General features: G+C 44.5%; 4 protein-coding genes across 8 annotated transcripts; 2 read left to right on the top strand and 2 right to left on the bottom strand.

Moving 5' to 3' along the window:
• Nucleotides 1-3,884: 3,884 nt before the first annotated feature.
• Nucleotides 3,885-66,456, bottom strand: FZD3 (frizzled class receptor 3). Of its 3 annotated transcripts, none has more exons than XM_074895432.1 (7): nucleotides 66,363-66,456; nucleotides 60,896-61,416; nucleotides 35,363-35,559; nucleotides 32,786-33,803; nucleotides 9,867-10,036; nucleotides 7,869-8,102; nucleotides 3,885-6,266 (listed from the first exon to the last, which is right to left on the bottom strand). In XM_074895432.1, exons 2-7 carry the CDS (start codon nucleotides 61,082-61,084, stop codon nucleotides 6,053-6,055), a joined length of 2,022 nt encoding a protein of 673 aa, XP_074751533.1. In that variant the 5' UTR covers nucleotides 61,085-61,416; nucleotides 66,363-66,456; the 3' UTR covers nucleotides 3,885-6,052. The 3 variants fall into 3 exon arrangements, with proteins under 3 accessions (XP_074751533.1, XP_074751534.1, XP_074751535.1); XM_074895433.1 differs by having other exon boundaries at nucleotides 9,882-10,036; XM_074895434.1 differs by having other exon boundaries at nucleotides 9,888-10,036.
• Nucleotides 66,457-66,661: 205 nt separating this feature from the next.
• Nucleotides 66,662-103,971, top strand: FBXO16 (F-box protein 16). Its single transcript, XM_074921273.1, has 9 exons — nucleotides 66,662-66,736; nucleotides 73,421-73,557; nucleotides 79,232-79,267; nucleotides 87,106-87,312; nucleotides 89,154-89,318; nucleotides 90,213-90,418; nucleotides 96,949-97,054; nucleotides 101,448-101,667; nucleotides 103,875-103,971. The coding sequence occupies exons 2-9, from the start codon at nucleotides 73,462-73,464 to the stop codon at nucleotides 103,937-103,939; spliced, it is 1,101 nt and encodes a 366-aa protein (XP_074777374.1). The 5' UTR covers nucleotides 66,662-66,736; nucleotides 73,421-73,461; the 3' UTR covers nucleotides 103,940-103,971.
• An 11,737-nt stretch (nucleotides 103,972-115,708) lies between these two features.
• ELP3 (elongator acetyltransferase complex subunit 3) lies at nucleotides 115,709-211,535 on the top strand. 3 transcript variants are annotated; one of them, XM_074895429.1, is made up of 15 exons: nucleotides 115,709-115,786; nucleotides 118,316-118,415; nucleotides 119,329-119,467; nucleotides 121,448-121,518; nucleotides 126,915-126,978; nucleotides 128,836-128,904; nucleotides 130,713-130,867; nucleotides 151,966-152,127; nucleotides 155,473-155,599; nucleotides 170,929-171,122; nucleotides 176,303-176,393; nucleotides 179,705-179,770; nucleotides 185,682-185,909; nucleotides 188,955-189,036; nucleotides 210,054-211,535. In XM_074895429.1, the coding sequence occupies exons 1-15, from the start codon at nucleotides 115,768-115,770 to the stop codon at nucleotides 210,128-210,130; spliced, it is 1,644 nt and encodes a 547-aa protein (XP_074751530.1). In that variant the 5' UTR covers nucleotides 115,709-115,767; the 3' UTR covers nucleotides 210,131-211,535. The 3 variants fall into 3 exon arrangements, with proteins under 3 accessions (XP_074751530.1, XP_074751531.1, XP_074751532.1); XM_074895430.1 differs by having other exon boundaries at nucleotides 115,768-115,786; nucleotides 118,319-118,415; XM_074895431.1 differs by lacking the exon at nucleotides 115,709-115,786 and adding an exon at nucleotides 115,791-115,873.
• A 15,169-nt stretch (nucleotides 211,536-226,704) lies between these two features.
• On the bottom strand, nucleotides 226,705-230,744 carry LOC141967450 (serine/threonine-protein kinase PDIK1L-like). The gene is made up of 3 exons (XM_074921260.1): nucleotides 230,151-230,744; nucleotides 228,912-229,128; nucleotides 226,705-226,940 (listed from the first exon to the last, which is right to left on the bottom strand). The coding sequence occupies exons 1-3, from the start codon at nucleotides 230,694-230,696 to the stop codon at nucleotides 226,705-226,707; spliced, it is 999 nt and encodes a 332-aa protein (XP_074777361.1). The 5' UTR covers nucleotides 230,697-230,744.
• Nucleotides 230,745-239,488: the final 8,744 nt, after the last annotated feature.

The raw sequence follows: 239,488 nt of genomic DNA, 5'->3' as shown, positions 1-239,488 counted from the left end.
GTGGGATAGAGTGGGAGCAGGAGATGCCGGCGGGACGTGGGTGTTGGGAACGAACGCGCGCAGGCACCGAAACTGGAGACGGAATATCAATCAAACGTGCTTGGAGTTATTATCATAAAAACCAGTTGGACCGGTAGCAAAGCACGTTGGAAACGCGGCGCCCAGCACACGGTCACGCCGAAGGGTCCGTGGCTTTGTCCTGCTGCACAGGGGCATCAAGAAAATGAATGTGGGTGATAGATCCTTCTAGCTCCACCTATGTTGTTTCCGTCTGTTTTCAAGGATTTCTGGGAGATTTTAATTTTAGGATTTGTGCACGGCCAGAGGCTCTTCTGTAGTCAAACTGGTGAAGAAATGGCAAGGAGGGCAGGAGTCAGCAGGGCTGAGGGGCGGTGCTGGCCTCAGCACACAAAGGGGGCATTAAGCTGCCTCAGGAGGGCAACAGCGACTGAAATTCGCTGCCCTTAAGCTCAGCCTGGGGCAGAACAGGGCTCTGGGCTGGCACTGCCTCCAGCCCTGGCCGCATCCCCTTGCCCAGCTGTCACTCTTATGTCGTCCTCGTCCCGTCTTTCCTCGCCTGCAGGTCCTTAAACCATCGTTAACTGTCGCTTTCTGCACATCCCGAGGGCCACGCGCGCTCCCGGCACCTCCTCTCCCCTCCCCAATCCCTCGTCCCCTGCGTGAACCCCTCTGGGACCTGCTCGTGCAGCGCCAAGGCGGGGAGATAAATGACGTGAGCTCCGATTCCTCACCCCCGGTGGTTTCAGCTGCAGGGAGAAATGACCCCCCTGGCTGCCCCAAGAGGCCGAGGAGGATCGTTTCTTCAGCTGCTCGACTTCACAAACCAGAAGAGTGGCGGTTTAAATTCCAGGAAGACGGTGGAGAAGCGACAGCGTGCCTCCTGCCCTCCCTGCTGTGGACAGGCAGCTGCCTGTTAAGTGTCCCCACGCAGCTCGGTGGGTCCCAGCCCCACTGTGGTTTTTTTTTTTCCCCAGGAAGAGATTTCCCCTCCGAGGGGACGGAGCCGCTCTGCCGAGGGGTGTGTGCGCACACGGGTGCTCTCTCACATCCCGGCGGCCCTGTAGCACCCACCTCTTCACCAGCAGCTCCTAAAGTTTCATCCCTGAACCGAGTGATTTCCCTTAACGAGACCCAAAACAGTGCCGTGTGCTAGAACGGCACCATCTGTGACCATTCAAAGTTGTTATTTTATCACCAGCCACACGGGACTCGGGGCGTTCGGCCTCCCAAACTCAACCAACCACGTACCCGCCCGAAAGCCAGGCAGCTACTTCAAAAAAATCCCTCCTCCCGTTCTCTGGTTTGACTGGGCAATAAAAAACTCAACAAAAAAGGCCCCAACTCCCCTAGAACTGCTGCGCCCAAACCTGGCCAGCGGCCGTTCCCTCGCTCGTCTCTTTGCTCGGTGAAATTCCGGCCGTTTGAAGGGGCTGTTGCTCGTAAAAGGCTGGAACAAACCAGGGCCCAGAGTCTGCGGGGAGCTTTGCGCTGGCGAGGTGGGTGCCCAGAGTCCACGAGGGCAGATGTTGGGGAAAGATTAAGTCCAGAAAGTCTTTCTTTGGATTCAGAGCGCTGCTAGCCAGAGTAAAATTGATTTAATAATTTATTTTTTATTTAATAGTGATTTAAAATTTATCTATTAATTAATTTAAATGTATTACATTATTATTTAATACATAATTTATTATTTTTATTTTACCTTATTAAAATAAAAATAATAATTTTTAAAAAATTAAAACAAATGTAATAAGGGAAATAAAATAAATTAAAAATAAATAAATTGAAAATTGAAAAGAAATTTAATAAAAAATATTCAATAACAATTTATTTAACAATATATATGATTTCTATACTTAAATCTTGGCTGCCTCTGAACTGGGTTTTTAAAGGGGGGGTGCAGTTTCTCATGTCAGAGAAAGCCCGTTGACGAAGAGACGGATTTTTATTTTTTTTTCCATCCTTTTATTAAAAACTTTTAAAGGTCTAAAATGAAAATGTACACCTACTACAACATAATCAGTTTGTACACTCACGGTTAAAGTGCTAAAAATTAAACGTTACAAAACCGACACTGGACCTACTGTAAACAAGCCAAACCCAGAGCCGAGCGCAAGTGCAATCAGCGGCCGCGGGCACCGGCAGCTTCTCCCTTCCCCTCTGTCCCGCTCGGACACGGGTGAAATGACACCGCGACCGCGGCGGGGGAGCAGCGGCAGCGCCGTTACCCGCCCCGCGTGCTCCGAGGCGCCGCGCCGGGAGCCCTTCGCCGCGGGCAGAAACCGCGTCAAACGTCTTCTCGGGCGAGAAGGAATCCCGATGCGGCTGGGAACGAGGCGCTCCCCGCCCTCACCTGCTTCTGGGGGTGCGCAGCCCCCCCTGAGCCCGGCTGGCCCCAACTCGTGGGCTCTTCGCGTGGGCTCCGGGCCCTTCCCCAGGATTTTCCCTCCGCTCCTCGCCGGGACTCAGCAGCCGCCTTGGGTTTGGCTGCGGCTGGATTTGAGCCCGAGGGTGCTCCCCGCCAGACCCCAGGTTCAGCTCATCTCTAAACTCTCCGTCACAAAATTTAGGTCTAAGCACTAAGAAAAGGGACAGCACTTGAGAATGGACCGAGAAATTTACACCTAAATGCAGGGGTTTGGATTATTTATTTTTTTACGCTTGGAAAAGATGAGCGTCCCGATCCCCCGGGAGGGGGCTGCGCGGGGTCCTGAGGGCCTTGCCCGGGCCAGGCGCCCGCGGCCCTGACTGAAATCTCTGATTTCAAGGACCGACAAGAGCTACGAGGGCATTAAGAGCGAAGGAACCTCACAGGCTCGAGGGAATCTGCTGTCAGTGGCCACGGGGCCAACGTCCGTGTTGACCAGCGCTCGCTTGCCCCCGGCCATCCCCTGCCCTGCCTGGATGGGACAGCAAAGCTCTCACAGACAAAAAAACCACACCGAGGCGTTGGCGAGGGGACAAAACTGGGAGATTCACTTCCCCGGGAATACCGGGAGTAAGAAGCTGTGGATTTTATAGGAAGCTTTGAGGTCACGATCTTGCAAAGCGGAAGTTTAGGGCTTCGGTCATCGGCTGCACAGGACGGAGACACGTTAACCTGCTGTTGGGACGAGCTGGAGAAACGGGGCTCCCTACAACCTCTCTGCCTGCTCCAGGAGAAAAAGGGTCAGGCTTTTTGTCACCTGCCGTGGAGGGACAAAGCGCTGCCTAAATCACCCACAGGGACCTTAGGTCAGGCCAAGCCCAAAACAACTGGAGCCTTTCAGCTGCCACACAACTGCTGGCCTGGGCGGGGGTTTAAGCTCCGGGAGAGTTTAAAGATTGGCTCCAGTTCCAAAAACCAGGCGCCCGGGCTGGAGCTCTGGGGGTGAGAAGGGGGTGTCAGAGAGGAAAGCACCCCAAAACCAGGCCTGGGCAAGCCCTGCATTCAGCCTGGGACACGCTTCTGAGCCCCCAGGCGTGAGGATCGGGGAGCTGAGGCCCTGCGAGTGCCCCGGCCAGGGACTAATCTTACACGTGAAACCTGAAACCGCCGTACAGGGCTGTGAGCCCAGGGCGGGGGGAATGCTCTGCTGAAACCGTGTGGGATCGCAGGCGTAGCGGGGGCACAAAACCCAGCCAGAACTCAGGTTTGACATTTTAATCACCTCTCTGGGGTGACAGGAGTCCGTCCCATGCATACAGGCGCAAGGAACATCTTAGATATTCCCATGTGGAAACAACACGGGGACTAAACCTCACAAATTAACAACATTTCAAGCAGGATGTGTTTCAAACCTCCATCGTGGTTCCCCTCCCTGACTCTAAACAAGTCAAAGCATCGCTACAATTTAAAAAAAAAAAAAAAAGAAAAGACTGGAAATTGAGCCAAGAAGATCAACATAAACACTTGAGCTCATTTAGTTCAGTTACAGTGTTTAGGAAAACTCAGCTACCCGGCTCCTTCTGCAGATCCAGATTCCAAAAACGATCATCCCTTTGATGTGAGTTGGTTAGTAGGAGCTGAATGTGAAAATAAAGAAGGGTTCCACTTTTGTGACTTGCAGGGAGTTGTAGTTCCGCCGGATTAAGTCATTCAAAAGATTTTTCATCCAAAAAGGTGATGTAGAGTATCTGGACAGTTCTCCCCGCGGCTGTTTGCTGAGCAAAGGGCAAAGCAGAGTCTGCTCTGCCCCGGGGCGCTCCCTGCCGCAACCTCCCTCCCTGGATTTACAATAAAGAGAGCGCAGAGTCGTTGCTAAGCTTTGTTATTCCATGCTGGGTTTGCTTTGAGCTTCTCCTTTGGAGCAAAAGCCCGATGGAAGCAAGAAAGAGAATTTACAGTAAATATATTTCTAAGACACGGTGACTCCCGGGGCAACCTTTGATTTCAAAGAGCGCACGGTTCCGCGCTTCACTGTTGTGTCATCAGCTACAATTAAAATGAGTAATTGTAGCGCAGCTCCGTTTCTGCTGCTGGCGGAAACCTCTGAAGGACGCGCCCCGGGCCGGTGCCCTACTCCTGCCCTTGAGGTTGTGCCATCGGAGCGTGTACGAAGGGTTTTCAACACGCCTCAAACAGGTCAAAAAGGGAATTATGTAAGGATGATGAAAAAAAAAAAAAAAAAAAAGTATTCATTTCCCAGCAAGGATCTGTAGTAATTACTGAGGTAGGTTTAAACGCAATCAGTGTTTCCTCATGCTGAATCTTACAGTAGATGCTTCAGAAGATTGACTGCACCATCCAAGACACGCCTTGGCTTTCGCCTGCGGTGTCGACAAAGACTCGCCGTACCCCAACAGATTATTTACACACAAAAAACGCCCAAACTGAGAATTCTCTACCGTGAATCTGTAGCAGGGAATGAAGAAAATAACAGTTGAGGTGGCTCAGTAATGCAAGGTCCCCAGTTGGGAAGGAGCCTCCGTTTCCTCCCGCCCATTTCTAAATTCTTGCTCCGTGGAAAGAGAATCCTCCCCCCCCAAAAAACAGCCGCAAGGAGGCTGGGTCATCCCTGATTAAAGCCCTCCTGACCTCAGCCTCCCGCGCCCTGGCTCTGGGGTTTGTAAACGGGCTTTGTTCTGTTTGCAAGGAAAAGGCTGTACATTCCAGTTTGGGCGAGAAATTCTGCTTTTCTATTATTATTTTTTAAATAGATCAGGAACAGGCAATCTCAGCTTTTGTACATTAATCTAAAAAATAAGTGGCTGGATATTATCTAGATAACTGGTTTTAAAATGGATCTCTTCCTACGTAAATTGTAAACAAGTAGAAAATTTAAATAGCCTTTTGTAAAAAAGCAAGGACAATACAAGTTATACAAAAATCACTCTTCCCTGCCTCTCTCTTCCCCCCGCCCTCCCTCCCCATCCCAACAACTGAGCCTGAACAGCTCTGCCAAGAGCTGGTGACCATCAGCGGAGTTTCCTTTCCTTCCCTTCTCCAAAACGCTCGTTCCTGTGTCGCCTTCCCAGCGTCCCCATCACCACTGCCCGCCGGTGCGCAGGGACGTCCTCTCCAGGCTCCTAACGCGTGTCCCCGCCCCTCCCCGCGCCTGACGAGGAGGAGGAGGATGGCTTTGGGGGGTTGTTATCTAACCAGAGAGGCACGCGGAGGAATTCCGTCAGTAGTCAAGAGTTCCCTTATGCTTTGTCAGAAAAAACTTCTCAGCGTGAGCCCGCCAGCGAGGTTTTCAAGGGTAACACCTACTGACATGCAGAGCCACTGGAGGGAGGGGGAGATGTTTTTCAACAAAGAAATTCAGCGATGGTGTCTGATGAGGAGCAGTTGTCGAATAAATAATTACCTACAGCTAGGTTCAAATGAGGCAACCAGCTTTTTTACTCAAGAATTCAAGATGGCTGAACACTCTAGCTCTGAGGCAAGTACAAGATCACTGGCTTCAACAGGAAGAAGCCAATTTCGGCTTCCTGATGAGCAAAATCAGCACCCGACGAGAGGCACGATAATACTGAGCGTCACCGCGCGGCGGCGGGAGGGACCGCGGGGCCACGCCACCCCCAGCAACTTCTCCTGCCCGCCAGCAGCGGCTCAGGCGCTGGTGCCGTCCTCCTCGATGACGCGGTTCATGCTGGTGCCGTGCGTGATGTGCGTCAGGGGGTTGCTGCTCAGATCCCTGATGCTGCTCTGCCGCGACTGGTCGTTCAGCCGGTGGGAACTGCTGTGCCTGGAGTGATCCGTCAGTCGCGACATGCTGCCGTGAGGTAGTCGGTCTTCTACGCCTCTGTAGCTGCAGGGAGTGTACCTGGTTTATAAAAAGAGAGGATGCTCGTTACTAATACAGTCACAGAATCCTTCAGGCTGGAAAAGCCCCTCGGGATCACTGAGTCCAACCCTCAGCCCGACTCTACAAAGTTCTCCCCTACCCCACATCCCCCACAGCTCATCCCAACGGCCCTGAAACCCCCCCAGGGATGGGGACTCCCCCCTCCCTGGGCAGCCTGTGCCACTCTCGGACCACTCTTGCTGGGAAACATTTTCTCCTCCTGCCCAGCCTGAGCCTCCCCTGGGGCAGTTTCCAGCCGTTCCCTCTTGTCCTGTCCCTGATCCCCTGGGAGCAGAGCCCAGCCCCAGCCTCTCTGCAATGTCCTGTCAGGAGCTGCAGAGAGGGATGAGGGCTCCCCTCAGCCTCCTCCTCCTCACACTGAACACTCCCAGCTCCTGCCCTGCCTCCTCACAGGATTGATTCTCCAGCCCTTCCCCAGCCTCGTTGCCCTCCTCTGCCCTCGCTCCAGCCCCTCCAGATCTCTCTGGGATTGAGGTGCCGTATTGTTACTGCCACCGTAGTGAAAAAATGTAAATCAATCTTGGCACACGCACACAAACCCTCTGCTTTTGTGGAAAAAGTCCTTCTCTGTTTAGCTCAGTAATTTAGCTCACATGGCCCCAGGCAAATTGTTTCAACTCCTTATGCGGCTCCATTCTTACAGCAGGGCTGTGTATAATATCGATAACTGGGTGAGTAAAATGCCTGATGATAAATTATGTTATAAACCTTAACTACACCTCAAGTTAGAGTGGGTAACTTTTATTACTGTTTACTTCAGCAGGGCTAGGACTATTTCCAGAAACAAACCAAATTTACACACAACAAAAGCAGCCACAAAAACACTAAGCTGATTTCAGGACAGATGTGTTTTCCCCTGCACTTTGATGATGTAACACAGATCACCGCCTCTGCAGGAAAACCAGCACTGAACGCAGTCACGCCGTGTAAGGCACAGACTCTGAAAGTATTTGTACTCGAGGGGCTGAAGCGGGGGCAGAGGAGGGCAACGAGGCTGGGGAAGGGCTGGAGAATCAATCCTGTGAGGAGGCAGGGCAGGAGCTGGGAGTGTTCAGTGTGAGGAGGAGGAGGCTGAGGGGAGCCCTCATCCCTCTCTGCAGCTCCTGACAGGACATTGCAGAGAGGCTGGGGCTGGGCTCTGCTCCCAGGGGATCAGGGACAGGACAAGAGGGAACGGCTGGAAACTGCCCCAGGGGAGGCTCAGGCTGGGCAGGAGGAGAAAATGTTTCCCAGCAAGAGTGGTCCGAGAGTGGCACAGGCTGCCCAGGGAGGGGGCAGTCCCCATCCCTGGGGGGGTTTCAGGGCCGTTGGGATGAGCTGTGGGGGATGTGGGGTAGGGGAGAACTTTGTAGAGTCGGGCTGAGGGTTGGACTCGATGATCCCGAGGGGCTTTTCCAACCTGAATGATTCTGGGATTCTGTAATCTCATGCTCTTTTTTAATCTTTCCAATCCAGACACTAACAGGGAGAGGAGATGCGATCAGAGAAAGCAAATATTAGGAGAACATCCAGAATTTCCAGACGCTCATCGCGACAAGATTTTAAAGCGAAGGAACGTACCGGCCGTCGCGCGAGCGGTGCAGGCTGCCGTGGTAGCTGCTGACTTTGCTGTGGACGCTGCCTGCCTTGCTCCTCTGGTCGTCCATCACTGCCAGCTGGGTGGAGGAGGCGTGAGTCGAGGTGCCCTGGGTAGAGGTGCCTCTCGACTTCCGGATGATGGGGGTGTTGGGGTCTCTCAGAAGAGACTGAGCAAAGTCTGGTTCTTGCAGCACTTGGCGACTCTCGTTTACAACTCTGCACAAGACAGGCAATTTGAATAATTAACGTTACTGGCTGCTGTGTAAGAGGGATCACAGTAACCACACTGTAACTACTTTACAAACAGAGCAGACAAATATCACAGCTTGGCTAATAAGACTATCTACCGACATTATAACGTCCCTATTTGCCTGATTTGGAAGCACCTCTACACCTTGGATATTTCAGCAAAGTTCACGTTCTCAAATCCTTCCCACTCCTTGTATCCGATCCTCCAGCCTAGACTCGTGGAATTCTGGCAGTGCATTCGCTTACGGCCTTAGTTGGAGAATATTGTCACAAGAGAAACCCTTGGGACAGAGCTGCGACCCGCCCAGCTCATGTCACCCAGGGAACTGCCACCCAGGGAACACGGGAAGCTGCTTCCTCGCGCAAACGAGCATTTAAAATCTGGGTTAAAACTGGCAGCAGGAGGAGAACGTCAAGTACAACATCTATAATAACAATGCATAAGCAACTGGCCAATTCACGGCCTCACAGTTTGCTGCAATCCCTTGCCGGGAAGGGCTGGCGGAGCAGCACACGCTTGGCCACTCCACCACAGCATGATAAAAGGAGGTGCTATCACACCCTCTACATCCCTTTTTTTCTTTTAATCTCTTTTTTTGTGGGGAGGTCTTTTCCTCCCCTCCCATTCTCTATATTATTGTTTCATGTTCCGTTCCCTCCACCTGGCTAGCTCCTCCTCTTCCTTTTCTTCCTCGCTGAGGATCACAGGTGACCTGAGGAGGGAGCGTTGTGTGGGCTCTGAGAGAGGGGCTGGAATCTGGCTGCGGGCACGCGTGGGAGCTGCTCTGGTGCCTTGTGCACCAGGAGAGCAGGTGGCACCATCTCCCCGAGAGAGCCAGAGCTGTGAGACAGCTTCCTCTGCCTGCGTTAACTCTGCCCCTGGCCTCTGCCCACCAAGCTAGTGTGGCACCTCTACAGAAATCCTACCTACGTGTACGTACACATATTAAAATCATATTAAGTTGTCGTTAAACCTGTGCGTATCTTAGCAGGTTATCTTTCGAATGAAGAAAAATTAACTCCAACCTCACAGAAGGTAATTCAACCTGAGCAGAAAGTCAGTTCTGCTAAGGATGGACAAATCAAGTCATGGAGCAGTCACTGAAAGCTTTGCTGCATGTGGATCCACAAACATCTACTTAAAAGACAATATTTACGACTACGAAAGCAGCTGTTCAAAGCTATTATGAAATCATATAGTCTCTAAGTTGATGCCACACCTTAGTCTAAATTAATTTCAACCTTACAGATTCTAAAAGACATTCTTACTGTCAAGCTGTGCTTCGGCACTAATGCATAAAGATTAAATGCAGAGACAACTGCTCTTAACTGCAATCGTGGTGAAAAGAGCTAATGTTTAATTTCAATTTAAAGGTCTGATTCAGTTGATAAGCACGCTAATAAATAAAAAGTTTCAATTCCACCTCTCAGTAAATGACAGAGAAGTTGTAGCGTTCAACTGAAACCTAATTCTTGTTAAAAAATAGTTTGGAAACAGATGGAGCGATGTAGATTGGATTCCAGGACCAAAGAGTAATTATGGAAAAACAAGTGACAATTCTCAGGGGGTTTTGAGCTGTTGCTTGTCTTGTCCTTCCTTGCTCCATTTTGGATAGTGAGAGATTTCCCAGAAAACTGCCCCTACCTACTCCTGTCTTTGTCTCCATGAAAATCTAACCAGAACACTCTTCCAGGACTGCAAGGGAAGAGGAGATTATTCAACCAGTTTACCTATCAGATACCGACACGCACTCTTTTTTCCTGCGTCCGTGGAAGAAGCTAGCCCACTCAAAACAGGTCTTTTTGCTTCCAACCCAGAAGACAGAGGGTATCCCAACGACCAAAGCCATGAGATATTTCATGAGGAAGAGAATCAAATCTGGACGACTCATCTGAGTGACCTAGAGAGACAAAAAGAGAAAAAAAGATTACACAACCCATCATAGTTCACTACTCTGTTTATTAACTCATTTAAAATGTCTGTCTCTGCCTTGAGCCAAAGTAAACACCAACGGGGTTCCTTTGTTTCATGGCTCTAGGGAGTGTGACCGAGTGTGTTGTACAGCCCACTGTTGAGTAAAACAAAAGCTTCAACTGCTGTGAGGTCTTGGCCTTTATTTCTATTTCTGGTCTTTTGTCTCTGCCCTGAATAATTGTGAAATATTTTCTAGTCTACAAAATATAAAGACTCGTTTATTTGATGGACTTAACACATATAAGCACAGGTGCTATGTTTGCTGTTGGGAAAAACCCCAGTGAAATGCTTCATGGGATGTTCCACGCTGATCCTTTATTCCTTAGCCTTCAGTGGAGGGTTATGCCCATAGTTTCACCCCCTCAGGAATTTGAGGCATCAGCAAGGTACGACTGCCTGATTCTTACCGACCTGGCAAAACCTCCACCTCTCCTCATTTCCTCATTATTGAATCTGAAAAAGCTCACGAGGTCTATTTTTGTAACCATTTTGACATACAAAGGGTTTGTTTGGAAAAGAGGGCAGAGAAAATGCAAAGATCCTATTTCCAGGAACTTCTGTAAGGTAGTTCTAAAACAAATAGCTGTCTTGAATTGATAACCCAGCTCAAAACCTGAACCTTCAAGGACAGAGAACTTCAAGCGCAAGCCTGAAAGATGCCACTGTCGTCTTGTAAGAAGGCTGTAGAGGAAAGGAACAAACTAACTCTGGTGTAATTAAGTGCTCTGTAAGCATTTGCATGCCACCATCACTTGCACCGTGGCCACAGAAGGTACCTGAGATCTCAAACACCCACTGGCCATGAAATGACTCGGGGTACAGGAAGAGACTCCCCGCTTCGCATCACAGCTGGGGGGGAGCTGATCAGAAAACCTGAATAAGGAAACAGTCAAAAGACTCAGAATCACAGAATCCTAGAATCATCTCAGTTGGAAAAGCCCTTGAAGATGATCCAGCCCAACCATGACCCTCCCCCTGACCGTTCCCAACTCCCCCAGATCCCTCAGCGCTGGCTCAGCCCGACTCTTCAACCCCTCCAGGGATCCCGGGGACTCCCCCCTGCCCTGGGCAGCCCATTCCAACGCCCAACAGCCCCTTCTGCACAGAAATCCTTCCTCAGAGCCAGCCTGACCCTGCCCTGGGCAGCTTGAGGCCATTCCCTCGGGGCCTGGCGCTGGGGCCTTGGCTCCAGAGACTCATCCCCCCTCTCTGCCCCCTCCTGGCAGGGAGCTGCAGAGGGCCAGGAGGTCTCCCCTCAGCCTCCTCTGCTCCAGACTGAACCCCCCCAGTTCCCCCAGCCGCTCCCCAGCAGACCTGTGCTCCAGACCCTGCCCCAGCTCCGTTGCCCTTCTCTGGCCACGCTCGAGTCATTCAATGGCCTTTTTGGGGTGAGGGGCCCAAAACTGAACCCAGGAATCGAGGGGCAGCCTCCCCAGTGCCGAGCCCAGGGCTCAGATCCCTTCCCTGTCCCTGCTGGCCACGCCAGTGCTGACACAAGCCAGGATGCCATTGCCCTCCTTGGCCCCCTGGGCACACTCTGGCTCCTGTTCAGCTGGCTATCAATCAGCCCCCCCAGGTCCCTCTCTGACTGGCAGCTTTCCAGACTCAACACCGTCAGCAACCAAGGAAGTGAGTAAGACTGGGCACAGCAAAGCTGAGGCTGAAGGAATGGGGCTGCAAAACGCCTTGAAAACTTTTATTATAAGAGGGGATGAGGACTATGAATGGTGACGGCACAATGAAGGAGAAGAGGGGGCAGTCCTGTAAGCAGAGAAAGAAAGTGAAGGCAGCCAGGGACCAAGAGAGAATGTAAATGATACACAGGTGACGTGAAAGGACGGGAGAGGTGACAGCAAGAGCAGAAGGTGGATGAGACAGGAGGGAAGGAGATCCTGTAGTTGGTGACTCCTTGGTAAGGACTGAGAGGCCTTTAACCAGAGCAGATCCAGAGCAGAAGGGTCTTCTGCCCGAGAGCAGCACGGCTAAAAGCAGCGGACGTGAGGCAGAAAAGGCACTTGACAGGCAAAGGGAAGACATCAGTGACTGTCTCATATTGTGACATGTTGACAGTATAAGGTGTTCACTAGAATGTGCAACGCTAAGGCTGGGAAAGATGTTTAAACAATTGGAAATTCAATTGGTCTTCCGTTAAATTCTCCTGATCCCAACAGAAATACAGTAGGTCCATAATAGGATAACAAAGATCCACAGATGGCTCAAGGATTAGTATGACTGAAAGGTTTGGGGCTGCTTAATCGAGGGGAGGTGCTCATGAAATTAGGTCTCTTTCCAACAAGGAGTACCTGCAGCAGCAGCTTTGAGACTGACTGTGACACAGCTGGTAAAAACCGTCACACTTAAAACCATCTGAATATCTACTGGCCTGTTTAAAACAGAAAAAAATATCAAATAAGCTGTTCTGAGCCTTGAGAACATTGCTCTTTAAGGTTAGAGTGAGCCTGGAATGCTTTGTACAGTTCTGGGAATTCAGTCTGAATTTGTCTTCCTGGAAAGCAGAGGGACACAGAGAAGGGCTAAGAGGATGACAGGGAGCAGACAGCCCATCTTGCAAGAAGCTTCTCCCACCTATAAAGACTCAAAGGTGTAGAAAAGATATTTTCCATATAACATGGAATATCTAAACACTGAAATGTGGGAAAAAGACACCTAGGAGTGTTTAAGCTAAGCAATAGGAAAGAATCTGGGCTTCATCAGCCATGAAGAAATGTTGTCCTTACAGGAGCAAGACTTTGGAAGAGCTTCCAAACAGGAATTGTGGGGATGGGCATCTTTTGAAGTTGAGTGTTATCAGTTTACAAAATATATTGCTAGTGACAGATCTTCCCTCTGATCCTGCAAGACTATATTAATGCAGAACTGCATATACAATCTCCTAAAACAACAGCAAGTACCTTTTTTTTTTTTTTTTATTTCTTTCTCCAAACTGAAAATCCGAATTCAGTCTAGTCACTGTCTTAAGATGATTCCCCAGAAGTAGGCTCATGGCTGTGATTTTCCAACCATATAATGCTGAGGGGCAGCACAGCTTCTATACGGAGCAGTGAAAATACAGTAATCGCTGTTTTAATACTTTGTGTTATTACACATTTTTTAATAATACCACCATTGTAGACAGAAAAGGAGAATTGAAGTGTCTTGCCCAAAATCACACAGCGCACTGTGGCAGGCTAGAGCATAGCAAGAATTCAGGACCATCGATATTGGTCTTTGGTAATTACATGCCCATCTTTCAATTAAGTGTAGAAACATAATGAGCATTATTATAAGATATTTCTTAGAGGTTATCTTTGTATGAAGGGGGATATCAAGGCTCTCCCCGTGTCAGCTCTGTCCTCAGCAGTTCTTTCCATTTTCTGCCCCAGGAAAAACCCTGAAGGGGTTGAAGGTCTTTGACAACACTATGGACCTTCCTGTGCTTGCAACCATTTAACCAAGCAAAATGAGTCTGAAGGCTAAGTGGTTTTGTAGTCAACTTCTGAGATTCCACTCAAGAAAAAAAAAAAAAAAATTAACAATTACCCAATAAAAAATTATCCAACAAAATTAAGCTCTCAAAAATTAACCTTATTATCTCATTTCATAATGTGCAAATGTGGCATGAGGTGAAATAAATGGTGAAATTCACCGTTTCTTAATGAAGGTAATATTCAGGTAAATTTTTATATTTACATACAGTGTTTGTCATCTGGGCCAAGTCTCCCCTGGCATAACTACCAGCCTGAAGGGAATTTAATTTTGATTCTTGCATTAAGAATAAAACAACAGTTCTAGCACTAAAGCTCTTGGTTGCTCACGGTACTGCAGGACATCTTTATTTTATTGACTGAGTCATACTGCTTTATGCCAGAGCCAACAGAAATCAGGTGCAGTGGTGTGTACTGTAGCCCACACTGAACATATGACAAATCCCTACTGCACTCGGGACATTATATTACTTCCACGAAGATATTATAGTCAATTACTTGATATCAAAGCTTCTGGCTCAACATATTCACGCTGGGTGCTAAAAATAATTGCAAGCAAAAAATGAAATAGATATATACAACAAATACTTTCAGCTGAAAGGAAGAACATCCTACTCTTTGGCAAAGCAAGTTATTAAACATCATTACATACATTTCTCAAAAATAAGCCTCTGCACAAAGCAAGCAATTCAAGTAGTAACACATATTAGACTCACTGATCATTAATACTCAAGTGACTGCACCTGTTTTAAACCAACATATATCTGTGGATTATGAGACATTTAGAATAATTAACACGGGAAAAATAAAACTTGAAATTACTATTCCAGGCTTACAAAACTGGAAATACCAGGTGTTTAAACCCAAAGCCGCCGAGCCCATTTCTCAGAAGCACAGGACCCGTGTTAACTCCAAGCCCGAAACGTGGCCATTTTCTTTCATTAGGACAGAGAATGGGTTGCAGAGTTTTTAAAAGCGGTAAAACTACACAAAAGCTCACTCGTGTTCACCCTCAAAACTTAAATCCAGGAGATTTTCACTTTTGCTATACTGCCCGGCTATTTAGGAAGAGTAAAACTTACACCAGCGAAGCACTGCAGACTTGAACGTGGTTAGATATATTCACATTACTTGAAGTTATAATTTGACCTGGAACATCCAAACTTCACACACCACTTGACTCAAATGCAAAACATTTTCCAAAAGCATCTGCTAACGTGATCTGCTGTGCCACGCAACCCCAGCACTGATAGTTCTAGAAATAAGGGTCCTTATTTATAGTAAATTCCCACTGACAGCAAGTATAATGTTGAAACTGTTTCAGTAGCACTTTTGCTATTTTAAAACTATTTTTGAGATGCTATTTTTGAGCTTGCCTATTACTATTTATGCCTCCTGCTGAGAAAATCCAGGTAACTAGGACTACTGAAGCAAGTCCGGATTGGCTGAAGCAACAATGGAGCAATTCCAGCACTACAAAATCACTTGCTCGTCCTTTCCTTGATGAATTAATCATGCAGGACCCAAACTCTTCCAGAAGCATCCAACTCCAACACATGAAACCTCAATAATTTTCTGGGAGAGTACTTAGACAAAAAGCTGTCCACACTTCTAAAATAACCAGCATCTTAATTTTCACAACTTGTCTCAGTTGAATGACTAAAAGAGGAGACATGATGCTTCACTAAATTCCAGACTATTTTAAAACCACATGACATGTGTAACCACCTTTGAAGACAACAGTGAAAACTGGACAAGATCCTCAGTTTCAATTTATCTTGGAGAGAGAAGATGATGCAGGGAATATATGTGGTCCTAGGTGCTGTAGAAGACCATCCTACCATGCCTGCAGAAATTATAATTTTCTCCTCTTCTCCAGCCCGTTGGCTCAGCTTTGTTTGATTCTTTGCAGAAAGCCTTTTGCAAATTTGAGGCAGAAGTCCCCCAAATTTTGGGTATAACAGGAATGATGAAAAATGGGCAGACTGATTAATCGACAAAGGACACACTCAGGTCTCTGGTGCCATCCATGCTTATGTAATAAGGTCACTTGAAGCACTTTCCATCTGTGTTTTTAAAAATTCAAAATATAAACAAATATGTTGGAGCTTAAACACATGCAAAGTTCTATAAGCCCTAAGTGGATCTTCATACCTCCTTAAAAGCGAGGATATTGGGAAACACCTAAAGGAACGGTAGGTATTTATTGTTCTTCCTAACAGAAATATTTCAACCACGGGTGAACAATGGTTGCAATTTTACAAGTACTAAAATTGAAGTGTGGTGGAATATCCAGTTTGGAAATTGTTAGATGACAAAAACATAAAGAGAAGTTTTTCTTTTAAAATTTTATTCTCAGAGAAAAATCTCTCTCTGGTAAGAAGTTTTGAATGAAAAAGTGGCAGTTCTGGTTAAACTTACACCACTGATACTGTTTGCTACAAATATTGAAGTTTATTTAAGGAACATCCCTGAAAGCTAAACTATTGACATAACTGAAAGGAGGAAGAGAAACTAAAATGCAGTTACTAAGAATTTAAAATGTATTTTCATCTCTTATTTTTCTACAAAACGCTTCAGAGCTGCTGACTTACGCTGAGCTCCATGTAACTACACGTTACAAATACTGTAATAACAAGGAGTAAAAATCACTGATGTGAACTCTCTACACAGAATTTCCTCTTCTTTTATAGAATTACAATGCAAGCAAAGCGCTGCTAATAGTTATGTTGTAATTTAGTCAAGAGATAGACTGTTAAATGTCATCAAAAGCATACTCTCAGTGGCACAAGAAAAAAAAGCCTAAGAAATAGAATCTGTTATTGTTTATGCTTTGATAAGGGGATGTTATGTAGCTTCTGAAGCTACAATTAAAGATTTAAGAGTATTTTAGCAAGGTTTGTTGAAGGCATTCGTTATATTTTGGGGTTACCATACACTATTGCTGTACTGCAGTAATTTTCCTGCAGTAACACGCTACATCCCCCTGCCCTTCCCGTGGAGACACGGGACATCCTCATGCCCTTTCCCAGTGGTTTACATGCTGAAGGAGTTTTAGATACTCAGCTTTCAAAGTGGGGATCTAAAGGGGTTCACCCTCTGCACCTGCAGCACCATCCAGCTCACCGTAGTTATCTATTTTAGGACTTCAGTGTTAACCGCAGATTATACATTACAGTAATTTCCCTTGAAATTAGTTCTGTATGAGCATGAACTTCAAATTTCAGTTTCGTTCTGCAAGTAAGCCAAGTTGTGAAACGCTGATAAAAAGTCCCAACATGCACCCAGAAGTAGAGGGCGAACGCTGTTTCAGCTATAAAGCAAGAGCTCTCAAATACTATTACTTTTTTGGTACAGATGGAGAAGCGTGAATCCCATTAGAAAAGCGATCCCTTCAGTATTAGAGATTGAGTTCCACTGCAGTCACAGGCAATGAAGAAAAAAAAAACCTCTTAAAACTAATACGACACTTTAGGCCTGCTACACTGGTGTTATCAGCTGAAATAATAACTGTGAACATCTAGTAAGTAATTTAATTCAGTCATTTCTTCTGTTTCCCACTTGGCACCGTTGCCAGGCCCTTCTTTACGTCTGCTAACCTCAGCGCTCCCCTCATTATCGTGTATCAAAGGCTTTCAAAATACCTTTTATACATTGGCAAGCCACTGAGTCAAATCTAGAGACACTGCAGATCTCCTCTGGGCCTTCAAAAACTGTGATAATAGCTTTCCTTTTAGATAAAAGCCTGTCTTGCAAGTACAGTGGTCTGCTCCGAACATCAGAGCTGCCTCTCCATGAGGGCAGACGGTGTCAAGGAAACAGAGAGCAGAAGGCAGCCAGTGGCCACGTCCTTCAAGATGAGAACTTCTCCTAGAGGAAAGGTAACACTGGTGGTGATTCTCCATTTTCTTTCATACCCGATCGCTTTCCCAGAGATGCGAGAGGGGCTCATGCACTCTAGCAACATGAGAACTTGGGGATTTAGCAAACCCGGAGCGAATCAGCGAGCGTCGTGCCTGAGCGACAGCCTGGTCCTTGCCTGCTGAGCAGCAAAGGCAGCCCCGGATGAGGATGTGATTGGAAAGCCTCCACAGGCTTCACGCAGACACCCGTGTAAACGCAAGATTGCACGGGTCTGAGTCCCCAAACTGGATTTGTGCAGCTCTAGGCCTTCAGAAGGATTCAGCTAGCAAGAGAAAACAGGCAATGAGATGTAGAGGCAGGGGGTTTGGGTTGTGTGCTCTACGCTCCGCTCTAGTCTGTTCAGACACGTCTCGCAAGCAGCGCGGGCACCGACGTTTCACCAAGCGAAGACCAACAAACAAGTTCTGTCAGATACAAAGATTGCATATGAGATAGCGAGATTTCTGTAACCCATTATTTTCCTCCCATCTACGGGGTTGGCGTAGCAGCTGGCTCGGTGCAGATCATCAAACAGAAATGTACTTTCCTTACGGAAACCAAAAAGACATTTGTTTGGGTGAATTGTTTCCCTACTGAAACATAGAGTGGCAGGTGTTCGGAAAGGAGGTTAAAAACATCAATTTCAGCATTTCTCCAGGGAAAAACAACGCCTCTTTGTAGGCACACTGTTAATTTAAGATGCTTATATAACTAATTTCTGAATATTTTCCCCTTCTGCCCCCAAACGATCAATCACGGTTGCTTTTCAGTGACAGAGACCAGTGGCCTCTTCCTACTAAAATGTATGAAATCACAAATTAATGAGCTTGCTGCATATGTGAAGTGAAAGCACAAACACAACACCTGTCCCCCTCCTTTGGGGCATGGTTCCACAATAATGCTGATCATTTGATATTTCCCTAAGGATAAAAAGCAATGAAATTCAAATTAACCCATCCTTTTGTTGAAAATGGGAGAAGTGGGGGAAAGACCAAAGGGAATCTGATCCAACAGTCTCACGTTCATAACCATTCCCATCACTGTCATCGCTTTGAGACTTAGAATATTACACTCACACTGCTCGTCTCCCAGTAAAATGTAGTAGCATTTGTCACTGGAAAATAAAATCATTTTTCCACGTTATTAAAATCTTGTAACTTGCTTGTTTTACTCTCATCCAACAAGCAAATCCACGCCACCATTCTGGCTACTAGGCTGAAGGATTGAGAAAGTAAAAGCAGCTGAAAAAAAGGTTAATTGCTAACCTGATTTAGCTCTCATTTAAGAGCTAATGACAAAGCCAATACATACTCCAGGAGTTTCAGCATGAAGTCTGTGCAGAACAGTCTCAACAGCACCAGGAGACTTCCCTGCATCCAAAAGAAACAAAAGAAAACTTTTCTGGCTCAAAATACCAAAAGCCACACGGCCCGTGAGCCACATCCAGGCTATTCCAAGCAGAATAAATACAATCGTTCAGAGCACAGGATTTCTGAAGGCACAGCTCTCTGCTATCACACAAGAACACGGATGCTCTTTGTTTCTTGCTCTCAGTTACACTCTCCTCTGCTGCAGGAGCATGAAAGCACTACGCATTAACTTTGCCCATTGGCTCACATTAAAACAATTAAATTGTTGTTAAAACAATTATGAAGAATCATTACTAACTATTCTCCAGACTTACTTAATAACTACTGAGTTGCTATATGCTCAGAGTGGAAATTAAAGCCAAGTGATCAGCCTGTGCAAGACTTGGGCTAGTAACAGACAGCTTCGAAACATAACCCCACCTAAAAATAAATAAATAAGACACTGCAATAAAAACTTATTAAATTACCATTACAATGGGATACAGGCCATTCTAGAGGAAACTTACTCACCACAGAAGTTAAGTGCTGGCACTACAGATCCATCTCACCATGCTGAACTCATCTGCAATGCGTTTTTTTTTCAAGAATTTAATCTATGTAAGTACCTGAAAAATACATCCTTATAAAAACTGCCTCTACAGAACATCTAAAATGAAATTAACTGTATTTTAGAAGAATTTCTCTTGAGTTTCTCTGGCATGTTATGGGGACGAAATATATGAGAAAGAAACCAGCGGTTCATAGAACTGCACTGGTTTTCACCAGAAGTCATCCCTGTCTGTCTTGTGTCAGGGGAACACACTGAAGCCTAACAGAAAAATGGCCGGAATAAAGAAAAACACAGCAGAGAGTGGCCTCTCACAAGGTGATGCTGCAGGGTTTTCCTCATCTATCTCCTTCTTGAAAAGGGATCCCAGAGGACAACTAAAAAGGTCGTGACTCACAACTAGAGCCTAATAACTCAACTCCAACGCTTTTGCCCTCCAGGCCCTGCCGTTAGTCACGGTGTCAGTAACCAGTGACCAGCAAGAAGTTTGATGTTAACTGCTCTCGCGTTCATGGGATAGGGATGCAGCTTGGGTGAGCATCCTACAGGTATCTCACAACAATCTTGGGGCAGGTTGATTCTGCAGCTTCAGGAGATTACTTCTGGGAGAACGCCCTGTTTCTCAAAGGAAAGCTGAATCTCAGTGAAGCTCTTGGGTTGTCTGGGACTTTGTGGCTTTATCTTGAAATGGAAGGCAGCATTCAATCACGGCAACTAATTTTTTAAGTGCTAGCCATGGTTTGCAACTTAGAGAGATTGCCCAAGCACCTGCCTTGTGTTTTAGCATTATGAGGAACTGGTATCACAAGTCTCTTACGCCAGGCTTTAAGCATGGGAAAAGCAAGGCTACTTGAGAGGACTACCCAAGAGAGACTTGGACCTGTCTTCCCTTTTCCTGAGGACAAGCTGAAGTGGAGTGTCCTCTGCAGAGAGAAAAAAGCAAACAAGTCCCCACCTGCCACATGGTTGTTTTCCCCAGCACAGCTTATCTTTCCTCTTGTCGCTGGAACAGAAGAATCATGTCACAATTCTTGAACATATTCCTCACTTTGGACCCTCTCCCAAGTACCCTCTTTTGGATGAGCTGTAGCTGTCTGGCATAACAGGTCCAAGGACCCATAAACTCCTTTTTCTCTTACAGACCTGGACGAAACAAACCTGACCTACAATGATTGCTCTTACTTACATTCCAATGCTCACCAAATATGTCCTTACCCCTGTCGTGGAACCAGATGGAGTCACTGGAGTATTCTGTCTTTGTGCAAATAGGGATTGTGGTTAGCATGGGCTAAAATGGGTCAGTAAACTTAGAGCTGAAACAAAGGTTTTATCAGCAAATGCTTCTTGACTGGCTCCGACAACCACTGCTTGATATACCTATCTTTCACAGAGATTAAGAGATGATAAAAGAGATGCCTACCTGAATTACTGGCAAATCTGTCAAATTAGGATACTGAGAGGTCGCTGCAGCAGGCTGCGTTTGGCAGATTCATCCCCTGGCCAGAGAGGTTGGCAGCTTCTTGTTGCCACTCAGAAAAAAATAAAGCTTTTTTTCTTCAGATATTAGCACTTCATTGGGAATCAAAATATGTCAGGAGAAAAACACACCTAATGCATCAGAAAATCTGATTTCTGTCAACCCCGATGCTAAAAATGTACGTGGACTAAAATATTTTCATCCTTAATATTTATTTTGTCAGTAGATGTCCTTTCTTGAATTTATTCAATTCTCACAAGACAAAATTTAGCAAGCTTACTATGACCCAGGCTTGGAATATATCCCCATTAACAAACTCCCTCTACTTGAAGGAAAACACTTTGCATTAAGAGCACAGAACAAAAGAAACATCCTTGGTTATCAAGTCAAGTCCTCCACTCCTGCAGCCAGCAATGGCACACAAGCCTATTCAGCTAGCCAGCTTTACCCTGAAATCCTGAGCCCCCCCCATCAATTCATCATGTAATTCTCTAATTTCCAACTTAAGTTTATTCGTGGCCACGTTACCATTCTGCCAGCACTGCCATTTGGCTTTAACAAGTCTTTTTTTAATGTCCTTTATGGATTTCTAAAACTGCAACTGCATCCCTTCTTACTCTTCTTTTGCAAGGCTACGTACACTCTTACACCCTCCTCCCCCAAAGACAAGCTCTAACAGAACCTTATTCCTGGCACCCTTTCATGACTTTTCATTTATTTTGTTTTCTTCTTACAGTCTTTTTTGATCCAACACAATGCAGTCAGTCACTTAATGCCATATAGAAAAAACCTAGTTGCACATGAGATTATATTTGTTCCAAAAAGGGTTTGGAATGAGTAATTACCACACTGCGAAACTGCTGGAGATGAAGTCATAAGAAACAGATTAGTATAATTTTGTAAAGATGCAAATAATAGCCAAACCATAGCTTAAAGCGAAAGTACAGAACTTAGGGGAGAAGAAACAAAGAAGTATTTTAGCAAACATGGTATTTATAAAATATTTCTCATTCTCCACAGACAGAAATACTATGTTCATTAGTCTAAAGGCCTTCTTTGCCAGGTTATAGAGTGAACGGAATAATATTAATGATCATTTACACTATTTGCCTTTAAAAAAATCAGTTCAATAGAATCGTTGAAAAATAATTTGGTGTCAGGGTTATTACATCAATTGAGTAAATTTTACCGTGTAATACTGAATATTACTGTAAGGAGAATTGAACAGTGGCACAAGTTGCCAAGAGAGGTTGTGGCGTCTCCGTCCATGGAGATATTCAAAATTGGGCTGGACGTGGCTGAGCCACCTGCTCTAGGTGACCCCAGGGGCTTGACTAGATGATCCCCACTGGTCCCTTCCACCCTCAGCTATTCTTAAATAAATACAAGAATAGGTTCAAATATAATAACAAGAGTTGTTAATGCCCTATTTGTACTTAAAACTCCTCTTAGCTCTCTCGGAAAGAACTGCTTCAGGACTAGAGATGTATTTTCACATATTAAAGTTGAGCTGTTAAACCTATTCAATAAAGTATTTTTAGAAAGACAAGTCCCAAACTTCAAACACGAGGAGTAACACAGTCTAGTCACAGCATTATAATTCTGCTCTGTGAACGTTTGACATCCTGGAAGATGGCACAGCTCATCTGTTTTGATATTGCTTATCAGTTTTGATAGTCATCAATTTACGTTAGCGCTAACCAGTTTTGTGTTCATACTTTGATGCTTTCATGGTGAAAATGAGAAAAAGGCACTGGTCTCAGTTTTTTTGAGCATAACAGATATTTAAACATAATTCAGCCTAAAGATTATATATAATGACTTCAGAAACACTATTAAAAAGGAAAAATTCATAAACAGAACACAAGTAAAAACATCTGTATTACTAAGAATATAAAGTGTTAATAGAAAACACGAGAAAAAAACAGGTTCTTTAGATATAGTCTTTTTTTTTGTATAAAAAGATTCGCAGTTATACAAAAAGAAAGAAGTATTTTTATGGTCCTCAGTTGAATTTTGAAGCTGCATCCCATTCTTGAGTGGGCCCAGCTCACTCAGAGAGACTGTACTCTTTCTGCATTTACTTTTCTAGGAAACAGAATAATTCTCTGTTCAGAAAAAGGAATTAATAGAAGCATGGTGCTGGGGAGCACTGTTTGTTCATATGAATAATGTAAGAGAAAAAATAAACTTGAAATGTGTAAGTATTTGTTAGATTTTCATGCTGTATACCCCAGCCATGTCGAAGCTAAGCAGATGTTTACCAAGATCAAGGCATGTACAGAATATGTGAATAGGTGAACTTACTTCATATATCTCATTACATTCCATCATTAGAATAGATCTGCTATTTTTAAGCATAATCTTAATAATACTGATTTCAGGTCTAATTATTTTAATGGAGAGACTAAAGATCTTTCTGTATTTGTGTATTTACAGACTGCATTCTGAACTGCTTTATGTTACACCACTAAGCAAACCTCCCAGAACACTCACAGGGGGAGTCGGTTGCTCATGTTATGCCCGGTGGCATTATAGATACGGTGACTGCAATCACAATTTCCTGAAAAGCCAAAGCTTTCAGAAGAAAAGCTATTGTCAGCAGTGTAACTGTCAGACCTGTTTAGTCTTGAGACTAGTGACATTGAAATCTAAGTACCCTTCTGGGACTTAAGTTTTAAAAATTTGTTGAAAATAATAACGATACTCTGGAATCACTAGGAATAAATGCACAGAAGTGCAGTATGTGTGGAATTCATTGTACCTTGTGTTTCTGTGCTGACAGGACAAGTCATTTGATAGCCAAGGAACGCTACAGAGAGCACACCAAAAACCATCTTACTGCAATTCACTCGGGTGCAGATCATTCCGACTTAGAAACATCGAGGTTCAGCATTGGCTGGGATTTTGGCAGAGATCTGCAGTTAACACCCCATTAAAGGTTTTCTCTTTGCAAGCTGGTCTACAGCTGTTTTGACATGCCTGTCCACCAGCTCTGAAACCCTCAGAAAGACTCTCAATCATTAATGAATGCATTGCTATTCATAATTTTCAAATGCAAATTATTGGCAATTTCCTTTAATTCATTAAAAATTCAATCTTTTTTAAGTAAGTGGTTTCCTAACACATGTACTGCAACATACAATTCTGAAAGTTAAGAGTGACTGGTGCTTCAGAACCAGAGAAATCAGACCTCCTAACTTGGTTTTTGTTGCCATTTTAACAGAAATTAAAAGAGTCAGTGAAAAAAGAGAGCTTCCTTAATGATCAGAATTAAAGGCTGTTGTCGATATAAAGCATGCTTCTTAAAAAGAGAATGGAATGAAACTGGGAACTCAAAACCAGCAAGATCTGACCTCCTTTGGTAAGTCACCCTCGGCAAAATATTGAATAAAAAGAAGGAAAAAAAAAAAAAGACAAAGATGATCTTCAGGAGTCATACTTGTGTACAAGTACAAATCAACCTGTCTGAAGATAATGGTTGAGAAATCAACATTTCCCTTTGTCTCTAGCTCAGTCAATCCAATTAAAAAAAAAACAGCCAGAAACGAGTCATGTGCAGGAGATGATTGCTTTCACTCAATATGTAAATTGACTGGAAATGGCATACATGCCAAGGTGAGATAAGAGAACATTGCATCCTATGTAGGATTTCAGATATTACTAATGCTGAAACGGAGAATTGTGAGAAATTAACTTGAGTATATTCTTTTCCTTGAATATATTATTTTTCCTAAGTATCTAAACCAGGAGAAATTAACTGAATCCCTGCTAGGAAACGGCATCATACTGTGATTAATGTTGTTGTTCTGAACTGACATTACTTTTGGTTTTGAAAGAAGCCTAACTCAGAATTGCTCAGTGTCTTCTGAGTAAATAGCAGTATGGAAAACACGTTTTTATCTCAACCTTTTTTTTTTTTTTTCTTTTTTTTTTTAGGACAGAATAATTACATTCAACAAGAAGCAATTCCTTAGGGCAGATTTAAGCAAATCCATTACCTCTTCTAAGAGGAATTCTAAACAATAACTAATGAAAAAGAGGGAGGAGGAGAAATCTAGATTTATAGACAACTCTAAGTATATTCTCTTTATGCCTGTGCCACGCTGAAACAGTGCTAAGACGTTTCTTAACAAAGCCTCTTTTCTGTATCCAGCTTAGTGCTTTCCCCCACATGCTTCTGAAGACCCACTGTAACACAGATGGTAAAACAGCTGAGACATTTTGTATTTAAAAAGATAATAGCAACACCCCTGATTAGTGGAGAAAATGGTAAAAACTGGAACATGTCATGTATTGCAGCTAATAAAATTGAAGAAACTCCATCCCAACTTAACCAGCACCCCAAAAACGCAGACTCTATGTTTCAACAGTTACTTCTTGCCACTGTTTTTGGCAAGGTCTTTGCAAGCCCCCTCTTTTCTTCTCTTTGGTCCACATGTGCAATTGTTCTAAAGCACTTGTGGATGAAAATAAAGCCTGTGTCAACCAGGGCTACACTTCACCCACAAGGCAGCCAGGGGAAAAGAGAGTCTGCTACACGGGCATTTCTGAGGCGCATGTGAGTCGACTTTGCCATCACAAAATTTAAAATCTCTACAGTCAACTCAAATGTCTATCAAGAATTGGGGGGAGGGCAGTACTGTAAAAACTGAATACAAATACAATTCATAAATTAAGGTGTTTTTCTTTGTTTTTCTTCTCTTTTTTTTTTTTTGGGGGGGGGGAGAAATGAAGAGATGTATCTGCAACACCTGAGCTAGAAGTTAGAGCAGCTTGTCTCAGTGTCTGCTTCTGCCTAATTTCATTTAAAAGCAGGCACTATGAGATATAATACTCAGCAGAGCAAATGACTAAACACTCCCATACTCTTGGCTCTCAGCCTACCATTACTTTACCACCGTAGTCGCTTTTCAGTTGGCACCTGTTCATAAGAAAGTTTCCTTGTGTTGAAGCAGTTCTGCAGGACGGCTACACGTAGTCTCTGCTTTCAGTAAAGTTCCTGTGGTGTTTGTTCAGGGCACCAGGCATAAAGGAAGGACAAAGCCATGCTGAGTGGGAACGAAACACACTTGACAATATTACCCCTGCCCCTGTTACGTGGGCAACCTTTAAAAAGGATGCAAAACAAACAGGGCAATTTAGAGTTGCTAGTGATGCAAACCAGTCTGAAAGGAAGAGATTTTTATCGCAACAGTGTTAATTTTGAGACGTCTAAAATGATCTTGAAAACTTACAGTAAAACAAATTAACTGTGATTAGATCAAGGAGTACATTTGTGAAAATGGGAAGCAAGAAAAGTGACAAATTTTTGAGCCAAAATTATCAGCAGGTGACAGAGATTAATCCTAATATTAAAATCCGTTTCGCCAATGTTAGTTATCAAATAATTCATTCAAATAATCTGTGATGTGGTATAATTTCAATATTAACAGAACTATATTAGCAAGCTTGTAGTTTGTTTTCCTTTGTGCCTGTACTAGATACATATAACTGCCACTGACAGCCAAGAGGTACTATCAACAAAACATTCTTTCCATTTATGCCGCTGGTATCTTAGGCGACCACAGTTAATCCTCTCTTCTCTATCCGACACCAGCAATGAACAGAAGTGAGTGGGTGAGGACTCCCATCTTCAGTAAAAACTCATTTGACATTATTACACAGCAAGACTGAGGCCTCGTCTTGGAGTGAAATAGGTAGAGAGGAGAGGAAAAACAATTGGCTGGATTGATTGTCTTTTTTTGTTGCCGACAGAAATGATATTCTGTATTACATCATCTTACAGCACCGCTCTTAAGAATTAACTCCTTAAAAATAACAAGGAAGTTGTAATTTTTTAAAAGCAAAGATCAGAAGGAAAAGAAAAAAGTTTTAAAGTGACAAGCATACTAACTGCTTCAAGAACTTGGTTAAAATTATATTTGCAAAACCAGTTGTGTTGTGCTCATTGTTCTTGCAGAAAAAGTCTTCTCCAGCAATAACTGAAGCATGTTTGTACGATGCTCAGCAAAACGAAATTATCTGTCCACGGGACTCCCAAACACAAGCCTATGTTCTTCCAGGCACTGCAGTCTTAGGTGCTTATTTATGTCCTTGCTTCAAAAATGAGCGAAAACCATGCTGCCAAGCTTTCTTTCTGAAATGGCTGCTACTCAACTCAAGATTTGTCAGGATTGAGAAAGTGCGTTTAAAAGGTGTTGAGGCATACTCTGAGGGTTTTTTTTAAGGGGACAGATTGAAAAAAGAAACACAACCCCAACCTCTCCTACCCGTTCCCAAAAAAATGTCCCCAGAATTTTGTAGCAAAAATACTAACAGAAAGATATCCAATAAGAGCAAATGAGACAAGGTTCAAACAGGTAATAAATTAAGTCAGGGTACGATTCATATGAATGTGCAATGAATCACTATAAAAATGCCCATTTCTCTCTGAAATTCCAATCATTTATATGAGGTCAAGCCCAAAGCTAAAAAACAGATGATATAGTGAAGAAGACAGTGCGCAGGCACAGTGCCATACGTTGGTTAAGTCAGCTGTGAACAGATTCCATAGCTGGATCTATACATTTCAATGACCACTATTTTTACTTCTGGTTTGGGGCTTAGGAATCTACCTGGAGTACATTACAACAACGACTGAGCAAGACAGGATGGATATTCAGCATCCAGCACAAAACCGAGTTCCTAAAGAAAAAGAAAATAAGAGTTTCCAATACAAAATCAGAGTTTGCAATTTGTTCTAAACTCACCTCTTCTCTGTTTTCCTTCTGATCTTTGCTTTAAAAACTCTAAACTCACCTCAGGTCTTCCCCACCAACAGTAAATCAAACGTGCTGTCCACATCTGCTTCCATTCCTCTAAATAACATCAAAAAGATAAGCGGGGAGCACGACCTTCACTTGTGGCAAGTCAGCACTAAGGTCTTTCAATCTGGTGTAGCCACATGAGTAGGGAAATCAAGAATATCAGATCACAAGCAAAGATAATTCATACAGCTTAGTTTCATTTCTCAAGGACTCCCACTAGGGTAGCAAATGTCTTTGAAATAGTTTATTTTTCTTTTTTTTTTTTTTTTTTCTCTTCAATATCTAAATTAGATGGCTTTCCCATCAGCACAGTGCCTAGCCTAGCCCTGAAACATCTGTGAAAACTGCAGAGAGTATTTACTCTTGGATTTAAGTGAAATGAATCTTAGCTCAGGACCTTCTTTACTTTGCAGAAAAACTGATTTTGTGGTTCAGCACAGTAAACCTCTCCAGGCCTAAACTACCTTACACAGTCCAATTATGGGACTGAAAAAGGAGGTAAAAGCTTTTAACACCATACTCTGCCATCCCAAGGAAGCAGACACGTTCCCTTATCCTGGGAAGATGACAGTTACCACTTTCTTCCCCCTTTGAATGTATCTGGCTTGATGCAACCCTTTCCTTTCTTTTCTCTGGGCTAGAAGAGCTGTACGGACCATTTGAACTACCCTTCATAAGAGAAAGGTACATCACAACCAGCTTGGGAGACAGACTTTGCTGAGTATCTATTTCACTTCGTAGACAAATTCATTCCAGTTTTGAGACATATTTTTATAGACTGGGGCAAGTCGCTGTGTTCCAGTTTGACTGTCTTTGTAATTTCCAAGAGGAACAAAACTCTGACACTCTCCTTGTAAAGAACAAAACACTGTGGTGCCTGGAGGACAAGAATATGTAACAGCAGCTAAACATACCTCAAACTTTATTTTTTTCCCTTTTTACCCTACTTTTTAGCTTACGTCAGCTATATTTGCAGTTAGATGTCTGATAGAAAGGAACTTATGGCTTTTATGACCACAGGAATCCAAAACCTGACTCAACATGGTCCTTGGATGACCCTGCTTGAGCAGGGGGGTTGGACTAGATGATTTCCACAAGTCCCTTCAACCTGAGAGATTCTGTGCTTCTGTAAAGTGACTGGCCAAAATTTTATCCCAGTTCACCACTTCATGGGAATTAGTTCCCATAGCATGATGTGCTCCATCAACATACAAGGTAGAAATTGCAAAGCAAGAGAGGAAGGTGCCATGTCCTGTTCCTCCCTCGTTTGAGTGGGATGTGAAAGCAAGGGACAAGCTTTGAAAGCTAACCACTGGGTCAGGACTGTTGGCTAAAAAGCCAAACCAGTACCAAGAACTTGTTAAGAATTGCAAAATTATTAGAGAGATGATGATGATGATGATGGCCATGCTGAACAGCAGTAGGGGCACGCAGAAGCTTATTTCCCCCAATATCCCTTCTTGAGCCCAACGTTAAAAAAATCCAACTCTGTTTCAAGGTGATTTATATTGGTAGAACCACCACTGTTACAGACAGAAGCAGGAGGAGGAGGAGCAGCAAAGCATGTATTTTCAGCCATAACAAAAGAGATGATGAGATGTGATTATTTTATGACTGGATTGTGTCACACTTCCCTGCTTTGTTCCTTTCATTTCTGCATTTTACCTTGATGTAAAATTGCACTATACTGTCATAGAAAAGATTCTATATGAGATAAAAGTCTGATCTGAAGAACACGTAACGCACCCAGCTCAGATAAAAAGCTACATCTATGATGGGGGTACCAGGTTCTAGAGCTAGTGAAAATTAATTTCATTTTCCGCTGCATGAACTCCTCTCGCTCAAAAACAATCCATCTTTTGAGGCCAAGCATGAATTCCTTTTTTAAAGCAATGAGCGAAAAGTGGGATAAACATAAAATTCAGCTCCTCATTTGAATATTCCAGTAAAAGTAGATTACAAAGGCACTGTCCCCCCCTCCAGAAAAAAAGAAAAATGTCCCAATCTCGCTAAAAATAGAGGTGGATAGGTTAAGACATTTTTAGGCCACTATGAATAGATATTTCAGAATACTGACTGGAAAGATTACAGCACTGCAATTACTGCAAATAGTCCTAGAATCAGAAACAATAAAAATAATTACTTGTGATAACAGCTTAGTCAATCTGCCATTATTCGTAATGAAAGAAGGATGCCCTAATAGAGCAACTTTGATATTTTTAAGTAAGAGATTTGTCCAGGTTGATACAAAACCCAACTCCCTGAGTGACCTGTTCACGTTGACATCCATAACAACATGTTTTCCCCTACAGAGGGGAAAGCGCAACTTAATTTCTTAATCAGATAAGCTGTATATACTCTAAATAAACCTCACCTCTCAACTTAGTAGTTGTTTTTTCCTTACTAAAGGACACTCAAGGAAACAATATTCACTCGACCCAACTTTTGACAGCTCATCTCAGAGCACACCCGAGCCCTCACAGCCATGGTACGAGAGGGTGACTGGTGCTTGTTTTAGCTGCGGTTGCTGCCCGGGCAACAGATTCAAGCTCCTGCCTGAACTGCAGCAGCCCATGATGCTACAGAAAACTGAGGATTGGGATGTGCTCACGGGGAGAGAGCTGTTGCCAGCTTGTACAAACCCTTCCCTTCTTTCCTAGTCTCTTCCAGAAACCGGGGACACCGAGGATGCTGAGGGCAAGGTAAGGTAACATGAACGCTTTTTGCTCTGCACCTACTCCTCAAAGAGAGGAATACTGGGATTATGATTTCCTGTCTTTGTGACAAAAAAGTTTTTATTTTACAGGGAAAGCAACAGACGCCTCCCAGATCTGACAAAAAGCCCATAATAATACATAGCCAGGTCAACCCAGGGAACATCCAGGTAGCCAGAATCAAGATTGAAGCATAAAGGTATCTTGTTGCTTTCTCCATTTTGGGAATATTTAGCCCTTCAGGCAGTCCAAGAAACATGATGTCTAATTTTCATTTGTTTAGCAGCAGCCAGGAGAATCTGCAGCAAAGTACCTCCCGCAGGAAGCAGTCACACAGGGGGGAGGCGTGCCTGGAGCAGCTGCATACTCCAGCTCCCCCATTAGCAATTTTCCAGAATGAGTTACTGTGCCATCATCTTCTGATGGCAAAGATGATGTAACGGTTGAACGGACTAATGAATTTTTAACCTCAGATTTGCTGGTGTTGGAAAAAGTGTGCCTATGCAAATTCCAACTGCCACAACCCTGTGTAAGTTTTGCACAGAAAACCTATGTCCACTGGGCAATCAACTGCAGCTCTCAATTTAGGACTGTCTAATCTCAGAAACTGATATTCAAATATTTGAAGTGAAGCTAAATGACATCAAGGCTTAGAAAAAATATGGTCTTGCTCTGAAAGTGAGTGATAGTCTCCCCAAAGCTTTAAATTTTCCCCTAATTTGATAATATATTTTGCTAGCATGATCTAAGGATAAAATTATTTTTCCCCACAGCTTTGGAAATCTGTTTCAATTATAAGTCTGGATATTTTAATTAGGGAAGCATGTTTAGTTTAAGAAAAAAACCTGGATGGGTTAGAAGAAAAACCCTTCTAATACTCTCTAGTGTCTGAGGGTCCTTCAACCCAATTTGATGTGAATGAAACCATTATTGTTCTTTTAAGCCCTGCTGAGCCATTATGCTAACGGTTTTCTAGAGATTTGAGTAGCATTTTACTACATGTTGTCGTTGTTCCACTAGCCAGGATTTTAGCCCTTAGACATCGGAAGTTTCAAGGTTTAAAATAGTTTTTGTTAAACATTCTGAGAAAGTACTATCCTTTAAATTTTATCAGTTCTTATACAAATTCTAGATTGGCATATGGTGGATATTTGAAATGCACCGAGAGAAAACTGCATGCCCCTCTTTTTCTCTGTTTCGAAGCATCATCAGTTTAACACATTAAAACCTGCAGCAACGAAGGCTCAATCAAGCAAATAAAACTGAACACACCCACTGACAGATATTTCCTGCCATAAAAATGCTCACACATTGGATGGGAGGGAAGAGTCACACCCTAATAAAATCTAACAGAGAAAACAATAAAAAGGGTTAAAAGGCAATAAAAGGATTAGTATCAAGCTATATAGACTAAGCCAAACCTTTAAGTGATATTTTATTGCATTAAAATGTGAGTTTTGATGATCCAGCTGGTGTTTTAACTGCTTTAGAGCCAAAATACTCATTTTCTTTTTATACCCCTGTGCATGCAGCTATATAATAGATGCTTGCTGTACAGCTTCTTGAGATAAAATTGCTTTCAAAGAAGTTGCAGGAAATAGCTATGTAATATTATTCCAAAAAGAACTTGCTACTTTGGCTCAAAAAGGAAAGTAGGCTTCAAGTAATTAATACTTAAATACTTCCTTTGCAACTGCACCAGCACAATACTGAAGTAAACAGCGGATAGTTTGATATCTAGTGCTCTCAGAGGCTTCTGTTCCTGAGATAACTCAGTTAAACAAATCGAGCAAGGAAGTGTCATTTTCTTGAAAAAAACAAAACTGATGAGCAGTGAGCTCTGGTTTTCTTCAGAAGACACTTCAAGTAAGTTTTTATATAGATGTTTCTGACACATGCATAGACCGCTCTAAAACGAGCACAAAACCTTTAGGCTAATCAAAGTGACAAAACTGTTAGAGATGAACAAAACAACCTAGAAAAAGCAGTCATCAGGCTGATGACAACTCAGTTTAAATGCCAAAATTCCTTCAGCACAAAACTCATAACACATCTCTAATGACCAAAAATAAACTCATTAAGTCCTGTTCTTGAAGCTGGTTTAAAATAGCATCTTGATACCCTGTTTGGGTCTCAACAGCCCAGAAACTCCATAAAAAAACCCACCAAGCAGCTGATGCAGCCTCCAATTTTCCAGTAATGCCTAATCTTCCAGAAGGCCTAATGCATTATGCAAATAATTTGAGTATGGCAAGAACCTGCCCTTGTAGGAATAGCAGCACTTTCACTTAGGGATGACAAGTAAGTCTTATCATATCCCCTCATGATCCATTTTCTGCACTCCTGAATATGTCATACTGGTTTCCTCACCTGATAGGGACACGGGATGTGATATTCTCTGCAGCGTTCTTGAATCCACGTCGTCTCCCACACACCTCGATAAGCCTGCTCATAGAAATAGCAGCCAATTACAACCAACAGTGGCACGAGGTACAGAACACTGAACACGCCAATCCGGATCATGAACTTCACTAGTTTGTCCTGGTTCTCTTTTTCTAACGGGATTTCAATGCGAACCCGATTGAGAGAGATAATGCCCGCTAGCAGAAGGGAAACTCCAACAACAACATACAGGCAGAGAGGTGCAAGTACAAAGTATCTCAATGCATCCACATCATAGAGGCCAACAAAACATACGCCGCTAATATTGTCACCTTCAATTTTATTCATTGCTAAGAGGATGATGGTTAGAGTTCCCGGAATGCCCCAGGCACTGGCGTGGAAGAGCAAGGCTTTCTTCTCGATTGCTTCACTGCCCCATTTTGGCACAGCCGCCAAGAACCACGTGATGGTAAGAATGACCCACCAAACACTGCCAGCCATGGTAAAGAAATAGAGCACCATGAAAAGCATGGTGCAAGCTTTGTTGTGAGAGCCCTGTGTCACTGTGGAAGCCTTGTACTGGGCAGGGCTGGATGCGTTACACGCTACTCGGTCTTCAAGCAGAAAGCCGATGAAGAAAATTAATGACACCATCATGTAACAGACAGCATAAAATATTATCGGTCTTTCTGGATAGCGAAATCTTGTGACATCGATCAGAAAAGTTAAAAAAGTAAACAAGGTAGCAGAAAGGCAGACGATGGAGATCACGCCGATGAAGTAGCGAGCAAAGGAGAGCTCTTCACGCCGAAAGTACATATTTGGGCAAGGAGGGGAACAGTCCCGTACCCTCAGGAAAGAGTAACCCAGATCAGGGTCTATTTTCAACTCCCGAGGACACCAAAAACCATAATCCCTCTGTACTGCCATTGGGGCCTCTTCTGTGGGCTCCCCAGCCAAATTGAGGTCAACGAGACGAGGATATGGCTCATCGCAATCTGGGAATCTAAAAAAGTAAGAAAAGAATTATTTACAAGAAATACATGCATACTTTGAAAAGACTAGTAACCTTATTTATATGTCCGACTTTAGACACAATAACTGGAGGGAAAACAAGGACAATTCAAATAATGGGTAATCTGTGAAATACTGCACTATGACTAACAACTCTAGAACTCATTGTCCCAGAATGCAGTGGATGTTGAAGCTATAAAATAGGTTTAAAAATAAAACAGAGAAATAAATGGACCCAATGGGGCTTTAAGCATAAAGGTGAGGATACAAAATCCGTCTCAGGAAGTCTATAAATTTAAACTATGTGCCCAAGGAAGCATGGTTTTATAGAACATTATAAAAGCTTTCCCTAAGCAACTGTGCTAGCTGCTATCAGATAGGACGGCGAGCTAGTTAGACCAAAAATCCAACCTAGTGCTGCTACTGGCATTAATAAATTGAAATGATAATGAAGATATTTCTGTAATTAAGTAAAGCTGTGACTGGAGGCTAAGGGCTGCTGGAGGTACAGTCTGACGTTTTGAAGGAGAGACCGGAGGGATTCCATGCAGAGCTGTCCCGTTCCTCCCTCTGCTAGATGTTATCGCCTCAGCAGCACAGCAGAAGCCAAGTACGCCTGTTCCTCTACCACAGTCCATGTTCTGGCACAATGGCACTAATACAGCACCAGCAAAGTTTCAGTAGTTTTAGCTCTGGTTTTGAAATTTCACTACCTGGGCCTTACTGAGGCGATAGAGGACCTAAAGGGCCCAGGCATCTGTTCACAGTATGGAGTTAGAGCCATCTTTGCTCCAGACTATCAGGACCTAGAAGCATTCCTCTGACTTACTCTTTTGCTAAAAGAAGTTTTAATTGGCTTTCATTCTCTCCAATCCAACTTTAAAAGACTATTTCTTGTTCTTTGTGCTCCCGTATTTTATTGGCTGCTGGAGTCACTTACAAAAAAAAATAAAGCATCAAGATACTGTTTTCAATTTCATGTATGTTCTGTTTCAAACAGATTGGAACGTCATCAAATACTTTTCTATAAAGTTACTGCTGTAATGTAAAGCTGAAAACATCTGTTTGCACACAAGCTCAACAAGAGGTAGATGCTCTGAAAGCAGAGCTTTGAGATTTTATATACTCATCAAAACCAGCCAGCTCCCCCTTCAGAAAAAGAGACTATTAATCTCTAGCGTATGTAATTTTCCCAAACTCTCAGAGAAATTTATAGCAGTATCACCTATTAAACCTTGGTATAGCAGACAAAACCAGGTCAGCATAAATGACAAGAAGAAAAATAGATGGGTATATCCATGCATTTAAGAACATGCATGTGCAGTTTACAATAATTGCCCACAGAAAATTTTCAACTATCTCTTGGGCAGATGATAGAAATAGGAACTCAAGTTTCCACCCCAGGAAGCAGGCTGTTACACAAATGGAAGGGAAAATAAGGGCACTTGTAATGGAACACATTCAAAACGTCTGCTTCAGATCACAAAACATCCTAGGTCATACTAAAATTTTATCCTGGGACTCTGAAAAAAAACCAACAGATTTGCTCACCTGGTGCATTCCATATCCTCAGGCCAAGCGACCCCAAACATCTCCATGAGTTTGGAGCACTCGCTGTACGCTCTTTGACAGAGTCTACGACAAGGGAGAGTGACACGGCCGTACTCCATGCACACGGGAGCATAGAGGGCACACAGAAATGGCCGAAAATCTCTGGAGCATTCCAAATTCACCATCGGATGAAACGGCTGGAAAAGAAAAAGGAGAATTCAATAGCTACAAACAGCAGTTTTGCAGAATGCTCCCGCATGAAGCTATCATTTGCCTCATGAGGTGTTAGGGCTTTCACAGCCATAACCACGAGCTTCTTTTGCTGAACTTTGGCTGTTGGAATAAATGATCATCACAACACAGCACTTATGTACTTTAGGAAGGCAGGCAGGCAATCAAGAAGCCTGAGGACAACGATTCACAAGGGACATTTATGTACTTGATTTGCATTAAAATCAGTGGGAATTAGAGAGCTGAACACCTCTGAGGATTCAGGGTTAGCTTCACACTCTCCAATAACAGTCATATAAACTTGATTCCTTTTAGTGCCTGTGTAACTGGCCGACACATGAATTGCTCACTGCTTATTTAGTAGGATAATGTGAAAACTTGCATTTGATTGATGAGATTACAATCAGAGGAATGGTAGATAATGTGAAACTCCTTGACTGTAGAGAAATATAGCATACTGTGATCTTTCAAATATTATTTACAGATCATGACATAATAATTGTAAATAATCTATTTCTTGAAATTCTTCAGCGGGGCAGTGTTCTTCCTATCTTCCTACAAAATGCAAACACAGGACATTTTCCATCACGTTCTTCTCACAGCATCTTCTCCAACTGAAGAGAACCCATCTGTCAAAATCTCTATTCTATCATCAGAGTCCATTTGTAGGCAGAAAACAGTCCCAATGTGCATGCTAGCATTGTTACATAAATTCTCGTACATAGAACTTTCTAGCTTCCAGATGAGGGCTGCAATCACAGTGAAGTCACATTAAGTATCTCATTTCTTGACTAACCATCAGAAAGCACTGTGAAATCAAAGCCTGAACAAAATTAGTGAGAAAAAATAACCGGTGTCTTGTGTTACTGTGCTGCTTTATAACAAGTTTAAGTAACGGTGATAGCAACGCTCCTTGGAAGCACTGAGAGAAAATCTATCACAGTTAGCCAATATATAGCTGTTCTTAAGTATTTCTGAGGATGAAAAGGAAGGAAAAAAAGTAGGACAGGGATTTATGTCTTAATAAAAACTGGTGCACACTGGTAATCCATGTTATCTTCTTACTATCCAGCATGGGTTCGTTTTGCTCTTGCTTGTTACGGTCTGTCTTTAAAACTCTCCAGGAGTTGATCGGTATCTTATTCTGAGTTTTTGTGGCAAATTCCACTACACAAAGCCTCACCATATCTTCAGATATTGATATAAGATCAATTATATTCTCTGAAGAGTGGAACTACAGAGTATTGAAATACATTAGCATTTACACTTCTAGAATAAAACAAAACAGCCTACAAATGTTGAATTCTCCAAACTAGAGAAACAGCAGTGACATTTCAGTAAGCCGCTTCTTTTCTTTGACTTATATTTCAAATCATAGCTTGAAGGGAAAAGGTGACAGTTGCTTGATCAATGGCAATGCTAACATGAGCTCCGCTCTAGACAGATTTTTATAAAAAGTCCATTATCTCAATACCAGAGTTTCCTCTTCTCCCCAGTCTGGCAGGATTATAGAGCAAGAAGTCTAATCTTCTGAATTTGTGGTGCAATAGCAGAAGCACAAATGAGCCTGCTCTCTCTATATATAAAACCCCTTAAATCTTATAGCTGAAGCTGAAGAGTAGGCTGTAGAAAGATTACATTTTCAAACAGCAATTTTCTGGGAAGTATTTTAAACCAATTCAACATTTTCTTTTTCCAAACTGTAAAAAAGAACAGACTCAACAACAAAAAATAGGTCGTCTTCTGTGGCAATATAAATGACGATCCCTAGAAAAATATGAGGAAAAGTTTCACATTTTAGTTCTTCCTTATCGCCTCCTTACTCTTCCAGTTCTTCCTATATCTCTTCTTTGCTCTGCAGAAGGTTAATTTTTGGAATACAAGACACAACCACGCTGTGATTTTACTAATTTTTTTTTTAAAAAAACCCACATTATTATTATTTACCAAGCTGATTAAATTTCCAGTGCTATGCATTTTTAAAAAGGTGGTCACATGACAGCAGAGCCATGCAACTTGGCAACAGCTCGCATGAAGAGCAGTATAAGCCTTCAGAGCGGTTGACAACGAAAAAGGAAGCAACAGTTGGAAAGTATTTGCGTTTACAAGCTCATTGTTACTCGGGGAATACTTTCTGTTTGGCTGGACATTTACTTCAGATGCATATATGGTTTTAAGTAGTTATTGCCTATCGTACAGTTAAAGCTATTGTTTGACAACGAGGATCCAAGAAATTGATTCTGGGTAGTTATGACACTTGACCTGACAGAAAAAGCTTAAGATAATAGTATTCCTTTATTTGATGGAAAAGGAAAATGCCACTTTTGTTTTGAGAAGTGTTTAAATTTCCTTCTTTTCAAACAAACTTGAAAGTAAGAAAATTAAGTCATATCTTTGTGAAAAAGAGCTATTGACTTAATGCCTCCCACTCCCCCAAGTCTTGCCTCCTGCCACTGCCATTTTGCATGTACCCCTACCTAAAGTTCAAGTTCTCCTGATAAATGCTCTGCTACTCTCCTCTGATACACCTTCCATTAAGAAAAGTTGTTTCAGAAATTTGTATTTTCCTGCTGCTTCACCTTCATTAAAAGATCTGTTTGGTTTTGGCAGATTTGCAGAAAGCTGTGCCGTTTAGGAAGACCCCAGACTATCTCAAGGTGTGCACAGAAAAAAATGGTGCAACCAGAGCTCTGGACCGTGGCTATTGCAAAGAAAAGGAAAAGTAGTAAAGCAAACTCAAGGGAACAGAAAGGTACCAGCATTTTTTTGTATTCTGTTGATCCTACTGCAGACAGGTGGCTGCTGTAACAGCTTTCAGCCAGCTCCAAAGGACACTGGGCAATGGTGTCCGAAGGGATATTGGAACCGAGACAGGAACCATCCAAAAATGGGGATGCAGATGGTGCTCCTTGGCAGTGGCTCCAGGGTCTGAAAGAGCACTCTCAGCAAGAGCAGCCGTGCCCTGGCTGTCCCCTTCAGCAGCCCGAGGGCTGAGTTACAGGGTGCTCAAACATGCAAGATGTGAGACAGCTGCCTGAACACCGGCTTCTCCTGCTATTTAAGACGCCACTTATTTTCCAAGACATCCACATGGGCCTGACAGATAGGACGCGGGGTCTGTGCAGAGACCCGCTCCCTTCTGGCACGGCAGCTGGAGGCTGGGTTGAAGACACTGAAACATCTGAAGTAACATCAGTGTAACTGAATCTTCCCTGACAAAGTCTGGCAGAGGGCACAGTCGCTGCACTTGGGGTTCTGCAGAGCTGCGGCACACACGTCTGGTTTTGGGCATACTCTTCAAAGCACGGTACAGATATGCTCAACCCCAACAATGCTGAAGAAATACACTTAAGTAGGAGTAATTTAATAGAACTGTTCCCTTAGTGCTGGCTGTTCTGTTTCCCAGCAACTCCAAGCCTCTCTCACACTGTTCTGTCTCTCAAAATAGCAACTGCAGGCAGACAAAAACTCTCTTATGAATTATATCAAAGCAATTAATTTTAAAATGAAGAGGCTAAGCTAGACAACAGAAGAAAAAAAAAACAGTACAGACACTCCTCGTAATGCAGAAAAAGAGACTGACTTGCTTTCAAGCAGTAACAGCAGCAGTTGTGCCTGTGAGCAGCTCAGTCTGTAAGCACCCTATCTCTAAAATTATCTTACCCCATGCAGCTCCTAAGAGGAAAAGTCACTTCCACTTACTGATTATGTTGTTTACTATTAAAAATAAAGCCAGGGAGATTAAAAGGCTTTTTTTTATCTTCTTGCCCAAGGACGCAGTGCAAGTTATGACATTTAGCCCTACTCCACTGGTGCCTAACAAAAGGCTCTCTGTGTAAGTGGGGCGCGCTTTTGAAGAAGGCCTGTGGAACAACTCAGCAGACCGAGGGAAAACGAAGAGGACGAGGGCAAGAGTAGACATGATAGCCGAACTGATTTCAATAATTCAAATTATTGAAATCCAAGAAAGGGAAGAGATAAATGTTTAAGAGATAAACACTTCTTCAGCCCTGAAGGTACTTAAGTATTTAAAATATGCCAGATCACATAACTGTATAATATATCTACAGTTGTCCACCCACTGGTATTTCCACCTCTGAGGACAATCTTTGTGACCATGCAAATTCCTTCAGTTCCAGTGAGAACAGCAGCATTAGGAACTTGACTTTTTTCAGGCTGAGTCAGAACACTCATCCCTCCTTTGCTTTGCCATGCAGGTGTTGTGTGGCAAATAACCTGCCACAATCCCCTATCACTGCTCTCCTCAGAGCAGTCCAACTTGCAATACAACCTTACCCATCTCTTCTTTCCCTCTTCCCCAGAATTTTCTTTGCTGGTAGCAAAGTTGCTTGAAGAAATTTCCTAATTCTCAGCAGTGTGGCTCCAGCTCCTTCCCTCCCTACAATTCCTACCTGCTGAAAATATTTCAATGGCCATGCTCTAACTGAGAGTAGAAATTTCCTGCTTGCCTTTGGTTTTCTTTTGGGGTTTTCTTGGGGTTTTGTGGGGGTTTTTTTGTTGGTTTGTTTTTTGTTTGGTTGTGGTTTCTTTTTCAGGAGGGGATGAAAGACAAAGGAGAGCCTGAATTATAAGTGCAGATTTTCCCCTCCAAATAATTTTTTTAACAAATACTCACTTTTGGTTACAAAGCAAGATCAATAACTATAAACACACGATGGAACTGTGTTACAGTTTCAGACTTCTCTTATCACTGAGAGATAAGGGACCAAATTCAACGTTTTATTTTACACAGTGGTAGTCCTTTAGCTGGCTGTTATTTGGGAGCTGACGTTCCTGAAAGATTTAAACGAAATTATTTTGGTGATCTTTCACTATTGTGTTTGTTTATATATTCCTTTCTTTTAACAGAAAACTAAACAGGAGGCATTCTCATAAACTCATAGGCAGCAGGAGGGAAGTTTTCTTCCCTCAGGCTCATGGGAAAAGAGTGATGCTATGACTATCAATTACTGTTGCAATTCTCTGGTGGAAGAACTGCCTCAGGGCGTATCCTGTCTCAGGCCAGCCACATGATCCTCTCTTTCTGTCCTGTGTTGCCCTATGTTTGAATTTAGCTTGTTATTCATTGGGAAAAAATCTTGAACTGTGTCTGAAAGTGCCTGGGCAATAATGCTTTCCAGGCTACCTCCCAAGGAGAATGGCAGAAGCAGCAGGTAGATTTAACTCTTCAGACAACTGCTAGTTAGACTGCACACGTTACTGCCTCCTGCTTTTGATAACTCCACGTCTTCTCTGATTGAACTGCTCTCTCAGCTCTGACAGTTGGTGTGAATGTTCTCTAGAGACTGTTACAGACAGAATTGCTTTTCTTGAGGCAGTAGAAATTTGTTCTCCAATGGCTCTGCCCTGCATGCTCTGAATCCTGCTAGGTTTGCTGGAGCCTGTAGCCCAACAGTCACACTGGTACACAAACATAACCCGAAAATATTTGTTGTAAGTTAATACCCTGAGCTGAACAACTGCTGTAGCACTTAAACGGCTTCAAACTGAGCAAATTGAGAGTCCTGCCTTAACAGAACTGGGGTTTCCTAAAGAAGATTAGGGAGTGCTCACGTGAGCACAGCAGAGCTGGGGATTTGCAAAGAGCAGTGATACGGGGCACTAAATTCTTCAAAAAAATATAGCTGGATCTAACAGAAAACTACCTTTCCTCCACTCAGTTTGGCCTTGAGCTAGACAGTGCCACATAAGTAATGGTTGCAGAAAGGGCCAGAAACACATGGTCAGGTGTGTAAGGGTAAGTCCATTTCTATTCTCACTTGCCCAACTTAACGTGACCATGGAAGTACAGCTTTATTGCACACACACTTTATTCTGTTTTCAAAAGGTTAATTTGCCCAAGCCTGCTTTTAATGCACAGTGCCAAGCCAAATTCAGGGTAGAATATTTAGCATAATGGATATTCAAAGCTTACCTCACCATCAACTTCCTTGTCCAGGGAAACTTAGGTATACTTTTTTTTTCTTTGCAATTATTTTTAACTTTGCACAGTGATACATGTATGAAAAGGCAAATGGGGTCACAATTCTGGCCGCCAATTAAGCTTTCCTCTTCAGCATGGGGAAAAACTATTCTCACATTATCTGCACGAACCCTTATAAACCACATAACCCACTGTTTTCTGGTATCCCCTGTCTCATAATTTGATGTTAGCTGGAAAAACTATAGTTTCAGTGAGGATTCGATTGGCACTGTACTACTTTAGGGACTGAAAAGTAAAAAATTTCAGATTCTTTTACCTTAGTATTAAAAATACACGTCCACATTTAAATAGCTATTAAGTCATTCCAACAACAACAAAAAAAAGTCAAGTAATTATATGGTTTTAAATGATATTTTTCTCAAGCTATAGGTTGAACCAAACAATCACCCCGTTATTCACTTTAAAACCAGACAATCACCCTGTTATTCACTTCAAAACCTAAGACCAATTATTTTACCTGCCTTCCCCATGAAAGGGCAGCAGTCATGCAAACCACCCTAAGCTTTCTGGTCTCTAAACAGACAGCTGAGGTTAATTTCTCCAGTGCAGGAAAAAAAAATAGGATAAAGATGAAAGTACTTAAAAGACAGCAAATGACATTAATCTCTGTCTATATGACTAAAAAGCAAAGCCATCTGCTCTTGTTCTTTAAAGAGGTCTCCGGCTTCAATTTAAATTCTCAAGTTCGTTTGGAAGACACTGAAAAGATGGCATCCATCTGTCAATTTGCACTTTTCCTAAATGTGATCTTTATGTTTTAGGAACCGATGAATGCAGATGGGTGGTCCTGGTAACAATTTCCATTTGCAAGAAGTGATAGTTTTTATAAGACAGGCTGCTTGGACTTCCTCCTTCCTCTCCATATGCCTGCTGTGATGGGCTTGGGAGAATTCCAAAGCATCACAGAGAAATAAATATATAGTCCCCTGGACTATATTTTAGATACTATTAAGTTAAGACACTATAAAGCTCACTTGCCTGGACAAGCAAGAGACTATTGGGCAGGAGCTGTAAGTCTAGACAAAATAATGTTTTTCATTTAAATGACACATTTCTATCTCCTGCAGTTGCAAGGACAACCTTCCAAGTACAAACTGAGAGTGATCACTGCTTTGATGCCTGCCTAAAAAATGCTCCAGTGCTGCTATCCCTGTGGGAGACAAAAAAACGTTACGAGAAGCGGAGTGTTAGTGATAACAACCTTTTCTTTCCCTCAACTCTGCCACTGCAGACTGATCTGTGTGTCATGGACTCAGGGACTATTCCTGCCAACTCAAGGGAGGTCTGTCTCCTTGAAGAATAACAGGAGTGAAGAGTATCAACAAATCACTGTTGGTGCAGTGCTCAAAAATGTATCTTGCTGAGTTGGAGGTGGAAAAGCAATCGGTATGAAGATTTGTTAGAAGATGTGACACTAACTTGAGAGCACACAGTGGAGTCGATAGCCACAGCAAATTCTTCAGAGCTCATAAAAAGGGAATTTCTAAAAACTGGAAACATGAGGGAAAATACAGGACATAGCCAAGACTAACCATCACCAATCAGATTCGCTTCACCTTTTCATTTTTACTGCCATCAACATATAGAATGAGTGTCTGCCACGTAATAAACAACATTAATGCCCTGCAGAATAAAATTAGACGTTGGATTTCTAAAATACAATGAAAGCAACGCTGAATACTTCTGTTGAAGAAAATTTACTTTGATTTCTCAAAGGCTTAATGACTTCTACTATTTCATGTGTGACTTCACCATGATTTTTCACACAGCTGATGTAGCAGGATATCTAAGAGAGCTTAATATTACAAGCCAGTGCAGATTACATGAAGCTCCACGTTTTCCACTGGGTTGAGGATGGAAGGCAGCTTCTGTTTTCTGAATTCTGACATTCAAGACAAAGTTGGCTCTTGACAGACTAACCAAGGGAATCTACAGTGTGCTGACCGCCTTGAAAATAAACATGAGCTATACAGTTGTCGTCATCATTCTCCTGCGTGGCTGTGAAATGTGGACAAATTACAGTTGTCATCTAATGCTTTTCAGGGTGCAGTTTCACAAAGGGCATAAGTTTATTAATTCTGCCCTCTCCCCTGTGACCAGCCTCCTTTGCATCAACTTGGGTTTAAGATTGTTTTAATCTGTCCATGAAACTAACCCCAGAGCCACACATGCTGTATTTGCCCATCAGTAGTGTAAAAAGTCAGGATAAGATCCTGGATGCTGACACCTTTAAGTGTTAGCATCTAAATATCTCTCCTGCACAATTACACCTAGGCTGATCAATTCATTTTTTTTTTCTAAGCTTAGTTTTTCTTCTGGCTTAGCTCCTCAACGACCTTACAATAGGTTTGGGCAAACTTGTGCCAGTGCTAGAGGTGAAAAGGGCCGTGTTGCTGGAGGATGAGGAATGGGGCACCACAAAGCTGACCTTACATTAGCTGACATCGAACCCTACGCCGTGCTGCTCAGGACATCTGGTGTGTTCATAACCATCTAAAATAGAGTTCAACTGCCCTGGACCCAGCCAGACCCAGCGAACATTACAAGGATATGTTTAAGGAAAACCCTTGAGTTTTACAGCATTAGCTCCACAGCACAGAAGACAAAAGACTTCTTGCTGTGGCAGAGAACAGACATTCATGCTGTTAAAACCCAGGAGCATAACCTTTCGCAGGCAGAAGGCTGCAAGAGGAAAAACACACTAAATTAATTCAGGAAGCTCTATTTGCTACTCCCTTGGCAGCCAGTCTGCTGTCAAAATTCTCTCACAAAATTCTTACTAGCCAAAACACCTGGTTTCATAGACGAGAATCCAATGGCAGATTCAGTCATTGCAATAAATAAACTTACTGCTTGAGCTATGACTGTCAGTGTTCCCAAAGAACAAATTACCATTCAAAATCTCTCATGTCTTACCTGGCTACATTAGGATGAACATCTCTCCTTGGGCACAGGTTAAATGATTTAATCTTGCTCCTATGAAAGCCCATAATGAATCTAACCTAAATACTTCAGGGAATGATCTTGCAATATCCACTAAGGCTGTTGGTTTGTAATGTACTATTACATAAAAAAACAAAACCACTTGTGCCAAATGATTTTACAGATATGTTTGGCTACATATTGAAACCCTTCTTGACTCTGCCCAGTATTTATTGTCCAAATTGAAAATCAAAAGGAATACTCAGGTAATACAATAATGCATCTCTAACAAATGGAAAAGTCAGGGGGTTTGGTATATACAGCTTGCAAAGATGCAGAGCATGACACTGATCCAATACAACTATGTACATAAATAATATGAAGCAAACTGAAGGAACATGATCTGTTGGATTCATGCTATAAAAATGATTCTGAATAGCAAACAAAACCTATCTGTAAAATGAATGCTAATATTTTAACAGCTGTGTCTCAATCTAACATTACAAACCATCTGTTACATCTACATACCAGCAAAAACACATATACACACACAGAGACACACACACACAGACATACACACAGATGTACACAGACACAGATGTACACACACAGACACATACACACACACAGACGTACACATACACTTGTCAACAGTTGGCTAGGAGGGAAGATTTGCATCTTCAGGCCTCAAAATTAAGGATATTTCCCAGGGCAATATTTAAAACATGTTGTCTACTGGCTTGACAACTATTTATTTTTCTTCCCCTCACGCTTCATTTCCAGGAAGGCTACACTATCAGCCTACTGTACTAAGCTGTCTTTTGGTATAGTTAATTCTAAAAATTAGCAGGTTGTTTCACATGCATTAAGTAATTTGGGATGATTTTCCTGGATGTGTGGTCTACCCTCTGCAAACCCCACAGCCCTGTTGTCCCCCGTATGCATTTAGACTAAGATCCAACCCAAATCAAGTGTCACTGTCTCCAAATCTCAGTTCAACAGCACCTTCCACTTCATTTTGCAGAGTTACTGTACTACAGCTGTTGCCACTTCTCTTTTCTCATATAGCAATTACAGTTTTCAGACTATTTTGATTGCAAGGATTCTCAGGGGATTATATCTGTTTTTGTGATTATTGTAGCCAATTTCTAACACGAGAAAAGTAAAGCTGCAGTACTTAGTACTCTTCATGTCATTAATTGGCAGGTGAGACATGGGCAGATGATGATAAAATCCAGATTTTATTCAGGAAAACTTGTAAATTTACATGGAAGTCTGAATAAAAAACCAACAGTGTATCTGTCAGCGTTACCAGGGCTTCACGCAGAATCATCCTGCACGGATGCCCTCACTGTCAGCAAGTACAATAAAGCCATTACAAAAATAAAACGTGACCCTGGCTAGTTGATACTTGGGATCAACTCTCTATATTCTGGTATTATGCATTAAATTCTTCCAATGTGCCATCTGTACAGCACGTACAGGTGGACACAAACAATGGGAAGATGAAGTGGCTTTTGGGGAAGTTTTCAGTCTTCGGAAAGAGATTTTTCTTTCATTATTATAATTCTACACTGAGTCCATACTGTCTGAACAAACACTGACTCTATTTATTGGGATGGCTTTTTTAACTTGTAAAAGAGATTGTCCATCCCAATATATATTTTTTTTTACCCAATTACAAAATTACAAGAGGGCCACTAAACAGGCCTCTCTACTTCCTCAGACAGTAATACAGAACAGAAAAGTTAAGACTGAGAAAATTTCCCTTCACTCCAACATATTAAATGAAAATTTCTGCTCAAAATACAAGTTTTAAGATAATTACTTGGTGACTTCAAATTTTAACCCTTTTAAAACCATTAATAATTTTTTTAAAACTTGGCCAAACACAGCAGCTGTAAATTAAAATTTAAGATTCATTAGGGGATACTATCCCTCCCATTTAGTGCCAAGTTAATGAGATCACAGATGAACTCTAAAGGGGAAGATAGGGTAAAAGAACTCAACTGCAATTATACAATATTTCTCCACTAGACAGGAAGCTGTTATCTGCCTCACAAACATGTGAATGACCAATTCTGAAACTCTCGTCAAAACTATCAAATTAAGAATAAAACCAAGCTCCCACAGTTTATTTTTCTTCCCTACAGTTAATAATTTACCAGATAAATATTTGACAGGAATTCCCACAGTGCCTCTGCTTATTTGTTTCTGCGGCACCCTAAAAGCATGCCTGCTTCTCTCAAAATAGATTAAATAATATTTTGCCCTCAAAGGTCCTGAAGTTTCTCCCTGTTTGAGGACAGAAGTTCGTGCTTAGCTCTCTTACTGCATCACTAACATAGTTTTGGGGAAAATTGCTCCCACAGTGTGTTCAGCATGTCTTTGAAACGCTCTAGACAAGTAGGACAAGACCTAACACAATAACAGGATTAATAAACAGTGGGAGGAGAGAGGAGACACGGGTGGAAGGAGACAAGGGAAGACAAAAAGATTATGCAAGTACTCTGTGGGGCCCCTACGTAGGAGATAGACCCAAATTCTTTTCCAGCTAAATAGAATAAAGAGAAGCAAGAATCTGTGGGTGTTGTGGAAGAAGTACCTCTTCAAACGTGTCTCAAACAGTTAAGTGACACTCACAAGCTCTGTCAACGTACTCCGTGTGGCAATTCTGTATGGAATACGCTGCAGGGGTGTTTGCAACGGGGGAACCGACACAGAATGGAATCAGTGGGCTGAAATTATAAAGAGCAGGTCAGATAAATAGGGAAAAACTACATTAAATTGCTCGATGTAAGCATTTGAGGGTGATGCAAGAGACAAGTGTGTTTTCCCATTGATTGCCTCTTGGAATAATTGCCCAACGCTGCAAAATCCCTTTTATATATATTTTTATATCCGTGTCTAAAAGGATGGAAAATGCAATTGAGCAAAGACCAGGTGTGTGGCTGTAAGGTAGGGAAGGCGAAGAGGGCTGGAAGCCTGCTGTGATAAGCCCCGTTTGGTTAGCCACAGCAGGGCTCAGCTGCCAGGCCCCAGCAGACCGCTCACGAGGGCGTTTCTGCTCCCAAGAAGTGTAGAAGTTCATAGAGCAGAGCTGGCTTTCCAGTTGCCTTTGTCTTTTCAACCTCAGAAGCAGCAGGATGGGGACAGGATGGTGGGTAGGAGGGTACATATGTGCATTTGTTAGTGTTTCATGAGTTCTGCTCAATAGCTCTCTGCTGATTTCACTCCTGCTTGGGTCCCACTGCCTCCCACCTCACAGATGAGGACTAACACCCAGAGATCAAAAATGTGTCCTTTAATCCATCACACTGGTTCCTCTCCGATGGGCACAACAGGTTATGTCAGAGGAATTGGCTACTGCTCTAAGAGAATCACTAGCCACAGATCTTTTACAGTCCTGGCTTCAGTTCAATGCCCCTTTCTTGAGTCCCCTACGTGACCCCGGCTACTAATGGCAACTAGTACAAAGTGAGAGGGGAACCAAAGCCTAAATTTTAAAAGCCTGCAAGCTTACTCTTTCCAGACAAAAGCAACTGCCTCCCATTGTGTCAGCAAAAAGTAACTGATGGATCTGAAGAATTATGTCGCCTTCTTGTGATGCCACTTAATTAAGGTTATTCTCAATAACGGGAATAATTTGCCTGTAGTTGCAAAGACTAAAGAAAATATCTGCTCTTCAGATTCTGAGATTTTTCAGCATTTTAGCCACAAGATTCTGTTAAAGTGCAGCTGGAGAACAAATTTTCAAATCAGGCCATTTAAATGGTATTTCTTCTACGTGAGGTAAAGATTATTTTTCTGTGAGAACTAGACAGACTATTTGTCATTCAAAAAGCTGAGAAGGAAATCTGAAGACAAAGTAACTGCGCTGTTCTTTAACAAATTTATATCAAACTTTAATTATTTAACACATTCATAAAATATGCAGATAATATGTCCCAGAAGGCACTATCACGTGACAGACATTTTTGTTTTCCTGATTTTTTTCCCTCTATTATTGACAGTTAGCATCAAAACTGAAACTCAAGGTCAAACTTTGTTACCATCTTCTTCTCTGCAGTTACATTTCCATATTGCACCTGCCCAGATCTGACCACAAAGCAAAAAAATAAGAAAGCAGAAGGAATACTGAGCAGGGATTCAACTGATGGGTCTGCTGATTCCTAAGGCATATATTCACCCACTCCTCCACAAAAAAGCATGTGCAGATGTTAGATAATTAACAGTATGATTGAATCATTATGAAGGGAAAAAATGTAATAGATGGAAGTTTTCAGAGAAAAATACTAAAAACGTGAAGGATGCTTTCGGAACTGTGAGGGGGAAAAAAGCTAAATGAATGGCTGACCAGAATTCTTTCACTGAATTTAAAAAGATGTTTCTCCTTGCTCAGTGCCACAAACATGACAACTTTTGTTCTATAAATCAAGAAACAGGGAATATAAACAAGTTTACAAATTGAAAGCAACTTTTAAAAGATAAATTTCGGGTTTCTACAACACACAAAAATGAACTACAAGGAGCCTTCCTTCCTTGTTCAAATTCAAATTAACCAGCCCTTTGTGCTTCTGTTCTCTCCTCTCCCCTTTTCAAATTTCCTTCCTCGTTTCCATGGGAACCCCCTCGCTGACAAGCCTCGGAGCAGAGCAGGAGGCCAAGCTTAGCAAGGGGTGTGAAAAGGGGAGAGAGTCAAAGGGCAGAATTTGGCTCGGGAGAATCAAGATGCCAACCTTTGTCACCCCACAAAGGAGGGGGTAACCATAGGAACTAACTCTGCGGGACAGAGGCAGGGAGGAGGAGGGGGTATCATGGCCAAATTCACAAGATGGGAAACAAAATGGGAAAGGCATCATTAAAAACACAACGCTAGAACCTACAGTGGAAAAAAAAAAAAAAAAGTCTTACAAATGAAAAAAAAACTTTAAAAAAAACTTTAAGGACCAAGTATCCAACTTCATGCTAGTTTTAAGTCCACATCAATTTAATTTAGATGAAACCACAGAGAAACTGAGCAACATCTGACTCTCAAATCTGACACAAGTATTTAATGTTCTCCTGAAAAGATGCTGAATCTTCCTGTTGACTTTGATGGGCTCTGAAAATGTTGTCTAAATGCCTCACAGATCATTGGAAGCCACACAGCTTTGGGGAGATTGCTCTTGAGCTATGGCTTCAAACATGCAGAGCCAGCTTACACTAACAGTTCTGCAGAATCTGGAAGACAGGCTAGTCGTTATTGTTACTGCAAGAGCAATCTGACAGAGCAGATTTACATATTAACATGGTATTGCATTCATAGATCACATAAAAATATAAATATGGCATACTTTTATTCTTGTACCTTGTAAAACAGACAACAGGAGGATGAGGCATGAAACACCTCTATAAAATCACAAATGATACATAAAGGAAAAACATGGTCCAATTGTTCACTGTATCTTCAGCACAAAAAGTAGGGAACATAAGAACAGCAGGTGGTGTGTTTAAAGTAGGGAAAAAAAACCCCAATGACAGCAAATTCTTCACATAACACCTTTAATTGCTGTAACTATTTGCCACCGATTTGTCTGGATGCTACAAGAATGTATGAGTTCAGGAAGAAAACTGATAAATTTGTAGAAAAATACATCAAAGGTTACTAACACAAGACATCGTTTCCAAGCCAGAAATTGCTGAATGAGGTAGAATGGCCTGGGTTGGTGTGTGTTACACACTTGGCCTGCTCCATCCAGCACCCACGGTGGGCCGCTGTCGGGTGACAGAGCACCTTGTCTGACCCGATCTCTGGTCTGACTTTGTATCACTGTATTTAGGTTTTTATGTTTATCCATCTCCTCCACGATTTAATTTCTACTGGCCTTTCTCTTACACCAAATATATTCTTTAAAAGCGTATTTATTAAAAAGTTGTTGTTCTGCAAGTCCAAAGTGTTGCAAGATTGAATAATGAATTCAGTTCAAGAACACAGGGTTCCTCAAGGCTTAGGGATCTTTTGCAGCCCACAGCTACTGACCTTCTGTACCAGTTTGGTGCTAGATGGAGGACAAACACTGGCTCAGTTTCCTGCCAAAAGTCACAAAACCCTCCTTAAACCATCTCTTAATGACCAGCATACAAAATGGGGAGTAAGGCAGCAGTGCACAAATGAAGCACATGTGAATCTAAGAAGATTGGTCCTTCGAATGTTAAAAACATGCATTGATGAATTATTCTCCTTCTCATACCACAGAACACAACAGCTTCACAGCCAAACAGGAACATCCCATTGATACTAACTTTCTCTAAAATCACCACAAATGTCTCCCAAAACAAAGAAAAATGCAGCCATACCAGCAAGACAAATGATAAAATGTATGACAGCTGCTCCTTGGTGCTTAAGTTGTTATTTCATGTTTATTCTTATCTTGTCAGTCTGTTGTGCCTTTCTTTTTGAATCTGACTATTCTATAATTGGAACCATCATCCCACACTAGAGAAAGCAAGGAATATCCATCACTTCCAGGTGACCAGCAGAATAAAAAGTACATCCTAGCCAAGCCACACAACTTTTAAGTAATCCACCGTTATTTACATCACTGCCAACTTTTTGCATAGAAGAACATGTTCTGAAAGAATGGCAAATAGACAGGACAGAAAACTAAAGAGCTTCCAACCTACTATGTCCATTCACATGTTATAGCTGAGATATCTATGTTTGTATCAGAAGAGTGTAAAGGGCGAAGAGAAAGGTCTTGCTAGCAATTGGGACTAAACAAAAGCGTTGGCTTGATTCTGAGCAGACCCACCAGATCTCTGCCTTACGAGGGACAGAATCTAAAGCATGTATGAACAGAATACGAGGTAGCTATGTCAGTACTAACAGAGCTGAACTACATCCTCCAAGGTGCACATACTATTAGATATAAGTAACAAATACTAAACTGTACTGCTACAGCATACAATATACAATATAAACATGCTTTTTGTCCCACAGCAACTGCATATAAGAGAATCAGATGACTGACTTTGATTAAGGTAGAGAAAAAGCATACAAAGATAGGCATGAATGTCTGTGTGCCTGTGGTAGGTCAGAGGAACAGTAAATGGTAAGACCAATATTCCCTTAATGCTCTGGCACAATGTTCTTTTGCTTTTGAGTTTACACTTGCAGGTATAAAGCTACAACTCACTATAAAGTACACTGTCATTTAACTATACAAAATAAATTCATGTGTGTTCCACCTTTCCTAATAATGCCTCTTTAAGCCTCCACCAGATGCTACAGAATTAGCCACAATGCAGAGCCATCTGCCTCCATGACCCTGAAAACGAGCCCACTGTGAATAGATGTTGATTAAGATGTAGATCATTTACTTTAAACTGAATCATTACATAGAACTAATGTTTTTTTCATATGCTTGCACTAAACTATTAAGGTAAACTTCGTTTCCATATTTCCAGTTGGATCATCATTCAGAATTAATCTTTTATTCAAGAAAATATGAACATGGTGACAGAGTTCATCTTCAATGTGCAAGCAGCAGTTTATTGGTTTAACAGAAAAAACCCAAACCATACTTCTCTTCATTTTGTCTCTCACTACTAGTTTGCATTTTGAAAATATTCACGTGGGCATCTTGTTCTCATTAACAAACATAAAAGACTAGAAAACAGTATTTCTGAAATTATTCTCTGGAGAACATCTGCTACCCAGGCAAAAGAAAGTCAGGGCTTCTAACACCTGCTGTCCAGCTCTACTATTTGAGCACTGATGATCTACATGCAGCAGTTTTAACCCTTGTGTTCTTTGCACTCCTTTTAGAAAGAAGCATCTCTTTAGTGCTCTATTCATGCTGCTCTGTACAGCACAGCACTAGAATACCTTTATCCACCTTCCTGAAATGCAGTGATATGGCCCCTGGAGGAACAAAAAAATCAGAGACTCACCATCGTAACTGCTCACATTAAGCAAGCATCCATTCCACCTTAAAATGCTTAAAGTTATAGTTTATATTCCTTTTGGTTGTTCTATTAGGACGGACCGCGTGCTCAAGGTCCACTAATCCCTTCGGTTTGCTGCTGTGGGTGTGGGTGCCTCTGCAATGACAAATACCTTCCTCAGTAACTCAGTATTTAGAATCCCAGAATCATTCAGGTTGGAAAAGCCCCTCGGGATCATCGAGTCCAACCCTCAGCCCGACTCTACAAAGTTCTCCCCTACCCCACATCCCCCACAGCTCATCCCAACAGCCCTGAAACCCCCCCAGGGATGGGGACTCCCCCCTCCCTGGGCAGCCTGTGCCACTCTCGGACCACTCTTGCTGGGAAACATTTTCTCCTCCTGCCCAGCCTGAGCCTCCCCTGGGGCAGTTTCCAGCCGTTCCCTCTTGTCCTGTCCCTGATCCCCTGGGAGCAGAGCCCAGCCCCAGCCTCTCTGCAATGTCCTGTCAGGAGCTGCAGAGAGGGATGAGGGCTCCCCTCAGCCTCCTCCTCCTCACACTGAACACTCCCAGCTCCTGCCCTGCCTCCTCACAGGATTGATTCTCCAGCCCTTCCCCAGCCTCGTTGCTCTTCTCTGCACTTGGTCCAGAACCTCAAGATCTCTCCCGTATTGAGGCGCCCAAAACTGGACACATTTGACAGTCTGGTTGTCAGAATTACAACACTGTGTCAAACAGAAAACACTGCATGCAACAGCAGCCTCAAAGTCCATCTTCTGCACATCTGTTCCTGGACACTACTCTGCCTGGGTTAACTGCTCCAAAAATTCTCCAGCCAAGGACAAAGCTCTTTCCCTTTCTTCCTTATTTAAGTCTCTACCAACTTCAAAGCAGGTACATACACACAGCTCTGTGCTTTATCTGAATGCAAATTATTATCTCACGTGCCTGCTTTTCCTGTCTGAAGAATTATTGAATAGTCAATATTCATTCAGATTATCTTGAAGTTCACTGGATCTATGTGTGAAAAGGATGGGATTGGGGGTCCAAATACGAGACCATATAAGGCTGTGTTCAAGAAACAGCTTCCTCAGAAGCCTCATTTTACAAAATTGTCAGATCACACTAATTTTTGTATGGCTAGTTCTTCCCAAATTGTTCTTGCCCACTCAGGATTTCTACCACCTTTGCACAACTCATGCCTTTACAGGTCAAGATGGAAACCACAAGCTGGTGCGTTTTAAACAGACAAGCCTCAGGTATTCCTAAAGCAAGAATTTCTAAGCATGACATTATCAGGCACTCCTTTGCTCTGCCTGTACTCCGCAGAACCATCTTTGCAATCCTAGCTTTGAGACATTCTGGTTTAACAATAAAACAATCTAAAATCTTTATGAGGCTATTTCTATGGTAAAAATTCAGAGTGGGAGTAAGAGAATTTAAAGTTAATGAAAGAGTAGGCTTTAATCAGCTGGTACACTGCTTGCGTTCTTATGATCTGCACAGTTCCATTGTTCTGTAGGCATCATAATCTTACACACTAAAGAGAAAATTAATCCTTACTGCAAATTAGTGTCTAAGATTAGGGTGCTTACAAAACACCAGCTGATTAAAACCTACTTTTCCATTAGCTTTATATTCTTATAGTTCTACAAGTTTTGGATGCAGAACTGAAGAATACAGAAAGCCAAGGAATAGTGCTGAGATTTAGGAGGGTATAGTGCACAGGCAAGGCGAAAGAAGATCAGGGGCGAAAAGGAATCAAGATGGAATTAAGGGGGTAAGAAGTTAAGGATCCTCTGTCCTACATTGTCCCCATCCTTGCTGATTCCTGGGAAAGAAAGATAGATGTTTCCCACTTGTACCCAAAAAACCCACTCAGAAACAGAAGAGGAAGGGGCAGTACTACCTCTCAGCTCCAAGAAAGGTAGGAATCACATTCACATAAACCAAGATCAGTGAATTCTGCACACTTCTCCCTGGCCCTTAAGCAAATCAAGAATTGAGATACAGTATTGCATGCTGAGTCCAAGCCCTGCTTATCTGAAATCAGCAGTAATATATGCCTGAGAGAAAAACTGTTTGAGAAACACCACTAAAAGGAGCCACTTAATACCTGACCTACCTACACTGGAAAAATGTCTAACTCTTATCCCAGATGCTAAGACTAGACTGGGAATATATATTTATTCCTAAATCTTCTGTTGATGCCATTTTTAAGTATACTCTGGTTCTTTTCCACTTAAAAAAAAAAAAAAAAAGACCAGAAAAAATGAACTAAGACTCAAAAGATCACTGCTGGGAAAAGGAAAAAAAAAATCTATTGCCACAGAAAAGAAACTGTGCTATACACAGAGAAACATAATTAGCAAGGGTATGCAAATCTTGCAGCACGCCCTCTGCACTGCAGCAGGTCAGTGGCATTATCCTCTGCAAGAATCAATACAAGAAACCACTAAATGTGAAAGAGTATGAAAAATCAGGTGTCTGCACATCTGTAGTTGCATATTCTGTGACAAAGTCCATTAACTATTCACTAGCTCTGCTTCTAAATATTCAAAACTCCATGACTGGGTAGTTTATTGATATTAATTAAATGATTCCCAGCTGGTGAACTCTGCCACGCTGATGGACTAGGAGCATTATCAGTCAACATTACTCCTCACACTGCAAAAACCAAATCAGCTGCGGGATAATATTATTTCTCTATTTCCCCCTTTGCATCCCCCAACTACACAGTAGCCAACTTAGCCACATCCCTAAATCCCTACTGCTGCTGGGTTTTGATATGCAAAATGGGAATGGAAGTTGGGAGAAAGAGCAAAGGAATAGCATGTTATCTCTTGTGCCCATATGGTGACTGTATCATCTCATTTCTGGAGCATTTGACCTCTGGTATAAACCCAAAAGACAATGCTCCTGCGTTCACCCAGAGGGACTCATTTAGCCCTCAACCATGTCTGGTTCCTGTCCTTTAAAGCCTCTTTGATCCCTCGCATCATTTGTGAGGTCCCATAAATATCAGGGTAAGAAAAAGGAAGTGCTGGCAGTATATTTAACTGCAAAAAGGCTGGCAATCATCATATTAAACCACTTCCCTTCATCAGTGACAAAAGCTTTAATAGCATGCTCCCAGGCTGCAACAGGCTACCGAGTTATTTGTTCTCTGATACAAATATTTGTCTACAAAAATTGTATTAAGGCAGATAAAAACCGCTGCTTGCTAGTCTTAGGCATAAGCAAATCCTTCAAGGCCAAAGGAATATTAAGTGAAAAAGGGACAGAAAATAATTCTTTGTAGCAACTAGAACCCAAGATATGGGTAAACAAGGTCAGATCCCTCAGGGGGATTGGGGTAGTTTAATTCCTCGATTGTCACTGCTTCATTCAGCTCACGATCTATGTAACACAGCAGAATCATGGCAGCAGCGCAGTGCAACATCACCTCAGCGTCACACTATCATCACAAACACATTTAGAGGGAAGTTTTGCCAGTGTAGCTGAGACAGGCTATGCTAGATGGCTATTGTAAGAAAACAACTTGTTAGGATATTATGGAAGAATTTAAAAATACCTTAGAATATGTTTGACATGACAGCAGATCAAAGGAATGACCCCAGTGAGACTGGAAGCGGGAGGCGACCGGCTGCGGCTGTGCAGTACTGGAGGGCAGGACGGCACCCCGCTCCTGCCCGGCCACCTCAGCCTTGGCCACAGCACAAATCCTGCCCGCCGCACCCATCGCCTCCCACCCCCATGTGCTATCACGACTCGTGTGTTAGTCCCTGTCAACTGGCACTGCTCCTTTTGGAAAGCAGCAGATGTCAAATTACTCTTGTTTTAGTCTCTGCTATAGCCAAGCGGATGTTGGCAGTGCTTGGACTGGTGCAACTGGTGTTTGTCCTCTGGGAAAAGGAGTGAGTCCCTTTGGAGATACTTGGGGATAAAATAATGCACCAGGCCCTTGCCTGCAGAGAGCCCTCGCTTCAGCCTTCTTGGGTTAAAGCCTTGCTGATGTAGCACAGCAGAAAGCTTAAGGCACTGTCTTTTCTAGGAGTAAAGCCAGGCCTAGGAACTGATTACAGTACGGACCAGCGTACACTAAGAGGGACTCCTGATGTAATATTTGATTTTGCTTTGTTAAATCAAGAGGTTAATAACAATATGGCTGCAACATAATGAGTCAACACTGATGATGTAACTTATTAGCCTTTATTACATTTATGAAGGAATCATTTCAGCATAAAGTCTCAAAAAGACAACTTGCTGATTTTGAGTTTCTGAATAAGTTTTTAATCAGTTCCTTCAAGGAAGCAATCAATGGTATGGGAAATGAGGTACACTGAATTTACTGATGGTAAGACAACAGCTGTAGTGGTTCTCTTTTTTGCTTCCCATTCGCTCTTTCTTGTACTCTTTCAGTACTAGCAAGCTGAATTATTCTTATGGGTTTTTTGAAGAACTCTTGTGAAAAAGTGCTACTGAAAAACTGTGAGAATTACAAGGCCTTCCCCCCCCCAATACACAAGATGAATCACACTGATTCTGCTGCTATATTATTTTATGCTGGCAGCAATTAGGGAGGGCTTGGGGATGAGAGATGTTTACCCGAGAATGTCACAAAGCAAGTTTTAATAGACTTCATTTCTGTTCTCCATCCATTTAACTGCAACATTAAATAACGTACAAAAAGCCAAATAATAACTTCCTTCTTGCTAAGTACAGATTTATGGGGCAATCCAGGCTAATACAAGGAGTGGAAATACGAAAACCTGTGGCTTTTCATTCTTTTTTTCCTGCTCAAGCCCCTAAAAAACTCTGCTAATGGGGGCAGAGGCTGCTGCATAGTGAATTTAAGCTTGATGATAGCCTTGTTTCCTTGCACAGCCTTCACCACTTTTCATTAGGCATTCAGACATAGCCCACAGTCCATCCCCAGACTAAAACCACTGGTCTATATGGTAATTATATAGGCAGAGGGGAGTCCTATACATACACCCGTAACACCAACGCACCCATGCTAAGTTTAAGAATAGATTTGGCATCAAGCTAGTATCTGAATTGCAGCACCACGGTGTTTCATGCAAGCTAATTTAGGCTATTAAGTTGAGCTTTGTACCACCAAGTGCAGAGAAGTAACATTTGTTTCTCAGCTGCTTCTCTCTCTGTAGCAGAAAGCTATTTTATGAAGATAAGAACAATTACACCAGTTATTCTGGCTCAGACTGAGGGTCCATATAATTACTGCTTCGCTTCCCACAGTGGCCTTAAACAGACTGTTAGCGAAAGTTAACATTTTTGACAGTTCTCTGAAATCATTGGTTTAAACATGCAACAAAAGCCAGAAGAATGAACATAATGTTGGCCATTCCTAGGAAGCCACGAGCAGGAAAAAGCGTAATTTTATTTATAAATAAATCCCTAGTGTGCCCACATCCAGAGTGGTGTGCCATTCTCATCGCCACACCTCAGCAAGGACAAGGCTAGAAAAACGAGACAGAGATCGGTGACTGAAATGATTACAGGTTTGTAGCAGCTGAATTGCAAGAAGAAAGCCCAAACAGCTGGAACACTTCAATTTGGAGAGGAAAAGCCTGAGGGATAAAACTGAGGTTTCCAAAATCACAAGTGCAACAGGATTTAACTGCAGCACAATATTGCACAATACTGGAAGAAAAGGGAATTAAATGAAACTAGCAGGAAACTGGTTTAAAAGAGGTTAGCAAATAAATGCTTCTTCACCTGGTGGCTAGTGCACTGGTTGACAGTATTGTATTCATAATTTAGAGAATTCATTGATAATAGATCCATTAATGATACTAAAGCGATAGGCAGGGATGTACCCTCTAACATCCATAATTCAGGGCCTGTGGATACTGGGGAAGCACCAGAGAAGGCCACAGACAGGGGGTTTGCATCCCCTCCCTAAATAGTACCTCCTCTTGCATTAGCAGGTACAGAACGCTCAGCAAAATGGACCATCAGCAGGATGTTTCTTACATTCCCCAAATGTTCTCCCAGCCTGTGACAATTTTCTGCTGAGGGGAAGAGCCTGAAGTGTTTTTTTTTTCTACCTAGTCACCCTTATTGGTATTATCTTCCACATTCTGGCCCAGTCTCTTCAAACGTTTTGCACCCACAGTACTGTCTAAGAGTTTCAACTCTGTCTTTGCTCTGACTTGGCTTCTAGCAACTTCATTCGATGGAGCCTAGTTTCTGCACTGGACAAGACAGTGTATAGTCAACCCCTACAACCCTCTGCATGCCATTTATGATGGTGGTTGTTGTTGGTTGGGTTTTTTTTGTTATAAAAATAGGCTAAAGCACGCTGCCATAGTCTAACACTCCCCATACGGCACACGTTCCATAAGCCTGTGGTCATTTTTCCTCTTCTTCTCTGGACCTCTTTCAGGTCTAACAAATTTTTGGAGATTGCTCACAGCTTCACACAACACTTCAGCCATTTGTGAGCCATGGGATTATATAACACCACTGTAACATCTGGTCTTTATTCTTTTCCTAATTATTCCATGTCTGATTTGCCTTTTGGCTTTCTTTCAACTCATATTTCAACAGAACAAACCATCAGAAGTTTGATGGAATAAGCTGACCACCACCACTGATGTGAAGAAAATTATTCCCCCCATACATATTTATCACTTTGAATTTCTTCAATAATTTTATGGCTCAATGTATCTCAAACATCATCAAAATCTTTACAATTCTTCATTCTGATTTGACCTTAGTTTTAAGTTAACCACAACAGTATCGATAGGCTTTGTCATCTTACTGCTTGTCTTCTCTTCTAGATCATTTAAGAAAATACTGAACTGCAGATCCCAAAAGCCTTCCACTGATAATCTACTTCCACCCCAGGAGGTGACCATCTACTTCTCCAACCAGCCTACAAAACCAAAACCCACCATCTCCACACCTCCGCAAGCCAAGTCTCAGAAGTCTTCAATCCAGCTGGTTTCATCATTTCCTTTAACATCCTGAACTCCACCTTTCAAAGTGGAACAGTTTGTACACACCAGGTTGTTCACACTGTTATTCTATTAAACTTGCTGACTTGCTTTGACTTCATTTTGACGCCTTGCAGTTAGATCTTCAAAGGTCCTCAGAACTTACCAGAACTGATTCTAAAATAAAATTCATTCCTGTTGCTAGCTATTTAGTGTAATTGGAATCCCAAGCCACATCCAAATGAGCCATTGCAATGCAAGTCCATAGTTCTTGCAAACAAAGCAAATTTAAGGGTAAAAATCTCTATTTTCTTCTTACGGTAAAAAGCCTGTCACATCTGGCTCACAACTCTCACATAGAAACACTACACAAGGGCTTGGCTTTATATTACTTAGCAAGAAGAATTAAATTAAGTTTCTATATTGTCAGAAAGAGCATTCAAAGATGAAAACACATGATTACTCTTTCTGTTCTCAGTGTACAGCAACACATATCTACCAGCAAGGATTCCCCAAGCATTTCAAAAATACAAATAAACCTAATTGGCACAAATCTCTCAGGAAAATTTGAACAGGCTGACAGCGAGACCTGCCTAATATTCTGAATTTCCATCAATGCTAGTCAGATCACAGAATACCAAGTAAGGAAACTCCTTAGGGAGGGTGGCCGGGTAAAGAACAGAGTGAAGTGAACTTAAAAGTCTTGTATAAACTAGACTATCGATAATATGAGACTAAACATGTGGTTAAAGCCCCATCAAGAAAGTTCTCCAAAGAAAGGTTAGACAAATATCAGTGGAAATATGGTGGGTTTTTTTAAAAAAAAGGAAAAAATAATTATGTGTAAGTCCAAGAAAGGTTTTTGGGAATAACGGTGACAGTAATAAGGTACCGTTACAACAAAGAAAGTGCAAGTCTAAAAGCTTGACTGCCTGGATATAGAACAGAAACAGGTTAACTAAATTGTCTGCAAGCCAACAGACTTTCTTGCAGCTAATAAATGAGCAATTTCCATTATCTTCATAGCATGTCTTACTATTCTCATTTTCTTCACACCAAATTTTAGGCGAGTAAGAAAAGGCCAAATATTACAAAGCCATCAAAGAACATAGTCTTCAGAACTAAAAAACATCTACTCATTGTTCAGTATGCTATTTTTCTGGCATTTAGTTAAGTGACAGACCATTCAAGATATGCATTCTTGATCTGTCCAAATATTTAAAGTAACAGACTAACATACAAACACATCCAGAGTATTTCACATTCAGTTATACTAAATTAGGCAAATTTTGTAGTCATAGAATATTTTTGTATATATTACAATACATCTTATGTAAGGGGTATCTGGTTTATATTTAAATCATTAATTATCTTGATTTTTTCATTTTTATTTCTCATATAAATGTCTTCCTGGATTCTGTTACCAATTATTTGTTAACAAAATGTCAAAACCGTAATACATTGCTGAAAAAATTAGTCTTACCTCCATTGCTAATGCTGCTGTTTGCTGGTCATAATGATTTAGAAGATTAGGCATAAAAGTGGTATTGTAAGGCAGATCCTGGCACATCCGCAAGATGATGGGCTCACAAGAAAACAAACTGTGCCCTCTTGTGTGCCCCACCAAGACATCCAAAAGCCAAAGGTAACAGAACATCCAGCTAACAGCCATCCTTCCACACGGGGAATGGGGCCAGTTATTGAGCCCAGTCAGAAAGCTCTTTCAACTCCTCGCGTACCCTCAGATTTCACTTCAACGGTGATATTTTCACTCTTCGTTCAAGGTTCTTCAAAACTGGAATACTCTTTGTGTACAACATTCTTAGCTCGGACCAGAAGATGATGTGTTTGAGACAGATGTGTGAGAAATCTTGCCTTCTCTTTTCTCAGTATTCTATAGCATGCATTAAGTTAAGGTATTAAAATGTTTAACCACATTCCCACACAATTGACCCCATCGTGACAGAACAGCAGTTGAGTTACGTTCTTCTTTTGTTAGGTAACCTGGAATAAAAAACACAACAAACAGAATACAGTAAAAAGCCTTGTAATTGATTAAAAAATTTTAGCTCTAAATAGCTTGGCAGGCAAATTGCTTCAAGTTCTCACATCTAAGACTAGAGGGTCCCTTGACAAGTTTAAATCCTGGTTTCAGACTATTTCTGGTAGAAAAAAAGCTGGTATGGTCTAAGACTCCACCCAAAAAGGATGGTGAAAATAGGGAATGTATTTACTATAAAGAAAATATTTCAGAAAACCCCACACTTTAAATTTAACCATGTGAGCATTACAATTGTTGACCACACTGAAACCAAGCTATTTATGACTCAGCATCTGCCCTGGTACATTCACATCGATAGCATCTCTTTAGTTGCATGGCCTTGTAACTTCTGCTGAGTAATTATAAAACAAAAACAAAACAGTCACCGCAACCAATACACAAGTCCCAACTTGCAGGAGTGAAGACGACTGTTCTGCCCAACAAGCTGCAGTCATGGTTTGGCTATCCGTGTTCAAATATGCAATTTCAGTCTACTTGTAAACAGCTTTTTTGTTGTCTCTAACCCATTTTACTTGCACACATATCTCATATCTTCCTCTCCAGAAACCATCGTAAGAGCTAAGGATTAGCCAGAAGACAGCATCCTTTGGCCACTCCTTTCCCCACACACTCGTGAAGATGGAAATTGCAAAGGTAGCTACGCTACGGTTGCTCTGCCAGTTCCACTCTACCTATAGAGCCAATTTAAACAGCAATCATTCCCCAGGGCTGGATCTGCATTTTCTCAGTGCTAAGGAGCCGGAGTGGAACAAGCAGAACAGGGACTCAGAATATCGTGCTCATTGACTGGAGAAACAAACTCTGAAATTGAGACTAAAGCATGGAAAAAGTTGACAGAGCCATAAGAGTACAGAGAGGCCCTTTGCTTAAAACAGTTTTGTCATACAGCAATGAAAGTTGCAAAATTCAGTCTCTAACCAACTGCTTTAAAAAAAAATTATGGTTCAAAAAAGGTAACAGAAATTTAGAAAATTAGTGTGAACCAGAAAACCCCAAGCACTCCATCAATATTCCCAAAATCAGGCAATCACAAATTTGAAAAGGCTTCCAATCTTGAGTCACTAATGTTTTTCTTTAGATATTCAGGAAGGAAAGTAATTTCTACATGTCGGAGAGGGAAAATTTTTTCCTTGGTCCCTAATGCAAACTTAGTGAGAGATAGGAAAGAGTTAATTACCAGACTTCTGCTGGTATCAGCCGATCAAAAAAGTGATGTATGCACACTTTTGTTTACATAGACCCATCTTATGGTCAGAAAAATTAAATAGCATGTATGTCTTTAAACCCTCAGATACTTTGTGGGTTGGACCAGATAATCTTGAGAGGTTCCTTCCAACCTAAACAATTCTGTGCTTCTCTTGAAAATCATGTGCAGCAATGGTTTTGGCTGTAGCTGTTCAAGACAGGCTGGTAAAAACAAACATGCAAATAGGAAAAAGACCAAGATGCTAAACATAACCATGTTAAATTAAGTTCATTGACAAGTTGCTTTCACAGGCTGCTTACTCTCTCACAGCTATTGACAGGGAACCCATGTTTGAAATACATCAAGAATATAAATAGCAAAACTGTTCCAAACCTAGGGAAAATAAAACATGCCCAAAAAAAAGCAGAAAAAAAACCCTATCTACACCTTAAGTTAGGTGGTAGAACTAACCAACACAGCTCAAATCACAGCGCCTTGCTTATATTCTGAAGCAAATGTTGCTGTGAAGAGCAGTCAACACAATGAATTGGAAAGACCAAAATCAACTACATTATTTAAGACATGCTACATCTAACTACATCTGATTTTAGTCCAATTTCAAGTTCATATCGCCCTGAGAAGTTGTGTCCTTCTGATCTAAGGAAGTAATTTCTCAGACTTATTTTTTAAGAATTTGGCACCTCTCAAAAAAACCCAAAGACCTGAATTTATCCCATCTTCCAGGCAGCACTACTTAACCCTGAAGATCTCTGCATATTCTCACATCCTGGCCAGAAGATTACAAGTTATAGACAGACAAACCCAATTCCTCCTTAGTTTTGTCCAAGGTGCCTAATCCCCTTTGAATCTAGGCCTTTGATCTGAACATGTTAGTAACAGTTCCCCAAATTCAGGAAAAGAAGCCTTTGCAGTTTCTCACCATCTCCAGAACCCTGGTTTCAATTAATTTTTCTCTTTGTCCCAAACACTTCGGCCATCAACTCCAAAAGACTTTATTCAACAACTTCAGTGAAGTCAACTTTTAGTGTGGATTAGCAACTGATTTTTTAGCATGTTCCCTGTAATTTAGGTGCTATCCCAGCAGTGATCAGTAGATAACGCTTCATAAGAGAGATTCAGAAGCAACATAAGATGAACTGTACTCACACTGGTTGTTCTGTTAAAGTTAGAAGCATAAACATTGGGCAAACCCAGGTCAGGATCTAGAGTCTTGGGAAAAACTCCAAGAACACTTTACACAAATCATCATATTAATGACATTCAAAGTAGAGACTCCAAACAAAGCCAACCATCTTCTGACTTCCCCACAACCTCAAACTGAAATAAACACACGAAAACCTAGACTCAATAAGCCACGAGAAGTTTTAACTGTGCAAAAAGCAGAACAAAATTCATCATGTCCTTTCAGGACTTTTCCATTTTATTACTATATAATATCATAAAGGAAATTAAGAATAGATTTACTAGATCCAGAAAAGAATGCCAAATTATATAGCCTAGTCATGAAGTGCCCTTTCATGGAAGAAAAAAACCAATCTCAGTGAAATTAAGAGAAAAGACAACCCTATCATTGCGAAAGGAGACGAAAGTTTTGCAAACAAGCATATAGATGACCTATTAATTGGTGTAGACAGATGAATGCTGTAATAAGCAATCTTTAGTGTCAAGACAGTTTCTTACCACAAATCCAGTTCTGTATACTCTTTGTTAAGCCTCTACATATGAAATTTTGTGGTTATTTTTGTATGAATATAAAACCAAACCACTTTCGATGACACTGGGGATAAAAAAGGTGGAGGGGATACCTACCCGTCTGCCCCAAGGCACTACAAAAAAAAAGCTGTGAGCAAAAGGGGTAGGAAACAGCTAGTTTGTTAGTGTGGTTATGGATTTATACATTATTTATAATCGTAAGAAGCCCATTCAATTACTGCTCTAAAGGATAAATTAAGACATGCATAGATGACTATTATAAAGAGTGAAATTTGTGAAATTAAAAGGATTGATTCCCACAAGTGAATTTTATTTTTTTTTCCAAATAATTTTTGAAGTTACTAAGGGGGCAGTAAGTGGGAAGGCAATGAGGAGAAAGTCATCAGACTCTGGAAAGAAAGTATGTAGGGGGATTAATTCACAGTTATCTGTCCCAGAGAAATGGGGTGATAAAACAACAAACTAGACTCCCGTACAAGTGAGAAGACAAGAGGAGAATGTCACCTTAGTCATTCCCCACCCAATTCTGATCAGAGAGAAAGGAAAGGAACTCACTCATTGCACGCAAGCACTGGCAGCATTTCCCCAACCCATTCCCACCCACATGAAGGCACAAAAGGAGAATACATTATTCTCCCAACTCCATTTTAATTAGTCAGTGGGAAAGAAACTCCAGTGCTGTACTCCCCTGTTCCACTTCTGTTACGTATTAAGGGAGAGCCACAACTACAATCCCCTACATCCTTTATTTCAGTTAGGACCCCATGGAGGAAAGAGGGCGCACACTATCCCACACTCCCCCTCACTGTACTTACTACAGGGCAGAATGAGAATAAAGAGACACAGTTTCTCCTCTTCCCCTCTCCCTCTGCGCAGTGACACCATGCCAGTCCCTGCTCCCCTCCCCGCAGGGAGGACGGAAAGGCAGAAACCCTTTCTGGTGAGATTCTCCACACATATGGAGGGACAGGTCTAGCATCTCGCTCCAGTTGAGTTCATATCGCGTGGCAAACTGAAGGAACTGGAGGGGGAGCTAGTTATCGTCCCTTAGATTGGAAGAAGAGGTAGGGAGCAGGCTGGACTATAGCATCCCCTCTTCCCTTGAATCCTCGCTATATTTTAAAGGCAAAAGGAACAAGTGCGCACGCAGGACTAGCATCCTCTTGCTGCATCGCAAAGGAAAAAGGAAGGATGTATGTGTACATGAACCTAGAACCCCTTCCCCCTGCGTCCCCACGGCATTGCAAGAGGAAAAGGAGGAGGGAGATAACATCCCCTTGGGTCCCTCCTGCACGGAAAAGGGGGAGGGAGGCGTGCATGGGACTAGCATCCCTCTCCCCCTGGGTCACGGCCACGGCACCGCAACATGAAAGGAGGGAAGCGTGGGACTAGCAGCCTCTGGGGTCCCCAACGCACTGCAGAAGAAAAGAAGGGGCGTGTGTGCGGAGGGGGGAAAGGCACCCTCTCCTCCTCGGGCCCCCGACGCACTGCGAGGGCAAGGAGGGAGAGCACCTGGGACTCGCATCCCCTCCCCTTGGGTCCCTAATGGCAAGGGAGGGGAAGCGCATGGGACGAGCATCCCCTTCTGCCGGCTCCCAGCGCACGGGCAGGGATCGGGAATGCCGGGGACCAGCATCTCCCGGCCCCGAGGCGCCGCTGAGGGAGACGGGGTGGATCCGGCACCTCCATGTCGCCCAGCGAAGGACGGGACTAGCATCCCCCGTCCTTCCACCGCCCGCCGCCTCGGAGCGGGGGACTTCACCCTCCGCTCCGCTCACTCCCCCCGCCCAGAGGACGCTTCATGGCCGCCCCCCACAGCGCCGTCTCCGGGAGCGGGTGTCTCTGCCCCTTCGCGAGCGAGGCGGCCGCTGTGGGAGGGAAAGAAGGACATCCCTGAGGGAAACCCCCTGCCCATCTGCCCACCCCGTCCCCCTCCGCGCCTCCCGGCGCCCAGGTCCCCCCCGTTACCTCAGCGCGGGGTCCCGCCGCTGCGGCCCCGCTTCTCCCCCCAGGTGGCGGCGGCGGCGGGAGGCAGCGGCCGCGCCTCCTCGCGCCCGACCCCGCCGCAGCGCTGGCCCCGCCCCGCCCCGCCGCCCCGCCCCCTCGCGCCGCCGCGCCCCGCCCCTCTCCCTGCCGAATCGAACGAGCCAATCAGAAACGGGCCCGACCAGGTTGCTAGGTAGATCGGAACCTGCGGCCGTTCTGCAAGCCCGACCCCCGCCCGTAGAATCTGATTGGCTGGCCCTCTCCCGGGGGAGGGGCGCGGGAGCCGGTTGCCATAACGACGGGAAGCGGCCTGGCGGGAGGTGTAGGCCGCGCCGCCCGCGGGCGGGAGGAGGCAGGTGAGGGGCGGCCCGGCCCGGCGCTGGGGGCCGCGGGGAGGCCGAGCTGGTGACGGAGGGTTGAGGGGACACGGGGGTGGACGCGTCCCCTGGGAGAGCGTGGGGCACACGAGGGTGGCCAGGGCGTGCATGGGGAGTGGCGGTGCAGCTGCCGTGGGGCGCGAGGGGACAAACGCTGGGGGGACAGTGTGGCATGGGGAGGGGGATACAAGTGCAGTGGGACGCATAGAATTATAGAATGGTTTGGGTTGGAAGGGACCTTAAAGATCATCCAGTCCCATCCCCCTGTCCCGGGCAGGGCCACCTTCCACCAGCCCAGGTTGCCCAAAGCCCCGTCCAACCTGGCCTTGAACCCTTCCAGGGAGGGGGCAGCCACAGCTTCTCTGGGCAGCCTGTGCCAGGGCCTCACCCCCCTCACAGGGGAGAATTTCTGCCTTACATCTCATCTTTCAGTTTAAAACTCTTAGGCCTTGTCCTATCGTTACCCCCTGATAAAGAGTGTTCCCCCTTTCCCGCAGCCCCTTTCAGCCCTGGGGGGCTGCTCTAAGGTCTCCCCGGAGCCTTCTCTTCTCCAGGTGAAACCCCCAACTCTCTCAGCCTGTCCTCACAGGGGGGATGCTCCAGCCCCCCCAACATCTTTGACGATGAGACCTGCTCCAACTAGTCCATGTCCTTCTTACCCTGGGGCCCCCAGAGCTGAACACAGCACTTCAGGGGAGACAGTGGAAAGAGAGGGGAGTACAGACTCCATAGGGCATGTGGAGAGGGTAACAAATTCAATATGATGCAGGGAGGTAGTCTGACAGGAAGATGGAAGACCCCAGTGTGCACCAAGCACAGCCCATGCTGTGAGGAAGGGGGTCTTGGATGCACCCAGTGGAGAAATGGGGGACGCTCAGGCACAAGGGGCCTGGGGCCTGCCCATCTGCCAGCACTGTCAGGCCAGGGGCCTGAGGGGATTGTTGTTGCCTTTGGGTCCCGGGAGAGATTTCAACGTATGAGTGGAAGGAGTACTTAGAAATACTAATACTCAAAGGGACTGGGCATAAAGACATCATACAATAAGTTTAAACTTGGTAATGGATGGAAAAAGCACTGGTATCTATGGATACAAGTACTGAGCAGCTGGGGTTTGCTACCACCTTTTGAAGTGGGGCGGGGAAAGCTATTGGGGTGTCAGAGGACATGGGGACACTGGGCAGTGTAATTGCTGCAGGACTAGGGAAGTTCTGGTGGACTTTGAGGTAAGAACACCATGGATCATCCAGCTGTTTAACAGAATATAAATCCCGTGAGGTTTGAGGTAGAAAAGGAAATATTCTTGAGGGATAAAAGGGACCTTGCTGTTGTCTTATTTAGGGGGAAAAGGGTGCTAGGGATCAATACCGATCAGTTCCCCTGGGTGTAGTGTCACTGGGACTATGCGGTGCTGTGACAGCTCCTGGGAGGATGTTGGCCCTGCAGGACCAGGAGATGGATGTGGATGGAGCAGGAGTGGGAGTCAGTGCTTCTGGGCTCAGAGCAGCTCCTGGGGAACATCTGTAATGAGGACACAGAGGAGAGCAGTCAGGTATTGACACCACCAGGGAGGGGAGATTGCTGGGTTTATTGAAAACCAGAGAGGGTACCTGAGTGATGCTGTGGAGTAAAGGGAATAGGATAGGATAGTTCCTGTTGGAAAGAACCTACAAGGATCATCTAGTCCAGCTGCCTGACCACTTGTGAGCTGACCAAAAGTCAAAGCATGTTGTGAAGGGCATTGTCCAAATGCCTCTTAAACACCGACAGGCTTGGGACATCAACCACCTCTCTAGGAAGCCTGTTTCAGTGTCTGCCCACCCTCTCAGTAAAGAAATATTTCCTAGAATCTAACCTGAACCTCCTCTGATGCAGCTTTGAGCCATGGTTATGAAGAGAGTGGGTATGGAAGTTAAAGCAGCATAGAAAGGGCATCAGTAGGGGACAAGGCTATGGAGGAGCACCAGGGATGTGAGGTCTGTGGGTCAGTGGAGAGTATCGCCTCTGGGATGGAGGTCCCGAGGCCTTGGCGGGCATCACGGAGCCGTGAAGAATGCAGAGTTAGTTATTCACTGCCTGGGGTAAGGAGGATCGTAGGGGCACTCAAACCTTGGCGTCTTGTGCACAGAGATATTTCTAGCACACCCTGTCAGGGGTAAGGGTGTTGGTCTGATGCAGCGCAGGGTGCACAGGGGTGATGGTGCTGCGGAGAGGCAGAAATATCAGTGACACAAGGTGCTGCAAGTGTTCGGGTTTATCAGCACCGTGGCGATGCCGTGCGCTGGGGTTTATTGACGCTGTAGCACTGGTACCACAGAGATCCTCAATCCCCTGCGTGAGGGTCACGGGGCCTTCCATGGCACTGGGGACAACTGTGAGAAGACTGATGCGCTAGTGGGGAACACTGCCAATACCCTACAGGCAGAGCAGAGGTGTTCCCTGAGGGCAGGGCGTCACTGTGACACGTGCAGGTGACAAATGTGGAGGGCTGGATGATAGCAGTGCTTTGCAGCTTGGGGGTGAGGGGGAGCTAGAGGGAAAGGAGGAGCGCGGTATTGGCCTTCTTGTTGTAAATCATTGCAAATGTGCACTTAGCCTCCTGCCCTTCTCCTCTTGCCATCTTTTTAGGTGTCCCCCTGCATCTGAGGATCCGTTTCACATTATCTTTCCCACCCAGAGCTATCCTCTTGAATTTTTCCATTTTGAATGCCCTATAGTTTGGCCTACATTCTAGATTGTTTTTCTGTTACTGCTGTTTAAAGCATTTCTCCCATAGCATCAATCATCACACTGTTTATTGCCGACATAACAATTTACCATAAAAATTACTTTCCTGCCTGTGCTTGAGATTGATTCAGTTAAATTCTGTTTATTCACAACTGAGCTCCTCGACTGTGCCATTGTCGTCATGTGGATTAATGTGATTAGGTTCTTCCTCTGCAAAGTGCATCTTTAAACCTCAGCGTGCACCAGGATCTGCTGAACCACGAGGGCTTACTGCTAGAGAGACGTGGTCAAAACCCTTAATAAAGCAGGTCTGCTTCTGAAGGACTTGTTTGGAGTATGGTTTGCACAGACCTCTGGAATGCCATTCCAGAGGGTTAAACAGAGATTAACCCAGCTAAAGGAAATTATTCCAATGCCCTTAGTTAATATGATACGATCATTATGTATTGTTAATCTTTCTTAAATGCAATCGCGTTTTTTTAAACCAGGGGCTAGACCCAACTTGTACTGAAGGCAGTGAATTTCCATTGGCTTCAGCAGGATTTCCTTCTTGAGATTCTCTCACTGCTAGACAACACCATCCGTGTTTCCTGTGCTGGGAAATTACGTATACCTTCTTCATACATCTCAAAAAGCACAAATTTTTTTATGATCCCTACTCATTATATCCTTTCTTTCAAACGGTGAACCCTTCCTATGTACTCTCTGCCTGTAGTAACCCAGGAAGTTTAACTCTTTTAATATTTGCCCTCTGCCAGGCTCACCCTCTCTCTTCAAACTGTGTAAGATAACTGCTTTGATACATCTGGAGATCTCCAACCAGCTTGGTGTGAAGTTAATCACACATCTTGAAAACACTGTATATAACTCACAAAACTTCATCTTTCCCCCAAATCCCTTTTGCACTGGTATTTACCATGCCTGCCCACCTGCTCCTACATAGCCTTTTTATTTTTCCTAGCAGAAGGATAATGGATAATTTTTTTGGCATCTTGTGTCAATAGCTTTTCCTCTTTGGGTAGTGAACCAACATTTTCCTTATATATATATATTTAAAATTTGATTTCTTGTTAACCTCACATCTCTTGCTGGTTGACTGTTTTCAGATCAGCTGAGCTTGATGAATTTTCATCCCAGGATACGTGAAGAACAAGCTGGAGCAATCTCTGGAATGTTATTTTGGGCAGCCAGTCCAAAGATAACAACTATTACAGAAGAAAAGTGGGGCCCTGGCTAAACAGCCTGACAATCACTGGACTGCACAGTACACCAGCTGCTTTTTAATGCGTACTGAGCAAGCTGCTGCCACCTCAGTATCACATCATAGATTAACTCTGATCAGAGTTACTCAAGGCTCTTGAAGAAGCCAGATTAGCTGTTAATCCTGCCAGGGATAGGGACTTCAGGGTGAGGACAAGAAGCACAGGTTTTCCTTTGGGGAACAGGCAGCTGAACTGTAGTTGGTAAAGCAAGTCTTTTCTTAAGAGGCTTGCATTCCAAGTTTTTAGCCTAGCTGCATGCTACAGGTGAAGTGCTTCTATATTTTCTAACGCTGTTGGCTCCTCTGATGCATCCCATGAAATCCAAGGCCACCTGATAAGTAAGCACACCGAGTCCCAGCGTGTACAACGTGCCTTTGAGGAACCCCCAACGTGCTCTAAAGTGCCGCCGCGCAGTCCTGACTTCAGCAAAGAATTCCTCCTGCAAACACACACCGCTGAGGCTGGCCTTGGGGTTGTCTCCCTCCCCTCATCGTGATTTTGAGTGTAGCTGGGGACATGAGGAGCAGAGCAGACGGTGGATGTGTGACAGTGCTAGCAAAGGGGTGACGAGCGAGGAGTGGCAGGCTGGCACATCGTGTACAATGTTAAAATATTTGGCTATGCTCACCTTTGTGCCTGATGATACCTTGCTTTTGCGGCCCTATTTACGCATTGTGCTCGAACATCAAGTGCAATTTGAGAAGTTTCATGGCATGGGCAGCTGGGAGTATGACTTCTGCCAGGTGTGCTGTGAGCCACGTTTTTGGCACAGAAGGCGAAGAGGGTCCAGAGGCACAACTGCCTCTTTGGGCAACGAGCTGCAAACATGCCAGCTCGTGGAGATGCTTTGTGAACGCAGCACCAAGAACGCGTAGGGAAATGGGAACATGAATCCAGGCTTGGGAGTGTGCTGCAGCGACAACTGATGGTTTTGTGACTAATGGAGAAGGTTGTCCCTGAAAAACAGGACATGGTTGCCTGAACCTGTTTTTTTGGCAGTGGAACTGTTTCTCTAGCTTGTAATGTTGTATTTCTGTGCCTTGAAAAGGGCAGGGGCCTTGCAGAAAAACAAAACCAAACCAACCCAACCCAGTAAGTGATCCCATCGTAATGTGTATCCCAAATGCACCTACTCAGTTGCACAAGCAGCCTCTAACATTGGCCAGCTACAGAATGTGAGAGTTTGAAACCTTAGTAAGTCTTTTAACTTTTGGTGGTTTCTCTCTGGGAAGTTAAAATTGCAGTATGCAGACAATGAGTTATTTAAGGATCTTTAGCAAAAAAAAAAAAAAAAGAAAAAAAAAAAAAAGAACAAACTCAGACTCTTGTAATGAACTTATTTCCTAACCACGGACCATATTACATCACCAGATGCAGAGAGAGAGATATAACAGACTTTTCATTTTTTTCTTTATTTTCCTTTGATTCTGTAATAACTTAGGAAGGAAAGGGAAGAAAAACTAATCTAAAAGGTGATGTACCCAGATAGATCCTGCAGTGGGTTTTGAAGATAAATCTTCCATTAATATAGACAGGAATTGTGCCTGGGTAAGGAATGGGGGGCTAGGCTTTCATGAAGATGTGTCTTGTGAGCCTCAGAGCTGTATTAGCTAGAAAAGTCCTTTTGCTGGGTGGGTTTTGAAGTGCTTGGGTTCAGGGTAGGCTGGCAACACAATACTGGAGTTACTTAGTGGATCTGCCTTTTCTTTTCTTCCAAAAGTCCTATTATTCACTTTGTCACCATGAAGCTTTAAAGCGATCTGTTTACAGAAAAATTGCCTAATAACTATATGCAGAGAACTGAGATATTTTTTTAAGGTGGTAAAGAAATGACTTGGTTTTCAGGCTGCTGCAGCTTAAGCCTGCAGTCTGGAAATTGGATGCCTGAGGTGAGCAATGACATTATCCTGCTGAATCCAGCTGCAGGATAGAAAATGAAGGAAAAAAAAGCTTTTCCTATGTTTGGGCAAGAATTTATGAAGAAATGACTTCGTCTGAACAAAGTCCAGTTACTGGGTGTCAAAAAAAGGAAGGGAAAATTTTGTTAAATGTCTGATTTACTTCCTGTAGAAATTTTTGTCTAAAAGAGCAGCACAGGCAGTCCAAACCGTCAAAACCAATCTGCCTAACACAGGACCCTGAGAGATTTCAGTCAATTCTGAACCATTTTGGATTTCATTCTTTCAGTTAAGTGTTACAGAAACAAATTGGTCCTTTGAGACTTGGCATTATATGCCCATCAAAATCAGTAAAAACCTAGCTAGTGTCACTTAAGTAGATGTACAAATTATCTCCATTTTTTTAGTGTCAGCAACTGGAAAGAGAAATTTCATGTACTTTCTAGCTTGCTGCAAATACCCTGTTGTGATCATTCATGCAGCAAAAATCAAAGGCATATTCAATAATAATTGTGATGGGGAAGATCTACTTAAGTATTTACATAACATTAGTGCACCGAGGTTCCATCAGGAAATCTGGCCTTTAATGTCACTGTTACTGTGAGTACATAAAATAAAAGCCCTTACTCTAACTGATTTTCAGATAATTTTACTCGTATCATTGCTATGCTGTGAAATCATTGGATTCTTTCTTAAACTTATTTGCTTTTCACTAACGTGCTGTAACGGAGTAGCGCAGAGATATAATGTTGGTCTTTGTTCTGTTCAATTTTGCATAGGTGCTGCTGAGACATCAGAGGACCCACCATCACCCATACCTATGGCATTTGCACCTCCTAGAAACATGGACGGCCCCAAGCTACAGACCAAGATGAGCACATGGACTCCACTGAATCATCAGCTCATGAATGACAAGGTAAGTTCTGTGCAAATGGGTCAAATTCATAAAATCGCAGTACTGTTGAGGTTGGAAGGGACTTCTGGAGAACATCTAGTCCGGCCCCTCAAGGCAGTGTCAGCTAGAGAGTTTGCTCAGGATCTTGTCTGGTCAGATTTTGAATATTCTCAAATCTTAAGGCAGATTCTCGGGTTCACTTCAAAGATTCTCAAGCCTCAGAAAAATTTAACTTATGCTTTTGCCTGTGTAGATCATAAGTAATGGAACAAGAACGTAAAGATTTTGTTTACTACTAGAAGTATGTATATATCAAACACACATACAGTCTTTATTATATATATATACATATATGTAAAAACTGAAAGTTCTAATATACGTAGTTTAAAGCATACAAGTATTTAGTTCAAGTATTGTTATTTTGCCAAATTAGTTGCCTTTAAACAAAAAATGTGTATTCATTTCTTAGTGAAAGATGCCGAATCATTGATTTTTTGCAGCAGAAGATTTCAGTTTAACCCCAGAGCAAACGGAGTGTCAGTATAGGTGTCTGAGTGGGTGATGTCCTCCATCTCAGTGCGTAGGAAAGGTTTTAATACCCCTGCTCTGGCTTCTCTGCTAAACCTGGCACTGACGAGGCATGCTTGATATTTGGGAAACTGAAGTGATGCATTCAATTTATAAATAACGAGATGCATTTCCTAACCTCCCACTCTGCATACTATATCTGGGAACTGCTAACATAACTGAGGGGTTTTTGGCTCCTGCATCACCAGGAGCATATTCCTCCTTCAGAAGTCAGTTTAATTTTCTGTTGATGATTCATAGAATTTAATCCAGAACGGGCCATTACATCATGTAGCCTGGCTTCCTGGAGTCTTTGGGCCCTCTTGTTTTAGACAGTTCTCCTGGTCTTGAGCTCAGTAACTGGAATTTGGCTAAAACATCTTCCATGAAGGTATCCAGACTTCCTTTGGGGTTAAGTACCTTCATTCCTTATAAAATGAAAATTTCATCACTTCCCTAATAATTTTCACATGATTAATCCCCTGTACCATGAAAAGATGAAACCTTGTCTCCTGTCTAAATACTTCTACCATTAGCTTCCATCATTTAAATCTTCTCCTCTAAGCTTATTAAACTCTTCTGTAATCAGTATTTTTTCCTTGTGGAAGGACTTTTACCCTGCTTCAAGCCAACACTTGAATTTTTTTGATAAACTAAACAGATTGAGCTCTTTGAAGTCCTTTCAATCTGGCATCTTCTCCAGCCTTTGAATCATTTTAATGTCTGTTTCCTACACCCCATAAAACATATTTTTTACAGATGCACATCACTGTGCAATAAAGTATGATCTAACTAGCAATAAATATCTGGGTAAAAACACCCTTTCCCAACTTCTTATTCCCCTGCTCCTTAGGCAGTCTGATGTTCTATTGGACTGCAGCAAAAACTTTTATGTGCTCATATTGGATCATTGTATACTCCAATGCTTAATGATGTTCCAGGTAGGAAAGAACATACCATAAGTTCCCAGACCTGTGCTCAGTGGTGAAATTCATGATAAAAAGTGTTTGCTTGTTTCTGATCCAGGTTTTAAAGCATCGATCTGCCTGAAACTCCATTTTGTATATCACTATATTGCTCTGCAGTGTTAGCAGGAAAAAAAAATAGTTGCAACAAAAGTATTGCTGACAGCTGAAATCAGGAGATAATCCAACTGATATATGTAAGGTGCTAGTGAGCGAGAAGGCGCCGTTTTCATACAGTCATCTCTGTTCATTTCTGCACTCTTGAGTTAAGAGAAAGCATGAAGAGAGAAAAACATTTCTAGGTAGAAGGTATGTGGAAAACAGTGAGAAGATGAAAGCACAGAGAGAAGAGATGCATAAGAAATGTACTTGTTAGTAGAACAGGCAATGAAGGGCAGGAGTGGTGGGAATTCAGAGCTGATCCAAGGCAGAAGCATTTAAGCTCCATCTAAACCATTGTTGGGAGCAGACCCAAGAACAGTTAGTGGTATAAATTTGCTACCTGCCTAATTCTGGGTAATCCTGGCGGTACTGCATTAACAGTTCTGTAGATTTCCCTGGATTTTCAAACATCCCCAAGAGCACACTTGTCTGTACTGTTGGTAGGACCCAGTTCTCTCCTGCCTGTTGTACATCCCGAGTCCTGCTGCCTCCATCTATGGTTTTCTGCCCTTAACAGCAGCTGTTAGAACAGGAAAGACTATCCAGGGTGCTACTAATGGGACACAGGCAGTCATGATTTTTTTAAAGCCAGTATCACCATCAGGGACAGACCAAGAAGCCAGAATTACAAAACCTCCAGTTATGCAGCATTCATGGTCAGAAAACCAGAGGTGGAGTCTTAGATATGCCAAGGTTGTGCCATACTTAAGGATGACGTAAAGGTCAGAGGCAGGGCAGCCTCCTCACCCGCAGCAAAAGCGGACAGAGTTCAGCATCAGTCCTGCTTTAAGGAAGGACTGGAAGTCAGGAGATGATTTGCCTTCTGCTGGGCAGCAGTTCAGGTGTGGGGTAGAAGAGCCTCCAGTGGCATTTGCAGCAAGGGGTGGAGGGATTTGCCAGACAGCCTTGAACTTGTGCTTATTTAAAACCACCTGGAGACATGGATGTGAGATGGTAGATCTCAGGAGCAACCTAGGCCTCAGGCTGTGTTCAAAGCCAGGCAGCTTAGGCACACTGCAGGTGTAACTCCAAGGCCTTGGAGGAGAGGGCAGTAAACATGGGCTTGATTAAGGCAGTGGATGATTATACCAGTTCTGGGCCGTTCTGTTGCTAATTAATGCTTCCAAGTGCCTGGAGTAGGCAGAACTTTCTGACAGAGTTGGCTCAGATGTATCTCCAAGAATGCTGAAAGCAAATATGTGTCTTTCTTTGATCAAAGACCATTAACATTGCTTCCAGTTATATAAATATCTCCCTGCTCCCCTTGAATTCTCCAACCCAAAACTTAGATCTTTGACTATTCATCACTTGCTTGTGGCAAATCCTTTTCCAAGTTCAGCTTGTTAGGTTTTGTTGGTTTTTTTTCACTTTGCCAAGTGTCCCACATGCAAATAAAGCAAATAATAACTGTCAACGTACAAATAAAAGAAATGTCATTTTCCACCCCTCACGAGAGACACTCCTGCTGAGAGAGACAGAGCTAAGGCTGTCAGCTGCTGTACCACTGCAGCACTGATAATGTCTTTCTCCGCAGGAACCTTCTTTGCAGGCTGTCATAGTAATAACATGTTTGGAGTTTATAATGATCAAGCATGTTTTCCTAGTTGTGGTTAATAGCTGTTTTTACGTGCAGTTATGAGCTGGGCTTTTTCCTCTTTGATCTGTCTTCTGGAAGAATCCTGTACAGCATTTCCTCTCTTCCCAGGTCATGGTCCTGAGTAGAGAAGGCAGTTTTGTGGTAGAGGGAAGCCACGTGCTAGTGCTTTCAGGTCTAGCTCCCTATGGATAAAGGTCAACATCATAAATCTTCTGCTGTATTTTGATACTGATCATCCTTCTTGTTTAGGTGTCACTGAAAAGTGCCCAGGGAACAAAGACTGGTCTTACAATCTTACTCCTAACAATCTTGCTACGTTAAGATTGAAGCCGTCACCAGGGCTGTGTGAGAGCTACCCATGTTGTATCCATTCTAGGAGATTTCAGGCACCCAATGTCTCCAACTCAGGAGAACTGAAATTTCTTAAAATGAAGAGGTGGGAAGCCCAGCTTCTGGTCTCATCAAAGCACGGGAGACACCACACATCACTGTATGCCCGGGAGAGTAGAGCACTATGTTGGCACATCTTGTGTGCAGCAGCTGCAAAGAAGAGAGCTGGAGATGAGAAGCAGCACATTGCAGCAAGTCTGCAGAGTTCTCCTTCCCTGTCGTGCACGCATAGCCCTTTAGGGTGTGAAAGGAGCCTTCCTTTTCTTGAAGGCCCTCCTCTTCTTGAAGAAGATCAGAAAGAAGTAGATGAGGCCTTCCTCAGACAACTGGAAGAAACCTCATATTCACAGGCCTTGGTCCTCATGGAGAACTTTAACCCCCCTGATATATACTGGAATGGCAATACAGCAGGGCACAGGCTATCCAGGAGGTTTCAGGAGTGCACTGATGACAACTTTCTGATGCAGGTCATCAAGGAACCAACAAGAGATGTTCTGTTGGACCTCAAAGAAGGAAGGCCTGGTTGGGGATGTGAAGGTCATGGACAGTGTTGGTGGCAGTGACCAGGAGATGATGGAGTTCAGGATGCTGAGAGGAAAGAGCAAGACAAATAGCAGGATCACAACCCTGGACTTCAGGAGAGCAGACTTTTACCTTTTCAGAGATCTGTGTGGAAGGATCACATAGGATGTGGTCCTGGAAAGAAGAGAGGTCCTGGAAAACTGACTGATTTTCAGACTTTAGTAAGGCTTTCAATACTGTCTGCCATAACATCCTCATAGAGAAGCTGATGAAGTCCCAATGGAGAGAGAAGTGGATTGAAAACTGACTGACTTACTGACCTTAAAGGATTGTCAGCAGCAGCATGAAGTTCAGCTGGAGGCCAATCACTAGTGGAGTATGCCAGAGGTCAACACCGGGGCCAGGATCATTTAAAATTTTCATTAACAACTTGGATGATGGGGCAGAGTGCACCCTCAGCAAGTTTGCAGATGATACGTAATTGGGAAGAGTAGTTGATTGACCAGATGTTTGTGCTCTCATAAATCATAGAATCATAGGACAGGTTGGAAGGGACCTGAAAAGAGCATCTGGTCCAACCTTTTGTGGGAAAGGGAGCCTAGATGAGACTATCTAGCCTCCTGTCCAATTGTGTCTTGAAAACCTCTAGCGATGGGGACTCTACCACATCCCTGACCAGATTGGTCCAGTGATTAAGAGGGACCTTGACAGGCTGGAAAAATGAACTGAGTGTCTGGAAAGCAGCTTGGGAGAGAATGACCTGGGGGTCCTGGTGGATACCAAGTTAACCATGAGCCAGCAAAGAAGGCCACTGTCATCCTGGGCTACATTAGGAAGAGGGTAAGTGGCAGGTCAAGGGAGGTGATCCTTCCTCTCTACGGCACTGGTGAGGACACATCTGGAATGCTGTGTCCGTTTCTGGGCTCCTCAGTACAAGAAAGACATGGACTTTCTGGAACAAAGCCAGCATAGGGCTGCAAAAATGATTGAGGAATCGGAGAATCTGATGTATAGGGAAGGGTTGACAGATCTGAGGTTGTTCAGCTTAGAGAAAAGAGGCTCATGGAGGACCTTATCAATGCGTATAGGTATCTGATGGGAGGAGTAAAGACAGAGCAGGACTATTCTTAGTGGCATCCAGTGAAAAGACAAGAGGTAATAGCCACAAATCAAAATACTTTAAATTCCATTTAAAGAGATGAAAAAATGTTCTTACTGTGAGGGTGTAACAAGGTGCCACAGAAGTTATGGAGTCTCCATCCAAGGCAACATTCAAAACCTATCTAGATGTGACCCTGAGCAACCTGCTTTAGTTGACCCTAGCAGGGAGTTTGGACTAAAGGATCTCCACAGGTTTCTTCTAAACTCTTCCATTCAGTGATTCTGTTCACATTTTGTGGATTGTTTTATTGCTTTTCAAGTTGTACTTTTCTTAGCACATATTGAATCCTCTTTAAATGTTCCATTTTATTTGTGTGTGTATGTATTATAGGTATTTGAAGAAAGAAGAGCCCTGCTTGGAAAATGGGTAAACTTTTTTCTTTAAATATATATTTAAATACAACTTGATTTCTACCTGACCAAGAGATTGTTATAATGGGAATGTAAAATCTATCCTATTTTGAAAAAGGGATTCATTTTCGTGATGTGAAAGTGAGCTGTAACTGCTCTACTTTTGAGGAAGGTAAAGGTGTAAATTCCCTCAGTGCCCACATTCTGTAGGCTCTGAACTTGGGAAATCATATTCCATCATCAGAATAATCTGAAATGGAATAAGAAAGCCTGGGAAAAGTCTGTGAAGCCTTCAAAGACAGTACTGGATATTTAGGTATTGCCATTGCCTGCTAGAAGGTCTTTGAAACCTGTAATAAATGACATGTTATCTACCAAGTGCACACATATGGCTCCCGATACTGTAATCACTGAGCACCTCACAATTTGGTACTGTCATTATTTTCACAGCTCCAACATGAGACACGAAAGTGCCGTCACCCTTTTGTGGATGAAAAAATGAGGCACAGAAAGACGTGAGATGGAATTTCTCTGCCCCAACCACAAATGACTGCAAGTTAGGCATTCTGGATGGGGTTTCTCTGGCTGGGTGTGTATGTCTGAAACATAATATTTAAGCCTGGCTGCTCTGGTCATCACAGGGTCCTTGTAGAGTCAACAGAGAGAAAGCAGTACTTCATCCCACTTAATGTAGGATGAAGGCTCAGCCCTCTAGTGATGCCTTTTTCTTTCCATAGCTTATGAAGGGAATCGTAGCTGGCTGCTTGAAAGGCATCCAACTCTAACTGGCCTACCCAGGAAGCCGATGGCAGAGCATGCAATGGCACAAGATTCGCCCTAGTCCTAAGAGCACCTTCAATATCTCATTGTGCTTTCTCTTTTACACGCCAAAATCCATTTACAGGCCATTACAGGAAGGCAGCTGTAATCTGCTCAGTCTCCTGTGCAAACAGGAATGCAGACCCAGGGACTTTATTGCAATAAATGAGTGAATTCAGTGAACGTATTAATGTGGCTCGGTAGTGACTGTATGGTTGGGCCCTGTGCACATCTTTTTAAATGAAACCAAAGGACCAGTTGTGTGGTCACATATGATACCAAGCTAAACAGAAATATAGATATGATGCTCCTTATCAGCACTCTTTGATAAAGAGTATTTGCACAGTAACTTTATTTGAACTGTGATGCTTATTCTTTATGCTGAACAGGTCACTCGTGGAAATTTTTTGCATGTGAACTGGTCTTTACAGACAAGTATTTTATTTGAAGCTCATGAGGATTATTTACCTTTATAGGAAATATGTTTTCCATAACTTGTTGACATGCATGCATTTTGATAATCAGGAATTTCATGGACACCAAGAAAAAATTTTTTTTGAATTATTATTGTTCAAAAAAACACCTTTTAGCATGGTACTCAGTAACTAACAGACTTAAAACCTGTCTCTTGAAAATTGTTGGGTGTTTTAAAATGCCCATGGGATGTACTGGCAGAAGGACAAAAATGTTTTCATTAGAACCCCCAGTAAAAGAGCCAAAATCTGGAAACAGCCTTCCCCCAAACCCACATGAGTGCTGAATCATCTCCTGAAAGGTTACATTTCTGACCCTTCGTATGACACTAGATCAGTAGCTCTCACCACGCTCCTTCAGATCTAATTCTCCTTGCACTTCTGTCATCCATCATACCAATGAAAACAGGGCAGAAAGCACAAAAGCTGCTCTTCACTCCCTTCAAAGCCTGTGGCATTACAATATCTGGTATGCAAAGCCTAGAGCACTCTGAGCTTGAGAGAAACTCTGTCCAGAAATCACAGTGCTCTGGGCACGAATTTTTATGTTGATTCACATGACCTGCTCGAAGTGCTCTCAGGAAGCATGGCCTAGATGAAACTGCCGAAGGGTGGGTTTGTATGGCTGGGAACCCACATTCGGTGTAGTTGTAAATGCTTTATTAGGAAACTGGAAGGCTGAAGTCTGTCCTAAGTCCAGAACTGTTAAGCGTTTTCAGCAGTATCTGGATGATGGAATGGAAAATCTGCAGATGATACCAGGCTTGGAAAGATTTCATGAACTTTGGAGACTGGAAATCAGAATGAAATGATCTGTAGTTTGATAAGGACAAGTGAAAAGTGCTGCATGTAAGAATGACATTTACAAAAACTGCAGATCTGAGAAAACCCAAGTGTGCAGCTGTTCTGAATAAAAAATTCCTGGGAATTATGGTGGATCACAAACTGAATGTAAGCTGACAGTGCCTTATAACTGTAACGCAGGGAAATATCCCAAAGGGCTGGCTGAGAGGCAGAGCCATCCCCAGTTCTGGCCCCTGCGTTCTGAGAAATCTGAGGACCAACTGGAGATGCTTCTGAGAACAAGTCATACGTGAGAACAGTCTTAGGTCCATAAAATATGAAAATAATCCCTTTGCTGTAGGGAAGATGGAGAAAAGACATAATACCATCTTTCCAATGGCACACAAGATGTCTGAAAAGAGGAAGGGAATAATCTGACCTCTGCGTTAGCATTGGATAGGACAAGAAATCCTGGGCTTGAATTGCAGTGATGGAGACACAGTTTAGACATCAGCAAAAGCCAGTGCTACAGATAATTCACTGCCCGAGTAGCTTGCCTAGGGGTTAGGGCTGGAATCTCCATTGCTGGAGTCTTCTGAGGACAGGTTAGATAAACACTTGTCAGGAATGGTTTAAGTAGAGTGGATCTTGCCTTGTGGCAGGAGATGAACTAGCTCAGTGTTTCTCAACCTTTTTTACACCAAAGGACCATCCGACCTGCTGGGAGAGCAGAACAGTTTGCCTTGTGCAGCATTGCCACAGTGGTTTTCCTTTACAGCCAAATACAGATTAGATTAAAATTTGGATGCTCGTTGTTTATTTTCTTCTTCCTGATTTTATTTGCATGCATTCAGGGACTTACGTACGTGCATTTTCATTTAGTTATTTTTTTCCCCAATTATGCCACAGAACATCTTTGATGTCTCCCAGACTGTTGTAGACCATAAAACACAGGTTGAGAAACGATGAACTAGCTGACCTGAGGGATTTTATTTCTCTGTTTGTGCACTGCTGGGCAGCTCCAACGGGCATGGGACTGGCTGCGCTGTCACCTGCAGTATCCAAAATGCGTGATGGGACCCTCTACAATTTTTTGGCTGTCTCAGGTTGTGCTCAGCTCTGCAAAGTGTTATTTCTGCACAGAGTAGAAGCAGTGGTGGTGTGTCGTGTCTTACATGGCTGTTCCCATGCACGAGTATTTGCAGGCTTTGATCCTGCTGGAGGCATTTGTGATGAATTTCCTTCACACCAACTCCTTTACCCAAACACTATCCAGATAGTTATAAAAGGGAAATTGTGCTGCTCTCTTTCAGTTGAAACCCTTTTGATGGTTAAACTGTGAAAGGGTTAACATCTCTCTCTTAATTTTTCTGTTTTATTCTAGTTGCTTTTATTCTGTATTGCACCCAGGGCAGATGCCTTGACGTGCTGCCTCAGCCTCCCTTTCTGCTGTGTTCTGCAAGCCAAAAATTCCTCCCATTAATTTAAAAAACATAAAAGCATTTTGCTCTACCTTAATGCTCAGTGCTATCATGCTGACACCCAGGTTAATAAGTTGACAATGAAGCTGGGGCTGAACCCATAGATTAAGACACCTAAGCTTCAGTGTCTCCAGGTGATCTGAGTGTCTCAGCTTCCATTACAGCCAAATGAGATGTAGACAAGTCAGGGGAGCCCAGACAGTGATTCAGCTCACCCTGTGGGCTACATCTTCTGCTGGTAATTTATGCAGCACATCTGAGTGTACCCAGGTACTGGAACATGCTCATCCACACTATGAAATTGTTAGCACGCTCCCTGGCACGATTTTGGCCTGGGCCAGTAGCACTCTTTCAGACGTTGTTCAGACACAATTTAGACATTAGCCTGGGCCAGGAGCCATGCCAAATACGCAGTTTGGATCCAGTTTGGATCGCAGTTGGAAGGGTGAGAGTATGATAGTGGGGACATATCCATTATTTACCTCTTAGTCTCATTATCTACCTCTCATATGATGGCAGATGTGATGCAGGACTTGCAGACAACTGTCACCCTTGAAGTGGCAGCTCTAGACTTTGCGGGGTACCCCACAAGACAGGGCACTGGTGTTTGAGCAACTGAACCCCGTCCCTACTCACCACAGACCCCCACCTATAGACACCTCTTCACCCAGGACCTGACCCCATGCTTGGTGCCAAGGTGCAGGAGCACTGGCTCCTGCTCAGGGGTGCTTCTTGTCACCAGGCTGCTGGCTTGTCTTCCTTAACAGTCTTCCCAGGAGTCTCCTCCTGCAAAATTTCAGGTTTAGTTGTATAATTACGGTGCTGAAAGCAAAAAGGAACAAGGGCTAGTTGCTAATTACTGACACGGAGCTACTTGGCAGCAGAGATGTTTACAATTTGATTGGATGGATTAGTGTATTTTATGGATACCAGGTGCCTGGCTGCTTCATCCCTTCTCTTCTCACCCAGGTCCCAGGTCTCCAAATCCCTTCATCAGGACCAGGAGAAGATGGCTGGGGAGGGAGGGAAAAATTGCTTCTCTCTAAGTGAATCATCTCCGTCTACTTGCAAGCCATTCTGCTAAAGAGCCTCGGTGACTAGCAAATTCAGACCTACCTTTGCAGAGCACAGAAAGAGTGGTCCGAGAGTGGAACAGGCTGCCCAGGGAGGGGGGAGTCCCCATCCCTGGGGGGGTTTCAGGGCCGTTGGGATGAGCTGTGGGGGATGTGGGGTAGGGGAGAACTTTGTAGAGTCGGGCTGAGGGTTGGACTCGATGATCCCGAGGGGCTTTTCCAACCTGAGTGATTCTGGGATGCCTGTGTGTGACTGTAACCCTGTGAACTCATGTCGATAAGCTGGTTTGGAGATGAGGATTATATCCCATTTCAGTTCAAGTCAGTAAAGCAACCTGTCTCTTAGAGCAGAGAGGGGCCTCGTTGGGTGAAGCGGCAGAGCCTCTGTACTTGGGCGCTGAGGGCCTGGGCTCTCCCCTCAGTGTCAGCCTGTGTTATTTGTGTGTGTGCACTCATGGATTAATTGTAAACCGATCGCAGAAGCAAGGGCTGAGCACTGTGCGTTGCCAGCGTAGCCTTATGTCATACAGTCCCTGGGGAGACATTGTTTGCCAGGGCTCCGGGAAAGGCACTGAAAAGGGGAAAAAGTGTTCCTAGCTGCGGATAGAGAAGGTGCAGCACCTTGAAAAGGGGAATCCGGTCCAACTGGTTGGGTTGCTGTAATCACATGCCAGGGGAGGAACTGGGGAGAAAGGCAGCCAAATGTAGGATGGGGACATGCTTGTTAATACTGGAAAAGAGACAAATTATGCCTACTTAACTACTTGGCTGCTGCTGAATGCAATGGAGAAGAAGCTGCGTGTTCCCATGCTCCTGATTGTGTGGCGCTGATTTAAATGGAGTTTCCCTTGCAGAGTAAGCACAGGCTGAGGATGCTGGGAGGAATTGCTTTATTGCAAAATCCGTGGCAGAAGGGGAAGAGTTAAATAGGGGCAAATATTCTGTCTCCTGGAAAGAGAAGCTAGACTTGCTTTGATTAGTTTGCTTAATCTCTTGGTGTGGAAGAGAGTATGCCAGTTACCCCCTTGTGTCTGGAACTTATATGGGAGAAATTTATCTTTGCAAACTGGTGATTGTGGATTGTTTTAATGAGAAGAGGATGAAGCTGTGATCATGAATGCGGAGAATGTGCAGCAGAAGCTTTCCCCCTTCACCACGCAATGGAGAAAACCTTTTATATCAAGCTGAGGGTGAGAAGGGAAGAGGCAGAACTTCCTCTGTTCCCCTCTGGTACATCTTTGTCTGATTCTACTCTGTTTCTAAGTCCCAAATCCAAAGGTCCTGCTTCAGTTTTTGCTTAGTACTCTGCTAAAGAGGTGGAAGTTATATGCAAAACAGGGATAGGAGGAAAAGGGTGTATTCCTTAATTCACTCTCTGTGTCTGAAAAGCCATGGACATTTGGGAGCTTTCTTCTCTTTGGCTTTTTGTCTCTGGGATCTCAGGAATGCCAATTCCACCCTGTCTTCTTGCTGACCTTGAAAGTCTTGCAGAGGTGTCTGCAAGAAGGAGAAGAGCTATTTACTTCTTTAGTGTTCATTCTCCAGTACTAGAATTAAATACCGACAAATAAATATAAGGAAACAAAGAGTTCTTTAAAATTATCTGGAAAAAATTCCTTCTCAATTACGTTTCATCTGCACAGTATATTTTAAACTATTATTCTGACAGTCCTCCACTTGAACATAAATTTTGGGGGGGGAAACAGAGAAAAAAAATAATCTGAATTTCTAGTTTGTTTGTTCTGAAAAGGAAATGAAGGGACATTGGACATTAAACCATTTACTCCTAATAAAAAAAAAATATTGGAAGAAATATATCCTTTTTCTTATTATTTTTTAATTTTTGGAGGTCACATTTAAATAAGGACTTCAAATACCCCTGGGGTTAAATGAATGTGCTGTGATTTGACCAGTGGAGAGCACGTTGTCAGCTGTGGAAAGCTGGCTTCAGGAAACAGGCTGGTGAAAGCAGGGTGCATGTTTTTGGGGTGGCCAACGCGTGAGAAAGAAACTAGTGGGGAAAAGCAGCATTGCCCAGATTAGGGAATTCCCCAAAGAGTTCAGTTTTGCCTTTGAAAAGAAGATGAGTTTGGGTCGAGGCTGCTCTGGCTGTGCTAGGAAGGAGGATGAAGTGGGACTTCTCCGGAGTCTGTATTTCGCCTCTGGAGGTTCATGTTTAACCGTATTTCACCTCTGGAAGTTCATGTTTAGCCGTATTTCACCTCTGGAAGTTCATGTTTAACTGTCCCTGCTGTTCCTGCTGGGGATTCCTGCTGCTCCAGCCTGCAGCCGCCGCCACGGACCTCTGACATTTTCCTCCCTCCTGGCACTCGGCGCTGCCCTCGAAGCCAGGACTGCTCTTGCAGGTTTTGAGACAGATTGCACAGATTGTGGCGATGAGGTCAGTCTCCTCCCAGGAGTTTCCTGCTGACGGGGCCCTTTCCAGCCTCTGCTATCAACACAAGTTAAACACCAGCCACCGCCACCATTGCTCCCACCCTGTTTACACAGCTCTGCCCCACTCCGCTCAACGCAGCGTTGTTGTTGCCATCATAGCAAAGCGATACATGCTTGTCTGGTTACCTAAGTGTTCATTTCTTCCCACAACCGTTTCAATCCACCTCTTTAGATACCTGTCATAAGCGTAGAAATGCTGTGAAAAATCTTTGTTATCGTGCTGCGGGCTCTGCACCGCAGATTTTCCTTGTGAGACACGGGCAGATGATTTGGTTTCTCTTTGCTCCTCTTCTCTGTGGTGGGGATTTCTCTCCCGTGCAGTGGGATTGTGAGAATAAATAATTTTAAAATGGTGAGGCACTCAAATATTGCAGTAATGGGGGCCACAGAAGTGTCAGGATAGACGAGGAATCAGCACTGAACTCATTATAATTTGGGACTTGATCCTGTAAACACAAATCTGAGCCTCCTCCTTTCCATGAGCAAAGCCAGGTCTCGGAGCTGGTCCCAAGAGCAAAAAGTCTTGTGAGCATGAGTCTGTCCTAGACTAGGCCATCCTGGATCCTTTGCGGGTTATAAATCATATGTTTCGTGGCTTCAGAGTTTCTTTTAATGTAGCCTCTCCATTTGTTCCCAGTTCCTACGTGCTTTGCTCTTGAATGAGTCACCAGAAGCTGCTGCTTATGCACTTTCCCTTGCCTTAAATGTGTACTTTATTTTAAGAAGCTGAATCTCCGGTTTCTCAAAACCTGAAACTCCTTTTTTCAGTTTGACAAGTGGACAGATGGTCAGAGGCGGAGGATCCTGGTGGACCTGTTGGAACGCTGCTCCCTGTCACAGCAGAAATTCTGTGCCAAACAGCTACAGGATCGAGTCCCCACTGAGGCTCTAGATTTTACCACAAGGCTTCCTAGAGTCCTATCTTTATACATCTTTTCCTTCCTGGACCCAAGGAGCCTCTGTCGATGTGCACAGGTAAAAAAGCCAACACATACCTGAAGTTCGGAAAGTCAGGTCAAGCTAGTTAAAAAAAAAAAAGGAAACAGCACCAATTTTCAGCAAAGGCACACCAGTGCTGTTCTTCATAATGCACGGCTGTCTTCTGACTTGGCAGCCTGGTGCCAAATGCTTAGTGATGCTCGTATGAGACCAAGCGCAACACTTCCATACATCCTAAATTAAGCCAGATTGACCAAGATTTACAGAAGTGAAGAGTAATTTTAGATGCTCAGCTCTAAGACATTTAAAATGTAGCACTTCACAAGAAGGACACCTGGCACTTTCTGAAAATTATGTTCCTTTAAAGTACCTTGCACTGTGTGCAGAATCATTAATTGCTTCAAAAAGTATTGACTTGTGATAGTCACAAAGAACTACACACGAGGCTTTAGGAAAACCAGAACCTTTAAAATGCTTGGGGGTAAAGTGCTGGATGTGGAGAAGCAGAGAAATTACAGATGTGCTTTGGAGCACAGTGGCTAGGGTTTCAGTATTTTGAGCACAGTGGCTAATACTCCAAAAACACGTTTTCTGAGGTAAAGTACAGTGAGGTGATGCCCAAAGTAGTTCTGAATTAATAAGCTCAGATATTGGTGACATTATTACTGCGCTAACATAGCACTCCATGTCGTACTATGAATATATCAAAATCTCAGTTTAAAGCTTGCTCTAGTATCTTTCTCCAGCATTTCATGTTTTATGTGGATGCAACTCACACTATTCATTCACAGGCAGGGAGAAGACAGGTTAGGAAATTGCTTACTTAGAAAGGAAGGTTTTTACAGTGCTACTTGTGTCATATCATTGGACAGCTGCTATTATAAACATGGCAGTGCCAAGAGATGATGTTTGTCCTTAAGCTGGAACAAGCATTGCACACAAGGTGACTGTGTGATGGAGTATAACAGGAGAACATGAGTAAGTAGAAAATCTTAAGAATGGGTCTGTCAGACTTGAGGAGTTTATTGATGCTGTTTTCTCAGTGGAAGCAAAGGCTTTATTCCAACTACTGTATGCTTATTGAGTAGAAGTGCAGGAAGTTGCCCTAAAAAAGTTGAAAACTTTCCTCTAGGCCTGTGATTTTTGACATATTTCACCCTGTGCTGGAGATCAGCTAACACTTAGGCACTGAGCATGTTATGAAGACCTTGAATAGTTTAATGAAAGGTTTAAATGGAGCATAACTGTGTTCAGTTTTGGGCCCCTCACCCCAAAAGGGCCATTGAATGACTCGAGCGTGGCCAGAGAAGGGCAACGGAGCTGGGGCAGGGTCTGGAGCACAGGTCTGCTGGGGAGCGGCTGGGGGAACTGGGGGGGTTCAGTCTGGAGCAGAGGAGGCTGAGGGGAGACCTCCTGGCCCTCTGCAACTCCCTGCCAGGAGGGGGCAGAGAGGGGGGATGAGTCTCTGGAGCCAAGGCCCCAGCGCCAGGCCCCGAGGGAATGGCCTCAAGCTGCCCAGGGCAGGGTCAGGCTGGCTCTGAGGAAGGATTTCTGTGCAGAAGGGGCTGTTGGGCGTTGGAATGGGCTGCCCAGGGCAGGGGGGAGTCCCCGGGATCCCTGGAGGGGTTGAAGAGTCGGGCTGAGCCAGCGCTGAGGGATCTGGGGGAGTTGGGAACGGTCAGGGGGAGGGTCATGGTTGGGCTGGAGGAGCTGCAAGGGCTTTTCCAACCCAGATGGTTCTGGGATTCTGTGATAAACAGTGCTGAAGAATCATACTAGTTTCCACATAGTGGCATTACACCCACAGCACAGAAGTTGCTAGTTTCAGTCCTGGATGCTTGAAACCCCAAGGTTTTCAATTTACTGGGCATTCACAGGTGAGCTGGTACTGGAAGTACCTGTCTGAACTGGATCAGCTCTGGATGCTGAAATGCCTGCGTTTTGGCTGGTACATCAACTTCTCTCCAACCCCCTTTGAGCAAGGAATCTGGAAGAAACATTACATTGAGATGGTGAAAGAGCTGCGTGTCACAAGACCAAAGGTACATATCTACCACCTCTAGAGATGTTTGGGACCACAAGGATAAGTAGGCTGGTCGGGTGCCTAACCCGTTCACCTCTTAGCTTTCTGTAAGCTCTCACTGGTAAAATGGAAAATATATAATTTTAAATTAGAATCTAAACTCATATGGGGACATGCTCTCTACGTTCCCATCATCCATCCTTGGTAGAGGGGAAGTGAAAATCTCACTGATGAGGAGAAGCAATCACCAAGCTCTCACTCTGCTGTCCTTTCAGGGTGTTCTGGAGTAATCCTCTAAATTTCCCTTTCCAGCACTGAAGGCTGTTCCCCTCTTTTTTCCTCAGTTTATAGAGCATATGATAGCTTGCCTCAATCTGATAAGCAGAAGTAGAGTACCAAGCATCACCCCTGCTGACTTTTCAGAGTCAGTTTACCTGGTGGCAAGGAAAAAAACACCCACTCTATACCTGTTATGGCTCTTGGTGTTGTTTCTTTCTCTCTTCTTCAAAGGTGACAGGGCCGTTCTGGGGAGGTGGAACATTACTTAGCAGCCCTCGCTTTCTCCTGAGATTCACTGATGCCATCGCTGCTTTGCAAGGTTGTAAGGGTGGGATTCTTCTGCCCCCAATTCAAAACTCATCCCTCTTTAACCAACCCCTGCCATAGACTCTTTCTGTAGTCAAGAGAGGGAAGCCAATGCATCTCAAAAGCAGCTCAGCTCATCTTAATACAGATTTTGGGACATGGGTGATGACATGCATTGTCAGGGTGCCTATTTCTGACCACTGACCATAATGGAGCCTGGAGAGCTATTAAGAGTTAATACCCAGTTCTTAGAAATCTAAAGTTAGACAAAACAAATCGCATTTTCATTATAGGCTAAAATTTCTTTTCTTTTAATCTCTCTTATTAGACTCCTTCAAAGGATGAGTTTGTAGTTATTGATGTGCAACCAGTAAAAAGCAACATCTCAGAGGCAAAACTTTCTGTGTCAGGAAGGAGGACAAACAAGGAGAAAAAAGAGCTCCCACCGTGGCGTTCATCAGACAGACATCCTACAGACACCATCCGATTCAACTACCTCGACAACGACGATCCCATCGAGCAGGCTAGGCAGGCGTAAGAGCTCGATCTCTTCCCTTTTGCTTTTTCTGTCACATAGGGTATGTCTGTGTCCTTTGCAAGCTCACTCTGCCTGGGCTTCACGCTGCCTGGAAGCCTTGTAGTTCAGCAACTTGGTTTCAAACCCACTTTGCTGCTGTTTTGGCTTTTTGGGGCTTGATCTTGGTCTGGTCGTAGCTGCAGCTGTAGCTGCAGCATGGGCACAGCTTGTTAGTGGCTGCCTATAAAACAGGCTGTAACTCCTGGGGATGTTACACAGCTGTAATGGAAAGCATCAGCACAAGAGTTCATTCCAGAGTTTTTAAATACAGCTGCAAGGTTGAGAGGAATCTGCTAGTTCTGCACAGAAACGGACGATCGATTTAATTGTGATGAAATATAATTCTGTCACTTCGAGTATCTTATGGCTGAAAAGAGGTTTTGATGATTGAATGAAGATGCAGGTGTAAGTGTGTATGTACTGAAGAATGTTTAAGTAATGAATAGTATTTGTATCTTCACTGCCTGCGATAGACTGCCTAGATGCATCAGCTCTTGAGCTCCCAGGATTATCGGGTCCGCAACTGGCAAAAGAAAGGCATTTCCACCCCAAAGTATAGTTTTGCACATCGACTTGTGTTAGGACTGCCCCGTGTTTTCCTTTGACACATCTGGCATTAGATATTTTCAGAATCTTAGATGTGTGGCCAAATTCCCATGCATTAACAAGCATCAGTGGGAGCAAAAGCAAGGAGGCTGCACTGGTCACCTGCGTGCAGTGTTTCTCATTTAAGTCTCTGTTAATACCAACTCTCATTTTTCATGGGCTCACAGCAGTTACCTTAGTTCATTCATCTGAGCCTGGTGAACATGTAATGGATTTGATTGACCGCTGCCTAGTTCCTGTGCGAGTCCCTGTGACTGCACAGACTCTCACCCAACCGAAGGTGCAGAGAGAAGGAGATTCCTCTTCACTCTGCCAAGAAAAACCTTGGGAACAAATTGAGCCACAAAGAAAGTATCCAGATTGTATTTTAAGTTAAATAACTGATAGAGCTGAGATTAGCCCTGTGCACAGGAACAATCAACCCATGAATTATCCCAGCCAAGTGATTATTTGGCTAAGCAGCTGTGCACTCGCGTAGGCTCTTTCTTAATGTGATTAACTTTGCTGGACCCACCGCTCCTCCGGGGTGTTCCACAAAGTTCCCAGTGTCTGAGCAAAAGCCTTTTATGAATCATTTTATAATCCGCGTCCCCTAGTCCTAGGATACTGCACTACTTCAAAGAGCTTTCCAGTTTCCACCTCACCCTCTTTCTGTGGTATGTTTCCAAACTTCAGCACCATTTTGAGTTCTTTGAGACTTTTAACTAAATATTTTGACAGAATGTCTCTTGTTGCATATGGATGTTCCGGTACTTTTTTTTTCAGTTGCGTTAAATGTTTCTATGTAGCAGCTCCCAAAGGTTTCTGTGAGGTTTAGGGTTCCCTTACGCTGGCTATGACCCAGTGTCAAAAGTGGGACAAGCCTTGTTTGAAGAATTTAAAAGTTGCTTGTTCCAGCATTGAGCTGTAGATGCAGCTGACAACCAGATGCAAATGATGCTGAGTTACTAATGATACAGTAAGCACACTGACTGTTTTCTTCTCCTAAGTGAGATTTGAGCCTCTATCCATTTGTGCAATGGAGAATATTTTAGTGCCAAGTGTTCTAGCAAATCTGGCATTTATCTGTAATTATAGAGGATTATTGCAAGGAGAGAAATGAATTCTATGAGATTTGCTTGTTTATCAAGGATCTCCCTTTAATATCACTTAAGCTGAAAGTAATTGCTAGTGTATAGTCTCATCTGTAATGATTATTCAGCAACACAGGTGTGCTGTTTCAGGTGCTGACCCAGCTTCCCACTCACATAATGATATCCTGCTGCTGCTTTTCTGTAGCCACATTGCTGACAGTCCCCTCTTTAGCCCCTTCCCAGAAGTCCTCCTTAGAGTGGCCTTCCAGTACCTATGAGGGCCTACAAGAAAGCTAAGGAGGGACTTTTTACAAGGGCATGTAGTGATAGGATGAGGAGTAATGGCTTTAAACTGGAAGAGAGGAGATTTTGGTTAGGTCTAAGGAAGAATTCTTCCCTGTGAGCTGGCACAGGCTGCCCAGAGCAGCTGTGGCTGCCCCCTCCCTGGGAGGGTTCAAGGCCAGGTTGGACGGGGCTTTGGGCAACCTGGGCTGGTGGAAGGTGGCCCTGCCCATGGCAGGGGGTTGGGATGAGATGACCCTTTCCAACTCAAACTGTTCTATGATTCTATGAAGTCCTCCCACTAAGGCTCTGTACTGCATCCTCCATCCTTTGCTCGTAGGCAGCTGCCTAGGGATGGGGTCTCCAGCACTTCACCTGGCTCCCTGTCCGCAGCAGCGAGACCCCACCTTCCACTCTTGAGTGTTCCTGGAGTGAGGCTTTCAGTGGAGGTGGCAGCGGGAGCCAGCGGGTGGCTCAGGCAGGTGTCAGTTGCCTGTCAACGGCAGCACAAGGGCAGAGCGGTCAGAGTGCCCCTCTGTGATGCCAAGCATTGTTTCGGATGGCTGATGAAGGCCATGCTCAGCCAACTGTGTCTAGTGGATGAGTTAGGAGTCTCTTATGAACACTGTGCAAGATGATCTACCTCACTGCAGACTACAGGCTCAGGCAGACCCTGCCTGACCAGTATAAGGGGTTGTAAAGTAGAACAGAGAACAAAGATAAAAATCTCTGACCCCCCAGGCTGTGTTAGGTATAGTTATTCTTCAGATTAGATGAATTCTTGGAGCTCAAGGGCATAACAACCACTGCTCATGTAAAATGAATGTCAGAAATAATGAAATCTATGTAAAATGAGATTCCTAAAACAATAGGAGTGATTTCCCCAAATACAGGGTTTTTACAAAGGTAATCTGGGAGAGGAAATGGGCTTTGCTGCAGTCTGAATGCATTCAGAGAGGAATGAATCTTTTCTTGAGGTCACGAGCATGTGTGAAAAGAGGGAGCAGAACTTGCAGAAAAGCAGCAGCAAGCCAAAGTGATGGCTGAGGGAGAAGGACTAGGGAGAGCTCTTGCAGGCCAACGGGTTGACCAGGAAACTGTGAGCCAACAAACCGTTCTTTCCATTTGAGTTCTGCTGTGTTGAGGAAAACTGGACTTGTGGAAAATTCTTTGTGAATAAACAAGATTACATCAAAGGAATACCTGACGCCATCATCAAAGCATTGTGTGAGACTAGTCACTGGCTACTTCTTTGAATCAAAGTTAATCTGCCTAATGTCAGGTTAAATTTTGCAGAATTTAAGAGGTAATGAAAAATCAGTTTTTCCTAGCTCTTGGACCTGGCTAAAATCTCCTCTGAGCTGGACTTCACTCTAAACTGGCTTTCTGGTCCAGAGAGAGAGGTGAGAACTCTCCTGTTCATCACAACAGAGTGCCCACACTGCAGCTGAAGTACTGTCATTTAAATGGCAGAGTTGTCATCTCTTTCTTTGCTGGCCTTTTGAGAGGAGTCATTAGCTACATGCTCCCTTCCACAGCAGATTAAAAACTACGCTGCTGTGAATTCATAGCGTTTATCCTTGTTTAGCCAAAAAAAATGGAACATGGGAAGCGTAACAAGCTGCAGTCAACTCTCAATTATGCAGAGGAGCAGAGATGAAGAGAGTCCTGAAAGAGGTAACACAAAACATGTGCTTTGGGCTGTGAGACTGTAATTGGGTATTTACCTTTGAAAAACAAATAAATAGATTTCTGTAGAGCAATTGGGCGAGGGTTTGGCCTGGACAGTGCTTCATGTCACAGGGGAGAAGAACCATAACACCGTGCCACAGCTGGGTAGCGTCCAAAAAATGGCAGAATGGTGTTAATTTGCAATCTGGATGATAATGAAGAGTTGACTGTTGGTTTTTTTTTTTTTTTCTGATGGTTTTTTTTGCTGCTTGCTCAGAAAGGCATGAGCTTGTACTATAAAAACTGAATGTCGCCCAAGAGCCTCGGTGACAAACATCACTGCAGCATGAAGGAGATGGGACAGAGATCCCTGAGTATCTTTTCTGAGAGGTTATTTGGTTTAGACAGGATCGTGTGGGAAAAGCTTCACAGTCACTGAGCAGTGAAATTAAGAATAGCAGCGATCAGATGCAGAGTCAAGGGAGTGGTGAGGAGACAGAGGAGAGAGACAGGCAGGGGTTGAATTACGAATTGCCTGGAAGGGGTTATCAAAATCCCTCAGTGGAGTTCCGTCTGTGACCTGCAGTGTTGCTGCATGCATGTGTGCAATTTATCATAAGGATGATTTCTGGTAGGTCTGTTTTCTGCCTGAATTGTCCAGGTAGCTTTTTGCTTATATACAAACAAAACAGAGACCAGCAAGGATGGATTGGTCTCTTTGGGCACTAAGCAATATTGCAGAGGTGAAGTGAAAGATTTTCGTCTGAAGTGTGGAACCGAGTTAGCAAATTTTCCCTGGGACTCTGATCTGCCTGAAAAGGACCAGGAGGGGCATTTCTTTCAGTCCGTGCATGTACAGTTCTGCTGGAAGGCATCTGGTGTTTGAGCTGCTTGTTGCCAATAAATCAAAAGATTTGCCTCCCACTTTATCATGAATAATGAATTCTGATTCTAGCCCAGCGCTGGACCCCTGCCAAGATTGTGTCCTTGTGCCTCAAGAAAGAGCCCTGCTACTTCTCATGACAACAGCTCAGCCAAAATGCAAACTCCTTCCCCCCCCGCCCCCCCCCCCCCCCCCCCCCCCCCCCCCGGCAACCAGCTCAGGCTTCTGGAAGCCAGCACTAATTCAGTTAGATAATTTATGGACATAGGCCGGCTCTAAAAACAGTTGCATATTGTACTGGAGTGTTTACCCAACGAGAAAATAATTACTTTCAGTAACTGTTCTGTCAGAAGCCTGGGCCCAGTTTCTGACAAAAAGGAGCTTGCTTGCGTGAGAAGGGCATGGTGTTTCGCTGTCCTTCCCAATCCTAACGCTTGTCTCTTGCTTTTCATGTTTTCTGAATAGCCAGCCCAGTACTCTCTGCCTGTTAGGCTTGTGGGAATTAAAATCATTCCTTAAGGGAGGAAAGCAAGGGTGAGAAACACCGAGTTCAGCACTGGGAGTGAGAGACCTGCTGTCCTCCTCTGGGCTCTGGTGCCCTTTGCATCCTCAGTGCTTACATTTTCCTGACCTTGAAGTGAGAGCATGGTGGTGACCTGCTGCAGGGGGATGCTCAGACACTGTCAGCATGAACACTAGAATACAGCAGCAGAGGTATTAACGTTTGTTGTAATTTATGACCACAAGGCCAGTTCTGCATTCTGTCTAAAGATCACAGAATCATTTAAATTGGACAAGACCTTCAAGATCGTCAAGTCCAACCATAAACCTAACACTCCCAAGTCCACCAATGTGTCCAGTTCATTCCCCATAATAATATTTCAGATTGAATTTTCTCTCTTGACTGTTACTGAAGTGTTTATAAGCAGATTGCAGTTTTCCTCAATTTGCTATTTGAAAAAATGTCTGATTTGTCTTTATGGTTCTTGATCTGCAGCTGGCCTGGGATGAGCGAATACCATGCTGGTGCTGGCTGCTTTTGAGGACGCGTGTGTTACGTGGTGTGGCTGTTTCTTTATAGGATAAATGCTGCTTTTAGACTCTTGTTTCCATCCTTTATAATCACGATTTTGTATTCATACTGTGCTTTTAGCATTCCTTCCAGGAGCCCAGAGATGCTGGTGATGGAGCTGGGAGACACACTTGGAGGGCACACAGAGATACTGCTTTAAATTTGCTAATTCTGTATTGCAGAATTTGAATGTGGAAGGGGAAAGAACACCTTCAGACCACATGAGTTTATGAAGTGGCCTGAGTTCTTAAAAAAATTCCACATAGTATCAATTTTACTCCTGATATTGGAAAAATGTGACAACTGGCCATATCCCAATCTACTTCACTTAATTTTCACATTCTGAAACATTCCTGTTCTGCCAGTTAATTGTATTGACTTTAATAACAGCTGCATATAAATTTATATACATATATATACACATATTCATATGCATATTCATATACATATACACATATACATATATAAGAAGTATTTGACTATAAAAACAATGAATAAATACCTTGTTGGAGGGACAGTCCTCTAACCTTATTTATGTTACATATTACATGGGCTTCACTGAAAACTCTCAAACTGATTTAGCTAAACTTGCCTTTCTGTGAATTCCCCTAAGCTGATGTAACATGTTATGTGGATTTAGCTTAAATCAGTAAGTCTCGAGCTCAGGGCATGTGTTTGAGTGCTATAAAGTTATCATAACTTTAAAAATAGCAAGTTACCACCCTCCTCTGAGCCACGGTATCTGATTGTGTGCTCTTGGTCTGCCCCGGGTGCAAGATAAAAAGCATTATCTTAAACCGTGTCTTTTGGGATGTCAGCATCATAAGGGATTTTCTTTTGCTCAACCCCAGGGAACCAAATCCATAGCACTTGTTAATACTATTCTGTTCTACTCTGCAGGAGAAAGAAAGGAGGAGGGGAGACCCCAGACCTTAGCCGGCAGGCAGCTGAGAGAAAAAAGAGAGCAGGTCATGGATCTAATAAGCTCCAGAAGGCAAAATCACTGGCAAGTATCACGGGCTTGTAATTATATCGTTATACACGGGAACATTTTAGCTTAGGGCTTTTACTTAATGTAGGTAACTGTGAAGCTTTGCTGCTGCTATAAGTAGGCTGCCAGGCACGTTCGCTGCCTGCCCCCGAGGGATATACCTGGGCAGAAGGAGGACACAAAGCACCCCATGTCCAGCCACGCCGGGGGCAATCTCTCACTGCAGCTGAGACCGTCCATCTGCCTTGGGTGGGAAAAGGACAGCAACTCTGTGTGTAACAGTGACCTTCTTACCTGCTCCTCCCTCGCTTTGCTTACTGCACAGTAGCCCGACAGTCCGTTTCCATCCTTTACAAAGTGCTGGATCAATTCTCTTACGACACGTGCGTCTCTTCCCAAAGCTTCGTTTCTGCGCTCGCAACTTTTGAGCATCGCAATTTGATGATAGTTTATGACACTGATCCCGAGCAAGCAGCCCCAAGGCCTTAATACTGAGGATTCATTGTGCTCGTCGCTGGTAAGATAGGGCATCCTCACATGAAAGGAGTCAGGCTTCCAGAAAGCATCATGGGTCTAAGCTTTTGTAGGTACGGCAACAAATAACTGCCATGAGAACGTGCTCACAAGCGTATCGGGGGGTTTTGCAGACCTGGAAGTGTGTTTCCTAAGGAATGAAAGCCAGGGAACGCATGTGAGTTGAGCTAAAGAAGGTTTACGTAAAAGAGGGGCATTGTCTCCTAAGATTGGGAGTCATTCTTCTGACCCACATACAGTCTGTTTACAAGGAAACAGCTTCAGTCAGTGTTAAAGAACAGAAAATGTAAAGTTATTCACGCTGTGTCTTACAATTTCCATTCTCCAATGGCTTCCTCTTAGCCCTTAGATCAGAGTTTGTTTCAAATTTAAAGGTGCTTTGTTGTCAGTCCAGAAGTGAGAGAATCTTAGTTCAGGGTAAGAAGAGGTGAAGTTGATTTTCTTTCCCCAGATTTTAGAAAAATTATGTGTTCTTCGAAGTTACTTAACCTGCAACCCCCAATCAGGAAGGCACAAGCACTTGGTCTGACTCCCACCATGAAGACCAAACCCTCGCACACAACTTCAGTGGGAGTTTTTGCTACAAATTGCAGCAGTACAGGATTGAACAGTCTATATACGTGTGTCACCTTCTGTTGGCCGCTCACAGTTTAAAAGGAACATTTATTATTCCTGTAGCAAATAGCCACCTGAAAGCATTTAGCTGACACAAAATGCTCATAGACAGATGTCTGGGGGAGCACGCAGAGTTAGTGGGTACTGAATTCTTACCCCACAAAAAGCCCTGGGAAGAGTCTTAAAGCCACTGCCTGCTGCCAGGGCCTGACATGTCCACTATCCTCCCTTGGTCCCTCCTAGGCAGTTAGGACAGCCTAACCCATCGTGTCCTGAAGCCATGGGGTTACACCTTGGGGACATCAGCCCAGATCAGAGCTCCATGCCTTTGTGCTACACAGTCTTGGTAGCACTGGCTTCTATTTGTGTTAAAAATCTGAGGTAGCCTGTGTTGCTGCGTCGCTCTTTCCTAGACCTTGACACTAAAAATAAGCTTGTATTTCTCTTGAGTTTAGAGTTGTCCAAATTTCAGTAGAAGACCTGTGTTTCTTATTCTCTGATGCATAAGCCTCCTGTTTCTCTGGCCATTAATGACTACAACACTACGTGTCAATAAAGGTTAGGTTATGACAGGCTGATGCATAGAAGAATATTGCTAGGAACAATCCAAAATTAATTTCCATTTATTATTAAGGTAGCATTGGGAAATCTTGTTGCAATGAAGACCTGTAAAAAGACTTCTATTTAATCAAGTCCAAATAAAGAGGCTTAATGCTCAAATCTTTTAGTAAATCCTTAGAAGAAGAATAGACTGTGATGAAAGAATAAGTGCCCCAAGCAAGCAAACATCCAGTCAAATTAAAATGAAACTCTTAAATAGATCAATGATCCAAGTGCAGAAAGTAGGTGAGAACCAAGCATATTACAGCCAACAATGAAGAGGTGAAAAGGGCTATTACATGGAGCTCCAAGCTCAGGAGGCTGAACACCAAAATAGAAGAAACACATAATTAAGGTGATGACCCGAGTCCTGGAATTACATCCACTGGCTCCACATTTGCATGAGGTGAATCAGTTCTCCTCCTGGTAAACTTGTGAGGTTTTGGAGTTTATTAGTAATCATGAAAACGGTGGCATAAAATGTGACCAGGCTCACACTTAATTTGGAATAAATTAAAGTAAATTAGCTAAATTACAATAAATAGTAAATTACAATAAATTAAGTTAATTTGGCTTCTGAAGGAAGGGCCACATTCTTTCTTATAAATGCTCATGCAACCCCCACGTCTCTACAGTGGGGAGGGAATACCTGCTCTATCTTTATCCTTACTCTGAGGAAATGTCGAGTTTCAGTGTTAACCATCTCTTTAAGGACCTTGCTGGATCGAGGCTCCATGGCTTGTCTATACCCCCTTGACACTCACATTGCCTTCGGCAGCTACTGTCCCAGTATTATATAAAGAAAAGTGAAGAATGCAACAGGTTCGGTGACTTCTCTGAGCTTTTGCCAGGCTGGGCATGGAAACAGATCTCTGGTTTGGGCCATTATATCATCCCTGCTGTTCCCTTTGACACGGAGCTGCGCTGCCCTGCTGTGATTTCTGAGCTCTGGCCCTACGGGTCCCTTTGCAGGTGTCACTGCTGCCACATCAGTGTCCTTTAGACAAGTCCCTCAGGACTTCCAGTGAATCTTCTGCAGCTTCTCAGCAAAATAAGCAGCTTCGTGCCCCGAACGTCACAATTCCCAGAGACTTTATTAGGAAGGTACAATGTGATTGATGCTTTTGACAGCTTTGCAAATGACTGCAATGTCAGCAATTAGAGGCTGGTTTTGCCTTTCAGGCTGTCTGCTTGTTTCTGTTGGAGAGACCACTCCACCCTCACAGTTGTTCCTGAATTACTGATTTATTTTTAGTACTTACTAAATAACGTCTTTTTGACAGGATCAGTCATTCTTGCCTCACTGCCTATATCCTAAGGTGATAAGATTGCAGCGTTTGAAGTCAGGAATACATTTTCCTATGACATATTGACAGGGAATTGAAGTTTTTGAGTAAGAATTGCATTTATGTACGGTGTGGGTATAGCCCACATGAAGATCCAGGGCTCTCAGCACTGAGTCACGGGCCTGTCCGGTGTATATTTTATTTTGAATTTCATTTATTCATACAAAAAATCTTGTTGAACTTCATGGGACTCCTCCTCAAAGTGAAAATAACTCAGTATAATGTTTGCATATTCACACTCAGCTTATATATGTCACTAATTTTAACAGCAGCAGCCTGGTTCTAATAGCCAATGCCTGTCTGTCCCTGTGAGCTCTAAAACTGAACCACAAACACCACAGGAGCTGAAAAACAAGGAATAGTCAGATCTGTGCTGCTACTACTGCTCCGATGGTGGTGTGCTTTTCTCCCTAGCTAGGACAGAAAAACTGCAGCTGTTTTTATCACACCATCTCTGTCACACCTCAAGTACTGCTCAGATCCTGGCCCACTTTCCACAGTTGTATAATCACTGGCCTTTCTTTAGGTTTGCTTATTTATAACTAGATAATTAGGCATGAAGCACCATATATCTGCCACTGCTGCCAATTCAGATAATGGAAAGGGGAAACAGGCAGGCAGGAATTACAGAACAGCATTGACTTCTGCACCACCATTTTACTATGGACACTAGTTTCACAGAAGACTATCAGCCCGCATTGCTTTTTAATGAGTTGCTATGTACATTTTTGGTTTTGTTAACGTTTGTTCACTATTCTTACCAAATAATCAGTATCTGTTAAAAAAACCCCAAAGATGTTGGTCTGCAGAACGTGTGCTTTTTGAATATTTGGGGTCCTTCTCAAGGAATAAACAATCACTTTGTTGCTAAATTGGGCTTTTTTTTTGCTTAATTTTTAGACTCTTTAGTAAAATGCTCATTGAACGGTATGCTAAAATAAACTTAATCCTTTACACTGTGAGACTTGAAACAAGACTGGGATCAGTCTGCAGCCATATGCACGGGGGAGAATTAGTGCATTAACATATGAATTGATGTGGAGAATCAATTAGTGTGGGTTTGGCTTTACTAGCTTCAATTTCTAATTGGGTCCTTTTGTCCTTAAGGTAAACTCATACCAGAGCACAGGTCACTGCAAATAATACAGATTAGGCTTGTATCATTCACAAATATAATTTAGGGGTATCATTTAGAAATATAATTTATAGAATGTATACAGGATGTATAGAATTTATAGTTCTCAATGGACTCTAACGTTTTCAGCCCCTCTGAAGCTTTTGGGATGATGATAATTACTGCCTTCTCTCCCTAGCTATCAGTTTCTGCAGATCTTGACTCTGTTCCAAAACCACCAGTTCGTCCCAGCTGGGCCACTCACCAGTCAACTGGGAACCTGCCCTCCAAAGCAGCCGCAAAGACCCTGGCCCAGAGCTCCCAGTGGAACGCCGGGATACGACCAGCACCTGTTCGAGCTCCGGTGCCAAAGCCACGTGAAAGAGGAAGGAAAGACTTGACAAACACCAGCTCTCCATGTTAGTATGCTGCCACATCCCACGTGGAGGCTATTGTAGAGACTGCAAATATCCAAATTTAGTGCACAGAGGAAAGGAGATGGTGCTGGCAGTGTATTTCTGTAGGCGAAGGAGAAGGCAGTCATTCTTCATGGTGGGAATCCAGATGACAGTGATCTGCTGCATCAAAAGAGAACATATGGCCAGAGACGTCACATCTAGCACTTGCTAGATCCACCTGTCTGTCACGACTGTCATCTTGGTGTTAAACGCTGGCACGGGCTTCACGTGGGTTTAACTCACTAATACTCACGGCAGAGGAAAAGATCTTAGATCAGAAGTGACAGTGGGCTCAGTCCAAAGTCCGTGGACTCTGCCAGGTCCTGGATAGATGCCAGGAGGAGCTGCTATGGTTGGGTTGGAATCAGAGCATTCAGCAAGTTACAGGACAAAGCAGGGAGACAACAGCTGAGAAAGCAGCTGATCCGTGAACGCCTTCCAAAAATAAGGAGGCAGACTGACAAAATCAAAACCAATTTTATGCCATTTCAGTCTAGGGTTGGCTTGGGCACCTATTCATGATGACCTCACCTCGTGATACACCCAGTATTTCCTGAAGGTCCTCGGTGTCTGCAGCTCGCTGGGAAAACCTTTTGGTATCTTTCAGAGGTGCACAACATTTGCGCAGTTTTTGGTAAACGTCGTGTTAGTTCACAAGTGGTTGCCAACGTAAGGATTGCAGTCTGTGACCCCTGATGATTTTTTGTAGTACAAGGAGGGTAGCAGATAAAGAATCTGGACCAAACAAAGGAAAAGAGACTTCTGATGTGATCCTGTTAGGATTTTCAAAGAGATCACAGGGGTAGAGTGAGGGGAACTCCTACAGGGCAGCAACTATCCTCTAATTATTGATGAGCCCATCTAGAAGGGTGAAAATGGAGCACGTGGAGACCTCCAGCATCCCTTTGGATCTCGCTCATTTGTGGCAGGTCCATGGGCTAACTCCCATGAGGAGGGCCCACAGTGCAAATGAGTGATCACAAATACTTCTGTGGGAGATGAAAGAAAGAATCCAAACACAGACAAAGGATGAATAGGGAAAAGCACTGGAATGAGTAAGATAAGGCCCAAGGAAAACACGTGAAGACTTCATGGAGAAAGTAGTACATAAATGCATCCTGGTCATGAAAGCCAAGAGAGGAAAGCATCAAAATTAGGCTGAGGGGTTACAGCACCGTGTATTTCTAAAGCAACACAAGGTTTCTATAAAATAGGGCCCTGGTCCTGAAGTCCCGTTGCCTGGACAGAGCCTTAGGAAGGCTGTAAGCCAGACTGGGGCCAAGTCATGAAGAGTTAAGCGTAGGCTCGGGGCCTTGGCCGAGTTATTGGTTGTTCCAGTCAATCAAGGGAATTCCACTGGTCCGGCAGCAGTGTTGTGGCCTCCCAGGAATGTGGCACTCAGCTCCAACTGCTGCATCCGGGAGGCACGGGGAGCAGGAATAAGGTGTTTCTTAAGTCTGTTAACTTCTGTGAACCGATCTGCGACTGCTGTCGAGGTGTGGTTTGGTGTTATCAAAGAGGATGCGGGGGATGGAGTAAGGGGAGCTTCTGCAGGGAAGCAGCCACTCAGTGATCATTAATGATTCCATATGGATGGGGGATAAGGGCACGTGCAGGGGCCTGCAGTGTCCAGCCTGAGCTCTTCTGCAGTCACTGTCTTCTACAAGATAAAAAAATTAAAAACTGTGAACAAGCAAAGTGCTAAGGAGAGCAGGGAAGCAAGCTACCTACAAACACCATTACTGTAGTATAACAACTACCAAGTTAAATTATCCCTGAGGGATTGCATTTGGATTAGGGGCAATTTGCAAGGCAAACCTATATTTTTTTGTATTAGAGAGAGACAAATCCTGTCTTAATCCCTTCTCCTGGACCTTTGTGATCTCTGCCAGGCTTTTCCCAAGGTAAACTTACCAACTTTAGAGACTCTGTCAGCTGGGCTTTACCAGGGCATGTCTGCAGTTTGTCAGAAAGGTGGGCCAGAAAAGTAAAGATGTTTTGAGTGATAATTGATTTCTCTACAATAAGATGATGAATGGAAACTGTCTTTCCATTCAACCCAGATTTACAAAGGTATTTGAGGTACTAAATGCCACCAAAATTATGCTTAGGGTCTGAATTCTCTGACTAAATTAATCTGATTCTTACATCATTTCTCTTTCGTCTAGCATCTCCACTGTTTGAGGCTCAGCCCTGGCACATTCCTCCATCTAACACGTCTGACACAGAGTAAGGAAGGATCCAGAATATCTTCCATCCCAAAGCTCATCTGCCTGGCACTGGGGAAACAACAGCAACGTTAACCGAGCACGCTTGCACTCACTGAAGAACACGTGCTTTTGAGTCCTTCATAAGCATCCAGCTTTATTTTTTTTCAGCTGTTGCTAGAAAAGACTTTTTTCATTGACCTCGCCACATAATAAAAAGAAATGAGCATGGAGGTCCTTCATCTATCCTTAGGTAGACTGGCCAAAAGAAATCTTAACTGCCTTTAAGCCAGTTTAGATAGAAAAGTGTTGGAGCAAAGGCTTTATACTTTTTTTTTTTTTTTTTTTTTTGGAAGTACTGTACTTGTTGCAATGACTCCTGCCTGCGTTTGGGATCTCCGGGTGGGATCCACCATTTCCAAACTGGAGTACAGTCTAAGTCTGTTTTCGTGTTGTGCTTCTCAGCCTGGTTTCCTGTTGCTGCTGCTCTGGAGCTGGTGCTATATCTCTTTTTCCTCTGGGCATGTTGTCTCTGCAGAGCTCACCTGGACTTTTGGCAATGGAGTCACTTGTGCAGATCCTTGCTAGAGCTGCTGGACCTCATGTGAGCTTGCCTCTGTGTCTCTCGGACATCTTGGGGCACATCCCATGGCCTGAGCTGCTCTGTGATGCTTTGCTGGTGAATTACAGAAGTTGACTGTCTCTATAGGCACCAAGGGGATTGTGAAGACAGTGGAGCACTACTTGAGTGATGGAAATTGTACCCTCCCTACAAAGTGAGCGGTTTACCGCCAATGATAACGTGATCCCTCAGCTGTAACCTACAGCCCCTCCCAAATCAGTGAAACTGTGAAGAAAGCACCACAGCCTTCAAGGGAAAAACCTTTAATATGTGGGAGAAAGGAGGCTCAGGGAAAATGCTTCAAGAAAAACCTGGTTAGGGCTGAAGACAGAATTTCTTTCTCATGTTAAACAAGGCAGCTCCATCTTTTCAATCATGTTAGGGAGAAAGAAATCAAATCCCACACCCCGGATTAAGCATTGTACATGGCTCCGTGCGGGGAGCTGGCACTAGTCTAATTATTTAAGAGAATGTAAATCATGTGCTCTTATTTGTCCTCTCTGCAATTAAGGAAATATCCAGTAAATTAATGAATAGAGGTTTTTAAGGATAAGGGGACCGAACGCACAACGGTAACTCATTGCCTTATCATATCCCAGAGTGAGAGAGCTGGGGTAAAACCGAACCTTTCCACATGTTAGGAAGAGTCACAGTACACCCATGAATTCTCAACAATCACGGACTAGAAATCATGTTTCAGAGAAAATGCTGACTAGCTATCGTCAAGGATTAGGAGGAGACTTCTTATTTGTGAGCATATTATTCTGCATTGTGTCACTTGAGGGTTTCAAGTTTATGGTGCAAGAGACATGGACCATTGTCAAAACCAGGCCTGGGGCATGACGCACCGTGGATCTTACCTGAAGGGAGAGTGTCCAGCAGGAGGCTCTGCCCATTGGGGTATTTTGTTGAGTGCCATGTGAATTCCAGCTCCAAATCAATGTGATTAGGTAACTCAGTGCATCTCCCTCTCTCAGACTTTGTTCTTTTCTTTTTCTAGTTGCCCTGGATGCTTGGAAGGGGGGATTCATCTCAACCAACATGATGGCCTAAGAGCTAGTTAAGTCTGAGCTGGTCAACTCTCCAGTGATCAGCTGAAATAGGAACTTGGAGATGGCAATTATCTCATATATCTTAGGATCTGTTGATTATGCAAGAGACCAGGCTGACTAATTTTGACTAAGAAAGCTAACTTCTGAACATTTAAAGTGAGGTGGGGTAAATCCCATCCAAAACATTCATCAGCATCATTCCCTGGTATTGCAAATCTCTCCTCACAAGCCTTTTCCCCCAGGAAACCAAATTAAACTGATGGCTTCACGGGTGTTTCCTTGGCTTCTTAAGTCCGAATTGTTGTTACAGCTTTTTTTTTTTTTTTTTTTGGTCTCCGATTGGCACCACGTAGCTTCCTGTGGCAGCAATTCAGCACTAGGTCCGTGTTACAAACAGCAAATGGCTACACAAGGAAATGATGTAACCTGCAGCAAGGGTTTTTCTTTTCTCATCAATGAGCGTACTCGCTGGAAACGTAAAGTTCCCAGGGTCTGACTGGCCTGGGAGCTGAGTGCTCGGGCATTGCTGCAGACACCGTGCCTACGCTGCAGCAATGAGCATGTGTCTTAAGTGCTCACTCTACATTTTAAGGCTTAGGCTTTCTCTTATAAAGTTTTTGTATTTATGACGCTGTCAAATAACTACCAGTAATGTCCAGGAATGTACCAAGCCAGGTGGTCTATCCTTGAAGTAACAGCAGACCTGTGTAACGCCTTGATGGAACTCCTACCGATTACTTTATTAGAGTAAAAATGTACTTACAACATACTTTACAATCATTCCTGAGGTCACAAAATGGGTCAGAATCTGAAATGGAGACAAAAGAGGTTCCATCACCTGCTTCTGCCAGGAGCTGCTGGCTGGCCTCAGGCAAGACTCTCACCGTCTGTGCCCGGGGCTGCTGATCTGCAGAGGCAGATGGTTATTTACCCGCCTTTACAGCCCGCTTCCAGATATGCTGATAAGGAATTGCTAAACAAGTACAGAGGAAGGTTGTTAACGCCTTCCTTGCCCTTCCTTGTAGATGTGCATTTCCCTGCACTGCTTGGCATATCCAGATCCTGCACAACTCTCATTAGCCACAGCCTTTGATTAAAGAACTGAAAGTACCTTTTAAACCCCAGAGGCCAATGAATCAGCATTGCTGCATCTGAATTCCACCAGTACAAGCAAGATCAGAATGTGAGCCCTAGGCTACAGCCCTGCTCAGATGTGGGGAACAAACCCAAACATGCCAGTTGCCCTCTTGCCCAAGCTTTACCATCCATTTCTGCCCAAAACTCCACCTGGTGTTCCTTGCCAGGAGCAATGGCAGAGTTTGGTACTGTAGTTTGGCTTTGTAGCCAAAATGAAGTTTTCCTAATTAATGCTCTTCTGAGGTAAAGAAACAGAAACTTGGGAAAAGGATTATGTGTAACTGAAGTTGATGGGAGTTGCAGGTGGGAGTACAGTTGGATTAAAACTAAGGATTTTTGGAAATGTCCAGCTCGCGTGGCAAGATGGAAGATGAGTGAACGTGAGTTGTTGCCAGGGAAGCAGGAGCATTCAGAGAGTGAAGTCTCAGCGTTGGGATTGTAATATGTTAAAGGACGCTTACTGAAGAGCGTGGAGACCTTGTGGCAAAGGGAAAGCAGCTAATGATAGTAGGTAAATGCAAGATAAAAAGTTGCTGTAATAGGTGGATGAAGCTGATAACGAAAGGAGAGCACAGCTCAGCTCACGTAAGGAAGGGCTGAGGAGATGAGGAGGCAGTGACACGGTGCACAGGGCTGTGTTTAGGGGGGTGTGGATTCAGGGGAGGGAGGGGGGTATGGGAGTCGGTTTGAAATCAGTTGCCTTGTCCCTGCTGGCTTGCTGTTAGACAAGCATCTAGCCCAGGCATCCTGCCTGTCCTGCGCTCTGTGCCATCCCCAACGACATACAAAAACATCCTCCCAATGGAGGACGTGCACCACCACATAATTCAAGGGAAGGAATTGCTTTCACACCCCAGCCAGCCCAAAGCAGGGCACGGCTACACACACAGACAACCCCTGACGGCGTGGCCACATCTGAAACATCCCTTCCCGCACTGCAGCTGCTGCAACAGCTTTGAGAGGGCCGATGGCAGAAGATGCGTGTCTGGATAGATGCTTTGTCACTGTTTGTGCAGCCCGTGTCCTGAGAGCACAAGTACTCTCCAAACCACGGATAAATTGCTGGTTGGCACAGGATGCTTGGGAGACCCCTGGGGAGGTAAAATCAGAGGTAGAAACAGGTCCAGGCATTGCAGGGCACTCCCTGTAGGAAGGAAACTGAATTCAGCTCTCCAAAAAGCCCTGAAGGCAGGAGAAAAGTAGCAACGGGAGCAGATGGTCTAAACCATATTTTCAACCTGTTCCATTCAAGGATCTTGCTTTGTATAGGCAGGATGTTGCCAAACCCACCCAGCAAGGTGGAGGAGGCAGAAGGTCTCACAACACACACACACACACACACACACCCCCACACACACCCCGCCGTGCCTGCCAGGCTGCTGTGCTGACCTCAGACACCAGAGCAGGCTCCGGTTGCTTTATAAACCAACCCGAGTGGTGGGAATAGCCGACCTGCTGCTCCTTCCACGTGCTCTCTTCCCTCCCTGCCAACCCTCCTGACCCTTCAGTCCGCAGGTGCACACCCGTCGTCAGCGCGATGCCAAAATAGCTTCAGGTCCGCCCCCAGATCAGGGGATTTTCAAAGAAAGGTTTTTACCAGCCCATAAATCATAAAAGTGGGTCACTTGGCAGTTGCCAGCATCTCTCTTCATTTTTTTTCTATAATTTGGTGGGATTTTTTTTTCTTTTTGGTGGCCTGTTTTCCCTTTCTGCCTGTTCTCTCCACCTCTGCAATCCTGTTTTCTCATCCAGGCAGCCTCTCCGCTCTGCTCACTGCTCTGTTCACGTTACTCACAGAGATCCACCAGAATCTACTGGTTGATCAGGATGTCACCAGCAAGGAGAAGTGGGAGCCGTCGGCAGGAGCAAGGCTCTGGCTAACAGCAACAAACACACAAAAGCAGGTGGTTCCCCATGTGAGATGTAATTCAGCCGTGGAACTCTCTGCCTCGAGAAGTTGTAGATGTTGAAGCTCACGTGGACTCCGGAAGTCAGTGGAGATTCAGAGAAGGATCTCGAGGTTATTTCATAGGGCCGCAGGAGAATTCAGGCTGAAAGGGACCCCAGGAGGTCTCTGGTCCAATGTCCTACTCTAAGCAGGGTCAGCTCTGGGACCAGCCCAGGTTGCTTTATCCAGCTGGGTTTTCAAATCCCCCAAAGATGACACAAACTGCTATGGGCAACCCACTCCCATGCTTGGTTGTTTGTCCTTACACCCAGTTTGAACCTCTCTCCTTAAAACTTACACCCATTATCTCCCGTCCTCCCACCACACACCACTGTGAAGACATAAACTCCTTGGATGTATGGGGGGGGGGGGGGTATGGTGCTGTCAGGACCCCCAAAGCCCTTCCCCTCAGCCTCTCCCCACAGGGAACCCCCAAACACCTCTGTTGTCTCCCCTGCTCCCTTCCACCCCCTCAGCCCCCAGCTCCCCCCATTGTGCTCCCCAGGAGCGCACAGGTCTGCAGGCGCCTCTCAGGGAGCGACTTTTAGCCTTTTGCCAGGAAAATCCAGCTTGTTTTCCTTTCCTCACGTCAATACTTTGCTACCATCTAGCGCTGACGGGGCGCAGGGCCTGAGAACTGCCGGGGGGGCGCGGACAGGGGTGCCTCAGGTGTCGTCCCTCAAGCAGGGTCCCTTACCTGCTGTGCAAAAAGCCAGCCTCACACCCAGAGCTGAGCTACTGGTTTATTCCAGATTTGCGCAGAGGTGGGCGCTGGGTGGCAATTCCACAAAGCCAACACGCCGCACAGAAGAACTTCGGGGTAGTTTATACACTTCAGACTACACAAATCCACATTTACTCTAGTGAGCACCGGCTGCTTTCTTATCGCTTTATCCCTCGCTGGATAACCACACGCCTCGCCTCCATTTACGGCTACAGAGGGCTGTCGTTTTTCTGTGCAAGCTCCAAGGGTGAGGGTCTTTATTCAGGCAGGGGTCTTTGAAGCAATGGGCGTGATTTTGACTATTATAATGAGGATAGTTCCTCCAAAGGACACTCTAATCTCTAATTAAGCTGATTTAAGGTAAACAATTTTAATGAGCCTCCATGTTTCAGGATGTTTCTCTTCGTTAAGGACTGTAGTTCCTGATGAGAAGTTCCTTACTAATCATTGTTGACGGTTTAAAGAATAGACTGACCTAACCCGATGTGTCCTATCAGTCCTTGTATTTGATGAGAAACATTTGTAGGGGCACTATAATATGTCCTGTGTGTCCTTGTACTTGATTAGAAACATTTGTGCAGGCTACAGTTCCCCCCTTTGAGCCTATCTTAAGAACTTAAATTCCTCCAGATAAGTCTCATCTTTTGCACAGTTTGTTCACCCCCACATAAGCGGCATCTCCACGTACATTAGACGAGTACCTAAAGGCATACAAACACAATTAATATTGTAACTAAAATTCCTAAAAGTTTCTTTATCCATAGACTCAAATCAGGGAACCAGGGAGTTAACCATATGAATGTTTCTCTGAATCCATAAGAAGTGTTATCCTTTTTTTTTTTTTTTCTTTTCTCTCATGTAGCGTTTTAGTCTGTTGCCAAATTTCATTTAAATCGGTGGAAATTCTTCCACTTCGGTCTACATAGACATAGCAGCTTGTATTTGTGCACACTCCTTGAGAGGTCAGCAGCGTATCAAGAGCTATCCTATTTGGTCAAGCAATTTTAGCTCAGACACTTCTTGCAGGGCCTTTCGAGCATCGTAAGTCCAGTTTTCTCAATTGAGGCCAAAATATTTCCTACGGCTTTTTCCAGTTTGCTGACTCCTAACCATGGTATAAACCAGCTGGCAAAAGAAGGAAAAGCTCTTGGTCATTTTACAAGAGGATTGGCTTTTTTCTCTCTCTCTTTAGGAATGATCTTAGGCAAAACTGGTTATCTCCACTAAATTTGTCCATGATTGTTATATTTGGAACAATTTCACCTAAAGTGCATATTCCTCCCCAGTCCACCAATAAAACTTTCCTGGCTCACGTGCCACATATCCAGTACCATTCCTCACCTTCTGGAACTGGCCAGACAATAGTGGGCAAGCCAACATTTCCTCTTTTTCCTATTGTTATTGTACAATTACAACTAGTGTAATTTCTCACAAAAATGTTGTTTTCCAACAAGCATTTTATTCTATCTATCCCTTTTTTTGGGGGGGAGATCTTTGGAAACATAATTCATAATTCTCATGTGGAGGTGGGTTTTCTACTTCCCATCCCCGAGATTCTAAAGATTCTATTTTAAAAGAGGGTTTACTCCACAGATTTTGCCATGATATATTTGAAGGAATGGGTATTCTTGTTAAAGGACTCCCCTTTTGGCCATATTATGGAAAATTAGTACAAACCCAGAAACTAGACTGGTGTGTGATTGTAACTGTCCTCTGAATCAGACTGAGATGTAAATTCCGATCTCACAGATTTCCTGGTTCCTGTTGAGTCAGAAAAATCAGCATACAATACCCTATCACCCAAACTAATCTCACTTTGTTCTTGATAGACGTTTCTAAGCATGTCTCTCACAAAAGGAATCAATATTATGAATAGTATACAAAACAAAGTAATAAATCCTTGAGCACAATCTAAATCAGAATGTGACTTAATGGATTCCCAGCTACGTTTTACTGGATGCTTGAAATCTTCAGCTTCAAAGGTTGGGTTTCCTCAGAAATCCACTCTTCCTTTGGAGCTTCTTTTACTCTGGTGTGGGGTATCCAAGAGACAATCCCTTTTACTTTAACAGTGGTGTAGGTAACCAACAGTACCAGGTAAGGCCCTTCGCACTGGTCGTTTAAGGGCTCATCCTTCCAAGTGTGGATACAGACTCTATCTCCTGGCTGGAAGTCATGGACTGGAGTATCTAAAGCTATAGATGATCTCTGGTTTAAGGACCTTTTTACCCTTAGATAACTCCAAGGCTCAAGTGAAAGCTGTAATTTTTGCCTTTTGAGCAGAGGTATTGGGTGGTGATGCTCGTGTTTCAGTGGGGTTCCACCAGGGCATTCCCCATCTCTCCATTCTTCTTGTTCTCTGGCACATACGTTACCAAACAGGCTTGGGCTATTCTTGAATCCCTGGGGCAGCACATCCCAGCAGAGTTGTACTTTCCTACCAGTACTGGGACTCTCCCATTCAAAGGCAAAAATTTTCTGGCTCTCCACCTCCAGGGGAATACAAAAGAAAGCATTTTTAAAATCTAACACTGTAAAATATACATTATTTTCAGATATTGTAGACAGCAGAGTGTAGGAGTTAGATAGTACGGTGTGAACATCTACGGTGATTTTATTAATTTCCCTTAAATTTTATACCAGTCTATATTCTTTGAGTCCGGGTTTCCTTACCAGTAGGATAGTGGCGTTATACTCAGACCAACATTCCCATAGTAAGCCATATTGTACAAAGGTATTAACGGTTCTAACCCCACTCTAGCCTCCAATTTCATTTGACACTGCTTATTCCTTATCTGTTGTGATCCTGATTTTAAATCCACCTTTACCAGAGTAGCATTCTTTGTTCATCCAGGTTTCTTGGAGGCCCATACCAGGGGCATTACAGCATCCAAAATTTCTTCCGAGATCCTGGTCCCTTTCTGCTCCTTTTCAGTCAACAGACACGATGAAGCTCTCCACGCTGTCTCCTCAGGCACGTGTAGCTGAAGAGACTCATCAGAAAATGTTAGCTGTGCTTTCAATTGACATAATAGATCTTGTTCCAGCAAGGGGAGGATCGACAGTTTCATTCCTCAGCTTCACTGGAACCAGGAGGTCAGCTGGGGAAATTTTAGTATTTTCCGCCAGTCCCTGTCAGTCTGAATCTGAAGCTGCTAGCATGATCAGATCTGCCTCAGGTTCCAGACCCCCTTGGGCCACTGTCCTTTTTTGTAATCTCTCCCTCTCTGGACACTCATTTTTCCTTAGAATAAGCACTTGATTTTGTCCTAATGGCCTGCAGATGACATGATTATTCACGTGGCCTCTTCCCCTACCATTAGCACCACCCCTTCTGAACCCTCTACCTCTCACTGAACTCTCAGTAATTGCTGCTGCCAACAACATAGACTGTAATTTTCTCTTTCTGCCTCTCCTTTTGTCTCTCCCTTTTCTCGACTTCATCACGAACAGTATAATAAACCTTATAAGCTATTTCAATTAATTGTGAAATCAACATTACTCCGGCACCATCTGCCTTTTGTAATTTTTGCCTAACATATGAAACAGATTGAAACATATCAAACATTCTCCTATTCGCCTCATCTTCTGGATTCAAATCCGCCCACTGTCTAGCAACATTACACAACCTTTCATAAAATGCTGATGGATTTTCTTCACTTCTTTGACTTATTTCATATGACTTTGACACTTTTTTAGGTTGCGGAACTCTGTGTTGGACCCCATACAAAATTAATTGCTGATATTGTTTATTTTTCCCTGCACTGATGTTTGGATATTATTCTGGATACATGCTGTGCATGTGTCCGGCAGGGTCATCATTAGCATTATGGCATTCATTCCCTTCCCTAGCCTTTTCTAGCACCAGACACTTCTCTTCCTCTGTAAAAAAAGTATTTATCATTGCCTGAAGAGCTCCCCAGTTAGGGTTATGGATTAGTAGTATTGTTTCCAACAGCTGATACATCTTCTCTAGATTTTCGTGGTATGATCCCATTGACTGTTTCCAGTTCAACAAATCCGAGGTAGTAGAAGGTACATGTACAAACACAGGCATTCCTTCCTGTGGAGAGCTTTTTGGCAGAAAATGGACATCTCGGCTCGACGATGTCCTTGATTGAAGAATAAAGAACAATTGAAGAAAGTTGGCAGCTGGTAAACAAGAAAATGCAGAACTAAAGAACTGATAACCAGGATGCCGATGGTAGAGTTAATCTTTTAGCTCAGCCAATCAGTGTATAGACTAGAGCACATGGACAGCAAATGTACAGAACATTGTAATCAATTATAATAACGCAGCCTAACTCACGCTTACTGACATAGCTTTGAAGATGGTATAAATTCTCAGTGTTAATAACAATAAAGGTCTCTGTCTGTTTACACTGTACACAGAGTCCATATCTCCATCTCCTCACCTTCCACCCCGGCTGCTTGTCAGAGGAGTGCTTGTACAGCTGGATGCTATCCTCTAGTCCTTCCCAAGACCGAACTAAAAGTTTCTTTCCCTTCCTTTTGGGAAGATCCCTCCTCCTCACTACTGCTTTCACTCACTGGTTCCGCTTTTCTGGTTCCCACAGTTGCACGTCCTCTGGCTCCTCTGGCCCCTTAAATCCTTTAACACACCCTTTCCCTATTGCATGCCGAGCAACACCACTGCTTTTTCTTTCCTTGCCCACTTTCAGCTAACACACGCATACTGTTAGGATCATTAGCTAACAATTTACATTTTTTCCTTATTTCTTGATTATCCCACACCATGAAAAACAAATCAACATATGGTACTTCATCCCGCTTACCCATTCTTCTACAGAACCACATCAACTGTTAAATAGTATTATAATTCAAGGTCACATACATTTCATCAGGGTCAAGTTTATACACGGGCCACCATTGTCCACAGTATTTTAGTAATTTAAAATTTGTCAGGGGATCCCATCCAAATTTATTCCAATGTTTAAAGGTGCATCCTAAAGGGGTACAAGGAGGCTTCTCAGTGGAGGAAACAGAACCCATACTGAAATTATTGCCTAGAAAAAGTTTCTTTAACGACAGCTTCATACACTCAGCTTTTAGGAAGAGAGCCCTCTGCTGCTCATCCCCCGCATCTCTGTGTAGATTAAAATGAAGCTCCTGCTGCAGTGCTTTAATAGAACAATTTATGAGAGCAATCAGAATCCGAAATAAAAATTCTACTCATCAATCCCCCCTTGTGCCCCTTTACTGATATTTTGTAGAGGCATTGTACTGTTGTGTTCATCACTGTCTGACTGTGGGAGTGGAGCTGGGGGAGCCCCCAAGCAAGAGGTCGGTGCGCGCTGGAGTCCAGTTGGGCCGCTGCTCCCCGTTGGGTACGACAAGACTATCCGGGCAAGGCTGCCAGTGTGGTCCCGTCTGGGTGCCTGAAACTGTCGTCCCCCAAGCAGGGTCCCTTACCCACTGTGCAAAAAGCCAGCCTCACACCCAGAGCTGAGCTACTGGTTTATTCCAGATTTGCGCAGAGGTGGGCGCTGGGTGGCAATTCCACAAAGCCAACACGCCGCACAGAAGAACTTCGGGGTAGTTTATACACTTCAGACTACACAAATCCACATTTACTCTAGTGAGCACCGGCTGCTTTCTTATCGCTTTATCCCTCGCTGGATAACCACACGCCTCGCCTCCATTTACGGCTACAGAGGGCTGTCGTTTTTCTGTGCAAGCTCCAAGGGTGAGGGTCTTTATTCAGGCAGGGGTCTTCGAAGCAATGGGCGTGATTTTGACTATTATAATGAGGATAGTTCCTCCAAAGGACACTCTAATCTCTAATTAAGCTGATTTAAGGTAAACAATTTTAATGAGCCTCCGTGTTTCAGGATGTTCCTTTTCTTCAAGGGCAGTAGTTCCTGATTACAAGTTCCTTACTAATTATTGTTGACAGTTTAAAGAACAGGCTGACCTAACTGCTGTGTCCTATCTGCCCTTGTATTTGATGAGAAACATTTGTAGGGGCTCTAACACATGCTCAGCGTGTCCTCGTACTCGATGAGACGGGCCTTTCCCACATGGGGGGGCTCGGGCCTCCCCGCTGGCGGCACAGCGACACCGGCACATATCGCTAAATGCCGAGTGTTTTAACGAGGGGCACTTATAACTGGATACGATCAGGAAGGACGAAAAGGGAGGAATCCCCAGCACACACACGGGGGATGCCCCCCGGGACCGGCCCCGCCGCAGTGTGCGCATGCGCCGCACGGTGACACCCCCCCCGGCCCTCCTGTTGCTTTCCGGCAGCGCGGCTGGAAGTGCGACGTTTTCACGATGTCACGTGGCGTGGGGCGGTGTCACTTCACGGCAGCGGCCCGTGAGGCGAGCGGGGCAGGGGTGCCGCCACCATGAAGCAGAAGAGGAAAGGTAGCGGTGTGTGGGGTGATGGCAGCGCCCGGGGCTGGCGGCAGGGTGGGCTCTGCCCCTCTTCCCGGAGCTGAGGGCAGTGGGGCGGTTAGTTGCTGCTTTCCGCGGCCGTGTGTGTGTGTGTGTGTGTGTAAGGGCGGGCTGAGAGGCAACGCTTTACCTTGTGGTTGGGCATGGCGGGGGGGAGCTGTGGGACGGAGCCACTCCTCATGCTTCTCCCGGCCCTGTGGAGTGGGAGCTGTGCGGTGGTAGGGCTTTACCGCCGCCCCTAATGCTCTGTGTGTGTGTGTAGTGGGAAAACGGAGCGAGAGCTTGCTCTGCTCCCTGCGCGCTTATGGCGGCGGGTAAAGGGCCAGCCCCGACCTTGCTTGAGGGTTGGAGGGACTTGGCACCCCTCTGTGAGCCACCCGTCGTCTCTCCCCACTGTCTCTCCCCACTGTTGAATTGGGTGCTGTCCCTGGGGGGCAGAGTCCTTTGCGGCCATGTGGGTCCTCAGGAATTTGCCTTGCTTCTGCCTGGTGCTCTGACTGTCAGATGCAGAATGGAGTGCTGGGGGCATGGGAGTCCGGGTGTTGCTGGGTTTTTCCCACATGGCAGAGTGGAAACAAACTGGGGGAGGGGTATTGGGCAGCAAAGATGATGTAGGGCAGTACGGGACTATCAGTGGCCTGATCTGTCCCACAAAACTACCGTCAGAGAGAGACCAGATGGGAGCGTCGCTGTGGTGCTTCTCCCAGGTGGGTGTAAAGGCTGCCAGATTTCAGCACAGCTGATATGCACAAAAGTTTGTTGGAGCAGTTGTAAGCCCAGCTATGTCCCTACTCAGGGGGTTTTCTGACGGTTTTGCTGTGTATATTTTATTGTCCCAACACTTGCTGGTGTAGATGAAGCTGCACAAGGTGAAATTGTTACTCTAAATTTGGTCTCAAGAGAACTCCCCTAAGGCTTAGTTTGAAGTTTTAGAAGGCAGGTGTCGATGGATAAAGCCCGGGTATCAAGAATAACACCAATATGGTTTGCCAGCTTGATCCAATTTTATTAAGTACAGAGCATCTTATATACTATTAGGGCGTGATCACATACAGCTAAACAAGCTGTGATTGGTTCTAAGCTACTGTCCACACAATAGAACTCATATTTCATTGGTACAACGCGAGAAGCACGAGCCTGTGGACCTCCTACTCAGTGTTTCAACTTCACTCCATATCTCTAGTTAAGGAATTTGCTGAACAATAGCTCTCTATGCAGTGGCAAGCCAGAGAGGAACATTGAACAGTAAGTTATTTACACAGAGGCAGCTAGCAGAGAATTAGTCATGTCGGTATCAAGGACCAGGTGGCTGTTATCTTCCAAAAACTTCTCCACAGGCAGGCAGGCCGTATTACAGCGCTGGGTGCTCGGGGGATCATTCCACCTAACGTGCATGTCAAAAGACAAAAGCACACTTGTTACATACAATAAAAGAAATGGATATTCATGTAATTTCCAAGAAGTACGACTTGTTTCCAGAGGATCTAATGCATATGTTAATACGTTGAGCAAGTGTATTAAAATTTGGGGAAGGGTCTCTGAGGGGCTTCCGTGGGGGGTTTTGGTGGTCTGTGGTGGTCCCTAGTAGCTGTTGAAGAGATGTCTTAGTGTCCTTTCCATGAACTCTGAGGAGTTTTTTTCTCGTATATGGCCTCGTCTTGGCTCATTATTCTGTCTGAAAATTTTTCTCAGCTCTCTTGACTAACACAGGTGTGTGTTGGTTTCTCTGCCCTCCCCAGGATGTATCCATCACAGCTGCAAAAATTATGTCTGAGGTGCCTTACAGCGATTAACACCAACTGCTTGTAGCTATCAGCTAGCAGGCATCAAAATAAATCCACGTTGTTGTTAGGAAGTGTGGATGGATCTCTTAATAGTAGTGCCCCCCTTCTCCCAAAGCTGGTAAGGAAGAAATGTAAGCAATGTGTATGGTCTGTCAGTGCAGACCCTTGTTGCAGCATGGGGTGGGTCTGTGAGGCACAGTGGGGAAGCTTTAAGACACTGGTAGCGCTGCCTGATGCCCTCTCCCAGTTTGTTTCCACTCTGCCACGTGGGAGAGGCCCAGCAATACCCAGACTCCCCTGCCCCCAGCACCCTGTTCTGCATCTGATACCCTCTCTGTGATGGAGCTGGCCTCTTCCTTTGGGTGACCCACTGTCCTTTCCACCACCACGTCCTGTTCCTTGCCACCTGTACTGGTAGTGTCAGACTGTTCTACTAATCATCTTTAATTTCCAATGACTTTTTATTTGTAGCTGTTGTGCAGATTGCTCTGACATAAGAAGGTGGAGTTTGTCCTAGAAGTAAAAGGAAGTCAGTGATGTGAGATGGGGACTGATTTGTTTGGGGAATGCTGCAAACCAAGAGTGATGATGGCAAAATAGGCAACAACTGTAGGAAATATTAAAAATGAACAGCAGAGCTGGTGTGCCTTGGTTGTCACAAGCAATTAGAAAGCACTGGCTGTACACGTGGTTTGTTGTTTTGTTCTCATTTCAGGAGACCTCAGCCATGCAGAGCTGATGATGATGACGATAGCTGACATCATAAAACAATTAATTGAGTCTCATGAGCAGGGAAAAGATGTGAATCTGAACAAGTAAGTCACTCTGGGATGGCACTGAAGAGCTGGTCCACTAGGGATGAACCTGTTCTATACAGACTGTTGCATTTAGGTTTTCTTTTAAAATGCTTTATTTTCACAGGCTACTGTCATTTCTCTTACCATTATCTCATAATAAAGACACCAAGATTTGTAAATTCTGTGGTGATTTGAAATTGTGCCTTGGTACTTCACTGGCAGTGCTCAGAGGTACAAAATGGGTTGTACTGGTGAAAAACTCCAAGCAACTTGTCATTGCCTTTTTGTGTTTCTACCTGTGTTCATCCTTCAGTAGTCCTAAAGTCAGGTCCACCAGGGAAAGGAGAGATTAATTTAGGGATAAAGTTTAAATCAAATTTTCTTAGCAACGTTTGATAAATGAAGTTGTTTTCAGAAAGTTCTTTACATACATGGAATAATAAAACCTGAATTTCTCCTACTGTTTCTATTCCATTTACATGGTGTAATTGCAGACTTTTTGCTTTCATTTACATGATTGCAGACTTTTTGCTGATGTCTTTAACGGGCATGAATGTCTTTAGAAATGAACTCGGCTAGAGTCTGTGTGTGCAGGGGTTACTCACATGGCAGACCTGAAAATAATTAAATCACTGAAAACAGGTAAATCAGAGTCTGTGGGCGGATGTTTTAATAAAACCATATTTAGAAGAAAAATATGCAGGCTAAAAACACTGGCAGTTGTTGCATAGCAACTTTATTTGGAGTTTATTTTCGGTGCAGCAGTTGTGAGGAATTGCTGTATGCTTTTTAAATAAGTTACCTGAAAAGGCAAATTGGCAGAACCTCCCTAGATCTCCACGTCACTGAGCGGTGGTGTGATAACACTGCTGTGGAATATGGGTGTGCAAGTCAGGATGGAGTTATGAATTGGAGGTATTTGTGCTTTCAGGCTGAAAACCAAGACATCGGCCAAGTACGGGCTTTCAGCGCAGCCGCGTTTGGTTGACATCATCGCTGCTGTGCCGCCGCAGTACCGCAAGGTGCTGGTGCCAAAGCTGAAGGCCAAGCCTATAAGAACTGCTAGTGGGGTAAGTATAGACATCGCTCACAGAATCACAGAACCGTCTGGGTTGGAAAAGACCTTGAAGATCATCCAGTCCAACCATTCACCTAACATTGACAGTTCCCAACTCCCCCAGATCCCTCAGGGCTGGCTCAGCCCGACTCTTCAACCCCTCCAGGGATCCCGGGGACTCCCCCCTGCCCTGGGCAGCCCATTCCAACGCCCAACAGCCCCTTCTGCACAGAAATCCTTCCTCAGAGCCAGCCTGACCCTGCCCTGGGCAGCTTGAGGCCATTCCCTCGGGGCCTGGCGCTGGGGCCTTGGCTCCAGAGACTCATCCCCCCTCTCTGCCCCCTCCTGGCAGGGAGTTGCAGAGGGCCAGGAGGTCTCCCCTCAGCCTCCTCTGCTCCAGACTGAACCCCCCCAGTTCCCCCAGCCGCTCCCCAGCAGACCTGTGCTCCAGACCCTGCCCCAGCTCCGTTGCCCTTCTCTGGCCACGCTCGAGTCATTCAATGGCCTTTTTGGGGTGAGGGGCCCAAAACTGAACCCAGGAATCGAGGGGCGGCCTCCCCAGTGCCGAGCCCAGGGCTCAGATCCCTTCCCTGGCCCTGCTGGCCACGCCAGTGCTGACACAAGCCAGGATGCCGTTGCCCTCCTTGGCCCCCTGGGCACACTCTGGCTCATGTTCAGCCAGATATCAATCCACACCCCCAGGTCCCTCTCTGACTGGCACTCTCCCCATCCACCACCATCCTTCCCTCCTCTCATCCATAAATTGTATTAAATTGTTTTCCAAGACCAGGATATTGAATTCTGGAAGCTTTAATACAGATGTGCTGGCTGCATTGCCAGCTTCCATGTTGCCTTTTCTGTGATGTTGTGCCTACAGGGCTGTTCCTTTCAAAACATTTGGGAGGAGAGAAAGAGGAGGTGTGAGGTTTTATTTCAGAGCAGCATGTCTTGGTTTTTAGTTGCTGTAGAAACAGTGCAGCTTAATCTGCAGACCCTCTCAGTGAACAGAGGTAAAAAATGTATTTAACCTGTTTCTCCAAAAGGTAGTTCAGGCTGAAAACAATAATAGAGGTACAGCTAACATTCGGTTGGGTGTTTTTATGCTCCCCTGCTGTATGTATAGCATGCCTAAAATCAAGTTAACAAAAAAACCCTAAAAACCAACCAAACAAAACCCCTCAGAAACAAAAATCCATGAAGTGTTTAATTTCTGTAACTTTAAAAAAAAACCCAAACATGCAAACCCACCCAAACAAGCCCACAACCTCTCCCCGCCCCCCAATTCCTTAATTTCTTTAATTTCTTATTTCTGGCCATAGAATATTTCATTAAACTCTTAACTCCAGCTGGAAATTGGGTATTCTGAGTTGGGTGCCCCAAATTAGCGGATACTGGAAAGTCTTTGTGTGTCTGTCTCGTCCTCCCTCTGGTCCCCTTTACAAAGGAAGGTAGCATCTTACATTATGCTTACATTTAATGTATGAAAAGCAGTTGTGAGATCAGGCAGGGAAGAAAGGCTTAGCTCAGTCAGGTGGAGGGAGGAAGCTGGTTTTTATTATCTTTGGTTTATATCTTTGTTTCTCTTCTTCGCTCCCCCACTTCCATCCTCCAGGTGGTGGCTGGTGGCACACTCTCACCCTGGAGCTGGTTTAGATGTGTGTTAGATGGTCCTAGCGAATACCTGGATGTCTCTGTGCATCTTTTCAGCAGGGTGGTTAATCAGATTTGGTATAAGACAACCAATTCTTTATAACAGACTGCCACTTTATTCTGAATTATGAAGATATTAAATAATAGGTTTCCTATTTCATGATATATTTATCTCCTTCAAGAGTTAACACGTAGATATTCTAGGTGGCAGACTAAGCAGAAAACATCTTTAAATAGTCTCTCACAGATGCACATGTATACGTAGCCTTCCAAGATGCATTTTATTTTAGTAACTTCAGAAGCAATTACTATAATTTCTCTCCTCTAATTTTTCTTCTTACAGATTGCTGTTGTGGCAGTGATGTGTAAACCACACAGGTGTCCACACATTAACTTTACAGGCAACATATGTGTGTAAGTATCACAGCTTAGATGAAATAAGGAGACTGTTTTCCAGTATTTCTGTGTAAATCTAATATTGCAGTAGCATTGTGTCAGGGACAGGCTTCCTTTCTGCACAAGCACTAAGTTGCAGATTGCTGACGCCTGCACATTTATGCTAAAAAGTCTTGTTTTCGGTTTTTCTTCAAGGAAGAAACCTTTTTCTTCCATGGACCAAATCCTACTTAGTAGGATTCACAGTTCTGTGAATATAGTAACCAGGAGAATATATTAATGAGCAAATGTGAATTGTATCACAGTGATCAAAGACGTGTTGTGCATGTGACTGGGTACGTAAGCTGACTGGAGAAGACTATTGCAGAAGAGAAACAGGGCTCAGTCTGAAAAGTTTAAAAACTGCTGAACTGAGACAGGCCCAAGGAGGTGCAGGTGTTGTCTGCAGAAAGGTGCTCGGTGTGACAGTCTGGCTCTGCCTGCCTCTGGAGTGAAACGAGAGCACAGATGGAAGGGAAAGGCCTCCAGCTGCCAAGAACTCGTGGCATTAAGCAAATAGCTTCTGAATTTTATTTGAATTGAAGAACCCACGCTAGGTTTAACTTGAAGTATGTTACTGCTGCTTGACTTAAGAGTCTGTGCACCTGAGATCTCATCTGTTTTTTCTTCCAACCACGTCAGCTCATCTATTTTAAAACATTGCTTCTTTTTCCCACCTTGTCACTCCTGAGCCACCAGTGTGTTTCACCACCAGCTGCCTAACAGAGTGAGCTGGCTCCGTTCTTTTTTTTTTTTTTTTTTTTCATGAGCAGTTATTCTGTTTGAGATGTTCCAGGTAATTACTTGTATGAAATGTCTTCAATTGGTTTGCGCAACTTTTGCCAGCAAATTAATTTGGCCACAGTAGTTTGGTAATTAATTTTATAATGGTGACAGATGACTTGGGTTGAGTTTGCAGGGCAGGCAGTGAGGAAACTAATCAATTATACTGTGGACGGAATGTGTCTGATTTGATAGAGATGGCATTATCTTGGTGTCTGTGCAGTTGAGATCAGCACCGTAAGTAATAATACACTGACTGCTCTGATACCTTTTCTGTTGGAGGTGCTCAGTGCCTGCAGTTAAAGTAGGAGGGCTGTCAGCCCTCCTGTCTCAGGTCATCTTTGAGCACAGAATGGCTGTAGGTTGGTCACTAATCCCACAGCCCTCAAAAGAAAGCGAAGGATCCTCAGAATGATTTTATATTCCTTTTGGTTACCATCTGCTGCCTACCATTCCTCTCCTGCCTAGCAGTCATGCTGTGCTAGCCGCAAGTCCATCTTGCTGTGTCACAAAATCAGAGTTTCAAACAAGTCTCTAGATGTAGAAACTGAAATTTAACACCAAACTGCCATACAATTATAGAATCATTGAATGGTTTGTGTTGGAAGGGACCTTAAAGCCCATCCAGTCCCACCCCCTGTCCCGGGCAGGGCCACCTTCCACCAGCCCAGGTTGCCCAAAGCCCCGTCCAACCTGGCCTTGAGCCCTTCCAGGGAGGGGGCAGCCACAGCTTCTCTGGGCAGCCTGTGCCAGGGCCTCACCCCCCTCACAGGGAACAATTTCTGCCTCAGATCTCATCTGAATCTCCCCTCTGTCAGTTTAAAACCAACACCCCTTGTCCTATCCCTACACCCCTGATCCAGAGTCCCTCCCCCCTTTCCCGCAGCCCCTTTCAGCCCTGGGGGGCCGCTCTAAGGTCTCCCCGGAGCCTTCTCTTCTCCAGCTGAACCCCCCAACTCTCCCAGCCTGTCCTCACAGGGGGGCTCCAGCCCCCCCAGCATCTTGGTGGCCTCCTCTGGCCCCACTCGAGCAGGTCTGTGTCCTTCTGCTGTTGGTGCCCCAGAGCTGGACCCAGCACTGCAGGGGGGTCTCACAGAGCAGAGCAGAGGGGAAGAATCCCCCCCTTGCCCTGCTGCCCACCCTGCTCTGGGTGCAGCCCAGGACACAGTTGGCTTTCTGGGCTGTGAGTGCACATTGCTGGGTCATGTTGAACTTCTTGTCAACCGGTATCCCCAAGTCCTTCTCAGAATTGCTCTCAATCCACTCCTCACCCAGCCTGGATTTGTGCCTGGTATTGCCCTGACCCATGGGCAGGACCTTGCACTTGGCCTTGTTGAACTCCATGAGGTTCACATGGTCCCACCTCTCCAGCCTGTCCAGGTCCCTCTGGGTGTCACATCCCTTCCCTCCAGTGTGTCGCCGCCCCACACAGCCTGGGGTCGTGGATGAACTTGCTGAGGGGGCCTCGATCCCACTGTCCACGTCGCCAACAAAGATGTTGAACAGCACTGGTCCCGACCCCTGAGGAGCACTGCTTGTCACTGCTCTCCACTGGGACATCGAGCTGTTGACTGCAACTCTCTGAGGGCAGCCACCCAGCCAATTCCTGATCCACCGAGTGCTCCATCCGTCAGATCCACGTCTCTCCAATTCAGAGATAAGGATGTCGTGCTGGGCAGTGTCAGATGCTTTGCACAAGTTTAGGTGGATGACATCAGTTGGTTTTCCCTTGTCCACCAATGGTATTGTAGAAGGCCACCAGATTCCTTCAGGTGTGATTTGCTGTAGTGAAGCCATGTTGGCTGTCACCAATAATCACCTTATTTTCCATGTTCACTAGCATAGTTTCCAGGAGGATCTGCTCCATGATCTTGCCAGGCACAGAGGTGAGACTGACTAACCTGTAGTTCCCTGGATCTTCTTTATTTCCCTTTTTAAAAATGGGGGTTATGTTCCCCTTTTTCAGTCAGCAGGAACTTCACCAGACTGCCACAACTTCTCAAATACGATGGATAATGGCTGAACCAGTTCATCCCTGTCACGTCCGGCTCAGATAAGGGGGACAAGTGACTCAGATTCGCAAATCCCCAATTGGAGTGGACAACAAGTCTCCAAGTTCAAGCATTTGTTAACTACCTACAATGTACTAATTGAACACATGATAATTGGCTAAGTACAGAGCAAGTTGTGGTGAGCAATATAATATGCTTTGCATTTCTTAATAGAAAAAAGGAAAAGAGGGAGATAGAGGGAATGGGGGAATACAGATCACCAGTCTGGTTTCCTGCGCTGATCCCACCGGCGAGGGTTCCCGGAGACAGCTGTCTTTTTTGCTGGCATCCGTCTTCTTCGCTTCACTGCTCTCTCCAGACGGCCGAGGGGTGGGGTGGGGTGGGGTGGTGGGGGCAGGGAGAGGGGGTCAGAGAGAGAGAGAGAGTCCTTTCTTCCCCCCTTTGATTTACACCCACTTTCCTTGGGTCCGTCCCCTAGGTCAACCCACATAGCTACGTATCCCATGTACAGGGAGGGGTAAGGTGTTTCATGGGGTGATGTAATTAGCATGATCATGACAGCCCTCGTTAGCATATTGAGGGGTGTTAACTTTAATATGCATTTTGTGGATAATGAAGCAAAGTTCAAGGGCCATGTGTCCGGTGAATGAAATGTGCCCAGGTGCCCCAGGGCAGAGCCGTCCTGTCCCCACAGGGCTCTCTCCCCCAGCTACATCGGGCAGCGTTATCAGCGTCGGCCTCCACAGAACGCACCCTGGGACTCAGAGTTTTGTCTTGTGAGTGTTTGAGGCATTTCTTCAATCAGCCTCAACTTTTGCTTTTCCAGGCTGTTTGTTTCTCACAGGCCTGGTTTCTCGTCTCTCACAATCCCCCCGTTCTCTCGGGACCCATGGATGCATCTCATCAGGTCCCATGGACTTGTGCACCCTCAGGTTCCTTAGATGGCCTCAGACCTGCTCTTCTCCGACAGTGGGTGGTTCTTCATTCTCCCAGTCCCCACCTTTGCCTTCTGCCCCTTGGGTGGTGTGCCTGGAGCCCATGTTGGTGAAGACTGAGGCAAAAAAGTCATTGAGTAGCTCAGCCTTCTCCATGTCCTTGGTAACCAGGTCTCCCATTTCCTCCTGGAGAGGGCCCACATTTTCCCTAGTCTTCCTTTCATCACTGACCTACCTGCAGAAGCTTTTCTTGTTGCCTTTGATGTCTAGAATCCAGACAGATTTAATTCTATCAGGGCTTTGGCCTTCCTAACCTGATCCCCGGCTGCCTGGACAGTTTCTCTGTATCCCTCCCAAGCTATTTGACCTTGCATCCACCCTCTGTAGGCTTCTGTTTTGTGTCTGAGCTTGTCCAGGAGCTCCTTGTCCATCCCTGCAGCTTCCTGATGTTCTTACCTGCCTTTCTCTTTGTCGGGGTATGTTGCTTCTGAGCTTGGTGGAAGTGATCCTTGAATATTAACCAGATTTCCTGGGCCCCCCTTCCCTCCAGGGCTTTATCCCACACTACTCTGCCAAGCAGATCCCTGAAGAAGCCAAAGTCTGCTCTCCTGAAGTCCAGAGTAGAGAGCTTGCTGTGTGCCCTCCTCGCTGGATGAAGGATCTTGAGCTCCACCATTTCATGGTCACTGCAGCCAAGGCTGCCCTTGAACTTCACATTCCCCACCAACCTCTCCTTGTTATCTGGAGCATTTTGTCTGTATTCTTTTGGACTTAAAATGTTGTATTCATTCCTAAGTTCAGAAAACCAATGTAAATGAGCTTTCTCACCATCAAAATACTTACGTTCTATTAATTTGTGGAAAAGAAATGTAGATTGTGTAACAGGATGATATCTCCATGTCTTTCCATGCCAAACAAAAATCATATTTTACATCAAATGAGACTATGTTCTTGATAGAATGGTGGAAAATATTTAAATTGTTTATGATTGTCAAAATTCCTTTTTAAAATCTAATAATCTGTGTGTAACTATTACTTCAAAACTGTATGGCAGCTCCCTAAAATAATGCCATGTTCCACAAACACATTCACAGTACATCTTGCTTCTAGGAAGTCACATCAAGTTGCTTTATGTGCATGTAGTCATTTGACAGGTCTGAACTGTTTTTTGACATCCCATTCTCATTAAAATTAAGTGAACCAACTGTTTTGCACGGTAAACTTAGCTCTTGTAAACATACACAGGTGCAGTTCCTCTTGGTGTTACTGGATATCACAGAATCACTCTCTCCAGCATGCAGAAACATGGGAATTTATTCATTCATCCCATGCTCTGAGCTGACCAGTCATGAACTACCTTTAGTCTGGAAGCTGTATTGCAGCATTAAGGTACCGTAGTGCTTGAGCTAGCCAAGCCTGCCTTTTGTGGAATTGTTTTTTACCTATATGAGAACACCCAAATGCCAGGAGAGCGGTTGGCACGTTGCTGTGGTCAGCCAGCTGTCTCAAATTTGTGCTCCCCTGTGTTTCTGATGAGAGGTGGAGTAGGTAGAGCAGTGTCGGCTCAGCCTGCACCCTCTTGTGGACCCCATCACTTGCAGTTGTCTGAGTTTGATGCCTCTTTTCTGTCTTTTTATATTTGCAGGTACTGCCCAGGTGGACCTGATTCTGACTTTGAATATTCAACACAGTCTTACACTGGATATGAGGTATTACATCAGTCTGCCATCGTGCATTGCCTACACTCTCTATAAACTTGGGTTAGGCTGCTCTTTATTTCTACAAATTCACTCAAGTCGCAAGAATAAAAAACAAAAGCAGGCTTCATAAACTTCGAGATCTAAAGCAGCTCAACCTAGGACTGGAAATCCTTCTCAATTATTTTAGCAGTTATTTTTTTTCTCTTCACCTTGCTGCTGTTTATACTGTTAAACATGCAATATGCTTTAGAGCAGGAGTGAGCAGCCTGTGATTGTGAGCAGGGTGGTGCAGCATCGTGGCTGTACCCCAAGACTTGCTGTTGTGGGCACGGCTGTTAATCGGAATCTCCAGCTGTGGAAAGCAACCGAGTGAGAGCAGTTGAAGTTTGCATTGCTGCCTCCCATGGGACACTGCTGCATGCAGTTTGTTGAAATGAATGCTGGCTGTGATTGCTACAGGAGTTACCAATCTGTGTCAGAATTCTCCGAACTAAACAGTCCAGCAAAAACATCAAGTTTTACTTGTGGCTCAGTATGGGTTTAAGGGAAAGGTACTGAGAAGGCAGAGCCAGACTCATCCTCAGAGCTGCTAAATGGAAAGATGAGAGGCAACAGGCATGAGTTAGAATGTGGAAGATTGTGTCTTAATATAAGAAAAGAATGTTTTAACATGACAGTTGTCAAACACTTGAGTGGTTTTGGAATCTCTGTTCTTAAAGATAGTCACTGACTGGACACAGTCCTGAGCATCCTATCCTAACTGGGCCTGCTTTCAGTCCTGTCCAATCTGCGGATTAACAAAGGTCAAGCTCTAGAAAAAAGACCATTATTTAGCTGTTAGTGCCTCTGAAATTCCATTCATGCCTTTTTATGTCTCTATCTGCAGTGGCATCTCACTAAATACATATATTTCTGAAACAGCCCTCTCCTGTTGTCTGGAGAAAGTTTAACAGCAGATCTTGCTGTGACTAAATTATTGTGGGTGGTTTTAACAATACAACTCATAGCTGTAGTATAGATGTAAAGTAACAAAATGAGATAAAATACAAACCGGATTAATTTGGTAAACAGTGATGCAGCATCCTTTCAGTATAGATTTTGTGTGTTGTTATCCACCTCTCAGTGACTTGAAACTTGTCCTGTTAGTGCAAAGTAGGAAAATCCTGTGTATATGTAACTGCTTTAAAATTCATGTTGTTTTGGATATGTTACATTAATTTGTTCAGTGCTAACAGCGTGTGTGAGTTGTGCATGATTAAAAGAGTCCTCGTTCTCGAGAGCTTTTAATGCAGCTGATACAAAATACTAAATAAATCCAGGATACACAAGATACTTGAAAACCTTGTTTTGGAGTGTTATTAATAGGCTGGTAATATAAGAAGTAAGGTGTTAGGGATTTCAGTTGAAATAGTATCTTTAGCTTAAAGAATATTTGAAGTTTAGACTGAGCTCTAGAGGATGCTGCTTGGATAACTTGTACAAGTGAAGAGGAACTAAAATGAATGGGACAGAAAAAGTGGTACTTTGAAAAACATTGTGATTTTTTGGTGATATTTTTTATGACTCACTACAGAGATTCTTCATCCTGTTGTAATGCACTAAAAAGTTGAAAAATTGTGTTATTCTTTTTATGTCATTTTACCATCTCAGGATGACAATGTGTTTTGTTACAATTTTTAAAAAATTAAGGAGCCAAAATAATATTTGAACTTGGATGGACTCTTTGGTTCTGAGTTTGAAGATTTTAGGATCTGTTAGGATTTGAAGACTTAAGCATCTGTTTCAATGCTGAAAGTGTTTTTTTTGTTCTTTTTCACTGTTTTTTTAAAAAAGAAATTACAACATGAATCTCCTTGTGTTTTTTAGCCAACGTCCATGAGGGCCATTCGGGCTAGATATGACCCTTATCTCCAGACAAGACACAGAGTAGAACAGGTAAATTCTTACACTGAAAGGGGAATACATTGTGGTTGTGATGAAACTAATGAAAGTGCTTTTAATTGCCTGAACTGGTGGACTGAAAGGGTTGTGATCAGTAGCACTAAGTGCAGCTGGAGGCCAGTCTCTAGTGATGTAACCCGACTGTCAATATGGGGCCAAGAGTGTTTAACCTCTGTGTTAATGACCTGGGTGCTGGGACAGAGCATGCTGTCAGCAAGTTTGTAGATGATACGGAATTGGGAGGAGTGGATGACAGACCAGAGGATCATGCTGCCATTCAGAGAGACCTGGATAGGCTGGAGAAATGGGCTGCTGAGCACTTCTTGAACAAAGGGAAATGCCAAGTCCTGCCCCTGGGGAGGAACAACCCCAGGCACCAGTACGTGCTGGGGGCCAACCATTTGCAAAGCAGCTCGACAGAAAAGGAGCTGGCGGTGCTGGTGGACACCAGGTTGACCATGAGCAGCACTGTGGTCTAGAGGCAAAGGCCAGTAGCCTCCTGGGCTGCATTAGGAGTGTTGCCAACATGTCAAGAAGGGAGGAGATCCTTCCTCTGGCCTCAGCAGTGGTGAGGCCCCACCTGGAGAGCTGTGTCCAGCTCTGGGCTCCCCAGAAGACAGACGTGAACATACTGGGGGAAGTCTAGCAGAAGATGATGAAGGGACTGGAGCATCTGAAGAGATACTGAAGCAGCCAAGGCCGTTTAAGCTGGGGATGAGAAGGCTTGGGGGAATCTTGCCAATGTGTGTAAGTAGTTGGTGGGAGTCTGTAAAGAAGACAGAGCCAGGCTCTTCTCAGTGATGCCCAGTGACAGAACAGGACATGATGCAATGGGCACAAATGGAAACATGAGAAATTGTATTTGAGCATCAGGGAACTGTGAGCGAGTTGCCCAGAGAGGATGTGCAGTCTCCATCCTTTGAGACATTCAAAGCCTGTTTGGATGCAGTGCTGAACAAACTGCTGGTAGCTGATGCTGCTTTGAGAAGAAAGATTCAACTAGGTGACCTCCAGAGGTCCCCTCTAACCTCAGCTTTTTTATGATTCTATAATTCTACATTAGCCTGACTTGATCCCTGTAGAAAAATTATTTTTAGACCTTTAAACTATCATCTCTATTAGATAAATGACAAGTTTTGAACCTCTTAAAAGATTTTATCTGTTCTGAACAATGCCTGGCTAATAGGAGATCCTATTACAAAAAAATTGTACTGAACTTCTGTGACACTTGCTAGTTCTTGATAATTACTTAAGTGGAGAACTTAGTACTCAAATAGTGGCTTTCCTACCAAAATGATTTTTGGGGGGACTTTACTGGAGAGTTAGAAGAGTTTTTTGATCCTATTCTGCTTTGACTGGTTCCCTGTTTATCTCCACATCCATTGGAAAATTCTCTGTGGATTCAGTGTAGTCCTTCTCTCCCACAAGTTTGTAAGGAAAGTTCTGCATGGATTGAAGGAGATGTGAGGAAACTTTTAGTACTGGCCTTACGTAAGGTAGTTTGAAACTGGGAACCAGGGTTGCTCCATCAGCAAGATACTAGGCTCAATTCTGCTGTGTCAAGAAAACCTGTAACACTGGGCTCAATATCTGTACTCTGTTCTTGCAGTAGAAAAATAACTTTTGAGGGCTTTAAGGGGGGAGGTTATAAGAAATCTGCAAAAGTGTTCAGGGTTTGTCATTTGTGAAAGATACGACAGTGAAAGAAGGAAATGCAGTGTAAGAATGTCAGGGTTTTCAGGTAAGCCTTTTAGGTATGTCCCTGATTGGTAATTTTTCCCCCGGTACTTTTAATTTTACAGCTGAAGCAGTTGGGCCACAGCGTGGATAAAGTAGAGTTTATTGTGATGGGTGGAACATTCATGGCCCTGCCGGAAGACTACAGAGATTACTTCATCAGAAACCTTCACGATGCCTTATCAGGTCACACTTCCAATAATGTAGCTGAGGCTGTCAGGTAAACATCTTGGTTTTCCTTGTAGTTGTTTAAAAGTGTTCTTTGAATGGTGTAAGAACAGAAGATACTGAAGAAAAGCTTTATTTTGTTTAAAAAAGGGCAATATTTATCCAAATACGTATTTAGACACGGAATATTTATAACTCAACTTGCAGCATAGCTCTGTGTACTGCATAGCACCCGCAGAACATAGGGCCACGGTTTATCTATTTTCTCGTGTGGGAAACGCTAAGCTGCTTCTAATTTCTTGGCATTCCATCTGGACTTTTACCTTTTATGCCTCATCACCTTGATTTGGAGTTGTGACGAATCCCATTGCCACGGGATTTATTTCCTTGAGCTGGGACGGGGAGCTGATCCTGCCTTGGAGGGAGGCCAGACGTCAGCTCCCATCAGGGATGACTCACCCCCGAGAGCGTCAGCGCTCAGGAGCTCCCAGCCCCTTCCAGTCTCCAACGTAGTCACCCTTGCAGTATTTTGGTGTGACAAGGAGATGCTCTTCTCATTTTACAGTTGGTGAACAGAAAATCAGAGGCTGATTTATTTACGTGTGCTTTGGGTCATTAAATACATAACTTTTCAGTGCATTTTGTAGTAAAAAAACAAAGAAAAAGGAGAGATTTGATGTTTTGGAGCTGTTAAAACTAGGCGAGCATCCCTACTGACAGTTTTGGTTTGCTACCTTGTCGTAGTTCAGTGCAGTGGATTCTCCTTGATCCTTTATCATGTAAAGAAAGCAGTTTTAAAACTGAGAGGGACCAGCCCTTGCCTAGCTTTATGTCTACCTTCGTCTTTTAAAGCTGTAATTTCATTTGGTTTTCCTCCGGAGGGCAGCAAACACTTCTCTTGGTTTTCTTTGCTTTTCGTTTTGTTTTTTTTTTTTTTTCCCCTTGTCATTCAAAGACCAGACAAAAAGTGCTATGCTGCTCTTTCCCAGTGGATTTGATCAAGATAAAATAATGAACAAGTTGGGAAAAGAAGGTGCTTTTCTTTTGCTCTAGTGCCCTGGTTGTGAGCACTGAAGGACACAGCTCATTATGGCAGAAGGGTGGTATTTGCACGTTGTCTATTCAAATTAGCTCTGGGCTTATACGTACATCAAGTGGTTCAGGATGTGGTTATTCCATATTTTTTTCTGCTGCAGGTGTCTAGCTAATTTTATTGGACCTAAAATCGTTTTTTCCAGTAGCCTGTCCTTCGCTCTGCAGATTACTGAGGAAACTATTTACGACACAGACCGTGTGACCAAGTAATTTTGAGTGCATGCAAAACCAAAGCGACTCTGAAGTCAGCGTGCTGCTGCCTTGCAAGCGCGCAGATCGAGCAATGTGAGAAAACCTTCGCTAGCAATGTGTGGTTTTTTTTTCCAGCAGATAAATAAAGGTTTATATTTTTAACATAAAAATTCATGTGAAATGCTTAGTAAATGGATGTACGTGGGAGTTACTCAAGTTACACTTCCTAAATATTCTAAAGGCAAGAAAATTGAGTTCAAGCTGAATCAGACCTTTTGTTTTTGTGCTTCTTGCATTTGGCTGTACTGTGTCACTGCAGTACTACTTTGTGGTGGTCAGTGACACTTGAAATAAACATTAAGGGTGAATTTATTTATCTTTGTACATGAGGATTCAGCCCTTCACCCTTACTACTTCCATCAACAGAGGTCATGCTACATGGGGAGTATTTTATTCGTTTTACATTGCAGGCACTGCATTCAGCAGTAACCTGGGATCTGGTCTCTCTCATCCCTTACTTTGAATACGATTGTGGTAGCCTTGAAATTTTTCTTCCTTGTGCAAATTATAACTTTAGATTTTGTACAGTAATTCCTTAATGGGAAAAAAGACCTTCAGCCAGGAGGCTTTTTTTAAATTCCTTCTGAGCATGCCCTTTGATTAAGCCAGTGGAGCATCTATCTGTATAGGCTACAGGCCACCTAACTGTGAACTCAGTTTTTTCCCCTTTTGTCCAGTCATTTCTTTACTTTGCCCTAAACTTGAGCTCTGCTTCTATGTCCGGTGCTGCCTTGCAGCGACAGGGATATGCTGACCTATACGCTCCGAACTGTGCAGCACTGAAGGGCTCATCAATCTGGCATCCTCCTCTTGACGTAATTTGGAATTTTCTTCATAGAATACTTTGTCTTGATCAGCCTGCTGCAGCTTCTGGTCCCAGTTAATCTGATAAAAAGGATGTGACTCTGTGCAGTTTCAATCAGTACAATATGCCTGTAGCCTGCTGTGAGGGTATATGCTGTTCCTCACCAGGAACCGCTGCTGCAAGTCTGAAGAAAAAAGTCCTCAAACTGTGTTGGCCCTTGGACTCCAGTTGATAATTTGAGTTGACTTCAGGCATTCTTGCAGATACACAGTCTTATGGTAAATCCAGCCTCATGGTAAATCGCAAAGCTGCAAACCCAGCAGTGCCTGTGTGAGAGAAATGATGTGGGACTGGGAGCGATGTCTCAGGGAGGTGGGGCACTGCTCTAGCCAGCTCCTGACAGATAAATAAGTCTGAATCTGTGGTTTTATAGTCAGTGAAAAGAGCAGGATCTTCATGGGATGGCTCAGAACATCTAAGCTAGGTTGCTGTTTTAAACTGGGCAGCTGACCTGGGGGGTGTGAGGAACTGCCTTTATACCTCTGTTTATAAAGTGGTAGGAGATTTTTTTTGTGTGAGTGGACCTGAGGTGAGTTAAGATGTTGGTTTTTATGGATGCATGAATGGGACATGAGTGTAGAAGTGACTGAATTTACATATACAAACTCACGAACCAAAAGTGTGATTTTAAAAAAAATAAACAGAGAAGCTGCTGGGCTTTCATAGCAAATCTGTTGCGAGTGGAGGAAAGACGTGACTTCCCAGAGAAAGTGTTGCTGGTGTTTAATATTTCTGTAGCACCTCCCTATTAAGGTAATAAACACTTTTTAGACTCTTCAGACAGAACTCTTTGCTTGAGGTGCTTTGGTATGCTTGCGAAATAAGTTGGCCAAGGAGTGAGTAAAGAATTGCAGAGCCGGGGTGTGTGTGTGTGTGTCTTTGTTTTGTAGAGAGTGTGCAACAAGACTGCGAAGTTTTAATTTTTATCTGCTGAGAACACCACTGAGGAGACTTCAGTGCACTTCTGGATGTCTACCAAGCAAGGTTGTGGACTTGGTGATAAGCTTCCCTTCTTTAGGAGGAGATTTGTAGTAACTGCTGAAGAATTGTTATAAGGCAGATTTTTTTTTTTTTTCTTCTTTTTGCACACTAAAGAAATACAGCCTTCTCTGGGAGTTGTTCTCATCAAGCCAAAGTGTTGACTTGATTGCGGCTGCCTTTGCTCTTTTGTGAGGAGGAAGAAGGTGTAAAATACACCTGCAAATGAGAATTGCTGCTCCCCATCATTTTGCTTGTCTCACCTGACCCCGTGAGTCATTAGAGGTGCTGGGCTTATTTAACTGCCACTGTGACTCACCACTTGACTCCAAGGGCTGCGCATCTCTCCTCTGAGCCAGGTTCTGACTTTTAATTAGTGAATGAGGCCAAAGGAGAACTTGCCTGTGTTGGGAAAGGTGGGTGTCAGAAAGGTCCCCCAGGCTCTGCACCCATGCGGTTCCTTGGACTGCAACGCCAAGCCTGGCTTCTCTTAGTGTCTTTAAAAACGCACAGAAATTATTTTAAAATTTTTATTTTCACAGTATCATGTGTTGTCTGATAGTCGATCTGGTTGTAAATCACGTTGTTAATGGCAAAGTAAGAAGGGGATAAAATTGCTGGAACCTCATGTTCTGCAATTCACGTACCTTCCGTACCTGTTATTTATGTGACAATATTCAGATGCACAGCAGATATAATAACTATTTCCATAATAAGTCGGTAATCCAAGACTGGTTTGGCTTTACATCCCCTCATCAGTCAGTAGTCTCTTCAAAGGCTCGTTTTCCACTTGCATCATGCGTTGAAGCCCAGAACTGGCAGAAGTGAGTACTGTCAGCTGCCTTTGATTCCTCTTGGAGAAATTGCAGCTCTGAATACCTGGTGACACCGTGAGACTGCCTTTTTCTTAGGCTTGTCATCGATTGCTTTTGCCAAGTGTCCTTTTGTGTTTCCACCATTAGCTGTGTCTTCCATGGAGCTGGAGAGCAGGTAGCAGTGCTTCCCGCTGCCACAAATGTTTTCATTATGCACGAGGAAATTTCCTTTAAGCATCCCAAAAGCCATATTGATCTTTTGGCAAGTGGTAAGCAGATAGATCAGCTACTTTAGAGCCTTTGCTGAAAGAAAAAACACAGGTTTTAAATAACCACTGCTTAGGGCTGGATTATTGTGTGTCCAGTTTAAGACCTCTTAGCCCATTTTAAGGAAAAAAAACCAAAAACAAACCAAGCACTGCCAGTTTCAACAGCAGTTGGTTTGATACGTGGAGCTCCTGACGCCTTTTAAAACCCAGCTGGAAATCACTCCTCTTGAACATGCCAGATCAGAGCGACCCATGAAAAATGTGGTTTGTGTGGTTGTCAAATGATGTGTTTTCTGGAAAGATCGTTATATTCTTTTCTCAAATACCCCCGTTAAATTTTGTGTATCAATAATTCTTCTCATAGAAGCTCCGCAAGAAATACAGTGATTGTGAGGGTTGACAACTAAGCCATTCCTAATTCTGCTTTTCAGTAGTGAGCAGTAAACCTACTTTCAAAAGGTTGCACTTAATTGTCAAAGTTGAAGTCTGTTTTACATTTCTCAATTTTAGTAGGAGTTTTATTAGAAGATGTAGGTTTCTGCAGGTAAGTCTAGTCTTGCTACTGCCGGTGCTGTAATTTTACCGAGATTTAAACCTGGCTGCTTGACTTGTAGCCCACAGACCCACGATGAAGTTACGTGGGATAACAAATGGGCGTGTTATGCTTGTGCTGTTGCAGCTGGCTTTGTGTTTGGATTTTGCTGGTCCTACTTGTGAGAAATTCTGGTGTACTGTGAATCTCAAGGAAAGAGGTTTAAGCAACCATGCTTTACCTTGCAGTTAGCGTAGGCAAAGATGCTCTCCTACAATTCAGATGGTTCAATTGACATATGGTTGCTTGTTACATTAATGTATCTTAATTGTGCTTTCCGAGTACTAATTGTGACTCTAGCAAAAATAACCGAGGGCTTTGACTCACTAGCTCCAGTGATTCATGCTGGGGTGATTTTAAGAGGTTACTGTTCTCCTTTTATCTACCTTGACCCTGTGCTTGAGGTTACCACTTTCAAAACCAGCAGCTAAACATAGTCGTCCACCCTTCAGCTGCCAGAGTTCACCCTGTGACAAATTAATGTAATCTGGATCGCGTAGCCGTTTAAGAAGATACGCTACTTCTTTGGCTGCAGGGAGCCCAGCCTGTTAAATTGCCCTGCTACAAATTGCCAGAATTTGATAGTCAGATCTCACCTCTTGACTTGCCGTAATGAGTAGGTACTGTGACAGGTAGGCTCTTGAAGCTCTAGCAGCTCCCTCACAACCTGCTGTAATTGTCGGCTTAAACTCCTCTTCTAGCAGTAATTTGGGCAGCTGAGGTGTGGGGGTACTTATCCCGTCCTGCATCCCCTCCTGTGCAGGCAGCAGCTTCTGGCAGAGAAGGAAGCGAATAGGAGGAGGCAGCAACACTGCAAATTGCTGTGGCTGTATCCCTCACAGCTTGTCTTGTCAAATCCCTCAGGACATCTGACTGGGCAGTGATTTTTCTGTGCCAGGCAGGAGATAACCGGCTATTGTTTTAGTGCCAGATCGTTTACAACAGAGATCCTGCCTAAATTTTGTTTTGTTTCCGGAGATTTAGAGACTAGTTCCTAACATTCTGGTGAAGCGGGCGGATTTTCTTTCTTTCCAGCTTTGGATGTGACTCTTGCAGGTTGCAGGAGGCAGGTTTGCCATTAAAACCTGTTTGTTGCTGAGTTACCCCTAAATGCCTTCAGTATGGATAACGTCTTTCCAGCTGTCAGAATTTGAGGAAAATTACCCCAAAGCTGACTTTGCTGGCATTCTGTTACTTTTGCATTGCATATTTTCTACTGCAAGACCCAACTTTCAGCTGCTGGAGTGTGTGTTATTTGGAAGATATATAAGTGAAAGTCATTTCATCAGATTCTAATCTTATTACGGGTAGCTGTTCATCTTTTTTCCTCCTGCAGCTATGGAAAATGATTGCCTATCCGGTTATCTGTCTTATTCAGTATTTCCGTAGCATTTTCTCCTGAATGTAAAATATTCAGGTTTGTGACTGAATGTAGATGACTAGGGAAGGGAGGTGTGAGGAAGCCATACTCACATATATTTGTGCAGGTACAACAGCACATCTGATATTAGGTGACTTTAGGTTTTCTAAGGTGGGTGCTGGGACCAAATACATCTTTGTCAAAGGTTTATGAGGTGATAGTGTGTCTTCATAACAGCAATTTGAGCTACACCAAATTTAACAATATTTGTAAATACCGTTGGTCCATATTTTCTCCTACGCCGGCGGAAAGGATGATGGCCCTAGCGGTCATGACATTGTCAGAGCTAAATAATGAATTTCAGTGCCTTTTTTTTTTTTTTTGTACATTTTCAGCAAATTACTGCTGAACACCTGCCAAAGGGAATACTTTTCTCATTTTTGCTGCTTCACTGCTGTGCATGTGTAATTTGGCAAGCATAACAAGTTCTCCGGTGACCTGCACTAAAATGTTAATGCTGGGATGGGGTCTGAGTGGTCAGCTGGGATCGGTAACTGGAGGTGGAGTTTTATTCATGCCTTGGCCACCTGTATGAATATGAACCTGGCCTGATTATTAGTTCTAGTTCAAATTGTGCTGGTGATCCAAAGGTAATGTCATGAAGAGACCGTGTGGCATGTACTAAATAAGCTTTCTGGGTTAATTTCCTCCCTGACACAGGGGAGGATGTGTGTATTACAGAAGCATTGCCTTAGTTGCTGTTGTATTCTGATTTTCCAAGTGGGCAGAAGATCAAACATTAGCGACTGCTTTGAGCTCTGTAAGGATGCGAGCGATGCTAGACTGATACTCCCATGCCCTGGAGAGCTAACATGGGACCTACACTACCTTTTTTCCTTCTTTCAGCAGAGATTGTTTTTCAGCCCAAATTAAAATGAGCTGGTAAAATAGTGAGATGCTGTTTATGGTTCCCTCAGCTGTGCTGTGCTTGCCTCATTGATATTGTAAACTGAGATCCAGTGCCTTTCAACAGTGCTAAATTAATTTGAAAGAAAAGTCATTTTCTAGTAACATGGTGGGCGCAGTAGGCATGCAAAGAAGAAAAAAAAAAAAAAAGGCAGGTTTAATTTTCATACTTTTGTAGAAGGATGTGAAGAAGTGATTTTCCCGTGACTGTTTTGTGAATGCTGTACGAGGCAGAGCAGAGGCTGTTTGCTTTTGAAAAATGTCTTTCTGCAATATGCTGCAGCTAATGCGCTCTGGGACTCTGTGCCTCCTCGTGGCCCATTGGTTTGTGAAGTCAAGTACTCAAAAGCTGGGAACTGGCAGAGCTGGGGGTGTTTGTACAGCCTTGATTTGGTCACCCTCTGTCTGGGCCTTGTGTTCCCTGATTATCTACTTTTTTTCCTCTTTCTGCAAGACCTTTGCCTGGTTCACCTCCAGAGATAGATTGTGTGCTGCTCTAGAAATTCTAAAAGTACTGGGAAGGGCCTTTCTTCCTTTGATGTAAATAAGATTCACCTTTTCTCTAACAGCTCTGAGGTGAGATGTGGTTCAGCCTGTGGGTTAAGACAGCTCAGTTCTGGTGTTTCTGTGTGGACTGGGTGCCCGATGTCCCCTTATAGCCAGCGGAGGTGTAGTCAGTGGAGCCTAGAGGAGGATCCAGCTCATGCGTCGCTCGGCTGACCAGGCACCACCGGCTGCCGAGGGAGGTGAAAGCCCCAACTCAGTGTGGGTGTTTGCATCCGTGAGCTGGATCCTGCACCAGGAGTCTTGGTTCCATTGCAGGCCTGGGCAGGAGGTGTTTCCTTCTTCATCTCTGACTTTTGACTCCTTGAGCTCATGCTGGTTTTTGCTGCAGTGTAGCTTTTGGCAAGATACTCCTGTTTCTTCCAGTGTTGGTTCTTGGTTCCATTCTCCTTTCCAGGCCTATGTTTTTCCCCACCTCTAGGAAGACACAAATGGTCACTCACGTTTGGTTGTACTCTTTTTCTGCCTCGTCTCTGGTGTATTTATCTTGTAAGCCAGGTTGGGCCATTTGCAGGGGCTTGTAGCCATGATAGGAAACATTTGACTTCACTCCTTAGTGAGAACTTGCTCCTTGGGACCAACACATCTTCACTGGAGTTGTGAGCAATGTCTGTGCTTAGGGAGGACGCAGTTTCGAGCTACTGTAGCAGCTAAAAGCAGAAATACTTTTCCAAAGCAATGAGCTCAATCACCATTAAAAGTTGAGCAACTGTTGGCACCTCAGTTGGAGCTACGATGGATGGCAAATGGAGCTGGGGAAATGGCACCATCAATTCTTATAGTCTGCTGCAGCCAGCCTCTTCCTGAACGTGAGGTTTTACAAGCGCCTGTATGTTTTTGTAGCACTTTTTTTTTTTTTGAGAGAGAGAGATCATATTGCAGCTTTATAGGTGAGGGACTTGTTTTGGCAAGAGAACAAGATCAGCTAAACCATAGCTTTTCACTGGCAGTTTTGGCTGATGACTGCTTTTTATTAGCTCTGTTTATAATTTTATTGATACAATTTCTTCGTTTCCTCAAAGCAGCAATCAAGCTGATTTTCCTTCCTCAAGCTGAATGTTTATGTCGCAGTGTCAGATGGGGACAAGATGTGTTCTGTTTAATAGGTAGATGCAGACACTACAAAGCAAGGTCTTTACTGGACACTGGCTTTATGCAACAATAGCTTTTAGGGCATTGAGTTGTGGGAACTATACGCAGCACCGCAGCAGCAGAAGTGGTTGTTTTCCTCAATAAAAGGTAGGAAGTGGTTGTTACTAAGAATATGCAACTTTCCCTAGGCCACAGTGAGTCAATATCAGAATTGAAATTGGAACTAAATTTTTTTTTTTTATTGCATGTAAGTCTCACCTAGTACTGTCTGTCTCATCACCTGTAGCAAGGAAACCTTGAACTTCAGTTTAGATTTAATAAAAGAGACTGTTGTGTCATTTCTTTCATAATTCTAGATAAAACGATTTTTTTCCCCAAAATCCCTTTTTAGCCTGCATCTGTAACTACATATATTGACTATTCTGTGGTAATTATGACCTAATCGTTGATCATATTGATCTGGCAGCAGACATTTAAATTGTTCTTCTTTCAAGTTTCCCTGAACTAAATTGCACAGCAAAGATGTGAGAAATCAAGGACAAATCTTGGGCATCTCTTCATGCAAGTTTTAAACAGTCTTTGTTTCATTGTATGGAGCAGGCTGACAAGCTGCCTGCACTTCGATGTCACTGTGGTGACACGGTTTGTTGTTCATGGGATGTGTTATCTGCTTCCTTACACTTGGATAAAAAGAGAAAGGGATGTAGAGTAAAACCTGTCCTGTGGGAATAGCTAATATCGATTGCCTGGTAGAGGTGGAATTTAACTAAAGGTCAAATAAAATTGTACTGGAATCCACATAAGAGACAGCTGAAATGGGACTAAGAGCTACTTCTTTCTAGATTTTATGTTGCTTGGTGAAAGGATGCCAGAAAGGCAAAATGGACCAAACCAAAATATTAACCGAACTCAGCCTACAGCCTTCTGCTTTTCTCCCCTTGAGATACTGTGTGGGTTAAGGCCACCATGGTGCACAGAACTGATGCTTCAAGCAAGGAGTGGGACTCTGTATTTAGTGTTTATCCTGGATTACAGGACAACAATTCCCAAATTGTTACAGAGCAATGCATTTGATCCCTTCTAAAGCTTCATAGCTTAAAGTGTCTCCAATTTTCTCTCATTGTGCTGATTATATTTTTTTCCCAAGCTTTTCTTCTGGATCACAACCTGACAAATGGTTTTGAAAATAATCCTGTTTGGGACTGATAACCCTCACACGTGGGCTATTTTCCCCATTTCAGAAGTGACCTGTATGATTTTTGGTAGCTTGAGAGGGCATGTGATTACTTGTAAACTATTTTGTTTTCTTAAATAGCTGCTGTTTGGCACAGAAAATCTTGCCCTCTTCGGTACCAAGCCCAGAGCTTGATAGTGCCTTCAAGCTTCTGGTCATCTGAACCACTTCTTCCTTTTTGCAGTTTTATCAAGCCCTTTGAGATGCCATTCATAGCTTCTTTGTTTGTCATTTTCAAATGCTATTAGTGGTGATGAAAGGAGATAAAAAGTCTGTCACAAGCATCCTGGGAGCAAGGATGGGAATTTTGGAATGGCTGGTTGAGCGTGTAGGCAACCAAATTATCGTTTCATCCGTGTGTGGCTCATTGATCTGCTTGTCTTGGCTGCTGAAAACCCAGGCTGGAATGATCAGCATGATGTGTTGGACTAACAGCATCTTCCATATATAAGATGAATGGTTGTTTTTTTCACTGGCATTCATAGATTAGTCTGAAATTTAAAGTGCCTGGCTCGTGGTGAAATGTGTATATTCATCTAATAGATTGAGTGTGGGCTTAGAAGTGGACATTTTACAAGAACTTTATGTATTTTCTTCTTTCAGACATCTTGGTAAAAGTTATGCTTTTCTGATGTGTTGGAGCTCAATTGTCTTTATTAGGATAACAGGTTTTGTTTTCTGTAGCTGCTAAAAAAACAGACCACCTCCCTCTTTATGGAGAGTGAGTATAGAGAGCTTCTTGTTTCATCACATGGCAGGTGAACTCCTTTCCTCTGCCTACTTGGAATGGGCTGATGTTTCAACAAAACGTCTAGGTTGTAGTTTTCTTTGAAGCATTTGACAAATATGTGTAACTTAACCTGGATTTCTAAAAATGAGGTCCTTCCCCAAAGCCTCCTTAAAGATTGTGGGAGTAAGAGTGAAGACTTTGCATGCGTAAATAATTGAAAGATATTAGAAGATGGAATAAATGATCAGTTTACACAATAGAGGAAAGTCCTTAGTGGCATCCCAGAAGAATCTGTGCTGGAATAGGTGGTCTTGACCATGCTGGCTGGGTGGTGAAGGAGCAGATGAAAATTACTGGAGATATAGAGCAATGTGTATAAGAAAGATTTATATTTTTTTTTTCCCCCCCTATTCTACTGCAGAACAATGATCTCCAAGTTGACTAGTGCCACTCCGGTACAAGATTTTAAAGTTGTAGTAGATGACTGTGAGAAACACAGGCTTGATGCTCGATTAAAAGACCAGCACAGTGTGAGGAATTATAATGAAGGGAATAGAGAGCAAACTGGGAAATATTGTTACACTGCCATGTAATTCAGCAGTGCCTTCACAGCTTGAACCTGTGTTCGGGCCTTTTTAAAAATAAGGGGGGGGGGAGAAGGAAAATGATACTGTGGAACCGTGGAAAAAATATTTGAGTGATATAATAAAGATCTATGAAATCCTGAGAAGCATGGGGAAGACAAAAAAAAAAAAGGATACATGTTGATTATCTCCCACAGCACAAGAACTAGGGCAATCGGATGAAATGGGAATTAAACACAAAGAATGCACTTTTGTCCAGTACATGGTTAGGCTGAGGGGTGACCAAATTCGTAGAAAAATACCCAGTGAGAGCTGCTAAATCCTGAAGACACCAGCTACCACAAAAGACATCACCTCTGGCTCAGGGAGTCCCCGAAGAGAAAATAATTGGCAACTGTGAGAGTATTCAAGGAAAAAAACCACTCCAGCCCGTCCTGCTCCTACTGCTCTAGTCTAAGCCTCTGCAGCAGCCATGGGTGGATCGGATATTGGGCTAAACAGACCTTTGGACTTGCCCAAGGCGGTGTTCGTGGTTCCAGTTTGTTAGTGGCACTCCAGTTGCCATCTGAAGGCAGTTCAGAGACTCGGGTCTCTCTAAGCCTCGGTGTGAGGAATCTGGTAACTCGTGTTGCTGCTTCTGTTCCAGGAGAAATGTGAAGACTTTGGTCTCCAAGACTGCAATTTGGCTCTGCTCACTGGGACAGCTTTGAGAAAGGCAGAGAGCTAACATAAGGGAGGAGGAGATAAGCACTGTCTTGCCCATATTAGCCTTGGTTTAGCTTTTTTCACCCTCATAACCTTTAGTTTTGACAGAGAGAGGTAAAAAAGGGGTTGCAACTCGGCTCCTGTTAGAGCCACGCATATGTGATTTTTCTAATTGGAAGTATTTCACTCTAGCATATGCTTATGCATCCTGGTGTTTTCAGTTACAGCTTGCTAATAATTTGTTGCTGAAAAAAACATTCTCTGTATTGTTCTTGCCTTGAACTTGATGGATGGGAGCTTAGAAAATAAGCCTGCAGTGTTAGAAGGTCCTGTCGAGGTTTTCTGTTCGGCGTCCTTTTTTTTTTTTTTTTTTTTTTTTTTTGTGCCTCCTGAGCTAAGACAAACCTTTCAGTGCCTGCTCAGACGTCCTCTGAGAATAGGCAGTGATTATGGCTTTCAAAATAATTGTACGTTTATTACCCCAGCATTTTAAGAGCAGAGCAGTTCTCGTGCATGACTCTGGCCTGGCTGTCGTGAACGACAGAGTCCCTCCAGCAAAGCTGCAGCCTCCTTGCCCAGAGGTCCTCTACATGACGTTGCTCTCTGAAAGCTGTGAATGATACAAAAATAAATCAAACAACCCTCCCACCCCCTTCCCTCTCTAGCCATCATCATTACCTCCTTGTCGTTACAGCCAGGCGTTTAATTAGTCCATGCAAATAGCCCTACTTTGATTAGGCCTGAAGTGTGTTAACATAACTGTGTCGCTTCTGCTCGTGCTGTGCTTTTTCTTGGGAGGATTTTCGAATGTCACATCCATTCATTGTGGGTACAACTTGGTAAACAAGAAAGAGAAAATCGGTAAATTCTAGGGGTTTTTTGCTTCAGAATGGGTACTGTTTTGAACACAGATCCTATCCTGGATTTCTAATACCAGGTGACACAGCAGGAGGAAGCATAATTATGTGTGGCGTACCTGTTAGTAGCATTTCATGGAGGAAAAAAAAAAAAAAAAAAGGATTTGTTCTCAGTTATCTTTTAGCAGGTATAAATACTATTACTTCATCAAAATTGGAAAATTGTAGTTTAGTCAATAAATGACTGTATTTTAAGTAACATTAAGTTTTTCAGTATTTGAAAACAGCCCTGGGAAGCTGATGCTGCTAAGAAACCAAAGCAGTCTGTCGTACTCCTGGTAGTGAAAGAAAACACTGAAATGGTGTAATAAAAGGGGAGCAGTATAAAGCCAAATAACTGGCATTTGAGCTTTCAGAAATACCTGCTCTGGGCAATCATCAAACATGCAATTTTTGAAACACGTCGAATGAGTAAGATGCCACCTGTTTTGTTTACTAGCAGGAAATTGTAGATACTGAATTAATTATTGCTAGCTGTGTTTCAGGGACTGGCATTGTGATAAAGCAGAGCTATTAGAGATCAAGAAAAAGGAGGTCATTTAAGTAATGGGTGAGGATGTGGTACCTAGGATACTTCTGTGTTATATTGGCAGTTTCCTCTTCAGAAACCAATGGTGTCACTTTTTATCTTAATTCCACATCTATAGACATTATTGTCTGTCTTGAACACCTGTAATTGTGTTACATTTAGGACCGTGCTCCTTGTAGTCGAGGGCACAAAAAGGGCTTTTTTTCAGGATGTTAGACTTGTCCGAGATGCTGGATGTTCAGTCTCGTCGTTCACAAAGTTAAGGCCAGGAACCTTTTGCCGAGGACTCTTTTGGTCGCTGATTAAAATTCTTGATTCTCTCGCCCAGCCCTCCAACACTTCCCTCTTTCCACAAGACTAAGCACCTCTTCTAAGGCAGGTTTGCAATGGTTTTTTGTGTGTGTGTGGTTTTTTTTGTTGTTGTTTTTGTTTTTTTTCCTTGGGGATAGGCTAGGGCCTTCCCCTTCCCAGCTAAGCTGTGACCACTGGTTGCAGTGTGTTAACCCACCTGCTTTATTCTTACAGTTTCTCTTCTCTGAGCTTGCTGGGATGAGGTAAGTCGTTCTGTGTTGTCTGGCATCCTGCTACTCTTGATCCCGACCAGGGAGTGTGGAAGCTGCTGTTGTATGGGTTGTAAATAATTGAGTCTTTGATGTTCTGGTCTCTTAGTTGATGAGACTTTTGTCTGTAGACCAAAGTTTAATCGAGAGAGAGTAGAAGCTTTGTTAAATGAGTTGTTTTGTGCCAGAACTGTGCTGTGTGTTTTTTCTCAAAGGAAGTATTTGATGCCTGTGACAAACTGCTGTGTCTGGTGGAGGCATTTTTGACCTAAAAAACCTGAGCTTAAGAGGCAGGTTCTGATCTGAAGGTCTGCTTTCATGTACCAGCGTTCTCTGAAAATTCAGCCAAATATTCTCCCACAATTAAAATTAATAATCTCTCTTTTACTTCTTCCTATTTCAGACAGTTCTCTAATCATGCTGAAAAGAACTGACTTTACAATAGCTATGTCTGTGCAAATTACAAGGTTTCTGTGTATCTCATTTCCTTCATTTGTATGACTTGGCATCTGCTTTATTTGCATAATTCACCTCTGCGGTCAGTCTGTTATTAAAATTGCCCCACAGTCATCTTGTGCTATACACTTGTCTTGATTTCTGATTGTTCTTTTGATTATGTGGGGTTCCTCAGCACTGCTGTAGTACAAATAACAAATAAGACTGTTGTGAGGAAGGAGGAGAAACACTGCAAGATGTTTGTTGCTACTTGAGAAGATAAAAATCCATCTCCACTCTCAGGTCCTAGAAGACCTAAATATTACATGAACATGGAATTTGAGTGAACTTGTATATACAAGACCATCACGGATGGAGTTTCCAACTTGGGTTAATCTAATTCCTCAGGGCTTTCTCTGTTTTACTTCTCTTGGTTTTCAGTTTCTAATAGTTCTGCTTGTCTGGTCATCTCATCAAGGTTGTCTTAACCTCTTGTGTCTGAGTATCCTGAAGTTGCTCTCCTTAGAGCTCTAGGTACCTGCTTTTTGGGCTGGCTGCCTAGTTGGATAGAGGCGCTGTTCCCTCTTCATATCTGCCTTGGCTAGCATGCCGTTCCTGCAGGGTATGTGGTTAGATGTGTGTTGTTTTTAAAGACTAAGTGCAGGCAAATCCATCATGTCCATTATCATGATAAGTCACTGTATCCTGTTAGTGAGCTTTTTTTTTTGAGAAATGAAGTGTAATATGCATAAACTTCTGTAAGAGAATTGACTTGGTACAGTGAAATATGTTGACATTAAAAAAGAGACTGGAACAACATGTCACCCATTACGTTGGTTTTCAAAACAGGCATAGCAGAAAATTATTGTTACTGACCTGAATGGTTTCTAATAGGATTCCGTTGGGTTTGCCTCCAGGCCTTCTGCTTAATACTCGTGTTAAAATAGTAATTTCTAAGGGTTGGCAGGAGCTATCAATATTGGAGGTGGGCAAATAAGGGATAAATCTGTATTCCGTAGTAAGTTGTGTACGAGCAAGCTGTGTACGTTATTATGGGAAAATGTAAAGCTGTTTTTCTAGGAATGGTGCAGGATTCTATTCCAAGAAGCAGCGAAATATCTAGAAAATATTTAGGAGTTAAGTTGCATTATCATGAGCTTTCTGTATGATTCAGCAGCCAAATTACCCTTGACTGTATAAATAGTGGAAAATTAGATAGGAATAGGCAAATCATATTCCATCTGGATATAGTACTGGTGTGTCTGCAAAGTTCTGTAGCTGGTTTTGGTATCAAAGGCAACAAGAAGAATGCTTAAAACTGGAGATAGTGCTAAAAAAAGGGGATGAAAATGATGTAAGCATTAGAATATATGCACTTAATGAACAATATACAAAACTCCTTGAATCTAATCTTGACACCCTGATACCTGCTAGAATGGCAACGTGGTGGAACACAACTAATTCAGGAGATTTCTGGAGTGTATTATGATGATTTTTTGAGATAGTTGGCTCATCCCAGTGCCTAGGAGAGGTGCTTTTCTGGATCTGCTACTTGCAAAGAGCTGGTTGGGGGGGGTGTGTGCTCTTGGCTGCTGTGACTGAGGTCTTAGAGCTTAAGGTCTCGAGGGATGCGAGTAGCAGAATAAAGATGTCAGAATTCAGGACAACAGACTCGAACCTTTCCAGGGAACCAAAAGGCAGGATCCCATGGGAGGATGCCCTGAAGGGCAGATAAGCCCAGGTGAGCTTAACTGATCTTCCAGGCCAGCCTCCTCAAATCGCAAAGACAATTCCCTGATGGGGGGGAAACCAAGCAGGCACCGCCAGGTCACCAGCTTTGCTTAACTGCTGAATGGGGAAGTCCTGACTGAGCTCAAACATGAGAAAAGGACTAAGAGCAGAAGGTAAAAGGAGGTATGGGGTACCCAGGAGGGATACAAGCAGGCAGAGGGCACATTAGGAAAGTTTAGCTGGAGTTGAAACTCTGAGGGATTATAGAGCAACAAGAAAGACTTCCATAGTCAGCAAATGAAGACAAAAGAAAATGAGGGTCTGCGGCTGGATGAGACAGGCAGCTCGGTGATGAGGGACACAGGGAAAGGCTGAAATACGGGGCGTTTCTTTGCCTTGGTCTTTATTTGCAAGATCTTCCCTTGCTCGGTGGTGATTTGGGGTGAGAGGTAGTGCCCATGGCAGAGGCTTACCTTGGACACCCAGCAAATGGGACACATGCAAGTCTGGAAGGGGATGGGCGAGGCAGCTCCGTCTTGCCTTGAAGAGGTCATGACAACTGAGAGGTCCTCAGTCACTGGGAAGGTTGTGTCAGTCTTCAAGAGGAGTGAGAAGGGGAATTACAGGCTGGTAAACCTCGCCTTGGTCCCTGAGAATGTTATGGAGCACGTCTTTGTGGCAGCTGCTTCTGTGGTTGGGAAGGTGGCCAGTGGGGTTCAGCATGGATTTGCAAGGGCAAAAATGTGCCAACCCAACCGGCTAGAAATTTGGGAAACCACCACATTTCCAGTGGGCAGTTACGGTGAAACCTGCATACTGAAAGTAGAGATGTAGGAGGAGCAGTGTCATCTTGAAATAGCCAATCTGCTATAAATTGTTACAAAAATCTCTGATGAATAATAATAAAAAATAAATCTGTGACTTGATCCACAAATTGGGATATCAAAGATATACTTCTTTAAAAATGAACAAAATGATAATCTCAAAGCTTTCTCCACCAAAAATGTGTTACTCTTAAGCATACATCAGTTTGTTTTTTCTTTTTCTCTGCTGGCTGGTACATATCTGTCTCAGATCTTGACTGTGCTTTAAAATAAGAGATCTTGCCAATTAGATTTAAAAAAAAAAAATAATCAGTGTCTGTCTTGATGTAAATCCAGTATTTAGGAGATAACCTTTTATATAGTATTTCCTGACTTTTTTAGGTCTCTGAGCTCTCTCTTATAGCTCACGATTGACTTGGTCAAAGAAGGTGGTGCTGGCTGTCCATAGGAAAATTTTGAAACTAGCTGTTAAACACTGACAGATTTATTTTATTTTTTTTTTAATTAAAAATTGAACTTAGATGTATAATGCGGCTTTGTGCTGCATAATAATAATCTGTGCAGCTTTTATGGGTACTATTTGTTAGCTCCTTCCATAAAATGACAGGTTATGTAAATCTAGTAAAGCTTTTAATTCATGTCTAATTTGATACTCTGTGTTTGGCTGCTTAATTTATAATCTTACAGTTTGTTCCTGGCCTTAGTTTTAGTATTAGGTTTCAAATGAAATAGACCTGCTCGTTTTGCAAATAGAAACAATAACGAGTCTTTAAAGTTTGAAAGTTGAGAAAAAAACTGAAGAAAAGTCAAATTTCTCTTCCTTTATTCAGGAAATGATGGAAGCGTGTTGCCAGAATCACCTTCTGTGCAAGGTTGGCTGTCACACACTTCTTCATCTTTTCCAATTAGTTGTAAGGAATCTTTATTAAGTATGGACCCCTCGATTCAAGCTTTTATTTTACGTTGAGAAAACAGAGTATGAGACTGCTCGCTGTTCACCATAAGTCTTTGGGGCTGCTGGGGAGAGCTGGAAGACTTGTGGCTCGGGTTGAAAATGTGCATCTCTTACGGAGGATGGTGATTTGATGAGGCTTGTGACTTTTCTTGGAAATGCCATCCTTGTTACTTTATCTGGTTTGGGTTCATCTTCGTTTTGCTTTTCTGATTATCGTGAAGACACTCTTTTCTTTTCAGCGTAGAGTTGGGCAAGACAATTTTACCAGCCGTTACACCATAGCGAAATTCTGTTGGTGCCTTTAGTAGATATTGTAGTTCAGGGTCTGTTGGTGTTCATTATATCCAGCGTTTTATATCTTGGCCAGAAATTTGTTTGGTGGGTGGGGATAGAATTATTTTTGTCTCGTATCAGTATTTCTAGCCTGATTGCAGGTGCTTAATATGAGCACGTACCCTCTGGCATGATGGGTGAATTCTCTGGTGACTTCTCCACCCCCAGCTAAAATTTCTGTCTTTAATTCTTGCAAATCACGTCTTTAAAAGTGGGTGTTTTTCAGTCTGATGTTAATGAATCACACGTTGGCAATATTTTCCCTGACGTGATAAACAATTGTTCCGTTAGTCTGTCAGATTAGTGAGCTGCAAACTCTGAAACGTTTTACGTGGGTTTTTTTGTTGTTTTTTTCTTTTTCAAGATGCTATTTTGACAGCCATTACAGTCTATCCCCTAAATATCTTGGTCTATATATCTTAGGCTTTAACAGTTCGAAGGGAGTTAATATTTTTGCTTTTGAGTCTGAGCCAGCTTGTGGCTTTTTGCTGGTCTTTTGGGTTGAGGGGGAATTGGGGGATTTTTTGGTTGAATTGGACCTCTGTCATGCTCTAAGGTAGGCTGTGAAGCTTTATTTTGATTCAGAAGTTTCCAGCTACCCGGAGCCGGAAATTGGATGATGAATTTTTATAGAACACCTAATAAAGAGCTGAAGTTAGTCATCCTTGTGATTTTGGTGTGCAATATTCTTTCAGGTATAAGCATAATATCTCTCTCTTACTCAAGGTGTCCTCTTTTCAGCAACATTTAATATTAATACTGAGATCATCATGGGGGACCATTAAAGAGACTGATATTCCTCTCAAACAGTGACCGTTAATCCTGCCCACATCCCAGTTTGGGAATTATCCAGATTATCTCTGCAGTTTCAAATGGTTTCCAAAGAAGTTGTTTCCTTCTTCCTGCTGTAAATCTTTTCTCCTGTGCTGCAGTTCTCTATTATACAACCACCTTATTCTGCAGGAAAGATGGTCAAGCGGAATGATTCCTGTATGGAAAGGAATATTATTATCCTTTCTGGTGGTGCTGGAAATTATGTTGATTGATGGTTTCCTTTTGTGAACTTTGGTTCAAGGCAGCTTTGGATTCCTTTTCTCTCTTGTTTTACACTCTCATAGGTCAGTAACTTACCATTTGTCATCAATAGTGGATTTTTCTACTAGCCTGAATAATTAGTCTTCGCTAGACATCCAGTGATAAATGGGGGGGGAAGGGTAACAATTAATTTTGTTTCAGCGTTAAACTTCAATGAAGTCGTAAGCATGTTGTTTGCTCACAAAGGGAAGTGATTTGTGGAATTTTTCATGGACAGTCTTGTACATTTTCGTGTGAGAACGCAGCTGGATCTTGTCCCAGTCCCTGTGGTTTATCTGTACACTGTGGGAATGCAATGAAAATGGACTGACAACACCAGATCTGCTTAATGAGAGGTCCTGTATTATTGTCAGTGACTGGGGCAAGGGCTCAGGCTGCCTTTGGTTTGTTCCCAAAACCGAACACTGTTCTTATTGCTTACCCTGACTTTCCCTTTTGCTCAGGCTTTGTTTCCAGACAATGAGTACTGAAGGCTCGGTCTGGTTTGGGAGCATCTTCCTAAAAAGTGCTGTTTAAAAAAGCGCTGTGAGGCTGTCACAGTCCACTTCTTTTCATACAAAGCAAACTCCAGACTTTTACTAGTGTGCATATTTATGTATTGTTTCATCCATGTCTTGCCATAAAGCTGAGGGCGCCCTGGCTGATGGGTTATTTGAGGGTTTTAACCTGCATTTTAATTCTGGTAGTGTGACATAGATGCTCTCACCTGGAAGGTGTTGGAAACTCTACTGAAATTACCTGTGACAACCTCACAATTTTAATAGAGGATGGGTTGACCCAGTGCTGAGGGATCTGGTGGAGTTGAGAATGGTCAGTGTTAGGTTAATGGTTGGACTGGAGGATCTTCAAGGTCTTTTCCAACTGAGGGGATTCTGTGAGATGCTGGATCGCCTCCAGAGAAGGGCAATGAAGCTGAAGGGTCTAGAGCACAAGTCCTGTGAGAAGCAACTGAGGAAACTGGGATTGTTTAGCCTGGAGCAAAGGAGGCTGAGGACACTTCATCGCTCTCTACAACTACCTGAGAGGAGGTTGTAGTGAGGTGGGTGTTGGTCTCTTCTCCCAATTAGCAAGTGATAGGATGAGAGAAAATGGCCTCAAGTTTTGACAGATGAGGTTTAGATTGGATATTAGGAAAAATTTCTTGACTGAAAGGCTTGTCAAGCATTCAAACAGGCTGCCTAGGGAAGTGGTTGAGTCACCGTCCCTGAAGGTATTTAAAAGACGCGTAGATGTGGTGCTTAGGGACTTGGTTTAGTGGTGGACTTGGCAGTGTGACTTGATGACCTTAAAGGTCTTTTCCAACCTAAACGATTCTATGATTCTAATGTGTATGAATACCTGAAGGGAGGATGCAAAGAGGATGGAGCCAGGCTCTTTTCAGTGGTGCCCAGTGACAGGACAGGAGACAGTGGGCACAAGCTGAAACACAAGAGGTTCCATCTGAACATCAGGAAACACTTTTTTTACTGTGAGAGTGACCAAGTGCTGGAACAGATTGTCCAGGGAGTTTGTGGAGTGTCCATTCTTGGAGATACTCAGAAGCCATCTGTATGTGGTCCTGCACAACTGGCTCTAGGTGGCCCTGCTTGAGCAGGGAGGTTGGACAAGATGACTTCCAGAGGTGCCTTCCAATCTCAACGATTCTGTGATTCTGGTTTTTTTTTTTGCAGGTATTCAGAACGAAGCCTGACAAAATGCGTTGGGATAACCATAGAGACCAGACCAGATTACTGCCTGAAGCGGCATTTGAGTGACATGTTATCCTACGGCTGTACGAGGCTGGAGATCGGGGTGCAGAGCGTGTACGAGGACGTGGCCAGGGACACCAACAGGTGAGAGGAAAGCTTCAGTGTGAAGCTGAGCGTGGCTGCTCGCTGTATCTCTGCTTTCTGGAACACTCCCGAGTAGTGGGTCTTGATGTGTTTGCTTGAACACCCATTTGACATTGAACGTTGAAACGTTTAGCTTCTTTCCTTGCTTGTGTGGCCATAGGCCTGTTAAGAAAAACTAATAAACTGCAGTGGCTTCATGGATTTCTTTGTGATAGTCTGTAGACCGTGGCTTGAAAAAATGGAGTTATTTGTGATTTATTTTAAACTCGTGTTCTTTTCCTGTGTTGTACACCTCTCTCTTTGTTTTTGCTGCTTCACAAATAAGTGCAGTTTTGTGAAGTAGAACATGTGCCCACAGAGAGCTCATCGTTCTTGTCCTACATAATTCACCATTTATAGGCTTAGGTAGCTACAACGCAGTATAACCAAATGGAGGTATTTACCAGCAAAGAGCGTGTTCTCTACACCAGGTACCTTTTTGTGCTGAGTATTGGAGAGGAGAGAGGACCCTGGCAAGTACAGAGAGTGAGACATAGCCAGAAACAAACGACTCCTGTTGATGGATTAACCACAGTCATTCTAGGTGTACAGTATCTCTCGGGATTGCAAAATATATTTGCAAGAGGCCTGGGATTTATTCCTTATCATCTTGGTCCTGTGGCCAAAAGAACAGTTGTCCTGTGTAGGAGAGTGCGCAATATATTGTTCATCCCACCCCTTTCAGGCAAGTAAGCCAATCTTTCTTTTTATTTTTTTTCTCTTAATTGCAAGTCTGGTAATTCTGTTGAGATTTTTCTCTTGTTTCACTGCTGATGCTCAATCAACTTGCCTCCATTCTTAATGCATATTCCAGTCACCTACCAAGGATGTTTAATAACCATAATCATATGTAATGACGGAGTTCAATAGCCAGATGGTTCAATAACCAAAGCACATTTTTGTTAATACCTGCCTTAAAGGCAGTAGTGCAAAACTGAAAATGTTGGGCATTTCCTTGTAGAGACTTAAAGAGAGAATCCAAAATGGGTTTCCTCCTGTGTGTTTAGCTGTAGTATTGCTGGTGCATAGAAGTGCAGGATGACACTGCTATGAAGTGGTCAGGCTCCAGGTCTCAGTACACAGGAAAAGCCATTTATTGAGTAGTCCAAGAATTAAGAGCTAATATTTATAGGTGGTAATTTCCTCCTCTAGATGTCAGAGCTTTCCAGAGGAAAAGATCCATACTGAGGAGTGTAGCTAGATCTCGCTCTTAGGTGTATTCATTTCAATCTTAGATGTATTCATTTACAGTTAATTCTGACACAGATTATACATTTAACAATTAAATTTCTTTTCATCTTTTAAAATAATTTTTTACACCTCAGATCTTTTGAAGGCGTCCTGTCCTGAGGCGGAACTTTAAAGCTTAGCTGTCACTTCAGTCATCTTCACTTTTCCTCTGTTTTTTTTCTGTCACATCAGAGGTGGTACCATAAATCACTCAAACCTGTACGTCACGTTTGGCTTCTACGTTTGCTAATGAACCTTCACTTTCCTGCTGATGAATCGGAAGAATGAAGTAGTATATTACTGACTTGGTTTCACTCAGAAGTAATCCTGTATAGAATTATATTTTTAAAGGTTTTTGGCACTTTTCAAAGCTGCTTGCAGAATTCCTGAAAGGCTTTGCTGCAGGCTGTCTCAGAGCAGGGAAGATTCAGGCTGTTCACTCAAATATCTCCCTCTAACTTTTCAGAACAATGAATTGGAATATACTTTTAGAGAAGGGTGATTCAAGTTTCTCTTGCTTTTGAAATGACCTCATTTTGCTTCTGTTCTTATACTTTGTGGGGGATGTGTTTTGGCTTTAAACTTTTAATATTTTGCTTGTAGCAAAATGTCAGATTACAACCAATTAGACTAACTGTTTGGAAATTACTTTCTATTATGTTCCATAAGTCATTAGTGAGATTTTTGAGTGCTTTTGGTGGCTGTGAGGCAGAAAAATATTCAGGAACAGATCTAGGCATCAAATAATCAAGTTATTGATGCAGCTCAAATTCCACTTCTAATAAGAAAATAATTTTTATTTATGAAGCACGTCTCCATTTACTCCCCTCGGGGTACTCAAGGTCTTGAGTAATACTGTCCTTGAACAGTCTCAGAAAAACACCTCAATACTTTAAAAAAAAAAAAAATAAAGCTATAGTCATAAAACTACATGTAGGGATCTAACAGAGGCAGAATCTTCCAGTAGAGAGGAAAGAAGAGGTCCTTAAAACAAGGGAAGTAGCTGTTTGGTTTGGTTAACATTAGGTCTCAGCCAAAGGTATGCATTTGTGAAGATGCCCAGATGGCATTAATTTTTCATCCAAAGGACTATGGAGGAGAAGAGTCAACTGCTGAGCTAATCTGTTGGCAAGAAATTAAAAAAAAAATGTGGTGAACTCGTGTGAAAGTGTGGTGGGAAAAAACAGGGATTGGAGAGGGAAGAAGATAGCAAATTCTGAGAGGATAGAAATGTCCAGAAATGTCAGCCAGTCGTGGAAGAGCTCTCCCAGCTGGGAAAGAGCAAAAGCAAGGACTTTGTGGGAAGACTGGTCACACGTGATGGGGACCTCCTGGTAGCTCTTTGTAGTGAGAGTGATTGCTGTTGCGGAGGCAGAAGGTGGCTCCTGAGCCTTAGAGGTGGAAGGAGAGAGGAGTTTGCTTGAGGCTGATGAGTTATGTGAGATTCAACCTTTGTTCCTGCCATCGTTAGGGCTCCCAGGCTCTCCGAGCTCCCGGAGAGCAAGCCTGTGTTAGTTTGGTTTGATGTTGGCAGAGAACATGAAATCCTTCAAGAGTCCTAATCCAGCCTATGTTTTGGAGGTTTGGCACCTCTCAGAAGTTGAGAAGAGTTTGTGTTTCTCTAAAAGGAGTACTTGAGAGTTTGGCAAGCGTGTTGCAGGATGATTTTCTAGCTAGCTGGTTTTACTTAGCCCCCATCCTTCTTCCTCTTTTCTTCTTCTGTTGCTTTTGTTTCTCATTATGCTTCATTTTAATTATACACTTTGGTGCAGAGTGTCCTAGTTTGTGCTGTGGCATCAAGTTGTGTCATTGCTTTACAAATGGAATTCCAGCAGCTTTCCAAAGTTTCTCAGGCTGTAGTTTCAATAGCTGTAGCCTTGGTGTGGTTCACCTGCTCTAGAATTAGTAAACTTTTAGCCCCTAGTTTACTTCATTAACAGCCACATTCCAAGATTTGACGGTGGTAAACTGATAATAAAACTTAACCCTTCGCACTTTCTAGAGAATAATCTCAACTAAACATATCAAAATATGTCTTTTTCTATGTGATCCTGAATCTCTTTTCTCTCTTCCCAGAGGTCACACCGTGAAGGCTGTGTGCGAGTCTTTTCACTTAGCCAAGGATGCCGGGTTTAAAGTGGTGGCCCACATGATGCCTGATTTACCAAACATGGGGATTGAAAGGGACATGGACCAGTTTGTTGTGAGTATGGCTTAAAATTACCAGGAGTTTCTAGTGTGTTCCAGCTCTTTCATCTAATGCTGCTTCTCTTCCTTAGCTCAGCTATTAGTTACAATCTGGGCCAGAATTGTTTCTTAAGGACAAATAATTTAAAATTCTTTTCTGAAGGTGGAGGGTGAGAAAGATTCGTTGAACTACTTCATCCAGAAAATTATATCCTTGCCTCATGAAAGACTGAGTCACTCGGGTCTCTGTGGAATATAGCTCTTCCGATATTAACTAGGGCTCTTACTTTTTTTCCAAGGTGGTTTTCTTTCCTTAGATTTAGACTAGAACATGATTTAAAGTTAAAAGCATACTATGTCGAAGGTAATTAATTGCAAAGTAGAGTGTATAGGTGTATTATATAGCATCTCTGTTCTTGGCTCAGTGCTATTCAATATCTTTATCAATGATGTGGAAGAAAATATAAAATTATTTCTATAAAAATTGAAATGAGGAGTAAAGAGCAAACGATAAACAGTGCAGAGAATTAACCACTTTATCTGGTAACGTGGTAGAATTTTTTTTTTGTAATTATTTCATTATTTTCAGTCAAAATTGGTCATCTTTTTAAAATACTGCTGAAATTGCAGTCATGATACAGGGATCCCAGGTATATTTCTGTGCAGGGTTAGACTAGATGCTTTCTGGCACTAAAAACTATCAGTGCAATGGAATATATTGATTAGAAGCACAGGCAGAAAGCAGTGGTTTATCTTGGTACACTGCAACAGGCACATCTAGAAAGACCCAGCTGAAACTACAGCTGTACAGTACATAAAGGAAAATCTGAAACCTGCAATAGTTTTTTTTTTTTTCTCAGGGGTTTTGTGCAGAAATCCTTGAGCTCTTCATAAACAGAATGTCATAGTACTTAGCAAATATTATGTTTGTGTGACAAAGTGAGAGGCCGGGACAAAGTGATGTGCACAAAACTAGAGGTGAAGGCAGTGGGAGAGCTGAAGTAACTCAAAATTTCTGCCTCAGACTCTGTCGCTCCTGGATTATTTTCTTATAATGCTGAAGGAGGTAGAGGATGGACACTGCAGTAGCTGTGTTTTCATAGAATTACTCGTGATGCAGGGTACAGCAAAACATGAGTCCCTTACTCAGTATCTCAAGAAGTTGCAGCTCTGGTTCTGGATTTTTAAGCGCATGTCACTAGTGAAGTAGTATTAGGCTGGAGAGAATTTGAGGTGGAAGAATAGCAATACTGGCAAAAAGATTTGAAGAGCTAACCTTGGGTAAGACCCAGCAAGGAGGAGACAGTAATCTGAAGTATTTGCAAAGTGTAAAACCAAAGAGGGAGGAAATTATTTAAGACAGTTATAAGCCTCTATAGAAAATCATTAGTGATTATTAGTCATTGCTGCTTATTCATGATAAATGGCTAAAGCTTTTCCGCTGTCATATCTGGAGTTGCTCCTGTTTCATTACAGGAGATTTGGGGAGTCTGTCACTTGAAGTTATAACTTTGAAACACTGAACTGCCTCTGGTTTCTGCAGGGCAGCAGGCTCCCCCCTGCTTGTTAGGGGAAGGGTAATGCTATGCTGGATTTTGCCCACCTAGTGACATTTTTTACAGAAACAGAGGCAGATGGCAAAGTTTTCAGAAAGAGGAGACAAGAATGTGGTGAAAAGGCTGGAATTGTGAAAGCGGAGATTAAAAGAAAGCTGGGAAAATAGTTGAGCATAGAAAAGCAAGAGAAAGAGAAAACAAGAGCAGAGAAAATCAACTGGTTGAGACTGTTTCTGCCAGAGAAGTCTCATGGCTTTGGGAGCTGGAAAAACCAATGGTGATGGTCAGCCAGCTCTGGGACACAGCAGGAAGGAAGATAAGATCAGAAGTTTTTGCTGAAGAGCTGGAATTGGCAAAAAGGCTGGTTGGAGGGCCAGGAAAGAGAAGTGCTAAGCAGGGGAATAAGAAAACCAGGTGATAGTTGAAGAGGGGGAATTGAAAAAGAGAGGGTGATGGGGTGAAGACCAACTCAAGTGACAGCCCTGTTAACGAGTTCAGAAATTTGAAGCGAGGCTCGCAGATCAAATTAAGATTTGATGCCAGTGAACATACGGACGAGGAGTTGGAGGATGAGTAATCAGTGTGGAGGATGAAGCCCTCAAGAAGTAATGTGAATGCTGCAGAGTGAGGAAGAAAAATGGGACTTGGGGAGGCGAGCTGGTGGGGAAGAGGTGATAGATCACATCAACATGGAGAAGAATTGTACCTGTGTTGTTTTATGGAGAAGAAAGTATGGGAAAGGGGAGGAGGAGGAATCCAAAATGCCTGTGTTAGAGGTGCACGGGGTCCCCATCACCATCTGAGACCAGACAGCCCATGGAAAAAGACTTGTGTGAAAGAGGCAGCTGCAGAGTTGATGGCCAGCTAAGTGATCACTGTGTGTTTCAGAAAATGGAGCTGCAGGGAATGAGAGTGGAGAGGTTGTGGATCACTGTGACATGTTTGAAGATGGAATGGTAAACAAAAGACAGCTATCCTCTTCCTTTTACCTTCTCCTCTGTCTTGCTCATCCTATCTTAAATGCTTTAGAATTTATTTTTAAAAGATCCTTTGTCTTAAATAGGGGAGAATAGAGGGTAAAAACAACCCTTTTTTTTTTTTTTTTTTTTTTCCCCCAGAGCCCTGCACTGGTGAATATAATAGAATTATTCAGCAGACAACAATTCCTTCTCTCCCAGGGATTCAGCTAGACAGTACATTCTCTTATTTCCTACCTTCAAATTTTATATCATGGTTTTAAGTTATTAAAACAACTTATATGTTGGGCTGTATAAATGTTAGTCCATGCTGGTAAATATTTAGACATTTCTACTACATAAAAATAATATGAGAGCAAAGAGAGGAACCGAGTGGAGAGCATCTGTTGTGTTCTTGCAACAGTACTAAGCTGTTCATGAGCAGCAGTAGTGCTCTTTTATGCGGTATTCTCCTATTCACAAAAACATACAATCTTTCTATAATATACCTCTGACTTTCTTTGGATAAAGACACCTGTGGCTTATCAAGGATCCTGACAGATTTCTGATTTTGTAGCAGTTCTAAATAAGTTTGGAAAAAATAAGTTATTTGTTGTGATGCTAACCTTCCTTCTAGCCACTCTGCTTTTCAGACCAGGGAAAGGCAGGACAAGAAGGAACCAGATGACTTTAGAAGGGGGTCTAAGCACCTTGCCTTCATTACTGGTTGATATATTAAATACAGGGGCTTCTCCTGGGAAGATAATAACTTGCTGATTGTGCTGACTGCCTACTAAAAATACTGGGTGCTTCTTCAAATTGAACAGGTAATTATGGTTTCAAGAGGAACGTTGCTTCTGTCCCTTATGACCTATTGATTTCGAAGTGTTTCCTGCTGCTCCCATCCAGCAGCTAGGATGCCCATCAGTTACTCTTTTGCAAACCTATCTAGGTTTTCAGAGTTGTGGGTGTGTATAGCAACTGTTTTCCTGGAGAGTTTATTAATAATTATTCAAAACTTTGATTTATTGATAGGAGTGAGCATAGTAGATCTGTAGATCTTTTATTTTTTTTTTTTTTTTTACAGTAAGTGGCAGGTGACTGGCTTTTTGCCTGCCTTCATCATGAAGATTATTACAGTTACTTTTTTTTAAATAGCGTGGATATACTAGTCCTGTGTCCCAGTTATGTTGTGCTTCTCCACTCCTTCCCCCGTCATACCTCTCTTTTTTTTTTTTCCCTTATTATTGATTCTTTTTATAGCCTCAGAGGATTTCCTTTCTACTTCAGGTCTTTCCACCCCACTCCACATATGGGAAAACGCTGTAGGGAGGGAGTATGCTCTGCTTCCTCCCACCACCCGTGTGGTTGTGCCAGGTAGTGTACACATACACACACACACACACACACTGCTACTTACAGTTGGCAAATGCAAGCCTAACAGATAAGACTGATTCCCAGTGCCTCACGTAGCAGGTGGTCGGAGAAAATAATTAGAATAATAGCTAGAATAAATCAAGGACTCAGCGGGAATAATGGAATTGTTACCAGAGCAGACACCTCATCCTGTGGAACGCGATAAACATTCAGCTTTGCTGTTGTAGCACGAGAGAGATGAGGTGACTCTAGGGGTAAATGGTTGGGAAGATTCATGAATCACACTTGCCAACAGGGCTACCAAGCAGAACTTAGGATTTAAGCAAAAACTTTAGAGGCTAAAGAATTCCCAGGATGCTGTTACTAATTCCTCGTTCTGTTTCTGTAGAGCCACTGAGTGGCAATAGTATAATCAACAAACTTTATCCGCTCTAAAACAAATATTACTAAGCTAGTAACATATTTATTAAGGGAGAAGATATTCCTGTGTTTGCTTTTATTTTATTATTTTTCTGGTCTTTGCCTAAGCATGATTTACTGTTGCTGTTCCTCTTCATCCTCCCGGAGGAATGGCTGTAAGCCCATCTCAAACAACTTTAAAGACCCTTCATAGATGAAATAAATCTGGGGAGCAGAAAAAAAGGAAAGGAAACAGGGAGGAGAGCCAGAAGATTAGAAGTTTCAAGTGTGGGAAGTGTCAGGGGAAGTGTCACAGCAAGTTGTTGGCAGAACTCTCCAGCTCTGAAGGCACGTGGGAGCTGGTGGATGCTGCCCAGAAACATCAGATAGGCTCTTTTCTCATGAGAAAATCCGTGAGGAGGTCCTGTGGCTTCACTCTGTCCATCTAAAGTCTACTATAAATACAGTGATGAGGGTAAAAACATAGGCAAGATCATTTAATGGTTAGTACTGGAGACAAGTAACAGACTGAAGAGATTGTTGGTCCAATTCAGCAGAGCCGTTCCTGTGTTCTTAAAATAAAGTTCAGTCATCGAATGGTTTTAGTCTGGTGAAAATTAGTTTTCTTATAGTCATGTGTCAGGCTGGGGTTTTTCTGAAGGAATTGCAAAATAAGCATTTCCCAGAAATAGACTAATTTTAGTGAAATGCCTGATGCATCTATGATCCAAGTGTAAGTTATGCAGAGGGCTACAGTCTTTTTGGGTGTGTTGAACACGAGAAGGAAAAATAATGGTCGAGCAATGCAGTGGGTAATACGAGTGTCCTTTTTCTTTGCAATGTATTTGATGTTGTTGTAAAACTTTAAATTCTGTTGTATCGCCTTTAGCTGTAAATAAAGAGGTAGTTTTCCTGAGGGCTTTCATTTTTATCAAGGAGATGAAATTCATAATGAAACTAATATATTGCACCTCTATCAGGAGCTTTTAATAACTGTAATAAAAGCTAGTTAAACTGCTGATCTACATTGATTTTTACTCCTTTGGGAAGACAATTATCTGTGTTTTTAAATATAGCTCTGAGATGTTTAGTGGGGTAAATGATTTTCCTTTCAGTTCCTACTAAACATCTCATTGAAACACTGATATTGGCAGGTAGCCAGCATTACCTCTGAAAATTTGTCTTTTCATGGGCACGTTTACAGAAACAGATTAGACGGTATTTAATGATCAGTTCTTCAGTTACTGGAGCTTCTCTTGGAGTCTTGGTAAATGTTCAGAGGTAAAAAGGTCTTCACTTTGGAAACAATTACAGTTTCATGAACTATGGCCAACGCCGTGGTAATTTTTAAGTTAATGAGAATGACGGTAGTAAGGAACAGGCTATTTATAGAAACTCTTTACAGATAATTGCGCTCGTATTTCTGTGGATAAAATAACTAGATGAAGCCCCGGTGTGTGCCCACTTCTGCAGATGGTTGAATTGTGTGCACAAAGCTTCTCTCCCCCTCCAGTGTCTGTGTGGAAATAACGTCTATTTGCTTGCAGGGTGTGTTTGCTGTGGCTCTGGGTGTGTTTTCTATAAAGTGGGTCAGACTTCTCTCTGGATATGTGCGATGTAGGAATGAAGTAGAAGTTAAAGCTGCAGCCCTTTGTGACAATGTGCAGGAGGAGAATAGCTGAATCAGTTGAAAGGTACAGGTAAAACTGGTCCCTTATCCTGAGGATCCATGTGTAATGTGGCTAGGGTCACCCTGTTTACACCAGAAAATGCAAAGGGTGGCTGTTTCAGTAGCAGCGTGATCTTTGCTGTGTTGTGTTGTACTGCATAGAAACTACATACTGCTATGCTGTTAGGATGGATGTGATAAATTGCAAGGCTCTGTGGAAAAACTGCATTTATTAAGGGTCTCGAATTGCTTTCTTTGTCTTTCTGAATTAGTATTTTGTCCGCACGCACATTTTTCTCCAGCACGCCAGCCGTGAAAGTTATAGTAATGACAATCACTACCTTTAAAATAGCCTCCCATTCAGAAAAAGCTTCTGTTAAATATAAAGGTATAGTTGAGACCCTTTTCCTACCTGAACTAAAAGATCATTTCTGTGCTAAACAGGTCCCAGACAACTGTGGGTTGCATAGGCTCGTCCAGTCATTCTGTCGATTCAGGTGGTGGTTTTTCACACCAGCATTCAGAAGTTCTTTCTTTCCCTAAGGCCCCTTGCTGCTGAAGTCAATAATGAGCATATGGCTGGGAACGTAAAGCCAAATGGAAAGGAGCACAGGGGTAAAGGGATGTGGCTTGGATAGAGAGTGCAAATTTGCCAGGCATTTAGGCAAAGAGAGCATCAGTCAGTAAAATATGTATTGTAGCACAAACCGTCAGCAGCAACTGAATGCTTGTCATCGGAGCGGATAAACCATGATGTCCAAATGAGATTTTTGAGGACTTAGTTGTTGCATTTATGGGGTTTTGGTGTTTTTTTAATTAAAAAAAAAAACATACTGGAAAAACATCATGGTTTTGCTGTGAACATAGATGAGAGAAGCTTTTTGCAGCGCTGAGCAGGGTGGGAGAGAGCACATGATTGTATTGATGCTCCTTATGGAAAGGAGAGGTCTGATGAAGGAGGATTAGATTATCAAAAACATTATAGAGTTGCTGGTCTTGATGTTTTTTTAGGGTAGAAGACATGCTTCACGGGGATCTGTGCTGCAAAAATTGTGTACTTACGACAATGAAAAATGCTATATTTCCTGTACTTAGCCCTAGGGGAAAGCTGACCCTTCCAGAAACATAAAGACCAGAGTTCTGTGCTTGGTAAAAGTGAAGGTGAAACTTCACAGCAAATTGATTGAGGTAGTCTCATGGGTTTCTCCAAAACTGCGTAATAAATGGAGACTCACTTGGAGCACCTGCAAGACGAAGCAGATGGGACTGCTCGGTGCACTGAGCACAATCTGGAGAGATTTGTCTTGGTGCTCGGATAGATACTGTGTTCAGGAGTCAAACCCACGCTCCAAGGTCATGCTGCTGATGCCCAGGGCCTCTTCCAAGTGTTAAATGTCTCCTCTTCTTATTGAGTTGTATTATAGCAGTGCCAGGGACTGTCACTGACCAGGATCTCCTTGTGGTAAGTTCTCTGCAAACTTGGAGAGAGCAACTATCCAACCGAGTGTTAGACAGAGGCAACCTGTAGATCCTGACAGTCCAGGGGTAAAAAAAGACTGCGGGAGGAATGTGATGGGAGGCAGACATGTTCCCTCCTCATCTGGCAGCAGCAGTTTCCTATAGTGTGTAGAGAATTGGGGTATCTGCAACGCTGAGGTGCATAGTCTTGGTAAATGACTTGCTGAAGACAGCTTCACATCTGTGGACTGAATGCTCCTGTCATTTAGCTTGTACCCCAAGAGCGGTTTACTTCTGAGTTTAATGTGGTAATGGGTTCTTAATGGGTGGTTCTGAAATGGAAGATTGTGGGGATTCACTTGCATTAGACACTTCTGGAAAAGTTCCCTTTGGCATGTGGATTTGGGGTTTAGAGCCTGTTGGGGACGGGAGGAGGCATAACAGCTTCCTGCATCTTGGGGGGGGGGGGGGGATTTACAAGGTCCTTTACACTCTTCACCCTTAGCAGGCAAATCCTCTTTTATTACTTGACATTCAAAGTCTACGTTTGAGGCATTACAGAACGTCCTAAAGTAAACATATGGATTAGTTTAAGTAGCAACCAAAAACATACCTTTTTTTTTTTTTTTTTTTTTTTGGTGTTAATTTGCAGTATTGTTCAGTAAGACATCAAGGTCTGCAGTGATGTGCTGCTGATCAACTATTTTGAGCATCTTCCTTAAGGAATTTAAAGACTAGCAAAAGGAATATGCAAAATTAATATGAAACAAACTTTTCTGTTTCACCTACTGTGCATTACCATGCTACAATCTGTGATGTACTGTTTTTCTGCACCATAATATATACTAGTGTCAAAGAGATTGGCAGGCAGATGGCCTAAAAATAGATATTGGTCATCACAGAACTGACCCTCTGGTGGCAGAAATGTTGGGGTTTATGTCACCGTTTTCTTGGCTTAGTCGTTTCCATAATTATATTTACGCGGTGAAATCTAACAGCTTGAATGTGTCAGGAACTGAAATGATTTTGTTACATAGCTGTCAATAGTCAAGAAGGTTATAACAATTAACTGGAAAATGGTCTTTCCTCCTTTGATTGCAGTCTGCTTTACAGGTGCTCTTAGAAGAGCTGGAAATTGGATCATCTGCTTCAGAAACTTTTTGCCCCGTGGTCACATCTATAGGAGATTTTGTCATCAGTGCAGACATTAAGCAGAAGTGTCTTGATTTATCTCGGCTTTACTTTCACCCTTGAATCAATTTTATAGAGATTCATGACACCATATATAAAGTAACATATGCCTTTCAGAAGAGCCTAATTAAAAATGTTGCCTTGTTGTACTGTGTTTCATTAGACATCACTGATCTGGTGCCAGTATTTACTAATTGCCCTGTAAAGTCACTCCTCCAGAGAACGTTTGGATGGTCACAAAGTGTTGCTCTCTGAGGACAGATAACACCTGATGGACCTCAAACAGTGGTATATTTGGCACAAGTAATATCAACATACCATCCTTCTATAAACCCAAGGCAACTTTAGGAAATCCCCAGGTATATTAGGAAAATATTTCAATTCTTTATTTTAATTCTGTGTATTAAAATAAGCGTCAGGTGAAGATACCTTGAAGAGTGGGCGTGCAGGCAGTCAGCAGAACAAGCTCCAGCTTGCCACAGGTGAAATGCTGGAGAGTTTGCTTCCCTTTCATAGAGGGCTGGTCTGCCTTATCATCACTGAATGCTCTGCATTGTATTCCTGTTCACGTGTGCTCTCCTGGCTTTGCCCACAGGGGGTATACAACCACAGTATGTAGCATATATGCACTTATAATGTGCATCACGGTAAATATGATTCTTTTTCATCATTATCCCCAAAGTGGTATGCAAGATCTAACCTCCTCATTTATCACAAGTCAGAGTCTGCAAACAGATGGTGTTCAGAGCAGCTACCGAGTAGCATCTTACTGTGTTCTGGTAGCTTGATAGAAGTCTAAGGTCACATAATTGAAAGATATTGATGTTAAGGGACTTAAACTTAACACTTAAGTGATAAAATGACCACTTCTCAGCTTGCTCTTGCACCACATTTCCCTGCTTCCCAGGTGACAACTGGTGCTTGACGATGTGTGTGTTCTCAGACTGCTCCAAAGACGATAAAAAAAGCACAATTTAGTCTATACTGCTCGGTCAGTAGGCCGTTGTCAGTATCAGTGAATGCAGATCCTCTCATTACATTTTAATTAGACTAGCATTTACAAGAAAGAGGGGAAAATGCAAATTTAGAGTTAAAACAGAGCCACACTTTTGAGCCACGAGCTTCTGTTAATGCATATAATTAAACTACTAAGTGATTGTTCGTTCCCTGTAGAGTTGGAAGTGTCATTCAACGCAGTAGCTTTCAAGTGCTACCAGTATTCGTAGTTATAAATAATACAGCTGATGGAGATAAGGAATGCTGTAATATGGAGAGTTAAGATAATGTTCATCTTAATGTAGTTAGACACGTATTTAATCATCTGTTTAATGCAGGGACCATAGTAAAGGAAGCCATTCAAGAATGAGGCACCTGATTTCTAGTGGACGGTCATTAAAAAATAGATTTTGGTGACCTTTATTTTTAACAAACCCTGACATTTTAGCAAATGGCTTTAAAAAATTGCTGTACTTATCCTATAACTGATATCTCCTCAAACAGCTGAACATCTTGAGAGCAAGAAGATTAAAGATGGCAACTGAATCTTTGGTCTGTAAAATGTTGAAGTGGAATCCCATAAAATACTATTTTTCTCTTTTTGGAGAACTGCAGCTTTTGGGTGTCTTCAAAACATGTTTCTAATTTGTTCTGCACTTAAAGTGGTCAGTAAAATCAGATTAAAACTTCAAGGAGTAATCTTTTAATATTGGCTGAGTTGTGCTATTTACCAACCTCGAACACGGGACCAAACCGCTGTGTGGTCTCAGAATCCCAAATCATTTGACCTTTCTGTTGTCATTCTGAACAGACACATGGGTAACTAACAGGTTTTCTATTTAAAAAGGTGAAATATTTGAGTTCAGGACTTCATCTCTTGATTCCGTCTCCTCTTCGATTCTAATCTGGTTTTGGGTCACATAGTCTTACCTTGACTTTTGGTTTTCAGCTAATGTCTGTTTTCTTGGACAGTAATTACAATGTCATGCCATTTTTAGGACTCAAAGTAACTGATGGGAGTTGGACAGAAGGATTCCATCATGCACTTTGATACGTCTGTCTTGATGGAAAAATCAGAGGTTTCTTGGCATCTAAATGACTAATTTTACACCCGTTGGACCCTGATTATTCATAGTGGCAGTGAGTTTATGAGGTGGTGGATGAATGGATCCTATAGATGCCATTAGCTTTAATAACAGGGAACTTCTACAACAAAGGCATATGCTACTAAAATCAATTACTGTTCTCATAAAACATGTTAGTGGCTAACTTGTATAACCTTGTAGTCTGAATGTGTGTTGATGGGATCTTATTAAGATTCATTGTTTGTAATTCACAGAGCAGCTGCTCCTACAAGTAAAGTATGTTTAATGGAGCTCAGGTAAAGCAAAAAAAAAAAAGTGAATTCCAGGATTCTCTGGTTACTCATTATATTACTTGCTGTGAAAAAGTACTCGACTTTTCTCTAATACCACATAAATTGGTCAAGGTTATGAGAAACATTATTTTAGGGTATGAAAAGGTCCATGTTTATGAACCTTCAGATCAAGTTTCAGCTGATCTGAATTGACCTTTTTTTATTTTATATTACAATGAAACTACTATGTTGATCTCTCAGGTCCTGTCCATTGTCTACACACACAAATTTAAAATTTTACTCTAGCATCCATCTTTCTTATACAAGACGTGTGAAACGCTAGCTGGCTTACAGTTTTTAGCTAGAGGAGAGAAAACTTCCAAGTTCAAAGAAATTGCTTTAGTAGCTTTGAAGTTGGATGTGCTTCCATTTGGAGTGTTCGCGCATGCGAGAGCACTACAGTGCATCCTCAAATGATTCAGAAAGACTGGAAATACGTCAGAATCCTTTCTCTCTAGATCATCTTTAACCTCTAACTTCATGGTGCATTAAGAGACGTGAATTTAAACCCTGATTGAGTGCTTGTGAGAGCTGCTGGAAAGCCTCCTGTTGACTCCAGTGATGCCATGGATGGTGGTCTCTGGAACAAATGTTGTTTTAGGGATTGAATTTGTTTTGGCAGTAGACTGTTCTGAACGCTTTTATCAGTTGAAGACAGCTTTTAAGGTGTCTAATTAAAAAAAAAAGAAAAGGCTACAATTCCTACTAAAGCTTGGCATATGTTAGCATTTTATAGTTCCTTTGTTTCATGAGAGACTTAATCAAAACTGTTTGTAATGGAAAAAGGTTAAGCCTTTAAATATTGGGATTTACAGAAACTATTTGAAGTTTACTGCTGGAAAAAGGGGTTCAGGAAGAAAAAGGAGACACTGCTTTGTTATATTGTTTGAAATGAATTGCTTTTGAAAAAATTAAACTTGAGGAATATTTTGAGAAATAGTTTAAGAAATAAATATGAAAATACGTTAGGTTTTTTTAATGCCAGCATTGCTGAAATGTGGAGTGGCATTATCAACCAGCTTAATATCTTGACGTAAAATGTGCAGTGTGTATGAAATGCAAAATTCACAATGTGATTAGAAACCTTAAATTTTGACCTTGCCTTTGACTGCTGGATGGCTTTAACCTTAGAGTTGTGTTGATGCCTGCCTTTAATCTGCAATGTAAATCAGTGAATGTTTAAATATTCTGACTGGTGAATCATACATGCTTTTGCATTCAGTTCAGTATCGTTGCGAATGTTAATACCTAACCTCACTGGAAGCCTTTTTTTCTCCCGCTGTAGTGGTTTATTTACCTTCCAACATCTCATTGGGGAAACATCATTGCTTCCTTACCTTAATGTCTTTCTCTTCTTCAGTGCTGCTTGGCCATGGAGCTCCTCTCATTAGAACAATCACGTCTTACATGGTTTTCTTATTCCTTCTTTAACAGTTGCTTTGTTTTACATTACAGCACCTCTAACCACATACAAAAGATGGAAGTCTGCCCTTTTGGGTTATTCCAGGACAACAGGATTCTGAATTATTTTTCTGACTTTATGCTACCTCATATGCTGTATAATTTTGGATTACACACCTGTTTCAGCTGGTTTGAAAATTAGTCCAGTGATTTATTGGTTTTTTTTCCCCCCCTCTTTGCATCTTGAACACAATCATATGCACACGAGAGCCAGCACAGGAGAAGTGGTAGAAGTGGTTGGCCAAGGGCAGAGCATATCTGCCTTCTCTGACAGCTGCCAGCAACAGTATTGACCTGTAAAGTCAGACTGAACCCTTGGGGCAGAGGGGAGGGGACACACATCCAAGAGATGCATTAAGCAGATCTAATGATCCCCTGCTGTCACAGGGGGACTGATCCTGTTTCTGACCTTAATTCCTTACTGGGAGTTGGACTCAGTGATTCTTATGGGTCCCTTCCAACTTGAGATATTCTGTGATTCACCAGTGGTGCTCCCTAGGTGGCTCTGTAACCCAGCCCAGCACTGAGACAAAAGAAAAGCACTCTTTGGGAGAAAAATGTTGGGTTTTCTCACATTAGTGAGATGAGTCATCCTGGTCAAGGGTCCATCAGGAATTGGAGCTGGCACGAGGTTGGGAGCAGGTTGGCGTGGCTGGGAGTGTGGGCAGGGAGCCATCACATCTGCTGCCTGCAGAGCTGCAACGCAGCCCAGCCCAGAGTGCTTCCAAATTTATGTCCTGTCCTCAGGGTGGTGGTGATTTTATTATTTCGTGGAGCTGGCGAGATAAGTATGGTTTTTTTCATCTCATGGTGGCCATGTGAAAATTTGTGACAAACAAGAGTGTTTATGGAGTGCATAAACAGTCCTGAGGAAAGGAGGAGACCAACCTTCCATCTGTACACACTCCAGAGTGAGCACCTGGGCAGTGGGGTTCAGAGTCATCTCTATCTGCCTTCAGCCAACTTCCTTGCAAACTTTTACTTTACAGGAAACACGGTTTAGTGGGATACAGGGTGTGTTACCCGTCTGGGATGGTTGGTCTTGTGTCTTGGATGTTCTCTGAGGAGAAATGAGTTAGTTATCCCTCCGGAGGCTGAGGGTGGAGAACCGAATTGTTGAGCGATTCTGTACAAGGCAAGTGCTCGGATGAGGTTCTCTCAGTAGCAGCAGCTTTTGGCACAACCGTTTTGCAAGGCTGCAGGTAACTCAAATCGGCAAGTTGATCTGAGTTAAAACAACCCTGCAAAATTTAAAACCAGTATCTCACCCTTGTGTGATCCTTTTTTATGGGGTCATCCGGGACTTCCTGCTCCTTAAGCCAGCAGTGTCGCTGGAATAGTGATGCCTGAAGCTTCATCAGACCATGAATGCAGGATTTGAGTTAATTTTGCAGCAGCGTGAACTCTCTCCATGGTCCATGTTCTGTCTCTTAAACCGACTCCGTTGTCCCTGTTTCTCTGTGAGGATGCGTATAAATGTATCAGGAGGCTGCTCTGCCTGGAAAAGATATTTTTTAAATTTTTTTTATTTTTCTTTTCCCCCTGGGCTAGCTCTCTGGTCTGTTTTTCTCTGTAGCTGCGCAGCGGGTAGGGTGGCACAGGAGTGTGGGTGCACAGGGCAGAGGCTGCTGGACCTGACCGCGGGCTTAGGCAGGGAGGCTGCCAGAAATGGCCTGGGCTGACGTGGTCCTGCTGTTTCTCTGACCTTGTTTGCCTCTTCCCGTCCTTGTGCTGGCTCTAGCGTACATTCGAGCCTGTGCAGCAAACCGTTTGCTGCTTTTTAGCGTTTTGAAGTATGGTTTTGTGAAGCCCAGGGAGCCAACAGAGCCACTTCGAGCTGCTCAGGTGTGGAGGTCCAGCTCCCACCAGGCTGCTCATGGTACTTTATTCCAGCATCGGGGCTTGCTGGAGCACTCCAGGAGCCAGTTTAACACACAACAGCGGTAGGAAACGGAGCAAAATGTCTGAGAGGGTCTGGGCCACATGAATGTGTTGAAGCACTTTGGCAAAGTGCTGGTGAGTACTTCTACTGCAGCAGCTGGTGGCACCACAAGAGCCTACCAAACTTGCACTTTTTTTATTTCTGTGAGAATACTATGCTGGTGAGGGGTCAAGCTGTGGGTTCCAGGTGTGCAACAGTCTAATCCATTATTAGATCTGGCCTGTGGATGCTATTATGTGTGCCATGTCATCACTGAAGTCAATTTAGTGGTTGCTTGGTTCCGGGTGCCCTGCCTTGTTCTTGATTTTTTTAAATTTTAATTGTCATTACTGAAATTTAATTTTAAGACGAACCCAATGCAATTGTCCTGTAGTGCGAGCTAGTGCTGTTCAATTTGCAGTTCTGTGCTGGGATTTAGTCACAGAAGTGAGCAGGAGATACTGTTTGTCCTCCCCTTCTCCAGGATTGTTCAGAACATCGGTGTAGAATAAATCTGGTTTTCTTCATTGCTATTCAAATGATGTTTCCCAGACACATTGATTAATCTCTAAATGTGGTCTGCTGAGATTGAAGATAAGTACACTCATTTCTATTATTCTAATTCTGAACAGAGTCTGTAACAATAAATGGTGCAATATCTGTCGTATTCATGCTGAAAGGTAGATGTACAGATTTGACTTGTAGCATTGTCATGTGGATTTTTTTTTTAATTTCTCTTCAAATCTAGAGCATACTCTTTTTATTTCAAAAAAAGTCATAAACTGATAAATACTGGCAACTCAGTGTAAGCCAGTAATTCTCAAAATGCACTTACAATTGTCTTTTCCAAAATGTGTTTTGAAATTGGTTTTGTTGGAGCACTGAAGCCCCAGGACATGTAGTTTGTTTTGCCCTGACTTGGATTTTTTGTTCCACTTTTGCAGGAGTTTTTTGAGAACCCTGCTTTTCGCCCGGATGGCATGAAGCTCTATCCAACACTAGTGATCCGTGGCACTGGTCTGTACGAGCTCTGGAAGACTGGAAGATACAAGAGCTACCCCCCCAGCACTCTTGTGGATCTGGTGGCCAGAATCCTGGCTCTTGTCCCACCATGGACACGTGTGTACCGTGTTCAGAGGTAATTCTCTGTGGTAGGCCTTGGATATTGATCTACTACACTTGGAGGAATTCTTACTTTAATTACAGCAAGATCTGACTCAGCCTTTTAATATTTTTCAACCCTGATCATTCGTGCACTAAAGATTTTTAAAACTGCTTCCTATCTATTCAGACTGGGTAAGGCAAGTAGAATGAGAAGCTATTTAAATTGAACTGCCTCTCTAATGCACCCAGAAACTTCCAAGATTTCTGGAGGCCCCACTTTTGCTGCCAGTCAGACGAAAGCATAGGATGCAGCACACATAGTACTTAATGATATTGATGGATAATTGCCTCTTGGCTGTGAGTGAAGAAACATATTTATTGCAGGAGCTGTGAGGTGTGTAATTTTTTTTTTTTTTTTTTGGCTATAGAAACTTCCTATCTTTCCCTGTGGGTGTTGCAGGGTTTTCATAAATGTGCTATGATCATGCCGTTATTTCCAGCACTCACCTCCCAGGACAATAGATAATACTCCTATTTAGGAGTATTAAAAAACTGTTCTTGCTCAAAATTGTATTTATTTACAATGACACAAAAAGTAATAGGGTGTTGAGGAAAACTTGCGAGGCTGGGAAGCATCACGGAAAGAGAGAGGATGCACAAGTGGGATCTTGTGGTGGTGAAGCCGGAGCGATAGAGATGAGATGCGGTTCAGGGAAGTTTGAGGTCAGCTTCAGAAGGAGTTTTGCTGCAAACAACAAGATCACCATGGAAAATATGCAGAGGAGGAAAAGTTCTTAATGCTTTGATCTGTAATATGCATAAGCCACTGGTCCCATGAAAAGCATTTTTTTTCAGGATAACTCTTTTTAGAGATGAAAGTATTAACGCAGCAGCCAGACAAAGCTTTGGTAAGATCTCATCTCAAATAATCCCCATCTTCAAGAAAATGAACTGTGGAAATATGTGCAGAGGAGCATCGTTTTTTTGTTTGAAGGATGGATATGGACATAAATGACCTCTGTAAATCTGTGAGAGAAGGAATATAACCTTTTAAGAAACAGGAACATTGATCTGGGCAGAGAACAAGGAAAGACGTACCCTTGCATCAAATGAGGCAGGAAGCTCGGAATTTTCAGTTAGTGCTGAGTTTCTGGAGTAGCTTTGCAAAGTTACCAAAAAGGAAAAGAAGCTAACTAGGAATATGGTGAAGCTTGATTAGGCTTATGAATGTGATTGTGATACAGCAGCCTGTAGTAACTGAGACACGGTTTCAGCGACCAGGAGATCCTTCCTTCAGATCTTTGTCACTGTGAGAAACTGGTGCCTGTAGCTGAATTCTGAGAAGGATGTGGTACTGATGAAGAAAGCAAAACATAGCTGATGGGAAATCTCTACTCGATATTCCCCTAGGCTCTTCCCATCACTCATAGAAGCATTTTTAAAGGCAAAACTCCTACCTTTTCTCCCTGCACATTTCCTTCTTCCTCATCAATTCCACTACAGACGGAACAGCCCATTTGTTCATATCACCATGGCATTGTATAACCCGTTTTTTCTTAGAGGACGGCATGAGTTTGCAGCCTAGCAGGCCTTCTCCTAAGGAACACAGGCCTGGAAAAGTCTTTGCTCCATGTCCTGGTTTGCCTGGGCTTGACTGATTTCTGCTGTCAACAGCAGCAGCCTCCATCCAGCTGTCATCTGGTTGTCAGTTATTATGTTCCAGTGGAATAGCTGTTTTCTTACTGACTGGCTCATGTTATCTGAAATTTGTTCGTGGTGATTACAGATTTTTACACCTCCAGTGCAAGGTCCAAAAGCTATTACTTTGATCTAAATTGCTTTCAGGGCCATTGTGTGACCCTGTAACAGAATAACGAACAAAGCTGCATTTCTAAAACCATTTGTGGCCTGTTCCCAACCCTGCTTTGCTGAGGACAGTGACTTTTTTCCTGTTCTCCATCTCCCTCCCCAGGCCCTTTCCATCTCCCTCCCCAGGCCCTTTCCATCTCCCTCCCCAGGCCCTTTCCATCTCCCTCCCCAGGCCCTTTCCATCTCCCTCCCCAGGCCCTTTCCATCTCCCTCCCCAGGCCCTTTCCATCTCCCTCCAGCCTGCTGCCATGAGTCCTCCATCCTTCACATTTTGCATTTCAGGTCCTATTTCCACGGTGTTTTCAGACTCAGCCTCTGCCTGGTATGGCAACATGTCCCTAGCCCTCTGCATGCTGACTGGCCATTTGGTGTGTGCATTCAGGTTTTCTAGCAAATAGCACCAGAAAAAGGCTGAGACATCTGTGCCCTTCCTTATTAGGACAACTATTCGGTCATCTCTGGTCCCTAGTACCAGCTTTTGAGGAAACATAAGGGACTCGGTGTTTTTGTAGTCTGTCACGTGCTCAAAATAATCAGTTTAATGAGTTGGGTGAACATGGGAAACGTTTCACTGACAAAACACTGTAGAAGTCTTTCTGCTGCAGGAAACCTAGTTAAATATGTTTAAAAAAAAAAAAATGCCAATGTTAATGGCTGGTTGAAGGAGAATATATCTTCCAGGGTATTTTGTGACTGTCAGAGATATTTAATATTGTATTTATGCTGAATGTTTGTGAACCTCACTACCACCAAAGTGCTTTGGTGTGTGAGAAAGTGTGAAAGTAGTAGTGCCACACACCTTGGGACTTTCTTTCGTGGGTCTTGGTGTTTTATATGAAAGTTATTTTCACTCTGCTGATGGGGAAATGCAGATACGAAGAGATAAAACACCTTACTCAACTGAGATCATATAATAAGTCAGAGCTGAGAGCAGACTCAAGGTCTTTAGACTTTCGTTGTGTGCTTCAGCCAACTGCTTCACAAGTGTCCTAAGTAATGCAAAATGTTTGAAAACCAGAAGATTAAATAGGCCTTGTTGAAGCCTCTGGCAAATTGCACATTAACTTTAATAGGGTCAGGATTTAATCCCCCGTATCCCTGAATTTGTTTAGCATTTTAACAAGTTCTAAAATCACTGGTACAATGCTGTCTTGTGGCTATTCAAAATAGGCAGTTAGTGTGTGCATTCATGATGCACACAGGGTACTTATTTAAATACTCTGCCCTCATATGAAGGGGCGATGGAAAGCCTATTTCTTGCTTTCTCTTTCTTAAAAAGCTTATTTTTTCACATTCATATTTTAATTTAGTTTGCTCCCTAGTAGGCAGATGAGAGAGGCTCAAGATACTGTATGTTGTAATCTGTCTTTTATTTGCAGTACTTCATTTGCTGTTTCATAGCTGACTCTGGATTTAGCTAAAGACTTGGTACTGGAAGATGTCATGATGTCTTATCTGTGCCCCTGTAGGGAAAATACATACAGCCTGACTTTTTGGAGTTGTGCCATAATTAGAAGAAAGGCGTTTAGTTAGATTATCACTGTAGATCTAACATACCCTGATGAAAATGCCTTTCTCCTCTGGTGTGTCCTTTAGTCACAACGTGAAGTGCTCATTTCCTCTAATTGAAGGTCTTTAAAGTATGTTATGCTGGCTCTGTGGTGTCTTATTTACTCAAAGAAATCCACTGAATAAATGAACTGGTTAGCTAATTGTATTTTGCCTCAACTTTTTGGCATGCGACTGTTAGAAGCGAGGAATTTTTCATAGATCCTTTGGCTTTACAGAAAAAAAAAAAAAAAAAAAAAAAAGAGCCTGGAAGACAGGGGAGGAAAGTAAACCACAGGGCTTTCATGATGCTGGAGAAACTTGTACCGAAATTGGAGTGTGATGCTGAAATGGGAGAAGAATCCTGGAATCCTGAAGCCCTTGTTTTCATTCTTAACAGTAAAGGAAAACTCCTTTTCTTGCCCCCCTTGCCAGTGTCTCAGACTTCTGCAGGGCTGAAGCAGCACAAGAGTCTTTAGGGCCCTTGAAGACCTTTATCTTTTATACAGCTACAGCCAAAAATAGTCATTGTTAGCGAGGGCCGTGGCGTGAATGCAAGTCCTCAAGGAACTGGATAGATCAATTAATACATTTTACAGAGGTCATCAGACAGCTGCTAGATGGTGATGACTTTCAGTCACTACTGAACCAACATGGATTGAGCTAATTACATTACCAATTCCCTGAACCATCCCGTTCTCTAGATGTTTCTTTTGTGGTATTCTGTTCTTTATCAAATGCTTGCCTAGATAAAGGGAGGAATTCTCGCCAAGGAATGTTGGAGCCTTGTTTTGGGACCAACCCCGTTGTACAATTTCCTGGGTATCTTTCGTACTTGTGTGGTCCTTATTTCCTTGGAGATCTGAGGGGGTTTGGCTTACGCAGCAGCACGCTTGGGTGATGTGTTATCAGAGGTGCCAGGGTGGAGTTTGAGCAGGGGGAGGGAGAAGCCTTTGAGATCACCCTATAGTACAGCGTTAGATAGAAGGTGAGCATGGTGTAGGAGGTGCCGATAATCCGCAGGTTTCTTTTTCAGCTTGATCTGGATGGATAAATCCTCCTTTCCCTAAGGGATGGTATCATGCTTTTGTAATCTCTAGTGGGACAAACGTCCCTGGAAGGCAGCGGAGAGGCCAAACCTGGTCTGACTTTCAAATTTCAGTTTAGTACTTTCCTTGGAGAACTGAAGGAAGGAGTTCTGCTGTTTGCAGACTCATGATTTACATTCCCATAGGAAGGCCTGAGACTTTCTGGCTGGACTTTGCTGCAAATCCTTTGCTAAACAGAATTTTTTCACTTTCAAGCAGCTAGCATCCCAATATAAAAGTGTAATTCTGAAGAATTTTCCCTGATGGACTTTCAACTCCGAGACAGCAGAAAAATGTGGTCTTGTTCCCAGTTGCTGGTCTCCAACAACAGATACCATAAGAACATCTGACCCGGAGTACTAGGCGAGGCACAAGCTTGGCTGGATGATCCTTTTTTTTTTTTCCAGACTTCCAAGAACTGAGAGCAAAATGATAACCTATTTCTGAGGATCGTAAAAGCCTACTTTTATCTTCAATCTTTTTACTAAAATAAAATCTGTAGCTTTTTCCCCTTCATCTTTCTCCTACTTTTAGTTGTGTTTTGCCTGTGTTATTTCTTGTTCAACCAAAGATTTGAAACAAAGGTAATTCAGATAAATTCTGTGGTCTGCTATTTGGGATCTTGGCTTAGGTGACTGTAATGGCACTTTATGGTGGATTGTCTGGTAATGCAGTTGTCTGAGGTTTTTGTTTTTCCTCTTATATGCAGAGATATCCCAATGCCACTAGTCAGCTCTGGAGTGGAGCACGGGAACCTGAGAGAACTTGCCTTGGCCAGGATGAAAGATCTTGGGACACAGGTAAAATATTTGTTAATTGGTACTGAGGGAGAACTGCTTGTTGACTTTTCACAAAATAGCAGAGAGGAAAGTAATGACCAGAAGACATGATCTGAGCCAGGCTTACTGCTGAACTAAAACGATCTGCAAAGGTCTCTCAAAAAAGTGTTAATGATTAAAAAGCACCTTGGCGATACTTCTGTAACCCTGGTTTTGTTTGGTTGATTTTTAGTTTAGCACTTTCACCTTGTTCCTGAAGGTACTTGGTAACTAATTTGTGATATTCTGCTGCTTAGCAGAATGAAACTCTTAAATCAGAGAGAAGGCAGGAAGGTTTCTCTTTAATTTATGCTATTAGAAGTTCACCCTTCTTTCTTTTTCCCACGCATGCACTTACTTGACTGAACAATTGGAAGAAAAGCTCTTAGTCTGAGGCCAGAGAAATCTTGCAAGAGAGATTTCAGCACAAACAGATGAGACTTGATATTCTTGATATTTTTAAGGTCAAATAAAAATATGAGTGGGGGTGGAGAGAAGGAGGGGGAGGGAGGAATTGCATTTGTATTTGAAGTCAGAAGGAGCTACGTATACCCAGTCTTGATTTTTCTGGGAAGATCGTTGCAGCAATCGGCGTTCACAGTGCCCCTCACGGTCTGCCCTCACACTGCTGCCTCTGAAACCTGGTTATCAGCCACAGTTTGTGGATCCCCCAGGAAAGTTATGCCCAAGTTCTTCCTTGCTTGGGATGCCTTGACTTCCTATTCCACGGGATTTTAGTTGCTTTGGTGTTCTGATGTTCAGGCAGGGGCAGATCCTCACCAAAACTGTTCCATGCATCTGTATTGTGACTTAGCACTCGCTCTTTCGAGCTCACCTTTTCATAAAGAGCTTTTCAGGCATTACTGCATCCAGCAATAGTAAAGTCTTCAGCTCCTGCGTGGTCCCACATCAATTTGTGCAGCTGACGTGTACTTTTGGTATTTATGTGGATAGTTCTCTAGGCCACATCTAGCTCCTCACTGCCTTTGCCATCTCACTTGGATCTTGCAGTTGCAGTGCAAAAGATCAGAAAAGAAACTCCAGACTGTCTTCCTTCCAGCTAGGCTTTCCATACCACTTAATCCCTCCTAAGCGAATGCCCTGGACTTTCTCCCTAAATCATTCCTCGCAGTCTCTCTCCAGTTGCAAGCCAGGATTTGGCAGATAGCTTTGCCAGGCACAGAAGCTTCCATCCCTCCTGCTGATTTTTCACTTCAAAACCAGGCAGGGGAGACAATCTCTGTGGCGCAGCTTTTCAGTTGAGCTCTTTAAGGCTGCTACTGAACTCTTCCCTGAGTTTGATACTAAAACCACATCGTTTGATCTGAACCTGATCAAGACGAGCTGGAGAAGCAGGGGTGGCTGATCCATGGCAGTCAGGGCTGAGCTGAACCATTAAAGGGCTTGTCAGGCTGGCAGTCATGGCTTCTGGAAGAACCAAATCTGTAAATATCTCTGCTGTGCAGATGATTCCAGATTTTAATTTTGTGAGGCAGAAACACTGCAGCTGGTGGAATGAGGAACCAGTCTGCTGCAATATAGCTTGAAATGTAAGGTACTGTTGTGGTTTTCGTGTGTCTTAGGAGAAAACTATAAATATATGCTTGGTCCTCTTGTCTCTTAGCTTGCAAAAGGAGAGGAAAAGGCCAAGGCATGGAGGGGACTTGTAGGAATCGCAGACATTTCAGACTCAAGACTAAAGATCAGCCAGCTCACTAGCTCTGGCAGTTCTGGCATCCCTCTCTGGGGAATGGCTTGGTGAGGAGCACGTTTGAGGGCTGGGGATCAGTCGTGCCAATGCTGCAGCTTGTGTCTGTGGTGGTTGGAAGGAAATTATTCTTGAGGAGCCTCACTGGAGGGACCAGATGCTGCCCTGTGGCTGCCAGCCACCAGGTGCAAGTGAAGATACACAATTGGGACACAGAACTTTAAAGCAACATTGCAGAATACGTTGTCCTACCTCGGTTCTGGGGTTCTTAATGAAGGGTGGATATTTCTTTACCTTTTACTGTTCTGTTTGTCTAGCTAAGAAAACTGTAAAGCAGAGAAGAGTTTCTCTACTCTAGAATCCTGGTACAACAGTGAATCCTGGTTTTACCACAACCCACTCTAAAAACAAACGCACAACCTCATTTTTTTTCTGCTGTTTGAGAGATTGTTGCTTTATATCGATAATGGAATTTAAAAGCATTCAGAGGAGTACAGGGCATGAGATAGAGCTCGTTCTGGGCACTCCGAGTTTCTGTGTGAATTGGATTTTCACACATTCTTTCCGTGTTTAAAAGTCTGGCTTTTGGAAACACATGGGCAGGTAGGTGTTGTTGCTGTTAAAGTAATTTTAGCCCACTGATGGAGGTTATCTTCCTTCCATTCAACTACAGCAGTGCTAGTGGAATGAAACGAGCATTTGCAACTTTGGATAAAACTATTGTGGCTGCACTTTGCTGGCAAAAGTTGGGTTAAGCTTAGTGTTGGACTTTCCACTAAACCCACCAAAACGTGAGTGCACGTTGTCTCCCACAGTAGGAGTCCTTGTACTATCATAACTGTTTGCTTATGGGAATGAGTGCCAAATTACTCAACTTTTATTGGCTTTACTGAGAAGCACAAAAGTTTATGCAAGTTATAACCCGTGTCTCAAGCACTGAGCTTGGAGCCTCGTCTCCTCCTCTGTCTGGCTTCGAAGGGAGGGAGGATTTCTCTTGGCTGTCTTTGTTTTCTCCATCGTTGGTCCCAAGCCTCAGTGATGCTCTGTGGATGCCAGATCAGCATTAGCTTTACTTTCTGATATCTGGGTAGGGCTTCTGCAAGTGTCCTCATTTAAATACAAGAAAAGGGTTGCTGAGGTTCAAAAAATGGCTATTTAAGGACTCTCTTGCCTTGGCCTAGATTTTGCCAATGTTAGACCTTCCCAGTGTAGGGTAAAAATGGATTATGCCAAAGTTGGGTTTTTTTTCTCTGTTCTTTTTTCATGTCTGTTGACTTTGTCTCCAGACCCTGCTGTTTGTGAATCAAAGGGTACGTTTCCTTACGAGCCATAATGGTTGCTTAGTGAATTGATTTTTGCCAGCATGTCTTTCCATTTAGCACTAGGACCTCTTCCTGAGGTATATTAGGGATGGATCGGTGAGCATTTTTATTTTGAAGTCTATCCATTTGAAATTCATCTGTGCAACTTCATGCTATTTCAGTTTAGTTTTGAACCCAATAGGTGGCTGGAAATCTCTATGTTTCAGAGCTTAATGTTTTTCTCCTATGTAATTTTTTTTTTTTTCCTCCCTTTCTTTTCCTAGTGTCGTGATGTCAGGACAAGAGAGGTTGGAATTCAAGAAATTCACCATAAAGTGAGACCATATCAGGTAAGATTTGTCTTTTTTTCTAGGAGCTTGTTTCAGACACAATTTATTATATGTGTTTGGTGTGGAGATGTTGAGACACATTTGTTGCACGTCCAATCCTGTGGTTTGCCTTTGTAGCTGGATCCAATTTTCCATTTATTCTCGCAGCAGCTTTGGATGTCTTTTGTTTGAGCACAGTCACATGTTGAAATTTATGGACCGCCATGTTCAATAAACTGACTACAGCCAGCAGTTATTTTGATATTTGCACTGCTATAACAAAATAACTGACTTCCCTTTTCTGCCTCCTCATTACAAATTTGAATTTAGAAAATACTGATAGCACCGTGTGTGTGTGCTGAACAGGAATGAAGGTTTAGCAAGATGAATTTATAGCCCATTTTTTTTGTGAATGTGCATGTTTATATAGGCAAACAGTATATGTATAAACACACTTCTGCACATGTATGTATATATTTATATGTGAGTAGATCCATTTAGCATATGACACATGTTGTGTTTTTCCTTCCTAAAATCCTAAAATAGTCCACAGAAAAATTGCTATGCTTATTTTATAGAAAGGAAAATATTCACTGCTGAACTTCAAGCATCCAATTTAGGAAACTAATCCTCCAGTAGTCACAAGGAGGGATGAATCGTTCCAGAAAGTGGTCAGGAGGTCCATGGCACCCAAGGAGATGAGCTTTCTAAGATCACACAGGCTCTGATCTGCCTTACTATACACATATGCTGTGGCTAATAAATCATACCCTGGCATATTCTCTTCCTGTGCCTTTGCTGACATTAAGGAGGGGCTGAAACGATTCTGGAGTTTGTCCATGATAATTGTTGCTTTTACTTTCAAACAAGAATTCTTTGTGCCAGGCAGAAGACACTGCCACCCCCAGGTAGAAAGCTGATTGAGAATGACACATACCTCTCTGCTCTTCTGTGCAGTGGGCACGTACCCACTTCCTAAACGGGAGCCACTAAACTGGGGTTAGGCTGTGTGTCAGCACAGAGAGATTCCTCACAGAGGTCCTCTCACTTGTGCTTTGGAAGCTCCACTGATTATTCAGGCTTCAAAGAGGCTCTGAGTTTGGTGCCAGAAGTTAAATAGAATGAATATTCTCTGAGTTTAGCATCTGAAAGATGTTCTCACTTTGCAAATCAGAGATTACTAGGTGCCATATTCTGTTTTTCTCCTGCCATTATGTGAATTCAGATGGAGTGCGATAGTCCCCATCTTGCAGAACAGAAATCCAATATAACTGGATATAACGTATATAAATGTGTAACGATCCCAGATAAATTATCTTGTTCCTACCAGATTTTTGCAAGAACTGGGGCTGTACGGACTCGTTTGCACATAGGGCATGCAGCCTTTGTGCTCTGCTCCTGTTAGCTAATCTGAGGTCATCTCACAAAATTATCTTCCAAAGATGTCTGTTCTCAGCAGTGCTAATCTAATTTAAATTGTAAATTTCTTGAGTAGTTAGCAAATAGCTTATCACAGGGTTTTCAAAGCAACGTTATGTTGAAAATTCCCTTTGTTAAACTCATCTGTCTGAGTGGCAGGAGGATGTCATTATGTAGTCTTAGCAAAATTTATCATGACAGCAAGCAAGAGAAATATTCTGAAGATGGTATAATTTTTCATGCGCTTTAGACTAATGACAAGGTATGATGTTTTTCTTGGCTTCATAAGTAAACAACGCATCCTCTTGTTAAGAGAGGCTATCATGTCAGATCTAAAATAAATTAATCTCTTGCTGTAATTAGTTGTACTTTATGCAGCTTCTTTCTGTTAAGGATTGGTGGGCTGTATGTATTTTTATAATGGTAATGGTGTGTCTGCTTTTAAAAGTATTTTTTTTAAAAGAAAATCAATCTGAAGTAGATTACTTGCCTGTAGCTGGTTATTTACAGAGCTGTCTCTAAGCTGCCTTTTCAATTAGTGGCATTTCTCCATAGCAGTGGAAGGTATTTGCTTGCTCTCGGAACGGTTAAGGCTGCTCAGTGCTACGTAATAGCCTTAAAAATGCTCTAGTGAATTGTTGCTGTAAAGAGACGTTGGATTGACAGTTTTTGAAAGGCGAGGGGCGATGACAGCTCTGTTACAGATATGAACCTACATTAGTGTTAAAGCAGAAAGTGTAAGATATAGAAGCTGCTGCTCCTGCAAAGCGAGGGGGTTTTGTATCAAGATAATGATCTCCATGTAGAGCCTTGGGAGGAATAAGGCAGATTTTAAAACTGGAAGTAGCTGTTTTAGGTCGAGTGTAATCTGCAACTGGGTTTTCCCTTTGTTTGGCAAAAGTAAGTTTAAAACAGGCTGTGCTGGGCATTTAATACTAACTGAAATGGTGATCCACCCTGATGAGGGTGGTTCTTACCCCACGCACGGGGTGGGACTGACGCTGGGGACTGCAGCGTGCTATAGCCGACCAGGAGGGGATTCAGGATGGCTTTGCCACGTGTATACACCCCTGTCCCAGAAAGGAAAAGTCTTTGTACATCTCCTGAGTCCCCGAAAAGTCTTTGAGGGGATTTATGTGTTCTAGAACCCTATGTGTGCAGGAAAGCAGGTAGAACCAAAAATTCAATCCAGAAGGGACTTTTCTGAGCAGATCAGCTGCTCTGGTACATGCTCGTGATGCTACAAAAATGCACCTGATATCAAGCCTCCTGGTGGAGGTTTCTGTAGTTTTGTTTCATCTCTGCCTACAAGTGGCTTTCGGACTGGATGTGGGCATAACTCAGCACCTAGTCCCTGCTGGAGGACAAGCAGTGGAGCCACGTTTTCTACTTGTTTTATCGTCAGGATGAACCAGGAGATCTCCAATCTTGCCATATCAAACTCAGGATAGCACTGTTTAATAATATTTTCTGCTTTTTTTTTTTTTTTTTTTTTACATTAGCAGGAAGCTTTAACCTAACTGCTTTTCCGTGTAGGAAGCTAACTGCAGAATCTGGATATTTAAAAAATCTCATGCTCTTTTATTTGCCTGCACATTTCCATTTTACTACTGGTGTTACGTACCTCGCGGTAGATCTGGATCTGTGTGTGTCAGCCATCCTGACACAAGCTGGAGAGGAGTTGTGCTCTTGGAGAACTTGGCACATCGGCAGACATCTGCTTGGGCGCTTACCCCGTGAGCTGTACGTCAGTGCTGAAATGAGCCTTGCTTCTGTAGTCAGTAAGGGATTTAGTTGTGAGCTGTGTTCACCCAGGCTTCATCATGGAGTAGAGCAGGCAGGCGACAGAATCCCTTATGGCTTTTCTGTAAACAAATGTTTAATTCATGGATTTCTGGGTATTAGAGGATTTGCAGAAAAAATACTGAGGTCCTTCGCTTTAGTCTTTATAGAAGTATTGGGAAGAACATGGCAATGTATACGTAGGGATCAATTCCATACTGTACTCAGGATGTAAATGTTAGTGCAGTGCTGGTGCCCGGGCATCCACTGACACTTGCCATTCACATTTGAGGTCCTAAAGTTAAAGGAGTCTGTCAAAATGATGGCAAGTGTACCTGTGTGATGTTTTAGTTCAGGTGAGCGGTGTGTGCTAATCCTCTGATTATTCCCCTGATTCCTTGCAGATTAATTTAGAAAGCTGGTAATGGGTGTCTAGTTCATGGGGTGAGAACCAAGACTAGTCTGTACTGAAACCCCCCCAACATACACTGTGTTGTTATCAGGCTCTCAGTATTGCAAACTATTGCCCCCGCTCTTCTGTTGAGCCGGGCAATTTGGAAAATAATTTTAGTCTTAGCAGCTGATTGTTACAGCAAGGATATTAGGAATTGTTTCTTTGCAGAAGGGGTTGTCCAGGGCAGGGGGGAGTCCCCGGGATCCCTGGAGGGGTTGAAGAGTCGGGCTGAGCCAGCGCTGAGGGATCTGGGGGAGTTGGGAACGGTCAGGGGGAGGGTCACGGTTGGGCTGGGGGAGCTGCAAGGGCTTTTCCAACCTCTGTGATTCTGTGAAGGATGGGCAGCTATTTCAGCTGTACCCTATCAATTCAGAACGCAAATAGAGTGATTCACTGTGTCACCAAAGATGTGATATTACCATCATCGTCTACAGGTTACATCAGAATAACTCAGTGCTAACTCTGCTGCATATAACCACAGCTACTTCACAGTTCTGTGAGATTTGATCAGGTCTCATGTTGCCATAAGGAAGTCTCATCTTGGGTCCTGGAGGCTGCTCCTTGATGATGGTAGGTCAGGACTGTCTGAAAAAGAAGGTTTTTTTCTTCTTTCTGCTCTCTTATCCACCAGTTACTCTTTATAGCTTCTAAGTGCTCTGCAGAAGTAATTTCTTCTACCCAAGCCTGGTCTTTATTGTATTCTCCACAGTCAGCCAACTCTCGCTTCACTTTTCCTTCCACTTGTTGTGATCTTTAAAGCTGCCTTTGTCTAGATTATTATAAAAAATTGGTTCTCAGGCAAGTAATGCGTAACTGCTCAGTTCTCAGGGTGCATGTCTGGATGGTTTTGGTGTCTTCAGTACTGTCTGAGTAAGAAAATACTTCCAGCTGATTCAGTAAAGAACATGTAATGCCATGCTCACTCATCACTCACTCATCATCAACTCTTTCAGATCCTCTCCTGTTGCACCTACACAGTTTGCTCATGTAGGTAGATCCTGTGTGGTGCCGGAAAGAACTAATTGGTAATTAGTAAAGAAGTCACCTTTAGAAGGCCCATGCTCTGTAGACGTCTCCAAGCCGCTTCTTTTGCAAAGCAGTGGAGACATTGACTGAAATTGCTTGTGTTGGTTAACAAGAAGCTTGACATGATCCAGCAACATGTGCTGGCAGCCCAGAAAGGCCCCGTGTGCTGGGCTGCACCCAGAGCAGGGTGGGCAGCAGGGCCAGGGGGGGATTCTCCCCCTCTGCTCTGGGAGACCCCCCTGCAGGGCTGGGTCCAGCTCTGGGGCACCAACAGCAGAAGGACACGGACCTGCTCCAGCGGGGCCAGAGGAGGCCACGGAGATGCTCGGGGGGCTGGAGCCCCCCTGTGAGGACAGGCTGAGAGAGCTGGGGGGTTCAGCTGGAGGAGAGAAGGGTCCGGGGAGACCCCAGAGCAGCCCCCCCAGGGCTGAAAGGGGCTGCAGGAAAAGGGGGGAGGGACGCTGGATCAGGGGTGTAGGGATAGGACAAGGGCTAACAGTTTTAAACTGAAAGACGGGAGACTTAGATGAGATCTGAGGCAGAAATTGTTCCCTGTGAGGGGGGTGAGGCCCTGGCACAGGCTGCCCGGAGAAGCTGTGGCTGCCCCCTCCCTGGAAGGGTTCAAGGCCAGGTTGGACGGGGCTTTGGGCAACGTGGGCTGGTGGAAGGTGGCCCTGCCCGGGGCAGGGGAGTGGCACTGGATGGGTTTTAAGGTCCCTTCCAACCCAAACCAGTCTGTGATTCTAAATGCAGGTTTAGTGAAGGCAGATGCAAAACTACTCACTCTACATTAGCAAGTTTGTAACTGGAGCTGGATTTCAGTTGGAGCAAGTCCCTGGGTTGGAGGCAAGAGTTGCTGCCCCCATTGATTTGCAGGGATTATGAAGCTTGAGTAACTCAACATAGGCTTTAGATTTCTGCCTTACAAACATGTAACCATGTGGGTCACCAGCCCTTCTTGAAAGCTTGCAGGTAGGGATAGAAGACTTGTTCTTTCCCGTTGGCAAATACATTTCTATTAAAGTAGTCGCATATTTTGTCTTTCATATGACCGCAGTAGCAGCAGTTCTTACCCAGTACTGCTAAAATCCATCTAGAATTAAATTGGCCTTGAAGAAAGCACTTCATGTTTTTTTTCTGAAACATAATAGTTGATGGATCCATGAAATTGGTTTCAACGTGTTGCTTAAAGATTTTTAAAGAAATTTTCCTTTTCTCTTGTGTTTCTCATCACTCCTTCTCTTTGACCAGATTGAATTAGTTAGAAGAGATTATGTGGCTAATGGTGGCTGGGAGACCTTCCTCTCTTATGAAGATCCAGAGCAGGATATTCTCGTTGGTCTTCTACGACTGCGGAAGTGTTCGGAGGAGTCCTTCAGACCTGAGCTGAAAGGAGGCGTTTCCATTGTCCGGGAATTGCACGTGTATGGGAGCGTGGTCCCCGTGAGCAGTCGGGATCCTTCAAAATTTCAGCACCAGGTACTCCAAACCATCTTTATTTGTCATCTGTGCCTCTTTCTTGCACCCTCCTCCCCTCTCCTCAATTATAATTGGAGAAGAATTTTATTTGATATCTTAGATTTATTCAGTTGCTTTGAATTATAGTTGGCTGCAATAGAAATAGAATTTAATTTGAGCCCTTTCTTGCATTTCACCTGCTAAAATCAGGCTGCCTCTGAGTTTTTGCTTGTGTGATCATGTTTAGGCAATTGCAACTGCTCTGAGATTAAAAAAAAAAAAAAAAAATATGGCTGAATGCTGTCAGTGTTGCTTCATGCCCGTACAGTAAGTGTGCTGGTGCTAATTTGACTTGAGTACTAAGCATCTTTGGTCCTGAAGTATCTTTCCTTTGCTACCCTGTACAGTACATCAGACCTGACTGCAGACTGAGTGAAAACAAAGCAAAGGGGATACATCCATTGGTGTCTTTTTATTTCCTTCTAAAATTGATCTTGTTCAATAGATGAATTTCACTTCTGAAATCTTAAATAATTACATATGGGAAGGTGAGATTTTCTTTGGTACTACCTAGTTTTCTTTCAAAGGAACATTAATTAAATACATTTTCCTTACCAAAACAGAAGAAATCCAGATTTGGTTCAGAGGTGTTTATCGGTTTAAGTCATTTGGTGAGACTCCCAAGTCTTTTAGTTGGATCAGAAAGTTTTTTGCTTCAGACACGGTTGTGAAACCATTTCATATATGTCTTGAAGCATGTGAAGAACAGAGTAGAAAGCTGTGTTTCTACCTCCTTGCAGTGACTTGTATGAAAACGGCACATTATCCTTCTGCCGCACGTAACGTGCTGTGGCTTGCGGTGAGCAAAAATGTGAATTAAATTTTGCCCTCGTAGGTTTTGAACTTTTAGACTGAGCTTTCAAAAAAGCAATCGGTTAGTCCTCTTTGCCAGAAGTGCTCAGGGCTGATGCTTTAAATTAACTTCCTTGTATTTATTAATCTTTCCCTGAGTATATATGCATTAAGATGCAGTTTTGCTAGATGCTGATGATGTGTGACCGTAAGACAGTGGCTCAGGGCGATGTGGGGGAAGGATATTTCATCTATAAAGTAGTTAACACTTAAAAATTTAGGAAAGAAAAGATGGTCAGCCTAAGTATTTAAAAAAAAAAAAACAAAAAAACCACCAAAAAGAGAGAGAAAATCAGTTGAAAGTAGCCCAGTACAAACATTTAAATAGACTGCAAATTGAAATTTCATGGCATATGACGCAGTCATGTTCATTCAGACTAGTCAGTGTTCAAGAGGTTAATCAGAAAGTGTTCTTCACAGTTGTGGGGGCAATTTCTGATTAGAAGGACGTTTTAGAATGAAGATTTCTTTGTGTTATTTAAAAAATGCCTGTAAGTGTTAAATGTGTTTTAGAATTAAATCACATCTGCTTCAGTGTCGCCACAGCCCCATTCTGTACATCTTGTCAGGAAAACAGATGGACAAAGAGCCGAGTACAATTTCTGCATCCTAATGTTAGGAGTGAATTAATCCAATCAATTATTCCCAGATATATAGGACAATGAAGTTGTTAAATAGAGTGGAAAGGCTATTCCCTTATTTTGAAGCATTATTTTGATTTCTGTAGCACTCCTGTTGTGCAGGGTTTCCAAACGTAAATAGAGGCATGGATCTGATCCAGAATATTAACGTGTTCTTCTGCAGTTCTTTTTGATTTGGCATCTCCTGTGCCACAGGCTGAGCCTAGGAGAGCAGTACAGAGCTTGAGCCCAGCCTAGGTCTGCAAGGGTCACGCGGCGGTTTGATGCAGCCTTTGTGGGTAGCTCTGACAAGCCCTGTGGTCGCTGTGTGCCTCCGTTCTTCATCCCGAAATGAGCACAGTAACAGATCCTGACTCCTGGAGGGGTTGTGGAAATAAAAATGACGAGGCGCTAAGGCAACATGTATATCAGAAAAGTGAACAGCGGCAGGGTCTGTCTCTGGGTCTGTAATGTCTGGCTGTATCCCTTTCAACTGGGTTCAGTTTTGGGCCCCTCACCCCAAAAAGGCCATTGAATGACTCGAGCGTGGCCAGAGAAGGGCAACGGAGCTGGGGCAGGGTCTGGAGCACAGGTCTGCTGGGGAGCGGCTGGGGGAACTGGGGGGGTTCAGTCTGGAGCAGAGGAGGCTGAGGGGAGACCTCCTGGCCCTCTGCAACTCCCTGCCAGGAGGGGGCAGAGAGGGGGGATGAGTCTCTGGAGCCAAGGAGCCAGCGCCAGGCCCCGAGGGAATGGCCTCAAGCTGCCCAGGGCAGGGTCAGGCTGGCTCTGAGGAAGGATTTCTGTGCAGAAGGGGCTGTTGGGCGTTGGAATGGGCTGCCCAGGGCAGGGGGGAGTCCCCGGGATCCCTGGAGGGGTTGAAGAGTCGGGCTGAGCCAGCGCTGAGGGATCTGGGGGAGTTGGGAACGGTCAGGGGGAGGGTCATGGTGGGGCTGGAGGAGCTTCAGGGGCTTTTCCAACCCAGATGGTTTTGGGATTCTGTGAACTGCTCTCCCCAGTCAGAGCGACGCTGGGAGCTTTCTGCAGTTTGACAGTGTGGGCAATTGTAGGCGATGTTTGTGCTCTGGCTTTGTTTAATTCACCAGCACAAACCCAGGTCTAGTAAGGTAGGTGTTGGGATGGGTGATTGTTGTTTAGGATTGGTTCTTTCAGCAGGGTAGACTCGTTCAGCACCAGGAATTACAGGATGCCTACCAAGTCCTGGATTAAATCACTGGATTTAACTTCATTCTGTTCCTGCCGTTGAGTAGCAGTCAGACACTAGAACTGCCTACGAATAATTTCATGATCAGAAAAAAAACCCCTGAGAAAGCTCCACTCTAATGTTTAATGTTGGTACACCTCTTCTCAAGCCCTTTCCTGCAAGATTCAGCAATATTCCTGATCACAGGATCATTCCTGTGCCAAAAATATGAGTCTTTTGAAACTGTACTAATGCTTACGTTCTGACCTGGCTTATATACTTTCTATTTTTATGGAACTTATCATTTTCTTCCTGTTATTTTTCTCATTACAGGGATTTGGCATGTTACTAATGGAGGAGGCAGAAAGAATAGCCAAGGAGGAGCACGGGTCATGGAAAATTGCTGTAATTTCAGGTACCTTTTGCTTTATGCCTTTTTTTTTTTTTTTTTTTTGGTTATATATCTTAATCTGAAAATAAACCCACTGCAGCCAACACCACTGCTGTGAACTTTCATCATATTAGGTAGAAAACGAGCATCAGCAGATGCTTCTTCATAATGGAATCAGATTCCATCGTAGCTTTGTCCAGACAATACCAGGACTGTAAACCACATACCAGAGGACACGCTGTGGAGAACCATCCTGCTTTTAGTGCCAAAGGAGACGGACTGCGTGACCATGGGTGTCTTCCTCCTCCAAACACTCCTATTCCCAACCTCGCTGATTTGGCCCTGTCGCAGGTTGTTATTGTCGGGGGCTGCTTTCCAGAGCTTAGAGGATAGAAAATTGCCAGCCTCTATTTTAGAGTCTTTCTGCAAGTGCCGTCATTAGGGTGGACAGATGTGCTTTTAGGATACATTAAGCATTATCATGAAGAAGGGAGCTGTGTAAGAAAGAGCTGCAGCCCTTTCTTCTATTACATTTTCAAGACATTGTGACTAAGAAGAGCGGCATCAGTTCATTGCGTGCGTGTGAAGTCAAGGTCGAGACTACCTTTGTGTCTTAATTTATCTTATATTAGCAGTTATGGTAGCTATAGAAAGCTTTTACAGGCATATAGGTTATATAACTGGGGAAGCTGGTGGATTGCATGGGAAGAGAAACTCTTGTTGGCTTAAGATTGATGTATGCTGGGGGATTTAAACAGAATAGCTGTAATATAGATTTTATTTTTTAAAAAAAAAAACAAATCGTCTGCTGCTGCCCTACCAAAAAAACTCAAAAATCAGAAATCCCCAGCTTTGATCCAAGCTTCTGAGTGCTGAAGAGAAGAGGTTCTCTGTGTGTTTCCAGCTCTGTAATGTTGTCCCTGGATGTTGAAAAGCCAAAGTGGGCCATCTCGACAAGTACTTGTGACAAGGACTGGAGTGTGAGTGAGGACAGCGTGCAGGCAGTAGCCAGATGCTGAAAGATAATTCTGTATTCTCTGGATTCCCTGTTTCTTGTTTGTTTAAGCCATATGCCAGTCGTGTTTCCCTATAGCTGCTGCATGGTGTCAATTTGAACTGGGAATTTCATGCAGCTGAGAAATGTCCGTACCACGTCACTCCTTGGTAAAGAAGAAGCACAAAAATTGAAAATTTTTTTTTTTTTTTTTTGGTTCTGCTACTAGTGTCTTGGCTTGGGATGTGTGGAGAGAGGAAATAGCAATTCCTCTGTGCTAAAGAATACTACTTTTGACAAGAACAGAAAACGTACAGAAATGACTAAAAAATAATTTGTGAAGGCATCCATGTTACTAATTTTAGCTGTGTTTTAGGAAACTGATGTGAAGAATATATTCTAGCATCAAGATCCAGTGCAGGAAGTCTTGTTTTGCTGCATGCAGTTTGTGGAATCCTGCTAAGACTTTGTCTGTGCTTTTTTTTTTTTTTTTTTTTTTCCCCTGGAGTGCAAAGTACAATATAGTACAATTTGTCTTTGAATGCAGAATGCTACAGCATCTGCAAACACGACAAGTTTTCCAGCTGTTTCCTTGGTGATGTTACCACTTGAATTTCAGTTCTCCTGTAGGTTTTATCTGTAATAAAAATGCAGCCAGAAGTTCTTTCTCCGTTGGAGGATGAACTTGGTTTTGCTAATTTTGGTTTCCAAATAGATTTTTAATCTGGGAACCCATTGCAAGGTTACATCTCCAACCTATTGGAAAATTTTGACTACTTTCTAGAGGGAAGCATGTAAGGGAGATTGGCTTTGAAGATGTATCTCACAGGACTCCATCTCATCAGCACTGCATGTTTTTATGAATGCTTTGTTGCAGTGTTTTGTTTAACAGTGTCCTTTCTCCAGCAGTATTTTCCAGTCTTGTACTTAGTGGCTACATCAGTACTGGTCAAGAGAATAGTGCCAGAATATGCAAACTGCATCTTCAGGGAATGGTCCCTGGTCCACACTGATGCACGTGCTGTGCTGGAGAACTGCGTGAGGCCGTGCTGGTCCATCAGGGCTGAAACCTTCTCAGGGCTCCCGCTAGCAAAGTGGTTGAATTTCTGTACTCTTAACAACTTTTAGGAAGGTTTTATCTGAGTAGCAAACTCTCTCTTTGATTTCTTCAGAAAGAACGATGTGTATTTTTAAGATAGGACAGCATGAAGGGTTTTCATTGTTGACTAGGGCTGATCTCTAAAATCAGTTCAAGTTCAGCTTTGGTTAGAAATTTGCAGCAGGCATCATGGCAGGGGGTTGGACTAGATGATCTTTAAAAGTCTCTTCCAACCCAAACCATTCGATGATTCTGTGATTATCTGTGACTGTTCCCTACCCTGGCTTTGAGTAGGGGTATCTCATACTGATTGCTTCAGGACAGCCCCTTTCTTAGGGACCCCAAATGACTGGATACTCCTCGGTGTCCTGCTGTATGCCAGAGCCTGCAGTTGATCACTGAGGATACCCCTGTCTCTCCAGACGTGGGAAGCCAGACACCCATCTCCAGCTCGTGCAGCTGGTGGGGGGCCTGCTGCCCCTTTAGGGAATGAATTTGGGGAGATAGGTAAGTCTGGAGGGGTCCAGGAGTCTTTGGCTGATTATTTGCCACGGCCCTGGGTTGAAGCATGTCTTGAAGTTAGTTTGGAAATGCATTTAACTCAAGCCAGATGAAGGTAAATTCAGATGAAAGCATGTATGTACAACATCCCAAACAGGCGTTGCCGTTACAAGTGGTTATGAAAAACAGGAAAGAAAGAAAAAAAACCCACCATATGACTAATCTGCTTTTAGTGAGGTTACATGAGAAACGCCTCTCTCTTGTCCAGCTGATTTGCTGCCCATCCTGATCAAGGCAGTATTCAACATTTCCTGACATCTCAGGCTGTGTCCATTAGAGTCTTACTCATTAGAAACCTCTTTTCTCCGTGGCAGAGCACGTTAGCTGCCAGACTCAATTTTCCTTTTGTCCAGACTCCCCGGAGGACTTCAGGCAAAATCTTTTCCTCTTTGCCTCTGCTTGCTTCCTTCCCACGTATATCCTAATCACTACTCTTAATTAAATATTATTTCACTTGCCTTCAAATGCAGATGTCCCCTTCGTTAGGTCAGGTGTCGTGTCTTGTACTTGCCTGTTTCTTGCTTCAAGGAGGGCTAAAATTCCTTCCCCCTCAGCAGTGAGTCAGATGCATATTTCAGCATGAAGTGTTCGCATTTTTATATTCTCTGTCAGGCAGTACTGTAAAATCGTTTGATACAAACATGTAAATGGGAAACAAGTGAGTAATTCATGATTGCCTCCTGATTAAGACCCGTAGGACCATAATAATCAGATCGGGGTGACTGATCCCAACATCTTTCTCCTAAGCATACTGCAGCAGCCAGGAATCCACAATCGCAAGGCTGTGAATAGAAATTAAACTAATGCCACCTGTTTTCTGTAGTCTCCACAAGAGATAAAATCGTTCATTATAGTCAGTGACTCATCTCCCAGTCTGTTGGTGCTGCTTGAGCACAGTGTCTCATGTGTTTAAGGAAACTGTGCTACTCTTGCCTTCGCCTTTTGCAGTTAGGGAGAAAACAGAGGTTCAGAACTTTCTAAAAGTAAATCTGATGCATCATACTGGCATTAAATTCACCTGCAATGAAGAACATTGAGGGGAGAGAAACTGAGCTGGCGTATAAATCAGAGGTAAAGTTTCAGGGCACAGTTGACGGTACTCTGAAGTATCCTAATTTCTCTGTGTAAACAGCCTTCTGGTCACCCTAGAAAGAATAAATTACTTGAGTAATCAGCGTCTCGTAGTTCATATTGGACGTTGATTCATGGCCTGCCTCGGAGATTGCCAACTGCCAGGGTGTACTCGGGAGACCTTAGGACGAGGCTCCGAAGTGTTGCTGGGAGGATTGATGGGGTTTGCAAGGGCTCCCTGGAGTTTTGCTTCCAGCTCTGGTTGGTTATTTTTAGAAACGCCAATCTTACTAGCTATTAATAAGAAAAGAAGTGGCCCAAGATAAGTGGAAATGTGGGAATGTTAATGAATTGACTCTCTGATGTTTGTCCGCTTCAGATTGATGGCCTTTGGGAAAAAAAAAAAAAAAAAAAAATTAGGGGGATTTGGAAGAAGCCAAGGATAAACGCATACTAGGGGACTGGTGCTGTGGAATAGCCACTGTGTACAATCCTTGAGTTCTTAATGAATTTCAATTTTGAAGGTTTAATAATGTAACAGCTTTGAAAACAGGCTTGATAGTATATTAACTGGGATTTTGATGCAGGTATGAACAGGAATATTGCTGTCCTTAAGCAAGGACACTTCTGCAGAAGGCAGCATTCTGCAAGGGTGTTCTAGTAGGAAGCTTTTTTCAATATATATACACCATAAGATATGTTACAAAGGTTTATAATGTGGCCTAACTTCTGCATAATACAGACCAGAGACATCCACATATCTTCCATCTGTCTGTTTTGGAAAGTGGGAATCTGTCTTGATTTGTGAAGGCTTTGGTGTGGTCTCCATCTGCAGGAGCTTTTCTTAGAGTGGGCAGAGGAAGAACCAGTAAGACAAACCCTACGCAGAACCTAGTGAGCAGGAGTTGAATGTTTTAGGAGACCTCCTTTGAGCTTCTTTCCTCAACAACCCTTTCCCCAATTTCAACCCAAACCATCCCCAAGTTTATAAAACCCAAACAACTGAAAAACCCCACAAATTCTGAAATTATATTGGGTAGGAAGCATTTAGAAATCAAATTAGTCATGAATTGAAAGTGATTTTCATTCTAGTGACTTGTAGAGCACAGCAGTATAAATAAAATCACAGACTGGTTTGGCTTGGAAGGAATCTTAAAGATCATCGAGTCCCACCCCCCTGCCCCGGGCAGGGCCACCTTCCACCAGCCCAGGTTGCCCAAAGCCCCGTCCAACCTGGCCTTGAACCCTTCCAGGGAGGGGGCAGCCACAGCTTCTCTGGGCAGCCTGTGCCAGTGTCTCGGAACTGTGAGCAATAGCAGTTTTCAGGGATTTAAAAAGAAATATTATTTACTTTCATGGGAATTTTCCTCTTTGGTGCTGTTCTTACACTACCCGCAAGTGGTAATCCTCCTTTTCAAGGCTGCACTGGGGGTTAAAGGCTTAAAGCTTGTTCTTAGTCAAAGCTTTGAGTGTAGAGTTCGTTGAGTTGTGGGTTTCATCTTTGTTGTGTTTATAACCCAAATTCGACACACACTTGCAGTCCAGCTTTTCACCTGCTGCTTTAGCAGAGAATTACTTCTGGCTTAAGGCAGGTTTATCTCCGGTGTGCTTTGTTCATCTCTGAAGGCTGCTACGGGAAAACTTAACGCTCCTCCCCGGTTTACCAGTTCTGTCCCCGCAATCTGGGTAGTGTTCAACACCTCGTCAGCTGCCATCGCCCTACCCAGAGCAGGGTGAGGACCTCTCCCGACCTCACGAGCAGAGGTATTCATGCCACAGTGAACAGATTTTCATTTAAAAGCACATCCCAACCAGGACTGCAGAAATGAATGCCATCAGTTCCTGTGCTTCTTCGGAGCAAGTTAATTTGCGCTCCTAGGGAAAAAAATAAAAATGCAGAGTTTCCCAGCAGACTCTTTCCAAAGCATTTTGTTCTCCCTGCTGTTCTTAGAGTAAACGGGTTCAGCTGAACCTCTCTGCTCATCTTAAGTCTTTTAGCTCTTAGGGGTGTTCAATTTACAGACAAAAAGGGAAGAAGATGCATCAGGATTTAACAGGATTGCCGTTGCTGTTAAAGACAGTACCTAAAACCATGCAAGGTTACTTTCAAACAAAGGAAAATCTGAGGTCTCCTGCATCAGGCACCCAGGAGTCATCACGGGCAATGAACCGGGGAATGATGCACAGAGCAAGCTGAGGCTGTACAGCAGCTGCCTCGTGGTGTGTCTGGTTAAATATCACTTCATTTGAAGGGGGCCGGTGGGAGAACTGCATTTAATCGACTACGGAGTCCATGACAAATGCCCTAGGAGTGCGTTTGTAAGGGAAGGAGGAGCATTTGCAAGCCAGGTTAGGAAGGGCATTTTGGATTCTTGACAGCACGTGGGGAAATGAGGGTGTTGATGGGGTGGGAAATGATATCAGCCATAGATCCTCTGGGTTCCTATTGTGCGTAACACTGTAGTTATACTTCTGGAATTGCCACTGCGTGGATTCTCTTCTCTATTTAAAGCTTGGATGCTGGTGATCCTGGATGCTTCAGATGCTAAAATTGCAAGGTACATCCTTCCCACCCCCCAGCCTCCAAAGATGCAAGCTGATCTCCGGATGTTTGATTAATCCAACCAGAATTAAATATTCACAATAATGGGGTGATTTTGTGGCCTGCTTGCAAGGTTGCTGCGCAGAGCCAGAAGCGTGGTGTCTGCACCTCAGTGGTAGGGAGGAGGTGTGTGTCCCCCCCCTACTTAAATCAAAGAGCAAAGTAAAAAAGCAAGTGGCTTGTTTATCATGAAGTCATTGCTCATTTAAGGTAATTTTCTGCATGAGTGGTGCCTTTCTACTCCTCTGATGTGAGTAGTATATTAGTATGCAGGCTTGGGTAGCTGAATGGTAGACCCTGGAGGCATCACTCCATTATTCAGAGCTCTGGGGAGGTCTGATCTGAAATGTCTGTTTTTCCATTTTCCAGCATTTGTAATTGCATGTGTGTTTTCTCTGCCTTTTGTTGGTTTTGTGGTGTGGTTGGGTGCGTTTTTTTGTTTTCCCTTTCAGTTATACCTCCTTTGAATTTGCATCTTTTTTTTTTTTTCCTCATTAAAAAAGCACACACCCCCCAAACCTAAATTACACTAAAACAATTTTAAACATGTTGCTCCTCTGATGTCCACAAGTCCTTAGGCACTGAAAATGTAAGAAACCTCGGTGGTTGAGGCTAGTGGATGGGCTCATAAGCTTGCTGAATTTATAAACACTTCTTTTTGGGGAACAGCTGATGATTGAATTCTGTATTCAGGGTTTTCTCTCCTTTTGGTGTGATGATGCTACTCCAATCTCTAACGAAGCTTTCCCTTCCACTCCTCTTTTACCATTTAGTCTGCAGTCCCGTATCACTTTCTGTTTGGGACGGGATTTTTCTTAGCTCTGTTTTGAGGCTGTATCTCCCACTTTGCAGTCTGTAGGTGCTGGCAGTGTCAGGGTCCCCTTTGGGAGTCAGTGGCAAGCAGTCATGTACAGTGACTCAAGCAATACAGGGTTTTTTTGTCAGAAACTGCACAGCATCTAGAGGATGGTTTAGGACAAACACATGCTTGTTCCCGCGTTCCTCCCGCGGCATAAGTACGACGCAGCCCTCGTGCCTGTTGGCTCTTAGTCCAGCTTGCAGCGTATATTTGCTCCAGACTCTGCCTCTGCCCGAAGAACATGAGTGGGCTGCAGCAGGTCAGATCAGTATTGCATTTCTGCCGATGATGGGTGTCTGGGGAAGGGAGTAAATATTGAGTAAGCATGCAAACGTCTTCTCAGCCTCCAACCATTTGTTGCCCAAGGACTTCTAGAGTCAGAGAGGATGTCTTTGTATGCGATGGCCCTTGAGGGATTTCTCTGCCTTGCCAGTCTGTCTGCCTGCAAAAACTCATAAACTTTCTCTCCCAATCCCTTTCCATGAGCTCTTTAGGGTCGGTTGCACTGCCTCGCTGTTGTACCTTGAGTTTGGGAGGAGTAATCGTTTGGTCTAAGTGAAGGTGGATAAAGTACAATCCTCTGTTAAAACCTTTCCTGTTCACAGAATCATCTGGGTTGGAAAAGCCCTTGCAGCTCCTCCAGTCCAACCACGACCCTCCCCCTGACCGTTCCCAACTCCCCCAGATCCCTCAGCGCTGGCTCAGCCCGACTCTTCAACCCCTCCAGGGATCCCGGGGACTCCCCCCTGCCCTGGGCAGCCCATTCCAACGCCCAACAAACACCTTCTTGTTACAGGAATAGGGTCAGAAGGGGCTAATTATGGGTTGTCAAACAGCAAAGTCAAAACAACAACAGGAATCTGCAAGGGGATGACAGATTGCACCTCGATTCCTGGGTTCAGTTTTGGGCCCCTCACCCCAAAAAGGCCATTGAATGACTCGAGCGTGGCCAGAGAAGGGCAACGGAGCTGGGGCAGGGTCTGGAGCACAGGTCTGCTGGGGAGCGGCTGGGGGAACTGGGGGGGTTCAGTCTGGAGCAGAGGAGGCTGAGGGGAGACCTCCTGGCCCTCTGCAACTCCCTGCCAGGAGGGGGCAGAGAGGGGGGATGAGTCTCTGGAGCCAAGGCCCCAGCGCCAGGCCCTGAGGGAATGGCCTCAAGCTGCCCAGGGCAGGGTCAGGCTGGCTCTGAGGAAGGATTTCTGTGCAGAAGGGGCTGTTGGGCGTTGGAATGGGCTGCCCAGGGCAGGGGGGAGTCCCCGGGATCCCTGGAGGGGTTGAAGAGTCGGGCTGAGCCAGCGCTGAGGGGTCTGGGGGAGTTGGGAACGGTCAGGGGGAGGGTCATGGTTGGGCTGGGGGAGCTGCAAGGGCTTTTCCAGCCAAGATGATTCTGGGATTCCTGGCCGGGCTTTGTAGCCTTCAAGCCTCTACCTTGAAGACTTGGAGCACAACTGGCCGATACCTGAGCAGCTCTGACCAGCCCGTGCTGACACAGGACTTAGCAACAACCGAGTGTGAGACACCCCTGGGTCAGGACTCGCCTGCACCCGGGCAGCCCGGCGTTACGCTGCGCTCCGCCCGGCTCCGAGCACACTCTGGGCTGTTACGCTTTGCTAGCTCCTTGCCAAGTCCTTAATCTCCTGCTCGTCTTTGTGAGAAGTGTTGGAGTTGTGCCAAACTGACATCCCGTCCTGGCACCGAAATACCTTTGTGCGTTTTGAGTGCTTGGACTCCGCGTGTAACATCGCTGTTCTTGTTGGGTTGTTGTGTTTTGTTTTGTTTTGTTTTTCAAAAGGTATGTCTCTGCCTGTCTCGGGGATAGCCGCTGCCTTTACACGTGGATTTTCAACGTTACCATCTCCAAACCCTACTTGTACTGTCCACCACTGCTTCTGCGTGCCCTTCACGTGTCTTCAGTGTGTGAAAGCCACTTTCCTCTAAACTTCACACCGCTGGCACGTGCCGAGCACAAGTAGCTGCCTCCAACTTCACTTTTGATGGACACAGCAGAGGTTGGTGGTTTTGGTACCAGTGGTATTTAACAACGACAGTACACGGCTTACTTATTTTACCTCTGTAACGCGAGTTTTTTGTTAAGATGGGGCTACCACTGAGCATTCCCTCTATCCACAGCAGAAGAGTTGAAGGTGTCCGGTTATTGACTAGCTGTCTCTGACGTTACCTACTTAGCCTAAATCAGCTGCCACAAGGAGAGAGGGACAGCACCTTCCTACTGCCCCGTTGTCCTTAAAGGGTTGACATCTTGCTAATTGTCCTTGATGAGTGTGCTGGTGGCAGCAGGTGAATCTGCCTTCTTGGTTTAGTGACTCTGAAAGCAGCGATGCTGTAGGTGAGGCTTCTGGCTACTCCAAGGGCAAGGACCAGGAGAGCACAGACCAAATATTTATCTTCTCTAAGACTGCAAATTACTTTTCCAACGCTAAAAGCTTGCTCTATAAATACAGCGCTACTTGCACGGAAGAGCTTTTTCAGCTGCGGGATCTGCTGTGACGTCTGTCAGCGTTATCTGTTTATGCTGGCATCAGGAAAGCAGACTAGCTTGGCTTGTACCAACAGGATTGTCTCCTTATCTCTGTACAGAAGATGCTTGTTCGGGGAGGTGGGGGGATGAGATTGAATTCCCCTATTGCAGGTGCTTGGCCTGTTCAAACCGAACGCACCAAGGTCCATTAACGAGCACCCTTTCCTTTCCTTTTAAAGTGCAGGGATTTTATCACTTGTGCCTACACCAACTCCAGCAGCCTTTAAACGAGCCTCGCTGGTAATTTACTCCCCAGACTGGAGAGGTGTCTGGATCCGCAGCCAAACCCACACCAGCACGCCTCGTCTTCTGAAGCAGCAGTTTAATGTCTCCCTGCAGCGAGATTTCGCTGGAGCCTTGCTCCATCCCCGTGACGTAGCAGCCTTATCACCACGGCGTGGAGGTCTGGCACCGCCGCCCTTCCCTGCTATAAGCTAATTACTATGCGGCAAGATGATCACTTTTCCCCCAGACCAGGCTTCTATTTGTGTTCTGTCAAGTAGAAAATTAACATGGACACAGGCCAGGGATGTTTCACGCCTGAGTGCGCTGAGGCTGAAGGTGCTGATGGGAAGGCAGGATGGATTTCTGAATGGTAGGCGTGGAGGATCAGGTGATGTCAAGCGTCGCCGGCCCGCTTCATTAGCTGGACCATCAGAGAAGCCGAGTAGCTGGGGAAGAGCTGGAAAAAAAATCACCCGTAGCATGCACAGTCCTCGCTAACCAACCACCCCTCTCCGTGTCCTTTTTCAGAACTAAGCCGAACAGTGTTTCTGCAGAGCAGGTAAGGGGCGTAGTCTGCAAAATTTGGAAGCAGGAGGCTAGCTGGTATTAACTGTATTAATTCATTATTTGCCACACTGGAGCCTTTTCAGGGCCTCTTTGCACTGCAGAGATGCAAATGTAATTGATGTTTGAGTGACCCTCTCCCTTGCATTGCTGCTGGCTCCAGACGAAGACATGAACTTGTAGGAGCTCTATCAGCAGCTTGCAAGAGGAATTTTATTGTTTATTTGCAAACGCATGCAAAAATGAGAAGAGATTGTAAAAGATTTTTCCCTGCCTGGTCATTCTCATTTCTTTTTGATCCGTAGCTTTTTTTTCTTTTGAGTGTTTTGATGCTCTTTATTATAAATACATAGTGGAGCCACCTAAACTGCTGAGAGTGCCTGTTGCTTACAGGAACATGTTGCAGGGATCCTGCTAGGCATTTGGGCTCTTTCTCCTCTTTTCTCAACACTACTTTTACTCACCAGAAGTCACTAACATCTGATGTAGCAATCTGCATGATTAAACCGTAGATCTACAGGAACCTTTTAAGTTGTTCTTCAGTACGGAGACATCATATTTATAACCTAATGATCTCCTTGTTCTGATGAGTAAGAGGGGAAGTTCAGAAGAATAGGCTGGTTTCTGACCCCTACCTTCCTGCACTGGACAGGAAACAAATTCCTGAAGCCATGTGCTCTGTTTTTACACTGAGGGTGGTGAGACACTGGCACAGGTTGCCCAGAGAGGTGGTGGGTGCTCCATCCCTGAAAACATTCAAGGTCAGGTTGAGATGGGGCTTTGAGCAACCTGATCTAGGTGGATTCAGTTCTAGGTTGGACTGGATGATCTCTAAAGGTCCCTTCCCACCCAATCCAGTCTGTGAGGAAGTAGACGCCTGGGGACGCTGCTTGTTTAACGACAGGTAGGCTCACTCTCAAGATGACTGAGTGTTTCTTCATCGGCGTTTAAATTCTCATAGACCATAGGAAACAAAATCGATGGTGACTGCCTCACATGCTCGGTGAGTCATCCTAAATCCCGGTCTCTCAGTAATACCTTCCCAGCCAGGGTGGATATTTCAGCAGCCATCACTGGAAGAAGCCTCAAAACATGACGTAGCCTGGGGATCTAAAAGCTCACAAACCCTTAACTTGACAAATGTGGGGTTGAGTAGCAGACACATTTCACAGTCCCTGTCTCTCTCGATGCCCAGTGGCCACACCGATGGCAGCACTTTGTTAAAGTGTAAGAGAAGTTATGGTATTAGCTTTTAAATATTTAATTTGGCTTGGTTTAGAGTCAGAAGATCTGTCAGCTCTGGCTTCATCTGTCGCAGTTGAAGGCAGTTTTGGCATGGTGGCTTTCTCTCTTCTAACAGTGGATGCTTTCAGCGCAGCTGGGTTTGGGCAGGCCTGTGTAGTCATTAATGAAATATTGCTTCTATAATAAAGAGATCAATGAGTTGTAATCTCACCATCTGGAAGCTCTATGATGTGTCTTATCTGCAGACTTGCCATTTAAAAAGCAGTTCTAGAGCAGGGCATCTCCTGTGTGCTAAGAGGCACCCTAAAAGTTGAATGCTGTAAAATCAGTTCTTTAATTCTACTGTTCATTTAATTGTTTATATTTAAATTAAAAAAAAAAAAAAAAAAGTTGTTGGCGATAGTCTTGGTTTTAAGATTTGGCCTTAAGAACAAATCAGAAAATCCCCGAGCGATCCATTTGCTAATATAAAGCTTTTGCTCTGGTTTTCCTTGTTAACTCTGCACCTTCACCAACACGCAGGTTCTGCAGCGTGACAGATTAGGAGGAAATGTGGTATGTCTGCTTTGTTTCAATAAAACTTCATAAGCAGTTCACTAAATTATGTTCACAGGCTGAAGCGGGTGTGCATATGGGGACCTCGGTTGCTAGATTAGAGATCTCCGTTTGAAGGGACTGATGGTAAATGGATGTTGTCCTTTCTGTGGGAGATGCAAAAGAGGAAGAAAAAGAGCTTTTCAAATCGACCAGGTCCTAGACCCTGCCAAGTCATTCCAGATTTAAATTGAGTTAAATTAAATTCAGTCTGTAGTGTATTAAGAGGAAGTTACAAAGGGGAGAGTGAAGGTCTCCTGTGCTGTTTACAAAGTGCAGTTCCTTCATTTTTATTTATCAAGCCCAAGAGCTGACCATGAGTTGGAGGAAGAATCAACTCTGTCGGAAAGGGGCTGCATTTTTTTGTGTTTGCCTCAAATCCAGAGTGGATTTAAATGGAGCAGGGACTGGATTTGTGTGAGAGGCGGGGGGGTGATGCTGGGGATATTCAGGGCTTTCTGCTGGTGGGTCACAGCTTCAAAAATAATCCAGTCTCATATCTGAAAGGCCATCAGTGTTGTGCAGCAGTGAAGTGAGTTGCTGAGCTGATGAAGGGAGACCCAGGCTTCAAAACTTTTTTTTTTTTTTATCACAGACTTGATTTGTGATTTCAGACAAATTACCCAGCTGCCTGGGATCTTGGCTCTTCTTCTGGGACGTGGCGATGACAGCACCTCCCCACTAGACAGAGGTGTTGTGAAAATAGTAATTTAAAATCTCTGGGAAGCAGTCTGGGCAGGAAGAAAGCACAACTTGCATTTGGCAGAAAAAAAACCCAGATGCTTTCAGGTGCAAATTTCTCTTCCAGGTCCAACAAACAGCAACACACAGACTAAGTACAGGGTAGGCACAGTTGCTGTTACGGGGTTTGATTCTGCTAATGGTTTAGAGAAAGGATGATGAAACCCTTCACACGCAGCGATATTAACAATCATGTAAGTACATAAAGTTATGTCTAAATCACAGTGTGAACTGTGGCGCTAATTAGCTCTTTGTGGTTGCTGCAGCAGGAGGAGGTCAGGAAATACTGAACTCTCCCATCCCTGGATTTAGTCCCTCCAGAGACTGTTGAAACATGTGGGGAGAGTCACTCTGCAGGAAGAATGTTTCAGACCCCAGCACTGCCATGTGCTTGTAGGTAGGGAGGGAAAAAAAAAAAAAAATAGTTTCCAGTGCTCAGTTTTTAAAGCCGATCTCTTGAAATAAAAATATTTTCAGTTATCCTTAAAAAAAAAAAAAAAATCATATTCCCGTTTTCCATTCGCATTGCCTGGGTTATGTTTTGTGATGACTGCCAGAGTTCTAGTAGGTCTCGGTGATTCTCAACAGAATCTGTTGTTCTAAAAGAAAAGTGAATGTGTCTCTGTTTTCTCTTTATGTGACTTTGAAAATTGAGAGCATTTAATTTATAAGATACTGGGTAACATTTCCAAAAGCCCCTACTTCTAATTTTCAGAGGATTTTTTATCTCCCAGTATCTTTAGGAACTTTCAGGAAATGAGTCGCCAATTATCTAATTTTTAATAAAAATCTTTGCTGCGGGGATAGATGTAGGATTGTTTCTTGGTTTCTTAAATGAATAACTTTTTTCTGATTGCTCTGACGTGCCCAGGTTTTCTCAGCAGTGTCAAGAATGTTGGTTTATTCTATTTCCTCAGTGCTGATAAGGCGTTTTGGTTATCTCAAATTCTTTGCCTTTTCCCCATTGTTACCGTTCTCTGCGGTTGGTTGGTAGCGATTCACATGAAACAGCCTCGTGTTTTCCCTGAAGATAAAATCCAGCATTGTGAAAAGTGTAAATGCCAAAGCAAACTCATCGGAGGTCGTGGATGGATCCACTGTGCATTCTTAACTCGTGCGTCACTTCGGAAATGTGGTGTGTGGTTTTTCGGTCAGCGTCCAGTACACAATAGAGAAAAAACCGTTCCCTTGTCTTATTTTCCTACCACTCTTCTGGATTTGCAACCCTAGTTCTGACCCTTCCTTGTATAAACAAGACCTACCAACTTGAAGAGCAAGGCCTCGCTCCAAAGCAAGGTCTGGACGCTCGCCCAAGTGGCTGCTGAGTGCCAGTAAGTGTCGGCTTTGCTTTCAAGTCCCATGTGGAGTCTAGGTTATGGGGAGCAGTGGATTTCACAACAAGGCATTTGTTTGACAGCTAGAGAAGTGTCGTCTTTGCTATGGATTGGTGGCCAGCATTAACGGGATGGGCTTCAACAAGGCCAAGTGCTGGGTCCTGCCCTTGGGCCACAACCACCCCCTGCATGGCTACAGGCTCGGGGAGGGGTGGCTGGAGCTGTCTGGGAGAGAAGGGTCTGGGGGTTCTCACTGACAGGCAGCTGAACAGGAGCCAGCAGCGTGCCCGGGGGCCAAGAAAGCCAACGGCCTCCTGGCTTGGATTGGAACTGGTGTGAGCAGCAGGAGCAGGGAGGTGACAGTCCCCCTGTGCTCGGCACTGGTGAGGCCACACCTGGAGGTTGTGTCCAGGTTTGGGCACCTCAATCCCAGAGAGATCTGGAGGGGCTGGAGCGAGGGCAGAGGAGGGCAACGAGGCTGGGGAAGGGCTGGAGAATCAATCCTGTGAGGAGGCAGGGCAGGAGCTGGGAGTGTTCAGTGTGAGGAGGAGGAGGCTGAGGGGAGCCCTCATCCCTCTCTGCAGCTCCTGACAGGACATTGCAGAGAGGCTGGGGCTGGGCTCTGCTCCCAGGGGATCAGGGACAGGACAAGAGGGAACGGCTGGAAACTGCCCCAGGGGAGGCTCAGGCTGGGCAGGAGGAGAAAATGTTTCCCAGCAAGAGTGGTCCGAGAGTGGCACAGGCGGCCCAGGGAGAGGGGAGTCCCCATCCCTGGGGGGGTTTCAGGGCCGTTGGGATGAGCTGTGGGGGATGTGGGGTAGGGGAGAACTTTGTAGAGTCGGGCTGAGGGTTGGACTCGATGATCCCGAGGGGCTTTTCCAGCCTGAGTGACTCTGGGATTCTTGGACTTAGTGGAGGTCAAAGCAGGGAGCATAAAGAAAAACCTAAAACTTCTCTTTTAGTAGCCTGAGTCTCCACCAGGACCCGTGGTAAAAAGATAGTTCTGTTTACTTGCTCCCTGCTGACGTCAGGCTCCCAGTCACCAGACCCCAAGTCTTGAGAGCCTCTAAAATGTGAGCTTTGTGATCTCTGAATGATAGCTGCCTCCATCTGATCGTAGGAGAGACACTCAGAGGCCAGGGAGGTTCTCTCCAAGCTCTTGGGTTTTTTCTTCACTTTTCCAGCTGTGTGGAAGATGTGGATGTTCCTGGTGTGTCCCCTGGCAGCTTCCAAGCCTCCTGCCCGGCTCTGTGTGTTTTACAGAAGTAGTGAGGTGACGGCAGAAGTATTTGTTGTTTCCTTCTCTTTGCCTTTTCAAAACTCCTAACACGTTAGTCCAACCGTGGCAGAGCGTTCCCCTCACAGAACATCGCTGGGCCAGCGGTGGGAATGTCCTTCCTGATAGCAGGAGAGGCAGCCATGGCCATCCCAAATCCCCACGGCCGGGTTGAGACTCACTGCTCGTTCTGGGTGAAATCTGGCTACTTTGGTAAAAGTAACATCGCTCTTTCCTGTCTTATTACCTGCACTAAACATGAATCCTTTTCTCAGCACCCTTGAAGGACAATCCTACTTGCCAGAAATCCATCAGACGATCCGGGTGTCTGTGCAGTGAGCTCGGGGCTCATCCTTCCTCAGGCAAAACACCAAGCCAGGTAGTTACTCCCAAAAAAACTGGAAGAGGCTTCACTATCACCAGAATTGCAGCTGGCTCAGTAAAGGATGGAGGCAATTCAGAAAGTTGAGCTGACTCAGGTTCGCTGCTTTGCAGGCAGGGCCCCGCTAACTGCTGCGGAGAAATATTTTGAGGGGGAAGGAAGGTGCGAGACATGATACGCCTTGACTGTGCATCTTCAGAAAAGATTTTAGTCGTTGCCAAAAGATGCAGAGGCCTGTGCAGAGATAAGTCTCTTGTGTGCCTCAGTAAGTCTCTGCTATGGAAATTTTATGAACTATTAGTAGCTCTTTAATGATCCTGAAAACAATCTCATTTTCACGTAGTTCTGTGACTAGTGAGCCGTGGTGAAGGAATCTTTGAGGATACTTGGCCTCGGATGCTGCATCGCAATATTTCTGTGTGGCAAGGCCGAGTCAGAAGGGTGTATTTATGGGCTCTGCACAGAAAAGGTCATGGGCAGGGGTTGCTGCACATGGGCAACGAAATCTGATTTCTGCTGTCCTCTGGGTAGCAGTCCCGTGCCAACTGCTTGTCCTCCTGGGCCAGAAGAGTGGTTAACCCTGGTGCTGTGGTCACTTTGCTCTGTTCCCTGCTACAGGCAGGCTTTTTTTCTTTTTTTTTTTTCTTTTTTTTTTGAGGTTTGAATGTTATGGTGAAAAGCCAGGTTTGGGGTTTTATCAGTAGGCTTCACCATTATTCAGATGCTTCCAAAAAAAAAAAAAAAAAGAACAAAAAGTGATTAAATTAACCAGCAGACGTTGCCAGAGGATGTGTCATCTGAAGACTGCGGTGAGGGACGCTTCCAAAAAGCCTCAACTGGCCCCTGGCCATGGGTTTCCATCCAGGCAGGCGTGATCAGAGCTCCTGCCCTTCAACCAAATCACTGGCAGCAAATCTGGAAGTGGTTGGTTGAAATCTGCTCTGCTGAGTTCAAACAAAGCTCTCCTGCACAGTTTGATACGGAATATTTAAAATATAAACTCTATTTTAAAGACCCGGAATGAGACACGCAGCCAAATCTGGCTCAGAAAGTCAAAAAGCTTCTTGGCCCACCTTTTGGCCTTACTCTTCCGCTCCTGCGTGATATTTATTTTGTGATATTTCTTGGATGATGTTTCTTTTCACGGGTGCGACTTGGAGCAGCGGGAAGAGTTCTGCCCAGACAGGTCCCCCCAGCTCTGTGGTACTTCTGCTGCAAATTAGACCAGCAAAGATTTGGGAAGAGAACTGGCACCATCAAGACCTTCCTTTCAGGAATGTTTGGTGGACAAGTATTGAGGGCACACGGGGCGTCACGATGGCTTCTCCAGCACTTACCCCTAGAATGGCTTGTGAGCAGACAGTGGCGCGTTGTTTTAACAGCTGTAGCTCTGGTTTTCTTAGAACTGCATATTGATAATCTCCTTGTGATCAGAAGCCAGCAGTGTATTCCGTTGGTTTTTCAGACTTTGAGTTCCTACAGAGTTGTGATAATTTCACAACGGACAGGTCTGTGATGATGACTGAATGACTTAGTGTCCCACAGATCTTTTATTCCATTTAGCATTATCTACCGTGTTGCACTTCTCTGGTGGATGAGGAAGGCTGTGGATGGCTTCTGCCTTTAATTCCCTGCTTCAACACCTCTTTTCTCATCTGGTTGTGCCACGCTGATCTCAAAGCCGCATCCTCCGTGCTGGTTGTGATTTCCTTGATAGCCTTTGACTGCAAGAAGATATCTTCATATTAATGGCAGCCTAGTGAATATTGTAGGCTGGGTTTGTTAGCTTTTGGGTGGGGAGCAGCTGAATTGAATCCCATCCTCATCCTCACTTGTGCAGCAGTTTGGCTCACGGGGAGGTTTTTGTGCGTTTCGGCGTAGTTTTTCAGAGGTATCTAAAGCACAAGCTTTGCTCCAGGTGCAGGTCAAACACAGTCCATGCCCTGAAGGGGACAGAGGGATCTGAAAGAACGGCTTTCTGGCCAACTTCAAGTGTGTGGTGAGGACACGGGATACCAAAAATCTAGTCTGAAGTCACACCCCCAGTCCCATATAGTGTAGAGGAGTGGGCTTGAGCACCACATGCTTCCACCCACCGATCCTCTCCTGTTACACCAGATGAGACTGCAAGAAGTCCTCGTCCCCTGGGCTCGTGCCTCCACACCTGCCTGCTTACACCCACCCCAGGTGTAGATCTTGCCCCGGTGCCTGAGCAGGCTGCTGCCATCCCACTGCCCTGCCTCGCGGTGCTAAGGGCTGGGGGATGGAATCCTGGACACTCGGCTTCCACACTTCAGTTTGCAAACTCAGTGGCTGCTTCTTGGGGTGCTGCGGGAGCACAGATTTTATGAGGAGCAGCTGAGGGAACTGGGGGGGTTCAGTCTGGAGCAGAGGAGGCTGAGGGGAGACCTCCTGGCCCTCTGCAACTCCCTGCCAGGAGGGGGCAGAGAGGGGGGATGAGTCTCTGGAGCCAAGGCCCCAGCGCCAGGCCCCGAGGGAATGGCCTCAAGCTGCCCAGGGCAGGGTCAGGCTGGCTCTGAGGAAGGATTTCTGTGCAGAAGGGGCTGTTGGGCGTTGGAATGGGCTGCCCAGGGCAGGGGGGAGTCCCCGGGATCCCTGGAGGGGTTGAAGAGTCGGGCTGAGCCAGCGCTGAGGGATCTGGGGGAGTTGGGAACGGTCAGGGGGAGGGTCATGGTTGGGCTGGAGGAGCTGCAAGGGCTTTTCCAACCCAGATGATTCTGGGGTTCTGTGGTTGCCTTGGGGAGAGCTTTTCCCCTCAAAAGCCTCTTGCCTCAAAAACATTCCTCCAGCCCTGGAGCTAGCAAGACATCCCAACTTAGAACGGGACAGCAGGGAATCCACACTGTATCTTCACGCTCTTCAGGCAGCTCCTGCTGCCTCTTCACGGAAGACTTTCCTGTTGAAGGACAGTAATTTTGTGTGAGAAGTTACTGCTATGAGCAGGGCTGAGATGATGACTGAGATGCTTCACGGTGTGGGACCCCTGGGGCACAGGGTCGGCCAACTGCATCATCATTCTTGTTAATGGCTTGAACCCATTGCCCTCAAAGGAGGAAGAGTTGGAGCTTAACTAGTGCCACTTAATAGCTCCGAGATTAATGGAGGCAGCACACGATGCTCCACACAACCTGAACTGCCGCCTTTAAAAATCCCTGTGTTTCCCAAGGGCTTTAGAAAAAAAAGGGGAAGCGTGAAATAACTCCGATCAAGGTGTTTTTAAAACCAGCAGCTGAATTATTCAGTTGTCCTTTGGCTTCAAGAGGATTGTTGCTTTAGATTTCACTAATCCTTTTAACCAAGTTGTTCTGGACCACGGGTGGGGTGACTCCTGCTGTTTTACTGCCCAAATCTGTATGTCATACCCTAGTATCTCTACTAACAAACACAAAAGGTATTTTTTAGGCAAGATATTGATAAAGGTGATAGTTTAATCCAAGTCAGAGACCCTCCTGGGCAGAGATCAGGAAGAGGGGAGTAGATGTGTGTGCAGTGGAGTTGAGTTTTTTCCTTGGCTTCAGGCTCGTGCTGAAGCTGAATTCATTTGGGTCCTTTCAGGATGTTTTTAGCTGGGGACGGTGCTCTGCTGCCACGTCCCAGGGGCTTTGCCACTGCCTAGAAGTAAATTTGTTCTCCAGTTTGGGGTCCTTTGTGGTTTTTCAAGCTCTTCCCAGCTCCAGCTGGACTGAGGGGCACGAAGATGAACTAGATGATCTTCAAGGTGTTTTCCAACCTAGATGATTCTGTGATGTCTCTCTCGGGTCTGGGTTTCAGGTATCTTTTCCATACCTTAAATTAATATAATTCCTTACCTTAATATAATGCTTCTCTAGGGTGTTGGCTGGGGTTTGGTTGGAGCTGTGGTTTTTAAGCCGTTTGGTAAATATTATAAATGTGCATTCAGGAAATAGATTACCACTATTTTAACCAAATCCGTCGAAGCAGCAGTGGGTAAAATTGTGGCAGTGCTGCGTGGGCAGGAAGGGGTTACCAGCTGCACCGGGTTGCTCCCTGCACAGGAGATGCAGCCGATTCCTGAAGAGCCATTTGCAAGCGCCCGCAGTTTCCAGGAACTGGCTGGAGGGATGAGATTAGAGAAAAGAGGGGCTGCTTTTCTTGATGGAGAGCCGTGTCCTATCTGTCCTTCTGTCCCTACCCACCAGCTGCGCCGACAGTGATGCCACGATGCTGAATTCCTCCTCCCTCCCCCGATGACTAATGTCTGCATCTGTGAGTAATTAGATAAGGTGAGGGGGAAGGCTGCTCTGCTGGACCTGTCCTGCTGCAGGATGCTGTGTGAAAAGCAGCCTCGGCCAGTGGGGCTGGGCTCGCCCTGAGCTGCAGGGTCTCATTAAGGGAGGAAGGAGAGGGAAGAGGCTGTTTGAGAACCGAGGCGTTCCGAGCTGCCCTTTTCAACGAGGAAATTGGATTGCGGCTGCGGAGCCCACTTGTCTGCCTGAAGTGGAGCTGAGCTCGTTTCTAGGAGCGATTGGACAGAGTTTGTGGGGTTTTAGAGCCCTTCAGTTCCTGGTAATGGTGCCTGCAGCTGGGCCGCCTCCTCTCAAGAGCCCGTCTTTGGGTTTTGTTGTACCTGGGGTACTCCGAACTCTTGACTCGCATTTCGCTGTTGTTCCTGTGCCAATTCCTCTCTCCCTCACAGCTCACAGCCTTTCTCCAGACAAAGGTTGGGGTGCATGATTCAGAGCAGATAGAACAGTGATGTTCCCCGCGTAAAAACACCACAGTCAGTCCAGGTGCTAATGAGTAAACACCCCCATCCAGCACGGCAGCCGGGGAGGCCCAGTGCCAGCTTTTTGGAGAGGCCAAGCTCCTTTCAGCACCATCCCTCTGTGGAAGCGACTTTCCTCTCCAGCCCTGGCTTCTCTGACTCCTTTGTCATCACACCGAATTAAAGCTTTTTGTTGTTCTTCTCACAGGTGTCGGCACAAGGAACTACTACAGGAAGATCGGCTACGAGCTGGAAGGGCCTTACATGGTGAAAAGGCTGGACTGATGCTGTGGGAGGCCCTCACCGCCCCCAGCTGCTGGGAGGAGACAAGACTCACCCTGGGAAAAAAAGCTCAAGGTGACGGACATCAGCTAAAAAACAAAGCCTGCCGACTGCGAAGGACTTATTTATGCCAGAGCCCCTGGCAACAAGTTGGGCCTCTCCTCTGGGGAGAGCAGTTCCGAGATCTGTCCGTGGCCCCAGGAGAGGTTGGGCTTGTCCCACACGTCTCTGTTCCTGCCGGATCCCCGGGGCGGGCTCTGCCGCGTGGCAGTAGAGGACCCGAGCGCAGGGGAACCCAAAGCTCTGAATCTGGGGACCCTATTGACCAGCCGAGTGGGCAGAACATGTTATTCCTATGATGCTGTCAGCGGGCTTTTAATATTTTTGCATTGAAATCGTGAGGGTTATTCTGCTACGTGAATCAATGCTTTCTTTGTGTGTATTTATTTACGCTGGGCTTGGCTGCTTTCTGTCCATCCCAGGCAATGTCATTTCATCCTTTTGCAGTAGGACACCGTGAGGACTGAGAGCTGTTACCTTGCTCCTGGTAGGAATTGAGATTAAAATTTAAACTGACTTGCTATAGTGACACACAGCCATGGAGTAACAGGTTAGGAGGGAGCTCTGAGCTCTAATTCAACCCCGCGTAAAGCCAGGTCCAGTTAGATCAGGGTGGCGACTGACTATCTCCAAGGATGGAAATAGTCAGGGGATGTGGATGGACAGTCTGCAGGGTCTAGGTCCCTGTTGCAATATTTAACTGCCCATAATCTAAAAAGTTTTCCCTAATCTCTGGTTGGACTTTACAGTGTCTCAGCTTGTCCCTGTTGCCTCTTGGCCTGTCCCTGTGCACCTCTGAGAGGATTCTGCTTCCGAGTTTCTCCTTCCGCATCATGTACTCCAGCGCCGTAACCATCCTCGTGGCCTCTGCTTCAGCTTTTAGTCCGTGTTTCCAGCCCCAGCTCTGCCATTTCTCTGTTGATTTGGGCATGAGGAGGCCCCGTGGCAGCAGACTCAGAGGCTTTGGCCAGGTGACAGTGGACAACTGCCACATCCCCCCCTTACCCACGCTGCTGTCACCCTGGCACAGCCTGCAGTCGGGCAACTGCCCCGGAGCTCCTCAGATCCTCCTCCTGGTCCTCCCTGGAGCTGGCTGTGATGATTGCCTTTTCCAGGCATCAGGAATTCTGTCAGGAATGATAGAATTAAAGCTGCTTTTTGTGAACGGAGTGAGGTGTATCAGCGCTAGCGTGGCCAGCAGGGACAGGGAAGGGATCTGAGCCCTGGGCTCGGCACTGGGGAGGCCGCCCCTCATTCCATTGAATGACTCGAGCGTGGCCAGAGAAGGGCAACGGAGCTGGGGCAGGGTCTGGAGCACAGGTCTGCTGGGGAGCGGCTGGGGGAACTGGGGGGGTTCAGTCTGGAGCAGAGGAAGCTGAGGGGAGACCTCCTGGCCCTCTGCAACTCCCTGCCAGGAGGGGGCAGAGAGGGGGGATGAGTCTCTGGAGCCAAGGCCCCAGCGCCAGGCCCCGAGGGAATGGCCTCAAGCTGCCCAGGGCAGGGTCAGGCTGGCTCTGAGGAAGGATTTCTGTGCAGAAGGGGCTGTTGGGCGTTGGAATGGGCTGCCCAGGGCAGGGGGGAGTCCCCGGGATCCCTGGAGGGGTTGAAGAGTCGGGCTGAGCCAGCGCTGAGGGATCTGGGGGAGTTGGGAACGGTCAGGGGGAGGGTCATGGTTGGGCTGGGGGAGCTGCAAGGGCTTTTCCACCCAAGATCATTCTATGGGATTCTGAGGTGGGATGGCAGAGCGATGCTGTGACCCTGGGTGAAGAGCTCAGGACCCTTCTCACCTCTCCTTGGCCCCTCGGGGGGGTGGGGATGGCCCAGGACCCGCGGGGTGGGTGCGTGTCCTTCGATGTCGGCGATTGAGGGTTTTCAGAAGCCCCGTGCCTGGTGCTGCCGCTTGACTTCACAAAATCTGAAGGGAGCAGCCTGAGCTCTGACCTCCTCCGCTTCATTTTTTTTTTTATAGTATTTCAATCAAAAATAGGGTTGAAAGCCGGAGTAGCGGCTTGTAGAGAAGTTGACATTTCAAGTGTTGCTCTAATAAATGACTCTGTCAGGAGCCTTCTGGAAACTTTGCCAATAGCGAGCGCTTGGCCACACGTGATTAACTGGGAGGAGGAGTGGCTGGGGGAGGAAGGCTCTCGCGGGGCCTCGCAGCTTCTGCCCCCCTGATCTATTGCACGAGCAGCGTGGAAAAAGCACATCTTGGCTGGAGAGACCTGAAATGGCAATAAAGTGTTTTTATGATTGAAGGTAAATGCTGGTGTCCTGTGTTTTGAGGGCTGGGGAGTGAAAAAAAAAAAACAACACAGAGCAGCTTGTTGGTACCAAATCCCTGAGTGTGTCTGAGCCTCGTGCCCTGGCAGGAAGGTTTGATTTAAAGAAGGGAAATGGAGGCTGTTGCTTCTTGATTTGTTGAACTGGTTTGTTTCAGCCTCCAAGGCACTGGTAAAGGGACACGTTGAGCTTCTGCCACGTAAAAGCAGAGGAGATGGAAAGGGATGCGTTGAGAGGGGATGCAATTTCTGTGTCGAATCCTTAAAATTTTCCACAAAATTTGTTCTTCTGGTACCACTGACATAATTATGAATCACTCTGACGCTTTCAGCTCTGACAGCCCAGGTTTTTTTCAGGTACTGGCCAGTAAAGCTCACCGCTTCCCTGCATCTGAAAGCATAGCCCTCCGGCAAATGTAGGAAATATCAAATACGTTTGTTTTGTTTTGGTTTTTAAGGCCAAAATGTGTGTTGAGTTTCCTAGCAGCTTTATTGGGAAATGAAGTGGGTTTTTTATTTTTTGGGGGGGTGGGGGGTGTCTTTATTTTTAGCTTCCCATTCGTGTGTTCTTTCCGGGGTGATTTCATGCCGCACTGGCTCAGCTTCTGTGAAACTCTCCAGGCTTGTCTGCACAGGCTGGGCTTTGTTTTGAAGTGTGATGTATTGATTTGTCCCTTTGATAGAACGGCAGCCGAATGAATAGCTGGTTTGTACTTCTCTCCAAGCCATTGCTTCCGCTGGGGACAGGGAGTTCCTCCAACGCCTGGTCCTTGGCGTGGGGCCTGTCTGCGGCCGCCCCGCACCCCCTTGGGCTTTGGGATGGGGTCAGAGGGGCTCCTGGGGGCCTGCCAGGGCGACAAGACCTGCTGGGACAGGCCGCGATGGCCCAGGAGCCAGGATGGTTTGAGGGATGGTCCTGTGGTGGGACCCTGAGCTGCAGCTTCTCACTCTTCAGGTGTCTGTTTGAATTTAAAACTACAGCTGGGTGTGTGAGTCGCCTGCAGAGAGCTGGGTGTGGGTTTTCTGCAGGTTTTAGCGTGGCTCCTGGGGTCTGCGGTTGCCTGGAGGGAAGTTGGGGTAAGATGGTTCCACACCACACTGCGGTACTGCTGCTGGGAGGGAAAAGCTAAACCACATCTCCCTTGAAAGCTGTTCTGAAAGGGTTCAGGCTTTCTTGGAGTACACGAACAGCAACACAGCCACGAAGTCTGGTGAAATTTCAGCCATCTTTAGCTGAAAAAAAATGGGAGGCCCAAAGGAAAGAGGAGATGCTGCTGGGAGAAAAGGGGCTGTGCTGTTCCCTCCCCTGGTGACACTTGAAGCTTCGTGGCCACCTCTTTAGCTGGACTTTGTTAACACAGCGTGGCCCCAGGAATCCAAATAACAAACTGGGGAGCCCTGAGGGATCCTGATGTGGTGAGTTTCCAGGCCATGGCAGCTCCTTGGAGAGGATTGGACATGACAGACAGGGTCATGATCTCTGCCCCGTGTCATTAAAGCTGCTTGAAACAACTGGGAGTCCTGGTGCTGGCACTCCGCCTGTCAAACCTCTGCTGCAAGCCCTGACAGGAAATAAATCAAAGCTTTGGCCTGTTTTTTTCCCCCCCCCCATGCACACCTAAAAGTTCACACATCTGGCTGAAGATGAGCAGGCCTCATCCTGGGCGTGTAGGGAGGAAGAAGCGTTGCTGAGCACCAGAAACTTTTATTATTAAATTGTCAGCTATGGTTTAGTTCGGCTGCAGCGTGTTGGCTTTTTCATGGGCTCCGGGGCAGGGTCCTAACAGCCACTCAGCCATGCCACGTTCTCATCCCGTTGGCTGTGATGTGGGTTTTTTTGCAATACTCAGAATGTTTGGGTTATTAGGGTAGGGATCGGAGTGTTTTCCTCCATGAAAACAGCATCCCTTCGAGTACAGGTACGTCATCTTACAGAGCCGTCATGTAATTCACTGCAAAAGGGCTTTGAAATCCAGGAGTGGTTGCGCTTCGCTGCAGCCCTGAGTCCCTCTGCAGTTTGAGGTCAGCTCAATGCAGATGGTGTTGCCTTCAGGGGTCAAGCCTGCCATCTTTTACACACGACTCGGTGGGAGAGTGTAGTGAAGCCTGGATGAAGCAGGACGTGGCAGAGCCTCCTGGATGAAAAACAAACAAACAAAAAAACCCAAACTAAAATAAAAAGCACAAAAAATACACCCCCCCCACATCCTGATTTATATTGACAAGCTGCAGCAGCTCCTCCTCCTTCTCTCTTCATGATGGAAATGAGGTCAATTAAGTAGACAGGGGTTTATGCAACTGTTTAAAAGATGAACAAAGTCAAGAAACTAGAATTTGCCTGTAAAACCCAACAGACCAAGGGCTGTGGCCCATCTGGTGCCTGTGGAAATGAAACCCAGGGCTGGGAAGGCCCCAGATTTCCTCACTCGGGGTTGGAATGGTGCCAAGGGAGGATTCGGGACACAGCCTCGGCCAGGCAAAGGGGGTTTGGGGCAGGGGGTCGTGCTCTCCTGCCTGCACCCAGCTCCTTCGCAGCCCAGGAGGAAAATAAATGAGCGGGAATGGAGAAAAGCAAGTCGTTAATGGAAGCTGCTCTCCCCTTTCATGAGCAAACAGTGGTGAACAGCTTAAACTACTTTGAAGAAGAGAAAAGGTGAGTCATGCTCCTTTCTGCATTAATTTCAGCTCGTTGTGTCTCTCCTGCTCTTTTCAGGACGCTGATGCTCTCTGCCTGCCATTGGAGGTGGCACGTGGGTGCCGGGGAGCTCAGGTGCAGCTCGAGCAGTAAGAACCTGCTCGGGGCAGGAGCACTAGGGCTCATGCCATGATTTTGTTGCTGAAACCTTGTGCTTTTTGAGGGGAAAAGCTCTGCCAGTTCCAATATTTCTCTTGCTTCTATCTATATGCCTTTTCCTTATTGTTTTAAAATTATCTTCTCCCCCTGCCTTGGTAGTGCTGGAGCAACTACCTCCAGCATCGCTCCACTGATGGCTCCGGTGCTGGAGGGATTAGTGAAGTGTCTCCAGAGCTGGTTTTTGCTTCCCCACAGCCACGGGAAGAAGCCCAGAAGCCCGGCTTTGCCCAGGAAAGCCTCGCTGAGGATGTGGGACTGCTGCATCTGCTGCTGCTTGGGCCTGGGGAGCTCTTACCTCCTGCTCTCTGCGGTGTCCAGCGTTGGAGCAGCAGGTGGGTGCTGCAGGAGGGACCAGAGCTGCTCCCCGGGGTCATGCAGGCATCTGGGGGGGGTCCTCCCAGCACAGGCTCCACCTCTGAAAAAGCAAAGAGCAGGTAAAGAGCACAAGGAGCCTACTGCTGGCACAGGCTCTCACCCCCCCCCCCCCCCCAGCTGTAAGCGAGCTCTGAAATAGCAGCACAAAGACAGGGACGTGAGGAAACAGCCTCAAGTTGCACCAGGGAAGGTTTAGGTTGGATATTGGGAAGAATTCTTCCCTCAAAGGGTTGTCAAGCGTTGGAACAGGCTGCCAGGAGTCCCCATCCCTGGAGGGGTTTAACAGACGGGTAGACGTGGCACTTAGGGACAGGGTTTAGTGATGGCCTCGGCAGCGTGAGGTTAATGATTGGACTCGATCTTAAAGGTCTTTTCAAGCCTAAATGATTCCATGCCTACGTTTTTCAGCACATCTGCCCTCTCTGCTTTGCTGCTTGGCCTGAGTTTGGAGGACCTGACAGGCATCACCCTACTTTTATCGCTCTGCAGAAAAAAAAACAAAACCAAAAACAAATGGATCAGTCACAGCACCTGCACACACCCCCCACCCCCGTCCCATATCAGCAAGAAAAACACAGCCTGAGCTGGTTGCCACGCTGACTGCAGCTGCCTGTTGGTCTTCCAGGTGAATGCCAGGGCCCTGCTGCCTGTAGCATTGCAGGCAGAGGTGGTTCCTGCCCCTCAAAGCTCCGCTGGGTGAATATGCTGCCCCAAAGAGGCAAGATGAATATAGTGATTCAAGAACCTTTTTAGGGAAAAAATAAAAATAAAAAAAAAAAAGAGCTGTTGCTGGGAGCCACGGGATCTGACATGCCAATGGTTTTTGGCAGAGAGCTGGTGCTGAACGACTCCAGCCAGTAACTCCTGCGAGGTGGAAGAGCTGACTCCAGGAGAAGGATGTCTGACTGCAGCCTACAGCAGCAGGAAACTGGGAATTGAAGAGCAGCTGGGAGGTATCTCAAAAACCTGAGGTGGTCAAGCCCAAGATGGCCAAGTTGAAGCCCCACCATTACAGGAACTGAGCTGTAAAATGAGAGGACACCAAGATGAACGTGGTGAAGTAGGATCTGAGCAGCTCAGCTGCTCTGCTGTCATTAATGTTAAGGGCAATTTTTACATCCATAGACCCTTCTAGATTTGAAAGGGTTGAATTTAGCAGAATAGATGCTGCTCAGTTTGGGGAAAATAAAAGAAAATCTGCTTACAGATCCTAGTTCGGCACATCCTACATCTGGCTGTAAACTCTAAGCCACAATTACCTGCACTGGTTTCTGAGACCCCAGCAGCTCTATTCAGTACAGAACAAGTGAACTGGGAAAAAAAAAAAAAAAAAAAAAAAAAAGAGAAATAGAGAAAAAATAAAAGGCAATTAACCCAGAAATACCTAATGACCCTGGGCAGCCTCTCTGGGGAGGCCAGGTACTACCAGCAGTGCAGCGTGGCAGAGATCTGACCTCTCAAGAATCAATCCCCTTCTGCCAGCTCAGATTTTGTTTTTTTTTTTTTTTTCTTCGCTCACATCCTTCGTGTGGCAGCAGCAGGGGCTGCCTCCTGCCTTCAGTGCAATAAGCAATCACGCCAGGGGCTCGGGGAATCTGCAGCAAATTTGTAAGAAAAGGAGAAAATTAAATCAAAAGAAGCAGGAGCCAGAAAGGAGCCTGATTTAAAAAAAATACAGCAGTCACGATCCGGCTGCGCTCATTGGCTTTGTTTAATGAGGAGTTGGTAGTTCGGAAAAAACAAAGTCGAGGTAAAACAGCACCGCTCAGGCCTCGGGTGAACAGCAGCACAAAGTCTTTGAGCTCATCTCGAGTCCTTTTCCAACTGGGAAAGAAGTGGTTTGGCATCGATTTATCGACATCTCTGCCTGCTGCCCCTCTCTGTCCCCCCCCCGCCCCATGCCCAGAGTCCCCCTGTGAAGGTCACCAGGCCCTGCCCTGACTCACAGCTCTGGTGCTTTTAAACTCTTGTGGCAACACACTTGGCCTTATATATTTTATTTTTTTTTTTTTATCCCTCTTTCAGTTTGTTTATAATGGTGGGATAAAGCCAAACGTGGTGGTTTCAGCCTCAATCTTTTCACGTAAGCAAAAGGCTGAGACTACTCAGTCACAAACTGACAGCTGAATTCATTCAGCACACGTCCGTGGCAGAAGTTGGTGTTGTTTTAATGGAAAAGGTTAAAAAAAACACCCTAAACTCCTAGAGCAATGTGTACAAATTCCTCTGTAGATGCCCCTTTTCGTTGCTGCTTCCTCCCAAAAATCTACACGCATTTAGTTTTTGTCCAAATCCAGCTGGGAGCCTGATGAAAATTCAACACAAGCTTTGTTCTGGCCCTGTCTACCGGCAGCTGATGTTCTTGGGCACTAGATCTAGGTCCAAGCCTTGCATATAGACTGTATAAGCGTCACAGATTCATATGTTCAATCCTGGAAGGACCTGATGCATCCCGCAGCCCTTTCAGGTCACTTCCCAGGAAGCCAGTGGTGAAACCAGCTCAGTATCTGCTCTGGGACACGCGTCCCTCACGCAGGAACATCCTCGGGAGACCCTTCCCCCTCCTCTACCGCTGGGATTTCAAAGTCCCACATTATGGCACATATCAGGGCAGTTTATAAATTTATTTCCTGTCAGTATATTTTCATTAATTAAACCTGGATGCCTCTATTTGCTCAGGAGCCAACTCTCCCAGAAGGTTTGCTGGGATTAGGGGAGCTGGAGGTAGCAGGGCAGTAAAACCAGAATCTTGGTCCCGGCCCTGTGGGACCCACATCACGGCTCAGCGCCGCTCGCAAGACTTTAAAAACCACTTTCTCTAAAACTTAAACCTCAGACTTTCTGGGGAAGCTGCAAGAGGGCAAGTGTTGATGACTCTTGGGTTTTGTGTCCCTGTGTGTACCTGAGCAGGTGGCGGGACAGCAGCTTCCACCATCCCTCTCGCTCATCCTCCTGAAAAACTCGGCCTTTGAATAACGCCAGCACATTGTTTCCATTTTAAAACAATTTAATCTAAATCCTCAGATCCTGCAGCTCTTTGAGAATAAAGGAAAGCTAAGCAAGCTTAAAAGGGAGCAAAGCGCTTCTTCCACCTTCAAAAAGCCTCAGCAAAAATCCATTAAGAGCGTACGAAGAATCTTGAAAGAACAACAGGGACTGACAGGTTGAACAGCACGAGCTCGGTACCTTCTCAAACCCTCTCTGTGATGTTCCTGCGCAGCGGCAGCCATGGCACGCAGATGTCTCTACATTTCACCCGGGAGAGTACCTGGGCCGAGCTTTGCAAACAGAATGCAGATAAAACATTAGTGGTTTACGTGGAAACAGCCGCCTTTGGTGGGGGAAGGCAGCAGCCAGTCAACAGAACAAAGGAGCAACGTGTTGAGTTTAGGGTGAGGGAGGAGGACTGGTGATGGTGAACTGAGCACTCCAGGGCTGAGGGTTTGAATTAGGAAAGAGTCTGTGTCCAGCCCCGATGGATTAAACTGCAGGCTTCCCCGTTCTCCTTATTTTGCAAAACTATTTCTCTAAATTCAGTCAGTCCACGAGTGACACCAGTTCACTTCTGCACCCACACGAGTCAATAACTTCATTCTTACCTCTCCAGCTGTGAAGAAATTAAATTCCTCCTCTGCACCTTTTGCAAGGGGAACATCCCCAGCTGATCAGTCGGGAGCACCACTGCCACGGCCTGCAGCTTTCACCGAGACCAACCCCAGAACCATCTGGGTTGGAAAAGCCCTTGCAGCTCCCCCAGCCCAACCATGACCCTCCCCCTGACCGTTCCCAACTCCCCCAGATCCCTCAGCGCTGGCTCAGCCCGACTCTTCAACCCCCCCAGGGATCCCGGGGACTCCCCCCTGCCCTGGGCAGCCCATTCCAACGCCCAACAGCCCCTTCTGCACAGAAATCCTTCCTCAGAGCCAGCCTGACCCTGCCCTGGGCAGCTTGAGGCCATTCCCTCGGGGCCTGGCGCTGGGGCCTTGGCTCCAGAGACTCATCCCCCCTCTCTGCCCCCTCCTGGCAGGGAGTTGCAGAGGGCCAGGAGGTCTCCCCTCAGCCTCCTCTGCTCCAGACTGAACCCCCCCAGTTCCCCCAGCCGCTCCCCAGCAGACCTGTGCTCCAGACCCTGCCCCAGCTCCGTTGCCCTTCTCTGGCCACGCTCGAGTCATTCAATGGCCTTTTTGGGGTGAGGGGCCCAAAACTGAACCCAGGAATCGAGGGGCGGCCTCCCCAGTGCCGAGCCCAGGGCTCAGATCCCTTCCCTGGCCCTGCTGGCCACGCCAGTGCTGACACAAGCCAGGATGCCGTTGCCCTCCTTGGCCCCCTGGGCACACTCTGGCTCATTCTCACCCCCCCCAGTCCCTCTCTGACCGGCAGCTCTCCAGAAAGCCACACCTCCCGTCCCTCCTCCTTCCCAAGCCTCAAGCGCAGGTTGGCAAATCTTTCCTTATCTCATGCCGAGCCCCCGCTGCGATGAGACGCTTCACGCAAGGAGCTCCGTGTCCCCCCTTGGAACACCCTGCGCCTCCAGCCACCCCTTCGGCACGTTGGTTGCCTGCAGATAACTGCTCGGTGACAGGCGGCCGGAGCGCCCTCATTAGTCTTCATGATTAACAGACCTGTGAATTTATTTAGTTCCAAAAACCAGCTGTAAGACTACCAGCTACCATGATGTATTTAAGAGACAGAGGTAAAAAAAAAAAACCACAGACGTGTGATGTGCTGGGACTGATGATTAATGGAGGATTCTGCTAATGAATGATTCAGAGGCAATGCTTAATTTTAGAGAAAAATAGAATAGTATTGACTGACTTGATCCTGACTGGGGACGGCAGCAAATATTTAATTTTTCCCCAGCTAAATTCAGCCCCTGACTATCTTGCATCTCTGTGAGGGATGTTATTTGTCCCACTGAAAAAAATTAACTAGTCTGAAGCATCCTTAATCCAAACAAATCCATTTAAGTGCCTGCCTCGACGGACAACTCCAGCATTTAGAGAGGCCACTCTAACAAACCTCTCCGATGCACATGAGGCTCATGTCAGGGGAGAGAATAAAAATGGAGAACTTACACATTTTTTTCCCCCACCAAAGCAGAACAAAGCTTCACCTCGGCTGTTTGCTTGAAATGCAAAGCTGAATCACAGATCCACATTCCTCCCCGTTCTTTTTTTCTTCAGGAGAGATAATGACCATAGATTTTAAAAAAAAGAAATGAGAATGGAGTGGTAGATCCTTAGTCACTGCTGTCTGTGTTCTGACCTAGGGAAAAATCAACAGTGTCAGAGCCCTGGGAGCCAGGCGCCGAGCCGAGGCACACACTTGCAGCCCTGTCACCCCGTGACACGCTCGACGGCACCGTTCTCTTCCTAAAACATGAAATCACATGAAGAGCTATCACAGCACCATCAAACACCTTCCTCCAGCCACCAAAAGCAGCAGTTTTCACCCAAACCCAGCTACTTCACCACAACCGGAGCGGTGGGTGGCAACGTTTAGGGATCAGCGGTTTATGGTGGGAAGGGAGGACAGCAGCGTGTTTAGGAACCCCCTGAACCAGAGGTCGCTCGAAACCACCATTCCCAGATTTATTTTCCACAAATCGGTGTGATTTAAGCCCATCTGCTGACACCAGAGAGCTCAGCAATATGCTGTCTGCTGGGAAACCTGCACTGCCACCGGGCACCCCCTTAGTTCTCGTAGCACAAGGGGGGGAAACGTCCACTCCATGAAGTTTGTTTTCTCCATAACGTATTTAATTTAACAAATGCCCCATCCCTCCATTCCCAAATTATAGTTTTTTGACAGGCTTATCTTTTTCCTTTTTGTTTTTTTTTTTTTTTTTCCTCAGCTATATTATTATTATTAATGAGCTGCACACAGCTTTTGAAACAGAATACCACGGATTCATGCACTCTCCCGTTTTATTCTGTTCCTTTCTCAGCTATAGACATTACATTTACCCTTTTAGATCACTTTTGAATAAATTGAGCTTGTTTTCAGAGAGCGCCCCACCGCCCCTTTCTCTAAGAAGCAGTCACTTAAATTAGAGGCTGTCATTGCCTGTGTTCATTTACCAATTCACTAGGTGTTAGACTTACAAACTTGTGGTACCTTTAAAAAAAAAAAAAGTGTCACATGATTCTAAAGAGATTCTCAGCATTACCACCACACTTTTAAAATGCATTAGTAAAAAACCCACAGCGTTTTATTAATTTATAAAGTACAGAGTTCCAAGTGATTAAAGCATATGTACAGACTAGCTAAAAATATCTAGCAGCTGTGAGGATACTCGCCTAGCACGGCAAAACAAGGAGGAAAATGAGTAAACAGCCCTTCTTGTGCTCTGCAACGTTCTCACGTGCTGTGAGGGTGTGCAGACCTCTGTCTACTCCAGAAAAACGGCCCTGGACACAACTAAAAACAGCCCTGGAAGACCACCAGCATGCTCTGAGGAGAGGTGGCAGAAAGCAGACAACAAAGCAGCGGCGGCTACAGGATTAAAAAGAGAAGGTTGAAGAAATCTTAGTTCAGAAGAGCAGCTCTGCAAAGCAGGAGAGTATTTATAACTGAGAGGAAGGAAAACCCAGCATACAGCCCTAAGTTATGATTCCCCAGAAGTCCAAGATGAGTTAAAAACGGAGGCAACAGCGAGAAGTGGGTAAAACGGGTGTAGAGCTGCAGTCAAAGCAGGCCTGGCTCCGACCAGAAGAGCAAAGCCCACGACTGTGGCTTTTAAGAACAAAAGATCCAAACGCCCATTTCCAGCACGTTTCCACCTAAAATCCGTCTGCACAGAGGTGAGAGGAGCTGAATGAGCTTCAAAGCAACCGTGTCTATTGCTGTCCCAACGGCGCACTGTTGGGCTCTCGAAATTCAAAACTGGATTCTCTAAATTAAAAAGTCAAGTTTAACTATTGCCATTAACTTAATTTTTATATGTTCCCACAACAGCTCTCGGGTCATCCGTTTATCTGTTGCAGGGACAGAAGCCAATTAATGGTTATTTGTGCAGGACAAATATATTTTACAGCCTGGAGGAGCAGGTGAGAAAACGTTACGCTCTCCCAGGGAAGGTCAGTGGAGCCTGTGGATAAGTTCCTGGCAGGAAGAAAGATTCTCTCCATGAATTTAGCTTATGACACACCACTTCTAAGTCTTTTATATTGCAGCCACAATCCTGGTAGAGTAGGACAGGGGGAAGAAATATATAATCTGTTTCTAACAGAAATAGCTGTATTTCTGTCCTCTGTGTGGCACAGGTGGCACAGAGGGGCTCACCATCTTATCGTTCTTTTAGCAGTTTATTGCTTTCTTACAGAAAGAAGCTGTCCCTGAAGGACACTATTTCACCTCTGCACAACAGAAGAGCATCGCAGGAACCTCTGCCAGGAGGTCCCAGCTCCTTAAGAAAAGCAAAGATGGGCAATATTTACAGATACATTAAAATATTTTTCCAACAGGGTGCAAATTAGACTCCCCATTTACCTGCCAAGATTCCAGTTCAGTCCTTTTCATTTCCCTTGTAAGAACAGCTGGCACAAGCAGCTAACACAGCAGGAAGCATGATTCCTTAAACTACTTTAAGTGTTAGTGACGCATACGTTCTAATCAAGAGTTGGAATCTTTAACATTCTTTGTATTTATTTTAAGAAAGCATTTTAGTTAATCTAAGCAAGAATATTCAAAAGCTACTGTGAAGAAAATACATTTTTGTTTCTGCTCTAACTTTTCAGAATAGACACTGAACACTTTGCCAGCTCATTCAGCAGACATCACTCAGTTACGTGGCCAAGCAACACGGAGTGAACAATTACACACACACACACACACACAAAAAGCTCTAATTAAACCTCCTAAAGACAGCTTCTGTGCCAAGGACAAGCACCATGGCATTAGCTGTGAGAAGCCAGGGCTGGAAAGGCAGGCAGCACGCAAAGGGGCAGAGAAGCCCTTCTCCAGAGGGTTTCTGCACGTTTCTTTGCCATCCTTTGAGAGGGCAGTTGCAGCTTGGCACCAAAAGGACACGTGAGGGTTGTTTTAAAAAGAGTTCAGAAACTCCTCTACAAATGTGCCCGTGTACGGCCAGACAGTCAAGGTCACCTCAGCCAAGTTTTCACCTACACTACTCACTGCCTAAAAGAAGGCAGGTATGCAAACCTTCGGTGTTTTTATAAAAATAGATTATTTTGTTTTGGTAGTTCTCCTCTTAAAGTTACTGTACAAATAAATAAAATTATTGTCCGTTTAAATATAACCGTTTGGGGAAAACTGGAAGTCGGCAGCACTCTTCTGATCAACCCCCTCATTCCAAGGGAAAGCAGAGTTGTTCGCCACCTCCAAGGCCTCCAGATCACAGCGGGGCACGATACCTGCGAAGGAAACGTGCCAAAATGGCAAAATTAAATACTTCTAGGCGAGAGAGCTGGCCCATACCACAGGTCCCCAGCCCACTGTTCTGCCTCAGGGACATCATCTACACTGAGGGAAGAGCAGAGGGCAGGTACACAAGCTGGTTTTCCTCAGGAAAAATCCCCGTTCTGAGCAATGCTTAACCTAAGGACTGCCTAAATCACAGGTTATATCCATATCCTGGTCTTTGAATTCATGAAAGAAAAGGCATTTAGATGTTTTTTCGTGCTGTTCTGAGGAGACTTAGCATTTGGCTGCCCTATGCTGTAGAGATCGTTGCCCTGTGATAACAAAGAATTATGGAAAAAACCCCGTTTTAGAGAGGCGAGTTGGTTTGCATTTCAGCCCACACTAAGGCAGCAGCCGACAGCGTTGCTGACAGCGTGACACTGTGGAGCGCTGTGCCACAAGTCATTGCTGCAGTGACTCCCCAGAGCGAGGAGGTATTCAGCCAGCTTCCCACCGGACAGGAAAAGAAAATAAATGAAGAGGACTGAGGCAGACGGGGGTTTTCAGGGATGTGTCCTGGCTGTGCTGGTGTTTTCCTTCCGTGCCTAGTCTGCAAACCTATTTACCACCGTGGTTTCATAATGAAAAAAGGAAAGTCAACAGTAGTAAGCCTGACACCGCACTGCTGAGCCTTTTTTCCTCTTTATCCTTGCAAATTCCTCTATAGCAAGCTAACCACTTCAGGGCTGGCCTGCCAACTAGTGGTACTGTTGCTCTTAGAGTATGCCAGGCCTCCTGTGTCAGGTGGCAGGCCCCAGAACTGCAGATCCCGCCAGACTAATCGAGTAGTTTTCAGTGATAAAACTAATTTTTCAAGAGAAAAAGCAGAGTTGGTCTTGTCCACTGAGATGTCAGTAAAGCATGGGGTGTAGTTCCACACCAGAAAGGATTAGATTAGACAGGAGAAGACTCGGATTAGTAAAAAGGAAGGTGTAAGGCAGATAACCTGTCCCAAGGGAAAACCGAAATGAGTAATTTGGAAACAAAGAGGCTGGAGTAGAGTTTTATCAAGATTGGCACTGGCAACGGACTTGTTTAATTAATGCTTTCACTAACAGCCTTAGCACAATTAGAAGTGTGCCAATGACACAAGGCTGGAAGTATGACAGTTATAAAAAAAGGATGAGGAAATATTCAGGGTCGTTCACCGTTTCTTCTAACTGACAGGGGCTGAAACTGGGTAATAGAAAACATAAGGTCACACATCTGTCAACAGAAGTAACTGCTGTAACCCAGAGTGTTACTGATTTGAAGCAACTGAAGTCAAAAAGGGCTTTAGGATACAAAGTAATTATGAGAGTATTAAGTGATACAGATATGAAAGGAGAGATGTGATGTTGGAACACATCAGGAGGAATATTTCCAGAGGACATAGTAAGTGCTAGCGCTTTCCAAGGGCCTGAAGAGACTCGTCTAGAGTAAGTGCAGAAATTATGGAGGAACCAACCTGGATGGAACCCACCCACCAACCCTGGACAGGAAGAAACGCTGCTGAGGTTACAATTGTTCTCTATAAAATAGTTTCAGAATGGGCAAACACCTGGGAAGGAGAAGAATGTTTTAAGCTAAAGGACAAGTCTGTCGCATGATCAAGACTATTAAATTGATCAGAAATGCCCTCGTGTTGCAAAGGACAACGTCCTTGGTTGGAAGGACAGCCAGATGTTCAGTCTCAGTGACAGTATCAGACACAAAAACCTTTACTGCTGTGATGCATTTATCAAATCAATTCTAGAATATGAAGCCCCCAGTAACAGAAACTCCGTTCTGTATGCTCATTGCTCTGCTGAAAGACATGGAATCTGACAGACCATCTTGAATTTTAGGGTGGACTTTCAAACTTCCAACAAGGCAGATACTAAAAGAGGCCATCAAGAACTCACAAGGATTAGCATCAATTTTTTAATTTTTTTTTTTCCAAATGTAAAAACAAGAGTCTCACTGCAGGGCTTGGCTGATCACCAGACTTCCAGTCCAGCCTTTTCCAAGATTTTCTTCAAGGCCTTTATGTGTTAAACAGTTCAGGACAGGAGCTCCTCTATCATCTGCTGCACCCAGCTCAGATATGCTCTGAGCATTAACAGTGCTTTAATAAAAAAAAATAAAAACTGGCTTAATCTGGCAGTTACTATACCTGAATTCCATATTTAAGGTGCACACCTACAAATATACAGTAACTTCAGCTTTTATTTAGGTAGCAAATATACTGTAAAAGCAATAGACAGGTGCAGGTAAATGCTGGAGTGATGGCAGAAATCTGCCCTCATTTGTGGAAAGAGGTGAAGTTTAGGGTAAAGGACAGGCTGGCCCAAATACAAACAGCACAGCCAATTCCCTGAACAAACACCATTAAGGAGGCAAAAATGTCTTTTTGTTAGATATACCTCAACCAAATTCCTTTTCCCAAACATTTATTCTTCACCTAGTTTGACTGCATCTTTCTATCGCTGAGTTTTCAGAACCACTACAGGTCACATTTGATTCAGAGGGCTTTGGCCCGGAGGTCAGTAACAGAAAACCCCCTGTAAGCTCAGACTAAATAGGGAGCAGCCTGGCAGAGACACTAACCTGAACGTCCTTCATCTCTACGAGACCGAGCGTTGGCGCTTTTTGCCGTAGGAGATTTGCCTGATTCGGATTTCCAGCTGGAAAGCATCCAATCTTTCCTTTGGGTTAAAAGCCAACATATCATGAAGGAGCTTGCAGAGATCATCCGGCATGGACTTCTTGTTCTTCAGGGGAATTTGTAATTTCATGTTGGGATTCTCCAGCAACGCTTCTCCAAGGGGAACAAGCTCCTTGCCTTGGCAGATGTAAGTTCCTGAACACAGATTAGGAGGAGACAGTTTATAGAGGTAGAGGAAAAACCTACAAGAAATGCTGTTGTGTGCAGTACAGACAGACAATCTGGAAAACAAAACACTGAAAGATTACCAGCAAGATCACTCATTAAGAGGCAACCGCCAAGTCAAATATTGCGAGAAGTTGTTATCAGAAGAGGCTTTTACTTTCAAACAGTAATGGAGATGTTGCACAAGGCTGTGTGTGTAACCGTGTGTGGAACACAGGCAAGTTTAAGCATGGCACGTTTGTCAGGCAGTTCTGTGGGTCATCTGCAGAGAAAAAGGGCTGCTGAGATGAACTTCCTTCATTTTACTCTGTTTCACCCTACCAGGAGACTCGGAAGCTCTAGAAGAAGGAGGGAGACCGTGCTTGGCTGAGGTGACTTGAAAGAGTTAAACACAAAACTTATTTGCTCAGTTAGTCAAACACTTTTCAATTAAAATGACAGCATATGCCATTTACTCTTAGCCAACTTCTCCTCAGCAAGATTAAGGAGGGGAAATGTAAATTTGCTCCTGGTAATCTAAATAATTTCACCGGTTATTGAAAATGATTAACCAGCTTCCAAAACAGACAGTAAAAACAGCTTTGCTCACTCAAGCTGTTCTGCCCCTGCACCAGGCAAAGAATAAATGTTTCAAAGGCAGTGACCTGTCTGTGTATAGAAAAGGTTGGCCTTACAAACTCCTTATCTCAAGTTGGCGGGTAGCAATTTTAATGAAATCTGTTCATGCTTTGGTCTCAGCTGCAGCCATTTGCTTGTTTCTGTAGGCAGGAACTAAAACATTTGTCAATGTTTGGCATTTTAAAAAAGAAATAAATAATAGAACTGAGTCTACTTGGATGATGAAAAAAAAAATAATTAAAGGGGTAGCACAATAGCTTCTCAAAGTTCCTCTGTAGAAATTCCTTTTAAGAATTTAAACATTTAAAAAAGACAGATATACTATGATCTCAGAGCCTGGGTAAATGTCTTCAATTATTATGCTAATGCACATGACTGGCATTCTCTCCTCTCAAGATGGATTTTCTACTGCAATATACTTTTCTGAAATCATTTACTATAAAGTATTTCAAGCGTGGGGGATTTGGAGGAAGGAGGAGGCGGGGAGGGAGCGAGAGCGAGCCATCGGACGAGTCATCCCTGCGAGATCTTGCATCTCTAAACTGTGAGGAAACTCAGCCAGATGGCACCAAAGCTTATCTAAACATCCTTTCCCAGTTGATTAGTTGGCTCCTTGGAACATCCTTACCGTGCTCCGAGTGCTCCCATCCCTTGGTTATGCCAAGTCAAGGATACGAGCGAGCCCGTAAGCCCAATTCTAGGGAGGTTTTGGATTTTGGAACGTTAAAAGCATTTCTGAGCAAATGGAAGTATACAGATGCTAAATCCTTTATAAAGAGCATAGCTCTAAGACAGATGCCTCACCAACAGCTACGAGTTTTTTTGTCCCCTTACAGTTCTTTAGCAATGATAAGGGCCAAATCCATTTTTGAAGAGCATTCCTTAGGATAAGGAGGGCCTGACAGCAGAGAAGCCAAAAGCGATCTTTCCCTTAACCTTTAAAACCTCCAGAGTCTTTCTGAGAAATCTGGCAGAAGGAATCATCTTCAAAATAAAATAATGATTTGTAAATATAAAAGGCATTCCCTCTGCCTTAGTAATATATCTTCAAGACCCGGAAACCCTGCGTGAGAAGCAACCAAATTAGGAGCAATGCATGCTGAAGAAAAAGAGGTTTCTTTGCGGTTCCCTTAAAAACAAAAAGCTAAACCCCGCAAAAACCCTGACTTTGGGGTTCTTTGGGTTGCAAATTCCTAGAAAAAGCCCCATCCAAAGCATATATACCACAGCATTTGTAACTATGGCTGGGAGAACAGCTCTCAGAGGATCCCGATGGATCCAGAACGTCCACTGACAACAGGACAGTGCTGATCTGACCCTCACCGAGCAATTCCTTCTCAGTGTCCCCATCTCGGAAGGTGATCCTCTCGACCATAGCCCAGAAAATGATCCCAAGGGCAAATATGTCAGCCTTCGCCGTGTAGTGCCCTTCCCAAACTTCCGGAGCCATGTAGAAGTTTGACCCGCACGCAGAGGAGAAGCGATGCTGGTTCACATTCCCTTTCCCCTGACACACCTTGCTGAGGCCAAAATCCGCCACCTGCAACGCACAAAAAGAAAAACAAAATGGGTTATTCACAAACACCAAGTTTCCAAGCAGCAGCTCAGTGAATTCCACCGCAGCGTTGGACCCTCCTTGGGTGGCAACCCCGCTGAAACAAATTGCTGGGAATTTCCTGTTAGCTGCCTGTTCCCCAACTCCTTTCCTGTTGTTTGTTCCCCGTCCTAAGATGAGCAAAACAGGTATCTGACTGTTATTTTGCTGCGAAGTTCACTCTGATTACGTCTAATTGGGCATAAACGTGCCTTGAACGACATCTATGGTAGAAGTGGCTCTTGCTGTTCCACGGCGAGCGCGTGGAATCTCTTGCATTCCCATTATTATCCATAGTGATTAAGATGACATTGATTTAAGTGTCCCCTGACGGCTCTACAGGTTGAAGTACAAACACCATTATTGATCTGAACAGTCAAGTCATGAATTAGCTGAATGCACAGACCTATTTTTTTTTAATGTTTAACTACAGAACTCTTGGGATTGAAAGTTCAGGAGTGAGCTGGCTCCCGGCTTTTCCAGCTCTCTGGAAAGCAGCTGTATAGACTTGCAGTCTGGTGCTGTAAGAAAGGCAGCTGGCCAGTCTTTACCTCAATCAGGGCACCAACATGAGCACCAAGACATTCCCCGCCTCCCCTGAGCATCAGTACGTGCTTGAGGCAGCAATATTGGAAGCACTAGCTGTTGTAACAGGGCAGCGTGTTCTTTAAGGGAACAGAAAATATTGCTTCATCTTTGACTGATCGTGATCTCTGCGATTATCTAGCGTGCAGAAGTTAGACAGCCCTGAACTCCTCCTCTCAGTAGGATAAGCAGTGGATGAAGGACGTTCTAGAAACACCATCGTGACTTCTACTTCCTCCCGAGCCTCCTAAAAACAAGCCCATGGCTGATATCAGATGTTCTGAGTACACTTATTATCACAAGATTTACCAAAAGCCCATTCCAGAGCATGTGAGGCGTTAAGCACGTAGAGCACATGTTACAGCAAAGTTTTCTTCCCTTACCTTTACTATGGGACTTCCACGTCTATGAGAAATCAAAATATTGTCAGATTTCAGGTCTCTGTGCACTATCTGGTTTCTGTGCAGGAAAGCCACAGCGCTGCTGAGCTGCCGCATGAAGCTGTTATTCAGCTGAGCGTCGGGGCTGCGAGACAGCAGGTATTCGTTCATGTTGCCACCGTCACAAAACTCCATCACAAACCACAGAAAACAGGCCAATTTGGGATCCATGCACCTCCGCCCCTTCAGGCAGGTCTCAATGAGCAGCAAATGGCTGTCTGATTTCCTGTACCGGTGACTAATCGGCTGGAAGACTTGGCCATTCTGCAGGATGCACTCCTCCAACTGGATCACGTTTTCATGTTGCCTCTGGATGCTCTGCAGGGCCCAGAACTCTTGCAGAGCCAGCTCTACGTTTTCAGGCACGTTACAATGCATCCTTTTTACAGCTACTTTGCTTCGAGTTTTATTAACGATGGCCTCATAAACCACCCCGTAGCTCCCTCGGCCCACTTCTTGAACAATGCTGTACTTGGCTTCCGTGGCCATCCTGCACTTCGGCCCGGCAAACAGCAAATCAGGGGGAAATAGCTGAACTCATGGCAATCGGTCGTCACCCTGGAAGAAAAAGGGATAAAAAGCTTAAAACTCTCCCAAACAAAGCAGCTTACCAACAATCGACTGCAAACACTTCCAGCCAGTATCAATTTTGGTGGTATATGATGCAGCTGCATGAGGACCAACAGCTGAAAGAGTTTTAAGAGAAAGCCTATATCCATGGTAACTTTGAGACATTATCAAGTACAATCCTGACTGCACAGTGGGATGCAACCACCTGGGAAGCGACATCGATTTGGCCACAGCGGAGGCAGTTTAGTGAGAAAGAAAAAGAGCTATGTAGACACGTTTCCCAAGCAGGGCAGGAAAGGGAAGACAAGACCTCCTGGGTAACAGCTGAACTTGCTTCTACCAGAATTGACTTTTAAAGAAATAAAGTTCGCCAGAAGTGCCAGCCTGGCACTAAATCTTTCCCCCTCACTTTCCCACTTTGTAAATTTACTTATCCATCAATAGCTACATCACGTCCCTGCGCTTCCACTACCAATTTTCTACCAGTCCATGCCCTGATACTCACCCCCTTTCTCCAGCTCACCCTCTTCCAACCCCTTCACAAGCCTTACACCACATTTCCCCTCCACTTCAACCACTGTTTCACTCCCAGGCCCCTCACTCCAGGTCGTTCTCCACTGTCCAGTACAGATCACTGCTGTAATTCTCACGGTCCCTCGTTCACTTCCCCCCCTCAGCCCTAACCCCAGATAATCCTGCTCCCTTTTCAGCCTCTCATTTCACCTCTCCCCGTGCCAGTGCTCTTCAACACCAGACCAAGTTTTGCTCCCTAATAACACGTTAATCGTTCTCTGCTTTCATGCCCCACGCGTTCCTTTCCCAATCCCCTTAACTCTCCCCCCTACTCCCTACCCCGCCTGCTGCTGCCTGCAAAGCCCCCACTTTCCCCCCCAAATTCTTCTCCCTTCCCCAACCCTCAGTCCACATCCCCCAAGCTACCCCCCCTCTTCCCAGCCCACCTCAGCTTCCTTCTCCATCCCCCTTCCTCCTCCAGCTCCATCCCCAAGCTGTGCTCCTTTCCCAAATCTTCCATCTTTTTACTGGGCCTTCCCAGCCCTCTCCCATTCTACTCCCCTCTCCAGCCCTCATCCCCCCCACCCACTCCTCTCCAAAGCAGCCCCCACCATAGCCCAAACCTCCACCTCCCCCTAAACCCACTCCCACCACAGCACAACCACACCCCTTTCCCCACCTCCACGCACCTCAGCCCCTTCCTCCCCACCTTCAGCCCCCTTTCCCCCACCCCACCTCTTCCCAGGATCTCACCCAAACCCCCTTCCCAACCTCAGACCCCTTCCCTACCCCACCAAGCCCCAGCCCCTTCCCCACCTCCACCATCCCCTCAGGCCCGGTTCTTCCCAGCGCCTGGCCTAAAACCCCTGCCTGCCTCCCCACCATCCCCTCAGGCCCAGTTCTTCCCAGTGCCTGGCCTAAAACCCCTGCCTGCCTCCCCACCATCCCCTCAGGCCCAGCTTTTCCCGACTTCTCACCTAAGACTCCTTCCCCATCTCAGGCCCCTTGATCACCTCCCCAGCCCTTCCTTCTTGCCCTCCCCACCTCCTCCATCCCCTCAGGCCCAGCTCTTCCCAGCGCCTGGCTTAAGACCCTTGCCCCGTCTAAGACCCCTGCCTGCCTCCCCGCCATCCTCTCAGGCCCAGCTTTTCCCCAGTTCTCACCTCAGGCCCCTCACCCACCTCCCCAGTCCTTCCTTCTCCCCTTCCTCACCTCCTCCGTCCCCCCAGGCCCAGCCCTTCCCAGAGCCTGGCCCAAGGCCCCTGCCCGGCCTAAGACCCCTGTCCCCCTCCTCCACCCCCTCAGGCCCCGTTCTTCCCCACCTCAGGCCCCTCACCCACCTCCCCAGCCCTTCTCCCCTTCCCCACATCTCCCATCGCCTCAGGCCGCGCCCGGCCTCAGCCCCCCGCGCCGCCCGCCCCTCAGGCCGGGCCTGTCACCGCTTCCCTCAGCCCCTTCCCGCCCCCTCACCACCAACGCCCGCTCGCGCCCGGCCCTACGGCCGCCACCGCACTTCCCGCCACAGCCGCGCGGCCCCGCCCACCGGCCGCAACCAGCCAACCAGAACGAAAGACGAGCGATCGAGCCAATCACAAATCAGCGAGGACCAGGCGCGTGGGAGGGGGAAGGGGCGAGGCCTCCGCCGGACCAATCGGCGAACGCTTCGTCATCACCGGCTCAAACGGTCCGGGCGGGGAAGTTGTGCGCATGCGTGGTGGTGGCGGAGCGGGTAGACTACAAATCCCGTCAGCCTCTGCGGCGCGACGACGGGTGCTCGCTAAGGACAAACCTCCGCGAAAAAATAAACCCGCGTCCGTCGGTCTGCCTGTCCCCTTGTCCCGGCGGCGGATAGCGAGGCGGCTGTGCGACACAAAGAAATGCAGCCGCTTCCCCGCCTTCGCCTCCTACCTCTGACTCGGTCCCGACGATTTAAAAAAAAAAAAAAATTTAAAAAATTAAATACAATTTGGAGGAAACTTGTGGCAGATGGTGCAGCCCCCCCCAAGACACGGCGGCATCAAACGCCGCGACGAGAGCGGCAGAGGGGTGTACCCCCCCCATCAGAGAGTATCGTATAAGTATAAATATATAAGTATAAATATAAGTATAAGCCCGGGGGTTGGACCAGGAGGAGGAGGAGGAGGAGGAGGAGGGGGGGTTCACCATGAGCAAGGCTGATCTCCAGCTCATCTCTCTTTAATTTGCAGCACGTCCAGACAGTGGAAACGTTTTTGATCCGGTTTCTTATTTCCCTCTATGTCGTGACTGGGTGAGGCGGGGCAGAGGGCTTTCCCCACCGCACCTGCAGAAATTAATAAAAAGAGTTTTTAATGACCCGATGGAGCCGTTTGCTGATATTTTCACTTCTAGAGAGTGACTGGATTTGGTCGCGTGTCTGAGGGGCAGATATCTCAGCGGGGGGATATCAGACCAGCCTGCGTTTTGTTCCGGCTCCTGTTCAACTCTGCCCGGCCACGTTTCCAACCTCAAATACAATTTTACAAGGTGCCTTTGGAGTGCGGAGTTGAGCTGCTGGAGATATCTGTGTCCCAAAGAAACCCTTAACACTGATGGGGCTGGGAAGAAGGACCAGCAAGAGGCAACTGGGACCATCTTCATCCCAGCAATAAGGGCTCTTGTGGTCCTCCACTGAGAAAACACTTGGAACAACCACTCTGGTTGCATTTCCACTAGGAATTACAGCCAAATAAACACCTACAGGGGTCCCACACGTCATCCCGGGGGACAGCGATGGGGACCCAGGGGTGGCAGCTGGGTGCTGGCCCTGAGGACCAGAGCATTAATCAGCAAGGCTGGGGATGGTTTCCCCCGGCCAAGTCAACCTCTGCGTGGCCATCACACACCCTCAATATTAGTTTTAACAACGCTGGTGGATATGAAAAAAAAAAACAACAAACAAACCAAAACCACAGCATTGCTCTGAACTATTTTCCTCAACTTTAAAAACAAGGAGCCAGATCCAGAGATGCAGTATCACACCCCCACCGCCACTCCCCGGGGGCACATCAGCCCCAAATCCTGACTCTAAATGAAGATGCTGCGAGGAGGATGAGCCTGGTGGGATGTCGGGTACCACCCCATTGCCTTCCCAGACATGTCTGGCTGGAGGGGAGGATTTTAATTGCCTCCGCTGGATTTTTATTCCCTTATTATCACGGCAGCATCCTCCAGCCGCCGCGATGTCCCGCAGCAAGGAGCCCGCAGCTCATCCCTCCTCCTCTCCCCTTTCAACCACCCATCTGCTCGCTGCGTTCCTGTATTTTATCCTGGAAAACAGTAATTTTCTTTCTAACTTTTCTGCCGGGGCAGGCTTTCCTAGACCTCTAGCATATCTGCCCCAAGCTGCCTCTTTCCCCATGCCTCACTGAGAGGACCACTCATCCTTCCTACCCCTTACCCAGCATCACCCATAAACCTACTCTTGCTATCAGAGAGAATCATTATTTATACATTTGGATTAAAAAAAAAAACTTTTTTTTTTTTTTGTAATTAAGCATCAGGAAGACCAGTGGTGCAGTTGGTCTGTACTTCTTCACCCACCCAGCATCCAGCAGCGGCTCCCCTTCACTTCTGCAAATTCATTGTCCCATGTGTTGGGGGGGGGACTATTTTAATAGAGAAATCTTAATAAAAAAAATATAAAATAAATCAAAGCCCTGAATGTTAAACATGGGGCCCACTGGGACAGTTTGGACTCTATTAAAAAGCGCTGCACATTCCTCCGGTGACTCAGAGGTTTTATGTGCTAAAGACGACAGTGATGTAGCAGTTTTTCTTTTGCAAGCATACAATGCTGGGGTTTGGGGGTTATTTTTTGGTGCATCGTGGTTTAACAGGTACCAGCCCAGGCTCCTTGCTGGGAGGATGCTGGGACCCACACTGGGAGCGATGGGGTGAGCAGAGGGTGCAAGGCTGGTCGGCTGGGCAGGGCTGATGAGCGGGAGAAGAGTTTTAGCTGCTGCTGAGCAAAGAAATCCCTTGTCGTTATTTGGCTGGGTTTTCTTATTATTGATTGCTGAACCTGTTTCATTAAACTTGAAGCTTTTTTTTCCCTAGTGTGAGCCCGGCTGGAGGCAGAGCAAGCGTTTGGGGCTGTGCAAGGATGGATGTGTGCTGGTGCTTTGGGCTCAGAGCCATCCTCCGCTCTCAGATGGGATCATCAGCACCTCAAAACCCAAATCCTGCCCCAACAACCCCCCCAGGGCACCTGTGCTGGCTGATATTTCTGAGTTGGTATCTGCTCCATCTCAGCACCTATAGACATCACAGAGTCTATAAGCAATGGTAATCTCCTAGGGAAGGTGATTGCTAATTATCTCCCCTCTCAGGAAAGTTGCTCCGTCGCAGTCAAATGTCACCCGTCAAAGTCCAGGGGGGACACAGAGGGGCTCCGGATACCAGCAGGGATGAAGATGCATCCTCACCTCATCCCACATCCAGCAGAGGGTATCATAGGGTGGGGATGCAAGAAAAAAGAGAAAAAGATCCAATTAGGGAGAAAACTCATTTGTCCGCCCTGCAGCAGCATGGTGGGTGTCAGAGGTGGCTGCAGGGACTTTCCGACCACCTGATGGATGTTGGGGAGGGAGGGGGGAACGGCTTCTCCTCTCCCCCAAAATAGCCGCTGGTGGGAAATGAGTCACTGGTTTCAATCTGGTTTCTTGCCAGCCCGTCCCTGCCACCATCCATCAGACGGGGCTGAGCCGAGCAGATTTTTTTCTCCGGGGAAGATTTTTTTCACAGGAAGGAGGAGACAGGGGGTACCATGGCCTCAGAGCAAGAAGCGAGTAGATAGTTTGAACATCATCCTTCCCATCTTTCAAGTGCTGGCCCCAGGGGCTGAACATAAATATAACATCTGGGGGGGTAACAGCATCATCGCTTCCGGATGCTTCGGGGGGCAGAGAGCCTCCGACAGCAATATTTCTGCTGTTTGGACCCGCAAACCCACATACATATACGTGGACATGCCCACACTTCCCTTGCCATGGGTTAAAATCTTTCCCATACAAAGCTCTTTCTCTGCCCCAAAGCATTTTTGGGAATTTGCCTAGAGTCAAGAGCTTTTCTCCAAAAAAATCAGCCAATGCTAATAAGGAGATTTTCCCACACTGGCATCAAGCTTATCTCCAGCCAGACTACCTGCTCAGGGCATGGAGGGGACATACAAGGGATGAATCACTGTATGGTGGAGCATATTTGGGGTCAGTACTGTTTTCCCCCTCTATTTGAACAAAAAACTGCTCCACAGCCTTTTTTAACAGCTCCTCCGACAGCCTCTGACCATCCCTGTGGCTCCTGGTCCCTGTGTCGCTCCTCAGAGCCGAGCATCCCATACAACACTCCAGACGTGGCTCCACGGGTGATGAATAAAGAGGGGTAATGGCTTCAGGCACTTCTGAAATTCAGATATCCTCCCGGCTTTCAGGCACCATCGTCTCCACTCCACGGCCTTCATTCATCAGTAAGAGGTAATTTGTGAAAGGATGGGTGATCGTCAGCAAAGTCTTATTGCTCCCCGCTCCAGCGCTAATAAGTGGCTGCAGAAGGGTTTGAGCGACAGCTAAATGAGCGCAATCGGGCTTTCAATACAACTGCAATTTCTAACAAGATGACACAAAATACTTGGTGGGGCTCCGTTGAGCCCCCACTGCTCGCTGAGGCTGAGCATCGAGCAGCAGAGCTCGTGTGTTACGGGCAGTATCTCCTGTTGGGTTTGTTTCTTGAGGAACCTCTTTTGTGGTTCTGCTTGGAGAAGACCACAGGCTGTTGTCTGGGTGTGCTCTGGTTTGGGGGATCAGGCTGAGGTGGGTGCGTGGTGATGGTGGTGGCAGCTAACATCCGTGTGTCCCATGGGAGAATGTTGCTGAGGAGGGCAGAGCCATGGGGACGTTTGGGGATGGTGTGTCCCAGCATGGGGTAACTAGGAGGATGGTCTGGGATGCTGGTACAAAGAGCTCTGGGGGCAAAAAATGCCTTGAATGGCAAATTTTGAGATGTTTGAAGAAAAGATATCACCCATCTTTGTTCCCCATATAGGATTGATGTGACAGGACCCCCAGAACCAACACCAGAGGAAGGGTGGGGGCTCCAGATCCATCTGCAAGCAAAGCGGGTGCTGGTGGAGGGTTTCTGATCTGGTCAGGGCAGTTTGTTCCCACAAATTAATTCAAAAACCACCAGGATGGATGTTCTCCATCACCTTGGTGTGGGCCAGAGATGCTCTCCAGCTACTGCTGCTCTCCAAGAGCTGCCTCATCCCCACTGGGACTGGCTCAGGGGTGGAGATGGAGATGGAGATGGAGATGGAGATGGAGATGGAGATGGGTGGAGATGGAGATGGGTGGAGATGGAGATGGGTGGAGATGGGCACATCCTGTGAGTCCTGGGGTCATTCCAGGCAGGGGTGTGAAATACAACCCCCTTGTTATTTTTAATAATGGCCCGTTTTGGGTGCCTGCTACCTTCCATCACCCTTGCGTCAGAAAGTCCCAGGAAGGTGGGATGAGACCTCCAGAGGGCTCTGGTCCCAACCCTACTCAAAGCAGGGCCAACCTCAAGGCAGGTCATGCTGCTCAGCGCCCGTCCAGACACGGTTCCAACATCTCCAAGGATGAAACCTTGAGGCTGTGCAGAGAAGAGCAGCCATGTCCCTTGGGCCTTAGGGGCAAAATAACCCTTTCCCAACACAAAATGGAGTTTCCATGTCCAAACTGGCCCTTCCCAGCAGCAGGAATGAAGGCCATCAAGCAGAAATTATGGTCTTCTCTGATGTTGCCTCAAGGTGAATTGCTCTAGTGCCTCTTCTCTTGCAGTAATATCATCTTTCCTGATCGATGCAGAGTGCAGGAAAGGATTGCTCTTCCCTCCCTTTCATTTTGTTTTTCTTGATATTTCTCCCAAATCCTTCAACTCACCCATTCTTGACCTCAGACTCATTTCAGCCAGGATCTACTGGAGGCCCAGCAGTGAAGCCATTATTGTCCACATTACTGTGGAGACCAGGCAGAGGATTACGTGCTGCTTTGCCCATGGGAGGATGGTTTCTGCCCCATCACATCCTCCTGCTGCCCATCAGTCCCCTTCCTGAGCTCATCCAACTCACTAAAGTGCTGGAAAACCAACCTGAGTGAAAAGTGATTGATTTTCCCACCTGGTGAATGGAATCAGCTCCAGCCCAGCTGCAATATTACCCGCAGCACCCATCGCTGGTGATGGAGCTGGAGGGTACCTCCCACATGCCTCATGCCCGTGGCTTGGCAAAGAGCTGCTTTCCCCTCCCTGCATTTAAATTTGGGGTTTGCTGCCTGCCTGTACCCCTGCTCGGTGTAGGCAGGTCTCCAGGCAACCCTGGCACCCTCGGCAGCGCTCCCAGTGGTCCCCACACGTGGCCCGGAGCCTCGGTTAAGGTTTATCAACAGCAAAGAATGCAAAGAGGTTCCCATCGTGCCCAGCAATTAGGGGCATAGAAATGACTTGAGCCTTCATCACGCTCATCCTCACCCTGCCAGGGCAGAGCTCAAAGCTCCCCATCATTGCCGATGAGTGTAAATCAGCATTACCCAGCTGCTGGCATTTTTCAACCCCAAATTGGGTGAAACGAAGCCCTTTAAACATCTTATTAAAGCATCTCACCGAGGCTGCCCGTGAGCAGGATGTGCCCTGGCATCGAGCACCTGATTCCTGAAATGCTCCTGGAAAATCACCTCCCGGGCGGTGGTACCCGAGCAGGGGCTGGGAGAGGAGATGATGCTCGGGGGGATGTTTTTCTTGAGGGAGGGGACGGCTGCCCAGAGTTAATTAGGAAAATAATCAGGCGGCGTCATGGGAGGCATCACACAGGCTTGGGTATGTCCTCAGCCCCTCCGGCTGCAATATTGAAGGGATCCACGAGACCAGGGAAACAACACAACTTCCCAGCTCCCGAGTTTTCCAGCTCCTGCGTCCTCCAGGCAGCTTTCAAATCCTCTCCATGTTTCCCTTGCGCCAGATCCCATCTGCTTTATGTCCTCTTTCTGAAAAGGATCGTTGCTTTTCGCTGCTAATTGCCTGTCACTTCGAATCGTCCTGTTCTGTCTCACCAGGGATGCTCTCCCCCCTCTCAAACCACAGAGGAGAGCGCTCAATCGGACCCAACTTTGAAAGAGAAATGCCCAAAAACCTTAAAAAAAAAAAAA

This window comes from Athene noctua, chromosome 1 (genome assembly GCF_965140245.1).
Source record: "Athene noctua chromosome 1, bAthNoc1.hap1.1, whole genome shotgun sequence".
Classification (NCBI taxonomy): domain Eukaryota; kingdom Metazoa; phylum Chordata; class Aves; order Strigiformes; family Strigidae; genus Athene; species Athene noctua.
The sequence above is the reverse complement of the archived record's forward strand: the minus strand, read 5'-3'. Positions and strand labels throughout refer to the sequence as shown.

Coding starts and splice junctions, on each gene's coding strand:
- ELP3 (XM_074895429.1), top strand. Junction 130,868..151,965: donor AATGTAGCTGAGGCTGTCAG/GTAAACATCTTG, acceptor TTTTTTTTGCAG/GTATTCAGAACGAAGCCTGA. Junction 152,128..155,472: donor GTGGCCAGGGACACCAACAG/GTGAGAGGAAAG, acceptor CTCTCTTCCCAG/AGGTCACACCGTGAAGGCTG.
- FZD3 (XM_074895432.1), bottom strand. CDS start 61,084: ATGGCTGTTAGCTGGATGTTCTGTTACCTTTGGCTTTTGGATGTCTTG. Junction 10,037..32,785: donor ACATCCCGTGTCCCTATCAG/GTGAGGAAACCA, acceptor TTGTCTCTCTAG/GTCACTCAGATGAGTCGTCC. Junction 8,103..9,866: donor TGCGTGTCGGTATCTGATAG/GTAAACTGGTTG, acceptor TGTCTTGTGCAG/AGTTGTAAACGAGAGTCGCC.
- FBXO16 (XM_074921273.1), top strand. CDS start 73,462: ATGGCATTTGCACCTCCTAGAAACATGGACGGCCCCAAGCTACAGACC. Junction 79,268..87,105: donor GAGCCCTGCTTGGAAAATGG/GTAAACTTTTTT, acceptor TCCTTTTTTCAG/TTTGACAAGTGGACAGATGG. Junction 90,419..96,948: donor ATCGAGCAGGCTAGGCAGGC/GTAAGAGCTCGA, acceptor TCTACTCTGCAG/GAGAAAGAAAGGAGGAGGGG.
- LOC141967450 (XM_074921260.1), bottom strand. CDS start 230,696: ATGGCCACGGAAGCCAAGTACAGCATTGTTCAAGAAGTGGGCCGAGGG. Junction 229,129..230,150: donor GTGGAAGTCCCATAGTAAAG/GTAAGGGAAGAA, acceptor TGTGCGTTGCAG/GTGGCGGATTTTGGCCTCAG. Junction 226,941..228,911: donor CACTGAGAAGGAATTGCTCG/GTGAGGGTCAGA, acceptor ATCTGTGTTCAG/GAACTTACATCTGCCAAGGC.